The sequence below is a fragment of the Bos mutus genome, chromosome 13 (genome assembly GCF_027580195.1).
Source record: "Bos mutus isolate GX-2022 chromosome 13, NWIPB_WYAK_1.1, whole genome shotgun sequence".
NCBI classification, from domain to species: Eukaryota; Metazoa; Chordata; class Mammalia; order Artiodactyla; family Bovidae; genus Bos; species Bos mutus.
In genome coordinates, this window is record NC_091629.1 from 27,201,037 (window position 1) to 27,457,031 (window position 255,995).

Sequence of the window (255,995 nt, forward strand, 5' to 3'; positions counted from 1 at the left end):
CTTCCTCCAACAGGAATCCTGGCAGGCTTGCTTTTCTTTTTATTTCATTTTGCTTTGCTGGCTTATCTATGGAGGAATAATCTACACAAGTACATTTCTTCTTTTACACAAATGAAAATGTATTCTCTGTATTCTGCAGTTTCTTAGGCTTTAAACTACATTTTTGAGCTAATGCCATAGTGTCAAAAATAGGCAATTATTTCTCTAAAAGATTCATGACATATATTTGTAAGAACAAACCATAACTATTTAGCTGGTCCTCTATTAATAAATGTTCACTTGGGTCCAGGCTTCATCCTACAAAATCCTGACAAAGTCCTTGCATCCTTGGACTTGACTGGCTTTTTCTGCAAGTTTCATTTCCAGACTGAAAATGTCTGGGACAGAGTGTGATTCATTTTAAATTTGAACAGACAGCTTCAAATTAGCCTTTTGAGAGGTTGTATAAACTTGACACGCCACTAGCTACCTTATTTTTTTAATTTTACTTTTATTTACTTACTTTTTTTTGGCCATGCCGTGCAGCCTGTGGGATCTTAGCTCCCCAACCAGGGATCAAACCCCTGCCCCCTGCAGTGGAAGCACAGAGTCCTCACCACTGAACCGCCAGGAAAGTCCCCAAGGTACCCTATTTTGCTTTCTGGAAGGTTTTCAGCTAAATCTGAAAAATAACATTTTCTAAATATTATTAGTTACTTCTTTTTGGTATTTTCAAATCTATAACTCTGCCTTTTCCAGTCCATGTGTTAGATGTTTTTTCCTGTCTGATTTAAATGACTAGTATTTACAGAGAAATAAAAATACGAGGAAAGCTCGTGGATATTCTTGGTTCATTCTTGCCTTAAGAAGAGGAGCCAAGAGGTTCGATTTGTCTTCAGAAGCATGTGTGTGTCTATGGAGATACAGCTGTAGATCCGGATGGTCCCACCAACCACCCCTGTGATCTTATGAGCCTTTCTCCAATTCACGTTTCCCCAGTGCTCTTTCAGTTACAGCCTGCATCCTCTGCCCTGGATGTCCAGACACTTAGAGATCTACAAACACTGAAACTTCCTTAAAGTCTTGGGACGCATAGTGCCAATGGGCAGTGGGTCCTATGGCTAATATCTGCTCTGGACTTACCTCCAGAGGATCTGATATTTGAAAGTCCTGGACCTGGGGAGGCCAGGCCTCTTCCCCACCCCACCACTCATCACATCCCACGCTGAGGGACAAGTTTACCAAGTAAGGCACTTCCAGAGGTGTGCATGATGCTTACAGTACAGCCTGCCCCCAGTCTCCCAGTCCAGGTCCACAGCCAGGCCTTCCTTTCTCGTTTTCCAGGAAGTTAAGTTGGGAGCAGACAAGCCCAGGCTTGACAAGAGGGTCTTCCTCTGATCAAAAGCATCATGAGAATGTGGACAGACTGCAGAAAGCCCATCTGCTCAGGCCCCTTCACTATGTATGACGTGATCACTGAAGCTTTACCAACCTCTCTCCCAACAAGCAGACTCACCACCATCCCTGCCACCCTTGCAGTCACCAACTTTTTTTTTTAATATGACTTTATTTATTTGGTTGTGCTGAGTTTTAGTTATGGCACACAGGATCTTTAGTTGTGGCATGTGGGATCTAGTTCCCTGACCAGGGATGGAATCGGAGCCCTCTGCACTGGGAGCACAGAGTCTTAGGCACAGGACCACCGGAGAAGTACAAGTCACTTCTTGATCACTGGCCCCCACTTTCCAGACGGGACCTGAGGTTTGGGGGAGGGAAGTCCTCCCTCCAGTCACCACTTGGGATCTCATGGGCTCTGAGCACCAGAGTCGCCCATCTGGATCTAAATCTACCTTTTCCCCATGATCGCCTTCTTTGATTTCCCTCCAAATGTTTTCTTACTGCAGCCTTTCCATTCTTCTTCCGCTCTAGATACATTCATTCCTAAAATACTCCTCTGCCTTTGTTTAAGTTTCTTAAGGCAGGAAGCCCTGTCTATGGGTGGAGCCCTCCCAGGTGGAGGCTCAGGGCAGAGAAAGGAGCCCTTTGGAATAAAATTGACTCAACACAAAGTAATTCCTCCCCGATTCCTCTCCCTCTTCTCTGCCCGCTTCCTCCTCTCCCAGGGTTTCTGGATCCATCCTTCTGCTCCTCAGAACCCACTTCTTGTGGTCTTTTTCCCAGAAGGAGTACTGTTTCCATCATCTGTAGGATTCCTGGATCTTCTCTACAGTTGAGAGGATTCCCTCTGCAAAGCCTTCCCTCTTGTTATCCAGAGCCATTAGGGTCTCAGAACCTGCAGCTTTAATACTTAATGGGGATGGATGCTTTAAAAAATATCTGGACTCACTTTATCTTCTGACATTTAAGGCTTTTAGTAAAATGTCATTAAAAACTCCAAAATGCAATTGTGTCGCCGTGTTACAAATCACATCGACTAAAGAGAGGAAGTGGCTTAGGGTCCTATTTGAGATTGTCTTCCTATTGATTCACACAGTGATTAGACAGATCTTGGAAAGTTCAACTTGATCTTTAGGAATTCAGAGTTCTTTGGAGCAGCTAGTTTCCATTGTTTTTCCCCCCTCTTTTTGGCCACACTGTGAGGCATGCAAAACTTCTCCAACTAGGGATTAAACCCAGGCCCCCTGCAGTGGACACACAGAGTATTAACCACTGGACCACGAGGGAAGTCCTCCACTGCTTTGTCTGTTCCCTTAAAACAGCGGGGTCCCCAATCTTTTTGGCACCTGGAACCAGTTTCATGGAAGACAGTTTTCCAGGGGCCAGGGGAGGGTATGAGTTTCAGGATGATTCAAACACATTACATTTATTGTGCACTTTATTTCTATTATTATTACATCAGCTCCACCTCAGATCACCAGGCATTAGATCTCAGAAGTTTGGGGACTGCTGTCTAAAAGGGAAACAAACACATCACAAGTCAAACAACAGGGCAGAGCAATCAATGGGGGACATCCTGCCCTATTTGGGGGAATTGTTATGGATTATATTTTACAAAACATTTTCATATGAATGACCTAATATAAATAAACCCCAATTAATATTAAGGCACTGCTTCTTTGTTTTGGTTCTCTCTTCATTCAATAGACATCAAGGTTTTTTGGTGCAACCAGTGCCTAAATAAGTGTTAAAGAATGCAACAAATGATACAGCTTCAGTTTCTATTTCAGAGCTATTTTATTCATTCGCGTTGAATGAATAAATTCATTTATTTGTGTTGTTTGTCATTTCTGAGTTAGAACGGAACACACCAAAATAGGTGACCATAGACTTTACCCTTAGAACTTCAACCTGTTTAGAAAACCGCTTTCTTCAGTGCTGCATTTCAGCACTTTTCCAAAGTAATTTTTTACGTTGCTCTCATCGTTTCCTGTGTCTTTTATGTTCTTTTCACATTCTTTTTCTCTTAAACATCCTCTGGCTTTCATAGTTGCACCACATTTCCTTCCATCTCTCTTTTTTATCTTTAATCTCCTTCTGAAAACACCTCCATCCACGCACTGAAACATATATGAAAAAGCTTTCAGATTTGTTTTGTCCTTTTCATCTTTCATTTTTAAGCCAGGGTCTTCCCATTTTGATTTATTTTATTTTTTGTACTGAAAAATCTTCCTCTCATCACAGGCACCTTCTTCCTCTTTATTCAGTTTCCTCTGGCTTTAATTTTAAAGTCGGCTGTTTCAGATTTTTGTGTGTGTGTGATTTAATGACACTCTACATGAGAAGTCACACTATAATCTTCCAGAAGTCCTTTTCCCCCAGGTTTTAATGAATTGATGCACTTATTTTGGGTGCACAAGTAGGGTCCTGTGGCGGGGGGAGGGCTGTGAGCCCCACCATGCCTCCAAGACTGAGTAGCCAGTTGGATGAATTGGTGCCTCTTCTCAAAAGCCCCTCAGCAACCTTCTCTAGTCCTGCTGCCCCTGGTCTCCTGGGAGACAGCGTCATGATCCCCACAGACCACCCACGTCATGACTCCAGGGGACGTGGGCATTCTGGCATCATCAGCACCTCCCCTTGGCCTTGATCTCCAAACCCAGGGTCTGGGCCTGAAGGCACATGACTTTGTGCCTGAGACTGGAAATGGGAACTGAGTAGATAAAACCCATGACAACACAAATAAGGCACCCACGAGGGACAGTCAGGTCCTGCTTGACACGCTACGGATATGTCATACCTGAAAAGGAGAATGGAGGAAACTGCAATTCATGGAGCTTTCTTCTCAGAGGCAGAGCCTCCGCTCTCAGACCTGTATCTTCTACAGGTCGCTCTCCTGGCAGTTGCAGCTAAGCAGCCTTTTGACCTCTGTCTGCTCCCTCCTGATTTCATTTAGCCCAGAAAGGAAAGCAGGAGAACCCACTTATAAAAGACGGGAGAGGAGATGCGGGTGCAGACAGAGACTCAGCAGTTGGTCTTTGGAGAAACCACCCGCTGGGTGGGGCCCCCATCTCTGCTTATCTCCTCCAAAGGCCTGGGGTGTGGTCACAAGTGTGCTACACGTGAAACACAAAAGAACCACCACTTCCGCCACCACCACTGAGAGAGCTTGTGCGGCCTCAGGTATGGGACAGGGTGCAGCACAGGAAGATGCTGACCACTCTCTCTGAAATGATGTCCACGTCCTCTCAGTATCCTTCCCACCCCCACCTCCGCTGAAACGTTCCCACCACCATTTCATTCCTCTGGGGTTTTCACAAGGGTCCCTCGTTGGAAAAGACTACAACCCAGGGCAAGGGAAGGGATGAGTGACTATTGAGCCCCTGCCCAGGCTCACACAGTGACTTCTGAACTAAAGACAACAAGCCACAACATCTCTTTCCCTTCTATCTGGGTCTTAGCATGGACCAGCATCCCATATCACCCTGGTTGTCCCAGCTTTGCTAGCTGTAGCATCTCTTACAGTGAAAGTGTCCTGACCTGGATGGTAATTATACAATAGTCCTACCAACTGGGGGCCCTGGGCCCCTGATGGCCATCTGAGAATCCCATCTGTATTCCTAAGCCCGGCAGGCTGGGAAAAAACTCGGGCATAAATAACTCAGGCTTCTCGGGTGGGTCCTCCGAAGACAGTCCCATTTCTGGAGACCATCTGTCCCCAGGCTGAAGAGCACAGAGAGCTGGGGAAGGACACCAAATGTAACACAGAAAAGTGTTCACTCACAAAAGAAAGAAAGTGAAAGTGTTAGTCGCTCAGTAGTGTCTGACTCTTAGTCCCTGGAATTCTCCAGGCCAGAATACAGGAGTGGGTTGCCATTCCTTTCTCCAGGGGATCGTCCCAACCCAGGGATAGAACCTGGGTCTCCTGCACTGCAGGCAAATTCTTCACCATCTGAGCCACTAGGAAGCCCTAGACCTTGTCAAAAAGAACAGACAATAATACTTGGCTTGGGAAATCGCAGCACGATTCTCCAATGTCATTTGGTTTAATCCTCACAATAACCCCGTGGATGGAAATGAGCCCCCATGGAGCTCAAGTTCCCCCAGCTGTGAGTGGCTGGATGCCAGCCTTGGGCAGAGGTCACTGGACCCCCGTCCTGGTCCTTCCTCCATGCTCAGCTGCTGGGCTGGACTCGGAAGGTGAGGAAGCTACAGTGCGATACCCCTCAGTCCCTCTCCTTTCTCCCTGCTGATGTCTGACATCCAATCAATCTTCCAAATGTCTTGTTGGGGGAGGAGTGCACATGCAGAAGGCAAGGATAACTATAATGAGGCATTAATAAAAGCCTACTTCCTCAAACGCACGGCTCCCACCTTTGTTTCAGGTGGGCCCATGCATTCCTGTGGCGTTCCCATGTGTGCAAACAGGAGATACTAGGAGGCAAGGTGGGCTCCAGATGTAAATTACCAAAGAGGGATTCTGTGGTCTTAATTAGTGGGCCTCACTGCAGGGAAACGGGACTTATCTGCTTTTCTCAGCCCTGCAGGCTTTATTGGTTATGAAAAGACATTTGGCACAAATTAACTTTCTCTTATTGGAAAAATAGAGCGTGGGGACAAATCTCTTTCACGCACCTGAGAGTCAGTGTAATAGAGGTGCTGGCGGTTGCAGGATGGGGTTAATCTATTTGGGCAGGTGTGACTGCAAACAAATGGTTTTCGGAGGGGAAAATGGTCCCTGCATGCTGCGGAGTGATTTGAAAGTAAAACAAATAACTCAAACAACCCCAGTGACCCCCAAAGCTGGCAGAGCACTGAGTACCATTCTGGGAAGATGCCAACAAATTAAGTCAGCAGCTACTGGGATGCATATGGGTTTTCCTCCAGGCTGACTGTTTTTGGAAGCTGGTGAAAATAGACTAAAGTTACAGATTATCCACTAGTCAGGCCGTTAGTCAGCGTGCACATGTGACACGCCAGCCAGTGGTCCTTACTGCACTGGGTACCATGGGAGATACACGCAGGGGCTCCCAGGGCTTGAATCTGATGGCAGGAAAGTCAGGTGCAACCATCTGAGGTCCCTGAGAAACTGCTACTGAGGAATGATGTGGTCTAGGCTCCAAGCGCTGCAGGAGGGCCAGGGTCTGGGAGGAAGTCATAGAAAAGGAAAAAGCTGTGGTGGGAGCTCAAGAATAGTGTCAAATAGCACATTCAGCTGCCCCTTGCATCCGATAACTTGAGAAATAAAACCTGACATCATGGACGGGCTGCCTTCCACTCCGCACTCAGGATAAACCTCCTCTGAGAGCGGGGTGATGTTCAGAGTAAGACAGAGGGGCTGGACCAGGCTGGAGGGGTCCTTCCTCTGGCCTGGCACTTCCTCAGGCAGGCTGCTCATCTGCATTGTGTCCTGGCTTCCTCAACTGTATCTGGAGAGTATTAGTATCTGCCACACAGGGTTGTCACCAGGTTAAGTGAGAAAATCCATATGAAATTCTTCAAGCAGGTCCAGATGGAGATATCACAGAGACAGAAGGGTTCTTGAGGGACCTAACAAAGCAGCAAGCCTGGGAAGCAGGGGACAGGAGAAGCCCTCTGGGTTTACAATAGTAAGCTCTCTTAGGACAGATGTCTCAGTGAAATGGAAGATTTTCCTGGGGAATATCTGGAAAAAAAATTTTTTTCCCCTGGGCTGAGAAATAAACAGGTCAGTGAGAGTGGTCCTGATTGTTCACTGCATCAAATATCCAAGGATACGTTCATGTAAAGAAGAGATGGAAAAAGATCCAGCAGCAGGCTAAACCAACAGGAGAAATGCAGTGACCGTTTTGTGTATTGTTGTTCAGTCACTCAGTCGTGTCCGACTCTTTGCCACCCCATGGTCCACAGCACGTCAGGCTTCCCTGTTCTTTACCATCTCCCGGAGCATGCTCAAACTCATGTCCATTGAGTTGGTGATGTCATCCAAACATCTTATCCTCTGTTGTCCCCTTCTCCTCCTGTCCTCAATCTTTCCCAGCATCAGGGTCTTTTCAATGAGTTTGCTCTCCACATCAGGTGGCCTAAGTATTGGAGCTTCAGCTTCAGCATCGTCCTTCCAGTGAACACTCAGGACTGATTTCCTTTAGGGTTGACTGGTTTGATCTCCTTGCATTGTATAGTGGAAAAGGTTTGTGCTTTTTTTTTTTAATGTGAAAAACTTTGCTAAGTGTCTACATTGATGAGAAAATTCTAGTAGAGAAGAGATGCGTAAAGATTCAGGATACAGGACATGAGGGCACAGACTCAGAAGTCTGGCAAGCTTTATCACAAAACTCCTCCCAGATCCCCATTAATCTTTTACTATCAGTTGGGAGGCAACCAACTTTCAAATAATCATTGGAGAGTCTGGGCAATTTATTTGCTCCCTTGAAGGAAGAGCTCCAAATAGGAGGGTTACCGCAGGAAGGTAAAGGTCTCTGAGCAGAGGTCAGCCGGTGGAGGATCCACAACCAGCTTCTTACCAAGAGAGGCCTCTGTGGGGCATGAGGAGGGAAGGCATGGAAACTGGGCACAGGAAGAGGGCATGGAAACTGGGCACAGGAAGAGGACATGGGGACCAATTTCCTGGCTGCTGGGCTCTTGGAGGTGTGGTGAGTGGTCCTTGTTGTGGGTGGGCTTCAGGAAGGTGGATGACTCTAGCTGCTGAGACCCAGGGTCTCGTGGCTCCTGAGTGTCCAGAGGAGAGGGAGGAGTCATGCCTGGAGGAGGGTTTTTCAGAGCTCTGGGAGCAGGGAAAGCAACAAGCACAGGAAGTAGGAAGAGCAGGGTGGGTGCTGGGCAGGCAAGCCTGCAGGCAGGAGGGAGGGCAGGAGCTGGCAGTTAGAGGGAAGCAGCTGGGAGGGTAGAGAAAGCATTAGATTTGGGGTGTGCTTTGAAGGTAGAGCCAACATCACTTGCTGATGGATTGAATGTCAACTACGAATATTACAAAGAATCAAGGATGACTCCATGGTTTTCTACTCAACCAACTGGAGGAAAAGAGACCCTTTCCCTGGAGGAAAAGATACAAGAAGAAACGCAGGGGCAGCTGGTGTGCAGGAAGGAGCAGGCACCCTGTTTGGGGCATAGTCAGTCTTACAGTGATGGGATTTATCCCTGCAGAGGATTGGGAAGCTTTGCATAATGCTGAAATCTTCCACTTCGTTCCCAAAACAGTCCCAACGTCTTGCCTTAGTTTCTTTACTTAGCTCAACATTATTCAGCTTCCTAACAATAACTCTAGGAGGTGCGTTCATATCCTGATGCGAGTCGAAATCTATTTTTCTCCTCTAAAATGATGGCCATGAGATTCAGATCCCTCTGTGCTCCTCCTGGTGTGGAGGAGATGAAGGCATCAGAGATCAAATGCGTGCAGGTGGGAAGGGAGCTTTGTCCCAGAGAATGTGTTCCCAGGGTAGAGGGGTTTGTCCCTTAATTGCTTTGCTTGTGACTTTTCTCTGTGAGGAAGGTGTCATCATTTGGATAAAAGTTGAGCTGGGAAGGCTCAGCACACAATGGAAGGTAGATGGGGTTAGAAACATCTACACACTGCCCTCACCGCCCAGGAGTCCTCCCCGAGTTGGGAGCCTCACCCATCTTTCCTTTGTCTGGTTTTCCCTGTGGGGTCAGACAGGGAGTACCTAGACCGACCCCGCAGAAACACTTAGGTCAGTTTCCCCCTGAGAGGCCCATGGCGTTCACCTCCCGCCACTGTTGCTGCTCAAGGCGCTGGGAATCAGATCCCTCGGAGGCCCCAAAGGGAGCCTAGATGAAGGATTCTAAGATTCCCTGAGTTTGCATGAGAAAAATGTCACTTTACTTTCACTTACATAACTGAAAAGGAGAATTTCCTTTTAAATGTTGGCTCAGGGATTCCCCGGTGGTCCAAGGGTTAGGACTCCACACTTCCCCTGCAGGGGGCACCGGTGGGTTCAATCCTTGGTAGGGAAACTAAGATCCTGCATGCCAGCATCATGGCCAAAAATAATAAATAAATAAACTTAAAAGAAATTGGGCCAGAGGAAAAAAAAACAACCCTGAAATATTAGCAGTAGCTTAGTCTTTGTCACCCATAAAAACCACAGATATTTTCATGTCTCATCACAATTGTCATTTAATACATTAACTTAAAATTACATCTATTACTACACTGCAGCTTTTATAATAGTTTAGTAACAGTATCTCTACTACCATAATCCATTTTATGTTTTAATCTTATTTATTTTGTTTTATGTCTCTAAAAATACTCTTCTGAGAAAGATTGCACAGGCTTGGAAGCTCCTAGAAAACAGAAATGGTGTTTTGTTACTCTCATGACTCAGCCCCAAGGATGGGGGCCAACACAGTAGATGCTGAGCTAATACTGTCAAATGAATAAAGGGCTGAATGGCTCTGTTGTCTTAATTTTTCAAGGCTGACAATTAATCTAAAACTTGAAATTTGTTGGAAATATGGAGTAGCTAAAGTAGATCTTAAAAAGACTGAGACCTGACGATATTTTACCATTTTACTCATTATGACTTGTCAGCATCCTTGTGGCTTTAACTATAATTTCTATTTCGAGGTATGTTCCTTCCTGCCCACCACTCAGCTGAGAACTGCTCTGTACACTGAACTACACAGATTGGTTTCCTCGTCATTCTCTGCCTGGGGTGGGGAGGTAGAAAGAAGGAGGTTAATTTTCTCATTTATTCTCAGCTACGTGGGTTCCAATGGTGAATATCATCTCTCCTGCACACTTGACTTTATTTGCCTCTTTAAATGCCTTTCCTTTAAGATGAAATGTACATTAATTGGTTGACATTCAAAGAGATTATGCATTTACCAAAGTAATTACACATTTCTGAAAGTAATCTTAAATATCAATTCGTTTAGAAGAATATTTATGAAAACTGCTATTGTTTGTCTTTCAACTTGGGGAAAAAAGGAAAACAAGACAGCCAGGGATGATTCTGTTTGCAGTGTTCATACCCAAACCTTCTTCATTAGGCAGTACACTTTCTGAGCAGGTGTCTTTTAAGGCACAAAATCACTCTGGGAGTTGCTCCTGCCAGCAGGTGCAGAGACATGTGGGTAATTAACGCTGTTGAGTTTACCTGGGATGTAACTGAGGCCGGCTGCTCAAACAGTACCCAGAGCAGCAGCAACACAAAGAGACAATGGTAAGTTCCAGGGTTACAGCACTGAAAGATGAGGCAGGGGCAAGACCCCCATCACATCTCAGATGCCCAGGTGCCCATGAGTGTTCTTGGATCCACACCTTACACGCCAGGAGACAGCCCCACCCTGGTCAGAGGCACAGGCAGCAGAACCAGGGATCTTGCCAAAGACTTTCATTGGACTGTCTGGTGGACTATGGCTGTGGACCCCTATCCAAAGGCCAACTCCCCCCAGTCCCTGAGAATCGGGGGACAAGAACCTTTATAGACAGAGGGAGGGGGCTCCATGTAGAAACAGCACAGTCAGCTCTGATGGTCCTCTTGCTATTGGCCATCGGTGGTCTGAGCAGCAGCATCTTGATTGTTTTAGGAACAGTTAGTCTTCAGCTCCAGAGTTGGTTTGTTCCCATTTCCTCAAGGCCAGTTCTTGGAATTTTAGCAGCTTATGTCCATGTCTACAGGCTGGTCATCATATGGTTAACTTCTCCACCTGGTAGGGGTTTCAGTATGTTTGAGACAGCTCACAGGATATGGCTCAGAGTGTTATGTATAACACTTGAGAAAAAAATAAAGGTCCTTGATTTTGCATACTAACTAAACTATTATTGTTTGGTCCTGTTTGACTGCTTTTCTTTGCTTCTGTGTTTTCTCACTTCTCTGATTAAACTTATTCTTTGGCTAAAGTTTTTTCACAGATGAAAAGCAGGCAGAGACATGGGGGTAAGGACCAGAGGGTCCTGCTCTGTTTCACTCTGCCTGGGTCCACTCAATATTCTCCCAAGCAATTTCCTAGCCCTCAGCTCCACTCCTCATCCCCTTCTCCACCTGCATCCAGAGCTGTTTTCCCCAAACAAAATCTGCTCATTTTTCTTCCATGGCCCGGTGTAGCCATCACCTCCACAAGTCATCCCAAAGAAGGGCAAACACTTTGTGGTTCCCAGAGACCTTCTCCTCGTGGCCTCATATCCTTCACCAGGCCCTTTTCTTGCTAAGCTCTGGCTCCACTGACTGTTTTTCATCCCCTACAGTCCCCAGACTTTTATGGGCCTCACGGTCTCTGCATGCACTGACCCCATTACCTGAAACCCTTCCCCTCCATCCTGCTCTTTCTTTGTAGCCCCAATTCAACCTCTCTCCTCTGGAGCTGGAGTAGTGAGGTCACCACCTTCAGTAGAAGATGGGGTTCTGTTCTTCGGTCCCATAGCTCCCAGTAACACGTCTCCATGACAGCTTCATACTTTGGGATCCTCGCCTGCCTGACCTCTGTTCTGTTTGCTGGAGCACAAGACCCCTGAAGGCAAGGAGCACACTCAATTCCATGTCCTATTGCACCCCAACTCCTTGCTCCATTTTGGCACACAGTACAAGCTCAGCTGAGATTTGGTGAATGCAGAGATCAATAAATGGGGCACTCATGAGACCTCCCTCCACTGCCTCCTACAAGGCGATTCACGAGCAAACCCCTTTTTGCAGTGAGTCACCTGTTCTCTCTTTTGCTTCATTCCTGCCAAAGAAAAGAGAATGAGACTGATTGTGCTGTGGATCCTTGGATGGGACCTGTTCAGTTGACACCAGGGCTTCACATAATCCACCTTCACCTGGTTTAGAGCAGCAGCTTTGGGCTCAAGAGAATATTCCCTGGAAGACGTGGGGACACACAGGTGTCAGGGTCCCACCCCCACCCAAACCTCTGACTCTGCAGGTCTGCCGGGAAGCCTGAATTTCTTCATTCCTAACAAGTTCCCCAATGATGCTGAGACGTGGGACATTGTCTGCTGCTGCTGCTAAGTCACTTTAGTCATGTCCAACTCTGTGCAACCCCATAGATGGCAGCCCACCAGGCTGCCCCATCCCTGGGATTCTCCAGGCAAGAGTACTGGAGTGGGTTGCCATTGCCTTCTCCGAGGACATACTCCACGTGACCACAAAAGAAAGGCTGCAAGTTCACTGCCTGGCATGACTGTTTCACAGAACCAGGGAGAGTTGACACCAGTTTGGACTGGAACTGAATCCTATTTGGATCAGTGAGAGAAGATGAAGTCTTATTCTATTGTTCCATAGTCATGTCTTGCTCCTTTTCCAAAATATCTGAGAAGAAACATAGCACACGTTTTTTTGGAGTACTTTCCATATTGCTTGCAGTATTTGCTTTTTAAATTTACCTCATAGGGACAATTTGATACACTCAGTGTATAAAGTCAGTCATCTTGTTAGCTTTGGGGTTTTACTGTCATGATGACCAGTAGTTGTCTTTTAAGTGTGGCATACAGTTTACAGAATAACTAGAGAACAAGCAGCCTTTACCCTAAAGAAAAAATATTGGATCTAGAAAGATTTTAGGAGATGTTGGTCATTTCCTTCCTCCCTCAGTCCACAAGATTCCAAGGGATTTCAGTGTCCCTCTAACAGATGTTAAGAGGTTACTAAAGGCTGAGACCTCATCTGTTGACTTACCCATTTGGCACTGATCAGAATTGGTTCACCAATCACCCAGCCATATATTCATCCATCCATCTATCATCTACCCATGCACCCATCCATCCATTCATCCATTCACCCATCCATCCATCCATCTATCTATCCACCCATCCACCCACCCATCCATCCATCAATCCATCCATCCATCCATCCACCCATCCATCAGTTCTAGCCATTTACCCATCCAGTCACTCAACAAAAAACAACAATATAAAACTCAGTATACCATGTGTTGTGTGGACCAAAGCTCATCGATCAGAGTTGTCTTAAACTCAGGGATCTTATAACTCTGTGGGGAAAATACAACACAAACAATTAGTGTCATGAAGAGATATAATTACAAAGTTAAATATGTCCAGAAGAGAGAATGTGGTGGCAGAGCTTCGAAAGCAGGAGATCTCTGCATCTGCAGTGCAGCTCTTGTCAGACAGGCAGGAGCTGGCCCTGAACTTCTGCTTCCTCATTTCTTTGAAATTTGAAAAGGAAGTGACAATATCCAGGCTTGTGTGTTTAAGGTTTAGGATGTTATGGGATGCTGCTTAGTGAAGACTACACTCTCAACACAGCGAGGTGCTCATCACTCTCAGAACTAAAACTGGCAGGTCTCACTGGCAGCCTTTCTTTATTTCCCAGGATCAGGCATTTCTCTTTGCAAACCTCCCTCACACCCTCTGCCTATGCTCTTGTCTCCACTTGCATGACCTTCACTGCTGGCGAACCTCAGGAGGTCTATTTCTTCCTGGAAGAAAGGAGCAAGATAACAAGTCCAAGTGCCCCTGGGGTCCAACTTGGACTCTCAATGCCACCTCTTTTCTAAATGTAGAGACCAGGATCAAAGAATGTACAGGTGGACTAAGCCAGCACATGCAGTGCACACACGCGTGTCCTTTGAAGGACTGAATGAGTGGGGCTTGGTGCCTCTCTGTGCTGGAAGCCACTCTGGGTTTGATAGATGCTAAGCAGAGCACCGTCTATTCTAGGCTGACACAGAGACGGGCAAGCCCTGTGAGGCTCGGTCTATAGAGCTGATGGATCACCTAACCGCATGCCCAGGCTACGTCTTCCGATTCCATCTAAGAGAGGCCCCAACACATCTGGAAATACACTCAGCATGTGGGAAGGAGCCTGTGGGGCAGGGCATTCCAACACCATGACCATCCCAGAAGATGCACGCCCTCAGGAAAGAGCAGTCAGCCAGCAGGGGAAAGCATGTCTTGATGGATTTGGGTTAGAGGAGGAGATATGAAAATGAATAACAACACACAAGCAAGCTGTATTTCTGTAACTGTGTGAATCTACGAAAAAGTCATATTCCCATCTGATTACAAGGAGACAGGTCTGTTTCACTCAAAATACAGAAGCAGTCTATCCCCCACTGTGTCAGCCACAGTGGGTGATGTGCTTGCTGCACTTTGAGGCGGTGCTAGCCTATTAGGCATCAGAAACGACAGTTAACCCACCAAGAAGTACCAGGGTATATGGCCGTAGGTACCATCCACAGGCAATGCCTCTGTCACATGTTAGGGAGGGGCGTGCATGGGGATGACCACGCTGTTCTCAGACCACAGACAGAACTATGTCAGGGGGCAGAGGAATGGCTGGACCTCTTTTTGAGACCATCGTGTACAGAGAATGGGCTCGTCACCTGCCTCATCAGCAAAGGCTGTCCCCACATGGCTGTGCTTGTCTTTCTTCTCTTCTCCATAGTTATCATGTGGGGCTTGTTTTGACCAGCACTTAAAGGTATATTAATTTCATTGATTCATTTGAAAAAAGTAAATGACATCATTTAAATTCAAAGATTTCCGAGACGATCCTGGAGATTCCATGCCCATGCCACTTCATAAAGACATTGTCAGGTCAAGTGTTTCCCATCCACCTTCCACCAAGAAGTTAGGTATCCTGGGGGCTTCCCTGGTGGTTCACTGGTTAAGACTCCATGCTTCCAAGGCAGTGGGTATGGGTTCAATCCCTGGTCAAGGAACTAAGATCCCACATGCTGTGCAGCCCAGAAAAGAAGAAGAAAGAAGTCAGGCATCCTATTGGCTTTGTGTTCTTAGAGAAAATGCCCAGGAGGGGGTCACTCCAATAGGAGATGCTCACCACTTGGGTTTACAAAGTGTGGGATTCACAGTCCGTTGTCTGACAATTGTCCTATCCATGACCACTGTCCATCCCATTGTCCTGCTCCTGAAGTTGAAGTGTCTCTGGCTGGAGAATCATCAATGAAGTCAACGTTCCCAGGGGCTTTGTAAACAGTAGTGCTCATAATCAGCAGTGCACCCATTTTTCCCCCCTGCCCCTGGAAATCAGGCCCAGTTTGGGGCTCCCCTTTCTAAAAAATAACTGCCTTCAAGTGTCCACAGGGAGCAGGCATGAAAGAGTGATTCTCAGACCCTGAACTCTGAGTTCCTGGGACACATCACCTTCTAAGTGATCAGGACAAGAAGTTGACATTAACACAGGAGAAAACTGTTCCAGGGTGGCTTTTGGGGACAAGTCGTGAGTAGATTTGCAGGCGTCCACTTCCACTTGCCCAAGAAGAGCTCAACCACTTGCAGCAATGTGACCGCCTGGTGGAGAAGTGCCCTCTTCAGAGAACCGCGGGTCCTGAGTGAGTTCACTGCATCCAGCCAGCATGCTTCTAGATCATCTGTGTGTCAACAGAGTAATAGGACACAAAAGCTAATACAAACCAAGAAATTTAACAGGAGTCCAAGCTCACATGTGAAAGCACAGGATCCTCTGGCTGAACTTCCTTGGTCCCCAGAGGAAAACCATGGCTATTTACTGGAGGGGAGGGATCACTGTGCACAGAAGGATGGATTGGGAGAGGCGTGAAAGGATGAGACCTAATGGGAAGGGAGAAAGTCTGGCTTCATATCTGCTGGCTATGAGTAGAGGGGCTCTGGGGAGTCATGTAACAATCTAGGGTGGCCAAGACATTTGCTATAGAATTGATAAATTTATATCTTTAAAAAATTTTATTTATTTAATTTCTGTTGTGCTGGGTCATAGTTGCTTTGCACGGGCTTTCTGGAGCTGCGGCGAGCTGGGGCTACTCTCTGTTGCAGGGCACAGGCTTCTCATTGTGGGGGCTTCTCTTATTTCGAAGCACAGGCTCTAGCCGTGGGCTCAGTAGTTGTGGTGCATGGGCCTCGTTGCTCCACATGAGGAATCCTCCTGGACCAGAGCTCAAACCCGCGTCCTCCGCATTGGCAGGCAGACTCCCATCCACTGCACCATCAGGGAAGTCCACTAACTTTACATCTTTGTTGCTATGAATTCATTAATGGAGTGGACATCGATGGCAGGCAGACTCCCATCCACTGCACCATCAGGGAAGTCCACTAACTTTACATCTTTGTTGATATGAATTCATTAACGGAGTGGACATCGGTGGAGCAACTATCACATGCTCCTATATACAGTATTTTATCTAATCTTCACTACATTTGGGGACTCAAATTTAGTAGCCCAGTGTTTGTAGTTTTTGCAAGATATTAAGTCTATTCAATGATCTCATCCCAAAGTAATGTAATAGAATTACTATATTCATGTATCAATATTTTATATTCTATAGATATATTATACTGAAGACATAGTATATGTTTTTTCTAAATAGCCAAAGTAATCTGCCAAATGGCTAATGCTAGGAAAAAAAGAGAGAATGGGGACTTGAAGGACCTCTGATTTAAGATGAAAAATCAGAATCTTGGAAAATATTTTAATTCTAAAACCAGTACCATAGTTACCTTAGAAAATGGGATTCATAACTTTGGCAATAGAGGGTTTACTAATAAAAGGCATTACAGTATAAAAACATCAATTAACAGTTTATTCTTTTCTGAAAGAGTTGGAGGAGATGTGCTTGACCAGTGCATGTTTCTGGTGTAATCACATGAAAGACAAAACAAATATAAAGCTGAGCTTGGGCCGTAAAACAGGGACTGATGCTTTGCTGGAATCTCACTTGAGGCATGACGCTTCACTGTAAATCTTGAAAATAGTCCCCGTGACTGTTTTTTGTTTGTTTGTTTTTGTTTTTTGAGGTGGGAAATAGCTGTTCTTTTTCTTCAGGGCAATGAAAATACAAATATAAACTGTACTGACGAGTCAACGATCAACTTCATTGTCTGTTTCAAGTCAGACACATATCTGTGTTCATAGACAGACCCACAACATGTATCCATACTTGTCAACTTCCCAATGAATGTTGTTTACAGGTAAAGAAAATTGTATTACAAATAGGGGTTTCCAGAAATAATACATTCTTCCTACTTTCCCCACCCTGCTGTGGCTTCTTGGTTCTGCTGCTGTTAAGTTGCTTCAGTCATGTCTGACTCTGTGTGACCCCATAGACGGCAGCCCACCAGGCTCCCCCATCCCTGGGATTCTCCAGGCAAGAACACTGGAGTGGGTTGCCATTTCCTTCTCCAATGCATGAAAGTGAAAAGTGAAAGTGAAGTCGCTCAGTCATGTCCGACTCTTACAACCCCATGGACTGCAGCCCACCAGGCTCCTCCATCCATGGGATTTTCCATGAAGACTACTGGAGTGGGGTGCCATTGTATACCTTCATCAGAGGGTACACAGCACCAAGTACAAGAAATGTAAGCTCAAAACCATCAGCATCTGACTGGGAACTTAGAATATGGACCTGAGATGGGAGCCCACATCCCAGGAGCTGAAATGCAGGTTCTGAGTACACGTTGGGTTACTTGCTTTCCTGGCCCTGCCTGTAACTATGGACAATCACAGCATGACTTGACTGTGTATGTGACTACAGGGATTTATTAAATAAACATTTACCATGTTTACAAATCCAGAAAAGGCTGGTGTAACTGAGAAAGTAACTAGGGATCACGTTTGAGTAGGCAGGTCATATCTTCACCTGGATTGGTGGTTTTTTGGAAGAGGATTTGGAATCAATGGGACCACAACTAGGCCCAAGCACCAAGCATCATCCGTGCCTGTGCTGGAGCAGTCATGAGGGGTCAGAGTCAGAGTGGTCTCAGGTATCACCAGAGCACCAAGAGCCTCCTGATTGACACCGTGGACCTGTTGACTCCCTCCAGCAGATTCCCAGACCTGGTGCCCAGCTCTTCCTCGATTTGTTTCTCACCATCTTCTTTGGCAGCCCTCATTCTCATACCGACCAGGCCTGCGAGACTGTCAGTGCTTTTCTTGACTCCATACATTCACCTAACTTCTCTTTCAAGTAATCTCTATGACTAGGGTTGCAAATGGTTAAAGAAGAACACATCTGACAGTCTGTGATGGTGCGGCGCCTTCAATACACATTCTTCTCTTGGTCTTTGTGAGGATGAACGCTTCCCCTTGCCTTCTCCATATTGTCATCTTGAAAATCACCTTTTTGACTGAATCGGCTGCACTCATGTAAACTACTACTCATCTTGGCAATCACCAACAACGTTTATCACCGAAAACTGACAACATTCTAATTCAACCTCAGGAGAAAAAGTCAGGAGGCTGAGCAGTGAATAGAAAATGGTAATTATGCAGTTCCTTGGACTTCTTTTAAGCTCATTGTATTGAGTTTTTAAAAAATAGATTACAAAATCTATCAGCATCAGCAAGACAAGGTCCTGATTCTGTGCCCCAAACTGAAACATTCCTGCCTTCAGGAGGGCAGGGCAGGGTGACAGGGCCAGGCATCAGGCAGGCCCCTCCCCTGGTGACAGAGATGCAGCTTCTGTAGGTGCAGGAGGCACAAACCACAACCCTCTTCACCACCAACCAGCAAGTGTGCTTTTAGAGCCAAGAGCAGCCTCACCAGATCCCCTTTCATGTTAAATATGCAGAAAGAAAGCCCATAAACACACCAAGACTTTGATATGAATCCATCCCATCTCATCCTAGAAATATTTATCTAAACATTTCTAAGCCTACATTTCCCAAATGCAGTGAGTGTGACACTATGCAGTACTTTATAAAAGATCAACAGCCAAGAAGTTTGTAGCCAAGGGTTGCCATGCCTGTGTACTCGTCAATAATCTCTATAGGGAAGCAAAATTTGCCACCCAAAAATGTCTCTTCGGCATGTGGGGTATTTGAAAGCTTGAAAACTATCAAGGCCCAGAAAATGCAGGAAGAACATTTGACCTTCCCCAACTGCCTAAAGAACGTGGATGGAGGACTGGTTCCAAGAAAGAAGCATCACCATGGGCCACTACAGTACGAAGCGGTCGTGCAGACAGGGAGTAACCCAGCATGGCCAGTCTGTTAAAAGTCCTCTCTGTGCCCCATTGTCTCTGCTGGCCCAGCAAACACTTGTTTACCAAACAGTCCCAAACCTCTATCCTCAACATCTTCCTTTCTCTTTGGCTAAAGATGACATTTAAAGGAGGACTTCAGTCGTTTGCTTGCCTGGTAGCTCAGCTGGCAAAGAATTCACCTGCAGTGCCGGAGACCTCCTTGTTCGATTCCTGGGTCAGAAAGATCCCCTGTAGAAAGGATAGGCTATCCAATGGCTCAGTTTCCCTGAGTCTCTCCAACATATGCACATTATTAAACTTCAGTCTGATTTTCTCCTGCTAGTCTATCTCATGCCTCTAATTATTAGACCATCTAGAAGAACCTAGAAAGGCCAAGAAAGTTTCCTTCTCCCCGACATCTCCATGGGGATACTTTCCTGAAATGGCAATTGCCTCATTGTTCCATAAAGGTCCAAACCCATCATGTCCAGGCTGAAATGCCCCCCTTGGTCTCCAGCATGATGCTGTTTACATGGGCACAGTACCGGGTTGCTGGGAATGGAAGGGTCAACGCGGCTATGGCGTGGGAGCGGCTGGACCTTCTTGCTCTTGTGTCACTGGGTAACAGCCACCACGGAGTTCTTGGGAGGTCAGCATACTCAGTAAATCACCCCTGGGGACCAGCAATAATACCGGCCAAGGGAAAATGCAACACACAGAGAGAAATGCATGCATCCCTCCCCCCAGAAACAAGGCGGGGAGGGAGGGGGCGTGATGGCTCTAGATCCCAGTAAGATTTTGTTGTCCTGCCAATGGGCTCTTCTCCTTGACTGATTCCTGAAGGCAGCTTCAAGAGTTCCCGAGAAGGAACTTCCCTGGTGGTCCCATTGGCTAAGACCCCAAGCTGCCTGCACAGGGGGCCCAGGTTCGATCCCTGGTCAGGGAACTAGATCCCACATGCAGCAACTAAGAATCCAAATGCTGTAACTAAAAGTCCCGAGGGCTTTCATGAAGGTCAGAAAACCCCAGTGCCACAACTAAGACCCAGCCCAGCCAAGTGAATAAATAAAATAAACATAAGAAAAAGAACTCCCAGGAAGACGAGGTATGAAGACTAACCTGCTGTAGGGTCAGTGTCCGCGTGGCAGTCACAAGGGGGTTCAGCTCCTGACTCTGAAACCGAGACATTACCACTGAAAGGGTCAGTTCAGTGCCTGAAATGCCAGCGCAGGCCAGGCCAAGCTGTCATCTCACAAACTAGTTAACAGCAGCATGGTCACCAAGATTTGGAGTTCCCCATAAGAGCCACTAGCAGAAAGCATTCACTCTCACAGGCTCATCCTAACCTCAGACCCCTCATTACTACCCCAGGCCAGGTCTGAAGGCCCCTTGGTACGAGCTGCTGGGCACATCACGGGGTCTCACAGAGGACAGCACGTGGGCACATGGTGAACCATCATGATAGGAAGGTGCCCCTTGCCCCCTCCAGCTCTGGGGGATGCTCATTTGCTGACTATCCACACCGCCCCCCCTTCCTGCCTGCTGGGCGGCCAGAGGGCTGGTGTGAAAGGTCTTCAGAGAGGCCCTTCCCATACACTTCAGTGGAGTGCCAGTCTCATGGCTGGCAGATATTTGTCCCAGAACGGCAAGAGAGGCTGCTGTGTCTTCTGCTACTGTAGACAAGGCAGCCACAGCTCCAAAAGGCAGCCAGGCCCTAAAATCCGAGGAAACAAACCTCTCTTCCAGCCACAGAGTTCCTTTTCCTGAAACACGCCCTAGGTTGAGTTGGTCACATAAACTTGGCATCAGATTTCCTCCACGCTGCCTCCTTTTGCCCAGTGTGTCTAGACGACTTGGTCCATGACACGATAATCCGGGCTCTCGGCTCCTTTCCAGCAGATGCTGGTTGCCATGGAAACGTGGACGGCGCCACCTTGGACAAGACTCACCGATGCTCTGTACAAAACGGAATCGAGCTTTCTCTTGGCTTGGGCAGCAGCTGACACACATCCGTCCCTGAGTGACTGAGCTGACAAGTAGCCTAATAGCCTCTGGGCTGACATGGCATAAACACAAGGGGTCCCTCGGCTCTCAGACGGACTCCTCTGCTGCTGCCCTCCACCGTGGGAAGGCAGCCTAGGCAGAGTGTGTCCAGAGCTTTTTGTGACTCAGGAGACCCGCGAACTCAGGGGACTATTGCATTCGAGCGGAGGGGTTTCCACGGGGCAAAATGCAGCTGATTTATGATGACTTCCCACCCAAACTTAGCACAGTGCAGCCCAACCCAAGACAGCTGGGGTGAGAGTCAAGAGAGAAGCCTGGACCCCTATCTACCCCAGCAAAAGTGACTCCTCCTTACCTTATGAAAGTTATCGGTCCATGAGCAATGGGGGAAAATCTTGTCTCTTTGGAAATGTGCTTATGTATATTTGATAAAATAATTCTTTCATATACACAGAAATGCTAATAACCAGTGTTCTTGCCCAGAGAATCCCAGGGACGGGGGAGCCTGGTGGACTGCCATCTATGGGATTGCACAGAGTCAGACACAACTGAAGTGACTTAGCAGCAGCATATCATTTTAAACTAAAACAGTTTAATTTTTTTTCCGAGAACCTCAGATGAGTTTAGGTCTCAAAATGAGTCTGTAGTGAGACAATGTTGTATTTCAAGGGTATGCAAAGAAAGACTTTGCTGGGTGGGATTTACTTAGCTCCCAGCACCCTGGGTAAAGTCAGAGACCTGGGTCAGCCCTGAAAGGGCTGAACCAGAGGCTTCCTGAGGCCCAAGGTCATCCAAGGTCCCAGCAGCGTTATGAGGTTGGGATGGGTATTCGAAGGCCAAGATGGGCGTTCTGGGTGAGCTCTGGTGCTGGCCGGCTTTCTAGCATCAGTGATGAAGTCTCCACATGTCCATCAGATTCAGTTCTGTACCCACAAAATGAGAGATTTGTATGAAATGAGTGCCAAGCCCATTTTCAGACCTGAAATGCCAATTTGGGCCCTGCATGGAGACTCTTAATTGGGCAGGTTGGTTAAAATCATGTTCTGTGGGTGAGCTAATCTCACCAGGGCTGATGGTGGTTGACAGGGAGGATAGGATGTCTGGGGATTCTAATTGAGTTCACTAACCTGCCGAGTGCTGCTCTGTCTCCCAGCATCCATCAATCAGCCTCGTTTGGGGGAATAAATGGCAGTGCCTGCAACAACCGAGCGATACATAATTGCTAGACTCCATGGTGCTGACTGCAAATACGGTGGCCGCGGTCAGATGGGATAAATTATCATGACAAATGGAAGTGACCACATTTTTTTCTTTCTTTCAGATTCAGATGCTCTCACTGAGAAATGAAAGTAGATGCCCCAGGATGGCTCAGAAGCTTATTCTAGGACCCCTCTGTGTATGATAAGTTGCTTTGATGATGACCGACACTCTCTATAGCCATGAAAAGCTGTTATAGTTGGGTTTCTTAAGACAGCAACTGTATATTAAATCTAAAACAATAAAGATATGGTTTTCATGTTACAATCCCATCTCTTTTCTCAATGGCTTTATTGAAATATAATCTACATCCCATACATTTCACCCAATTAAAGTATATGATTCAATATTTTTTAAGTTATATTCACCGGGTTGTGCAGCCACCACCTGAATTAAGTTTTGAGCATTTTCATCACCCCAGCAAGAAAGCCCATACCTGCAAGCGTCACTCCCGAAGCCCTTGGTAACACTGCTCTTCTTCCTATATCTATAGATTAGCTTATTTTGCACATTTCATACATGGAATCATGTGATATGTTGTCTTTTCTGATTGGCTTATTTCATTTAGCATAATGCTTTTAAAGTTCGTGTATCAGTACTTCTTTTTCTTGCTGAATAATATTCCTTTGGGTGGATGCACCACACTGAATATATCCATTCATCTGTTGATGAATATTGGAGGCTTTTCACTTTTTGGTTATGAAGAGTGTTGCTCTGAACATTCCTATTACAAGATTTTGTGTAGATACACATTTTCATTTCTCTTGGGTGTATACCTGAAAGTGGAACTGATGAGTTATATGGTAATTCTGTTTAACCTTTTGAAGACTAGTCAGACTGTTTCCCCAAAAAGCTACACCATTTTACGTTTCCGCCAGCAGTGTGTAAGTGTTCCAATGTATGCACTAAAGAAGCAGGGAGCTCAGTTAGGAGAAAATGCAATGATCAAGGTGGAAGACAAGCATCCTGCTCAGCCATGAGTGAGGATGGTAGGGAGGGGACGCAACCCCCAGAAGGAAGTGGGGCCGTGAGAAACACGGAGGGGTAATGACTTCTGCTTCTTCATGGGTGTCTCACAGGATGGTGGTCCTCTCTTTTACAAGAAGGGTTACGATGCGTTCAGTTATGAAATTCTGGAGACAGAGACGATGAGAGAGACAGAGAAGGAAGCCAGGATTCATGGATTCGTAGGGCAAAGTTCTCAGGTCTATGTATATAAAACAAAACTTACATATAAGCAAAATTAACCCCAAATCCCATAAAACTCTTCTTTTTAAATTTTTAAAAAATGGTATCAATCATAACAACAAATTACAATTTAATTTTTTTGGCTATACCACACAGCATATAGAATCCAATTCCCCAACCAGGAGTCAAATCCATGTCCCTTGCATTGGAAATGTTGAATCTGAACCACTGAACTACCAAGGAATCCCCCATAAAACTCTTAATTCACCAGAAAACTGAAAAGACAACATAAATGTCTGCATCTCTCTGTATTTTATCTGTGAGCCCCTTTTTCTGGATCCTGTAATGGAATCCAGGAGTATTTAAAATGTGAAGAGCACAAAAAAATACATGTTTCTCTTTTTCCTTCAGGATATAGTCAATCATAGTTGACTTCATGTTAGACATGAAGTCATTCCCTTGCATGCCTTCAGCAGGACGCCTCGAGTGAAGGCTGTGGGTGAACATGAAACCCTTGGTCATCTGGAGCCAACATAGTGTGGTGATAGGTTGGGACCAGGGCCCAAGGGAGCATGTTCTGATTTTAGCTTCTCGGACATCTGTTTCTAGTCCCACTTCCCCCTGCCGATCAGGCATCTCTGGGGTCCTCTGGAATTATTGGTGTTTGAAAAGGCAGAAAAATGTGAAACCCCTCTTCGATAAACTTTCAGAAAAACAAAAGCACAAATTCCAATACCTCCTCCAACCATCAGATTCCAGAAATTGGTCTGGCCTTGGTGCAGACCTCTTGCCCAGCATGGTGTCATCTAGGAATAAATTCAAGAAAATTTGCCTTTGCTCTTCCACTAAATGGAAGAGGTTTCCTCCCGACGCTGTGTGGCCTCACATGCTTCCTGCCAAGAATGTAGGAATCCCCATTTCCTTCTGAGCTTAACACATCTTGATCAGTAAAAGGACGGATCATTAGGAGTCAAACCCATAAAATTGAAGTCACTTAATTAGTACCCGACACAGAGTGTGCACTTAATTACTATGATTATCAAGCCCAAGAGTCGTTGTAGTGCATTTTAATGACTCGCCTTGACAGCTAATTGATGTCTCTGGATGGTTCTAGGGAGGTATGGAGTTCCTCTCCCCAGAGGGTCCTCAGCGGGATCACAGACAGAGATGCTTGGGCAACCGGGCTGAGGAAGAGCAAAGACGACATCTCCATTTTCAGATGTGGAGAAGAGCCTCCTGAGCCCCAAGAACCACCAGGATAGACCTCCTACTCCCAGGTCTGAGAGATTCCCTGTGAGATGGCTCTGTAAGCCTTTTCTCGTCTCAGGTAGGTTTTTTCCTCCTAAGCGGGATCTAAAGCCATCAAAAGCCAGGAACATGAGCTCTAAGCAAAGACATCAAGAGGCGCCGTGGGCTTCAGGACCAGGAGAGGTTTCCGGAGCCTCTGGCAGGAGGCTCCGTTCGGCTTCCACTGAGACTCATAAGTTGAATTGACGAGTGGAAAATTACAAGGTCTCACTCAAGCCTTCTCCTCCTCATCAAGTTCTCCCCAAGCACAACACCTTTCCTCGCATCCCTTTCTCCTGATTTATTGGCTCAAACCTTACCACATTTCCACCGCCAATATCCTCAAGGCAAGTCCTGGGATGGCCAGGGCTGGGTCATCCTGGGTAATTCCCGCTGAGTTAGGCTGGCCCTTCCCCTCCTGCCTCATTCTAACCCCTGAGTAAGGACCTGCCCTCCTGTCAGCTCCAACCCTCCTTCCCCGTGTTCCCCTGACAGGCTGGGAGATCCACTCAATTCAGAGTTGAGGCCTTTGGAAGACTGGTAAAAATGCTACACTTGTGGAAAACCATTCTAAGGTCCAGGCTTTCTCTTGTTTAACTACATCAGATCTTCCAGGGCGTATGTTATTAACCCGAGGATTTACAGAGTTCATGGACAGACTTCAAGGAGGTTCAGAAATTTTTAAATTACAATCTCTGCAAATAATTTAAAGTCTGTGAAGTTTTCTGGGGAGAATGTTTCCAAAATATTGAAAGGAAAGCCTGAGTCGGGGAAAAAAATTAAGAAAAATGTCAGACACACTTTTAGACTAAAGCTGTCCTTGGAGCCCACATGCAGGCTCTCTAACTGCATGTTGAAGGAACATGTGAAAGCATACAAACTCACATGGGCAGAGGGTAGTTCTGTGACCCAACAAGGGAGCAGTATTTGGTACCCAGTGGGCTCCCTAACCCCTTGGTCTGAGCTGCTTTTTTTCTCAAGATGACTTTCATCTTCTCCAGCACCTTCAGATTTCCGGTGTCAGAAAGGGAGAAGCAAGTAATCTATGGTGGGTTGGAAAAGTTGGAAAGCACTGCAGGAGATTCAATAACCTCGGCTCCAGAGAGTTAAGAGTTAAGTGTCCATCTGTATTGGTCAGATTCGCTGCATAAGAAACCACCCCAGATTTTGTGGCTCAATGTCCATTAACTGGCTATTCTACAGGTTGGCTATGTGGGCTGCTGAGGGGTTCTGGGTTCAGTGGTCCTCAGTGAGGCCAGTGTATGCATCTGTGGTTTTTGGGTTGGGTGGCAGGGGCTCATAACACAGGATGAACTGGTGGGGATTGGCAGGGATGACCCTGGCCTTTCTCCCTGGGGTCTCTCATCCTCCGGTAGGCTGGCTCAGCACATTCTCAGGGTAGGAACAGCCTAAGGGCAAAGAGTAGGAGCTGCAAAGATGCTTAAACCTGGGCTTAAAACTGTCTCATCCTGTTGTCCAAAGTACAAGAGGAACCCAGACTCAAAGCGTAGGAAAATAGATTCCACCCATTAACGGGAAGAGATACAAAATATCTTGGCCCATTTTACAGTCTCTCAGATCGGGAAAAACCTTCCAGCTGAGCCCAGCACAAATCACCAAGCTGCAGAATTGTTAAGTTCAGTAAACAGCAGCTGTTCTGAGCCACTAAGAGTAAGGTCATTTGTTTCGCAGCCAAACTTAACCCATATTTGGTCTTAAGTCAGATTTCCCTAAGGCAGATGCTGAGATGAGGGCTCACGTGGATGTGATTGGTTAGGAAGTGTGGCCAGCAAGGCAAGTGGAGGGTGGGCAATGGGGACCAGGAAGGGACAGCGGTCCATCACAGGCTAGGTAACCAGCAGAGCCCGTAGAGAGGAAACCTCTTCAGAGAATTGGTCCCTCCTCTGAGTGTATCAGTCAGGGTGATGTCTCTGCACCTGGCGATCATTGATGAAGACTCAGGAGCATGCAGCCCTCCAGTCAAGAGGCCAGCTGGTTGAGAGTGACCTGAACCAGGGTCTGCTGTGCACCAGGTGGCTTTGGGGACCTGTCGGGAGCAGGACACCGTCAGCGCCAGGGTCCAGGACAGGTCATTCTCCCTCCGGGGTCTCGAGTCTGCTCTTCGGAGCCCGAAGAACGATTCTACCTTTTTCACCACCTAGAAGTTCTTTCTTATCTTTCTAATGGAACGTTTCTGTTGCTGCTGTTACAATACCGGTGCATCTCTCACTGGTTGTACCTCCGGGGAGAAAGAAAATGGCTGTGAAGTGTCCTTACCACAACCTCTCAGACACTCAACGACCTTCACTAATCCACCTCCCGGACACGTTCTGCTGGAGAAGTGGCCTCAGCTCCATTAACCTTTCCCTGTAATTGCCAGACTCTCCCTTTAATCACTTGGTCAGTTCCTCTCTTAATCCTCTCTCCGCTGCCCACTTCTTCCGCACACCAGGTTCTTTCTTAAAGGCAAAGACCCAAGCTAGACACTGAGCCTCTCATAATTGTTTAGTCAGTGACAGTCAGTTGGAACAAGTCTGTTCATCCTGGCCTAGCGTCCCTTTCTCCAAACAAGATGTTGGACATTGGCAGGTTTGCTTTGATTTTTGAAGATACAGTTATGTCTTTAACATACAAGTCATTAGTACTATTGTGCTTTATAAGAAACAAACATCTCAAGGGGAAAAAAATTCAAAGCGCAAAAGATATATTAGGGACTTCCCCAGTGATCCAATGGTTAGAAATCCACCTGCCAGTGGTGGAGACACAGATTCAGTCCCTGGTCCAGGAAGATTCCAAACGCCATGGGCAACTGAGCCTGTGAGCCACAACTACTGAGACCCAGGAACCTAGAGCCCGTGAACCCAGAGCTCCGCAGTAAAGGAAGCCACAGCAATGAGAAGCCCGGGCTCACTACAACTAAAGTGGCCCCCATTTACTAAAACTAGAGAAAGCCCTCACATAGCAGCAAAGACCCAGTGCAGCCAACAATCAATCAATAAATAAGGTTTTAAGAAGATACCCTGGGCTCCACGGACCCTTTGTGTTTGGAGGGGCTTCACTTGCCTATTGACCCTCCCCTCGTAACTGAATCCAGGAGGTTAGAGGTCTGCTGGATACAGATACAACATTTGCATCTTCCCATGTGCTCTTTTGTTCATTTCTAAACTTCGATTCCAAACACTCAACGTATGGGAACAAATCATAAGCACCCCAAGAATGAATACATGTGCGTGCATATTAGGTTGCTTCAGTCGTGTCTGACTCTTTGTGACCCTACGAACCGTAGCCCACCAGGCTCCTCTCTCCATGGGATTCTCCAGAAAAGAATACTGGAGTGGATTGCCACGCCCTTCTCCAGGGGATCTTCCCAACCCAGGAATCGAACCTGCATCTCCTGCGACTCCTTCATTGCAGGCGGCTTCTTTACCACTGAGCCACTGGGGAAGCCCCAGAGGTGAATATACCACCTTCCAAAATATGACTGTGACATTTTTATTTGTAATAAGATATATATTTGGTCTTCATCCTCATTTCTAGTTCTACAAACCCTTGGAATTTCCTAAGTGTTGAGAGCTTTGAAAAGGTATCTTTTGTTATGTTAACAAGGTGACTTCTGAATCCCACTTAAGGGTAGGAGCTGGCTGTCATGAGAACCAATACTGAATAACAGAGGGTTCAGTTCAGTTCAGTTCAGTCACTCAATCATGTCCGACTCTTTGCGACCCCATGAATCATAGCACGCCAGGCCTCCCTGTCCGTCATCAACTCCTGGAGTTCACTCAAACTCATGTCTATCGAGTCAGTGATGCCATCCAGCCATCTCATCCTCTGTCATCCCCTTCTCCTCCTGCCCCCAATCCCTCCCAGCATCAGGGTCTTTTCCAATGTTCAGATCAGATCAGATCAGATCAGTCGCTCAGTCGTGTCCGACTCTTTGCGACCCCATGAATCACAGCATGCCAGGCCTCCCTGTCCATCACCAGCTCCTGGAGTTCACTGAGACTCTTGTCCATCGAGTCAGTGATGCCATCCAGCCATCTCATCCTCTGTCGTCCTCTTCTTCTCCTGCCCCCAATCCCTCCCAGGTTCAGAGTCTTTTCCAATGAGTCAACTCTTTGAATGAGGTGGCCAAAGGACTGGAGTTTCAGCTTTAGCATCATTCCTTCCAAAGAAATTCCAGGGCTGATCTTCAGAATGGACTGGTTGGATCTCCTTGCAGTCCAAGGGACTCTCAAGAGTCTTCTCCAGCACCACAGTTCAAAAGCATCAATTCTTCAGTGCTCAGCCTTCTTCACAGTCCAACTCTTACATCTATACATGACCACAGGCAAAACCATAGCCTTGACTAGACGAACCTTTGTTGGCAAAGTAATGTCTCTGCTTTTGAACATGCTATCTAGGTTGGTCATAACTTTCCTTCCAAGGAGTAAGCATCTTTTAATTTCATGGCTGCAGTCACCATCTGTAGTGATTTTGGAGCCCAGAAAAATAAAGTCTGACACTGTTTCCACTGTTTCCCCATCTATTTCCCATGAAGTGGTGGGACCGGATGCCATGATCTTCGTTTTCTGAATGTTGAGCTTTAAGCCAACTTTTTCACTCTCCACTTTCACCTTCATCAAGAGGCTTTTTAGTTCCTCTTCACTTTCTGCCATAAGGGTGGTGTCATCTGCGTATCTGAGGTTATTGATATTTCTCCCGGTAATCTTGATTCCAGCTTGTGTTTCTTCCAGTCCAGCGTTTCTCATGATGTACTCTGCATATAAGTTAAATAAGCAGGGTGACAATATACAGCCTTGATGTACTCCTTTTCCTATTTGGAACCAGTCTGTTGTTCCATGTCCAGTTCTAACTGTTGCTTCCTGACCTGCATATAAATTTCTCAAGAGGCGGGTCAGGTTGTCTGGTATTCCCATCTCTTTCAGAATTTTCCACAGTTTATTGTGATCCACACAGTCAAAGGCTTTGGCATAGTCAATAAAGCAGAAACAGATGTTTTTCTGGAACTCTCCTGCTTTTTCCATGATCCAGCGGATGTTGGCAATTTGATCGCTGGTTCCTCTGCCTTTTCTAAAACCAGCTTGAACATCAGGAAGTTCACGGTTCACATATTGCTGAAGCCTGGCTTGGAGAATTTCGAGCATTACTTTACTAGCGTGTGAGATGAGTGCAATTGTGTGGTAGTTTGAGCATTCTTTGGCATTGCCTTTCTTTGGGATTGGAATGAAAACTGACCTTTTCCAGGCCTGTGGCCACTGCTGAGTTTTCCAAATTTGCTGGCATATTGAGTGCAGCACTTTCACAGCATCATCTTTCAGGATTTGGAGTAGCTCAACTGGAATTCCATCACCTGCACTAGCTTTGTTCGTTGTGATGCTTTCTAAGGCCCACTTGACTTCACATTCCAGGATGTCTGGCTCTAGGTCAGTGATCACACCATTGTGATTATCTGGGTCGTGAAGATCTTTTTTGTACAGTTCTTCTGTGTATTCTTGCCATCTCTTCTTAATATCTTCTGCTTCTGTTAGTTCCATACCATTTCTGTCCTTTATCGAGCCCATCTTTGCATGAAATGTTCCTTTGGTATCTCTGATTTTCTTGAAGAGATCCCTAGTCTTTCCCGTTTTGTTGTTTTCCTCTATTTCTTTGCATTGATTGCTGAAGAAGGCTTTCTTATCTCTTCTTGCTATTCTTTGGAACTCTGCATTCAGATGTTTATATCTTTCCTTTTCTCCTTTGCTTTTCGCTTTTCTTCTTTTCACAGCTATTTGTAAGCCCTCCCCAGACAGCCATTTTGCTTTGTTGCATTTCTTTTCTATGGGAATGGTCTTGATCCCTGTCTCCTGTACAATGTCACGAACCTCATTCCATAGTTCATCAGGCCCCCTTATTTCCAGAGAAGGGAGAGGAGCCAGAGGTTGAATCCAATCACCAACGGCCAATGTTTTCATCCATCATGCATCTGTAAAGAAGCCTCTATAACAACCCAAAATGATGGGGTTTGGGGAGGTTCCAGGTTGGGGAACCAGAATGCTTCCACGTACCACCATGCCGGGCTCCAAATCCAATGGAGAGAGAAGGGACCTCACCCTATGTGTCTCTTCATCTGACTATTACTTTGTACCCTTTAAAATCTTTGTAATAAGCTGGTAGACCTAGGGAATAAACCGGCTTCCTGAGCCCTGCGAGCAGCTGTAGCAAATTAATCGAAACCAAAGAGGGCATCAGGGGAACCCAGCAGTGAGAACCCAGGAATGCCCTCAAGTTGGTGAATATCTTCTGTATGTGCCCTAGGGAAAGGGGACTTGGCTTGTTCCCTTTGGTCTAGAGTTTGCCCCAGGATCAGCTGAAGAGGTCCTTTAGAAAGACAGGAGAAAATGGTTGGTGTTCTTCATTCGAGGGTGTTAAAAGATAGAGACAAATGCATCCTCAAAAGGGCCAGAGAACTCAGTCAGAACGGCTTCTGTGTCCTGAGGTGTGTATTACAGATACAGATCCTGGAAAACCCTCTGCTGTGCTTACCTACAGCATCTTTTAGATGAATGGTTCCCAAACTGGCCGGAATTGGGGTCTCCTGGAAGGTTGGTGGAAGCACCCGTGATGACCCCCACCTCCCACCCCCAGGGTATGAATCTATGTTATTGCTTTCTAGGTGATGTTGATACTGCTGATCCAGGAACCGGAGATGGAGACCAGTGCTGTAGGTGACGCAGTGAATTTCCTGGCGGCAAGGACGATGTCTCTTATGCCTTTAATTACTGCATGTTTCTTAGGAGAGTGCCGTTTCCTCAGCTAGGGTGCCCTAACTCACACCACAGGAGGCAGCAAGGCTTGCACTGCCCGCAGAGCCTTAGCAAGGCCACAGTTTTTTTCTCCTTCACTCAAAATCTGAGGCAGGCAGGTAAGACTGTCCTCCATCCTAAGCCTCAAGGATCCAAGCTCCCTCCATGGAGATGGGTGGCATCCAGGTCACTGGACAGAGGAGAGCAGAAGGCTGCCCAGCAGCCCCTGAACGTTTTGGTTCAAAAGTCTCGGGCATCACTTCTGCCCACGAGGCAGAAGTATCTCCCATTTGGGGAAAGTCATGGACACAGCTGCTTTTTTTTGTCCCATGTCAGGGCCCCGCTGTCCTCTGGAAGTTCAAGTTCTTTACATATTTACCTGCTAACACACCACCTTTCACCAGTGCTGGTGGACATGAGTTTGAGCAAACTCTGGGAGATAGTTGAAGGGCAGGGAAGCCTGGTGTACTGCCATTCATGGGGTTGCAAAGAGTCAGATACGACTTAGCAAACGAACGACACAAATAGAGGAACAGCCATGGAGAATCTCCCATGAGGCAACTCTGACTGAGCAGACTTAACCATGTTTCCCTGCAGTCAAAGCCAACCTGGGCTGAAGCTGCAAGAATGGAGAGTGAGAGCTCCGATCAGGGGAGGATGGTCCGAGCTGTCCCCTCCTCCAGTGTCCACAGTGAATGCTGTCTTTGCAAGACAGCCATGTATTGACGCGTACATCTAGGGGGATGGAGGATGCGAGTGAGTGTAAAAAAAGTCTTCGCTGCTGTCTTATGGGTGTAGCTACAGATCCTAACGTGTGTCTACTTTAATAACATCCCCGAAACATGCCACTTGGACTGTGGACTCAGTTATAGGGGCCTTGCAAAGACAGCAAAAATATTCACCTCACTGCACTGTCTTTTCCTACCATCCATGGGGGGTCTCCCATAGGAAATCAACCCTGAATATTCATTGGCAGGACTGATGCTGAAGCTGAAGCTCCAATATTTTGGCCACCTGATGCGGATAGCTGACTCATTGGATGGAAAAGACTCTGATGCTCGGAAAGATTGAAGGCAGGAGGAGAAGGGGGCAACAGAGAATGAGATGGTTAGATGGCATCACCAACTCGATGGACATGAATTTGAGCAATCTCCGAGAGATGGTGAAGGACAGGGAAGCCAGGCATGCTGCGGTCCACAGTCACACAATCTGGACCAGCCACATTCTCTGGTTGCTCTGCCCCTCGCCTCCACAACCGCCATAGTGCTTATCACCCACAGCAGTAACTGGCCACTCATCCCTTCTTTTCATCCTGCTTGTCTTTTCTTCTTTGGGGCAGAATCTGCTCATACTTTCTGCAAGCTTCGTTTGGTTTCAGACAAATTCAGGTTGCTTCCTACTTAATTGGGCATTGGACTCCAATTAGCAGATTGTACCTAAGGCGAGAAAAGATAATAGATAAGAAAGCAGACGTGTATTCATATTTTATCACTAATCAGTAGCATTTATTGGCACAGTTCTGTCTCATTGGAGGACTTGGGCTGCACCCTTGCAGACAGAGAGCAGGAGGGCAGAGGGTGGCCCCGGGAACTTCCCGAGGCCTGAGTTTAAAATCGAGTCTGCAGCCACTGACTTAGCACCTGGGCTAAGCAACACTTAGTCAGTGTTGCTACTCACAGAATACACAGTCCAGCCTTCAGGATATGCACTGAGGGGAGAAAACCCTGAAGACAAATCAATATAAATAACAGGTGTGCCGAGCACACAAACAGAACAGAATGTGGAATTGCCTGTGTCCGGAGGAGGCCGGAGTGTGAAGCTCTTCCCAGGGCTGCTAACACTTGATTAGAACTTGGGGGAAGAACAAGAGCTTGTGTGGGGACTGGGAGGTGGGGGGAAGGGGGAGGCAGAATGCTCTGGAAGGGGCAGCAGAGATGCAGGACCTGAAGGAGCTGAGGGCACAGCATCCCAAGAACCTACAGGAGAACCCAAGACCCACCTCACTTTTCTCCTGTGATTATTGAGATCCCAAAATGTGCAAAGTTTCACAATTAGAGGGACTGCTATATAGATGCACACTGGACTTGAATACTTAATATGAAATAGTTCCTTAATATCTGTTACAGACTAAAACAACAAGGTTTGGGATATTTTTTATTCGTGAAGTAAAGTGTTAGTTGCTCAGTCATGTCTGACACTTTGCGCCCCCATGGACCAAAACTTGCCAGACTCCTCTGTCCAGGGAATTCTCTAGGCAAGTATACTGGAGTGGGTAGCCATTCCCTTCTCCAGGGGAACTTCCAAACCCAGAGAGCAAATCTGGGTATACTGCATTGCAGGCAGATTCTTTACCATTTGAGCCGCCAGGAAAGCCCCCTTTCTGTGTTAATATTACTAGAATTCATTTCTCTTTTTTTTAATGTAGCTGCTAGAAAATTTCAAGTTACATATGCTGCTTGTGTTAGATGTCCAGTGTTGGACGGCACTGCTGGCCTTACAGTGTATCCTCCAAGATTGATTTGAAAAAATCTATATTTTGGTCCCAATTTAATGCAGGGGACTTTGTGTTCTTTAAAGAACATCACCTCATGAATCTGCAAAAGTCTCCTCAGAGAAGCAGCAGAGTTTAGATCAAGTATAATGAGGTCAATGGGGCATCTGTCTCATGATTTGTTTTGCAGGAATGAAAGAGGATATCTTATTATAAAACATCCTCATGAATTATTCTTGGAGAAGAGATGAAGTTACAGTTCCCTGTTTCCAAATCTTTGTTATCAACTTGCAAACATTTGATTCTAATAATTAAATAGCTGTTTGGAAAAGATTGAACATAATCTGGTCCAACAGCCTGATTTTCCTGGTAGCTATGACTTGTGCAAAGTGGTCATGGCTTAGGTCACACAGCTCAAATATGGGTCAAGTTCAGCCTGCAGTGTCTGTTGGCATATTTCCAGCTAAAGTGCTTGAGATAAAACAGGGAGGCTTCAACAGAACAGGACATTTTCTTGTGACTCAAGACCTGGGACCTGCCCTCCAACCACACGTCCTCATGGGGCAGGTGTGGGAACTCATGTCTGGGGCTTCAGTCTTAATTCCAAGGTGGACAGGAACCTACATTGTCCTCAGAACATCACTGCCTTTTCCACATAAACAACCACCATTCCTGCAGCCTCTGTGGGTACCAATCATAGCATCTCCAAGGGCCAGCAGCCCCTACCATAGAAGAGCAGCTCTGAACATCACTTAGTCCTAGGGATGGGGGAGTTGGGAGCTCTGAATGGTCCTGCTTTTGATTAAATCCTCTTGAACAATGTCTTTCTCTCTTCCTGAAAAAAATGAGCTGACATGTCCAATATGTATGGTCCCCTCTGTCCCCGTTATAAAAACTCAATGGGTGGACCCTCACCAACCACAAGCTAAGATGTAATATGTAGACAGATATGGAACCTACTATTGGTCTATTAGTGCTATTGGTCATGATGCAAAATAATTGTTGGATCCCATTCTGTGCTGGGCACCCCGTCCCATTGGCTCATTTAACCCTGAAAACACAGCTGCTGTCACGTCCTGCATCTTACTGACAACAAAAGAGACACTGAGGAGTCCAGTCGCTTCTCCCATCTCCTCCCACGGCATCCCACAAACAACCAACCAGATTTAGTCTCAAGAGAGCGGAATTGAAGGTAGCAAGAAGAAAAGATGAAAGTCAATATGTCAACAAAAACCAAGGCCAGTGACTGTCAGAAACCTCAGGCCCCACCGAGAGCAAAGGTCGTGGCCATGGTCCTCCAGCTGCCAGCCGCCCCAAAGCCCCTTGCCCCCACGAGCACAGTGTCCGCTCGAGTCACAGGACTGCTCCATTAGGAGGAGGCAAATTCTAGAAGCATAAACATAGCTTCACAGAGGTTAGGAGGGATTATTTGGTGTAGTTGAGGGAAAAGCTTAATTCTAATGTTTTCCATGTTTATGTACCAACAGCTATATGCAAGGCACTCTCCTGTGTGCCTCCACTGAAGCAGCATTTAGGTTTTAGCTGGACAGATATCTAGTCCACACCCACTATGAGCCTGTACTGGCCTGGACGGGGCCAGTAGGTGTGGTCTTGTTGAGGGGGTACCATAAAGAGACAAGGCTCTATTATGCCCTCCTGGGGCCCTCCTTTCAGGGTCGGGGGCACTCTGGTGAGGGGCCAGACCCACTTAGCAGAGAAAATCTGCAAACAGTGGTCGACGACCCGTAGGGCACAGACCGTCCCCGTCAGAGCTGAGACAGGATGGAGCCGAGTCAGCTAAGAGCCCGAGGGACACCGAGGGTAAAGGACAAGCCTGCTGCTGGTGGGGGTGGGGTTCTTTGGCAGGAGGGGCAGGAGGGGGCATCAGCTCTGCCCTTAGACTTGGCATTGGGGTTGTGCCACCATCCCCTACAGAACTCAGTGGCTCCACATGGCACCAGTTGGTATTCCCCCCAATTCTGTGGGTCACAACTTTGGGCAGGACTGGAATAGGCAGTACCCTCTCCTTGTGGCTCAAGCTGGGACCACTTACTTGGCTGCACTCAGTTGGCTGAAGGCCTGAGAAGACCCCCATGCCTGCCTGTCCCCTCCCCTGTCCTTTCCCCAAAGATCCTCTCATTCAGTGGTCCAGTCAAGAGGTCCTGATGGCATGGCGGTTGGGCTCCCCACAGAGCGTGGGTGCGGTTGCTGCCAGGCCCAAAGCTGATGCCCAGAGACTCTGTTAGTCAAAGCAAGAGGACAACAAGGATGAAAAATCTTAGTAGAAACTTTGATAATAGACCCAAGCGCGCGCGTGTGTGTGTGTATATGTATGTGCATATATGCGTATATGCATATGTAAGTGTATGTGTATGTATGTGATGTGTGAATGTATGTATGTGTGTGTGTGTGTGTGTGCACGCCCACGTATGTTTTGAAAAGCAGTTTTTCCCACAAGTACAGGCACACTTGTCAGGATTCTGTTCAATTTAGATAAGCAAAGCCTTCAGCATTTCTAAAGTCAGGCAAGCTTTACGTTGACACGGTTTTGGTTGCCTGGAGATTATCTTGGTGATATGCTGACTGGTTTTTCTATTTCTAAAGGAACTTATTCCACTGCTCTTTTTGTAAAATACTGAGAGCTCTCTACTTCTTCACAAATTTCCACTTTGCTTTTCAAATGTGCCTGAATCAAAGCTTATGCAGTAGCTGTGATGGCCTCTGATCTTCACCACTGGTGTCCAGGGCATGTAGAGCAGATATTTCTTTCCGTTCTTCTGTCTTCTGTGTTTCAAGATATGTGTATGCATCTATAGGAAGGGGGGCGGGGAAGAGAGAAAAATAAATTCCCTCTCCTTAAAAAATAACCTTGAAAGAAAGCTCTCAGAAGATAAGGTAGGAGAGTATTTTAAGGATTTCTTGAACATGAACAAAACACATCCAGCAATAAAGAAAAGGACTGCCACATCAGACTGTTCCTTTAGCAGTTTGTTCATCAAAAAAACACCACTGAATAAGTGAAAGGCTAAGGACAGAGGAGTGGACCACTAACACCTACAAATCTATAAAAGAGAGGCAACCCAAAGGAAAGTGGGTGGAAGGCACTGGGCAAGAGGGATGAGCCAGGGGCTCACGAAAGGGGGCTGGATGGCTTAGTCCTCGAGGAGGTGCAGACGAACATCGAGGAGAGGGCCATTAGACACACAACAGAGTGGCTGAAACAGAGCAGAATGAGTCCTGTAAGACTAGTGTTTGCAAGAAGGCAGCACCTCAAAAATACATTGCCGTGTGTGTGCGCTGGTGAGTGTTTTGGAAAACTGTCGGACAGCATTGATTAATCTGACCATGTGTGCCTCTCATGATACAGCAGCTTTTTTTCCAGGCATTTAAGACATGCAGAAGAATGTTCACAGAAGCCCTGTTAATAACAGCAAGAAAATAAGAAAATCCACACACACACCTCATCGACACTAGAATGGGTATTACTCACACAGTGGGAAGCTGGCCCAGCACATAAAAGGATACACCACTGCTCTTCATGACAACGAGATCAGCTTCACAGACACAGGGAAGCCGGATTCAAAAGAACACATTTCAAATTGACTCCATTTACAGGAAGTTTACAAACACTGGTTTACAGTGAAGGAAATGGGAAAACTGCTTGCCTCTGGGGAGGAAGAGGGTGACTGGGGAGTGGTTTCCTTGTCCATTCTCATCCAGAGGATTAGTGAACCAATAAAACGTTTGACTTGGAGGGAAGGCACAGACAGTAATCCGAAGAGACAAACGCGAGGTAGCAGCTGCTCCTGGCTGCAGGGATGAGAGTGTTGAATAAGAACCGCCCGAAAGGCATCTGGCTCTGTGTCACCAAGCAGTGTAGCCTGGGTCCCAGACTGATTCCAGCAGAGCAGACACCCTGGGAGGTGTCAGTGTGCTGACCCATTCTACTACCGACCTTCTTCTCACAAAATGCGTCTACAAACATTCTCGTATGTATCTTCGGTGTACATATGGTATGACTCTGGAATGGATTTCTGTGTCGTAAATTGTGGGTATGTTCTATCTTGGTAGACACTCCTAAGCACGTTTCCAAGTAATTTCACAGATTAAAATTCCCATTAAAAATGTGTCAGAATTCGATTTGCTTCACATGTTTTTCAACAACTGGCTGAAATACCACCATATTAGTCATTAAGGAAATGCAAATATATATGGAATGTAATATAGAGAGAAATATAACATATAGGTACAGAAATGTAGTATATATACAGAAATGCTTAATATATATGTATTTCCTTTTTATCTTTTCATATGTTTATCGGTCACTAAAATATTCTCCTTAAAGAGGTTCTTTTTCCAGGCTTCTATGCTTTTTATTCAGTTGTCTGTCTTTATCTTTTATAAAAAGCACTTTTATTTGAAAGAATTATAGATTTGTGGGAAACTGCAAAGCTAGTACAAAGAGGTCCCATGTGCCCTTTACCCAGCTATCCCCAAGGGTTACGTCAGATACAATTATAATGCAAAATCAAAATCAGAAGAGGAAGACTGGCTCTTATTATTCAGCACAACTCTCTGCAGATTGATTCAGGATGCTCCTGTATCACATTCATTCTGTTTTATTGTTGAATTGAAGTCCACAGTATGGCTGTACCATCATTTATTTAACTACCATCTATTAGAAAAGGTAGAGGAACCAGAGACCAAATTGCCAACATCCGCTGGATCATCAAAAAAGCAAGAGAGTTCCAGAAAAACATCTATTTCTGCTTTATTGACTATGCCAAAGCCTTTGACTGTGTGGATCACAATAAACTGTGGAAAATTCTGAAAGAGATGGGAATACCAGACCACCTGACCTGCCTCTTGAGAAACCTGTATGCAGGTCAGGAAGCAACAGTTAGAACTGGACATGGAGCAACAGACTGGTTCCAGATAGGAAAGGGAGTGCGTCAGGGCTGTGTATTGTCACCCTGCTTGTTTAACTTCTATGCAGAGTACATCATGAGAAACGCTGGGCTGGAAGAAGCGCAAGCTGGAATCAAGATTGCTGGGAGAAATATCAATAACCTCAGATATGCAGATGACACCACCCTTATGACAGAAAGTGAAGAGGAACTCAAAAGCCTCTTGATGAAAGTGAAAGTGGAGAGTGAAAAAGTTGGCTTAAAGTTCAACATTCAAAAAATGAAAATCATGACATCTGGTCCCATCACTTCATGGCAAATAGATGGGGAAACTGGAAACAGTGGCTGACTTTATTTTTCTGGGCTCCAAAGTCACTGCAGATGGTGATTGCAGCCATGAAATTAAAAGACGCTTACTCCTTAGAAGGAAAGTTATGACCAACCTAGACAGCATATTAAAAAGCAGAGCCATATTACTTTGTCAACAAAGGCCCATCTAGTCAAGGCTATGGTTTTTCCAGTGGTCATGTATGGATGTGAGTTGGACTATAAAGAAAGCTGAGCCCTGAAGAATTCATGCTTTTGAACTGTGGTGTTAGAGAAGACTCTTGAGAGTCCCTTGGACTGTAAGGAGATCCAACCAGTCCATCCTGGAGGAAATCAGTCCTGGGTGTTCTTTGGAAGGACTGATGTTGAAGCTGAAACTCTCTACTACTTTGGCCACCTGATGCGAAGAGCTGATTCATTTGAAAAGACCCTGGTGCTGGGAAAGATTGAGGGCAGGAGGAGAAGGGGACGACAGAGGATGAGATGGTTGGGTGGCATCACCAACTCAATGGTTTGGGTGGACTCTGGGAGTTGTTTATGGACAGGGAGGCCTGGCGTGCTGCAGTTCATGGGGTCGCAAAGAGTCAGACACAACTGAGTGACTGAACTGAACTGAATTAGGGATATTTTTGGTATTTTCAGTTTTTAGCTGCTACAAACAAAACTGCCATGAACAATTGTATACAGGTTTTTATGCTAACCTACTTTTCATGTCTCTAGAATAAATGCCCAGGAATGCCATTAATGGGTTACATGGTAAGTGTATATTTAGTTTGCCTGGGTTTTTTTTTTTTTTAAGAAACTTCCAAACTATTGATATTTCCCAGAGTGTCTGCACCATTTTACATTTCTGTCAACAATGTATGAATGACCCAGTTTCTCCGCATCTGCAGCAGCATTTAGTATTGTCAGCTTTTCTTTTTTTATATATTTTAGTTGTTCTGATGGGTGTGTAGTGATTGCTCACCGTGGTCCTAATTTGTCTCTCTAAAAGCTAGTGGTGCTGAACATGTTTTTATATGCTTACTTCACATCTTCAGTGAAATGTCTCTTTGCATCTTTTACCTGTTTTCCAAAGAAATTAATGTTGAGTTTTGAAAGAGCATCGTATATTCTTGATATGAGACATTTGCCGTGGTCTTCAAATATTTTCTCCCAGTCTTTAGCTTGTCTATTAATTCTTTTAGCAATTGATTTTGTAGAGCAAAATGTTTTAATTTTGGTGAAACGTGTCTTTATCTTAATAATTTTTAGTCTTTTATTTGGACAAAGGTACGTATCAAATGTGTGTGTGTGGTGCATGTGTGTTTGAGCTGGCAACTCTCTGGCCCAGTAGCAAGGCAACCTATCTTATCTATCTTTCTGGGCAGCTGAAGACCTGCTGTCACCCACCCTCAGTCCTGTGTGGACCACTTTCCCCTTAGCTGGGCTCCTACTCAGATGAGCACTCTAAGCTCCGAGCGGGGTGCCACCAGCTGCTTCAGGCTGACAGATGGACAGATGAGACAGAAGTCACATCCCAAATGTGGCATTGTTTGATGCCGTGTCATGATTCTAATTCTGAGTCCATTTTAAAGCATGACCTTTCAAAAATGTTCACTTGTCTTAATTATTTCCTGGAGAGTCTCTCTAGTGCTTGAGTCCCATAAAGAAATTATATCCATCTGCAAACTGTAACATTCAGAAATGAATTTAAACTTAACCTATGTGAGTCACAGGCTTCTCTGGTGGCTCAGCTGATAAAGAATTCACTTGCAATGCGGGAGACATGGGTTTGATCCCTGGGTTTAGAAGATTCCCCTGGAGAAGGGAACAGCAACCAACTCCAGTATTCTGGCCTGGAGAATTCCATGGACTGTATAGTTCATGGGGTTGCAAAGAGTCAGACACGACTGAATGACTTTTACTTTCACTTTAGGCTTCCCTGGTGGCTTTGATGGTAAAGAATCTGCCTGCAGTTAGATCCCTGTGTTAGCAAAATCCCCTGGAGGAGGGCATGGCAACCCATTCCAGTATTCTCGCCTGAAGAATCCCATGGACAGAGGAGCCTGGCGGGCTACAGTCCACGGGGTCACAAAGAGTCAGACACAAATGAGCAACTAAGCACAGCCCAGCACATGTGAGTTACAGCTGGACGAGCTTCCCTGGGGAGCCGATGCTCAGTATCTTTTCTATGAAAACATCGACTAATGAATCCTTTTGACTTTAACCATTTCTACCCATCTTCTAGTGCTCTCTCCACCCAAGTTCAGGGCAGAGCCTTCTTGTTCCTGCTGGGGCCAGAAGGGAGCCAATGGGTGAGAGCAGGCCTGAGGGGAGCTGCTGCCAGGGGAACGGACAGGCCCTGTGCTCCCTGGGAAGACGAGCCCGCACACACCCTGTTCAAATCTCCCTCCAGCAGACAATGGGCTTGCTGCCAACCAGCTCCCGGCATCCTAATGGGAACACTTGTCTTCATCCAACCCAGCACAGCTTTCCTGCTGGTTCCCTTCAAATTTCACCTCTCCTGAAAGACACACACACACACGCACACACACTCACACACACATCTTCCCAGCTGCAGTTCCTATACCTGCTTTCTTTTTCTCCCTCCTTTTTTAAAATTTATTTTGACAGCGTCAGGTCTTTGTTGCGGCATATGAGACCTAGTTCCCTGACCAGGGGTGGAACCCAGGGCCCCTGCATTGGGATCATGAAATCTCAGCCACTGGACCCCCCCACCTCAGGGAAGTCCCCACTTTCTCTCCTAAACCAGTTCCTTGGGTTCCTGGGGGGAGGCTGTCCCTGAACCCACTCTTTACCAAGATGCCCGCAGACCCCTTCTCCAGGTAAGTGATGTGATGGAGGAACAGTGGTGGGAGAGGGGACCCCTCGTTCATCTCCTTTGCAGACCCACAGCTCATATTGACCCTCTGTCGTCCTTAGATGCCCACACGGCCAGAGAAGCTCCAGGCCACCAGGCGGGCAGCCCTGTCCCAGGGAGCAGGCATGGGTTTCGAGGTGGGAGGGGGACTGCTGGTGGCCACACCTTCTTGGCCACCCAGAAGGGACCCTGTTTGAGGCAGGATGCCCGTGTTTTAGGCCTTTACTGCCCTTCATTCTGCTCTTCCCTCTTGTGCAAATCCTCTCGTTCTGTTTATTCTTTCAATAAAGTTTGATGTTTGTGAGTAGCAAAGGTCAGAGTTGACGTTTTTTGCTTTTGACTGAATTGTTTTGAGGTCACTAATTCATTTGGCTGCAGCAGCTTTGGGTCGAGACATGAATGGCTTTAGAAAGACTTTCTGGAGCCTGAGCTCATCTTTCCCACTTAACGAAAGTGAAGGCTCAGGACTGAGAGAGTAGATCTCAGAAGTCGTCAACCCAAGCAAAAAAATTGTAACTGCGGTGATGCTAACTAGACTTCTCAGGGTGGTCATTTCAGGATGTACACACATGTCAAGTCACTGATGCTGAACACCTTAAACTAATATACTCACATGTCAAATGTACCTCAATTAAAAAATAATTTGGAAACTATTTTTTTTAATGGAAGCTGAGCTATGGGGTGCGAGAAGCAAGCCCCAGCTCAGCCATCAGCTGAGGACAAGTCTTTGGCTCTGGGTCATGTGTGTGGCTCATTTGGCAGATTTAAATGCAGCTGCTGCAGATGCGGCTGGTAGGGGAGCCGTGTGCTTCCCTGGAAATGCTGGGGAGGTGCGGGTGGGGACTGTCCAGGACCATGGCCCCATCCTTGCTGTAGGCTCTCCAGCTCTAAGAAGCAGTGCTGGATTCCCCCAGTGGACTCCCTCCTGACTCTCGGGACACAAACCTGCCTTCCTCAGCATCTGCCCTCATTCTTTGTCCTCCCCAGACACCTCCCAGGGTCTCTACCTGCTCTCTGTCCAAAGAGGCTGATCCCTGGGGACCAGGCAACTGTCACTAGGCAGCTGCCTTTCTGGCCGAGAGTGAACAGCGGGGATGGGAGGTTAGAAGTGGAGAGAAACTGGGTGCTTCTTCTCTGACACCCCCAATTCCAGCACCTTGTTCTGGCCGCAACTGTGCCACCTGCAATGATGGTATCACCAGATGACCTTTCTCCACACCGACACCTGAAGTCCTCACCCTGCTGTCCACATGGTCTTTGGGATCACAGCGCCCCTGCTGTGACCTCCAAGGCCTTCGCCTCCCCTGGTCTGACCCGCAGCCTCTCCCCACCACTTCTGGTCCTTCCATCGGAGCCTCTTCATTTGAATCTTCCAGGGAAAACTCTGATATGACATCATCTCTTGGGCCCTGGTTACACCTGGCTCTACTGGTGGACCCCCTCTCAGACACAGTCTGGCTGTGGGCCCTGGGATCCCCTCCAGCCAGGCTCCCTTTGCATTTGGCCCAATCCCTCCCACACCTCCATCAGAGAAAAGAGCCAGAAAGAGTTGTTGCATTTCTTGGCCTAAAAAATGCAAACTCTTGGAAGCTTTAGGTAAGGAGGCTATCTATCTGCAACCTTCAGTTAACTGGACAGTGGATCCCATCCCACAGGTTTGGCAGGAAACACGCCTCATTTCATCTCAGGGTGCCTCCCACAGGAACGCACTGTGTTTCTAAGGGTCTGGAGTTGTACCTGCCTCAAAGGATCCAAGTGGGGAGAGGTTCTTGGGCAGCAATTACCTATCTGCTTAGTACTTCCGGTCCCAGCACCATTGCAACAGTGAGGGGAGGAGCCTTCCACCCCCACGGACTCACCTTCTTGAGGTGAGCGGACTCCTGCCTTGCTTGACTGCCTCCTCTCAGGCCCTCTCCTGCCCATCAGTCCAGAAGAACCTCCCTCATACCAGTTCCTTCCAGCATCACACTTCCCACTGTGCTCTTCACCAGCCCTGAGAAATCCCTGCCAATCTCAGGGCTGTGGACACAAAAGCCAGGAAATCTCTCAGGCTCAGCACCCCTCCAATACACACCACACCAGGCACAGAACCAGAGCCCAAGGGTGCTAGAGGGGACGGCAGGGAAAAGAGAGCCTTTGAGAGGAGACGATCATAGGAGCAATCACCTCAGGAGACCCCTGAGCCCTCCAGAACAGAAACTGCAACTGCCAGGCAGTCCCTGTTCTTGGAAAAAAGGAACAGAGGCCCCACTCAGGTGTGGAGACTGACTTCAGCCGCCCCAGCATCAGCCTTCACTGGGCCTTTTGTTTGCTTTCCCTCAATCTGAATCTCCTAAGTGGACATCTTGCCAAGAAAGCATTCGAGCAAAGAAAGACTCACACAGTAGTCTCAGGTACCTTCTTTGGAAAACATTTGCAGACACCTACAGAAGTATCTTTTCCTCAAAAGTAAGGGGCCCCTCTTCACTGTGGACCTCACCATTCCCCACACTAACTGCCTCCTCCACCATCACCGTGGGCAGGACCCACAGACTCTCTCCTGATGGAGGCACAAGACCCAAGTTCCTGCAGCCTGGCAACCTGGGCTGGGAAGAGTGCCCCCCACATTGAAGAGCTTGGCGCTGACCAGGGTGCTGGCTTGGGCTCTGAAATGACTGTACTACTGCAAGGACAGGAGAGAAATTTCTATCTGACAGCACAGGACACTGGTGAACTGTAATAGAAACAGGCCACCTCCAAGAAAGTGATTTGTGTTCTGGTTTCTGGTCAGGGTGTGCACAGCCCTGCCAGGTTTCCAAGTGATTTATAGATTGAGAGCTTTTTGCTTATTCTTCTTAAGAAAGATTACTTTGCTATTTTCTTGTAGATGTTGTGGTCCTCAGGTGCAGCTGGGGCAAGACAGAATGTGTGTGATAGTCCAGTTCATATGCTGAATGGAGAATGTTCCCTGTGGGATGAAGCAGGGAGAATCATATATTGGTAAATATGGATAATGGTCCCAGGGCATGGTTTGAGTATCTGTGAGGAGCCTCTATCTTGACCTGCAATTTGAATGAATTTGGGGCCAATTAGCCTTCCCCAGCCCAAAATGGCATTTCACTGTGCCTGGCTTTCAATGGTTTTTCAGGCTCTGAAACCTGATCTATCAGCTCTTGAAATGTAAACCTGCCCATCAGGATAGACCCACACTGGCATGGCTCACAAGATACAAATGTATAAACAAGGATACTATTGAGGAAACTAACGGAAAACGTACTCCTCAGGTTGACCAGATGGCTCCTGTTGACATCCTTGGTATATTCCCTTTCTACAGACAAAAGAAGTCAGAATCTCCATATGATGTCTAGGCAGAGGCTATGACATTAGAAGAAAGGGTTATTTGGATCATTTAAGCTGAGTCATTATCCAGAGACCATGTCCAGGCCTCAGGCAATTCATAAACAAATACTTTCAATGTTCACTTCTGTGACTCTTGATTCAATGTTCATATATTTTCTGATGACTGCCCTTCCCTTTCTTAACCAACTAACATGTTTTTAAAAATCTGTGTTAATATCTTAGGTCAAATTTTGCACTGACATGTGGCCAATCTGTCTCACTATCTCTCTAGAGATGTTAATTAACTCTTTCCAACATTATTCATATTGTGCTGGTTTTACACACTGACTCTCAGAGGGGAATCTTGCTTCTCTTACAGAGAAAATGTGTAGAAAGTCTCCTCACTGTTCCCCCAAGAGACACTCGTGCCCACAGCATTGTCTAAGGTTGGCATTTCTCTCTGCTCTGTCCCAGCCCTTCCCAGGTATTCCACCTCCCTAGGCACCTCCGCAGGGATATAAATAAATAAGCCTTAAAGATATAATATGAATTAAAAATAAACTACAAGATATTAGCTTATAATGAAGAAAATCAAAATAGCACAATCAAGATTATACTTCTTGCATTATTGAACCAAGGCATAAAAATCCAGTTTAATGGTGGATCATTTGAGTCAAAGGTCAGATCAGATCAGATCAGTGGCTCAGTCGTGTCCGACTCTTTGCGACCCCATGAATCGCAGCACGCCAGGCCTCCCTGTCCATCACCAACTCCCGGAGTTCACTCAGACTCATGTCCATCGAGTCAGTGATGCCATCCAACCATCTCATTCTCTGTTGTCCCCTTCTCCTCCTGCCCCCAATCCCTCCCAGGTTCAGAGTCTTTTCCAATGAGTCAACTCTTCGCATGAGGTGGCCAAAGGACTGGAGTTTCAGCTTTAGCATCATTCCTTCCAAAGAACACCAGGGCTGATCTCCTTTAGAATGGGCTGGTTGGATCTCCTTGCAGTCCAAGGGACTCTCAAGAGTCTTCTCCAACACCACAGTTCAAAAACATCAATTCTTTGGTGCTCAGCCTTCTTCACAGTCCAACTCTCACATCCATACATGACCACAGGCAAAACCATAGCCTTGACTAGACAGACCTTTGTTGGCAAAGTAATGTCTCTGCTTTTGAACATGCTATCTAGGTTGGTCATAACTTTCCTTCCAAGGAGTAAGCATCTTTTAATTTCATGGCTGCAGTCACCATCTGCAGTGATTTTGGAGCCCAGAAAAATAAAGTCTGACACTGTTTCTACTGTTCCCCCATCTATTTCCCATGAAGTGATGGGACCGGATGCCATGATCTTCGTTTTCTGAATGTTGACTTATAGCCAACTTTTTCACTCTCCACTTTCACTTCATCAAGAGGCTTTTTAGTTCCACTTCACTTTCTGCCATAAAGGTGGTGTCATCTGCATATCGGAGGTTATTGATATTTCTCCTGGCAATCTTGATTCCAGCTTGTGTTTCTTCCAGTCCAGCGTTTCTCATGATGTACTCTGCATAGAAGTTAAATAAGCAGGGTGACAGTATACAGCCTTGACGTACTCCTTTTCCTATTTGGAACCAGTCTGTTGTTCCATGTCCAGTTCTAACTGTTGCTTCCTGACCTGCATACAAATTTCTCAAGAGGCAGATCAGGTGGTCTGGTATTCCCATCTCTTTCAGAATTTTCCACAGTTTATTGTGATCCACACAGTCAAAGGCTTTGGCATAGTCAATAAAGCAGAAATAGATGTTTTTCTGGAACTCTCTTGCTTTTTCCATGATCCAGCGGAATCCAGTTGGGAATTTGATCTCTGGTTCCTCTGCCTTTTCTAAAACCAGTTTGAACATCAGGAAGTTCATGGTTCACATATTGCTGAAGCCTTGCTTGGAGAATTTCGAGCATTACTTTACTAGTGTGTGAGATGAGTGCAATTGTGCAGTAGTTTGAGCATTCTTTGGCATTACCTTTCTTTGGGATTGGAATGAAAACTGACCTTTTCCAGGCCTGTGGCCACTGCTGAGTTTTCCAAATTTGATGGCATATTGAGTGCAGCACTTTCACAGCAACATCTTTCAGGATTTGGAATAGCTCAACTGGAATTCCATCACCTCCACTAGCTTTGTTCGTTGTGATGCTTTCTAAGGCCCACTTGACTTCACATTCCAGGATGTCTGGCTCTAGGTCAGTGATCACACCATCATGATTATCTGGGTCGTGAAGGTCTTTTTTGTACAGTTCTGTGTATTCTTGCCATCTCTTCTTAATATCTTCTGCTTCTGTTAGGTCCATACCATTTCTGTCCTTTATCGAGCCCATCTTTGCATGAAATGTTCCTTTGGTATCTCTGATTTTCTTGAAGAGATCCCTAGTCTTTCCCATTCTGTTGTTTTCCTCTATTTCTTTGCATTGATTGCTGAAGAAGGCTTTCTTATCTCTTCTTGCTATTCTTTGGAACTCTGCATTCAGATGTTTATATCTTTCCTTTTCTCCTTTGCTTTTCGCTTCTCTTCTTTTCACAGCTATTTGTAAGGCCTCCCCAGACAGCCATTTTGCTTTTTTGCATTTCTTTTCCATGGGGATGGTGTTGATCCCTGTCTCCTGTACAATGTTACGAACCTCATTCCATAGCTCATCAGGCACTCTATCTATCAGATCTAGGCCCTTAAATCTATTTCTCACTTCCACTGTATAATCATAAGGGATTTGATTTAGGTCATACCTGAATGGTCTAGTGGTTTTCCCTACTTTCTTCAATTTAAGTCTGAATTTGGCAATAAGGAGTTCATGATCTGAGCCACAGTCAGCTCCTGGTCTTGTTTTTGCTGACTGTATAGCGCTTCTCCATCTTTGGCTGCAAAGAATATAATCAGTCTGATTTCAGTGTTGACCATCTGGTGATGTCCATGTATAGAGTCTTCTCTTGTGTTGTTGGAAGAGGGTGTTTGTTATGACCAGTGCATTTTCTTGGCAAAACTCTATTAGTCTTTGCCCTGCTTCATTCTGTATTCCAAGGCCAAATTTGCCTGTTACTTCAAATGTTTCTTGACTTCCTACTTTTGCATTCCAGTCCCCTATAATGAAAAGGACATCTTTTTTGGGTGTTAGTTCTAAAAGGTCTTGTAGGTCTTCATAGAACCGTTCAACTTCAGCTTCTTCAGCGTTACTGGTTGGGGCATAGACTTGGATTACTGTGATATTGAATGGTTTGCCTTGGAAATGAACAGAGATCATTCTGTCATTTTTGAGATTGCATCCAAGTACTCCATTTCTTCTGAGGGATTCCTGCCCACAGTAGTAGATATAATGGTCATCTGAGTTAAATTCACCCATTCCAGTCCATTTCAGTTTGCTGATTCCTAGAATGTCGACATTCACTCTTGCCATCTCTTGTTTGACCACTTCCAATTTGCCTTGATTCATGGACCTGACATTCCAGGTTCCTATGCAATATTCCTCTTTACAGAAATATTGTAAAAGGTCAAGTCCACATCAAATTGTTATTCCTTACTTTAATTAAATTAGAAGTTATTTCTAGATCTTTCAGTAAAACTATGGACCAGAAACTTGGGAAGATTCTATACTGTCTCCTTTGACTCTACTGGACTAGAAGATAAAAAACATTTCCCCTTTAAAGCTGGACACAGGAGCGTTTCACTTTGGAAGAGCAGCAGATGATTCTAACCTACTCTTTGATCGTGTTCAGTGTGGGGTACCATCTCTTTATCTTCTCTTTCAATGTTTTTATACATCAGTTGATTTCTTCGCTAAATGAAAAAATTTTTTGATGTTGGGAAAGAGTTAAAAAATTCTTGGTGATTAAGTCATGCACTCTTCTTAAGAAATCCTTGTCCTTAATACAAAAATTCTGCATCATCCAGCCTTAACGCATTGGCTTCCAGATACTGATGAAATAGAGCCAGAGTGACACCACTCAAGCAAGGCACTTGAAATTGTAAGATCACTTTCATGCATTGCATGCTGGGAAGAAATGGATTTTGCTTTCATCTTAAAACCCCAGGTGAGTACCTTACTCTTGAGAGACCAGCAGCTCCACAGTGGAAAGCAGAAGCGTGTCCCCACTGCCTGTTGGGGCAGGGTGGTCGGTAGTCACAGAAAAAGGCCTCCATGGGTACTACATGGTGGGGTGTGTTTGCGGGAATGTGGTTGAGCTGTGAAGCCAAGTGGAGCCCCAGAGACTGACCACATGAGGACCCCTAAGGAGCCATGGGACCCAGAGAGCCATAGCAGTGGTAATGCTTCCTGGATGCAGCTGAGGGTCCCCAGTCAAAGCCAGAACCACAGTGGCTGCCACCTGCTGGAGGGGGCATCCAGAGGGATTGAGAAGTCCTTGGGGGTCCCACAGAAAGCAGAGAGAGATGAGAAACCCCAGCTCCTCCCTCCCTCCTGCCCGCCCCTCTCCCATCAGAACCTTCACTGCCCAGACCAGCCGGCAAAGTGTTGTGCAAAGTGCAGTCCCAAAGGACCCAGGGAGTGAGGGAGAGCCAGGGTGGGCCTGGGCAAGTGGGGGCTGGCAGACTGCCCATCTCTTCACAGGTGTTTCTCCTGGCTGAAGGATGACAAGGATTTCACTGTCCCTTTAAGCCAAAATCAGGACTGATTCTCACCCTGGACGACCAACATTCTCAGAACAGGGCAGCTTATGGGGGATAGAACAAGGACCCTCCTTTGCCCTCTGGCCTTTGCTGAAGCAGCTGATCTGAGCTTCCAGCAGACATTGGCACTCAGATAACTTGCCTCTACCTTCTACTGCGGTGTGTGTTTTGAGGAAAAGAATGAGCATTTCTATGCAGCTCAGCACCCCTCAGCAGAAGGGTACCCTGGCTTTTCCCAGCAGCACAGGGCATCTGCCAGGATGGGTGAGAACCATTGCTTCCTCCTCCTCCTCCACAGGGACCATGGGACCGGGGGGCCTGAGGGATGTACAACAGGGCTGTCACTGATGGAATTTTGCCCTCACCTGCTTTCTCATTAGTCATCAATCGGGTGGCTGGTTTTAATGCTCTTTTCTCATCAATGTCATCTCTCAATTGGACTTGGCCCTCAAGGGGCTGTTAGTGGCGGCCCATGGCCAGCTTTCTTTCCTGGAAAGTCACAGGCTGGACGCCAGCCTGGTGAATGTGATGGGGACCCAAGTGTGGCTGGTATCCTGGCCCAGGGACAAAGAGCTGGAAGCATCAAACCCTCCACCACATGTAGTGAACTCAGAGGTGGTCATTCCCAGATCCCAGGAACCCTCCCCTTCCACCAGTGCCCAAAGAGTCCTGGTGAGGACAGGACTCCTTCTGGTTGCCCGGACCCCACCTCATTAGAGGCCTGTCCCCACTGGGGCTCTGGGGGAAATCAGAAGGTTTCCAGCTCTCTTCCCATTTATCTCCCCCATGTGGGAAACCATCCAGCTCTGATGGAAGAGAGGCCGGAAGCAGAGTCATTGCTGAGGTCCCATTCAGTCCTGAGTGCAGCCCCAGGTCACACCTGCTGTGAGGTGTAGGGAGACAGATGTGCAGGGCTAACGGCATTTGGAGACAGTGTCCCTCTCTCATCTGGCCAAGCACGTGCCCCAGACCTCAATCCTGGTCTCAGGCACAGAGGTGGGTGGGTGGAGTCTGTGCAGGGGGAACTCTTCCCCAAGGCCAAGCCCCCGTCACTGAAGATCTTTTTCTTTTTTTTTTTTTCTAGCTAGCATCTCAAGGCTGAAAACCAGAGCCCCTAGATTTGAGGGGAAAGCTAGGGGAAGGGGAGAAGGAGGAGACAAGGGAGAGGAGGAGGGACCACTAGAGGGGGAGGGGAGGAAGGAGGGAGCTGAGTCACAACTGGCCTCGGCCACTCGCTTCCCTGCACCCTGGACAGGACCCCACAGTCACGGCACCTGGGCTCTCTCCTGGGGATGGGAAAGAAGTTCAGGGGACCTAACCTTGGGAGGACAATGGGCTTTATGATGATGACTCAGGAGGTCAATCCCCACCCCTCCCCAACTGTGAAAAAGAAAATGCAACAATGTGAGCACCGAATTTTCACAAACAGCATCTGGGCACAGGTACAGATGTGACTTAAATACATAACCACAGAAATTAAAGCACAAATGTCAAGATCTGACTCTCTCCCCTACTTTTGTGCAGCCAGCCCACAAGAGGGGGAAATGGGTGACGTTATCATTAATGTGCTTTATTGTTGCAGTCGTTTTACTTCACCCACTGCCTAGAATTACACGATTAAAAGGGAGTTGTTGTAATTAAGTCATTCAACAAATACCCACTCTGCTCTAGGCCTTTGGAGGACAAAACACGAAAAAGATAAAAAGCATATGCGTCATATTATTTTAGTTCTTCCAAAGCAGAGCTGGAGACAGATTTGGAGGCACATACTTTATTTGGAAGCTGATCACAAGCAGCAGGAGTGAGACAGAGAAAGGATAAAAGCCAAAACTAAGGATGCTTCAAAGGGCAGTCGCTGTGATGGGCCGTGGGGCTCGCCTCCCCTGGGACCCTTTGAGAAGCATGCAGAGCTCCCCACTGCAGGCCTGTGCAAAAGGAGCAGGGAGCCGGGGAGGCCTTTCTTTGTTGACCCTGAGCCCTCATTAGTTGGAGGCTCCCTGGGGTGCTGATCCTTGCAGGATGCTGCACAGACTTCTTTGGTGCCTGAGAAAGCCAAGAGCCTGGTGCCTGAATGAATGGATTGGGTGCCAGAGATGCCCACATCATTTCAGGGGCTCGGAGTAGTGGCTCAGGGGAGGTGGACAAGGCACGGCAGCCCCTGCCCTTCCAGGTCTCAGCCCCTCAACTGCATGCCATCTGGGAGCCCCTTGTGCATGTCACCTGGGGAGGCACAGGGTGGGTGTGCCCGGGCTGATGTCTCCTCTGCTTCCTGTCCATCCCCCAAGAGAAATAAGTAAATGATGGGGTTCAGGTCCAACAGGAGGGCTCTGGAAGGGAATGACCCCTCAGACCAGTGTTCACATTCCTAAACTGGTGCTTCCAAGGCTTGTGGCTCTGGGCAAATCTCCCCAGGTTTGTCAGTTGTAGCTTCTGCTTCTAAAGCTTTCCTCCTCTCGGGAATGTGTTCAGGACCAAAGATGAGGTCCGTAGACATGCCAGGTCAATTCTGCAGGGCTTTACAAAGGGAGGTGAGTCAGTGTCCTGAGCCCAGGGCTATTTCCACTGCTTTGTTTTAGTTGATGGAAGATAAAAATAAAAATGCAAGTTTTCCATCTTCATAAAGTAAATGCCTCAGGGAAATCTGGAAGAATATCTTCATTCAATTTGGGCCAAAGTGCATGATTATCTTTTGCTTATGTGTGTGGTCCAGAGCCTGGTGATAGGTTTATCACTGATATTTGAGGACGTGTTTTATTTGCTGTGAGTCAGGGCAGGGGGTTAAATCGTGTTGTTCACGTGGGTCCAGGAATAGTGGAAAGAACAACTCTGTTCAGGGAAGCTGTTCCCTGCACGTCAAGCCAGATCCTGCTGGGAACATACTTGGTTGCCTGTGAGGTGAACATCCTATGACCCTCCTTGTATTTTTAACAGCTGAGGTGGGCTGGAAACGGGAACGAAGAGCACTTTGGTTTCTCACTCCTAACAAGAGAAGGAAGCACTCACGGGTTCTGCCCTGGCTGCTCTGATCATCTCAGGAACTGCCTCCCCAGAAGCGTTTCTTCCCAAGAACCTCTCCCACCCCTTTCCTGATGAGGACCGAGTGTGGGCCTGCCTGGAACAGGTGCAAAAACGGGCAGGTGCCTGACCGCTGGCAATTCCTGGTCACACTCAGGAGCTCAAAACAGCAGTGTTTTCAAGTTTGGAAAATTACAAAAGGAAGCACTAGGAATCCATTATCATAGTCAGTTTGTTGACAGTTCTTCTAGATTTTTTACGCATTTACACAGACTCTTGGCAAATTGGAGGGGGTTGTTCATTTGGGGAGTTCTGGGAGTTGGTAATTGGTATCATAACCAACTTACTATTTTCCATTTACTGTGTCTTTTTCATTAAATATTTATCTTGGACTTGTGTCCACATTTTTATACAAAGATCGACCACATTCTTTTAAAGTATTGCCTTTTCTTCCCATACACCAATCTTCAGAGACATTTAATAGAGTCATGTTTCCCATTTTCTTTACCCTGAACTGTTAGTATCTTTCTCTATTGAATTGTTTACTTTTATGTGAATCTAATGAGAATTTTACTCTACATTCTGGACACGAACACTTTGTTATATATGCCACAAGACCTTTTTCCCAGTCTCTCATCTTTTGGGGTATTTTATGTTGATTTTAGGTATGGAAAAAATATTAATTTTGATGTTGCCAAATTTATTTTCTTTTATAACAATTATGTTAAGTGCACTTTTAAAGAAAGATTTATTTACCTAACCCCCCCCAATGATATACATGTTCTCTTATTTTGTATTTACTTAACTTTTGGTTTGAAGATAGGGTTAGACTTGTCTAATTCGTTTTCACATTTAATTGTTTCAGTTCAGTTCAGTTCAGTTGCTCAGTCATGTCCGACTCTTTGTGACCCTGTGAATTGCAGCACACCAGGCCTCCCTGTCCATCACCAACTCCCAGAGTTCACTCAAACTCAAGTCCATCGAGTCGGTGATGCCATCCAGCCATCTCATCCTCTGTCGTCCCCTTTTCCTCCTGCCGGCAATCTCTCCCAGCATCAGAGTCTTTTCCAATGAGTCAACTCTTTGCATGATTTAATTGTTTAATATACCTTTAATTTGTTTTTATGAGTGGTGTTACAAAGAGTCTAACAAAATAGAAGCCAAATAGTCCAATATGGTTTTCATGATGGTTATTAGGTCAAACCCACAATCATATAATTTGTTAGGTCAAGTCCACAATCATTATATAGTTTAGTAGGTCAAGTCCACATTCATTATATATGACTTGAAATCTATTCTGACTATTCGTGTGCGTTATCTTTTCCATATGAACTCTAGAATTAGCTTGTCCAGGTCATGATAATTACTGTTGTGGTTTTGATTAGGATGGCAGTGAATCTATAAACTAATCTTTGGAGAAATGACCTTGTGAAAATATTGAATCTTTCTATTCAAGTCCATGATAAATAACTTATTTTTTTTCAGGCCTTCTTGGAGATCCTCCAAAAACTTAGTAGCTCCAGAGGTGTGATAATTGCACATGGTTTCTAGCTTTAGGATTACCATTTTATAATTTTGCTACTCTTATGATGTAATTTTTTTATTATATCATTTTTTAATTTTTTCTACTAGACTGTTTTTAACAATAAAGTACCTCACATTGGTGAACGGGGGGAAATGTACAGTTCCTGTAACAAGTGGAACAATACAAACACAGCAGACTCATTTGCCCTGGAGCAGTTAGACAAACTCCCTTCCCAGGGAGCAAGGTGGGAGGTTTACTCTCTGCATGAGTAGCTTTCCTTGTATGTCAGATACTCTAATATCAGAATTCAGTGAGCCAGCTAACCAGCAATTTTCTATTCCTGTCTATCGACTTGGCCCCTCAGTCAGCTCTGGTGCAGGAAGAGCCCTGGTTTAACATCTGTTACAAAAGTATAAACACGATTGTGCTGACAGCCTGCATACTTGGACTCCACACACAATCCCAGCAGGGTTGTTTTCAGCCCAGAGCTGAGTGTGTGGGTTGGGCCCCAGATCCTTGGGGTTCACACTCTGTGGGGCTACAGCAACGGGGAAAGGACGGGACACCCACCTGCGGGATATTTTCCTCCCATCTGACTTCCAGTGCCTGTTTCCCTCTGAAATGTTCCCCCTTAAATCGTTTGGGTGGGTGGGTGTGTGTGTGTGTGTGTGTGTAACATAAGCTCAATCCTGCTGGCAGTGGGTAAAGGCACTTAATTCTCAAAACCAATTGTCAACATAAACTCTCATTTGTTCTTGTTGTTGTTCGGTTGCTCAGCCATATCTGACTCCTTGTGACCCCAAGGACTGCAGCCATCCAGGCTTCCCTGTCCTTCATTATCTCCCAAAGTTTGCTCAACTTCATGTCCATTGAGGATGAGATCCAACCATCTCATCCTCTGTTGTCCCCTTCTCCTCCTGCCTTCAACCGTTCCCAGCATCAGAGTCTTCTCCAATGAGTCAGTTCTACGCAACAGGTGGCCAGAGTATTGGCGCTTCAGCTTTAGCATCAGTCCTTCCAGTGAAAATCCAGGGTTGATTTCCTTTAGGCTTGACTCATCTGATCTCCTTATTAATCTGTCACTCTCACCCATCTCATGGCGCTTCGGGGCTACTGCCATTTTCTGCTGACTGTGACCCTGAGGCTGTTTCCACCCGTTTCTCAGCCTCTTGGTGTTTACTCTTCTCTGTTTCCCCTCTTGACACTCTACACAGGTTCCATTGTCTTGATTCTTTCTCTCTTACCCCTTTTAGATATTTATATTTTACGAATACTATTGTCTACTGTAAGTGCTGCTTTAATACTTCTCTCACATGGCATTTTGTCTCTATTTTAACAGATTTATGAAAGCATAACGTAAACACCACAAAATTCACCCTTCATGAAAGTCAATGATTTTTAATAAGTTTACAAAGCTCTACAACCCTCACCACAATCCAGTCTTAGAACATGTCCATCTTCATGAGAACAGCCCCCATGGCTGTTCTCCATCCATTCCCCTCTGGTCCCTGCACCAGACAACCACTGCCTCTTCCAGACATTTCACATGGTAGAGTCATTCAACACGCCGTCTTTGAAGTCTGATTCCTTCCGTGTCCAGGTTTATCTGTGTCAGAATGTGTGTCAGTATTTCATCCCTTTTTATAGTCACATAATATTCCACTGTTGGATAGCCAACATTTTCATCTAGTCACCGTTACTGAGCATTTGGACCATCTCTGTTCTGTTTGTTACGAGCAATGGTGCTATAGAAATTTGCAAACGTGTCTTTGTGTGGACGTATCTTTTCATTTCTTCTGAATTGACGCCTAGTTATAGAATGGCTGAGTCATGTGTAAAATCAATATGTGACTTAAGAAGCTGCCAGACTGTTTTCCAAAGTGGCTCTGCCGTCTCGTAACAGAAAGTGAGCCCTGGCCCTTTGGGGTCTGCACAGATCCTGGGTAGCTGCTGTCAGAATTGAATGGGATGGTACGATACCTAACTGATGTCCAGAGAGTTAGAGGTTGGTCTGTGTGGGGAAATCTCACCCGTTTGGTGTCCTAAGTATAAGGAGTAGCAATAGCTCAGAGAAGAAAACTTACTGTCTCTCATCTTTAAACACCATGCCAATTGTAAGTTTTTCATAGGTTTCCTCTATCAAATGGAGAAAATTCCTTCTATGTTTTACTTGTTGATTTTAATCAAAGATTTATTATTTGCTTTCCTTAATTTTTTATAAAAAAAATTAACTTCAATTGTACCAAAAAAAGATGAGGTTTCTGTTTCTTATTTACTTCTTACATCCCTTTAAAAAGTGTTGAGTCTAATTTTACTCTTTCTGGAGTATAGCCTATAATCATTGTAAAGAATGACTTTTTTTTTTTTTAAGACAGATCTTTTAAAGTGGTGGTAAATTTCCTGAATTTTTTTTACTTTAAGCAAATTTTATGAACACTTCGATTGGAGTAAGACCACACTGAGCTACAGAATTTCAAGTTCATGGTCTTGTTTTCTTCCCCACCTTGTTTGGGTGTATTTCTCTGTTGTTTTCTTGTTGGTGAGAGGGACTCTGATGGTAATCAAATCCTCACTCATCTCTTACCACCACCACCACACAGAGCACTTAGGATATCTCTCTATTCCTAGTTTTCTAAAATCCTGTCCACTGTATCTTATTTTGTGTCCCACACACAGCACTCAGTGGGCCATTTTGGTCTAAGTCCTGCCTTGTCCAGCTCTGCAAATGTTTAATTTCGAACATTCCCCTCCACTTTTTTCTGTCCTCTTCCTGTGAATCTCCTAGGAGATCACTTAACCTTAATTAACTGAACCGTGACAGAGTAGCAAAACATTTCAAAACTCTGTGGCATGAGAAAGAACAGGCCAATATGCTTGGAATCTCTATCAATTCAAGGCAATAAGCCTCAACCAAATGTCCGGGGAAGGGTGTCAAGAAGTAATTAAATTCCCAATCATAAACTGACTTGTGGAAGATTAAACTTTCAGGGACAGCTTGAGATTGATGTTATGGTTCATGGGAAGCATGATCATTTTTTTTCTTTCCATCATTTATAAACCACCCACTGCTTCCTGGGGCTCTTGCTCCAATAGATGAGTTTGCCACAGGGTGTGTAAGAATTCTCCAGATTATTGCAAAATTTCTTGATTACTGCCTCTTTCTTCGTATTGGTGCCTCTTTCTGTTTGTGATGGGTTTGCTTTCTTTTCCTTTGTGAGATACATCCATTGACACATGGATACATCACCAGCATAATTCTATAACCAAGCTTTGGTGGTGAAAAACCATTTATTCATTCTATGACATGTTTGAGGTTTCAACAAGAGGCATCTGGAGCTTATTAAGTACATCAATTGTTCATTTATCACACGTACAGGTCCGATTTGGTTAGTTTCTTTCCTTTTTCTATTTTTTTTGGCCCCATTGTGGCTTGCAGGGTCTTAGTTCCCTGACCAGGGATTGAACCCTCTGCACTGAAAGCCCTAACCACTGGACCACCAGGGAATTCCCTGCTTATTTTCAATATTGCCTCTCTCTGGGGGTTGAACTGGGTTGTCTTTTACTGCATCCATTCTCACAGAGATAATGAATGGCAGCGACAGTGGTAAGGCCTCCAGCACTCATGGATGAGCCAGGGTCCATGGTGGGTTGGAAAGGCAACCCAGTCTTCCTGGCCTCTCGACAGCACCCCCCCACCCCTGCCCCAGCACTTGGCCAGCAGCCCCCACGCCTGCCCCTTATGCTCCTCCTGCAACCTTTGCCTATAATTCCGGCTTGATCCCATACCTTCTGAGCCAACGTCTCCTATAAGGCACATTTCAAAGCCCTCTTGCCCAGAGCTTGTTTCTCTGAAATTTATCTTATCTCAACTTGCATAACATTTGCAGTCTAAAAAGCAAAACAAAAACCCGATTCACAATATCCTCTCCCTGTCCACAGACAGTGGACCCAGAGATCCTCGCAAGGGTCTATCATCCACTGTGTTTTCTATATAAAACATTTTGAACAGTTTCCTGTTTCCTCTCAAAGTTCTTGTTTCCTTAACTGTTTACTTTTACAGGGAAGAAAGCTCAACTTTTATTTGAAAGACCTATGTCTCAAGCCTACCTCCACCCTTACTAGGTGGCAGGTTATCTGGGCCTCAGTTTTCTCATAACTTGATGAGAAAACAAGAAAAATATCATAGGGTTATTGTTAAAACTCAGAGAAAAGGATGCATGTGAAGGATCTGTATGAGCTACAATGGGTAACACACGTGGGACATATTTAGGTCTCCTCTTACACTGTAGAGAAAGGGCACTGGGAGCCCTATGCCTCACCACACGTCTGTATCATGTCTCCTCATCACATCTGTAGAAGTTAGTACTGCAAGGCAATGTCTCTGTCTACACAGCAATGAGCACAGGCACCACGACAAAGGCTCAGGACCCGGGGTCGTCAGATGGTTCAAATCTTAAATCTGCTGCTTCTCTGTGTGATCCTGCAAAGTTGCTTGACTCACTTCAATTGATTCATCTATAAAATGGATGTGACAGCAGCAAGGCTAAGTTGGACAAACCTAGACTGAGGACAAAGCTGCCCTCCCAGCCCCCTTGCTGTGATGCGGGGACTGGCTCCTGGGAAGCAGTGCATGCTGCTCTCTGGCCATATATTTTCCTCCAAGATCTCAGCACTTCCTCTTTCTCCCCCACAACAACTGCATCAGTCAGCTTTCACTGTGTAACAAATCACCCCAAATTCAGGGGCCAAAGTAGGTCCTGAGGCCAGCCTGGATTCAAGCCTGGGGAAGTAGTGTCCTGCTGCTGATGGGCAAGTGGGGAAGAATCACGACTATTTTTGCAATTGACCACAGATTTGGGGACCATGCATTGAAGAGGGTGGTGCCACAAGCCTCCCTGCTGATGCATTTGAGTATTGTGTACCCGGAGGGTGGGGTTATTTGTCAGAGCATCCTAGGTCTCCTGATTCCTGCAGTGTGAAGGAGAACTCGGCTCACAGAGCTTTCATCAGACTGAAGAGGGCAAGCTCTGGCAAGCTCTTAGAACAGTGTCCTGCCTATGCGCAGGACATGGTGACTATTTGATCATTTATTTTATTTTTTCTCTTTATATTATTAGCATTGTTATTAGCAACTTACGACAAACTGGCCCCTAACAGAGCCCTAATTATGTGTCTTGATAGTCATGTGGTTCTGGGGCCCCACACCCAGCAGAGTTTACGTGAGGTGCTTGATAAATGCTCCTGAGCCAGCTCTGTCTCTGCTACTGAAGGCCCAGAGGGCATCTGCACAGCGACCTTTTTCCAAAGCTGTGGGGCCTTTGTCCTTCTCTCACTGCAAGCCCAAGACTCTCCCTCGACTTTGCTGCTGACCCAGAGAAGACTTCAGCAGCAGGTTACAGAGAGGAGAACTCAGACCACTCTTGGCGAGAATCAGCAAGATGTTGGGGCAGTAACATAATTTCTAAACCAAAAAATAATTAATGTTGAGCAAAAGTTAAACAAGCATGCATACACAGGGTAAGACTCCAAAGTGAAAGTGAAGTCGCTAAGTCATGTCCGACTCTTTGCGACCCCAAGGACTGTAGCCTACCAGGCTCCTCCATCCATGGGATTTTCCAGGCAAGAGTACTGGAGTGGGTTGCCATTTCCTTCTCCTAGGGATCTTCCCAACCCAGGGATCAAACTCAGGTATCCCGCATTGTAAGCAGACTCTTTATCGTCTGAGCCACAGGAAGACCACACACACAGGGTAAGACTCCAGGGGACGTGCTAAATGCATGCGTCCTTTTATATAAAAGCTAATCTGTGCTGTGCAGTCCAGGCTGTGGTGCCTTCCCAGGAAGCAGGGAGTTGGTGAGGAGAAGGCACGAAGCCTCCTGGGTGCTACTGATATTCTGACTCTTGATTCGGGTGCTAGTCACACAGCTGTGTCCTGCTTGTGAAAACTCATCAAGCTTTTCATTTATGATCTGGGCACTTGCTGTATATATAATACGTATCAGTCAAATGTTGAAAACGAATGTATGCTTTGATCATTTGTAACTCGTAGGGTTATTTGTATATTAATATTAATAATACATTAAATAGAACTTCCCAGGGGGCGCAGTGGTAAAGATTCTGTCTGCCAATGCAGGAGACAGGTTTGATCCCTGGGTCCTAAAGATCCCCTGGAGAAGGAAATGTCAACCCACTCCAGTATTCTTGCTTGGAAATCCCATGGACAGAAGAGCCTGGTGGGCTGTAGCCAATGGGGTCACAAAGAGTTGGACACAACTGAGCAACTAAACAGCAGTACACTAAATATGTGCCTTAATAAAATACTTATGAAATTATATTAATTAAATCATATTTAATCTTGAATTTAATCATCATTTTTTAAAGACAGACTAACTGTCCTAGAAAACCCAAAGGGTTTGTTGCAGTTCACAAAGCAGGCAGCTCCCTGCCGCCCTTGTCCATCCTTGTCTTCACCTGTACACAGACAGTCAGGCATGACAGACAATTATTCGGAACTTTATAAATTATGGTGATTTTATTTATTTACTTTTGGCCACGCTGAGCCACTTGCAAGATCTTAGTTCCCAGACCAGGGATTGAACCCAGGTCCCAGTAATCAAAGCACCAAGTCCTAACAACTGGACCACCAGAGAATTCTCAAAGTATGGTGATTTTAAAGAGCACAGTTTCTCCCAAATCCCAGCTTATACTTTCGGTTTTATTCTTCAATTTTTTATCGTGTGTTCTTCTTTGCCTGAATTTGATCGATTCTGTTGTTTTGTTTGGCCTTATTAGCATAACCCTTTCTTTCCTCAGTCCCCTTTATGATGTGGGAAGTCACCCAAAAGGCCATCTTCTGGTGGATTTCTGAGCCCCGCCCCCAACAGTGTCTGGTATGTAGCAACAAAGACCGATGGAGACAATCAGGCCAGCTCCTGGTGGGAGGTTCTTGAGGGAAAAGTGGCACAAGCAGGCCAACACCTCAGGTCAGCAACCTGGGACACACAGCGGGTTTGGGGATAAATCATTGTGCTAATCTACAAGCCCCACTTTCAGCAAGAGTGCACCTCCTCCAACTCTTTTTCCATCACCTCACGTGAGCAACTGAACACGGTGGAAGAAGCGTGTTCTTCAACACCATGCGATCTCTCTGCCTTCGGTCTACATCCTCCAGGGCATCTGCTGAGAAACCCTGGGGGTTTCCTTTCTAGGGGACAGGAGAGCCAGGTATCCATCCAATGACTCCTGGCCCTCATGGGCTGAGGGTTGTCCCTAGGGGCATTAACTCCTTGGTCTTTCCCGGATGCCCTGTCGTGCTTGGCCAGCTCCCCTAAAGTGGCAGGAAGCCCCAGGGCAGACCCCCGCTGGTGTGAGGGGAGGTGCTCAGGACACATGGAAGCAACCGCAGCAGCGGCAGGTGAACTCGGGGTACAGGTGGGCCCAGGAAAGTTCGGCTCCAGCTCCTGAGCTGAGCGTAGCCTGGATGACACCCGCCTGAATACCCACACCTGCTCAGGTGCCCAGCCTGGCATAGAAAGTGCCACTGGGGCCACAGAAACCACCTGGCAGCCGCCTCACATCCCACTGAATGAGCCGATTATGTGGGAACCGTTACTGCAAGCTGGTGGACCGATTCCCAAGCTTTACACAACATGTGTGTATTTACTCAGAAGACATCTGGACCCCCTGAGTCACCAAGTCCACTCAGTTACCAGCGTGAAGCATCACACCCAAGAGAACGTGAGCCTTCATTTCTGAGCCAGGAAGCCAGCCCCTTCCTGGGTTTACAGGTGACAAGGGACAGGAAGAATTCTGCCCTGAGCCATGCTCTCCGGAACTGGAAAGTGATATTTATGCCAAAATAATCGATCCGAGTCCCTGCCTGTGCAGACTGGGATTTTCCCACTGGTCTCACAACCAGGTTATTCATGATTTTTGGCTGCTCTCCCTGGCTGCTTTTCTAATTTTTAAAACCCAGAAGTTGGCTGTCTATTTTGGGGGATAAAAGTGTGCGTGAGGAGCTCGGGCCCTTTGCACTGACTCTACGTCTTCTCAACTGGCCAACAGGGACCCTGAAGTCGGAAGTGATGGAAGAAAAGAAACATGTGTGCAGTGACCACGGAGAAGAGCCGCTGGAGACCCTCAGGCCCTGGCCAAGTTCCTGCCCAGCTGCAAGGACACCTGTGGAGCTCAGGTCCTTGCCCCCAAGGCCGACCCACTCCCAGCCCAGAGGACGCCCCTCCAGCCCCCACTGATTCCCAGGCATCATTCCAGGGGCTGCATTCTGAGGCTCCTTCATTGTCGGTTTCCAGCCTGTGCAGGTCCGGAACTCCTCCAGCTCTGTGTCAACACAGCAAAGAATTGGGGGTCTACCAGCCCTGAACTGCCTGTTTAAGCAGACAGGTCTTTGGCTGTATCTACTCCTAAAACAGCTCACGTGAAAGATGGCTCTCGGGTTGGCCCTAAGTGCAAAGGCTCGCCCAGCCCCAGCCAGCAGCACTACCCTGGGCAGACAACCTGTCCTCTCCGAGCTGCAGGGTCCTCACTGGCAGATGGAGGGCACAGAGGATGATAGGGTTTACCTCATCGAGCGGTTGTGAGGATTCAATGGAAAGCAGCCTGGAAGGCACGTCTGCTGAGGAATCACATGAGGCCCGGAGCAGCCTCCAGCCTGGGCATCCACTCTCGCCTTACATAGCACCGGGATGCCCACGAGGCTCCTGCACATGGGCATCAAAGGGAAGCCCGGATGGCCTGATCCTGTTGTTCAGCTGCCGTCCAGCCACTCAGGCCAGAGGCTGGCTTGCCTCAGGAGGATGAGTCAAGTCCACTCCTGCTCGCCGTCAGGCTGATGACCAGCTCCAGAGAAGAGGACCCCAGCCCCTCAATCCTGGGTGCCACCTGCTGGCTGAGGCCCAGATGGGGCAGGTGCTTCGGGGATTGCAGGAGAAGAAAACCACTTCCTCCTGGAACCAAAAGCCTCCCTCTGAGCATCCACTGGGCCTGCGGGAAGCAGGAGGGCTCAGGGGCCACCTGCTCTGTGAGTTCTCCTTCCACACAGACGCCACTGGAAGAAAGTGGTTCTCACCCAAACGTGTTCATTAATAGAATGGAAGAGCTCTGACACAGGGCAGTGCTTTTAGACCGTGAGCACATGACTCATGCGGGAGGGGCTCCTGTAAAGTGCAGGTTCCGGTTCAGATGCAGATGAGGGTGGAGCTGAGGGGCTGCTCGTCCAACAAGCCCCCAGTCACTGCATCGAGGCAGGTCTGGGAACTGCACTATGACTATCGGAATTCCAAGACCCCAGAATCTAACACAGGCGAGATACTGCTATGGGTGAGGACTTAACCGGGAACTCTCTGGAAGCAAGATTCCAGAAAGATTGACAAAGCTGAGTGTGGTGGTGGTGGTTTAGTTGCTAAGTCATATTTGACTCTTTGTGACCCCATGGACAGTAGCCCACCAGGCTCCTCTGTCCATGGGATTTCCCAGGCAAGAACACTGGAGTGGGTTGCCATGCCCTTCTCCAGCGGATCTTCCCGACCCAGGGATCAAACCCCAGTCTAGGTTAACCAAAACGTTTGCTGGGGTTTTTCCAGTCAAAAACCGGAGAAGGACATGGCAACCCATTCCAGTACTCTTGCCTGGAGAATCCCATGGACAGAGGAGCGTGGTACGCTACAGTCCATGGGGTCGCAAAGTTGGACATGACTGAGAGACTAAGCACAGCACACAACCCAAGATTTTTAAAACCTAAGCTGGATTTGGGCTTCCCTGGTAGTTCAGCTGGTAAAGAATCCGCCTGCAATGCAGGAGACCCTGGTTCAATTCCTGGGTCAGAAAGATGACCTGGAGAAAGGATAGGCTACCCACTCCATGGGCTTCCCTGGCTTCTCAGATGGTAAAGAATCTGCCTGCAGTTTGGGAGACCTGGGCTTGATCCCTGGGTTGGAAGATCCCCTGGAGAAGGGCACGGCAGTCCACTGCAGTATTCCTGCCTGGAGAATCCCATGGACAGAGGAGCCTGGTGTGCTACAGTCCATGGGGTGGCAAAAGTTGGACATGACTGAGAGACTAAGCACAGCACACAAGCTGAATTTGGAGATGAGTTCAGAAAGAGAGACCAGTCGAAGCAGCATCCAGCCTTCAGAGAGAACCAAACCCTGAGGACTTACTATAGACCCTGGCAGCCCCGGGCACAGGAGTCTGGGAGTCTCTTAGCAAAGACTCCAGTTTGGCCTGGGAGGGGAGCTTCTGTCCAGAGGGAGTCTTGGATTTCTCCACTGTGTCTCTGGTGGGTGCTCTTCTGTTCAGTCCTGGAAGCAGGGCCAGGAAAGGCCTCTGACCTAGGAAAAGGCATCAACATGTGCCTTGGAAGGACAGGGTCAGGGGTCAGAGGTCAAGTGGAGTTCAGAATGAGGCTCTACAGAGGCTCAAATAAGAGATGACTAAACCTGCCAGGACCAGGAAATGGGGAGGACTTTAAAAGTGAGAGGAGAATGATGGGGGAATCTGCCAGAGAGGACGAAGCAGCGCATTACTCCACATCTGTCTTTCAGGTCTGAGTTCTGTCCCCCAGCCTTCCAGGGTTCATATTTCTCAGGAAAAAAAAGATGACTCGCTGTGCATTGCTTTTATAATAAATGAGGTATGAAAGTACTTCAATAACTTTAAAATATGATGCAAATGCCAAGTGGAGCTATTTTTATTTGCCTGCATGGAACTCACAGATTGTTTGTGTTCAGCAGGTAAGACAGATTAAAACGCATTCAGAAGAATTTGCACTTGTTCTTGCTAATACAGTCAATTGAGGACCTGGGTTTATCTCAGCACCTGAGGGTGAATAAATCTTTCATTGCTGTTGTTTTCATTCTCAAGCCAACAGTCACTAAATGCCTGCAGCAGTTGCTGCTGGTGACCTTTAACTGGGCTTGGGCAGCCAGGTCCTAGTTGCGTGAGCCTCTCTGTGGGGCGGCTCTGGGCTCAGGCAAACCTGGAGGGGCCCTGGGAGGCTGCCCCAGCCCCCACCAGAAGGGCCCCCAGCCCCCGACTGGTGATCTGGGGTTAGCAGTCCAGTCCCTTTCTCCGGGTGGATGAAGCTGCCTTGGAACCACTCACAGCCCAGAGCTCGGCAGGACCAGGCTGAGGTCACACTTCTCTCTCTTTTTTTTTTTAATTTTCACGGGAGTATAGTTGATTTACAATGTCGTAATAGTTTCAGGTGTACAGTGAAGTGAGTCAGTTATACTGACACACATATCCATCTTTTTAAGATTCTTTTCCCATATAGGCCATTACAGACTATTGAATGGAGTTCCCCATGTTATACAGTAAGTAGATCCTTGTTAATTATCTATTTTATACATAGTAGTGTATGCACTGGAGAAGGAAATGGCAACCCAATCCAGCGTTCTTGCCTGGAGAATCCCAGGGACAGGGGAGCCTGGTGGGCTGCCGTCTATGGAGTCGCACAGAGTCGGACATGACTGAAGTGACTTAGCAGCAGCAGAAGCAGTGTATATATGTCAGTCCCAATTTCCCTATCACCTGATAACCATAAGATTATTTTTTACATTTGTGCCTCTACTTCTGTTTTGTGAATAAGCTCATTTGTGCTGTTTTAAAAAATATTCCACATATAAGCAATATCATGTGATACTTGTCTTTCTCTGTCCGACTTAACTTCACTCAGTATGACAATCTCTAGGTCCATCCATGTTGTTGAAAATGGCATTATTTAGATTTTTTAATTGCTGAGTAATATTCCATTGTGTTTCACATCTTCTTTATACATTCTTGTTGATGAACATTTAGGTGGCTTCCATGTCCTGGCCATTGTAAATAATGCTGCAGTGAACCCAGGGGGTATGCTTCTTTTTGAATTATGGTTTTCTCTGGATACATGTCCAGTAGTGGGATTGCTGGATCATATGGTAGTTTTATTCCTAGATTTTTAAGGAACCTGCATACTGTTCTCCATAGTGGCTGTACCAATTTACATTCCCATCCACAGTGCAGGAGGGTTCCCTTTGCCCTTCCTGCTTCCCTCCTCCTCTGCAGGCTTCTCCTAAGAGCCTGTGCTCCATAAATTACATGCGAAGGCTCTCCTTCTAGGGAACGACCTCTGCTGCTAAGTCGCTTCAGCCGTGTCCGACTCTGTGTGACCTCATAGATGGCAGCCCACCAGGCTCCCCGTCCCTGGGATTCTCCAGGCAAGAACACTGGAGTGGGCTGCCATTTCCTTCTCTAATGCAGGAAAGTGAAAAGTGAAAACTGAAAGTGAAGTCGCCAGTCGTGTCCGACTCTTCGTGACCCCATGGACTGTAGCCTACCAGACTCCTCCGTCCATGGAGTTTCCAGGCAAGAGTACTGGAGTGGGATGCCATTGCCTTCTCCGAGGGAACGACCTCAGACAATTCTAAAACACTTTACTGAAAGATCTCCTTTCATTGTGAAGTGCGTACATATACATAAGGTATACACACACATATGCGTGCTGTGCTGTGCTATGCTCAATCGCTCAGTCATGTCCAACTCTTTGCAACGCCATGAACTGTAGCCTTCCAGGCTCCTCTGTCCATGGGATTCTCCAGGCAAGAATACTGGAGTGGGTTGCCATTCCCTTCTCCAAGGGATCTTCCCAACCCAGGAGTCGAACCCATTGCAGGCAGGTCTCCTGCATTGCAGGCAGATTCTTTACCAGCTGAGAGACCAGGGAAGCCCCATTTCATATATATAAATATTTTAAATGGAATCTTGAATTTTAGGTTGAAAAAGATATCCTGCCTCCTCCATACAGTGTGCAGCATGGGGATTGGCTGGAAATGGTCCCACAGAATCAGAGAGCGTGAGGTAAACGGGCCCTGGACTCCTACAAGCCCCTTTGCTGACTCTGCTATTGTGGGAACTTGTGAACCTTCTCAGTGTTCGCCCAGCTGTTGGTACCACGATGCGATGCCTCCCACCCACAGCCCACCACTCACAGTGCTCCCCTCCCCCGCCGCCAGGGGGATCAGACCCGACAGAAGAGCTCCTCTCAAATCTCTGAAGCCTGTGCTTTAGGCCTTGCAAGCGACAGCAATGGAATTCCAAGCTCTCCATTTAAGTGAACGGTAACAGAATCACTGCTTGCTTTTCCTTGGGCTCCTTCGCAGTGCACTCGTTCAAGGACTCAGAAAAGGGGTCTCTTCCCTTTCTCCTCAATTCCCAGGCCACATCTGCAAACTTTGCCCCAATTCTCCTGACTTCACACATGACAGATTGTCCTCAAATCTTCCGAATGTGACTCCAGAAGTTGGATGGGGAGTCCACGTCTGGTCAGAGTGATCACAGGGACAGTGACTGTCTGAGCAACCCCAGGCTGCAGCCCCATTGCCTTTGGGAAAACCTTTGCCGCCTCCTCCCACTCAAGGGAGGCTTGCGGGAGTGCCCAGTCTTCAGTCTTGATGACCCTTTTGAGAGTTTAAGGCACCACCGGATAATGCTTCCAGCAACCGGACCAGCATCCTGGGTTTCCAGGATGGCGGTGGCAGACCACATTTCACTAGCCCATTAAAGCCGACCCCTCGAAGGAGAAACAGGACAACTCCCCAGGGGCAGCCAGAGGAAGGCCCTTTCAGGAGCTTCAAGCCAAATGGAAGGTGAGGACAGAATTTGGCAAAGTCGGAGTCGCAGGCAGACCCGGGCCCTTTCTGACCCTGACATCTCACTCTGATTCTTCTTCCTTGGAAAGGCTCCTTGTAGACAGCAAACAGCACCTGCCCATGAGCAGTGGGGACATTGCAGAAGGTACTGGCTGGTGCGTACCCGCCAAGGGAGGCTTGGCTTCCCCTCTAGGAGCTGAGAAACCTGAAAACAATGGCCTAGCATACAGTAGAAAATTATTAGATATGCAAAAAAGCAGGAAAACATGACTATAATCTAAGGGGGAAAGCAGTCAATATAAAACACCCTGAAAGCTAACACAGATGTAAAAATTAGCAATAAAAGCATTTAAGTAATGCTTATAAAAGCACTGAAACATTTAAAGGAAAAGTTGAATTGTAATGGTGGAACAGAGAATCTCAGTAGAAATGGAAATGTAAAAGAGAACCAAATGGAAATTCTAGAACTGATCATTACAATATATAAATTATAAATTCCCTTGGGTTATGGAAGCAGGTTATAGATTGCAAAAGATAAAGGTCATTGACTTCAACCAAGGATCAGCAGAAATTTTGTAATCTGAAGAACAGAGGAGAAAAAACTTTGAAAAAATATAAACGGAACACAAATGACCTGTGGCATAATATCATTTGGGTGATTGGAATTTCAGAAGGAGAATAGTGAGAATGAGGTAGAAAAATATTTGAAACCATAAGGACCAAAAAGTTCCTTAAATATGGAAAAAAACCCAATTTACAGATGAATGAATCTCAGCAAATCCCAATCAGAACCAGAGCAAGGAAAACCATCAGACCTTAGGTACACCTTAAAAGCATCCAGAGGAAAAAGATGCATTATTTATGACCCTAGTGATGAAAATAATGATGACTTTTTATCATAGTCATAGATCAAAAGGCAATGCAATGACAGCTTTAAGGTGCTGAAAAAACTGCATCAATCTATACTCTGGTAGCTCAGTTGGTAAAGAATCCATCTGCAATGCAGGAGACCCTAGTTCGATTCCCGGGTCAGGAAAATCCGCTGAAGAAAGGATAGGCTACCTACTCCAGTACTCTTGGGCTTCCCTGGTAGCTCAACTGGTAAAGAATCCACTTGCAATGTGAGAGACTACCTACTCCAGTATTCTGGCCTAGAGAATTCCATGGACTGTATAGTTCATGGAGTCGTAAAGAGTCAGATACAACTGAGAACTTTCACTTTCATAGTATAGATAGATAGATAGCAAAAAATATTCTTAAATATGACAGTGAAATAAAAACATATGCATGTAATTAAAAATCTGGAAAAAGTTGTTAACCAACAGACTTTCACAATAATAAATAGTAAAGGAATTCATCACTTCCCTGGTGGCTCAGATGATAAAGAATCCACCTGCAATGCAGGAGACCTGGATTCGATCCCTGGGTTGGGAAGATCCCCTGAAGGAGGGCATGGCAACCCACTCAAGTATTCTTGCCTGGAGAATCCTCATGGACAGAGGAGCCTGGTGGGGCTGCAGTCCATGGGGTCACAAAGAATCAGACATGACTGAGTGACTAAGCACAAAGGAATTCTTCAGGCTGAAGGGAAATAATACCTAGTGAATAAATGACTCCAAAGGAAGGAAAGAAAGCATTTGAAATACTAAAGGATTAATTGCCTGGGAAGTCCCATGGATGGAGGAGCCTGGAAGGCTGCAGTCCATGGGGTCGCTGGGAGTCAGACACAACTGACCAGCTTCACTTTCACTTTTCACTTTCATGCATTGGAGAAGGAAATGGCAACCCACTCCAGTGTTCTTGCTTGGGGAATCCCAGGCAAGCGACTTAGCAGCAGCAGCAGCAATTTGAAGATTATATACTTTTTCTTCTTGCTGCTAAGTCACTTCAGTTGTGTCCGACTCTGTGCGACCCCATAGACGGCAGCCCACCAGGCTCCCCCGTCCCTGGGATTCTCCAGGCAAGAGTACTGGAATGGGGTGCCATTGCCTTCTCTGTTTTCTTCTTATAACTTTCTTAAAAGATACTTGAATGTGGGGAAGGTGCAGAATAAGTGAGGAAGAGATGCAAACTTCCAATTTAAAATAAATCAAGCTGTGGGAATGTAATATACTGCCTAAGGAATATGGTCAAGAAAATTATAATAACTTTGTAAGGGACAGATGGTTACTAAAATTATTGTGGTGATCATTTCATTAGGTATGCAAATGTCACATCACTGTAGCACCCTGGAGACTAACATAATATTGCATGTCAACTGTATTTCAACTAACAAAAGATACTTGAATATTTAAGGAAAATAGAATAACATGATCTAGGGGCTATAACATATTTAAACAGAAAAATGTAATAAAAATATGAATTATATTGTGTAACTGGAATTATTCTGCTGTAATATTTGAACATTTTCTATAAAATGATGCAAGGTTAATTATATGTAGACTGTGGCAAATGAAAATGTATAGTGAAATTTCTAGAAAAAACATTAAAAATAAAAATTATAGTAGACAAAAAAAAATAAGATACTCATAATGTGATTAGCTCAAAGGAAACTGCCTAGGAAAGAAATAAGAAATAAAAAATGAGGACCCAATAGTAAAAACTCAATTAGTAAAAGTGGTTAAGGTGGATAAGTATAACATATATTTATAGTTATAAATATGTATATGAATATGATAGCTTACATCATATAGTTATATATACTTATATATAAACATAATGTGTATTATACATAAGAGAATTTATGAAATATAAGACTCTGTCACTCAAAGACACTGGGACGACCCAGAGGGATGGTATGGGGAGGGAGGAGGGAGGAGGGTTCAGGATGGGGAACACATGTATACCTGTGGCAGATTCATTTCGATATATGGCAAAACCAATACAATATTGTAAAATTAAATAAAATAAAATTAAAAAAAAAAACAAAGACAGGAATCAAGTTTCATCCAATCAACCCACTGAAACTTAAATGTAGGGGAAATGCAGCCTAAAAATACTTCTCACTGGTGACCAGTGGTGAGACTAATAAAAGCACTGCATCCATAAAACAAGAACAGGCTGCTATAAATAAGATACATTCAGAGAATAGATAGCGGGCAGGAAAAGTTAAACCTCTATTGCTAGTAGTTTATATGCATGTACAGATGCGTGTGTGTGTGTGAAAAGCAGAACGGACAGTAGTAAACAGAGTCACACAAACACAACCAGGAAGTATTTTTCTAGAAAGAAGAATATAAAGGTGAAACTGTCCATTTTCCAAGGCCCTAGAGACAGAGCTCAGTTTAACTGAGATCACAGACTCCACCCCAGCCTGCATCCTGCCACCACCTAGGAAACTGTCTTCTTCTTTCCCCCCAGGACCCTTCCACTGGCTTTCCCTCCATGCAGATTTCCTATAAGCAAGGTGACAGCTCTGCCCACTGATTTCTGAATAGAAGTGCAGTTTACATCCTACTGAGATGCAGGGGGTGGAGGGCGTGCAGATAGGAGGATACCAGGGTAAAAACACCAAGGAACTCGTGACAGGGGAGTTCTTGATATTCTATTCAGATCTACAGCAAAACAATGCACTTCATGCTTTTTCTAATCACTTCCGAGACAGGTAGAGACAGCCCAGACCCAAGGAAGGTCAGGACCCCTCCTCAAGAGCCCTGAGCTCCTGTGAACCCACGGAGAGACAGCCCTGAGCAACTGTCCTAGGAGGCTGGAGAGGCAGAAGCGGGGGCATTGGGATCCCTGAGCAGACAGAAGAGCATCCCCTCTGTCCCCTCCCTCCCTCACCAGATTCCCCTCCCTGTGGGGAGGCCCCAGCAGCCCCCCTCCCCTTCCCCACCTTCATTCTGTTTTCTCCTGGATAAATTGGGAGTGGGGTGAATGAACCTTCTTTGAAAGAAATTATTTAACTCTGCCTTTTTTCTTGACTGCGAAAAAGCCTTAGGGCAAAACTGTACGATGAAAAGAAAATGATTAACAACCATAATTTGTGCTTCTGAATTCTAACTCCAAATATTTGTCCACTTAAGAACTCCGCCAGAATCAACAGACCGAGTGGGGGGACTAATGAGGGCACCAAAGGCGGCTTGGTAACAACTCCACACAAAACCCAGCCAAGCTGCCACTGGCAACGATCAGGAGAAAAGGAGATGGCATTCAGGAGTGCAAACATAATAAAATACCCAGGAATAAACCAATTAAGAAATGCATAGACAGCAGGTTAAAAAAACCCATACATGCATGATTTGGTCTCCCTTTACAGAAGGACAAGGACGTGAGAACAAGAAACACGCTGATATGCCCAGTGCTATAAAAGTGGAAATACTTTTAAACCCATCAGTAAACTTACAAATTGCTATCAAAATCCTATGGTGATTTTTAATGAACCTTGGCAAGGTGTCTATAAAGTTCATATGGAAAAGAGAGTATAAAAGAAGAGTAAGAATTTTTAAAACATCAATATTAATGAGGTACCTGCCATACCAGATGTGAAAGCAGCTTCAGCAGTCTGAGTAGTGACATCTGGGTGGTGCTGACACAGGTCTAGACAAACGGATGAGCCAGAGAAGACAGATATTCCAGGAAGAGATCCCTATGTGATACAAATAGGATGCACAAAAATGGGGAAAAGATGGATCCTTCAGTACACTGCATTTTGGCAAATCCATTCTGTTTTGTGGTAAGCAGAATAATAGCCCCCATGCTACCCCCTGTACTTTATGACCTTTCATGGCAGAGGGAACTTCAACGATTCTATTAAGATCATGGACCTTGAAATGGAGAGCTGACCCCAGACCCCTGGGGCTCAAACCAAACCCGAGAACCTTTGAAAGCAAAACTGTCCTGGCTGATGTCAGCCACAGAGACACTGAAGGAGGAAGGGTCCTGAGATAGAGGAGCAGTGGTCCCTCCAGGGGCTGAAAAGGCAAGAGCCTGTCCTCCCCGAGGCCCCAGAAAGGAAAGGGGCCCCTCACGACCTCATCTTGGTCCATTGAGCCCTGTGGAACTCCTGGTCTACAGCGCTGTGACACAGTAATTCCAGTGATGTAAGCCACAAAGTCTTTGGTGACTTGTTACAGCAGCAACAGTAAACTAATACAACTTTGAAAAAGTACGGTTTCTATCGTTCTACATATAAAGATAAATTCTAGATTCATTATTGAGTCAAACATAAGGCTTCCTTGGTTAGCCCAGATGGTAGAGAATCTGCCTGCAATGCAGGAGACCCAGGTTCAATCTCTGGGTTGGGAAGATCTCCTGGAGAAGGGAATGGCAACCCACTTCAGTATTCTTGCCTGGAGAATCCCACAGACAGAGGAGCCTGGTGGACTAGAGTCCACAGGGTCACAAAGAGTCAGACACAGCTGAGCGACTAACACTTTCCCTTTTCATAACAAAACATCTGGTTTGAGAGTTACAGACACACGTCAGTGAGATGTGCACAGTGAGGCCGGAAGAGAATGTGTGTACACCCTTGAGGGAAGAGAAAGCCCTCTCAGCCACACAGGAAGCAAGATAACAAAAAGATGGATAAATTTGACTTTGAAAAAATTTTTAAATGTTCTCAGGGAGAAAACAAAATGAACAAGAGCAGCCTGGCATATATACTTGACAAAATGATTTCTAGCATATGTAATCGGCATAGGAATAGTATCTTTATTGCACACAAAAAAATTGTATAATCTTTATTTTCTTTATAGTACAAAAATATTGTACTACAATATTAAAGAAAAATAACAGTAACTGGATGGAAAAAATTATAGAGTATGAGAGTAGGTAATTCCCAAAATAAGCAATTTACATAGCTAGGAAATATATAGAAAAGAATGGAATCCAGGAAATAGTAATGAAATTGACAAAGAAAATCAAAAGTGCCATCAAATGGCAAAACTTTCAAATATTGATAACTGTTACTGATTGAACATTAAAGATTTTTCTTTTTTTTCATGGTGTGTAAATATATGAAAAGATATGAAAATGAAATACAGTAAAACATTTTTTTATCTAGCTTATGCTATGGTTGAGTCAACCCTAATTCTTTTCCTTCTATTATACCAGACAAACACATGTGCACGCGCACATACATGTCCGTGCACACACATGCGTGCACTGACAAACAGTACATGCATGTACAGACGTGCATGCAAAGGTCAGAGCTGCTGAGCTGAGTCTGCAGGATCTAAAATTCCGGAGGTGAGAAGTCAGATGCCCAAGGCTTAATTCTGCCATGTTTGCAAAGTGTGTAAGCCACCTACCTGGAGAGACCTCAGAGCACATCCAGGGGAGACCTGCTTTGATTCTTGCTGCCCACCTGCCCTTGCCCTGTGGCTGGTGGGTTCTTCCAGCCACCAGTGGTAACACTTTGCTTTTGTCCTTTTCCCTTGTGGAAAAGGGAACTTCGAAGGGACTTTGTGGGTGGGATAAAATAAAACTTGAAGTTTATTCAATTGAAACATTTCTTGTGAGATTCTCTGCCTGGGACACAGCACCTAAGTCTAATTAAAGGACTCAAAGTAAGAAAACCATAATTCAAAAAGACACATGCATCCCAATGTTCACTACAGCACTATTCACAATAGCCAGTATGTGGTAGCAACCTAGATGTCCATCAACAGATGAATGGATAAAGACCTTGTGGAACATATATAAAGTGGAATGTTACTCAGCGTAAAAAGGGACAACATTGAGTCATTTGTGGTGATGGATGGACCTAGAGTCTGTCATACAGAGTGAAGTGAGTCGGAAGGAGAAAAACAAATATAGCATATTAATGCATACTATGTAATCTAGAAAAATGATGCTGATGAACCTGTTTATAAGGCAGGAATAGAGGCATAGACGTAGAGAATGGACTTGCAGACACAGTAGGGTAAGGAGAGGGCTGGACAAATTGAGAGGGTAGCATTGACATGTACACACTGCTGTGTGTGAAATAGCTAGCTTGTGGGAAGCTGCCGTGACAGCCTAGAAGGATGGGATGGGGTAGGTTGAGGGAGGGGATATATGTAAACTTTACAGCTTATTCATGTTGCTGTACAACAGAAACAAACACAATACTGTAAAGAAATCATACTCCAATTAAAGAAAGAAAATAATAAAAATAAAAAGGACTCAAAGTAAAACTTGAGAACCCAGGTTCCAGCCTCTCCACACTGAAAAGAGGGAGAAGTCAACTCCTTTGGGCAGTGTGAGTCCGCGCAGCATTTGGCAGAGTGACGGCGTCTCGGCTGTTCCTGCAGGAGAAGAGAGATGTCACTGCAGCTTGGTTTATCCCAAGAAGGAGGAAACTGGAAATAAGTCAAATGTTCATGGCGGCAGCGAAGGCTGAATACATGATGCTTCAGCAGTAGGTCCTACTTGGTGTGCATACACCGTGGGCCTCCTTCTACAGGCTGCCCACCCGCCGTGCAAGGACAGAGGCAGGGGGCCTCCACTGCAGCCATTAAACATATCCAGTGCAGATGGCAGGGGCTTCAGCAGGTGCTGGCCCGGGCACCCTCACCTGCCTGCAGGTAGTCCTTCCTCCTCAAGCAAAGCCATGCATCAGCAGGTGTGTGGGAGGAACAGACAGCAGAGTCCCTCTTACAAGAAATCATGAAGGGAGCTGCTGCATTCGTCACTTCCAAGGATGGGAAACAGGAATTTCCCCAAATGAGCAGAAGACGCAATGAAGCTTCAAGCTTTGGCTTTGCACTGTTTGCTAAGCTCGCGGCACTGGATGCTGTATGTGAGTCTCTGAACTGGCTGTCCATTTTACAGAAATGTGTAAGTGATCAAAGTGGGTAAATACATGTGAAATACCTGATGGTGCAGAACGTGGGACAAAAGCCTGCTGCCTCTTCTCCCCCGGAGTCCATCTCTGCAGTCAGCCATGGGCCAAATCCACCTACCACTTGTTTCTGTAAATATTTTATTGGAACACAGCCAACTCCCTTGTTATGCATTGTCCATGGCTGTTTTGAGCTATAAGGGCAGAACTGAGAGTTCACATCAGAGAACATCCGGCCCACCATTTCTTTTTTTTAATTAATTTTTATTCGTGTATAGTTGATTTACAATGTTGTATTGGTTTCTATTGTACAGCAAAGTGCATCCATTTTATATATATAGGTAAATAGATATATGTATATACACTCTTTTTTAGATTCTATTCACATCTAGGACTATGGAGTAGAGTTCCCTGTGCTATACAGTAGGTCTTTATTAGTAATCTATTTTATATATAGTAGGATGTATGTGTCAGCCCTAATCTCCCAGTTTATCCTCCCCCCACCTTACCCTTTGATAACCATAGTTTGTTTTCTACATTATAACTCTGTTTGGTAAATATGTTCATTTGTACTATGCATTTAGATTCCACATATATGAGATATCATATGATATTTTTCTTTGTCTTACTTCACTCAACATGACAATATCTAGGTCCATCCATGTCGCTGCAAAAGGCACTATTTCATTTTTTATGGCTGAACAGTATTCCATTTATGTATTTCCACATGGATAAAGATCCATTCCTCCACCAATGGACTGGCCCATCACGTCTTAAAATCCACCCATATTTCTGGAAAGATCTAAGAGAAATTAGTGACATCATTTGCTTCCAGGAAAGAGAATTGGCTGGTCGGGGGCCACAGAGAGAGATTTTTAGGTGACTATCCCTTTGCATTTTTTATTGTTTTATGATTTACCTATTCATAAAGCCAGATAAAGTTTAAATTAAAGATTAAAAAAATATCTGGCCCCCAAGCCAAAGATATGCACTTCTTTCTCTAACTGAAAGAAAGTCCCTGGACCATCAGATGTTTTTGCCATCTCCCTGCCTTTCCTCAAGTTAGTGTCACAAAATGACTGCATAAGTATGAAAATATGGACTGTCCGTTTATGATATGGGCCTTCTTCATACTTTTACTGGTAATGGCACTTTCAACTTCAGCTAAGTCATTTTCTACTGGAGCTTGTCGGAATATGATAATAAACTGAATTTCCTTATGTTTTAGATTTCGTGCATCCTTTATTGAAAGAAGGCTCTAAACTCTTTCAATATATTCTCAAAAAGACAGTTTTAGTCAAGGCACATCTTGTCAAGTAGGATATGCTCGGCTGCGAGGAACAGAGCACGCCATCCAGAGTGCTTTACGAATGCAGTGCTGATTGACTTCAAAACCTGGGATGCCCAGGGGTCAGGGCTGTCTACATGTCCAGGGGTCCCGTGGTCTCATCGTTGTTAAATCCAAGTTCATGCACCCAACTCACAGTGAGGTAAAACAAACTTAAACATGGGAGTCTGGAGCAGAGCAAAGAAGGGAGAATGGACAGCTCAAGTCCTAAAAGTGGTTTGGGGGCAAGAGTTGTTATAGACACAGTTTGGGGGGAGGGCTACATGGTGTGTGACTATTCTCCTAGAAGAACTCAGAGAGAAACATCAAATTGTTTTATACATACCTGGAGGAGGAGCCAGCACCAGGCTCCATCCTACACTGCTATTTCTCTCTGTTTTCCTCAACTCTCCTAGCTAGTCACTGCTTGAATCTGCCGTTTGGAACTCAGGGAGGGTCTGGCAGGCTGAAACCTTCTTCCTTCTTACAAGAAACAAGGGACCTGGAGGGGCTTTTGTGCCCAGTATGGGGGGCCAGAGCCCTGCTTAGTTTCTTTATCAGTGATCTCAGTTCTTTTTATCCTGCTGCTCTGCCATCCTTGGCACTTTGGAAAGAAAGGCTAGTCACTCTGTCATGTCCGACTCTTTGTAACCCCATGGACTGTAGCTCACCAGGCTCCTCTGTCCATGGGATTCTCCAAGCAGGAATACTGGAGTCTGTTACCATTTCTTCCTCCAGGGGTATCTTCCCAACCCAGCAATTGAACCAGGGTCTCCTGCATTACAGGCAGACTCTTTACCATCTGAGCCACGGGGGAAGCCCTTGGGGCTTTGGATTATCATCCAAATACCTCTGTGCTTCATTGTCAGCTCTAGACACTCACGAACAAAGACAAGAAGCAGAATTGGGGAGGGATGGGGAAGCAGGAGCAAAAAAAGTCTTCCCCTTTTGCCCCTCTCCCGTTATTAGAGAGAAATTTCCCCCCAGAAATCCTGTAGCAGCCCTTCACCTCACCTCTCGTTGGTCGGAACCGAGCCACCTGATCTCCGCTGGCTGCAAAGGGTGCTGGAAATGGGTGTCTGGGTTGAGACAGGGACTTGCCTATTTAGACGAGGATTTACCTATTTAGACAGGTATTTGCCTATTCAGGAAGGTTTTTGAGTTTGATGCCCATCTGGGTTGAGGGAGGTACAGATGCCCCTGTGAGCAAATGAGAAGAGTCAGAGGTTGGGCAACACTACACAGGTGGACTCACATCCTGGGTTATCAGGCTGCTAACCCTCCTCTTGGTGGGTCCTAGCCTCCACTCCCCCATACTATCCGCATGCAGTCATTGGGTATTTTCGAAGGTGGTTTTTCAGAAATGGAACCAACTGTGATGGTCCGTCCTGTGCTCAGAAAACGGGAGCTCGTGGGTGTGCTCCATGTCCCTCCCCCTGCTTTTCCCCTGGTCCCCTGGAATGACGGGACTCCTCACCCAGTGACAGGGCCCCAACCAGAAGCCACCATGCTCTGTCCCCTCCTCATTGAGCCCAGCTTCTCCTCCAGGTCGAGGTGGACAAGTGTTTCCCCTTCCCGCTGAGCATCGGTCTCGTCCATAAGTGAGATTTTTATTGCTTTTGGCCAAAGGCCTGCTGCAAGATTTATTAGGAGCCATAGGCTTGTGCAGTCTTCAGAGCTGGAGGAAATTTCAGAGCTGGGAATTAGCTGTATTGCAGAAGTGGTGTTGACTCATACAAGGAAACTCTGAGGTCTGGGGCCCGACTTCCCCGAGGCAGCTGGTGCATCGTGTCAAGCTTGCAGTCCTGCTGTGTGAAGAGTCCTCATTATACTGAATGTCAAGTTCCCTTTGGAGTTCCCCAGTGGCTCAGTGGTAAAGAATCCACCTGCAGTGCAGGAGGGAGAAGGCAATTGCACCCCACTCCAGTAATCTTGCCTGGAAAATCCCATGGACGGAGGAGCCTGGTGGGACACGATTAAGAGTCGGACACGACTGAGCAACTTCGCTTTCACTTTTCACTTTCATGCATTGGAGAAGGAAATGGCAGCCCACTCCAGTGTTCTTGACTGGAGAATCCCAGGGACAGGGGAGCCTGATGGGCTGCCATCTATGGGGTTGCACAGAGTCGGACACAACTAAAGAGACGCAGCAGCAGCAGCAGTGCAGGAGACACAAGAGACACGGGTTCGATCTCTGGGTCGGGAAGATCCCCTGGAGGAAGCAATGGCTACCCACTCCAGTATTCTTGCCTGGAGATTCCCATGGACAGAGGAGCCTGGCAGGCTGCAGTCCATGGGGTCACAAAGAGTTGGACGTGACTGAGCACGCACATACACACACAAGTTCCCTTCTGACCAGGTGGACATACAGACGAGGATGACAGCCGTGCCCCCACGTATGTCCACAAGGAGGAACCTGATGTGATGTCACAGTAACCTGACCTCTACCCAGGTCAAGGAAACACACAAGTTCAGAAAACGTTTTTTTCCAAAAAAGAGTCACAGAGCCTCCAGACTCCCAAACCACTGTTATTAGATGTTGATCCTTGCTGTGTGTTTCTTAAGAACATCGTATATGTATGTCTGGTATATATACATATGTTCAGTTCAGTCGCTCAGTCATGTCAGACTCTGTGACACCATGGACTGCAGCATGCCAGGCCTCCCTGTCCATCACCAACTCCAGGGGTTTACTCAAACTCATGTCCATTGAGTCGGTGGTGCCATCCAACCATCTCATCCTCTGTCATCCCCTTCTCCTCCCGCCTTCAACCTGTCCCAGCATCAGGGTCTTTTCAAATGAGTCAGCTCTTCGCATCAGGTGGCCAAAGTATTGGAGTTTCAGCTTCAGCATCATTCCTTCCAATGAATATTCAGGACTGATTTCCTCTAGGATGGGCTGGTTGGATCTCCTTGCAGTCCAAGGGACTCTCAAGAGTCTTCTCCAACACACAGTTCAAAAGCATCAATTCTTCGGCACTCAGCTTTCTGTATAGTCCAACTCTCACATCCATACATGACCACTGGAAAAACCATAGCCTTGACTAGACAGACCTTTGTTGGCAAAGTAAAGTCTCTTCTTTTTAATATGCTGTCTAGGTTGATCACAGCTTTCCTTCCAAGGAGTAAGCTTCTGTTACTTTCATGGCTGCAGTCACCATCTGCAGTGATTTTGCTGCCGCTGCTGCTGCTAAGTCGCTTCAGTCGTGTCCAACTCTGTGCGATCATAGAGACAGCAGCCCACCAGGCGCCCCCGTCCCTGGGATTCTCCAGTCAAGAACACTGGAGTGGGCTGCCATTTCCTTCTCCAATGCATGAAAGTGAAACATGAAAATGAAGTCGCTCAGTCGTGTCCAACTCTTAGCGACCCCATGGACTGCAGCCTACCAGGCTCCTCCGTCCATGGGATTTTCCAGGCAAGAGTACTGGAGCGGGTTGCCATTGCCTTCTCCGGCAGTGATTTTGGAGCCCCCCAAAATAAAGTCAGCCACTGTTTCCACTGTTTCCCCATCTATTTCCTATGAAGTCAGGAGACCAGATGCCATGATCTTAGTTTTCTGAATGTTGAGCTTTAAGCCAACTTTTTCACTCTCCTCTTTCACTTTCCTCAAGAGGCTCTTTAGTTCTTCTCACTTTCTGCCGTAAGGGTAGTGTCATCTGCATATCTGAGGTCATTGATATTTCTCTTGGCAATCTTGAGTCCATCTTGTGCTTCCTCCAGCCCAGCATTTCTCATGATACACTCTGCATATAAGTTGAATAAGCAGAGTGGCAATATACAGCCTTGATGTACTCCTTTTCCTATTTGGAACCAGTCTGTTGTTCCATGTCCAGTTCTAACTGTTGCTTCCTGACCTGCATACAGTATTGGATGCAAATTTTCTAAGTTGTTTTGCAGATGTGAAAACCCCTCACCCAATGAAAGATGTTAACTACTTGATGACCAGGAACAAACAGCCCCAGGCCTCCTGGAACCTAGTGAAGTGTGAAAGTCACTCAGTCCTCAGTCCTATCGGACTCTTTGTAACTCCATGGACTATAGCCTGCCAGGGTCCTCTGTCCATGGGGATTCTCCAGGAAAGAATACTGGAGTGGGTTGCCAGGCCCTCCTCCATCCTGAAGCCTAAGAACTGCCAATGTTCACCCCTGTAACACCTACCGGCTGCCTCACCATCAGCGAATCAGAACTGTACACAAGCTGATCACAGACCCTGCAACCCTCCCACACACACACAACAAAACACACACCTGGCTTTTAAAAATGCTTTGCCAAAACCCTTCTGAGAACTTGAGGCTTTTTAGGGCATAAGACGTCCCATCTACTTGCTGGCCCTGCAGTAAACCTTTCTCTGTTCCAAACTCCGAAGTTTCGGTTTGTTTAGCCTGAACACATGAACTTGTGTTTCCATCATTTTCTGATGTTGTGGTATTTATATTTGCTTGTTTGTGTGTTTTGGGTAATACCCATCTTCATGAGTTTAGAATATCTCACCGTGGTTTTCATTTACATTTCCTTAACTACTAGTGATGTTGAGCATGTGTGCTTATTGGCCATTTATTTATCTTTGGAGAAATGTCTTTCTTTGCCCATTTTTACTGGGTTATTTGTCTTCTCAATGAATTCTAGGGGCTCTTTAGGTATTCTGGATGCTAACCTCTTACCAAATATATGATTTTCAAATATTCTCTCTCTTTTGGGTAGCTGCTTTTTCACTTTGTTGATAGTGTCTTTTGATGCATGAAAGTGTTTAATTTTGGTAAAGCCCAGTGGATTTAATCTTTGTGGCTGTTGTTACCTGTGTTTTTAGTGCCATATCCACTGTACATTTTAGGTATTTGGAATGAAGTGCGTTTCCATCTGCAGTAAAAATATTGGCAAGCTTTGCCCCATTCTCTGTTTCTGTAGCACCCACAGTTAAGCCTTGGGAATCTCCTTTCTTTTTAATATTTGTTTATTATTTATTTAGATGTGTGAGGTCTTAGTTGCAGTATGTGAGCTCAGTAGTTGCGGCTCATGGGCTTAGTTGCCCCGGGAATGTTGGATTTTAGTTTCTCAACCAGGAATTGAATCTGCATTCCCCACACTGGAAGGGGGATTCTTCCCATGAACCACCAGAAGTCCCAGGTCTTTGGAATTTCTTGATTATCAAGTCGGTTGTGATTTTTAGCATTTCTGAGTTATCTTTCTTCTTATCATCTTTCTTCTTATTTGTCTCCCAACAAAAGGGTGCCTCTGATGAAAAGTAGCAACCTTTCAAATTTCTCTATGACATTTCCTGGGGAGATATCCCAGATCTCAGTATGTTTTAAAATTAATTGGATAAATTGAAACATTTATTTATTTTCATTGTGGTTTGTGATGCTTTTCCATGCGAATTAAATAGGCAAAATATTAGTGAAGTGTTACAAGGCGTGGATTCCTTCTAGTAAGTGGGGCTGTCCAGCCACTGTCAGCCCTGAGCTCCAGGAGTGGCCAAACATTCACGAGATTCCTCGTGGGACATGCCTGAAGGTCCCTGTAGAGGGTGTTTTACAGGCATCAAGCACCAAAAGTGACCTTACTGTCTGGTAAATGGGGCCACAATGGATGAAATAGAGTTACGATCAGACAACACAATGTAACCTGAGAGTAAAGCACACGGGGAACAAGAACCAGGCCAGTTTGAAAGGCCTGCAGTTTGAAAGGGACCCTGAGACACAGAGACAGGCCACGTGGACCTGCTGTCCTGCCCTCTGTCATCTCCCCCTCGGGCTGAACAGCCCAAGTCATGCCCCTTCCCACACGGTGCACCCTCCATCTGGACAGCCCTCCCCTGCCTGGCCTCATTTCTCAGGGTGTGATAATGTGATGTTCTGGGAAAAACAAAACTACAAGTATGAGTCTAATTTAACTTAAAAATATAAAGGCAAAAATTGTAAAGGTGCTAAGTGTGACTCTACCTGAATTTTACTTTCTTATAATTTTTCACGTTTCTATAGAAAATATATATGGCTATGCACTGATTTTCACATTAGAAACAGAAAATGTTTGTTATAAGAATGCACCCTGCTCCTCCCCTTCCTCCTTCACCATTCCCTCCCTTGAGTGTTGGAGCTCCGCAAGGGCCCTCCTGGCCTCCGCAGCCCCCAACCCATAAGAAAGAGACAGAGGACCCTTTGTGCAGCCCTAGAAGCAGGTGCTGTCACATTGGCAGAGACACGGGAAATGCAGGGATCTCACCCAATTTCACCACGGAGTAATTGTAAAAGATATTTTAGGGGGACTTCCCTGGCAGTACAGTCATTAAAACTCCATGTTTCCAATGTGGGGGAGGTAGGTTCAATCCCTGGCCAAGGAACCAAGATTGCACATGCCATGAGGTGCAGAAAAAAAAATTATTTAATTGCCATAATGGATGTGCAGGTGCACTCAACCGCAGCAAAAAAAAAAAAGATACAGGTTGTAAGAATAACGTACAGAAGGCATTTCTTTCTTTGGGGGCCACTTATTTCCTCCAGAGGCTACCAGAAAGCTTACCTACATTTTCTTTTGTTCCCAGCCCTGACCTCCAAGTTCCCTTTTAACTACCGGAGGCTGAATAAATGCCCAGACACGTGCGGTTTTCAGACAAGAAATCTGTGTCCTTGGCCCCAAGCCACTCTCCTGCCCACCCCAGTTCACACCTCCTGTGACGTGACCCACTGACCCTGCGGTGTGCACAGGCCAGCACACCCACAGGGCCACATGGCCTCATTTCCTCCACGCAGGACACCTGTGCCCTCCAGCCTGTGGTCCCTGCCTCAGGGAGGGTGGGCCCCTCATCCTCCCAGTTAATACAAACAATTCTGGTCTCATTACTTTCCCAGAGACTGGTTTTTGCTCCAGAACCCACCACGGGTCTTCATTTCCCTGCCGTGTTTTCATGCCCTGGAATTTATGTACTGAAATGTGTGTGTGATTATCAGAGCTTCCCACCTGGTACCTCTCCCTCATATGATGATTAGGGTATTAAATCGATTTGAAATTTGAATTCTTTGAAATGATGCATGCATATGAGTTGAATCATCTAGAAGCTTCATTTTACAAGGTTAGAGTGGATGTTAGTTATTTTTCCTAAAAGTGAGTTGAGGACCAGTGCTGTTACTGAATCTCTCTGACTGTCTGAATCAGCTCCCTTCCCTGGGTAAGAAGTATGAGGCCTCAACTCAGCTATCTTCTCTGGGTTTCGTTTACCCATAAAACGCTGAGATGCTATCCAACAGTTCAACCGGGGTATTAGTCAAAATGGTCCAGAAACCAGAAAACTGGGTCTTCAACCAGCCATGTGAACCAGGGTCATCAGACAGCTTGCAAGGCCAACAAAGAAGCCTTACCTGCAAAGAGGTAAGGTAAGGAAAGTCCAGCCACCCCCTTTCTCTTGTCTGCTATTGTGCCTGGTGGGGAGCGAAGACCCTGTCTGGAATTTTCATGGCCTCACTGTAACCAAGCTTTTCCTTCTCTCTGGCGACCTTCCCCTGAAAAAGTGCTAGAAATCACAGCCACGTCCTAGGAAGAGGAAATGGAGGCACAGAGAGGTTAAGCGACTTGTCCAGAGTCACAGAGCTTGGATGTGAACCCAAGTCTCTTACTGCATCCTGCTGAGGGTGCTTTTACAGGTTCTCTTTCCAGAATTCTGGCTTTCTTGCTGTGTTCAGGTGACAGTAAAGACTCTGCATGGAAGGGAAGCAGCACACTTGGCCCTCTGTCTTGCCCCGGAGTGTGTGTGTGTATGTGTGGAGTGGGGGCGGATTCTAGACCATAGGGGCTGAGGCAGCCCCTCCCTCAGGAGCTGTTCTCCCCTCATGTCAGGCACTTCTGACCCTACTGGAGACACAGAGACGGGTCATGAGGACCTGCTGTCCTGCCCTCTGTCGTCTCCCCCTCAGGCTGAACACCCCGAATCATGCCCCTTCCCCAGAGCCCACCTATCCATAGGTGCACCCTATCCATCTGGACAACCCTCCCCTGCCCAGCCTCACTTCTCAGGGTCCCTTTCAAACTGCGGCAGCCAGGGCCATCCTGCTAAATTTATTCTTCTCAGTTTGGGGCCAGCTCCTGGCTTTCCCAGGCCATTTGGAATCCTGCAAGTTTGTTCAGAGAATCAGCAATGTCTGTCTGTCCTTGCACGCCCAGAATGTGTGTTTGGGTCTGAATGTAACAGCAAGAGCCAAGCCGGCAGCACAAGGACAAAGATCCTCCCCCTTCCCCAGCTGATCCCCGCCCCCCACCACCTGCGCACTCACACTCACATTTACACACTTACACTTTCACACTCACACACTCACGCCACTCCCAGCACTGCCCGCCCCCCACTGCCCCTCCTGGACACACCCATTCCTCCATCCTCTCGGCCACCTCTGCTCTGTCTGCTGTTCCAGGTCCTCTGCCAGCCTCACTCAGATTTATCCTGAAAGAAGTCCAACACCTAACCCACTTTCCAAGGGCAGGTCTAGGAGGGAATAATTGCTGTTATATAGGGCGAGCCCTGGCGGCTCTCGGGAGATGCCCTGGTTTCTATAGAGCTGGTGCTCCTCTCACCCCCTGCATGGGTGCTCCAGCCCCACCCCCACCCAGAACCCACTGTTGAGAACAAAGATAGAGTCCTCCCAGCAGGAAAGGGGACCCTCCTGGCCAGCATCAATGTTCAGAGGGCAAAGTCTGCAGATGCTGCTCATTGGCTATGGGGCCCAAGCGCAGGGATTCTTGGCAAGTGTTGAAAAGTGAGGAAGTGTTGGAACTGGGCAGCACATTTGATGAAGCAGCCTTGGCTTTGGTGGGCACAGCACAGGAAGGTCTCAAAGGAGTCCTGAGAGCAGAGTCTCTGTTGGGACTCACCTCCTAGGAACAGGGTCCCCCCACACCCTGGGAGCAGGTGCCCTGGCTGTTGTTTTGTCTGGGAGTTTCTGTGCTTGATTCCAGCCTGGTGTAACACAGGGTCAGGAAATCCAATTGGTTTCAGTGCTCGGTATTAATCAGAAAGAAGGCAAGCTTGAATCCATGCAAAAGGAAGTCCATTTGGGAAGAGGTAGATGACAGTCCATACGTCCACAAGGAAAGAAGGGATCAAGGATCCAGTGGTTAAGACTCTGTCTGAGCTTCTAATGCTAGGGGCACAGGTTCAATCCCTGGCCAGGGAACTCAGGTCTCAGCCAAAGAAGCAAGAGGGTCAGACGAGAGAAACAGTGGCCTCCACGGTCACAAGGGAAGCAGACCAGAAAGCATCCTGCCCCTCCAAATTAGCTACTAATTTTTATTTTAATGTTAAACCATGGCATTATTTACCATCGAACTCCACCTGTTAAGCACAGTTTAATGAATCAATCCAATATTTTTACAACAAGTGAGACATATTAAGAATATGAATGTATTAGTGAATCAAATGATTTGTTCAAAATAATGCGACGTGTCGATGGTGCATCTAATTAGAAATTAAAATCAGGAAACTGATTAGAGGCAATTGTAAAAGTTGTAGATTTTGTTAAACAAGTAGAAGGTGGTAGGCTAGGAGAAGACACACAAGCCATTCAGGACAGTGCTTCGCCAAAGGTGAGCAGAAGCAGAGGCGAACCTGAGGCTGAGAGCTTCACCTGTGGGCCTCACCTGGGCCTCAACCAGAAGGCTCAGCTGTGATGTCACAGCCCCAAGGTTGACCAGGAAGATGTTGATAAATGCTTTCTCCCAGTCTAGCCACCACAGCTAACTAACACCTCACTGAGTCTGAGCACCAAATCAAGCGTCTTAATTTCCATCCCTTCCTCTGCAGATTCATAAGGTCATAAAATAGAATCTTCTTTCTGGGGGAAAAAAACACTTTTGTATCATGAAAATATTTACACTGATCACAAAGTTATATGGAAATAAAATAAAAGGCTATGTCTGTAAGTACACCTAGTTTTCAAGTGTTTTAGATCAAATGTTTAATGTTCTTGTGAGGAGACCATTGGCCTCACCGCATGGGCCTGGAACAGCTGGCTGGGCCCCGAGGCCACCCCACTGGTGGGCAGGGCCCACCACACCACAGCTCATCTGTTCTGCAGAGCGCACCTCTCTTAGCTTTGCACATTCTTGGCCCTGTCTCCCCAGTCTCAGCCTCCTAGATTAGGAGCCCTCGCCAGGCAGAGGCTGAGTTGGAACCATGTCTGTATCCTCTGTAGCACCTAAGGAGACAAATGGAGAGGGAACCATGTCTCCCACTGCCCGCTGGCCTAGAGGAGGGAGGGTTCGGTGGATTCAGACCCACCTCCAGTCACAGCCCGGAGGTCGCTCAAGATGATGAGAACTCAGCCAGCCCTTCAGGAGGATGGCCTGACTACGGGCTAGGAAAGGAGACAGGAAAATATAGTAGAAAAGAGCCGTTGTCCCAGCCAATTGAAATTCAGCAGATCCCCTGGGGATTCATTTTCTAAATGGCTTCTAATTTCCCTAAGTGTTTTGTCCTTTTCTGTCTTATATTCGGGCATCCAATGAGCAGGCCTTGGTGCCATAAATTTCTGACATTCCATCCCTGGCGAAATCCGCTAATTATAAAACACCGCTCGCCACCGAGAGCCTGAGGGAAGAGTAAATGACTTCACTTTTGTTTTTACCATCGACTCCAGAGATGACTGTCTTCTCATCCCCGCAGAGCGAGGCCATCCTCATCCTTCCCTTTGTAGCCGGTGCTGGACACCTGCACTCAGCCCACAGCCCCGGTGATGGGAGGCCTGGAAACTGTCCGGCGTATCCCACTCCCGGTGACCCTCTGCAGAACATCAGACAGGGTCCCCCCAAGGGTGGGTCTCACCACCTTCTCCCAGCCCTGGGCAGCAGGAGAGGGGTCCTCCCTGACACAGGTACCCTCAGGGTCATGACCTCAGCAGGACAGGTATGAAGGACAGAGGGTTAAAGTGAGTTGAATGCCAGAGGGGGATGGTGGGGGGGCGGGGCAGGGCGCTCCAAGCATGTTTCACAAGGAAGAGACACTGTTACTGCCCCCATTTTACAGGTGAGAGCCAAGGCTTGGAGAGATTAAGTGTTCGCCCAGGATTTGTCTTTCTCTCTTTCACAGACACATATCTGTGCACACACAAACACATGCATACACACACACACATGCACACACATATATACAGTCGCTAAGTGCCAGCACCGCCTTCTGACTGGGTACCTTCCTCCTGTACGCAATGTCTTACCCCTCATAGCAGCCTCCTTTTGTGATCTTGGCCACAGAGCCTCAGGAAGTTAGAACTGATGGAAACTCTAGTTCAAGTGAGAAATCCAAGCCTGGGAGTGGGTGGACAGCACACCAGAGGTCACTTGGAAAAGGTTTGCCAGAGAGACAGTTGGAAAGGTGAGCAAGTCCTGAAACACAGCATCTCAGGTGGCTCTCACTGAATCAGCCTTGAGATGAGGCCCCATGGGCAAGTGACTGATTATAGCACAAGGCCCCGTTGGGGGTCAGGAAGGAAGCAGAAGAAGGGACAGGAAGGGAGGCAAGCCCGTCTCAGGGACGGGGAGGGCATCCTGCAGCAGGGAGCCTCATCGGGACACCCAAGGCTCTGGAGGGTGGGCAGCACCTCGGGCTTCACCCCGTGTGGAAGTAGGGGAGCCAGACTGTGCCTCGTCCATCCTCACCAGCCTCCAGGGAGGACGTCGCCCTCAGGCACGTCCGGCTCTCTGAGTTCGCAAGGCAAGAAGTCCCTGTGACCTGAGTCTTCTGAAGACAGTACCCACGCTGGCTTTAGGAACGTGGTGTAGGGGGCTCTTTTTACGGCCATCTCAGCAGAGGATCTTCAGTTCAGTTCAGTCACTCAGTTGTGTCCAACTCTTTGCGACCCCATGGACTGCAGCTTGCCAGGCTTCCCTGTCCATCACCAACTCCCAGAGCTTGCTCAACCTCATGTCCATGGAGTCGGTGATGCCATCCAACCATCTCCAACCTCTGTCATTCCCTTCTCCTCCTGCTTTCAACCTTTGGAGGGTCTTCAGTGCCTGTCTTAGACCCCTCCCACTGGGAACAGTGGCAGTCATGAGAAGCCTTGCCGTGTGTGGCAGGAACACAGATGCCATCAGAGCCCAGAGCAAACAATGGAGGATCTACCAGGACTACTTGAAAGGAGAAGTGCAGGCCTAGGCCCAGTGGAGGGCAGCACTCAATGCTGCTCAGAGGGATTAAAACACTCGTCTGCTCGAGCAGAAGTCACGTTGAGTCAACGCAGTGGCGTGAAGGGTCCCCCCGAGGCACCCTGAGGATGGACTCTACTGCTTGTTTCTTCCAGCCATTGAAGAGGCACCTTGACCACTTCAGGGCCGTGTGGGTCCCAGGTCCATCATTCCTCCATTGTCCTGTGGGGACAGTGGGGGTGGGGTCATAAGGCACAACCTGGAGACTAGCACCTCCACTTTATACAGAACCCGAGAAAGGATGGGATTCCCGTTTCTTGAATCCAGAGCACGAGCAGGTTTTGCGCCTGCTCCTCGCCTCCAGTCTCACGCTTCTGCTCCATGAGCCAAGTCTCCAGGGCGCTTCCCTCCTCTCCCTGCTCTGACTCTTTTCCCCTCAGACCCAGTCCTCCAAGGTCAGTGAGTCAAGGTGCAGACCATGGTCTGGAGAAAACCCAGAGTCAGGAAGTCCAGATGCAAGCATCAATCCTACCACTTGGTAAATGTGACCCAGGGGCCCGGCTGGGATATTAAAGGCCACAGGAAGCTCCAAGGGTGGCCCATCCCACTCCCAGGAAGAGCGCTGAGCCCCAAGTTTGCAGGCAGGATGGTTGAGGTCTGGCTCCAGACCTGCGGTGGGAGAAGCTGAGGTCTAAAGCCAGAATGTGGCTCGAGGCCAAAGACCAAGGAAAGGGGGAGATAAGTAGATGGGTGAGTTGCCAGGAAAGAGAGCAGCCAAAGGAATCAGAGGCCAAACCGGGCCTAGGGTTGTGATTCAAAGCCAGGTTCCTCCTCTTCGCTCCACACAACAACCCAGGAGCCGCGCCTCTGCACACAGGTCATGATGCCTGCAGAGGAGACGGCCTGAGTGTATAGCCCTGGAGCCCAGAGACCAGCCCAGTGCCCAGGGCAGCCCAGCGCCTTCTCCCAAAGTGGTCAGCAGATGTGCTCGTCCATGTGCCCAGAGTTCATCCACACCCCACAGCAATGCAGAGCCCGGGGAGGGGAGGGAAGGAGACACAATCCAGCTGATACTGCTCCCACGGCCGCTGGACCGCTGCCTTGGCCAGGGTCCATCTGCCCCTGGGACGGGGATGTTATCTCGGCCTCCTCCAAATGACGGTGGGAAGACACCGGGTAATTCTCAGGTCACCATCTCGGTTTGGTGAGCAGGCTATTTATAGGAAGATGAGGGCTCATGAGTCTGAAGCCTGGGGCTGGGCAAGAACTGAGGAAAGGCAGGGACGCACTGCTGGCCTGGCACCTAAACTCCCCGGGCGTTCAGCATGGAGGGGAGGGCCCACCCCCATCACCGTGGACACCGGAGGCACTGGACACACCTGGGCTCCTCCCTCTCCTCCCCTTGAGCCCCTTGGAAGGGAAGCTGGCTGAGCTGAGGTGACCTGGGGCAGCCAGAGCCAGAGGCACCAGAGCAGAAATAACCAGAGAGGAGACTCCGGAGGGAGACGGACTAGAACAGACTGTCTCAGCACAAGCCACTGCTTGTTCAGGAAGGACGGCCCAGCCTGTCCCATGGAGACGGGGCCGCCCTCCTCTGCCAGGTGCCACCCCCACCTCTGGCCACCCTGGCTGTGCTGGGACATCTGTCCGTGAGAGTGTGGTGTCCAGTCAGTGGAAGCCACGTGACCCAGGAGCTGCTGCCAAAAGCCCACAGCAATTAAAAACCTCCACAGAATGTTTCAAAATTATTGTTATGGCTAATTTAAGTTTTTAATTATCAAATGCATTTGCGTGGGAGGGAAAAAGCCCTATAATACACATAAATTCTAGGACATGCGTAATTTTGCAGCAAGAACGCCCCATAGTATTCAAATTGTGTGCACCCTGCTCACTTCTGCTTCTCTGCTGCTACCATGGACAGCACCTAGGCAGCCGCAGCGGGGACCCTGGGGACAAACACAGGCCGAATAACCCCGTGCACACAATCCTCCCCTCCCCATAGAGGCCTTCCAGGCTTGCAAGCAGAGCAAGTGAGATGGATGAAGAACGGAATAGTGCTCCAGGCAGGAGGCAGTCTGGCAAACAGACACAGAGGAGAGGGACTCCCTTCCTGAAGGGAGGCCGAGGCCCCAAGGTTGTGTCCAGGAACTGGGGATGTCGGCAGTGGGCCTGCTTATGGGTGGACGCAGTGTAGGCCAGGGGCGGGTGGAGACGCACGCCCGACCCAGAGCACAGAAGCAGCCAAGGAACTTGAGATCTGTCCTGAACTAGGGGCTCGCTTCATGGCACCTGGTCCAGAAAACACTCTTTCCTTGTGCTGTCAGCCCCGAAGTGGGTTATTGTTGTGGCCACACTCAGCCCCGGCTGTGGGAGGAGACCCTCGTCTTCCTGCATGCCCTGATATCCAGCAAAGCATGTCCAAGGCACCCCAGGAATGATCAGCTGCTGATGTGTATGACAGTCACCCAGGGGAGCAGAGCCGGGCACAGAGGGCAGGTTCCAGCATTTGTCCGAATGAGTTCCTTTGTTCCAGAAAGGAACATTATTTTCTTGAAAAATGAGTGATAAACTGGGAATCACAAAGACAAAATTGCTTACCTTTGTGGGTTTTCCCCTCCAGTTCCACATCCTGCAAAATTACAGAAGTGGTTTTTTTGCCACAGAATTCACTTTTTTTTTTTTTGCAGAAAAAAAAGCACAGACAGCAAATATATATAAATATATATTCTTGAGCCAAAAACGAGTTTGTAGGCCTTTTAGAAAATACCAGAAATCATGCTAATAATTAACAATGTGTTCAAGTGCTTAGTTCTGCACCAGCAATGTTTTCAAGGACCCCAACCTCTCAGCTTCTCGTTAGTTTAGATCGGTATACACAGTTCTTTCATTTGGCAAGAAAAACACAGTCTTCTTTCATCTGAGTGAAGGAGGTGCAGTGTCCACTTTGGTGCATGGATCGAAGTGGATTTACGAAGCCCCATTTTGAGGCTAGTGTTTCTGAACGCATTGATGTAAATTCTGGCCTCCCAGTCCATCCCAATAGTAAGGTTTTGTAAAGATCAGTTTTTCCTAATTATTTTTCTGTCCAACCATCCTGGAACCAATCCTATTTCCAACTTTCAGCTAAAATACATTTTATGAAAGATACCGATTATGCTGATACTATCCTCTGTCATGATAATAGATATGGGTTATGGACCATTAACTGGGTCATGGAAATGAGTCCCTAGATGAAGAAGTCACCTGCTAAGGCAGGTCAGGGGGAGCACAGAGGACCAGTGCTGCTGGCCACAAAGGTGTGACAGGCTGGGTCATCATCTGACACCACATATCCAGGAGAATGCGAGGCCAGATCTGTGCTCAAGTCAAGTGACAGTCCAGGAAGAAGAACTAAAGTGTCAAAATCAGGAGACAGAACGGGCGAGGGTGGGAGACTCTTAGTGGAAAGGGCCCACGATATCTGCCTAGAGAAGAGGCAGGCCCTTGAACTTGACCTTTCCCAGACGGTCTCTGGCTGCCGGGTGCATATGGGCTGTTTTCTGGGAAAGGTGTAGAATCGACCCCTGATGGACAGTGTCACCAGGCCTGCCCCTTCATGTCCCCCCATGAGTCCCGTGTGTGTCCGGTGGTCCTAGACCCACTGGGTCATCTCTCCAGGCTCTGGCTTTAAAGTCTGGAGCTGAGTGGAGCAGAAGCCCACAGGCTCACATTCTGATAGGAGAAATGAAGGCTGTCCCAGGAAAAGAGACTGAGACATATGCTGGTGTGAGTCCTGAGCAGCAAGGCCCACGGAGCTGCGGGCTGGCAGAGGGACCCGGGGGATCTGATAGGTGTCAGCTTCGCTCAGCCTCTGTCCCTTGAAACAAAGAGGCACTTGGATGAAAGAAAACATCAATCGCCCTCTCGTGTGGCATCTGAAGGCCTTCTAGCAGCAGCACGCTTTGTGCCGAGAATCTAGATTTTGCCATTCCCCTCGATTTCCTTGAGAAAAGTCCCCAGCAGCCCTGGCAGTCTTGCCAACTGCCTTTGCGAACAATAACCCACCGTCCCTGCCCAGGGAACAGCCGGTGCACAGGGCACACGCCCATCTGTACATGGCCGGGCAGCAGGTACAACAACCACAATCATTAAATGCGAGGAAACCTCAGGCTCCCTGCCTGAGGACAGGCAACAGCAGTGGCAGACACTTACTCCCAGGCTCGCTGAGCCCCTCACCGTGGTACGCCGTCAGCCCACTCTGAGGCACACCCTATGTGAAGGTTGGCTGTTCACAGAGCCAGAAACAGACCTGACCTGAGCTCCCTCTTCACTCCCTAGCCGTGAGACCACCGTGCCCAGCACTCAGCCTCTTCCTCTCCTGGGGTCAGTCCTGCCATCCCACCATGCTCTGATCAGGATACAACAGCAGCTGATTGCAAAAATAGCCCAGATGCCTCCCATTCTCATGCATCCGATCTCCAGTGGGAGCTCAAGGCCCCACCATCAAAGGCTTGAGGCTATCTCCCACCTCTCGACCTTGGGCCATGTGATGACTTTGGTCAGGGAGACCTCACTATATACAACGTGAGCTTGGAAGGCCGTGTGCACTGGGCCCGAGGTGCTGGGCGCCACCAGCCTGGGCCTATCACCCCAGTCTGCAGTCACCACCCCCAGACAGGTGAGGAAAGCCTGGCGGGCAGCAGACCACGGATGTCCGCGGGAGCCCAGGTGACACCATGGGAGTCAGAGGTGCCCAGCAGTTCAACCAGAACCACCACCCTCAGAGATGTGAGCAAACGAAGGGTTGCCATTTTCAACCACAATGTTTGGGCTGGTTTGTTTGCAGCAGTGGGTAACTGATCCACTGGATCACAGAGGTGGCTCACAATGTGTTAGCTTCCTGCCCTCCTTGACTCATTTCCAAGTGATGCAAGGAAATGGCACAGATAGAGTTGCTCAATGCAGAGCTTCCTCGAAGCTTCAGTTTGTAATAATAAAAAAAAATTTGTGAAGCACAATAAAGCTAAGCCCAATTTTTAAAAGTGATGTGAGGGATCCAGAGGCCAGACCACAGATCTGAAAGTTGGACCTGGGTTTCACACCCCACTCAGGCCGCCTGAGGACCAGAGGGCCATACTAGGTGAGTGCCAGGAACTCCACTGACTTCCATGTTCTGGAGTTCTGGTGCATCTTTTCCTGTTTTAAATGCCCACTTCGACGTTGCCTCATAATTTTTTCTAGGTTCAGAATCTCTCTCCCTTTATTTCTGATACCAAAATCATTTTTTCTTAGAGCCTTGCCCATCAATCCTACAATACTTTGGCCACCTGATGTGAAAAGCCAACCCATTGGAAAACACGCTGATACTAGGAAAAGATTGAAGGCAAAAGGAGAAGAGGGCAGCAGAGGATGAGATGGTTAGATAGCAGCACCGACTCAATGGACACGAATTTGAGCAAACTCTGGGAGATAGTGGAGAACAGGGGAGCCTAGTGTGCTGCAATCCAGGGAGTCGCAAAGAATCAGACATGACTTAGCAACTGAACACCTGACTGGTCATCTTTCTGTCCTTCTGAGTCCACAAGATTCTCCTGGGACAAGACATTTTCAATTCCTGGATGTCATCTATCAAGACAATTTATGTAATAACAGATTGGAGGGCTGGAACAAGATGAATGACACTGCCTTAAAATTGGATACACCTGCTCTATTGCTCTATCCTTAGTATTACAATCAGCACATAACAAGGCTGAGCACTTCACACGTTTGATCTAAAGGTGGTTTAAAAGGGGCCTGCTGAGCTGCAGGCACCATGCAGGGCACTTTGGAAGTTCTGCCTGGGGTCTGGATGCTTTCAGCTCAAGATGTGCTGAGGAATATCTCCTACCGGAGATCTCCAGTCCGTGCGTCCTTTCATCCTCCCGCCTGCCTCTGGGCACTAACAGCTTCTCCTGAAAGTCATGCAGAGCCTGACAGTGGCTGGCGCCTGAGCGACAGTTCACAGCACAGGAACTGGCCCCCGACCTCTCTTAGCTCTGCAAGTTCTGTAATCGCTCCTAAGAGATAAGCCTTGTCAAGAAGGTTACTTGACACCCAGGAGATCCGGTGACTTCTGCTGTGTCCCGCTGCTTGGTATATGACAGTCCCTCTTGTGTCTTCCTATCTCAACACTCATCACAGCGTTAACAGAGATGACGACATTCTGAGCAACACCTCAGGATCCAGGCCCAAGAGAAACTACCCTGTAGGTGTGGCTGCCTACCATTCCAGACCAGCCAGGTGCCCACCTGGCCCTTGGTGCCTTCCCCGAGTGGCCACATCTGCCCGGAGCAGGAGACACCCCTCTGGTCATCTGAGATTCCTGGCCCTGGCAGGTTGTTCATGCAGTGAATGCTGACACCCAATGGAAATGCAGACAGTAAAAGATGTCTGTGCACGTGTAGGGGTGGGATCTAGAAAAGAATATACTTCTAGAATCCTTGAAGCTATGTGAGTGGCCTGGGAGAAATGAACAATAATAATAACTCACCACATCGTGAACTTTCCCCTTTTCCTTCAAATTACCGTCTTTCCTCAGAGACATCTAATTTTACTTATGCCACCCCCATCTAGTGCAGTCAATCACTATTTGTTCAGGATCTGGGATGCTCTGGGACCAAGAGCCGTATGAGAATAAAACATAGTGATCTAAGGGGCCCACCATATTCATTCCACAATAGAAGACCATCAGACTGTTTAAATGCTAAACTGGGTGAAGTGTGTTATGAAAACGAAGCCTTAGAAAACGTTCAGAAATGCACCACACTGACCCCACATACCCACTCTCCACACGTTACCTGGAAGAGCTTGGGGACTGAGTTCCAAAGCACCGGCATGGAATGTTCCAAAGTACCAAGGACACGACACAGAGGCGAACCACAGAACTCCACACAGAAGGCCACTGAGAAGAGGCTCCCTTCCTTGCTCTCTGCACCCCTCACTTCTGGAGGGAGCACCACGCAGGCAGTCAGCACAGCCCGGGGTCACATGTTACACCACACTCACGAGGTACCTGCCTGCTCTATCCAGAAAAGGCCAGTGGAAAAGGTATGTCGTGCTCTGGAGACACGGGCAGGTGCAGCTGCGCCCCCATGCTGGTGTTCTCTGGAGCAGAAAACAAAACAGGCCCCCGAAGCCAAGGCAAAGCCTGGACAAGTACAAGTGCAATGAGAGGTGAGAACCCAGGTCAGCTGTATTTTGGTGGCTGCAAAACCCCCAGGTGATAAACAGGAGTCATGCCTGTCCACCTCCAATGAGTCTAACAGTATCTGCTCAGCCCAGTGGTTCAGATGACAGAACGTTCTAGTCAGGAAAGGATCCAGGGTCAGTGGCAAGTTCACTAGGGTAAGATGGCATCTTCCTCCCATCCGAGCAGTTCCTCTAGTGCCCTTTCCAGAAAGTTCCAGACCACACCCCTTTCAGGGACCTGGAGGAAGAAACCTGGCTGCACTTTGCCACCTTGCAAAGATAGAGAGGGGTGGCTTTCGGGTGGATTAAGACAGAGCACAAATGGAGCCGGGTCTGCTGACCCATGCCCCCACCCCCGTGCCCACTTTGAGCCTTCTCTCTGGGCTGCCAGGCACCCAACAGGAGCCAGTCCCTCAAAGGGAACTCGGGGAGAGACCTATGTTCTGGCCCCACCTCCCATCCCAGCCATCCAGAAACTCCACCCTAGGCTCCTGGCAGAGGAAGAGATGCCTTCTTGGGGGCAAAGGGTTGGGGTGACCAGGCAGGAACAGACAGTGCACCGTGGCAGGTCTCCTGGACGAAACAGACCATGACCGCCAGCGCGTGGCCAGTGCCTGCCCGCCTGGCACCTCTGTGCCTGGGACAGAAGTGGGCTCACAGATTCTTTCCCTAAATCACTCTTTCTGGTTATTTCTTTCGTCTTCTTTCTCTGTGAAATCCCAGCTGAAAACACCACTTCCCCCGCCTTCTTCAACCTTGGAAATGCAGACTATCTTGGGAGGTGCCCTCCCTCCCTCCTTCCCTCCCCACTACCCACTCTCTTCATCAGGATTATGTCCACCCACCCCCATCTCCTTCTTCACCCGCCCTAGTTTCCTCTCAATCCCCAAGGCCCAGGCAGACGCTGCGCCCGGGACCCGAGTCTGAGCCCCATGCCGGGTTTCGCGAGGATGGCTGGCTGGGCAAGACTCGGGCAGATCAGGCCTGTAAAGGGGGTCCTTAGAGACCTCAAAAAGAACGAACCAGAGCCTGGGGAGGCCTTTAGGACCGAGGGGAGCCATCTCTCCTCCCAGCCAGGAGGCAAATCCGCCCCACTAGTTTCCAGGGGCCTCCCCCTTCCCCCCCAGCCTCCGTCACCCACATTCCCAGACACCGGCCCGGGCCACCTGCCAGACGCGATCCCCCGCGGGGCCCGGCCGCCCGGGGCAAAGTTGGCGGAGCCTTCACGCGGAGCCGTTCCCTCCTTGCTCCTCCTCCTCCCTGCCGCCCCCCGCGCCCGTGGCCGCCGCCTCAGGCACGCGTGTCTCTAGGCTCTGCAGCCGAACCAAGCGGCGCGCCCCGGGTGCCCCTCGCCCACCCGCCCGCCGGGCGCGCGCCGCGGGAGTCTCCCCGCACCCTCTTCTCCCGGGGACTGAGGGCCGGGCTCCGCCCCGCCGCCGCCGCTCGCTAGCTCAAGCCGCCCGGGCCGCCGCCGCTGCCCCGCGTCCCGGCGCTCCAGGACGCGCGGGGCAGCCGGGGGCGCGGGCGGCGAGCGCAGAGCCGAGCTGCACGGAGGGGACGGAGGGAAGGGCCGGGCGGCGGGGGAGGGAGCGGGAAGCAGAGGCGGGCGCAGGATCCCCGGCGCCCCGCGCGCTCGCTCGCTGTCTCCGGAGACGCGCGGGCCGCCGCCGAGCGCACTAGCGGGTCACCTTGTCCAGGAGGTAAGTCCCGACCGCCCCGGCCGCGCGGGCAGAGGAGGGGCCCGCGGCAGTGGGGCAGGGGCCGCGGGCGGGAGGCGGGGAGGCGGCCCCCGCGCGGGAGGGAGTCCTGGCTCCGCCTCGGAGAGCGCAGACCGGCGGCGGCGTGGCGCCGGGGTGAGTCCGGGCGGTCCGGGCGGCGGGACCAGGGAGGCGCGGGGTCGCCAGGCGCCTGGGAGAATCGGAGCAAGCGAAGAAGATGAGAAAGAAGGGGCTGGGCGCCGGCAGCCCGGGCTGCAGCCTGGCGCCTCGCCACCCTAGGCACCCGGGCGGCGCCGAGGGGCCGCTGTGAGAAGTCGGAGGGAGCTGCTGAGATCGAGACCCGGGAGCGCGGTGGAGCAGGGCTGCCCGGGCGGTGGAGGCGCGCGGCAGGCATTGGTTCTGCGGGTCCGGAGACCCCTTCGAGTGACTCACAGGAGACAGTCGGGGGCTGGTGAGCGGGGCCGCGGCGGAGGTGCGGACCGAGGTTCATATGGGACCGGGAAGGGAAGCGGGCTTCGCTTCATCAAGCGGAGGGAAAAGGGAAGGCAAGGGTGAGAGCACCCTGGGGCCCGGGACCCGGGAGCCCCTCGCGGCCGCTACCGCCCGCAGCCCCGGGAGCTGCCAGCAACCGCGCGGAGAGGGCAGAGAGTGGATGCGTTTGGGGGTTCAAGTTGTGGTCACAATTTTCCTTGGTGCGATTTCTGTCTCTTCGTGCGCGCTCTCGGAGGTGAGGAGCGAGGGATTTGGGTTACAGGGAAAACTGGGCACTTTTCCTAGGGAAGGGGCTTTGATGGCAATGCGTTTGCGGCGGTTCCAGTGGAGTGGGCGCTTCGAGTCCTGCTTTGGGAAGGCTGCCAGTGGGGTCGCTCGGCTTTTCTGAAGGACTAGAGGAAGGGGTCGTCTGGTTGCCTTCCTTTCCTGGGGTGGTCCCCGTGCACGCAGAGCCTTAGGCGCCTGTCACCCAGACTCCAGGTGCGCACAACCCTTCTGCGGCGTCAGATGCTCTGGCGCCCGCCAGGCTCCTGGCCGGACTCCTGTCTGCGCCTTCTTGGCCGCGTCCTGGGTTCAGGTTCGGTGCGGCAGACACTGGCCGAGGGTTTGGCCGATTTAGGGGCCGGGAGTAGGTGGCTCCGTGCTTTAGTTAGAATCAGGCTCAGGCAGTGGGGTGAGCCCCCGGGTCTGTGGATCTTGTTGACCCCTCTCCTGCTGGCCAGTGTGTTTGGTCAGAGCCCAAAGGGAGCGGCTGCTGCGCTGCAAAGACCTGCAGCCCGTGGGGTGAGCCTCCGGTAACAAAACCGGGAGCCGGCCAACTTTTCCTTGCTGAGGAGAGATCGCCGGGCAGTCAGACTTGGTGCTGGGATGTGGTCTTTTGAGGGGCTTTGACTCGCTAAATGCTCCGGGCAACCAGACTGCAAAGCCAGCCGGGCGGTGGTCTGCTGTCCATTCTGGCTAGGACAGGAAGTGGCTGGAGCAGGTTTGGGATGAATTATTGCATGCTCTGTGCCTGGTGGTGGTGTGGAATGTCTTTCTGGAGATCAGACCACAGGTGCTGGCCTGTGAGCCGTTTGAGGACGAGTCCTCACCTCTCTCCCTCCCTCTCTTTCTGCAACACCCCGGGGTCCCTCTGCTCCCAGCAGAGGTTAGTTTATCACTCATCTGCTGCCCTCTCCCACCCTGCCCCCACCTACTGCATGGAAATGGAATCCCGGTCATCAAGAAGGCCTTATCAAATACAGAAAAAACTGGGGAAATCTCTGTCTGAAGTTTCTTACGATGGAGAATGTCAGTGCCCCTCCTCCAACCCTGTTGCCTTCCCTCCTGTTTACCACTCTCCTGCGAGTTGGAGGCCATGTCTGAGGAAGGGTTTGGAAATCCATTCGCAGCTCCCTTCACCGCAAAACACGGCCCCATGAATCTCCAGCCGATGACGTTTCATTTCATTTTCACTTAACTGGGGCAGAAACAACTTCTTCGAATGATTCTATGAGAAATAGGTGATGTTAAAATAGAAACAAAGATGCCCCCATGTCCATTTTGGGGTAGAAAAGAAACCTGCTAACCTCCTGGAGGCCCAAAGAGGGGAATTGAAGGAGGAGAGAGAAAAATTCAGATGCCGAAAAAAGAGATATGTGGAACAATTGCATTTGGCTCGTGCCAGTGGCCGTGCAAGGGGTAAACAGATCCCAGTTAAACCAGGATAAGCAAAAGAATACGTTTTGGTAAAAAAAAAAACTTGAATCATTAAGCAATTTCTCCCACATTAAAAGTGCTGCACTGACTTGGCCTCAGCTCCTCATTAGCTCTAATGCATATTTTCTCAGGAGTGATTACCATTGTAATAGAATAAAAAGCTATTTTCTTATGTAAGTTTTCTATGAGAGACACTAGTCGGTGCTATTCTGAGGTTCGTGAGAGTGCTGACATTTCATCTCTCAATTAGAAAGCATGTGCTTGTCACCTGGCCACATCTGGAAACTACTTGCTCTGATGGGTTCCGAGTGTGGGGTCTGTGGGCTGGAGAGGGTCTCCTGGGGCCAGCCTCCAGAGACCGTGGGAGAGAGCCCCCACACCTGCACACCCTTCCCACTCCCCATGCCTCTGCACCTGGCTTTATAGAAAAGCTGCCCCTAAAAATTGCCAATAATGCGCTTGGAGGACTGGGCGGGCTTTCCGACACCTTGATAAGGTGCACTCTTGAACCATATCCTCAGCCAACCTGCTCTGATGTGAATACAGCCTAGGCCAGCCCTTTATTCCTCTGCCCCCAGCAGACAAAACTTCTGCCCCCAGCGCCTTGCATTGGCCTTTTCGGGACCCACGCACAATGGGGATCCTCACAGCCAAAGGGGCTGGTTGAAACGCTGTGACCTGTAGTCACAGCAACATCCTCGGACTGGGCAGGCAAAGGTGAGAAGATTGAAGGATGGTGTGTTGGTTTGTCAACATCAACACAGTCTCGGGCTAATGAGAAGCAGAAATGCCTGGTCTTTCGGTGGGAAGTCACATGAGGCTGTTTGGAGGGAAAAGGCTGATCAGGGGTGACATTGGGGCCACAGCTTTGACCCAGCATCACAGAGCTGGAGGCCTCGTGCCAACACGTCAAAAATAAAAATAAAACATGAAAGGTATTCAAATATTAAATATTCCAAACATTGACCCAGTTCCTGCTCATGTCACCAGAACTGGAATAACACAGGTAGTTCCCAGTGGTTTAAACAAATGTGATTTTTCTACATTCTCTGTGCAAGATATTAGGACATTTCACATTTTTTTCAGAGAGCTTATGTTTTAAACAGGAACAGCTGTAACTCTTTCAGGCTGGACTATAGTTCAGTGCCCTCAGCCTGGCTTAGTTCAGGTCAGACAGCCTGAGGACTTGGTCTGGGAGGGAGGAGAAAGGAGGGAGGAGGAGGAAGGGGAAGGAGGGAGGAGGAGGAAGGGGAAGGAGGAGGGGGAGAAAGCTTGGTCTGCCCCAGGACACCTTCTGGAATTTCTGTGCCCAGACAGCCTCTGCTGTTTGCCCGTTGACTAAGCTGAGCTCACTTAACTTTCCTGAGATTCTGTTTCTCTCCCTCCGTGTTCTTCCCAGGGTTTTGAGAACAAAATTTTAAAGGCTGCTACCATTTTTTAAATGGGAATGACTCTGGTTTAGGAGCACTTCAGTTAGAGTGTTAGGGTGTCTCTCTGGGTGAAGTTCTCATCCCTGTGGTTCTCAGGACATAGTGTGAGCCCCAGCCTGTCCATGCTCCTGCGCCCTCCAAATTCTTGTTGGCAGGAGTCAGGATAAGGTTTGGGAGGGGGCCACCGATCCACAGGGACATGTCCTCAAGTAGGAACCTCCTGAGCACTGTCAACATTGCTGCTGTGTGGGTTCAGAGGACGCACGTGGGAAAGGCTCATGAAAGATGCCTCTAACACAACTGTGTTTAGGCTCACATCAACTTAGAAAAGTTACCTTAGAAAAGTGAAGTTTGTTCTCTAGGATGAAACATTTTAAAGCAGATCATCAACCAACCACAAACATTGCTTATCATACTCCATGATTTAATTACAAATGTTTCGATCAAAAGTCCAAGTCATCTTCAACCGTGGTATGACAGACAACCTGTTAAATTGCATGAAATGAATAAAATCAAATACTAAAGGAAAAGAAAAACAAATAAGCCTTGGGACCCAAGAAAACCATTAGAACTAAAACCAGGAAACAATATGTGTGCCTAGAAAATAATAAACAAAAAGGTGCTTCTGAGAGACCAGCCCAGGGGACAACTCTGCACTTTGGCTTGCTTAAAAAGAACATACCACCGAGTTCAATTTACATTATCCCAGAGAGGTGGGAGTTTTGCTCTTGGGGGTCAAGTCAGCGTTCAATGTAAAACATTTTGAGTTTTTAGCTCCCAGCCGTATCTTGTGTTCATCACAGTCATTTTTAAACATTGGTCCTAACAATGCTACAGTGACATTCTGGGGCCGAGACTCTGAGGGAGAGAACGTGGGTGTTAACTGATTGCAATTGGAGTCTTTCATCAAGGGCCTGCTTAGCTTCAAGTCACATTTTTAAAACATATTACTTCTCAAACATTTGACCTGATTGAGTAATCACTTTTCAAACCTGCCTTCCATTCCTTCCTTGATTTTTTTTGTTGGGAGACATCAGTGCCCAAAACAAAAGCAAAAAGCAAACAAACGTTTCAGACAATTAGAGCCACAAAGGTTTTATTCCATTGCCTCAGTTTTAAATCAAAGATACTCCTGAAAGAAAAATACCTTACCTCAAATACGTTGAGGCTTTAGCCCTGCTCAGGAAAGCAGAGAAACAAACATATGACATAAACTTAACCTTTCTGCCCTGGTACAACATGCGGTTTTTATGTGACCCTCATGATTCTGGCCTTCTCACCTTGGTGTCATGGGCTCTCAACTCTGTAGTGTTTGAAATAAAAGGGTTTGCTTTTGAGGATTACAGTGTGATTAAGTCCTAGGTCGGGCCTGGGAAGGGCTTCCCAGGTGATGCTAGTGTTAAAGACCCCACCTGCTAAAGCAAAAGATGTAAGAGATACGGGTTTGATCCCTGGGTTGGGAAGATACCCTGGAAGAGGCCATGGCAACCCACTCCAGTGTTCTTGCCTGGAGAATCCCTTGGACAGAGGAACCTGGAGGGCTACAGTCCAGGGTCTCAGAGTCAGACATGACTGAAGTGACAGCATACACGCATGCAGGGCTGGGAAACCCAGCACTAAGGGCTGGGCTTAAGCTCCCTTTAGCATCAGAAGGGCCCCACAGATGTCCAAGTCATGCCACCAAAGATTGCTACCTGTTCTTCTCTTGTTGGCAATGTCTCAGGTTGCCTTTAAATAAAATATTCACAGGGATTTGCCTAGTGCCCCAGCAGTTAAGATTCTGTGCTCCCAGTGCCAGGGGCACGGGTTCAATCCCTGGTTAGGAAACTAACATCCCACATGGCAAGTGATGTGGCCAAAATAAATGTTCCCCATAAAGAGTGGGGCAGAAATTTTTTAAAGATGTAATGGTAAAGGTAAAGTCTTTGCATTTCTGTAGCCAGTTTTAGTATCTGAAATTTCGGCCCTGGCTCTTTCCCTCGGGTTTCCTTTAGAGGGAACATTTCGGTGTCAGTTCGGGTAAGGCTGCTGTGTCCTGCAGGTCAGCAGCAAAGGTGAGCTGAGGTGGGTCAACAGTGTGCTTTGGGTCTGAGACACCATCTGAGCACAGGGGCTGGCCTGTGCCCATGGCTCAGCCGTTGGTAGACTCAAGAGCCAGGCGTCTGCTCCAGACTGTGCCCAGTGTGCGCAGAGACAGTGGAGAGGACCCCGCACTGGGCAAGCCCACCCCTCCTAGCCCAGCCTGGAAAGGCCTTCCAAGACCCCTGGCCTGCAAACAATCTCGTCCCGTCTTCTCTCTCCCACTCTCTTCCTCTCCCCTCATGTCCTCCCTGCAAGCAGCTGCAAAACGCAGGCTCCAAGCGGATGAATTAGCACGCTCACTGCCCACAGCTTTTCTTTTCTACACTGAACCCAGAGACACAGAATGCCCGGCTCAGGTCTCAGTGCAGGGCCATACCCCCAATGCCATCACTAAGAGGGATTCCTGTTAAACATTTAACTAAAGGAAAGTCATCTCTTTTGTTCTAAGTCCATTCTCTGCCTTTCACCCTTGATATTCTGTTGGCTGTGAATAGAAGGTCCCACCTGACATGTGGGGACCCTCTTCCTTGCCCCCTTTGCTCAGAATGAGATCTCAGGGCCCTTGCTGGCATCAGCCCTAACATCCCCTGCACTCAGCACAACACACCTGCCCAGCGGCTCAGAACACAAGGACCACCAATGTGACCATGTCCCAGACCCTGTCATCCCCCTTTAACCCCAGTGTTCTTGGCAGGATTGTTGATCTGAGTGTTTGGGGTGCAGGGTCCTTAGCTGTGAACAGGGCCACTGAGTTTATTTGGCCATCACAGTCTGTTCTGAAGCCACGAATGAAAATGGGCTGTGGCCGAATAATGCACTTTCCTTCTCCATTGCTGGACTCCAGCAGTGACTTTCCAAGTCCCTTTCTGGGAAGAACACGTACTTCAGGTTCTTGGGTGGTAGACATGAGTTCCTGCCCAGATTTTCATTGTCTCTGCTTGTGTGTAGGACAACCCCCACCCCCCACCAAGGTGAGTGGCTCCAGTGCAGCTGTGACCACTTGGCTGTGCCCACTGCCCACAGGTACTTGATCCTGGTCCAAAGTAGAGAGGTTTTCATATGTTCAAGTCCCCAGCCCCCACGCTCCATCCACCAGGAGAGTGGACGCTTTGAACACACCACTGTCCCCTCTTCCTATTCCCTTCTTTGGTCCTTGACTTAGAAGCTCCTTGGTGGGTGCAGCTCGGGGACTCTGAACTCATCCCGCCTGGAGCTGCTGTGCCTCCGCCAGCTGCTCTGTGGACAGACAGCAAGACAGTGGCAGCCAACCTCCCAGATGTGTGAGCAAAGGGCTTCCCAGTGACCTTGGTGAGGGTGGGCTCCGGAGCTATGGCCTGTCTAGACCTGCCCACACAACGCTGCAGCTGCCCCAGGTTCCTGGGCTCCTGCCCGGATGTCCAGTCACTTTCACATAGTCATCACCTAGTCCACTCTAGAGGTGCAGCCCCATCACACTGTGGACTGGAGAATGCTGCCCACTGGGAGTGCACCTGCTCCGTCTGCCGTCAGCTCTTCTGTTCTACTCGGGCGTTGGAACACCGTTGGCAGGCGGTGGCTGGGGGAGGAAGGGAAGGGGGCAGACAGCTGTCCCTTCACTGGAGCTCTGGGCATCCCCTCTCTGCTGTTGGGGAGGCACCACTGATCTGTCCCCAGGACCTTTCCAGGACACATCTCCCTCCCCCAGGATCAAGGGTCCCTGCTCCATCTGTAGAATGGGAGCACCAGCTGTAGAATGGTCTCCGCTCTTACAGCCACCCCGCCTCAGAATCCATGCTCCTGGCTTGTCCAGCTGGTCCCTGGGAAAAAGTGTGTGACTTCTAGGGAACATGAACCCAGCCAGACCTGTGGATGTCTCTCCATCTTCAGGCTGAGGGCCTGGGAGCCTGTGGACACGTGTGGGGGCTGAGGGCAGTGTGGGCCTGACATAAGGCTACTCCAGGTGGGGCTGAGCTTGAGAGGAGAGCAGTGATCAAGGTGCCCGGGGCCTTCTGGACTGTGAACCCTGATCCACCCACAGGCCAGGACAGTGAGTCCCACAGCCCTGCCCTCCTGGCTGCAGTGGATTCAAGACGCAGGGGAACTGGCAGCCCTTCAGTGGAAATGAGGGCTGGGGGTGGGGGTGGAGAGAGGAGGGAGGCGGGGTCCAAGGAGGCCAAGAGCCCCTGGAAGGGTCCCTCCTCCACTTCCCCTGACAGAGGCTCCCTGGGGGCGGGGTCTGGAACCACCGCAGGAACTCAGCCCTTGGCTTCCGCTCCCCACTTGGCAGCCCTTCTCTCTGTCTTTTCTCTGGTGGAGCTGCTGTGCCCACCTGAGCTATGGTGGACTGGTTGCACTAAGGGGGCCCCATGGCCCAGTTTCCTAGGGAAGTAAATTGAGTTCACGCACTTGGAGAAGAAGCATCAGCACACGTCTGAAGGGCCAGACAGAAGCTTTCACAGCACAGCACCTTCTTCGGGGCTTCTTCAGGGAAACCCACAGAAGCTTCTCCCGTTTGCCCCGTGTTGCATCTCCCTCCCAGGCCAGGAAGAGAGGGTGACCATGGAAAGTGTGTGTATCACACGGATTTATACAGATCCCCCTTCTCACACTTGGTGGGGTGAACCCCAGGGGGTTCCCCGCTGGCTGTCTGGCCCTCCAGTTGCCAGAGGATGGGCCCAGTGCATGGACCCTTCAGGGATCTGTTCCTTTGCTGTTTGTCTCAAGGTCACGTTTGCCCACCCCCACACTCAGGTTTCTTGGTGCTGCGCTTAGTGTAAAGCTCAGGACAGTTGCCTGTCCTGTGTCATCTTGGACTGACAGACACAGACAGTTCCATTTTGTGATAAAAGCCAAGTGGGGCAAACATCACTGGGTCGTCTGTCCCTCTGTGCTGGGTGGTGGTTTCCTGGGAGAAGAGTGTCCATGCAGGTGAGCAGATAGTGACCAGGGGTGAGGGGAAGGCCAGCTGTGGACCGTCCAAGGGGTGCGTGCCCACAGACGTCCCGGAGAACAGGTGTGTCCTGTACAACACACGACAGTCAGAGGGGAAGCTGCTTCCTCTATTGCTGCAGGCTCCAGATGACACAGAGAATGTCTGGAGACATAAAACAGTGTGGGAGGTGACCCAGCAAGACCTGCTTTCTGCTCTGGCACAAGGCTTTTCCCAGAAGTTAGAAATGTTCTTAGATGCTGCCCAAAAAGGCTGGTCTTCCTAGAATTTGTATTCAGAGCTTCAGATGTTTAAACAATGCATTTCAGTGAGATGGGACTCTGCTTGTTGCTTCCCTTTCGCCTTAAGACCAATTGTCCCTTTCTTGGAGAATAAAAACCAAGCTGAGCTTAGTTGTTTCTCAGGGGCACAGATCAGAGGGCCATCGACTCTGCTGGAGTTCAGCTCAGCCTTAGAGGACATCTTGGGAGCACAGTCCTGATCTACACCTCTCTTTCCTCTGAATCCTCCTTCCCCACCTTGACCTCCTTAGATTCCCTGACCAGGTCCTCTGGGCCAAAACAGGTGAGACTGGCAGGAGCCCAGTGTTTGTACCCTCCTCATACTTTGAGCAGCAGAACTGTCCTGGAAACATCACACATCTTAATTTCAAACTATACTACAAAGCTATAGTAATCAAAACAGTATTTATTGACATAAAAACAGACATATAGATTGATGGGACAGAAGAGAGAGCCCAGAAATAAATACATGTGTATATGGTTAATCAGTGTATGACAGAGGAGACAAGAAAATGCAATGGGGAAAAGACAGTCTTTTCAATGAATGGTGTTGGGAAAACTAAATAGTCACATGCAAAAAATGAAACTGGACCACTATTTACACGACACATAAAAAGTAACTCAGTATGGGTTGAAGATTTGAATGTAAGACCTGAAACCATAAAACTCCTAGAAGAAAATGTACGTGCTAAGCTCCATGACATCGCTCTTAGTGATGGTTTTTTGGATTTGACACCAAAAGCAAAGGCAACAAAAGCAAAAATAAGCAAGTAGAACTCCACCGAAGTTAAAAACCTCCGCACAGCAAAGCAAATCATTCATTGACAACTGACCTACTGATTGGGGAAAATATTTGCAAATTATATATCGATAATTGGTCCATATCCAAAATGGATAAATACTCTACAATTCAATAGCAAATAATAATACTAATGACCTTATTAAAAATGGGCAGAGCATCTGAGTAAAGATTTTTCCAGAGAAGACCTGCAAATGGCCAGCAAGTACCTGAAAAGGTGCTCTACTCACCAGTCATCAGAGAAATGCAAAAGCTAATAGAGTTTTACCAAGAGAATGCACTGGTCATGGGAAACACCCTCTTCCAACAACACAAGAGAAGACTCTACACATGAACATCACCAGATGGTCAATACTGAAGTCAGATTGATTATATTCTTTGCAGCCAAAGATGGAGAAGCTCTATACAGTCAGCAAAAACAAGACTGGGAGCTGACTGTGGCTCAGATCATGAATTCCTTATTGCCAAATTCAGACTTAAATTGATGAAAGTTGGGGAAACCACTAGACGATTCAGTTATGACCTAAATCAAATCCCTTATGATTATACAGTGGAAGTGACAAATAGATTCAAGGGATTAGATCTGACAGACAGAGTGCCTGAAGAACTATAGATGGAGGTTCATGACATTGTACAGGAGGCGGTGATCAAGACCATCACCAAGAAACAGAAATGCGAAAAACCAATACGTCTGTCTGAAGAGGGCTTACAAATAGCTGTGAAAAGAAGAGAAGTGAAAAGCAAAGGAAAAAAGGGAGGATATACCCATTTGAATGTAGAGTTCCAGAGAACAGCAAGGAGAGATAAGAAAGCCTTCCTTAGTGATCAGTGCAAAGAAATAGAGGAAAACAATAGAATGGGAAAGACTAGACATCTCTTCAAGAAAATTTGAGATACCAAGGGAACATGTCATGCAAAGATGGGCTAAATAAAGGACAGAAATGGTATGGACCTTAGAGAAGCGGAAGATATTAAGAAGAAGTGGCAAGAATACACAGAAGAACTATACAAAGAAGATCTTCAAGACCCAGATCATCACAATGGTGTGATCACTTACCTAGAGCCAGACATCCTGGAATGCAAAGTCAAGTGGGCCTCAAGAAGCATTACTATGAACAAAGCTAGTGGAGATGGTGGAATTCCAGGTGAGCTATATCAAATCCTAAAAGATGATGCTGTGAAAGTGCTGCACTCAATATGCCAGCGAATTTGGAAAACTCAGCAGTGGCCATAGGACTGGAAAAGGTCAGTTTTCATTCCAATCCCAAAGAAGGCTCAAACTACCGCACAACTGTACTCATCTCACATGCTAATAAAGTAATGCTCAAAATTCTCCAAGCCAGGCTTCAAGAGTATGTGAACCATTACCTTCCAGATGTTCAAGCTGGATTTAGAAAAGGCAGAGGAACCAGAGATCAAATTGCCAACATCTGCTGGATCATCGAAAAAGCAAGAGAGTTCCAGAAAAACTTCTTTGCTTCATTGACTATGCAAAAGCCTTTGTGTGGAATACAACAAACTGTGGAAAATTCTAAAAGAGATGGGAATACCAGACTACCTGACCTGGCTCTTAAGAAATCTGTATGCAGGTCAGGAAGCAACAGTTAGAACCAGACATGGAACAACAGACTGGTTCCAAATAGGAAAAGGAGTATGTCAAGGCTGTATATTGCCACCCTGCTTATTTAACTTATATGCAGAGTACATCATGAGAAATGCTGGGCTGGATGAAGCACAAGCTGGAACCAAGATTTCCAGAAGAAATATCAATAACCTCGGATATGCAGATGACATCAATCTTATGGCAGAAAGTGAAGAGGAACTAAAAAGCCTCTTGATGAAAGTGAAAGAGGAGAGTGACAAAGTTGGCTTAAAGCTCAACATTCAGAAAACTAAGATCATGTCATCCGGTCCCATTGCTTCACGGCAAATAGATGGGGAAACAGCGGAAACAGTGGCAGAGTTCATTTTTAGGGGCTCCAAAATCACAGCAGGTGGTGACTGCAGCCATGAAATTAAAAGACGTTTGCTGCTTGCAAGAAAAGCTATGACCAACCTAGACACCATATTAAAAAGAAGAGACATTACTTTGCCAACAAAGGTCCATATAGTCAAAGCTATGTAGTAGTCATGTATGGATGTGAGAGTTGGACTATAAAGAAAGCTGAGTGCCGAAGAATTCATGCTTTTGAACTGTGGTGTTGGAGGAGACTCTTGAGAGTCCCTTGGACTGTGAGGCGATCCAACCAGTCCATCCTAAAGGAAATCAGTCCTGAATATTCATTGGAGGAACTGATGCTGAAGCTGAAACTCTGATACTTTGGCCACCTGATGGGAAGAACTGACTCATTTGAGAAGACCCTGATGCTGGGAAAGTTTGAAGGTGGGAGAAGAAGGGGACGACAGAGGATGAGATGGTTGGATGGCATCACCGACTCAATGGACATGAGTTTGAGTAAGCTCCGGGAGTTGGTGATAGACAGAGAGGCCTGGCGTGCTGCAGGCCATGGGGTCGCAAAGAGTTGGACGTGACTGAGGACTGAACTGACTGATGAGGCATCACCTCACACCTATCAGAAAGGCTTTTATCAAAAGGACAACAAATCAGTTGTTGAAGAAAAGGGAACTGGTGCACTGATGGTGGAAATGTAAATTGGTACAGTTGCTATGGAAAACAGAATGGAGATTCCTAAAAACATAAAAATAGAACTACCATACAATCCAGCAATTTCACTTCTGGGTTTATCCAAAGAAAATGAACACAGTGGCTCAAAAAGATATATGCACCTTGTATTCACTACAGCATTATCTACCATAGCCAAGATATGGAAGCAATTGATAGACGGATAAAGAAGATGTGATATAGACATAGCTATAGACACATATATAGCTATAAATATGTGCACACATATATACAATGAAATATTATTTAGCTATAAAAAGAAGGAAATCCTGCCCCTTGCAGCAACTTGGGTGGAACTTGAGGGCACTGTGCTAAGTGAAATAAGACAGAGAAAGATAAATACCATAGGATCTCACTTGTATGTGGAATCTGAAAAAAAAAAAAAAACCAAAATGAACAAACTCCAAACTCATAGGCAGGCAGTGGTGGAGGAGTGGAGAAAATGGGTGAAGAGGGTCAAAAGTTACAAATTCCAGTTATAAGATGAATGTCATGGGATATGCTGTGCAGCATGGTGACCGTAGTTAACACTACTGCATTGCATATTTGAAACTTGCTCAGAGGGTAGATCTTAAAAGTTCTCATCACAAGAAAAACATTGTAATTATGCCTGTGACGTATGTCAGTTAGACCTATTGTGATCATTTCACAATACATACAAATGATCATATGCCACTCACCTGAAAGTGACATAATGTTATATGTCAATTATGCTTCAGTAAAACAAAGGCACAACCGTGGCAAGGGTTGCTTGGCTGCTTCTTGTACTCAGGAGAACCCGTCTCTGGGCACGAGTGGAGGTGGGTACCAGATGACCCGGAAGCCCAGGGGGTGTGGGTGAGGCCACCCGACTCTACCCCTGCTTTCACAGCTGTAAAATGAAGATGCTTCCCCACTGCCTTCTTGGAATTACTGTGAAAATGCAAATAAAGGATGAAGTGGAGAGAGAACTTAGGTAGGCAACTGGGGAGGTTTGGAACTGAGGACGTTCGATCCTAAAAAAAAAAAAAAAAAAATTTAAGTAGTTCTAGAGATCTGTTTGACAACAGTGAGAATACCCTTAGCACTACTGAACTGTACACTTGAAAATAGTCCAGATGGTAAATTTTATGTTGTGTATTTTTACCACAATAAAAAAAGACTCATATTAATTGGAGCTCTAAGGTTCTAATTACTAGCAACTAATTGATGTGGACTCTTCTGATATAGCCTCAGGAGTAACTCCTGCCACATCTCATCAATTATGTGTGAGTCACAAGTCACATTGTTTCTCAAAAGTATCTTCTAGAATGTGATGCTATCTTAGGCCCATAATCAGAAACTGGGGCAAAGATTAATAGCAGCGATTTTGCACATTATGTGGGTGCATTCGTTATTATGTGATTGAATTCTTGGTCTTGGGGATTTTGTTCAATTCCATCATTCTCCAGAGATAAAAGGGACAGGTGAGAAAAACAGAAGTTTCATGTCCTCACAGGTCTAAAAACTTCTCCAAATTTACGCAGAAATCAGTGGCAACGCTGATTTGGATCCAACCTTTTGCCTTTACATGTCTTGTTTTCTCCTTTTCCTTATTTGTGTGCAAAATAAAAAGACCTGTTTGAAGAATTGTGTGAGTCCATAGGTTAGAAATGAAGCAGCAACAATAACAGAGAACCAGGGTCATGGGAGCTGAACTATAGGGGTTATTTTTCTGATGTGATATAAGCCAAGTGGGAGGTTGTGACTTGGCAACTCAGTGGAGTCAGGGCTATGTCTTTCCCACTTCTTGGTTCCCAGGTGGCTGCTTCAGCTCCAGACATCACATCTGAGATCAGGGCAAGAGGTGGGAAAGGTGGACACAGCCCCTCCAGAAGACATTTGCCCACAGCTGTCTTGGGCCTGAAGCTGTGTGTCTGACCACTCTCGGTTATAAGAAAGCCTGGGGTAAGGAGGAGGATTTAACTTTTCCAGCCTCCAGGTGAAGGTGGGCGAAGGTGATGTCCTGTGGCGGGTTCTCCATTCAGCCAGTGACTGTCATCCCCCTGTCAACAAGAAGAGTGCCGAGGGGTATTCTGGGATGCAGTGGGGTGGGAAGACCACACCGTGTGTACACACGAACAAGCTCCATTCCAAGAGTGCGGTTGTAAGTCCAATTTCTTCATAAGTTCAACAAACATAGCTTAGGTACCCAACTGACATAATCAGCTGCACAGTCCTGTACTGTAATAGTTTATGGTGCTTTTCACACAAATAATACATAAAAAAGACATTAAATCATGTTAAATCTTACAATACGATACCTTGAAAAGTACAGCAGTACCAGCTATATCATGCTTTCATGCTTGCTTTCAGACGTCCTGGACTTGAAATAAAGATATCGTATTACTGTGCTCTGTAACATACAGTAAAGCGCACACAAGCCCGACCACCTGTAGGGGATGCACGCACGCCACAATGTACACCAGACAGCATGAAGTAACTTCTGTGACTGGACATGCGAATGCACACTTGCTTCTTTGAAAGGGAGCGTTTTGAAGGTTCATGTGTAGGAGACTTACTGTACGTGTAAACACAAGGGACCACGGTGGTTTGCTGGTGACAACTCGCGTGTAGTGTGCAAGGGAGTGATGGCAGGCAGGTGGAGACAAGGGAGGTGACAAACCTTGGGCTTGAACCCAGCAGACAGGACCAAGGCTGAGCAGAGCTGGCTCAGCCCAAGTGACCACATGCATCTCCTGGGGGCTGGTAAACACAGGGTCTGGGGCAGCAGATCGGAGCAGGGGACCCTGTGTCCCCCCCAGGCACCGAGCTGATGCTGTTGCCTCCCTCTGAGTGGCCCAGGTCCAAGTGGTTCTCAGAGTTGGCGGCACAGTGGATTCACCAGGGGATGCTGAAAACTGGTTTATACACAAATAATGTACAGAATACAAATTGAGTTCAATAATGTTTAAAGGAGCAGCTGAGTCGGCTTTTCTTACCGAAACACCTGTTAAAGCCACACTCGCCAAACTCTAACGCACACGAAACCCTCAGGGATTTGCAGACGGGCCGAGCCGGGCTCAGCAAGTCTGGATCAGAGCCTGAAATCTGTGTTTCTAACAAGTGCCCTCTGATGCTGCTGCTGGTGGTCCCAGGTCCCCCTTTGCAAGCAGGTGATGAAGGGCTGAGAGGGTGGGAGAGGGTGGGGGCATAGAAGAGGCGGACCGTATCCCTTGTGCCTGGTGTGAGCTGAGGAAGAGTCCCAGCTGCGTAGTGGGTGAGGCCAGCATGCTGCTGACCCTTATGTGTGGGCTTATTCACTGTATGTAAACTTACATGGGGCTTTCCTGGTGGCTCCATGGTAAAGAATCCACCTGCCAAGGTAGGAGAAATGGGTTTGATCCTTGGGTCGGAGAAGGAAATGACAACCCACTCCAGGATTCTTGCCTGGAAAACCCCATGGACAGAGGAGCCTGGTGGGCTGCAGTCCCTGGGGTCACAAAAGAGTCAGACAAAACTGAACAACTAAACAACAACAACAAACTTGCAGAGCCTGGATTTAGGGTCAAGAAGTAATATATATTTAAAATGTATCTTGTGTGATATTTTTTTAAAAACAAATGCTAGAGTTGGCAATTGTTGTGCCTCTGGGTTGACTGGGGTGAGTGTTGCAGGTCGCATGGCTATGGCCCAAGCCCAGGGGGGCTGTCCCCCCATCCTACAGTCTCTAACATCTGTGCTCTGCTCTCTCCACTTCCAAACCAGAGACCAGTGCTGTTGGTGCTAAGAACGTGATAGACCATCTCACAAAGGCTCCAGGGCACTCCTTGGCCGCAGGGGGGCTAAATAAACACAGTAATGCAAGTGTGTAGACACCCACAGTGGGTATGTGTTCACGTGTGCATATGTGCACATGTGTGAATCATGCATGTCTCCTTCCTTCCATAATATCTTGACCCGTGGGAGGTACAGTAGTTTGTTTGCAGACATGGGTTACAGCTTCCCAGTCCCAGTGGAGCCCCAGCGATCACAGCCTCCTGAGTGATCCCAGGAGAGACCAGCCAAGAACCAAGGAGCCTGGCTCAGCCCACCTGGTCACCCAGAGGACCTAGAGGCAAATAAAACAGCTGCCATTTTAACCTGCTAACTTTTGGGGTGTTTGTTACACAGTGAATAATGACTGATGCCCGTGGCTAGAAAAACCTGGGCTGGAAATATATCTGCATAAAAATATGTGTTTGAACTGCATTCAATACTGCAGCCCTGTTCTTTGTTTTTTAAATTTTGGCCATGTTGCACAACTTGCAGGATCCTGGGATTGAACCCAGGCCATGGCAGTGAAAAGGCTGAGTCCTAACACTGGACTGCCAGGAAGCTCCCAATACTGCAGCCCTTGAGCGAACATCAGATGGGAGTTCAGCATGCCACTCGCTACCCTGCAGAGAGGAAAGGTGGGAAGTGACACGGCCGGCACCCCTGAGCCCCTGCAGAGGACCTGCCCCACGTGAGCTGCTGCCTCCTCGGGGAACTGGACCTAGCATCCCAGGCAGACATCACTCCTTCTTCACCCCCACAAAGTGTTCAAAACAGTGCCGTGTGGACTGACCTCCCTGTCAGTGACCTAATTGTGGCTTCACTGCCCCGGGGTGGCTTGAGAACAGGTAGACCAGATGGATGAGTACTGGAGCGAGGTGGTGATAATCATCTAGGTTCCAGACTGTCCCCTGGGCTCCAGGACCAGCTAAGGGGGGACCAGTGTCTTCTGTGGCGTGACCCAAGGATGTGGGTGCAGGGAGCCCACCCCGTGGGCACACTGGCTCTGCCTAGAGAGTGGCATCCCCCTGTGTCGGCCTTCGCTGAGGACTCTGCCTCCTGGGCCCACATGCCTTACCGACAAGCTGAGTGGGACTAGGTGTGAGTGTCTGCAGAACAAGAGTTGAATACGGAGACACTCTCTCTGCCAGGATCCTCAGCTAGAAGCATGGGTCTGGGTCAGCCAGGACTGAGCCCGGGCTCTGCTGGCTCTGGGACAAAAGGGGGTGACATGTAAAAAGCCTCCTGGGTTGTCATCATTTCTCTGGTGGTGACTCAGCCCTGTCCATGGTCTTGGCAAGTCTGAGCTGCCTGTGGAGGCTGAGATTCCTGCCGGCGCCCTACCTAGAACTGGACGTCCAGCTCCTCGTAGAAGACAATATGTTTGGCAGACAAAGGTCACGTTCCTTCCCTGTTCCTTTACACACACACACACACTTGCATATGCACACACTGACATATTCACACACGTGTAGACACACACATAACATACCAACATAAACATGGGTACATTCACTCACAGAAACACACACTTACACCCTGAGCAGTAAACTCCACCATGTGAACATCACTGCTGGACAGAGCTGTTTTGAGGGGGCGAGCCAGAGGACAGTCCTGGGGGACACAGAGACGCCTCACGGGGCTACTCGATTTCTCATCAGGCAGCCCTCTCTCCAGGGCACCAGAGCTCCTGGCTCATCCGGCTGGCAGATCTGAACGTGGCCCCCAGGGGTGAGTGCCTGCAAACAACAGCAGAGGGATGGTAGGAGGGAGGGGGCAGTGGGAGCCTGAGCGCACATGTCAGGCAAGGATGTGGGTGGATCTGGGGCCCAGGTTTTTAGGTAAACAGATTCTCTCCGTTCTCCCCTCATGATGAGCAGCTGCAGGCAGAGTCTGCAAGGGGGTCTCTTCTGTTGTGCTTGGACCTCCTTGTGGCTGGTCTGTGTCCACATGGGATTGAGGTTGGGGTTGGGGGAAGAGTACAGTTCCCAGAGGAGTTTATGTAAGGCTTGTCTTTGCAGCTTCTTGATTTTTATAGAGAGAGTTATTGCACCCAAAATAGCAGTCATGCTTTGCCTGTGAGCTCTTGGGATGGGGCTTGCTTGGGGTGTTTGGAAACTGGAGAGAGGCTGGGCTGGAGGGGCGGTGGTGGGGAGGCGGGGGTGCACAGAGACTGTGCTGGGGGCTCTGCGGTCCACTTGCCCGGGGCTAAGCCCTGGCTTATCCCGTGCCCTTTGCAAAGGTATTCAACTTCTCTGTACCTCGGTCTTCCTATGAATGAAGAGGAGGCCCCAGTTGTCCTGCCTGGGGTTGTTACGTGAGCTGAGATGAGGCAGCACTCAGTGATGTCAGCTGACGTCAGGGCCAGCTCAAGGGGGCGTGCACTGCCTCATATGGGGCCTTGACCAAGGCTGGGCTTTGCACAGGGGGCCAGGCCATTCTGGAAACCTGGACAGCCAGGGCCCAGGTGGGCACAGAGGAAGGCAGGACAGATGCCCAATCAGCAGCCACTCCAGATGCTCTGTAAACTTGAACCATCTGTGTGGGGCTGAGCCAGGGAAAAGGCAAATCCCAGGGGATCCTGACCACCTCCCAGGCCTGGTAGGGGGTGCCCAGTACAGATGGCCCTGGACTTCCTCAGAGCCTGACTGCCATGCAGGTGAGGGTGGCTGTTGAGAGCAAGTGCCAGGAGAGGGCTTCTCAGGTGGCACTAGTGGTAAAGAATCCACCTGTCAATACAGGAGACAGACCTGGGTTCGATCCCTGGGTCAGGAAGATCCCCTGGAGAAGTGCACGGCAACCCACTCCAGCATTCTTGCCTGGAAAATCCCATGGGCAGAGGAGTCTGGTAGGCTACAATCCATAGGGTCACAAAAAAGTCGGACAGGACTGAAGCAACTTAGCACGCACACACGCCAGGAGAGGGCAGGTGGAGTCCTGTGTAACATGAGGCTATGGGAGCATAGTCCTCAGGAAAGTTAGGGAAACCCTGACTATTTTGTAAATATCGTTCCCTTTCCAGTTGCTGTGAAATCAGTTTTGTTGGAAGAATTAATTACACCAGCAAACCTGACCACACAGTCTTCCTTGCTCAGAAAGTCTGTACATTCATAATTATCTATAAACCTTGTTCAAGGTTAAATGAACTCACTTCCTAGGTCGAGTTCCCCTTGGGGCAGGAAGCCCACATGTGTACACACTTCTTGAAGTTTGGTTCCTAATTTTAGTGTATTTATTTTTGCTATATTTTCCTCCAAATCCAAACTATCCTTGAAGTGAAATGAAAGTCGCTCAGTTGTGTCTGACGCTTTGCAATGCCATGGACTGTAAAGTCCATGGAATTCTCCAGGCCAGAATTCTGGAGTGGGTAGCTGTCCCTTCTCCAGGGGATCTTTCTCCAGGGGATCTTCCCATGCAGAGATCGAACCCAGGTCTCCCACATGGCAGGCTGATTCTTTACCAGCTGAGCCACATCTCCTGTATTAATATAAGTTCTGGAGGTGTTCAGATGGCCTTTCCCTAGAGTCTCCATGTGGAGCTGTGGTTGGTCTGATTTCCTCAGGCTGCTCTGCTGACCAGGGACCCAGAGCTGGCACTATTTCCTAGTCACTGCTGAGTCTGATATCGTGGACAGGGTGAAGCCAGAGCCTGGCAGCAGAGGCACGTTGCCCACTCACAACCAGACCAGGTCAGAGCAGGCTGAGTGTGACCAGTGCCCTCTTTCAGGCCCAGCAGTGGCTGGTCTGGTGGTGAATCATGAACAAGCAGATTCAAGCAAATTCTCAGGTGTGAATGATCATGGACATGAAGCAGGCACGTGGGACAGTGTGGGCTGGAAGCTTCCAGAAAGACCACTTCTCTATCCTGTGGACCACTGAGCGTTTTTATGGGCCAGGCTATGATGTGAGCGACCAGAGAGTGAGGCTGGCGTCAGCCACTAGGCGGCGTGGGGCTGGATAAGCAGTGTAGACTGTGGAAGAAGTCTGCAGGTTCACATGACAGGTAGACAGGCCACTGTTCAGTTGCAAAGTTGCATCTGACCCTTTGTGACCCCATGGACTGCAGCACGCCAGGCTTCCCTGTCCTTCACTATCAACCAGAGTTTGCTCATTCTCACGTCAGTGATGCCATCCAACCGTCTCGTCCTCTGTTGCCCCCTTCTCCTCCTGTCCTCAATCTTTGCCAGCATCAGGGTCTTTTCCAGTGAGTCAGCTCTTCACATCATGTGGCCAAAGTATTGGAGCTTCAGCTTCAGGATCAGTCCTTCCAATTAGTATTCAAGGTTGATTGCCCTTAGGATAGACTAGTTTGATCTCCTTGCAGTCCAAGGGACTTGAAAGAGTCTTCTCCAGCACCACAGACAGGCCATTGGAATGGTATCTATATAGTGGCCATGGATGGTATCTGTAAGAAAATGACTTTGGAGCTGAGAGCCTAAGGACAAGAAGGATCTGGCCAAAACCAGACATGTGTCGAGGGTGTTGGCACAGCAGATGAGACCGAGTGGACCTCACAGAGCTAGCCTCACTGATGAAGAGGTGGGATCACATGGCATCTCCAGGCGGAGGGGCCAGACCCAGGTTGTGTTCTGAGTCCATCAAGACCCTCATGGGCGATTGGAGCAGGAGAAAGAGGCTCTGGTTCCTGAGTGGTCCAACTCTGACCATGAAGGGGAAGCAGGTGGGTGGGGCAGGGCCAAGGATGCCTGGTTGGGATTGGGCTGCCGGTGTCACACAGGAAGAGGCAAGTGAAGGATGGCTCAGGTCTGGGACCACGAGACTTGGATGTCTATGAGACTTGGATGCCCTCGAGGCTGGGCTCCTGTCCTGTTTGCTCACTGCCCCATGTCCAGGGCCCGAAATTCAGAGGGTGTTCTGTGCTGTGCGGAGGTGGGGGAGGAATACAGGGAAGGCGGGCTGATCCCCTGAATTACCAGGGGGTACCCAGCTGGCTGCCAGCTCAGAAGGGACATGTTGCCTGCCAGTGTGGACACCACCAGCACCACCAGGCTCAGAGGAGGGTACTGAGCCCAAGGACTGGCTGAGCCTTCCCCGGAGGAGAGGGAAGAAAGGAAAGATGAAGGAAGGAGCTAGAGTTCTCCTGGCTTGTAGAGTCTGAATCCTGGAGACCCAGGATCAGCCCAGGAAACAGAAATCAGGAGCCACAGAGTCCTCAGGCTCCGCCCTTCGAGATCTCAGGCCACAGGGGCCCAGGCTGGGGGCTCAATCACCCCCTTCATTTACTGAGTATTGGGGCCAGGGAGGCTGGAGAGGAACAGAGGCTTCTCCAAGAAGGTGAGGGAATTGTGCGTGTGAATGTGGTTTGTGATGGTGCATCAGAGATCACACTGTGGGGTTGGAGTGTGAGGTGATCAGACAGTAAGAGACGTCCGGTCCCTGGGTTGGAGTTCAGCGCTGGGGGCGGTGATGGAGGCTTGATGCTCTGGAGGGAGAATTCAGAGAGGGGAGGGAACCCCTTGAGAAGCCAGGAAGCTGGGTGAACCCTGAAACCACAGAACAGTGACATAAGGGGTAATTGGTGGCAGGTGTGACATCGCCCACTTGTGAGTGTTCCTGCAGGTGGGATGAGGGAGCGGGCAGGGAAGGGGCTGCCAGGACCGGCCACAGGGAGGACCCGGGGCTCCAGTGTGGTCACTGTTCCCTCTGCTGTGCAGAAGCCCAGAGTGGGTTGACAATTGCCCAGCGGAGCCCCTGCATGCTGGGGAGGGGACCCTGAGAGGGCACCACATGGTTCTGGCTCTCAGGAACCCCTAGGGTGGGAGGCACTTGGCAGCCCTCCTCCTCCTCCAAGGTGGACCCCCAGATGCCCTCTATCGCACAGGTGCGTGTGAGGTCCCTCCCAGCACTCAGAGTGTCTCTGTAGGTGCCCCTGCTAGGAATGATTTATACTGCTCAATTCAAGGTCCCAGAAATGCCAGTTCTCATTTGTTACATAGCATCGGTCAGTTAGAAAGAATTTCTATTTATCGGGACAGTCACTCTTGTACCTACTATGATTGTGGTCATTGACACTGTACTTATTACACTTACCCTGAATAAGGTAAGGCAAGGATCTGGCCTGGCAAAGAACACATGTATCCGAGTTCCACTAAGACGGGATGTGCCAGCTCAACTCTATGACCTGAGGCCAGGGAGAGCAGGTCTCTCTAAGCTACTTTAGGTGACAGGCCTGCCCTCCGTGGGCAGGAAGCATCTTTCACACCCACCTGCCTGCTGCCCCACCTTACTGGAGGTCAGCTACATGACCACCCTTTGGGGGTACCCTCTACATTGCTGCCTTTTGGGGAGATACAAACATTCATCCTTTGTTGCCCTCACCCCACTTATGTCTTGAGCTTAATCCAGTGTATAATCTGAACCCATGTCATTCCATTCCCCTGGTTACCTGGTTTATGAAGGGTGATGGCAAGGAGGCTGGGGTGTCACCTGGGTTGGGACGGGAGGCAGCTTGTGTGAGACTCACCTCACTGACAATCCTAGCCTCCGACAGTGTTGGTTAGGTTGGAACAAACACGGTGAAGAACTTTCCTTTATAACAAACCAGTGGGGTTTTACTCAGACCTAAGGTCAAATCCTAAAACTTGGCCTTCACTTTCTTCAGACTTAAAATGGGAGCGATTCTGAGTAATCCCAAACTTTTGAGGGCATTGAACAAGATCACCTGGGGGAAGTATATGAACCCCTAGCCTAACAGTGACTCTCCGGTAGGTGGGATTGTTACTGTTTTGTGTTCGGTAGCCATCAGGCTGCCCTACATTGCAGGAGCAGCAGGAGAGGAACCCTATGTCTTGCATTTCTGTGTGCATTTTCAGGTAAGTTTGTCACTTTCCGCCCAAAACCCTGCTTCATGCTGACAGGGTTGCCCAGAATCTGCTGGCTGACCTGCGGGCCCTTCTGACCATGCAGTTTGCAGTCCGTGAACACAGAGTGTCTCTGTCTTTACTTAGTTCTGTAATTGCTTTAATGGTGTCTCGAGAGTTTTGGGTGAACACATTTCAGCTTCTTTTGTTAAATGTATTTTATCCTTGATTCTCAAAGCATGGTGTTGTGTGTGATGGTATGAGGGTAGGCTTCCAACAGACCTGGGTGTAAGCTCTGCCCCTGTTCCTGACCAGCAGCTTGAGACAGCTTCTCTCACATCTTCTTCCTCCTCCATAAAGTGAGAGTCAGGTCCATTAGTAGTGGGGTCAGCAAGGTGATGACCCAGAGTAATGAACGCGAGAGTGCTCAGCACCGAACAAGTAAATTCTAGCTGTATCCTTCCTTTACTGAGTGTGCAGTAAAAATTATGATTTTTTTCCTACGTATGACATCTTGCCCCCATACACTAAATTAAAAGCCCCAAATGAGTCAAAGAAAAAAAACATCTACTTGTACTTTAGATATTTTAAAACATTCTTTCATTTTTTCTTTTGAGTGATAAAGTTTTTATCTATTTCTAAGATTTGGTTTCTCTTTATCTCCCACTCCTGAAAAATCCCTTTGAGTTTTTTTTTTTAATTTTATTTTTGCCCTTGATCCAGCTTTTATGGGCTGATTAAAGAATTTTTTCTCTTCCAAGTAGCACGAATACAACTTCCTCTGTTTACTACCTCAGTGCTGGCTCACGTGTTCTCAGAAGCGTGGAATTTTTACAGGACGTAAAATCCAGGGCAACACTCACATCCAGGCCCCGCAGGGCACTGTGTTTCCCGCATGGCTTTACCGTCTGACTCTGTGAGGCGCTTGGTTAAGCACGGCCTTAAAGATGCTGACACAGATCAGCGTGTCTATCTAACATCAGCGCTGCCCGGGGAGGAGCGCAGGACAGCGGCTTGGAAGCCACTGCTGGGGGAGATCCATTTCCCACAAAGCAGAATAAGCCACGCACAGTGGGGACCTGTGTTCAGGACCCCAGGGAGGCCCACGGGAACGTTTTTTAATTAGTGGAGAAAATTGAAAGCAGAAGCAGATGGCTTACCAACTCTACCATACAAACACTAAAAACACGGGGAAAAAATGAGATTTCCTCAAGCTAGCAAGCATCTGGAATAATCTGGCACAGCTTTTAAGAAAAGAAATATATCTAGGTCTCCTGATCTAGGTACTGAGGGTATTTGCATATTTCATATATTTAAGTATGTTATTTATTTTATACTTTAAATAGTCATATCTATCTTTGCTTTGGATATAGTTTTATAGATAATATACTAAAACTCTTGAACATTCCTACTTAATGGTGGTACAGGCTGAGTGTTTGTATCCCTCCCAAAATTCATGTTCGAAGCCTCTACTTCAGATGTGATAGTATTGGTGGGTGGGGCCTTGGGGAGGTAATCAGAGAGGGATGAGGTCTTCCCCAGTTGGGTCAGTGGGTAAAGAATCCACCTGCAGTGCAGGATTGCCAAGTTGCTTCAGTCGTGTCCAACTCTGCAACCCCATGGACTATAGCCTGCCAGGCTCCTCTGTCCATGGGATTCTCCAGGGAAGAATACTGGGGTGGTTTACCATTACCCTCCTCCAGGGAAATCTTCCAGACCCAGGGATCAAACCCAGGTCTCTTATGTCTCCTGCATTGGCAGGCAGGTTCTTTACCAGTAATGCCACCTGGGAGGCCCTCATGATGGGATTAGTGGCCTTAAAAGAAGAGGAGGAAGCAGGTCTCACCCTCTGTAGTACAGGCACCCAGGAAAAGACACGGGGAGGAAGAAGCCATGGCAGACAAGGAAGAGACCCTCGCTGGAAACCCACCACACTGGCCCCTTGATCTCAGATTCCAGCCTCCAGAACTGTGAGAGGATGCATGTCAGTCATGTAGGCCGCCCTGTCTCTGGTGCTTTAATGGCAGTTCAGCTGACTTTGTACCGCCCTTGACACCAGCCCTGGGTGACAGCTAAGATATCATCCAGCCTTCGTATTTGTTCCAGGCCCCAAACAAGTCTGTGCACAGCCCAGCCGGGTCCATGTCTGTGTCCAGCTGCCTTCCTGACATGGTATCTGCATGGAGAAGAGGATGAAGACAGGCTCTGAGGCCACATAGGCCATTTACAGGATGTCCAGGACAGATAGGCTGTAAGGAGCTTGCCCACTTCATCCCCCTGTTACCACCCACCACACTTCGGCTGTACCCATGGAGGTAAAGAAGACGACCACTCGAAGTCTCATCCAGGAGTCTCGTGTGCAGGTGCCTTTGAACCTTCAACTCTGGGAGTCCAGGCTCCTTAGAGCAAACACCTGCCACTTCCTAACTGTCCAGCAATAGAAGCCCTCAGCCTGCAGGCTCACAGGGCCAGGGAGCAAGGGCTGGAAGTGACCCTTGACCAGTGGTGGACCAGGGTCAGTGTGCAGAGGCCCCTCAGGTGGGATAACTCCACCTGCAGGTTTTGTACAATCCCTGGACTCCCTGGTGAGATGGGGTCCAGCTATCAGCGGCAGGAACAGTTTAACAATGCACACCTTCTTGCCCTCTGCGTTGCTCCCCTCTACCTGCTCCACATTTCTGGAACCTCCTCCCTGATAAACCCTTTACACGCCAGTCCTTGTTTCCAGCCTGCCCAGCAGACTTGGGCATCACTGTGGATGTGGAGTTATAGCCCTACTAAGATGGTGGTCCTGCCAAGATTGTGCTTCTCTGCTGCTCAGGAGGTAAGCTCTGTCCCGGGCCAGTGAGGGCAGGGCTGGTGTGTCACTGGAAGGCAGTGAGCCTTGGGAAGCAGCCTTGCTTGTGCACGGTGTTGTTGCTCTGATTCACAGAGCATCACAGCCTCTCAGGATGAATCATCTCCCGGGCACAGACGGGAGTAGATCTGGAGGAGACAGAACCTCTCCAGATCCCCACAAAGGAGCCTTCTCCTGCAGAGCCAACATGACTGTGAAACAACTATTCCCTGTCCTCTGCAGGCATTTCAGTGACTTTTAAGGGAAAGCATCAATCCATGGATGGCCCAGCCAGAATCCCTTAAGAACATGTAACTTGCATTTCCAGATCAAAACCACATCCCTACGTGCAGGACCATTTGTCCTCAGGTTAGGAAAGCATGAAGGCCTGCCAGGCTGTCCTCTACCATCCAAGGTGACAAAAACCAAAGGTCATAGAAGAAAGAAGAGAGTGCCAGCAACCGTGTTGCAAAGCATCAGCTTCCAACATGTCTGGAAAGCACCTCGGAGAGTTTTATCTGTATCTGTGTTTATTCCGCTTTCAATTCTGACTAGTTAAAGTCATCTCTGGATATTAACTCTGACAGATCCACTCTGCGCTGATTCAGAAGTCATGACATTGAGCATGACACCCTGTGCTCCAAGTTACCCATGGAGGTAAAGAAGACTACCACTTGAAGTCTCGTCCAGGATCCATTCTTTGCCCCAGATTCATAGCCGGGGTCCCAGAAGCTCTGTGGCCTTGAAGCAAAGCTGGTCAATGAAACACCCTCATCCCTCCTCTGAGTTGCTCCTCCCTGTGGGCCATGGAGTGGGGCTGGCTTTCCTGCTGCTGATGGCCAGGAATCTACCAGATGGGTCATGCATGTTATCAATCACCTGGGCATGACAAGGATGCTTGGCAGTTAACAAGACTGGTTAACCAACCATCCAGCTAATCCATAGGTGATACTAATGGGTAAAGAGAAAAGATTAGGAGAAAAAATGAGACAGAACCTGGAGAGAGGTCAACGCCCCACATCCTATCATGGTATCCAAAGTGACCGAGAGCTCACAGCCACAGTGCAAAGGAGGGAGACACTGTGAGCAGCATGACTCACAGTGTCCAAGTGGTAAAAATAGCCTGGACTCATGCGAGAATCGTCTATTTCTGCTCCTGAGTTGAGATGCAAAGTTGTCCTGGAAGCAACATCACACTGCGATGCACAGCATCTCCCAAACACCCTGGGTGCCTCCCCACCCCTCTCCCAGGCCCCCTGCCCTACTCCACACTGCCCACAGCTCACAGCCTCATCACTCAAGTCTGCCTCCCACCCTCAGGTAGAGCGTGGGTTTCACAAGAATGGGGCTTCCTCACTCGGCCCCCCATGTGGCCTTCAGCACCAAGGACAGCGTCTGCCGCTGTTACTGACTGACTGGATTGAAGAACTCCCCTTCCATCAGGTATGACCTTGCAAAGAAGATCCCAGGGTCTATCTGGAGCACTGTTCCCACAAACCCAGGAAGCCCCAAGCAGGACGGTCAACTGACCATGGTCCCTCATAAGAAGAGCCCTGGCCTGAAGGGGCCATTTAGGCATAACTAGAGAGAAGAGTCTGGGTCTCCTGAAGGCACATATGGGCTTAAAAACAAAGGCCAGAAATGAAGGAAAGAAAACCCCCTAAGAAGAGAAAGGGATAAAACAGACTACCGGACTTCCCTGATGGTCCAGTGGCTAAGACTCTGCACTCCCAATGCAGGGGGCCTGGGTTCAATCCCTGGTCAGGAAACCAGATCCCACATGCCACAACTAAAGAACTCAAGTGCCTCAATGAACATCAAAGATCCCAGATCCCACATATTGCAGCTAAGACTCGGCAGAGCCAAATCAATAAATATTTTTATTTATTTTTTTTCCTTCTCTTTTTTTCTTTTTTTTTTTATTCTTTTTAATTTAAAAAAAATTATACATGTGTTCCCCATCCTGAACCCTCCTCCCTCCTCCCTCCCCATACCATCCCTCTGGGTCGTCCCAGTGCACTACGATAAATATTTTTAAAATAAATAAATCTACCTTTTGGGGAAATTAAAAAACAACAACAACAGACTAAGGAAATGGGAAGGAGGTTAAGGGTTGACTCAATATTAACAGTGGGGAAATGGAAAGTTAGAACCAGGGGTGATATTTAACTATCAGATAACTTAAAGCTCCAAGAAGGAAAAAAAAGGCAATGAGTTAAAAAAAATTGAAAATAGATGTGAAAACAAGCAAATAAAAAAAAATACAGGCACAAAACTAAGAGGAAAGCCAAAAGTTAAAGATTAAAATTTTAAATAAAAACAAAAAACAAATGAGCAAACATATGCTAAAGCAAGAATAGAAATTGAAAGCTAAATAGATACAGTTCTTCAAAACAATAAAAAATTTTTTAAAAGGACATGATTTTTCCAGCTCCCAACCCCTCCTCCCCGCACTCTGGAATGATTGTGAGAATTGAAGGGAAAAGAAAATAGAGGTAGAAATAAGGAACCTACAGATTAACTAAAGAGTACTGCTACCAGGCCAATAAGAAATAAAAACACAATTGCCAGGACACCGGGGCCTACAACAGAATGCATTCATTGTGATTTAAGAAAGTAACACAGCATAAAAAGACCATAAATAAAATATATGAAGGACAGCACAGCCTTGAGGAGTAAATCTCTCTCTGGAGTGAATATCAGTTTACTGTAAGATGTCACTGGGTCCCTGTAATTTTTGCAGAAACCCCTGGCACAGACACCAGTCACTCAGAATTTATGACCCACTGGGCTGCAGGCATGTTGTACTCAGTCCCAGAGGGACTCAGGGATTCAGTGAGTGCACGTGGGTGCACACACACAGACACACAACTTCAGCTCGTTGTCATTTTAAAGTAAATCTGGGTCTCTGGATTCTTGTGAACTGTTTATTCTTTTTTTTCTGCCCTCAACTTATTTAGAAGGTATACTTTTTATTCACATTGCTAGATGTGATTCTTAAAATGTTATGTGTACTCCTTAATTAGTGCTGCCATCATCCTGCTCCTTAATGATGTAAGTGAAAGTGAAGTGGCTCAGTCGTGTCTGACTCTTTTCGACCCCATGGACTGTAGCATCCGTCCATGGCTTCTCTGTCCATGGGATTTTCAAGACAAGAGTACTGGAGTGGGTTGCCATTTCCTTCTCCAGGGGATCTTCCCAACCCAGGGATCGAACCCGGGTCTCCCGCATTGTAGGCAGATGCTCTTACCGTCTGAGCCACCAGGGAAGTCCTTAATGATGTAAGGATTGTAGAATTCTCCTCCCATCTTACGTGATTGTTCAGAATTTCTGTTCCCTCTCACTCCTCTCAAAATTCGTCATTACTGCCGCATGGTTGCGGTCATCTTCTGTAGTCAATGCTTATTAACGATTGACCACATTTCTCCCTTCCTTACACCTTCATTTCATTTCTTCATTCTGTGATCAGTTTTCTTTGGCTGGAGGACATGCTGCAGTAGCCCTTTCAGTGAGGGTCTGTTGGTGGTTCTCAGTGTTTGGCCAAATGGAGTATGTTCTCATTTGTGAAGAATAGTTTAGGTATTGAGTTCTAGGTCCAGTGTGTTTTCTCACTTTCTCTGACATCTTGTTGATTTTTTTTTTTTTTTATGATTTCTATGACTGTTGGTGAGACATCACCTCTTGGTTTGCCTTTTTCTTGGAGACAGTCTATACATTTTCCTCTGGTTAGGATCATCTTTCTGTGTAGTTTTTCTCTAAGATGTATAGGTGTGGAATCACCTGCATTATATGCTTCTTTCACTAGTTCTGTGAAAGTGAAAGTCACTCAGTCATGTCCGACCCTTGTGACCCCATGGACTGTACCCCTCCAGGCTCCTCTTGTCCATGGGATTCTCCAGGCAAGAACACTGGAGTGGGTTGCCATTTCCTTCTCCACCACTAGTTTTGAGAAAATCTCAAATCTCCTTAGACGTTGCCTCTTCCTTTCTCAGTGTTCCCTCATGCTGGAACCCCACCCTCTCCCTGCAGCGTTTCTATCAGTTGATTAAAGGACATTCTCATTTTATCTTCCTGCCTTCTCCTTGTGCCTCCCGTTTCCCACTGTATGCTGACTGCAGGCAGTGTCAGCACCGCCATGCTCCTGTGCTTTAATTCTCTCATCAGATACATTCAATTTGCTCATTAACTCATCTGTCTTATTTTAAACTCAGTGCATATTTTTACTTTAGGAAATTCCAATTTGCCTCATCTCTTTTGAAAGTGTGCTTCCCCCTTCATGATTTATTAATGCTTCCTCCTTGCATGCCTTGAACATCTTGAAAGAGACTTACCAAATCACTTCTTACTGTTCCTAAGTTCTTGGGAGGCAGCTCTGTCCACTGACATAGACACATGGTGGGTGGTTTCTTGGTAAATTGTAAATGTTTATACTGTGATCCTTCTCTGTGGAACTCTGAAAATTCTAGCTGAGAATTTCCTGATGGGAAGGTGTGTCTGGTGGGTGCCCCAGGGATCCCTGACTTGAGACCATGTTGTTTTTTTAATGTGAATCTCTCAACTTGAGAGATTTCCTGACCACATGCATATTAACATCTCAGACCTCAGTTCCACATGACATGAAATTTCCGGCAGAAAACATGCCCCAGTCTCAGGCCCAGAGGGTCACCCCCATTGTCCCCTTCCCTGTGCCAATGAACAGTGATTTTAGGCAACACTTTCACCGGACAAGTCATCCTTTGAGAGTCCCATCTTAATGAGGGGCATCCGTTCCTACTCCTCCTGGAGGGACCACTACAACCCAAGCCTCGTTTACTGAGACTGACCTCTCCACAGGGAGGCAGTAGCCTCAGCTCGGGTGTCAGGCTCTATATTTCGTGTCTGTCTTTAACATCTCTGCCCCGGAATGTTCCCCTTGCTCTCTCATGCGCTCAGCTCTGCCTTTGGCAGCATCTGCTGCTACGCAACCTGGTCAGAGGCTCTATCACAGGAGGTTACACGTCGCACACACGGTCTGTCTCAAAGCAGATTTCTCCCAAGAAAAACAGTGATCTGGTGACACCAGGACTGAAATAGGCAGAAACAGGGTGGGGCAAGTGCCCTGGGTTCAGCCTCTGGTTTATCACTCGGAATACATCCTGGTCTCCATGCTGGCGTCTGTGAGCCAGGCTCTTGTGGTGCCTGTTTTTCTAACTTTGAGGCTTACTATGTCCAGGCCCGCTAGCTAAGGCCAGAAGGAGCACAGCCTGGGATCAAATTAAATTGGCCATATTCAGCCACTGCCGCAAGTCAAGGGGGCTGCATAGACTGGTGGCGGCACCCTCAGAGGAGGAGGGTCCTGAGAACTGGGATCGGTGCTCAGTGATTCTCAGGAGCAATTGGGGAGGGGGCAGCAATGGGTGTGACTTTGCAGAGAAGCTCGGACTGTAATCTGTGTCCAGGCAGCCAGGTTGGGTGTGGGAGAGGGCGTCACTCAGAAGCAAAGCTTGAGGCAGGTTTTTGGTTTTTTTTAGATTACATTATTATATTTTTATTGAAGTATAATTGCTTTGCAATGTTTTGTTAGTTTCAGCTGTACAATGAAGTGAATCAGCTGTGTGTATATATACATCACCTCCCTCTTGGACCTCCCCCCAGTGCCACCCTATCCCACCCCTCTAGGTCACAGAGCACTGAGCTGAGCTCCCTGTGCTATATAGCAGCTTCCCATGAGCTATACATCTTACACATGGCAGTGTATATATGTCGATCTTTTTAAAATTTATTTAACTGGAGGATATACAATATTGTGATGGTTTTTGCCATACATCAACGTGAGTCAGCCATAGGCATACCTGTGTCCCCTCTCTCTGAACTACCCACCACACCTCCCTCCTCACCCCATCCCTCCAGGTTGTCAGAAGAGCTCAGGTTCCCTGCATCATACATCAAACTCCCACGGCTGTGTTTTACATATGATAATGTATATTGTTCAATGTTGTGTCTGCAGTGGATTTCTCATGCAGAAACAAGAATTTTTGCAGGATTTCTCCCTGTCCTGGTAGAAACATTGTTACCACCAGCAGGGCTGGTTTTTCCTTTTCTCCCTTCCTGGGACTTAGCTAGCCTTTCAGGGAAATGTTTTCAACAAAGAGAAACTCCTTGTTCTGAAGGAAAGCCCGGCTCTTCTGAATTCCTGGCCCTGACTGTGTCCCTGCCTCTCGTTCTTGCTACGTTCTGTGTGTGACCCACTGGGAGCTCTGCATCTTCGCTCCGTAAAGTCTCAGCCATCGAACTTTGAAGAATTCCCCTGGGAAATAGCTGGTTCTGCTCTGCTGAAAGCTAATGAGATTGACGAAGCAGCAGGTGACCTGCGATGAGGATGTCCCCCCCGCCGCCAGCCTCCTAAGGTCTTCACCTTCTGCCATTGGTCCAGACCGGTCCGTTACTCCAGTTGTGTTTGCCAGGTCTGTGAAGACGCCAGACTGGCAGAGAGGCTGAAAATACACGGCAGGGAAAAACCTGAGACGTCGCCTGGGAAGGCTGGGCTGAAAGGTGGCTCTCTATCTCTAAGGCATACTCTGGCAGGTGCACGTCAGCTACAGATGAGCTGGTCAGTGCTTCCCCCATGAAGGTCTAAGGTACCTGAATGTTTACTGTGTCCATTAATTAGAAGGTGGGCCAGAGACGCAGCATGAGATGGTGCTTCCGTTTCTGAATCTTTGTAATAAAGTGTGTTTCTGGGTTGAAGAAGCCCTTCCTTATGAGGAAAATGTGAGGGAATATCACTTTTAGTTTTTAGGCTCTTAGTGTACTTTAGCAAATCTGAGATTTAGGAAAACCTCGTTGTACAGGAAAAAGCAAACCCCATCTGTTTTCGTGGGTCCCTAAGATCGTATGCTGTCCTATAGGTGTCTTTTAGTAGCCAGTTTATGGTGTGAAGGAGGAGCTGGCCGTGTTCTCCTTCTGGATTTATTTCTGCGAACTTGGGAAGGTAAGAAGCATGTCATCGTTGCAGCCTTCTTTTTACCCTTTTCCATGAAATGGATCCTAGCAACAGCCAATCCACAGCCCACTTCAGTGCGTCTTTTCTGTGGATATGGATGGGCTGCTGTGCTGCTGCTTTGATCCTTTGGTAATTTTATTCCTCGTCAAACTCTGGTCTGCTGGGTGCATGGTCGAGTTCTCTCTCCCTCTGTCTGTCTCCCCTGTGTGCATGCTCTTACACACACACACACACACACACACACACACCCCTGCCACCCCTCAAAGCACAAGCTGTAACTCCTGCAGGTGACGCCCATTTATTAACTGGCCAAGGTGGAAGGATTTTCTGGGAAGATGTTGCAGTTTGAGGTTCTGTTTAATATTTTATTTCTTCAGTTCTAGCATGCACAGTCTTCACACTTCAATGTTTTTCTGAAATTCTGAAATAGGGATGTGTTTTACAATCCATGGCTACTGAGACTTGCTGAGTTATGACAAGGATCTTCCCTGAGCATATCTTTATGTATGTGGGCAAATTTAAGTGAATATTGACCTCATTAAATAATAATAAAATAATTTAGGGTTTAAAATATATGTACTTCATATAACTATATGTTTTTAAAATAATATTTTGTATATATTATATATACACTTTAAAATAATGCAATCATAATACTAAATTGGGAGGTCATAATCAGAATTAACATGTTCTAGAATTCTTGTACTTTCCAGAAAATGATAAAAGAAATAATTTATTTTAAACTCAAATAACTTTAAATATACCATATCTTATTGGTTAGGACACCAAAGTCACTGCTTCTTGTTTTGAAGAAAGCAATTTTTTAAAGTTTTTTTTAATCTTCATTTATTTATTTGGGTGCACCAGATCTTCGTTGTAGCACACGGACTCTCTAGTTATGGCCTGCAGGCTCAGCAGTGGGAGGCGCACGAGACCACGGATGTCAGTGGACTCGTGGACTCTGCGGTGCCCAGACTCAGTAGTTGCAGGACAGGGCCTCTCTAGTTGTGGTGCACAGGCTTAGCTGCTCCACAGCTTGTGGGATCTTCGTTCCCCGACCAGAGATTGAACCCATGTGCCCCTTGCTGCAAGGGGCATTGGATGACCTAACCACTGGATGACCAGGGAAGTCCCCAAAGTCATTTTTTTTAATATGGTAAAATGCACATTACTTAAGATTTACCATTTTGACCATTTTTAGATATGGAGCTTCGTAATGTTAAGTATTTTCACACTGTTGTATAATCATCACCTCATCCATCTCCAGAACTTTCTCATCATCCCAAATTGAACTTATATTTATTAAATAATCATTCCTCATCCTTCTCCCCTAGCCCTTGGTAACCACCACCCTACTTTCTGTCTCAACGAGTTTGACCAAAAGGTATCTAATAAAAGTGGAATCATATGGTATTTGTCCTTTGGTGTCTGGCTTATTTCACTGGGCATGATGTTCTGAGGTCTCCTCTGTGTTATTAGAATTTCCTTCCTTTTGAAAGCTGAATAATATTCCACTGAATGAATGTAAAACATTTTGCTGATCCTTCATCTATTGATGGGCGCGTGGGTTGCTTCCCCCTTGTGCCTGTTGTGAATAATGCTCTTATGAACACAGTGTACAGATACCTCCTAGAGACCCTGCTCTCAGTTCTTCTGGGTAAATCCCACAAGTGGAACTGCTGGATCATCTGCTAGTTCTAGGTTTAATTTCTGAGGAACCACCAAACTGTTTCCACAGTGGCTACACAATTGTACACTGCCAGTACCCATGTACAAGGGTTCCAATTCCTCCACAATAAGTGACTTGAAAATTATTTTTGTGGTTGTTTTGACTTGGATAACAAAGATACAGCAAGATATTAAGTAGTAGACAAAGATAGCGGTGAAAAATTCAGACCTCTCACCTTGAGTCCTAATGTATCAGCCATATCCCCAACCTGCTCTCCAGAGGCCACCTGTTCCTCTCGACAGCCAGCACCACGTCTGGACTGCTGGGTGCATCTAGTTTTTTCTTATTCCATTGGCTTTATATTCTGTCCAGTAAACCTCTTGTTTTGAAAGGGGAGAGTTTCACTTACTTATGGCTAGAATGTAGATCACTAGAATTACTGCCCATCTCCTTCCCCCAAGCTTTCTGGTGTATAATTTTGAGTCCTTCCATCCATCACTATTGTATCTGTAAAAGGACTTGATTAAACCCCCATCTCCCATCTTCCTACCAGGCAAGAGAAGGCTGTGGGCAGTGCGCTTGCCCACTCCTCCTCCCTCATACCATGTGCCTTCCCATGAGCTCAGCTGTGTCCTGACTTTACACCAGAATGAATGAGTCTCACTTAATGGCTGTGAGTCAGACCCTGAAATCAGGCTTCCTGGATGTGATTCTGGCTCTGCTCTAGGTGATGGCAGGAAGCAAGGTACTCATCCTCTTGGTCCTTGTCAGTGGAATGAAGATAATGGTAATACCTACCTCAAAAGGGTTATTTTGAAAATTAAACAGGATAATCCAGAGGACGACAGAGGATGAGATGGCTAGATGGCATCACTGACTCAATGGACATGGGTTTGGGTGAACTCTGGGAGTTGGTGATGGACAGGGAGGCCTGGCGTGCTGCAGTTCATGGGGTCGCAAAGAGTTGGACACGACTGAGTGACTGAGCTGACTGACTGACTGATCCTTATAAATACCTTAGCCCAGTGCCTGGTGTTTAGGAAATGCCCAGCACTTCTTGGCCAAAATGATGATGGTGATACTGCTGATGACAACTTTGTCAGGACTGGTAACCTTTCAAATCTGTTTTTTAATTATGTAGATTCCAAATGTGGAATTATAAAAGCTATCATCATAATTCTTTAAACATCGTTGACTGTAAACCCAAGGTGTAGTGATAAAATACTGTTTCCTTTACACTAGTTGCCAGTATCAGACCCCATGTACTGAGAGAAGAAATATTCTTAGTGTCCAGGTCAAACAGGATCTGCCTTTTTATATTCCATAGCTGCTTAAAATAATGGGAAGTTGAGGGGGAGTGGATTTTTGTATTTAGACTCACGGAACTCCGGCAGTCTTTCTGGCTGTGCGTTTCTCCTGGAGTTTCTGAATGACCTTCTTTTAACATTGAGGGAAGAAACCTGTGCCTTCTTCCAGCATCACTGACGCCTTCCAGTGCTCTGTTCTCTTTCCTGTTGTTGACGGAAACAATACAACGAACACAACTTGCCTTTGTGAAGCCCACAGATGTTCGTTATAAATTGGACAGATTGCTGCAGGCCAGCTGCTAGACAGGGATTTCTTTTTCTCATTTCTGGATAGTCACTGTTTCTTTTATCTCTGATTACCCGCTTCTTTGGTTTTCCACTGTCTGTTTTTTTTTTTTTCTGGAGTAAATTTGTGAGCTACTTATTTAGAGCGGGTGTGAGTGAGATAAATTTTCTGAGTGCTGAAAATATTTACTGTTGTTGTTTGGCTTCCTTTTTATTTTTGCTCACTGAGTGATCGCTTGTGAGGTGCATAACTCAAAGTTTGTCTCCCAGCTTTGAAGGCACGACCCCACTGTTCAGCGTGTGCTGTATTAATGGAAAGTCAGATGTCAGCTTGTGTGCCTGTCTCCCCGGCCGCCACTCACCTCCTCTCAGATTCCAGGCTGGGGCCATCTCGTCCCTTCCAGTACTTTCCTTCTTTAGGAAAGAAGAGGAAATTTTGCTGTGGCTTTTCATCCTTTCAGTATTTGCTACTATTTTCTCTCCTACTACTATCCTCCTACTAGGATAGATTCTTCCAGGCACTTGTATGGTACTTCCAGGCCTTACTAAGGCCTTTCTTTTTTTTAATTAAATTTTTATTGGAGTGTAGTTAGTTTACAATGTTGCGTTAGTTTCTGCTGCATGGCAAAATTAGTCAGTTGTACATACACGTGTATCCTTTTTTAGATTCTGTTCCCATGTAGGTCATTACAGAGTATGGACTAGAGTTCCTTGTGCTATAACAGCAGGTCCATATTAGTTATCTGTTCTGTATATGTGTGTGCATATGTCAATTTCCCAGTTTATCCCTGCCTAGAAGATCTTTCTCATTCTTTCAGTAGTATTTTAATGAGGTTTTCAAGACACAGAAGACAATCAATGTGCCAAATCCTCCTCCCGGAGTCAGAAGCCCGGCTCCATCATAGCCTTTCATCCGGGCCACCAGAGGCTTGTTTTCCAAAGAACAGACTGGCTTTGCTGGTTCCCAGTGTCAAGTCTCTGCTTTCTGTTTCACTATTTTTGCTCTTATCTTTGTTTCTACCTGTCACATGTATCTTTTCCCTTCATTATTATTGTTTTGGCTAATTTATCAATTTGGATGTTGATTCATTTATGTTCTAACCTTTATTGTCCTAATATGTGCATGTAAAGCTGTTTTGTCTAAGTACCTCTTCACCTGCACACCTAGGTTTTGGTATGTAGTTTGCTTTAATACGTAGTTTTTTCAACAGGATTCAGTTCTAAATAATTTTATTCTTTGGTCCAATGATTATTAAGAAAGTGTTTGTTTTTTTCTTCACTTCTAACTGAGAGTGGCTTTTGCTAAATGTATTGATTTTTTTTTTTTTTTGCTGCACTTAGTTACCTGACCCGGGCCCTGAGCAGTAAAAACACAGAGTCCTAACCACTGGACCACCGTGCGTGCTTGTCCAGCTCTTTGCAACCCCCATGGACTGTAGCCCACCAGGCTCCTCTGTCAATGGAATTTTCCAGGCAAGAATACTGGAGTGGGTTGCCATTTCCTCCTCCAGGGGAATTTTCCCGACCCAGAGATCAAACCCGCATCTCCTGTGTCTCCCACATTGGCAGGTGGATTCTTTGCCACCAAGCCACCTGGGAAGTTTCCTAAACGTACTGACTTCTATATCAACTGTACTGTGGTTCCAAAACACAGTCTGTAAGATACAAAATGATATGAGATGTGTAGTTGCTTCATGGCTTAGTACTTGATCCACTTTTGGAAGGAAGAGAGGAAGGGAACGGAGAGAGAGAAGGAAGGAAAGATTAGGAGAAACAGAGAAAAAGACAGCATACAAGTGCCTGGAAGAATCTATTCTATAATTGCTGGATGCAGAATTTTCTATGTACGCATTGCTTAAAATTGCTACTGTTGCTTTTTGAATATTCCACATCTTTCTTATTCTTGGTCTATTTATTTCTTAACATGGTTTAGAGAGTGTTTTCAAGTTTCTTGTTCTGCTGGTGAAGATATTCCATTATTCCTGTAATTCTACCAGTTTTGCTTTGAGACCGTGATATGAATTGATTGTGTGCCGGGAAGTCAAGCAATGAGCTGGGTGGATTGAACCCCCTACTATGTAGCATCTATGTTACTAAGTGGTAGCTTTTTTACTCCTTGATGTCTACTTTGTTTTATTTATCTCTTTAAAGATTTTTTTGGACAGTGGACCATTTTTAAAGTCTTTATTGAATTTGCTACAATATTGCTTCTGTTTTACATTTTGGTTTTTTGGCCTTGAGGCATGTGAGATCTTGGCTGCCTGACTAGGGATAAACCTGTATCCTCTGCATTGAAAGGTGAAATCTTAGCCACTGAACCACCAGGGAAGCCCCTTCTACTTTGTTTTAGATTCATTAAGCTGTGCCAGCTTCATTTTCTGCCTAGGATTTTTCTTGTATACATGTTTTCCATTCTTCTGTTTTCAGAGCTTCCACTTCCTTATGCTTTAGGTATGTCTCTTATAAATAACATATGTCAGGATACTGTTTTAAACCCAGAGTGAAAATTAATTTTAACTAGCAATTTCAACTAATTAATGGAGATTGTGAGTGCTGATCTATTTTTACTTGTTACCTCAATTTTTATTTTTATTTTTGTCCTGCTCTATTTTTTTTTTCAGCCTTACTCCCTTTTTCTCTCTCCTAATTTGAAATGTGTATAGTATTTTTATTCATTTGGTAGTTATCCTTGAAATTTACCCAGGCATATTTAACCTAAGCCTAAAACTGAATAATTTAACACATTTCTAGAACACTGAAAAGATGTTAGTATCACCCACCTCCTGATTTACATACTATTGTTTTCCAGTGCTTAATTTTTTTAAATGAACCTCACAGTTTAGGGGCAGGGGTCATATAGCCTTGTTATTTGTTTGGATTCATGAACAAGGTGTTGGTTTCTCTGTTCACCAGTTCTTGCTCCCTAAGCTGCCCACCAGCATCGTTTCTCTTCCTCCTTTAGAATTGTGTTTGGCTCAAGTCTCTTCATTTCTTAGTCTATCTTATTTCACTTTGTTCTTGAAAGACAATTTTCTTGCGTTCAGAGTTGGCAACTAGAAATATGGATGGACCTAGAGACCATCATACGGAGTGGAGTAAGTCAGAAAGAAAAGCAAATGCTGTACATTGATGCATATATGTGGAATATGAAAATAAAAAACTGGTGTAGACAATCTTATTTACAAAGCAGAGACACAGGTGTAGAGAACAAATGTATGGACACCAAGGGGGAGAGAGAGGTGGGGTGGATCGGGAGACTGGGATCGACATGTACACACTATTGATTGATACTGTGTTTAACATAACTAATGTTTAACGTAACGTAGCATAACCCACTGTACAGCTCAGGGAACTCTACTCAGTGCTCTGTGGTGATCTAAATAGGAAGAAAATCCAAAAAAGGGGGAATATGTGCACACATATAAACAATTCACTTTGCCATGCAGTAGAAATGAAGGCAACACTGTAAAGCGACCATACTCCAATAAAATTTTTTTAAAGACACAAAAAAATTAAGTCGGCAGCTACTTTCTCTCGACACATTGTCATTCTGATGTTTGTTGCTGAGTAAATTATCTGCTTTTTTCCTCTGACTACTTATAAGGTCTCCATGAAGTTTACATTCATCAGCTTGACTACAGCATGTCCGTGAGGCATTCCTGTGTTTATCTCTCCATTCTTTCTGGAACTCTTACTAGAAATGGGTTGAACCTTCTTATTCTGTACTCCACACTCTTAACCAACCTTTTATATTTTCTGTCTCTTTTTCTTTTAATAGTGCAGTCTGGATATTTTCCTCAAAAGTACCTTCTAGTTAATTTTTTTTTCTTCAGCTGTGTCTATTTTGCTATTTTTAATTCTGTTGAGTTTTTCTAACAACTGAAATGTTTTCACTGTTTAAAACTCAAACTTTTTATTTTTTTCTGTTTATTTCTGATAGTCTCTTATTACTTGCTCATCTTTAAATATTTCTATTTCTTTTGTAAATATTTCACAAATTATTTCTATAAATATTTCCATAAATATTTTATAAACAATTGTTCTATATTCCTACTGTCTAATATCTGAAATCCTTGATTGTCCAAAGCTATTTTTTCTATTGGTTCTCACTCACAGGGACATGAAGTCTTTGTGTGGGAGGAACCTTAACTGTCAGCTTATTGCTTGATCTTATTTTTTTTAATATTTGTATTTTCTGGCTGTGTCAGGCCTTAGTTGTGGCACACAGGATCTTTTTGCATCATGCAGGCTCTTCTGTTGCCAGGTGACGACTTAGTTGCCCCAGGAAAAGTGGAATCTTGGTTCCCTGACCAGGAATCAAACCTGTGTCCCCTGCACTGCGGGGCAGTTTCTTCACCACTGGACCACCAGAGAAGTCCCTGTTTGACACTTTGTTGTTGTTGTTTAGTCACTAAGCCGTGTCCGACTCTTTGCAACCCCATGGCCTGCAGCACACCAGGCTTCCCTGTCCTTCACCATCTCCCTGAGTTTGCTCAAACTCATGTCCATTGAGTCAGTGATGCCATCCAAGCATCTCATCCTCTGTTGCCCCCTTATCCTCTTGCCCTCAGTCTTTCCCAGCATCAGGCCTTTTCCAAGCCGTTGGCTTTTCACATCAGGTGGTCAAAGTATTCGAGCTTCAGCATCAGTCCTTCCAATGAATATTCTGGGTTGATTTCCTTGAGAATTGCCCAGTTTAATCGCCTTGCTGTCCAAGAGACTCTCAAGAGTCTTCTCCAGCACCACAGTTCAAAAGCATTAATTCTTCAATGCTCAAACTTCTTTATGGTCCAACTCTCTTATATGCTTAAATTAGGAGAGCTTTCCATCCCAGAGCTTTGATTCTAGTTCTGCCTGGAGCCAGGGGTCATCACTTACTTGACACTATGTCAGAATCTATAGAACAGTGAGTATCAAAGTGTGGTCCACAGATCTGCATATCCATATCCCACTGGATAAGAAACTGCTGGGGGCCTGGGAATCTGTGCTTGGCGATGCTAGTCCTTACACTGAGGCCACTTCCATCGATTCTCAGCTGAGAATTAGGGGTCAGGGATCAACTTCACCATCTTATGTCTCTACCAAAGCTGCATAACTCACCATCACTATTATAGTTGGCATCCTACGTCAGTGCAACTTGGCCCCTCCCAGTAGTTCTTCATGAAAAGGCAGTGGTCTTTGGTGATTTTCCTCCACAACCAGCATGTCTCCAGGTGTGTCCTAATCCTGGGTCTTATTTTGCAGTAAGAGAAACCCTTGGAGCATGTCGTCAACTTTAAAGTCAGAAGGGATGGTCTATCTGTTGAGATTTTAATTTCACAAATTAGTTTTTTCACTTTTAAGGTTCTAAGTCCTTCATTTTTAAATACAGTAAGCATGTTTGTCCTGTCCCTGTGTCTGACATGTGTGGCCCCAGTTCTGCAGTGTTCGCTCACCTCTGCTGAAAGTGAAAGTGAAAGTTACTCGGTCATGTCTGACTCTACAACACCATGGACTATACAGTCCATGGAATTCTTCAGGCAAGAATACTGGAGTGGGTAGCCATTCCCTTCTCCAGGGGATCTTCCCAACTCAGGGATCAAACCCAGGTCTCCTGCATTGCAGGCTGATTCTTTACCAACTGAGTCACCCACCCCTGATGACTAGGGCTTGTTTCCTCAAGTGCTTAATCCCAGACTCGAGGTCCACAGCATGATCTGTGGACATTTTCTGAGATCTGTCTTTTTTAGCACATTCTTCCAGAGGGGATTTTCATTTACTCCTGCCAAGAATCAGAGCAGAGGTGAGTGGGATTTCCCAGCCCTGGACACTCCAAACTGAGTGATCCAGGCACACGAAGGGTGAGGGCTTGGGGTCCAAGTTCAGGCTTGTGGCTGCAGGTTCTCTGAGTTGAAGTCACCCCAAGCTACAGGTCACTTGCAAGATCTAAGGGACAAGAATATTTACTTGCAAGACTGCTGTCTCTGTCACTCACTGGTGAGGAGGAAGACTCCTGCTTGAGTCTGTGTCCTCACTCACAGCCCTCTCGAGGAACCCTTTGACCGCACAGGCGGCCTCCATACCTCTGAACCACAGAGTGGTGTGGGGTGAGGTGTCATTGCTATCGATGGTGGTGGTAGTGTCCACATCGCTTGTGCTGTTGGTGGTAGTGATGTTAGTGGTAGAGGTGGTGGTGGTATGGGAGGGATTATGGTCAGGAATCAGTCAGCTTTTCCTGTGAAGAGCAGATAAAAGCTATTTTAGGCTTTGCAGATCATATGGCCTCTTATTACAGGTGTTTAACTGCTCTTTTAGTGCAGAACAGTTAGAGGCATATGTGAATGAATGGATGTGGATGGGGTCCAATAAAACTGTATTTATGGATGCTGACAGGATTCCCTGATGACTCAGGTGGTAAAGAATCTGCCTGCAGTGCAGGATATCTGGGTTCAATCCCTGGGTTGGGAAGATCCCCTGGAGAAGGAAATGGCTACCCACTCTAGAATACTTGCCCAGAGAATCTCATGAACAGAGGAGTTTTTAATTTCTCAGTTTTCATGCATCATGGAATATACTTCTTATCTTCAGTCATTTAAAGATGTATAAAATCTTTCTTGCTTGTGGGTTGAATTTGTCTGATGGGGTATAGTTTGCCAATTCCTGGTGATGATAGTGGTGGTGGTAATGTGATGATGATGGTGAAAATGGTGATGATGTGATGGTGGTGGTGATGGTGATGATGGTAATGATGGTGGAGAGGGTGGTGGTGGTGATTGTGGTGATGATGGTAATGATGGTGGTGGTGGTGGTGATGGTGATGATGGTGATGATGGTGGAGATGGTGGTGGTGGTGATTGTGATGATGATGATGGTGGTGGTAGTGATGGTAATGATGGTGGTGGTGGTAATAGTGGTAATGATGGTGGAGATGGTGGTGATGGTGATGATGGTGATGATGGTGGAGATGGTGGTGATGGTGATGATGGTGGAGATGGTGGTGATGGTGATGATGGTGATGATGGTGGTGGTGATGGTGATGATGGTAATGATGGTGGAGATGGTGGTGGTGATGATGGTAATGATGGTGGAGATGGTGGTGGTGATGATGGTAATGATGGTGGAGATGGTGATTGTGGTGATGGTGATGATGGTGGAGATGGTGGTGATGGTAATGATGGTGGAGATGGTGGTGGTGGTGATTGTGGTGACGGTGGAGCTGGTGATGATAGTGGTGAGGGTGATGTTAATGATGGTAGTAATGGTGATGGTGGAGATGGTGGTGATGGTGATGATGGTGGAGATGGTGGTGGTGGTGATGATGGTGATGATGGTGGAGATGGTGGTGGTGGTGATTGTGGTGATGGTGGAGCTGGTGATGATAGTGGTGAGGGTGATGTTAATGATGGTAGTAATGGTGATGGTGGAGATGGTGGTGATTAAAAGCTAGAGGTGGTAAAGGTAGACATGATGGTACTATTGGAAAGGAAGACTCTTCCCACAACATCTTCCTTAAGACTGAGATAGAGACCCACAGAGCTAAAGGAAGTTAGCACAACTTTCACAGACAGCAGAGTCCTTGACACACAGGTTTACACACTTCCGATATCACAGCATTTCTTCTCCACAGTCATGAATCAGGCTCAGATTCCTGTGCTCTTCCCAGAGGTGCTGTGACAGAGCCTGGCTCCCCACAGGAGTCTGAATCAGCTGTGTGAGCAGAAAGTCCCCAGCCACCCGAAGTGATGAGTTGGGTGATGCAGCATTTTGCAATTGTAATGTGCCATTTAAACGTTAAATAACAATAACCGATCTGGTTCTAATGCTTCATTAACTTTCTCCACTGCCAAATCACAGGCTTTTCTGTATGTTTATGCTAAAGGCAGATTTTAATTGTTTTAATGAGGATTTGCAAGCAGATATCTTCTCTCGACACTTGGGCATATTGGTGAGAATGCATCTATTATTTACTTAGCAGGAGGGAAGTATTACTGTTGATACAAGAGGCGTCTGACAGAGTTGGGGTTTAGGGAAGACCCCGCACCTGGTGCCCTCCTAACACTTTGCTGATTGAGCCGTGTGAGGGCAGATTGTGTGAGGAGCAGTCCAGGCCTGTCACAGGGCCCAAGCGTCATGCTAAACGAATCTGCTAATTAGTTTTGTTTTCCCCATCGACTGCCTAGTTAGTTTGCTCTGTTCTCCTTTGATTCAAAGATGCTGCTCTAAAGGTAGTTTTACGTGTTAAATGTGACTCTTGCTGCACAAAATCTGGCACAGATAAGGGTCTTAATCAGCCACAGAGGCACAGATATCAAGTACTACTCTACAAAATTCCTTCCTCCCCCAGTAGACACACATTAACAGTGCAGATGCTTCTGTCTTCCAGGGGATGGGGGAGTGAGTGAGAGGAGGTGGGGAGATAGATTTTTTTTCAAAATCTAGAATTGTGTACAGGCTCAGAGAAAAGAACAACTCATAGGAAGACGGTTTAGTTCTTCACTTGCGTTTACTTCATTGCTCATATCTCTGGAAACTATTACACTTACAACTCTGGCTCCCAAAACTTTCTTTAGATTTTTTTTTCTGAGTTACTTCCTCAGAGCAAAACGTTTATGAAATATTGGAAACAAGGTTGAGAGAAACACAACCTGGAATACGTAATCCCAGTTTCTCCACAGAGAGGTCCATGTATGATTCTGCCATATTCATAATAAAGGGTCCTGGTGGTGCACGTGTGTGGCGGGGCCAGATGCAGACAGAGCTCAGCATCGCTCAGACCCTGTTTCTGGTGAGGGAGATGGAGGCTGGGCTCGCAGTCCCGGCCGCCTTGTTCTGAAACCCCTGCTGCGTTGGGGCTGGAGCTTTCTGTCCAATGAGGAGGCAGGCTCAGCCCGCGGTGTGCCCTCTGTCAGCAGGTCACATGGCCTGTCTGTCCACGGGCTTTCTTTGGTCCAGCTGAGATCGGGGAGACCCTGCCTCTGCTCTCCACACTCCTAGGGCATCTGTCACTCCATGTTCCGGGGCCGTACGTGAAATGCCTTTCCTGCACTCCAGAGGCACAGACTGAGAGTTCATTTTGCTTTGTTCTGTTTTGAAGACATTTCCGTTCTGACTTGGTTTCCCCTGTGGTTCAAATGGTCAAGAATCTGCCTGCAGTGCATGTAACCCAGGTTCAATCCCTGGGTTGGGAAGATCTGCTGGAGGAGGAAATGGCAAACTACTCCAGTATTCCTGCCTGGAAAACCCCATGGACGGAGGAACCTGGCGGGCTACAGTCCATGGGGTCACAAAGAGTCGGACACGACTAAGCAACTAACGCAGTCAACTCCATTCTGACTGCGCATTTGCCAGAAAAAGAAAGCTCTATTGTATTAACAACTCAAGAGGAGAGGTGCAGTCGTAATTAATCCAGTATTATATAGGATCTCAAGCAGAAAACCACTCCCTCCAACAAAATGCCGTGCAGCCACACAGAGGATGACCCCTCGGCCAGGAGGAACAAAGTGCTGACACGGACGCACCGGGCACCCTGAACACACGACACTCAGCGAGAGAAGCCCTGCGCAGAGACCACACGCATGATTCTTTTCATGTGGAACATCCAGAGTAATCAAACCCATACACGCAGCAGGCAGACTGTCAGCTGCCAGGGGCTGGGTGAGAGGGCAGTGCTTGCTGTGTAACAAGTGATGGGAATATTCTGGAATTGGATGGGAGGAAGACTGCACACTGCTGTGAGTATGCTACAGCCCTGGGAATTGTACACTTTAAAAGTCAGGCGGGGCCTTCCATGGTGGTTAGGAATCCACCTTGCAATGCAGGGGGTGTGGCTTCGATCGCTGGTCGGGGAACTGAGATTCCACAAGCTGCGGAGCAACTATGCCCATGTGCCGCAACTACTGAGCCCACACCCCGGAGCCTGTGCACCACAACTGGAGAGCCCGTGCACTGCAACGGAAGAGCCCACAAGACACAGCCAAGATCCCTCGGGCTGCAACTAAGACCTCGTGCAGCCGAATAAATAAATTAATATCTTAAAATTCATTTTAAAAATAAAAAAGTAAAAGTCAGGTGAACATTATGATGTTGGTGCATGTGCGCTGGGTCGTGTCCAACTCTCTGCAACCCCATGGGCTCCTCTGTCCATGGGATTTTCCCACCAAGAATACTGGGGCAGGTTGCCATTTCCTTCTCCAGGGGGTCTTCCTAACCCAGGGATCTTCCAGACCCAGGGATCAAACCTGTGTCTCTAGATTATATCCCAATAATGTTGTTATTTTTTAATGAATGAAATTACTAACTAAAACGAGAGAACAACAGAACTGGGATCTTCCTGAAACAGCACGCACCCCTCAGCTGTGAGGGCTGACGGTGAGGTCCGCAGTCCGACAAGCTTCCCCAGCTTTCCCCACGTGGGTGTCACTCCAGCTGAGAGAGGAGATGGTACACCTTGGAGTCAGACGTACCTGGTTCAAATCCCACCTGTTTCTCTTCCTGGCTGGAGCATCTTTTCTTTTTTTCTTTGCTTTTTAACACACTGTCTAGGTTTGTCCTCACTTTCCTGCCAGGAAGCAATCATCTCCTGATTTCATGGCTGCAGTCACCATCCACAGTGATTTTAGAGCCCAAGAAGAGGAAATCTGTCACTGCTTCCACCTTTCCCCACCCCCCCTCCATTTGCCATGATCTTAGGTTTTTTTAATATTTAATTTTAGGTCAGTCTCTTCCTTTACCCTCATCAAGAGGTTCTTTAGTTCTCTTTGCTTTCTGCCATTAGAGTGGTATTATCCACATATCTGAGGTTGTTGATATTCCTCCCAGCAATTCACTAGAGAGCATTCTCTAAAAAGTTCAAAATAGCCCTTGTGGTGGTGTTTATTTGGATCTAAATCAGTAGCTCCAGGTGGTCAAGACTCCACCTTCCTGACTGAATCCCAGGAGGTGCTAATGCTGCAGGTTCTCAGTCAACTCTGGGTGGTAGAGATGTAAGCTGTGCCTGCCTCCAAATGCTACAATTTCAACCGACTTCAGGATTGGTGCAAGGCAAGGAGATCCCTAAGTAGCGTTAGTCCAATCCTGTAACCCTTCAGACTGTTACTTTTGACAGACATTCACTGAACACCGGCTGTATACCAGGGTGAGAACAGGGAGGAAACTGTGGTCCTTTTGTTTCAGACTCTGGGCAGGGCAGGGCTGAGGAGGCGGTGATGTTGAGTAGCTGTCACATTGGCAGAGAAGGATAAACCAGGAGCTGTAGGAGAAACCAGAGCCCAGCGGCCAGGAACGCACCAGAAAAGGGAGGGTCACACTGGCTGCGCTGGAACAAGGGACTCCATCCAAGAAGAGGAATTTAAACAAATGCAACTACATGTTATTTGTAAGATACTCACTGCAGATCCTGGCAGAAGGAGCTGAGTCTGAGAAGCAGATCTGAGCTTCAGGAAGGTTTTTCTGGGCTTGGTGGTACATCCAGCCCTACACAAGGGGCCCATCAGCTTCTCTGTGGAAGGATGAAGATCAGAAAGGCTGGATGTTTGGACCAGAAACACCTGGAGGAGCTGGGAAGGTGACCAGGTGTGGAGGTGACGCTCACATGCATGATGTGCTTCACAGGCACTCGGAATTCCTGGTTTTAGCTCTTGGTTGTTCCCGGGCCCCAGGGCTGAGGGCTTAGAGGCCCAGGAGCAAGAGCTGGCACTGTGTTCTGACCTCTCTCACATGTGTCATGGTGTCAAGCTGGTGACACCCACACCTCTCAGTGCATACCCTTCCCTCAACCAGTCTCTGTCAACGTGATTAAACTGCTATTTTCCCACTAATCGCAAGGGTGTCTTCTTTCTCTCCTCTGCTCGGTGTGAAATTTTAGATTCCTGTGTGTGTGCATGCTCAGTCGCTTCACTTGTATCCGACTCCTTGTGACCCTATGGACTGTAGCCCCTCAGGCTCCTCTGTCCCTGGGATTCTCCAGGCAAGAATACTGGAGCGGGTTGCCATTCCCTTCTCCAGGGGATCTTCCCGACCCAGGGATTGAACCCGAGTCTCTTATGTTTCCTGCATTGGCAGGCCACCTTAGATTCCTGTAGCTACCTCCAAACAAAGCAGTTATAATGTAAGACAATTCTTAAATCTCCTAGAAAGCCAGAACAGCAAAAGCCTCAAGATGGAATGTTGCTACATAATAGTTATTAACTTGCAAAGAGGAAAAGCTGTCTCCCCAAAATCGTAAACTCTGGTGTCTTCTTCTTAACATTTGAAACTCTAGAAAGGAACTAGGGGGAAATAGTTTAGAAGAATTCTTAATTGTATCCCAGATACACAGGTGTTTCTCTAAGCCAAGCACCCTTGAGGCAGGAAAATTTTCAGTCCACTTCCTGGGACCCTGCTGAAGGCTAGTGTGAATGTCAGACTAATTCTAACATGTGTGTAGAACATACTAAAATGTGTATGTAAGATTTTCTCAGCTGGGGAGCTTAGTCCATGTACAGCACTAACATGTAGGTCTTCTTATCACTTACCTTCTAAATCTGTGTGGGGCATTTTTATTTTTTGTTTTTATCATACAAAGGCATGTTATGATAAGTTATAAGCAAAAGCAACTTAGTTCTTCAGAAAAAAAAAATAGATCAATATTTAAGATATACTAGACAAAACATCTGAAAATATAAAGATAAAAATACATTACTCAAAAATTTTGAATTTATTAGTATATAAAGCTTTTAAACCCCTCTAGTTAAAATTTCATTCACAAGAGGTTGTAGGTTGGTTGCTTATTGAAAATCTATTTGAAAAGATCAAAAGCTAAAATAATTCTTTATTCCTTTGTTCCATCAGTACTAAGTCACAAGATCTTTGTAAGTCAGCCCTTGCTTCCTTGGTGCGAGTTTTTCTGCTGGGATGAGGAGCCTAGGAGAGTTGAATGAATGGCCCCACTTGCCCCGTGGTCGAGGCTGGTGTGAGTGGGCTTGCCTGTGGATTTCAGAAGTCAGCTGAAATCCTGGTGTTCTCTGGGGCAACAGTGGTCCTAACTCCTGCACAGCCTCCTTCATTGGGAAGCAGAGTCTGTCCAAAGATGTTCAGGGTCTATCTCTGCCTCCCTCTGGCCACTGCCCCCACCGAGCCTATCTAAACCATCAGGGTAAGTGGGCTCAGACCAGTGACTGTTCACCCCAGTGACCAGGACACACTGGGACAACCAGGGTCTGACTGATGAGCTTTTCAGGTGTGATTTCCTTGTCTCATCTCTGTTTCTTCCTCCTCCAGGAGAAATGGGCCCTGTGAGGCAAGTGTGACCCTCGAGTCCAGCCCGCCAGCCCGACGACCAGCCGGGAGGACAGCACCATGGCTGGAGTCGTGGAGCAGAAGAGCGGGCTGGTGCGCGACAAGCTCGGCGAGGCCAGCAAGAGGAACGGCCTCATCAACACGAGGAGCCTGGTGGCCGAGAGCCGGGATGGTCTGGTGTCCGTGTACCCCGCTCCCCAGTACCAGAGCTGCCGAGTGGTGGGCAGCGTGGCATCGGCCGGCCCAGACGGCGCCAGGAATGAACCACTCCAACAGCTGTTGGACCCCAGCACGCTCCAGCAGTCAGTGGAGTCCCGCTACCGACCCAACCTCATCCTATACTCGGAGAGTGTGCTGCGCCCCTGGGGGGACGGCGTGGCAGCTGATTGCTGTGAGACCACCTTCATCGAGGACCGCTCACCCACCAAGGAGAGCCTGGAGTACCCCGACGGCAAGTTCATTGACCTCTCGCCCGAAGACATCAAGATCCACACGCTATCCTACGACGTGGAGGAGGAGGAGGAGTTCCAGGAGCTGGAGGTCAGAGCATATGTTTGTCACAGGCCATCGGGAGTGGGATGTGGGGCTCTGGGGGGACGAGAGCCAGGCAGGTGCAAGTCAGGACATGAAGCCAGTGAGCAAAAGTGCAAGGAAACCACACAGCCTCCTGGGTGCCCTTCACTCAGAATCTGTGTAAGAGATACAGGGATGGAGAAGGAGGTGAGGTCTGGGACCTAGGGCTTCAGCGGAGATTCTGCTTAGGGGACACAGGTCGAAGCCATCAGGATGGGACTAAGATGCATTTAAGGGTTGACCGTGCTGGCAGCTCAGGGGGCTGGGGGTTTCTGCTGACTGCCTGGCCACAGGGGAGAGTGCTGTGCTGTGCTCTGCTAAGTGGCTTAGTTGTGTACAATTCTATGGATGGTAGCCCACCAGGCTCCTCTGTCCAAGGGATTCTCCGGGAAAGAATACTGGAGTGGGTTGCCATGCCCTCATCCAGGGACTCTTCCTGACCCAGGGAACAGTGGCCACTGGCCAGAGCCCCCAGGGGAAGGAGGTTCCTCAAGAGCCTGGAAGTGTACACTTGGGGACAGTTGGGGATGTTTTGGCTGCCACATGTGGTTTCCTTAATTTGACATTCTGGAGTGTTTACTAAGGATTGTTGGAACAGCTGAAACCTAAAACCAGCTGGAAGAAATAGTTGAAATTGATAGCATAAGGGGCAGTCAAGCTGAATTACTGTGGAGTCCCGTCTCCCGTAGGGCGGGCACGGGCATAAGATCCCAGTCTTAGAAACATGCATGTTGGCCATGGTGTGCCACACTGTTGCCCCCATGGCGGGGTGAGGGCAACGCCATAGGGGTCTGAGCCCAGGAGACCAGCACCGAGGCTGGGGGGCAGTCGTTTCATGGCTGTGGGGATGGCTGGAAGAAGGCTGCCCCACTGGGCTTGCCAGGTTCCCCTACTGGCCTGAGCCTGAGAATGCCGGCTGGCCACTGGCCCCGGAGACAGGACCACACACCTGTCATCATGTGGCGGCCACATGAGTCCAGCAAGCCAGAGCTCTGCAAGCCTGTGTGTAGAGCATACGTTACATCTGACCACCCCAAGCAAGTCATGTGGCCAAGACCAAAGTTGGTGTGCAAGGGGCTGCTCAGGGTGACGGGACAGGAACATCTCAACTGGGGGCTAGGATGGCAGCAGCCCCCAATGAGCAAGGGTGCAGACCGCTCACCATCACTCTTTAATCATCAAACTGAATGGAATGAGAACAGTCGTGCTCCTATTGTGAATGAAACAAAAAACTCAGTCCACACTGACCTGAGGCTCTTCCCAGGAAGCAGCTATACTTCAGACAAGAGAGAAAACGTGGTTTTGCATCCTTGGGCAATGCCATAGCATCACTCGGTCTACAGCAGAGCGATTTCAAACAGGAAATCGCAGTTTGCAGAGAGCTTTGCCCAGGTAGGAGCAGGGTCTGTCACAGGATCTTCCACTCTGCTCTCATTTCCTGCCTGATCGGGCTCGTCCTGCACTTGCAGCAGAGCGGTCCTAGTGCAGATAGGTCTGCTTGCCAGGCACGCGTCTGCTGAAGCTCATGTGGCTGCGTCCTCTGGGGTCTGGGGTTGGCGGTGTTAGCAAGCAGATCTGTAGCTGATTATAAGCATCTCGCAGAGGGACCTCAGCCATAGCATCTGCCCTGCACTGTTTCACAGCAGAGAGTTGTCCTGGGGGTTCTGGAGGCACACAGGGATGGAGGGTGGCTAAGCAGGCCACCGCGGGGGCCCTGGGGATTCTCCAGGTGCATGATCACCAGGCTGGGGCCCTGCAGCCCTGGGACCTCCTCCTGGTTCCCGGACACAACAGCTAAACCTCATCTCCAGGACCCCAACTGCTGGAAATCACATTTCCTTGTCACACAGACAAATTTAAACTGAGAGACTCAGGCACACCTAATAAAGCAGTTCTGCAAAATGTCAAATTCGGGTTTAAAGCTGTGAAAAGAAGTGGCTGCAGGTCAGGACTGGAGGGCCTCGCCACGTGTTGAAAGGCTGATTGCCGCCCCTTTGTGACAAAGCCAAGTCTGTGCATCCATCAGAGAGCCCGTGGAATGTCATCACTGGGAACCAGTGACGCAAGAGCAAAGGAGAAGGAGATGCACATTTTTGGAGCATCTTCCCTCCTCCCTCCTCTCACCAGCGCGTCTGACCCCAGAGCCTGAAGGTGGCAGGCTCTGTCCCTGCCACTGCATGTGGAAGGCGGAAGCTTGGAGGGCTCCCAGGTGCCTCTGCTGGCTCCATACGCTTATGTCCTGACGGCGATGCTGTGTGGTCCCCAAACGGCTGTTTTGGATACAGCCACCTCCTTACGTCTGAGCCCTCAGCTGGACCTCTCTCCCATGAAAAACCACAAGTCCCGGAAACCTGTCGGGAGAGAGAGGATTTCACACTACAGGTAGCACCTGCAGAGGCTTCTTCACACACAGGAGAACAGCTAGGAGGACGCGCAAACACTGGACGAGAACCCCAAAGCGAGAATGAGAAAGAACAACAAAAATAGAAGAGGGGACCCAGAGGAAACAGAAATCACTCAGAAAAAAAGCAGGCAGTGTTTTAAACACAATCTGACGTCCCGTGAGGCTGGGAGAGGCTGATCTGGGGTGGGGCGAGGAAGCAGGATGCAGTTTGGTTGGTTTGCCTGGCTGCCCCGGGCTAGACCCTCACACGCAGTGATGACAGAGGTGGTAAATGGGGGTCCTCCCTTCACTACTGGTTCAGGGGCAGTGCTCAGACTCTCAAATGAATGACCGAGCTCTTCAGGCTCTTTATCAGATGTAGAAAGTGGTCTTTGTCAAGATGTGGTTGAACAGAGTTTTTTAATATAAAAAACAGGTGTTTAACTTTGCCAAATGTCCATTCAGATCATCATGTGTGTTGTGGGGGTCGTCTTTATCCTATTGATATGACCTATTACATTAATTGATTTTCACATGTTGAACTATCCTTTCATATACTAAGCAATCCTGTATGTTTGGGGATAAATTGGCCATGGTGTTTGCGCCTCTTTAAATATTGCTGGATTTGACATGCTAACAACTTGGTAAGATTTTTATTTCTGTGTCCATGAGGACCCTTGGTCCTTGACAACTGCAGTTTTCTTTTCTTGTGTCTTCTGGTTTTGGTCTCAGGGTGACACTGGCCACAAAGGATGAATTGGGAAGTGTTCCTTCTTCTTCTGTCTGAAAGATGCTGCCCTGTGCTGGGACTTTTTCTTCTCAGATAGTCATTCACAGTGAAGCCACCATCTTCTTTGTGGGAAGATATTTTTTTTTTTTTTTTTACTACTGATCAGACCTGATTTCCTTATGATTTGAAAGAAAATCTTTAGGTTTTCCTTTCATCTTGACTCAGCTTTAGTAATTTGTGCCACTCTAGGGATTTTCCCCTTTTATCTTAGTTACCTAACTTGTCAGCATAAGGTTGTCCATAATAGTGCACTTAAATCTTCTTGCTTTCTGCACAGTTGGTGATGTTTCCTCTTTTTCCTGCCTAATTTTGTGATTTTTCCATTTTTTCCTTGCTCAGCCTAGCCAAAGGTTTATAAATTCTGATGATCTTTTCAAATATCTGTTATCTGGTTCCACTGATTGGTCCTTCATTTCAGTTTTACATTTCAGTGATTTTCACTCAGATATTTATGATATTTTCCTCTCTGTTTTCTATAGTCTAAATTTGCTCTTCTTTATCTAATTTCTTTAGGCTGGAGCTTAGTTATCGCTTTGAGATTTTTCTTCCTGTATAATATATGTATTTAAAGCTATAACTTTCAAACACTATTTCAACTGCCTCCTATAAACTGTGATATGTTGTGTTTTCATTTCCTGTTTAGTTCAAACTAGGATGTGAGGAGAGCTTCCCAGGCGCTGTGGTCCTCTCCCTTCCAGGAGCTCCTGGTTAAATTCCTGGGTCATCCAGCTTTCTGCCACTTGGCCCAAACAGATTAGAGCCATAAGTTGGGAGAACTGCAAGGTTTCCCATTTGTGGCTGGGAATGGAGCTTCCACCCTGTGCTCCCCAGTCAACTCAGCTCCATCTAGCAGCAGAGAATCTGGTCTCCAAGAGGAGCCCCTCCCTAGCAGAAATACTTCATGGCCAAGCGGATGATGGGTCTGGATGAGCTCAGGGCAAGATCAACCAGACTCACACTATTCTTTTTTTTTTTTTTGTACTCCATGATTTTGTGTATAATATTCTTTTTTAAATTAATTTATTTATTTTAATTGGAGGCCAATTACTTTACAATATTGTAGTGGTTTTAGGCCATACATTGACATGAATCAGCCGTGGGAGTACATGTGTCCCCCATCCCGAACCCTCCTCCAACTCACCTCCCCATCCCATCCCTCAGGGTTGTCCCAGTGCACCAGCTTTGAGTGCCCTGTTTCATGTATCGAACTTGGACTAGTCATCTATTTCATATATGGTAATATACATGTTTCAATGCTATTCTCTCAAATCATCCCACCCTCGCCTTCTCCCAGAGTCCATGTTCTTTATATCTGTGTCTCCTTTGCTGTCTCGCATACATTTACAGACTCACACTACTCTGACTCAGGATTCAGCAGTGGTTGTAAGCAAACACCCCTCCATTTATCACTGACCCAGGGTCATTGCTGAGCCCTCCAAGAAGGCTGTTTTGAAAATTCTCTTCAGTCATTTCTCAGGGACAGGATTTGCCTGCCTCCTGGCTCTGTCATACCAGAAGTCTTACAGGATATTATCTGAAGTGCTACATGCATTTTCCAGCAGGCACTAGATGTGGGCAAAGAATATGTCCACAGATGGCTTGTGCTTAGGTTAAGAATATTAATCAAGTTAATTATCTTTAAATAATCTGACATGTATCCACTTAAAACATTAGGAAATTTAATTACTCATTTTCCTCCCTTGAGACAGTATGTTTGGTTCAGTTCAGTCACTCAGTTGTGTCTGACTCTTTGCGACTGCAGCACGCCAGGCCTCCCTGTCCATCACCAACTCCTAGAGTTCACCCAAACTCATGCCAATTGAGTCAGTGATGCCATCCAGCCATCTCATCCTCTGTCGTCCCCTTCTCCATCTGCCTTCAATCTTTCCGTAAATAAAAAAAATATATTTGGACATCCCAGTTTCATATGGCTCTAAGTGCAGATCATTCACCCTTAGATGAATGATCTGAAAATCATTCAAAATGATCAGGAGATCTGTCTTAACTCTCCTTATAGTCACATCTGATCTAGTGCTATCCAACCTGCAGCAAACTCCTCTTTCTGTAAACAGGCCTATGTGAATAACTTCCTATCTGGAAATTAAATTTACCTTTATGGGATAAATATTTTGAGGGCATCCTACATACTGACAATTTCCAAAGACGAATTCAAAAATATCATGTGCAATGTAAGCATGATCGGAATAGTAGTGTGCCATTTACCGTTTTCATTTTCTGTGTCAAGGGAAACTCTCATTTAAATGTGGTACTCTCAGCATGTTTCTTAAAAAGTAAAAATCAATATCTTTATATTCTCATCTTACATTTGCCAGTAAAAGGCACTGGAGTGTGTAATTATAGCCGTTTGATGAGGGGAGAATCTCTGAGATAATAAATCCATCTGTCATAAGAACACAAGGAGATCGTTCATCATGTTCCTCTGAAATACTTTACGATAAGCAGAGGGATTGGGGCATCAGATTGAATTTGTATGCCAAGGAAATAAAACCTTTTTACTTTTTCAAGCCCACACTGATCAGATCTCTCATCCATGGCTTCTGAGCCCCTGCTCAGAATCACAGTTGGGAGAAAACTGTTTATCTGTTTTGACAAAGGAGAATGTTTCATCATTGTAAGACTACGGTTATTCTGGGACTTCCCTGGTGGTCCAGTGACTGAGGCTTCACACTCGCAACGCAGAGGCCCGGGTTTCATCCCTGGTCAGGGAATTAGATCCCGCATGCCGCGTCGGAGTTCAAAGATCCCGCATGCTGCAATTAAGACCTAGATCAGCCAAATAAAAATTTTTTAAAAAGACTACAGCTATTCTAAGATTGCCAGGAGTAATATCAGCAACTTCAGATATGCAGATGATACCACTCTAATGGCAGAAAGTGAAGAAGAACTAAAGAACCTCTTGATGAAGGTGAGACAAGGGAGTGAAAAACTGGCTTAAAACTCAATATTCAAAAAACTAAGATAATGGCATCCAGTCCCATCACTTCCTGGCAAATAGAAGGGGAAAAAGTAGAAGCAGAGACAAATTTTATTTTCTTGGGCTCCAAAATCACTGTGGATGGTGACTGCAGCCATGAAATTAAAAGACACTAGCTCATTGGAAGGAAAGCTATGACAAACTTAGCATGTTAAAAAGCAAAGACATCACTTTGCTGACAAAGGTCCATATGGTCAAAGCTACAGTTTTTCCAGTAGTCACTTATGAATATGAGAGTTGGATGACAAAGACAGCTAAGCACCAAAAAAGTGATGCTTTCTAATTGTGGTGTTCAAGAAGACTCCTGAGGATCCCTTGGACAGCAAGATCAAACCAGTCAATCCTAAAGGAAATCAACCCTGAATATTCATTGGAAGGACTGATGCTGAAGGTGAAACTCCAGAACTTTGGCTACCTGATGCGAAGAGCCAGCCTATTGGAAAAGACCCTGATGCTAGGAAAAATTGAAGGCAGGTGGAGAAGAGGGTGACAGAGGATGAGATGGTTAGATGGCATCACCAATTCAATGGACATGCATTTGAGCAAATCCCGGGATATGGTGAAGACAGGGAAACCTGGTGTGCTGCAGTCCATGGGGTCACAAAGAATCAGACACAACTTAGCGACTAAACAACAATTCTAATGAAATCAGCTTTCATAAGATTACAGATAGCTGTGAGTCAAACACTAACACAATAAATGTGATTTGAATGACAATGAAAGGAGAGTCCATGACTTTGGTGAATCTCTTTCATACTCAGTTTGAACAAACACCAGTAAAATTTGATTCTAAACCACATTGGAGTTTAATAAAATTTCTCCAAGCTTAACCAAAGGTCCACCTATTTTAAGCAATATTCATGTAACAAAACCCAGTACCAAGAGCATCCTTTGGGGGTCCCTGAGAGACAGATTTGCTCAATGCTTCATTAAACGTCTCTCCTCAATGCGTGCCCCTAACACCCATGTTCAGTAACCACCATGCATGCAGAAAACACTCGTCACAGCCTGGAGCCCTGGGGAGGCCATTTAACCTTGGCCCATGTTGATAAAAACCTCATCTTCCACTTACTACAGTATAATGTTTTCAGAAGAGGAAAGTGATCATAAACATTCAATTGTGTTAGAAGAAGCGCATCCTTTGAATTTAAAGTTTTGGTGATGACAGCATGCCCCGCCCTTTTTTGGCTGGATTGTGAGGCATGCAGAACTTCCCAGACGAGAGATCAAACCCATGCCTCCTGCAGTGGAAGCTCAGAGTCTTAAACCCGGACCACTAGGGAAGTCTGACAATGCCCTTTTTAAGGGAATGATGTGAAGCATCACCCCTATATCATGGTCTGTTCAGCTGTTTGCCCATCGTGCTTCTGCGGAACAATGGGAGAATAACCAGAGAAATCAAGCATGAGCCCAGCTTCACAATTGCCAATATTTTTTTTTTTCCCTTGGCAAGCCATTTCACAGCATTTCCTAAAAAGATAAGGAAAAGCTCACAGGGCTAACATGCAGATGGTTGTTCACAGGCATACTATGAATTCTGAGATGCAAAAAGAAACCAACACAGGGGAAATAGTGCAGGTGGCTGGCCCTCATGTGCTGGAGTTATGCTAGATTTCTGTAAGAAGAGGCATTTGGCCAGTGCAAGGATCATCAGATCATTCAGACTATTAGCAGGTGTGAGAGACTCCATCCTTATGGACAAAGAGCCTGCATGTTGTCCTTGTGGTCCCAGGCATTGGGTCCGTGGTGCTCATACTCACCAGGAGGAAACAGACATAGAGAAGGCAAGAGAGAGGCCTCACTGTGCAAAGTGCTGAGGGTTCCTGTCTGGCTGGTCTCCAGGGAGGGTGCTGTCCCCATTCGGAATTGGGATGGTCCCACCTTGGCTGTCCTGGATGTCAGCTGAGGGTCCCAGAAGGAAGGATCTTTTCTCCTTGATAATGAAAACCACACCACATATCATGCCCCTGTCACTAGAGAAATGCGAAACTGAGTTAGGAAAACAGCCTCTGTTCAGTTAAAAAACAAATCCACACAGCAACAGGTGCATGCTGCTGATGGCGTGTAGGTAGGAAAACATAGGAAAATGTCCCCTTTGCATGGTTCACCCAAGGTGTCCATAAATATCCACCTGATATCTGTCAGCAAAACATCTGCCAGCCTGCAGTGGTGCTGAGCAGATGAGTCATCAGAAACCTCAAGCCTGGAAAAGTGAGAGCCACCAGGGGGTCTGGGGGATGGCCAGTGTCCTCCTCAAACAGGTTGAACCTGAGAAGTTGGAGGACACTCCTCAGAGTGGAGAGAAGTATATTTAGAAACAGAACATGTTGCTTGGAACAGTAACCTTACATAAGATGCTGCTCATGGAGGTCTACACCGTGAAATACAGATTCAAAAAGGATTTAGCAGAGAAAGCAGTGGTGTTTGGGGGAGGCTTGGTGGAGGAGGGTCAGTTTGTAAAGGGGGAGCAGCTGTAGCTTGAGGTCAGATCCCAGAGGACGGTGGTCTTTCCAGCACACCATCCAGTGCTCTGCTGGCCCAGGCTGGGTGAAGTCTACATATGTTTCAGCATGGCATTGGGTGGATTTTCCTCTTGTGTTTCTTCTAGGAAATAGGAGGAAGATCTAGGTTTCAATAGGGTAGCCAATTCCTGAGTCTCCTCTTCTAGTCCTTTTGCTTTTATCCCTTTTGAAATGTCAGTAAGCAGCAGATCACCCAAACCGAGTTAAATAAAGTGCAGACACTTAAGGGTCCTGTGAGCAGTCCCCTCCCCCATCACCTCACCTCTCATTCATTCCCCCAACCCCCGACTCCTGATCCCCTCAACTTCCCAGCCCCCCACCTGGCTTTGCAGCCCCTCCTGCACCCAGAATATTCTCTCCTCCCCTTCACTGAGCTAGTTTCTCGTCAGCATCCAGGTCACAGTGTTCGTGCCCCTGCTGACAAAGTCTATGTTTTGGCTTGTTTATTTTCTGTCACACTGGACACCGCCAAGCCAACTTAGGTTGAGTTTCCCAGAAGCGATCAGTGATGTGAGGACTGATGAGCACCTGATTTACTGGGAAATGCCCCCTGAAGACCAGCTGGTCAGCAGGGGGAGTAAGATGGGAGGCATCCAGGAGGGATGGGCTTCAAAGCACAGAGGCGCCCGGCCTGGCTGCAGGACCGGGGATGGGGGTGGTGTCCCCATGGACACCATGGATGGAGCAGGCCATGGGTGAGTCGAGTTTAGCCTCCAAGGTGAGGACCGGAGGCAAAGTTCCTGGATACATCCCCAACTCAGCACTGAGTAGGCGCCTGATGACCCGTTGCGGTGATGGGTCTATCAGTGAATAAACGACTCTGTCCAAGGGCCTCCAGGTCAATGTCATCCTTTTTTATAATCAAAATGCAGCCAGACTCTCCCTGTGTGAGCACCCAGGCTCCTTGAGCATTTATGCTCCTGGTGAGCATTTATGTGACCTGGACTTTGTTTAAGGGGATGCTTTAAAAAGTCTCCAAAGTCAAGTCCACGGGGCAGACGTGGGAACAGCGCTCCACAGGGCCTGTGGTGGCCCCAGGGCCTCCAGGCAGTGATTGGCTTGGTGCTGAGACACAAGAGCAGACTGTTTACCGCAAACCACAAAAACAGAGACAGGCTCCAAACAAGGAATAAGGAGAAAGCAGAACATGAAGACTGTTATTGGCATTTCATTAGAGAAGAGAGAAATCCCAAGGTCATTCTAGCTAATAGACCTTCCCCGTGACTGCAGAGAAAAGAGGAGAGAGTAGGGGGGCCCCACCAACTCCACTCAGCCCCCTGCCCATCCTTAGAGTGTCCATGGGATTGAGCAAGATCGAAGCTCCCAGGGACAGCCTTGTGGTCCCTCTGGAGAGGACGGAGTCAGAGGTGCGTGTGGACAAGCTCGGCATGGCCCCCAGGCCGCTGTCCCCTGCAGAAGTTTGTCCATCTTGGAACAAGATGAAGAGCCTCGTGGAAGCTGAAGAACCCAGGAGAACTGAGGACAGAGAACACAATGAGTGACTGTGGGCCTGTCATTGTTGTCGTTGCTGCCTATTTGCTGAAGCAGACGTTGGTCCGGAGGTAGGTATCAGGGCAGACAACTTGGGACAGTCCTGACATGTGACGGTGAAGAGACGCCCCCAAGACAGAATCCCCATGACTCCCCATCCAAACACCTCTCTTGAGCCCAGCAGCCTCTATGTAGGTAGGTCCCAGCTGTCTAGGGTGGGGCCTGGGCATCTACATCTCTGACAACTTCCAGCAAGGCCGATGCTGCTGCCCCTGGACTGCACTGTGAGCAGTGAGGGCAGAGAGCATCACTGTTCGGTGGTCCAGGCAGCTTCTAAGCCACTTCATGGAGAAGATACAAGAAGGTTTCTCTTGCTAAAGAGGGGCTGCCCCCAGTGCCCCCTTGGGATGCCTGAGGGCCCCTCTCTCCTTCTTCTAAGGAGGGCCCTTAACCCATCTACAAGGCTCACCCCTTGAGCTCCCTGCCCCAGGACCCTGTTCCCAGTAAGGCATCACTTGACCCTCCTCATCATCCTGGTTGCTCTGGATCCTTCTTGACATGAGGTGAGAAGTAGATCACCCAGAGGGATCTGTGCAGTGTGGGGCAGACTGGAGCTCCTGCCCCTCCTTCTAGAACCTCCATCCCCGAGGTCTGCTGGTGCTGCCAGGCCTTTGGCGTCCAGGTGGCACTGGCCTCACTCGCTGCCTCTGCCCAGGAACTTCCTCCCCAGGCTCTTTCCACGAGTCCTCGCTGCCCACACTTAGCCTCAGGGGGCAGTGAGGATGGCTAAGAATCCTCTCCATATGTCTTCTAGAAATGTAGCAACGAACTGGTGCAGCCTCACGGAGGAAGCAGGTGAGCTCCTTGCTGGGTGGATGCCGGTGGCTCGGGCAGGGTCCTGGCATCAGGCAGTGTCCACTGGAGGTCAGTGTGTTCCTAAGGGGCTCGCAGCTCTGCCCTCTGTTCCAGCTGGAACTGCCCACCGCCCTCCACGTAACCGCCCACGTCCTGTCTGCTGTCCTTAGCATGGGCTGGGGGTCAGGTGTGAGAATGTCAGACTCCTGGCAGACAGGAGAATGTCAGACAGGAGGCTGACCTCTAATCCACCAGCTCTGAGTGCCTTCTCACAGCACCCGGGTCCACCTGGCAGGCAGGACGTCTGCATTTGGGAGGCAAAAGCTAAGGGAAGGATGCCAAGGACTTGGAGGAGAGTGTGGAAGGAGCCAGCTGCCACATCAAAGAGAGAACAGATGCCTCCCCAAATAAGAGATACAAATGGCAAGTAAGCACGCAGAGATGTCCACATCACCACCTCCGGAGAAGCGCAAACTGAAGCCAGCACAAGTGAGCCCCGCACAGAGCGTCACAGGGCAGGCCGCCGGGAACCGACGACCACCGAGCGCCGCGAGGATGCAGAAGCCAGCCGGCTTCCCCGGAAGACAGCTGATCGTTTTCCTGTAAAGTTAAACACCGTGTGACCCAGCAACCCCATTCCTGGTATTTAAAGACACGAATTCTATGTTCAAGCAGAAACTTGCATGAGTGCCTCACAGCCTTTATTAGTAAGAATGAAAAACTGAAAATAAAAAGCCTTCGGTGGACGAACGGATGGACACATAGCGGCACTTCCTTATCGTGGAAAATCACTCAGGAATAAAATGGAGTGAACTGCTGACACCCCCGGCAGCCTGGGTGACCTTTGGGGCCTGGTGCTGAGGGGGCTGGTCAGGGGTCTTGCCCTGGGCAGAGCTGTATCCTAGTGTAGGCTCTGGGCCACGCTTATGTAAGAGGTGCATTCACGGATGTGGGGATGCGTTCTATCTTTGCAGTCCCTACAAGAACTCTGTTCTAGTTTCGACACTTTTATGTGAGTCTAAAATTGTTTCAAAGGGTGTGTGTGTATGTCTGTTTGTGTGTGTATACACATATACATCTCTGTGACCTAGACTTAGTTGAAGAGTTTTTAGATGTGACCTCACACACAGACACAGCGAGTGAAATAATTTATTCATATACATACATACACATACTGTACAAGGCCATCTGTGATGAATTTTAATACTCTATAATCTTCAAACTAACTAAAATACAATTTAAATACATGCATTCCTTTCAATAAAATGAAGTATTTCAGAACAGTAAAGAAACTTGGGAAATGAGTGATTTTTTTTTTTATTTTTTAATTGAAGGATAATAGCTTTACAGAATTTTGTTGGTTTCTGCAAAACATCAACATGAGTCAGCCATTGTTGTTGTTCAGTCACTCAGTCATGTCCGACTCTTTGCGACCCTGTGGACTGCAGCACACCAGGCTTCCCTGTCCTTCACCATTTCGCAGAGCTTATTCTAACTCATGTCCATTGAGTTAGAGTAAGTTAGATGCCATCGGTGATGCCATCCAGCCATCTCGTCCTGTCGTCCCCTTCTCCTCCTGCCTTCAGTCTTTCCCAGCATCAGGGTCTGGGGAAGTATACATATGTCCCCTCCCTCTTGAACCTCCCTCTGGTAACTGATGACTTTGAACAGCCCAGCCAGTGACTTGATAAATGGCCATAGGTTTACTGTGATGGGATCTTGCACAGAGGCATCCCTTGGTTTAGAAAATGCTCTCATTTTACAAACTAGGGAGCCCACCTCTGCCACAGGTGCACACAGACATGCGGGGCGGTGGCCATGCTCAGTGGCAAGGGGTTGAGGTACACCAGGTAGGCAGGCCCTGGGGTCCCTGCTCCTAGACAGACGGCTTTCTCATTGCTGCAGAGGTGGGGCATGGGCTCTGAGGACCTCACCCTGCACAGGGGCTGGCAACCTTGGCCAGTCCCTGATGCTATGAGAGGATGAAGAAGGCATTGAACAGGCAAGAGGTCCACAGTCAGCCTGCTCCAGAGCATGACAGCTGTGGCCCCCACTCCAGCCAGAGAGGCTTCTGGAGCCTGGCCAGGTGGGGGGTCCAGGAGGGAGGGGGCGGCTGGGCTCTCAGAGGAAGGCCCTGTGGTTCTCATTGGCCCCTCCTGAGGCACAAGTAGCTCCTGCACTTCCTCAGGGTGCAGATCCTCTGTGGTGGGTGGGCAGACGGGTGAGGACAATTGAAAGGGTGCTGTGTCCCCAGTGCTCATTCCCAGGAGGTGTGCGCCCCACCTCTCTGGCAGACAGACGGGTAAGGATGGTTGGATGATGCTGTGTCCCCACAGCTCATTCCCAGGAGGTGTCGCCCACCTCTCTGGGCAGACAGACGGGTGAGGATAGCTGGATGGATGCATGTCCCCATAGCTCGTTCCCAGGAGATGTGCACCCCACCTCTCTGGGCAGACAGACAGGTGAGGATGGCTGGATGGATGCATGTCCCCACAGCTCGTTCCCAGGAGGTAAACGCTCCACCAGGGCCCCCGCTCCCTGCCTGCCCTCCTCGCCTCTTGGTCGAGGGTAGTGTCATCCTCACAGGCCCAGGTGAGCTGTCCGCCCCCAGGTTCACCTGGGAGCCCTTTGTCACTGGCCCCGGGGGTGGACGTGCAGCCACCCGTCGGCTCGGTGGCCGGGCTTTGTTCCAAGAGCCGCCTTGGGCTCCACGTGTCTCCGAGCTCCTGAGAGAGCAAGTGTGTGACACTGACACTAAGTGGCTTCTCTGCAGAAACACGAAAAGGACAAACTTGATGAAACGCCAAATCACAGTGTAAAATGAATTATTCATGTGTCATAAAAAGAGTGAATTCAATATTTTTTCATTTCCCCCCCATAACTCTCACAGTGTTTCCATTAAAGTGTAATGAAAAAAGAGGGAAAAGTGAATGCAATGCCTAATCCCCAAAAGAAAGAATTCAATTTAAAGTATAATTTTTTTTCCTCCTAAAATGGCACGTGTGAGGGATTTTTTGACTTTTTATTTCCGAAATAATTTCAGACAGAAGAATTGCAAAAATGGTATGAAGAATCCCTATATGCTCGTCACCCGGTTTCCTTTGGTCTTAACCGTTTACCGTTGGGTACGTTACCTTCTCTCAATGTGCATATGTTTTCCCGAGTTCTTTGCAAGAAAGTATCAGACAAGATGGCCTTTTACCCCTAAATGGGCGAGGTATGTTTTCTAAAAACAAGTGCAATTGTAACAGTCAGGAAATTAAAGTCATTCCAGTACTGTCATCTCATCTACAGACCTTATGTACATTTTTCCAGTTCTTTCAATACTGTTCTTATAGCAAAAGGGGAAAACAATCAGACCCAGTTCAGGACCCAATCTTGCATTTTCTTGCTCTTCTCTTTTTGTTGTTGTTGTTTAGTTGCTAAGTCGTGTCTGACTCTGCAATGCCATGGACTGGCTCCCCTCTCCATGGGATTCTCCAGGCAAGAATACTGAGTGCGTTGCCATTCCCTTCTCCAGGGCATCTTCCCAACCCAGGGATCCAAGCCACGTCTCCTCCTTGGCAGGCGGGTTCTTCACCACTGAGCCACCAGGGAGCCCTGAGGCTGTTCTCTGATCACAGCCCTCTATAATCTGGAACCTTTCTTCTGCCATCAGCTTCATGTTCTTGACATGTTTCGAGAGTCCAGGTCGGTTGTTTGTCAGGGGAGCCCTCCTTCTGGGTCATCTGGTGATTCCTGCTGGTTGGATTCAGGTGATGATGCTGTGGGCAGGGCCCCCACGAGGAGACATCTGCCTCCACATGTCCTGTTACCAGCTTGGCATTTCCGTGGGACACCTGACAAGCGGTGATCCCATCCCCTTTTGCAAGTGGCATCTGCCAGGTGTCTCCCAGCCAAGCAGCATTTCTCTGGAATTAATAAACATCTTGTGAGGAGGTGCTATGCGAGGATGGAGCACCCCACTTAGTGCTAGCTGTTCACTTACTGGTTTTAACATTCTTTACAAGCTCCTAACCTCATGGCTCCTTTTGTATTCATTAGCTGGGCATTCATCCATGGGGTAGAGTTTTCCCTTCCCCCATATTTATTTATTTACACATTCATTGCTTCATACAGACTGGACCATTGATTGTTAGTTTATAGGTTCCTGTCCATCCTTACAGTGTTCATGGTGTGTTTATTCTCTTTGTTACAGATTAAACAGCAGGTGCCCCTTCTGGTTGGCTCTGTGTCCTTTTGACACAATTCATCATCTCTTACCCATTTTATCATCATTTCCTGTGCAGCGAGCTGTCCCAGCTCTGTTTTGGATTTGGCAGCCCTGACCCTGAAATCGGTCATTTCTTCAAAGTGCCCTGGTTCCACATATTGGAGAACCGTGTTTAGAAACCAATGTCTAGGTACTGGGTCTGCTCATCACCTGGGAGTGGGTGTGTTGTCCCAGGCCCTTTCCACAGACTGAGCTGGAAGAAACATGTAGCACATATATACACAAGCACATCTGTGTAACCGTATGTGTACACAGACATACTTATTTTTTTAATCTGTTTATAGATAGATGGAAACTAACATCCTCAGTCTAATCCAGTCTGCTCACATCAGTATCACACACTCTTTTTTCAGCTGCTCTTTATCCCATGGGCTGGACGCCTCACCGTTTATGTAACCACTGTCCTTCGAATGAGCGTTTAGGTCATTCCCAATATTTTGCAATTACATACAAGGCTGCAATGAATAACCTTGAGCATGTGTATTTTTCTATTATTGGAGGTGAATCTTCAGGATAAATAACCTAGAAATGAGATTATTGGGCCAAAATTCAGCACATATTTAATTGTGCTGCACATTAACAGATCTGCTTCCTAAGGTGGCACCAATTTGCATTCAGCCAGCCTGTGTCCCCACAGCCTAACAGACAGGATGGCTGGTTTAGGTAGAACACGGTATCTTCATGCGGTTTGGCTTCTCCTTTCTTCAAGCGAGGATGGACATCATTCCACTTGGATGAGACAAAACCATCAGAGCACCCAGGCCAGGAATTTCAGATGCTGACCCTGCACTCATGTGACTCTAAGAGTCAAGTCCTAGTTCAAACCAATCCCAACCCATGGTCCCAAAGCTACCTTGGACTTTCCACCTGCAAAGAATAGGGAACCCAGTGGGTAACATGTTATATCTCTCTGACAGGTGTAACATAAAGGGGAAGAATAAGATCTAAAAGGGATAAGCATTGCTTTATGCAATTACATGAAGCTCTTACGTGCAGAAAGTCACACACGAAGAAAATCACACTGGGCAGGAAGCTATGACAAACCTAGAGAGCATATTGTTTTTTACTTACAAAAGTTATATTTATACATCTAGTAGGTAAAGCAAATTACACCCATTTCAAAATACATATTTAAACACACATCTGAGTACCTTTCAAAAGGCAAGAAGTTTTTAAGAGAACTTCAGTTTAGCAAACAAAGCTAAATGGGGAGAATTTAAGTTTGCACTTGACATGGTATTTAAACAAAACCAAAGGGCTAAAACTCAGTATTTAGACAAAGAATGCAGTTCACTAGTCACTAGGCAAAGAAAATGGCCCATAGCAGATGGCACACAGAATGTCTTCCAAAGAGATATCACTTTGCCAACAAAGGTCCATCTAGTCAAAGCTATGGTTTTTCCAGTAGTCATGTATGGATGTGAGAGTTGGATCATAAAGAAGGCTGAGCACTGAAGAATTGATGCTTTTGAACTGTGGGCTGGAAAACTCTTGAGAGTCCCTTGGACTGCAAGGAGATCAAACCTGCCAATCCTAAAGGAAACTAGTCCTGAATATTCATTGGAAGGACTGATGCTGAAGCTGAAACTCCAATACTTTGGCCACCTGATCTGACTCACTGGAAGAGACCCTGATGCTGGGAAAGATCGAAGGAAGGAAAAAGGGGACAACAGAGGATGAGATGGTTGGATGGCATCACCGACTCGATGGACATGAGTTTGAGCAAGCTCGGGAGATGGTGAAGGACAGAGAAATCTAGCATGCTGCAGTCCATGGGGTCGCAGAGTCAGACACGACTGAGTGACTGAATAACAGCAACAGTAGACTCGTGGGGCAGTGGTGCCATGCTGGTCAGTGTAGACCTGGGCACTGCGGCAGTCTTAACCCTCCGTGGCCTGGTGGGTCAGACCTGCGTCTCAAGGAGTTCCAGTGCTGTGCCGAGTTCTGATCTGCTCCACTGGCTGCTCTTTGGGCCCCCGATGCTGTGTCTCCAGGTGGACCATATCCCACCTGCTCCATGTGAGGATGAAGGACGGGGGAGCCCCACCTGTCAGCACATCGTCTCCTTTGTAAGTTTCATCACCAATAACCTTGCTTCTTGTAGGAAAAACTAGAAATGCAAAAAGAAAGAAAAAAAAACCACTGATGTGCCCCCTCGTCTGGAAGCAGCTTAATTTCTGACATTTTGGAGGAAATATGACTTGTTCCACGTTCTACCTCTTTCTTTCCCTCGGTTATTACAAGCATCTTTCCAGGGCAGTGAATAAGTACCTACATCACCATTTTCCATGACTGCGTAGAAAAGTCCACATGGAGTCCTCTGATTTTGCTGTTTTGAAGCAGTGCTGTCGGGAGCACCATGCAGACTTCACAGGAATTCCCGATTCCCAGTGTCTCCTGGCCTCTGCCTCCCAACCCAGGCCATGCAGAGATGCTCCCCCAAGCAGAGATGCTCCCCCCAGCAGAGATGCTTCTCCCCAGCAGAGAAGGCCAGGGGATGAGGGGGCAGTGGGGGCCCAGGGAGCTACTGTGGGGGTGAGGCCTTGAGAGAGATGAGTGACAAGGGGTGCAGCCCCCTGCACCCTTGCACCCTCGTGTCCATGCTCACAGGGCTGATACGTGTCCAGCCGGGCTCTGTGATTATCCTATGAAATCTTCCCAAGGAAGAAACCTCAGGGGCAGAGAACCAGCTCTCTGCATGGAGGTCACGGCTGAAGGCGGACTGCCTGGCCACGGGGAGGGGGTCCAGACCCGCTCTGCCCACTTGAAGCATCTGTTCCTCCAGCCACATGGACGGTGAACGCCTTTGGATGCTTGCATCCTGCCTTGCACATACTCTAATCTAATGACCAGTGAAGAAGATTTTCAGAAACAGTTGCTGTGTGTGGCTCGTGTCTTGGTGGTGGCAGTTGTGTGTTTTCTCTTCTTGGTTTGTGGGTGTCCCTGTCACCGCCCCAGACCCCCACCCCCGTCTGATGGCACAATGCCCAGGACCAATTGTATCTACAGCACTGCTGCTGATGGGAGGGAGAATGTACAGAGAGCTGGGCTGTTTTTGTCTGCCCTGTAATTTATCTGAGTTTTTAAAAACCAATTTTAATCAAAATTGACTAGTTGTTTTGACGCCATGTAGCCACAACTTTGTAGTTTACAGAAGTGGCTCCCTTATACTCTAAATAAAACTCTGGGAAGATTTTGAGGGGTGACCCTTTACATGGTCTTGTCATCAGAAGCTGTTTCCAGAGAGGGGAGTTGAGGCCCGGGCATCTCTGTGGGGTCTGTGGTCACAGCTTGCATTGCACTACTCTTTGATTGGAGGACTTCCCACTGACCCCTCTGGCCGCCGGCCTCCCCATCACCACCGTGAAACTGAGCAGTCAAGAAGTGGTCATCAGAATCCCAGGGCGGAAGGGTGTGGAGAAGACACCCCAGCTTCAGACAAGAAGCCACTGAGGCCAGTAGGGTTGGCAGATGACCAGACACTGCTGTTCAGACAGTGGAGAGCACAGAGGTCCAGGGTGACCTGGCCAGCTGGCCAGTTCTGTTGTTTAGGGACATTGTAACCTCCCAGAGGCCAGGGTGTCTTTTGCCAAATAGAAATAACCAGAAAAATAGCCACAGCTGCTATTTCCAGAGCTGCTGTGAGAATCCAGCCAGCCCACATATTTAAACTCATAGTAAACTAAAACAAAACCTAAAACCTCCAGGGAAGCCCAAAGCCTGAACAAGTACCCACAATCAGAGATGTCACGCAGGCACCAGGATTCCCACCTGCATAGACTGACCTGTCACGTGACGCGCATCCTCTCTGGATCTGTCCTTCGGCCCCATCCTCTGTGTCTCTCCTTGGCCCTCAGGTCCTGCCGACTGTGGGGTCCCTTCCCCAGACCCCATGCAGAGGCCCATCAAGGGCAGCGTGGCAGTTCCAGCCCAGTGCTGAGGTTCCTGGAGACCCCACCTGGCCTCCTCATCCCGGATGGAGGGTTCTGGCCTCCCTGCAGGGGGGCACATGTGCGTCTGCCCACAGCCCTCAGTCCCAGACCCCGCCACATGTGACGCCTCCGTGGGGCTGCTGGTTCCACCTCTGCAGGAGTGAGGATGGGTGTCCCCCCTTCCCTTTATTCTTTGGGAGGCGATGCTACAGAGGAAAGGCAGGAGCTCTGCAAACCTGGCCCAGCGGAGGGGAAAGGGAGGGGTACTGGGGATCCGAGGTGTGTGTGTGTGTGCATCTGGATGTGTGTCTGGGTGTGTTTGTGTATGTATGCATGCGTCTGTGTGTATCTGTATGTGTCTGCGTGTGTTTGTGTGTCTGTAACCGTGCGTATGTATTCGTGTGTGTGTGCATGTATCTGTGTGTGTGTGTGCATGTGCATGTGTCTGTGTCTGTATGTGTCTGCGTGTATGTCTGTCTACGTGTGTGTGTGTAACTGTGTGTGTCTCTGTGTGTTCAGATGTGTGTTTGTGTGTGTGCATGTGTCTGTGTGTGTCTGTATGTGTCCGTGTGTTTGCATGTGTAACTGTGTGTGTGTGTGCATGTGTCTGTGTGTATCTGTGTCTTTGTCTACATGTATGTGGGTAACTGTGTGTCTGTGTGTATCTGTGTCTTTGTCTACATGTATGTGGGTAACTGTGTGTCTGTGTGTATCTGTGTCTTTGTCTACATGTATGTGGGTAACTGTGTGTCTCTGTGTGTCTCTGTGTGTTTAGATGTGTGTGTGTGCGTGTGTCTTTGTATATCTTTATGTGTCTGTATGTGTGTCTGTGTGTGTAACTGTGTGTGTGTCTGTGTGTGTCTGTGTCTGTATGTGTCTGTGTGTGTCTCTGTGTGTTCAGATGTGTGTGTGCATGTGTCTGTGTGTATGTTTGTGTGTCTGTGTGTGTAACTGTGTGCATGTGTTTGTGTGTGTTTGGATGTGTGTTTGTGTGTGTGCTTGTGTCTGTGTATATCTCTGTGTGTGTTTGTGTCTATGTGTGTGTTTGTGTGTCTGTGTGTGCACATGTGTCTGTATGCGTGGAGGGCAGCTGGGTGCTGGGTGGACAATGTGTCACCCGCTCCCACCCTGGGGGCCCGAGAGAAGGTCAGTCCTTGCTCGGGGTGAGCCCCTCCCCGTGTGCCTGTTTCCCCCCCAGACAAGACACAAACAGTGCAGCAGGAAGCTTCCTACACAGGTGCAGTGGAGGCTCCGATTTGCAGTTTTATGTGCGTTTGATTAACCAAAACAGGAGGGACACCGGGGCTCAAGACCAGGCCCACGACATCCTTATTTAGGTCACAGTCTAAGGAAAGAAGGCATTCAAGGCAGTGTCCTGGCCCCAACACCAGTCCTGCCTCGTCCTGAAACCAGGTTGATGTCCTAGAACGAGGAGTGGACTCCACACCCCGCCTGTGTGCTCCCCCCAGCCCCAGTCTCCAGTGGACACCCCGCTGTCCACACCCCATCCCAGAGGTCCACTGGGCTGTGGGTTTAATCTCCCTGGAACAGCCCAGAGCCCATCCTTGGGTCTTTCTCTTCCTACGGGGGATGGCACTTGCCGGGCAGGCTTGCTGGGCCTGACCCCCACGTCAGTGATGGTGGGAGACCCATGCTGACCCTCGTCCTCCCGTCCGTCTCTCCCGGCAGAGTGACTACTCCAGCGACACGGAGAGCGAGGACAACTTCCTCGTGATGCCCCCGCGGGACCACCTGGGCCTCAGCGTCTTCTCCATGCTCTGCTGCTTCTGGCCGCTGGGCATCGCCGCCTTCTACCTGTCCCACGAGGTAAGGCCTCCCGTCGGCCACACGTATGCAGCCAGTGCGCCCAGGCTGGCGAGGACGGGGTGGGGTTGCTGCGGGGGAAACCTGGTCTCAGGGGCCCAGCCTCACCCCAGCAGACCCGGGCGCATCCTCAGAGGGCGGCCGGGGGGGAAGCGGCAGGTTGGGATCCAGGCCTCCGAGCAGACACTCGTGGGGTGCCAGCAGGACCGACCCTGTGTTGGGAGAGTCCGTTGGAGCACTGGAACAGAGGCAAAGTGGGTTCTGTTTTCTCTGTGAAAGGCTCACACATAAAATAGAGTCCCGTGGCATGGTGCCTGTGCACGCATCCCAAACAGCCTGTCTCAGCCAGTAACTGGGCCCTCTGTCCAGTGGCAAGGCTCTAAGAGAGTCAGTTCCTGGCCCTTTTTCATGGCCAACCTTCTCCTTGTGCCTTCATGGAGCCCAGGTTTTAAATACTTCCTCTGTGTTCCTGTCACTCAGAAACTATCTATATTCCCATTCTTATTAATCAAAGGAAGACATGTACTTGTCAATTAAAGAGGGAGTTTCAGCCTCACGCGTTATCCCCACCAGATGGGGAGAAAGGCAGCCCCTTCTGTTGCTCCAGAGCCCACAGCGTCCTCAGGGCACCTGGGGCTCCCTCTCCAGTGTCCGTGGCTCTGAGGCCGTCCACCCAGGCCTTATGCTGGAAACGTTCATTCCTCTTGCTTTGAGAAGGACCCTGGCCTCTCACTGCTTCTTGCCATTGTCTGTCCCAATTCAGTGTGTTGGGTGAGAGTGCCTTTGTGTGCTCCTGTGTCCCCTACCCCGCTTCCCTGATCCTACAAGGAGTGAGGAGGGAGAGGAGAATCCACTAGTGGCCCCCAAGGGCAGCCCCTCTTTGCAAGGAAACCAAGAGGCCCAAGAGGCCCTTCCAGGGGAGCGTGGTGCGGCCGCTGCTCTGAGATCTTGGTCGCAGAGGATGGACGGATGTTGGGAAGGGTGATGGAGCCGTCCTACTTGGCCAGAGTTGTGCCCAGTGGTTGTTCCACATCCAGCTTTGGCCTGGAGGGTCTGTCTGAGCATCTCTTTGGTGAGTTGGTTCTACACACGCCAGAGGCCCCTACTCTGGGGTACACAAACCCAGGCTGTAGAACTAGACTCCCGGCCATCAGGGGCCTGGGGGTGGTGAGTGGAGTGAGTCTGGCAGCTCCTGGGCCCAAGCAGTGGCCATGGGTGCTGCGTGCACCCAGGATTGGGACACACAGTGGGACCTGGACAAAGGCACGTGGGCAGATGGGGCCTCCAGAAGACCTCAGGCTCAGAGCCCACCACTCCGTGTCAGTAGCACCCTGATCCTGTGTTCCTGCATTACAAACAGGCAAGAGGGTTCCACCAGGTGAAGGAAGGTCCAGGAGAGTGGAGCCAAGGGAAGCCAGGTGTGACGTCAGCGCCCTCTGCATCCAGTCCTGACACATCCAGGCCAGCCTCCTGTCCTGGCCTGCTGACTCACCCTATCCCCTGCAGAGGGTGCCCTCCACACTAGAGCTGTGTTTTAATTGTCAAATTGTAGAATGGGACCAATATTTTTACTCTGCAAGTGAACATTGGTGTCACCTGCTAGCAGGGGCTGGGTGAGCCCTGGGTAAGCAGAGGTAGGGTCCAGGACAGATCGCCTACAGACCAGGTCGTTCCTGATCTCGGCTTCTCTCGGACCCTGGGGGAGGCCTGTCTCTGGAGCAGGGCAAGGCAGGCATAGCATCTTTGTCTGAAAGATGGTAAATACAACAAAAATCCAGCCACAATTGTGGAGACTGGCATTAGATCCTTCTTCTCAGGTTGGGAAGATCTCCTGGAGAAGGAAATGGCACCCCACTCCAGTACTCTTGCCTGGAGAATCACATGGACAGAGGAGCCTAGTAGGCTACAGTCCATGGGGTCGCAAAGAGTCAGACACGACTGAGCGACTTCACTTTCACTTTCTCAGAGAGTAATGTTATCCTTCACACCTTAAGAACCTCCTAGACCCGGGCCTGACCAGTCAGGATGTTTAATACCTTCAGTGGAAAGGATTCTGATCATTTATTCACAGCAAATGTGCTGCCCACATTCTTGGAGTGAAGAGCAAGTGTTTGGAGGCCTGAGGGATTGTCTTCACTCTTGGAATAAGAGGAGGGGCTCCGAGGTCCCCCGCTCTCAGCCCCTCTTCTCTTTGTGCTGTGAGCGTGGATTGCCCCTCAAGGAACATGGTTCCATGGGAGCTTGTGGCTGAGACCCAGGCACTGCGGGCCCGGGAGGCAGGCAGCCCCAGGCACCCAGCGCTACAGCCCAGCCCTGAGGCCCCGGGCCTTCTGTCCCTAACTCTAAAGCCCTACTGCAGACACTGGAAATGGGAATTGTCAGCACACACCTGAGTCCCCAGGTGAAGGGGCAGCTGGACGGAGATGTGGGGTCTTTTCTCCAACAGATTTTATGATTTGATAAAGGCCATAAGAAGCAGTAGCAGCAGTCAAAGTATCAGTGAGGTGGGCAGCGTCTGCACCTGCCAGGTCCTGGTCCAGGTTAAACACCCTACACCTGCCTTCTCGGGCAGTCCTGGCCAACAGTGTTGACAGCCTCAGCTGGGTTAGAAAGTCGTGTTGTCTGGCTCCACCGACCTGCTCCATCAGAGCCACCAGGGTGGGGTGTGGAGCCTGCGTTTGAACAAGCCTCCCTCGCTCCTGATGCTGCTATAGTCTGAGCTGTTGCACACGCATGTTCTCTCGGGAAGTCCGTGACAGGGCACTGCCCTCACATCGCTTGGTGGCTATGGGATCAGGGAGGGTGATGGCATCCCAAGGCAAGACCTGGCTGGCAGTGGGCCTGGCCCAGAGCCACACCCGGAAGAGGCAGCGAATTGGAACTGACAGCGTGGAGGCCCAAGTGTAGTATCTGTCCACAACTTCATTTGCTCCAGTGCTAATCATTTGATCCAGCCCCCAGCGTAGGCACCAAGGAGAGAGGAGAATGTTATGTGTAGTTTTGCTGGGTTCACCAAGGAACCGATGCTCTGAGTGATGTTGAGGGTGGAGAGGAACCCAAATTTGCTGAGCGATGCTAGGACCTAGTTGATGTGCTCACTTTGTCTTATTTAATCTTTGCAATGAGTCTGAAAGCTGGGAATTTATTATCCCCATTTTATAGGTGAAAAAGCTGAAGTTTCAAGGGATTAAATAATTTCCTGAAATCAGAGATGTAGCAAGTATGGTACATGATGCATATATCAATGTTTCTAACCCTCAAAATCAAATTTCCTGCAATATAACTTTTTAAGACTTTTTTATTTTATTTTTTGGCCATGAGACATGCGGGTTACCCAGCCAGGGATGAAACCCACGCCCCTGAAGTAGAAGCGCAGAGTCTTAACCACTGGACCACCAGGGAAGCCCCCTCCTTCCCCTACCGCAGTATAACTTTGACTTTTATCTGCAAACAAAAAATAAAAGCACAGTTCTCATGTCTAAATCCATTGTCCCCACTTGCTTAGAGTGTGTTACAGTGAGGAAAAGAACCCTTCTAGAAGGGACTGGGCGTTTACCTAGGTGCCTTCACCTGTGTGGCAGGTTCGAGCTTGAGACTGGAGCTGGAAGACCCTTCCGTCCCCCCACCACCCAGAGGCCCTGAGTCTGGAGCCAAGGGAAGCCTGAGGGCTCCGTGCGCTGTGTCTGCCTCAGGCATTGTCTACACTGAGCATCTATCATGTCCTGATTTCATTTCATTTCACAAAATGTTTCTTTCCTTTATTATCTGCACTATTATAACAATAATTAAATGAGAAAAGGGAATTAAGAGCCAGATTATGAATTTTATGAATAGCACCAGTGCTTAAAAGTATTATTTAATATTTCATAAAGAATCTGTAGCTGTCTTCCGCAGAAGACTTGTTGCATCAGCAGAAGCAGAAATCTGTATTTCTCTCTTCCCTTAATTACTTATGCAGAGAATGTGTTCCTCTTACAACAGGAATATTTTTAATTAGCAAACTGAAGGCTTGATTGAGGAACTTAGATTATCTGTCATCTGAGTTCCCATTCCTTCCGGCACCAATTGGAACTCGTCCTGGCTCTTCGGGCGAGTGGTCAAGTGCACTGGGACATACAGAACAAAGCCCATCAGAGCCTCATTCAGACTCAGAGAAGTGGCACCGCCATGTGAATAACGGGTGGAAAGCCCCAGGCCCGGCCCTTCGAGGGGCTCGCATGTGTGTCTGATACAAACACATGCACACCCATTTTTCTGTTTGGTCGTTTCCTAAAGATGAACCTCGTGGCTTACAAATGTGGTGTCTCCTGAGGGTGTCCAGACACAACCAGGAGGAGTATGCCATGACAAAGATCAAGTCAAGCCACCAAATACTCTGGGCACACGCCCTACTCAGGTCTGTGGGAGCCAACACAAACCCCCCACCTCGGGCCCCCTGGAGGCAGTGCCATCCTCTGAGCTACCCACAAGGAGAGGCTTCCATCAGTCATAGACTGAGGGCGCCCCACTGGAGGAAGCCACAAAGACAGAGGTGATTTGAGGGACCCGGGAGGGCAGGGCAGGGCCCAAGAGCCCTGAACACATACTGCAGTCGGTCTGTTAACTGAGGGTTTTTGAACACACGCTGCAGTCGGTCTGTTAACTGAGGGTTTTAAACCAAAGGATAAAGATGGGAAATAAAACAGGTGTCAGAGGGCACCACCCAGAAGCAAAATGCTCTGGAATAGTCAACTCAGAGCAGAAAATCCTTCCACAAGAAAGCGAGCAGATGTGTCAGGCACTGTGGGCCTCTGTGGGTTTCTGCTTTGCACCCTGGGGGTCGCTGGAGACAGATGGAGGGAGACGGGGCCTTTCACCTCCCTCCACCCCCGCATCAGCCAGGAGCTTGGTTCCAGCAGAGTCTTGACTGGCAGATGCCGCAGGCGTTTTGAGGAGCTGTCACCTGTCCATCTGTAGCCATTCATCTCACCAGAGGGACCAGCATTTCCACGCTCTCCCAGCTAAACCCTGTCACAAACAAGGACAGGTTTTTGAAATGCTCTTGTTTGTTCAAAGCTGTGTGCTTGGAACAGGTGCATCATGTAAAACTGGACCCTTATGTCCTCCCTGCACTGAGTGCTGTGGTTTATTATCATCCACAGGTCTGGAGTTAATGCTTTATGTATGTCACCATGTCCCTTTTTTTGTCCTCAAGTTCGTTATTCCCAAATGCCTTCTGATTTATAGGAAGTTGAGTACCGCCGGTGACTGCATTGGTAAGTTCTAGCAGACTCGGAATTAGCACAAGACCCGGTTTCATATATGAGAGTCCCAGGTCCTCTAACAGAGCTACCATCTGGTTCAGCAAGGCAACAAAGCACTGGTAACTAAATACTAAAGCCATGAACCCTCTAGAGTCACAGGGAAGGACCTGGCAAGACCCCCTTCCAGTCTCAACAGGTGTGGAGAAGCAGGAGTGACCAGACCACCTGGGAAGGAAGGCAGAAGGGGTGGGAAGGATTTGGACAGACCAACCTCTTCCCCTCAACCACCAAGGTTATGGTAAAGGAACTACTGGGGCTGCAGGAGTCCCACCAGGCCCGGATTGGTGTTGACTTTGCAGAAGTGGAGTGAAAACATGGCTAGAAAGATAGCCTAATATATCAGATGGATATATTTTAACCTGTATCTCCCCCTCTACCCCTCCCCCCATCCACCCCTCCACCCCTCCCCGTCCACCCCTTTCTCTCTCTTCCTCTCTCCCTCCCTCTCTTCCTCCCTCCTTCCCGAGCTCTCCTCCTCTGTCGCTATCTCCATCTCTGTATGTATATTTAATATGCTGATTGTAGCTTCCGAGAGCTGTTTTGCAACTTCTGGATCTAAACAATTCTTTATAAATATTAATGATCCGGTGCAGCCAAGACAAACCAGATTTCTGATCTATTTTTCTTCCTCCGGGATGCATGCTGGAGTTGAGTCACTGATCTCAGCTTGTTTTGGTGGATAAATGAACAAACGCTCTTGTCTGTTCCGTTCCCTGGAGTGGGTTAGCTGAATTTTTTTTTTTTCAGTTATAGGATATGTACTGTCTCAGTAATTAGTGTCCTGATTTTGTGCTTATTTGTTCGGAGCAGAGAACCCCGTGTGTTGATTGTCCAAGGGCAGAGCGCCTGCAGTGCGCGGCAACCTGGAGTGAAGCGCACAGCGGGTGTTACATTCTTCCCTCTGGCCTCATGCTCACCTCCGATTACATTGCCGAATGCGTGATCTTTTTGCTTTGGGACTCTGGGATGGTGTGTCGAAAGCTCTGAGGACATAGCCTCTAAAAAGGCTGGTCTTTTCTTTCACCTCTCTTCTGAGATTGAGGCTCTGCATGTGTCCTGTGACAACTTGAGAAATAAACAAACCAAACAGCTGTGGTCTCAGGAGGTCTCGCCTCCGTGCAGTGGCCCGTGACCTCCATGGCCCAGCTTGTGAAGGCTGAGTCCAGTCCAGCCACATTCAGCCAAGAGGGCCCTGGTCTGTGACAGATGCCAGTCTCAGCACAGGCATCTCCAGGCCCAGCCACAGGGGTGGCTAGGCCACTGAGCCATCTCACAGTCCGTAGCACGAATGGACTGGACAGTACCTCCTGTGTCTGGACTCACGATACAGTGACGTCAGCAGGACATAGAAATCTGGGGGCCATTGTGATGACTCACTGCTCGGTGAAGTCCGACGAGTGGACTCTAGTGGCAATCAGGGCCATTGTTGGTACATCTCTGACGCTGTGATGTTGCCATTAGTGGAATTTAGCCTTTTGCACTGAAAGACCCGTCACTGGGCTGCGTCACCCAGGAGGCCGGCTGTACGTGGATGTTAAAGGTCCTGATGACGTTACACGGGTACCTCGGGCGTAGGAATTGGTGCAGCGAGAGGACGGGACCTCGGCCCCTGACTCAGGGTTGGGCTGGGGCTGCTGCTCTCAGCAGGGCTCCTCTTTTCTTGCTTCCTTGATGAGCTTTGGCATTTTCTGGTGCTTGAGAGTTGCATGAATCCCAGACACAGAGCTTTAGAGGATGCTGAATTTAGAGCTGGAAAATTACCTTGAGCACAGCACGTACTGTGACCTGCAGAGCGTGTGTGGAGCCCTCCTCGTTCTTATTTTTCCTTCTCTCCTTTTAGATGGGGGATTCTTCATCCTTAACCTTTAATTTTATTTAAATTACAAATAAATAGGAAGGAGTCCTTGAAACAAAACTGCAGCCTGTGTTTACATGGGTCTAAGCTTTTTGCCTCACAGTCATGTCCATGCACATACAAGGGCGGGATCGAAGGAGCCCTGTGTGCCCAGCCCAAGCTGGTCGGGGAGAGCCGTGGGGCCAGCTGCTTTAAAAGTAAAGGAAAGATAAAGAAGCAGGGAGTTCTTAGGTGATGTGATGCAGATGGCTTAGGGGGTGCAAGACGCAGCAAGACGTGCAGGTGGAGAGTGTCCTTTAGAACTGGCCCTGCACTGGGGGCAGAGACATGCAGGTGGTGAATGTGGCCCTGGGCCCCTCCCATCCCCTCTCTGGCACAGCTGGGGTTCTTCAGGCAGCTCCACGGTCTGGGGCCACTTTGGCTCATCTCAGTCCCAGGTGGATAGTATCAAAGCCCCAGCAACTGCCCTTTCCATCCAAACTGAGTGAGGTGTTGAAAGCCAGCTTTAACCCCAAAGCTTCCCCACTACCCACATTCTGCCCTCACCCCACCCCCTCCTGCCACGACCTCTGCCCCGTCCCAGGCCTGCACTGCCCACCACCAGACCGGGTCTCTGGTGGTCCCCTTTTGGTCACTAAGAGCCTCAGAAGCTTCCAGGCTAGGTTTACGGGCACACAATTCTGAGAACAGGGACTTCCCTGATGGTCCAGTGGCTAAGACTCTGCGCTCCCAATGCAGGGAACCCGGGTTCCATCCCTGGTTTGATCCCACACGACACAGCTAAGACCCAGTGCAGTGAAACAAATAAAAATAAATAGATAAATATTTTAAAAGGGGAGAAAGTACTGAGAACAGACTGGCAGTACTTTGTGGTAATCCCAGGAATCTAAGCACAGTGAAGTCATGTTAAGTCCATCCTGAGACCCTCCCCCTGGAACTCAGTTCTAAAATCAGTCTCTGCCTTCCTGAGATGACTGCATCATCTTGCCCGGTCCTTAGAGGTGTATGAAGTGCCTTGCATTCCTCTGGAAATGACAGGCAGCCTTTCAGAACCACAGTGGAGCTCATAAGCAACGAATGTTCGTCCAGGGCCCTCCGTGTCCATGTAAGACGTCCTGGGCCTCGCCCGTCGGGGGCACTGGGAGTGCATCTGTGCCCGTCACGTCGCACAGGGAATGCGTACCGATCCAACTCAGAGAATACACCTGATTGCTCTGACCCTTAAGCTGGTTTTCAGATAACTGGCAGGTGTCTCACAAGGACGGCTCACTGTGAAAGTCAGTTTATTATGCATGAATTTCAGATCAGGAGATGGGGGGCCAGAATTCAGCTGACCCGCTGGAGTCTGAAGAAGGCTGGAGCCCCCGGGGCGACAGGTCCCCTCAGGGTGCGTGGCCTCTCTTCCCAAAGCTGTCCTGGGGCTTCCCTGGGGAGGCGGGTGCCCCGGGTGCAGGGAAGCGCCGTCCGCAGCCTGGCCTTCTGGAGGCATGTGTGTTCATCTGCGGCAGCAGGTGCAGGAGCAGGTGGCTTGGTTCCGTGGTCCGAGGGCTGTCTCTGCCCCAGGTCGGCTCCCATCACCAGTCCAGGAGGAGAGTTTGGAATCCGCTCCCAGGCCCAGACCTGGAGGTGCTCAGGGTGCTCTGGATGCCAGCGGAGAGTGTTTTCTTTCCTCTGTGGATAGATGCAGCACTGGCCCACGTTCAAGGTTGCAAACAGCACACAGATGCCCAGGCCTCCCTGTCTGCCTCCTGTCCACTGCATTCACTGGGCTCTGACTCCTCACACCCTCCGGGTACCAGCCTCGTCCTCACCACTCCCCTGTCAGCCCCTTCACCCGATTCCTGATCTCATGGCCCCTTTTCTGAGGCCTTCGCTGTCCCAGCTCAGGACCCTGTTTCCAGCGCCTCTCCTCTCAGGGCCCCATGTGCGGATGGGCCCAGGCTGGTCCCCAGCTCACAGGCCTCAGTGACTCCGCAGCCCACAGAATAGCAAGTGCCCCCCACCTGGAGCCCAGAGCCCCTTGGGCCCGGACTTAGGTGTCTGACCCCCAGGACCCCACAACCCACCCCTACAGCACCACCAGGCCCCAGCACCTCCCAGGAGGCCTCTCTTGGCCCAGAGGACCCCTCAGTGTTCACAGCTCTGTGCGGGCACACTGTGACCCTGATATGCAAGGGGGACCATCAGGGAAACGTGCCGGGCATTTCTGGCTGTTTTGTTCCATGGCTCCCACCTCATTGGTGTGGGGACCGGCTCTGAATGCAGGATTCACAGAGAATCAGGCCAGACCCACACTTCACCAGCATCTGAAGAAATACAGTCCAGGAAGAGAGGACTGTAACTCAGGAGTTCTGAGCTATAACCAGATGTACCTGTGGGTGCCCCTGCTTTATCCGAGTCTGTCACATCTGTGCTGACAGCTGCAAGGCCGCTTGATATCAGTAACAAGGAAATACTGCCCCGTGAATATTACATCTGTTTATCATCAAGCTGATAAGCACCTGACTTTAAATGCAGACAAGTTCCACTTGCCTCCATTCTTGGCATAAGAGCCTTTCATGAGAAAGGCCAGTTCTTTCTGAAATTTCCCTGTTATATCATCACCCTGAGACCAGGGAGACCCAGAGTGACTGGGTTCATTTCCCTAGATAGCAAACACTTCCCCAGCAGACAGGAGCTGTCTGGCTCCAGCCAAGAGACTAGGGAGGGCTGCCTTTACTCAGGACAGAGGACTTAGCCCTTTGGTGCCAGGACAGGATCGGGTGTGCCCTAAACGCCCCAGCCATCTAATCGGGAAGACTTCGACCCCCACCAGAGCCCATCTGCTGCACTTGTCTCCCAGCAGAGAAATGGGACATCCCAGGCACAACGCGGGTGCCCCACAAGCCATAAAACTGAAGAACGGCCCGGGCGGCAGGACATAAAAGTGCTCTTGGCACAACCTTTATGAACCTGCAAGATGATTAACTTTATTTCCCAGGAACTTAACAGAATTCAAAATCCAGGGGAAGGCTTCAAGCAGAATCGGGCTTAGCTATATTTCTAAATTTATCTAAACTCAGAGCTCTTCCCCTTAGCTCCCAGGATAGAATTATAATGATAGTCTGTCGTCAGAAATCGTGGCAGAAGGGTTTCAGCTCACGATGGGCTGTGGACGGATGGGGGGCTGCCTCGCTGTCCAGTCAGCTGCATCTCCAGGGTGTGCTATTTGTGGTCTGTGGCCTAAATAGGAGTCTAGTAAACACACTCCAGTTGTCTGCCTGGTTGGTGTGAAGACAGAAACAGGGGAGCAGGTCCAGGAACAAGGGGCCTGAATGAGAGAGCTCTTCCCCACGTCGCCCGCTCTCCTTAACTGAAATGAGTTCCTGAGCTGAGGCGATGCCCTGATGGGGACAGTGAATTCATTGAGACCTTGGGAAACAGCTGGGAAATGGGATGAGAAGGGGCCACTGGCCTTCAGGAGACAGTCAGGCTTCCTCAGTCCTTCTTGGAGGCAGTCCATGAACAGATAAGACAGACACATGGTTAAAGTCCTCGCTGACAAGCTGTTGTCAAGGAGGAGTCCTGCTCACCATTTAAATGCTCGCAATAGAGTTATTTATTACAGGCAGATGAGTATAGCCCAACAGGCGTGTCGGGGAAAGAAATGAACAGAAGGTAACGATAGCTTAAGAGAAAAGTCCTAGAAAGCATGGATGCTCAGACATTTCCACTGCAGCAGTACTGCCCCCAACGTCTTCTTCTGTCCCATAGAAGTCAGTGGCTTATTTTTTGAAGAAGTTCTTTCAGTGGCCTCTTTATCGAAGTCTTAATGACATTAGTACCTTAAGTAGGTGAGCAGCGTCCTTGTGATATTTTAACATCCATTTAGTCAGCCCCCCTGGCTCTGTCCATCATGCTTCCCCACAGTCATGTGACGCTCCTTTAAACATGGACACCCTAACACCGGGGGATGTAGCCTGGGGGGACACTCCCATAGAGGCCGAGCACCGGGAACCCCCTGAGCCCGCTTGTCCTGTTCACGGACCCACAGATCGAGGTCCTCCGCTCCAGGGCCTCCCCTCATAGGTGGCTTTGCTGGGGACACAGGACGCTGTCATCCCCACACACCATCCCTGAGGTAGCACCCACTTTTGTCCCCACCACCTCCTCTCCCCAGAGTCCTGGACACCCTCTTTCAGCTCAGGAAGTATGGACAGCTGGGTGGTCTGCCCCTCCGCACCCTCTTCCCCTAGTGGAGGCATGCGCGTGTGTGCGTACACGCTACGTCACTTCAGTTGTGTCTGACTCTTTGTGACCTCATGGACTGTAGCCCTCCAGACTCCTCTGTCCATGGGATTTTTCAGGTAGGAATACTCGAGTGGGTTGCCATGCCCTCCTCCAGGGGATCTTCCTGACCCAGGAATCGAACCCATGTCCCTGTCATCTCCTGCATTGAATGGCGAGTTCTTTACCAGTAGTGTCACCTGGCGGGGGCAGGGGTTGGGGGCTGGCAGGTCCTAGATCCCACCAGGGCAGGCAGACAGGCCAGCAGGGTCATCCATGGGCTTGTGGGAAATGAGTTCATAGTGATGTTCACCAACTTCCAACTGAAAGTTAGCATTTCTCCCCACTGTGAAAATGGCCCCTAGCCCCAGATGGTCCTGGTGGAGCCCTGAAGGGGCTCCCAGAGGGGCCAGAAAGGTGGTCCTGCAGCATGGCTGCGGGTCAGAACCGGGACGACAGAATCGAGGGCTGAGCCTAAATGTCCTTTTCTTGCCAGGGTCACTTCTGGTCCATATAGTATGCTCCTTCCAGCCTGTTGTTCTGCCAGCCCAAAAGCCCCGAGGAGAGAAAGACATCATCCCATTATCTTCATATTTCGCTCTCATCTTTGAAGCTGGCAAAAGATGCTCTGTATGAAAATGTCCCTTCCCGCCGTGCGTAATGCTAATGTCTTCCACATAATAAAGCTAATGGAATATGTTACACGCTGGAAATAGCTGCAGTGACCTTTCTTCTTTGTAGAAGACGCTCTTACTTCTTTCCCTCTCTCTCCTTCCCCTCTTCCTTTGCTTCCACCCCGTACCCCCACCGGCGCCCACCTTTTGCGTGTCAGCTTTCAGGAGCATCTTCCAGAAACAACAGCAAAGAGAGTCATCAAATGGCACGGAGGAAGCACTCCTTTCCTCCAGTTACGGCCTCTGCAAAGTCCCAGATTCTTCCAGGAGGAGGAGCAGACCTTGGGGGCATAGCTGGAGGTGGAGGTCACACCTGAGCCCTGGGGCCCTTGTTTGAAGCCCCTGTAACTTAGAACTGCCAGAGGGTCTACAGGGAGGCTGTGGTCTTAGGTTTATCACTTTTTCCAGCTTTATTGAGGTATAACTGACAAAAATTTAAGGTGTATAATATATCACTTACACTGCAAAAGTGGAAAAGTGTGTGTTTAGAGCAGGCATCTGAATTGTTGGAACCCTTAGCTGAACTTGACCATTCCTGGTGGCTGGGAAGGACCTGGACTGGCCGGGCCTCTCTGAGCTGGCACCCCGGGCCCCCCGGGGCCCACGGTCCCTTGTCAGGGTTCAGGCTATCCTCTCGGTGTAGCAGTCGTTAAGTGAACGGAAGGTGGCAGGTCCCTGCATGCACGCCATTCATCGGTGTCCTTTCCTCCTCGGCTTCTAGGAGGTGATGAGAAAAGCAAGACAGAGGTCAGCCAGTTTGTACCTGACCCAGAGGTGGGACCCAGCAAAAGGAATTGTCTGGAAGGGGTGGGCCCAGGGAAGAGTGACATTCAGACTAGCCTGTTGTTTCTGATTCCTCCGCCAGAAAGGCACTTTCCTCCAAAAGATTTTGCTTGTTTTTTACAATGGAGAGTGGAGAAGAGGGTGGCGAGACTATTGAAAAAGACTGCTTCCAAAAGGGGCAGACACACCAACGAAAGGAAAAGCAGAGGGACTTCCCTGGCAGTCCAGTGGTCAAGACTCTGCCTTCCAATGAAGAGGATGCAGGTCTGATCCCTGGTCAGGGAGCTAAGATCCTACATGCCTTGGGGCCAAAAAACCAAAACAAAAAGCAGAAGCAATATGTAACAAATTCAATAAAGACTTAAAAAGAAATAAAGTGAAAATATTTTTTTTAAAAAAAGGAGGAACAGAGAGAAAGTCTGTGGGCCCAAGACAGCTCTCCCCTCTCTCCTCTATCTGCCCTTCCTGTGCTCGTGTCCACCGACAGTCTCACAGGAACTGGCCTTTACGAGGCATAAATGGGGCCATACATGTGCACACACACACATGAGTTTAAGGACCTTACCCATATACTGTGCTTGCAAGGTTTGTAAAGTCAGAGAGATATCATATTGTCACTGTGTAATAGTCTAGCCTTTGTTGTCATTGTGTTGTTATTTAGCCGTGTCCGACTCTTGTGCGACACTATGGACTGTAACCCGTGTCTCCTGCATTGGCAGGAGGATTCTTTACCACTGACCCACCATGGAAGCCCCAGTCTAGCCCTTACTGGCTAACTTTTCTTATTTAATGAGCTTATCTGACTACAAAGCTCCAGAGATAAAAGGACCATATCCCGGGCAGTGACCAGAACACGCCTGACCCCGAATCCCTGCGGTGTGACCCAGCCACACTTTCATGTCTAAACTCACAGAGGGTGGAGTTTCCAGTGCTAGGGCAGAGGAGACGTGACCCTGAGCCTTCTGCAGGGTTTTAGACCCTGCAGGGACCACAGAACACTGGCAAGTTGAGGCCCCCATGTCTAAGTGGACTCATTAGACGTGCACCAAGAAATACGAGGTACAAACCCCAGCCTCCCCAGAGAAATGCCCCAAGACTTCTACAGAAGGGGTGAGTCCTGCTGCCTCAGGGAGGCTGGTGTGGTCTCCTCAAACACTCGCAGTCTCCATGCCCCCTGCCTGGTTCTGCAGTGAAAGTGTTTGACACACCACACCTGCCCCTGGTTTTCTGAGAAGCCTCTGCCTTTTATTTTGGGTGCCGATCCAGTCATTTCTGCAAAGCCAACCACCCTGCACCTCTAGGCATAAAACGACCTTATTTTGGGGGGCTCCAAAATCACTGCAGATGGTGATTGCAGCCATGAAATTAAAAGACGCTTACTCCTTGGAAGGAAAGTTATGACCAACCTAGATAGCATATTCACAAGCAGAGACATCACTTTGCCAACAAAGGTCCGTCTAGTCAAGGCTATGGTTTTTCCTGTGGTCATGTATGGATGTGAGAGTTGGACTGTGAAGAAGGCTGAGCGCCCAAGAATTGATGCTTTTGAACTGTGGTGTTGGAGAAGACTCTTGAGAGTCCCTTGGACTGCAAGGAGATCCAACCAGTCCATTCTGAAGGAGATCAGCCCTGGGATTTCTTTAGAAGGAATGACACTAAAGCTGAAACTCCAGTACTTTGGCCACCTCATGCAAAGAGTTGACTCATTGGAAAAGACTCTGATACTGGGAGGGACTGGGGACAGGAGGAGAAGGGGACGACAGAGGATGAGATGCTGGATGGCATCACTGACTCGATGGACATAAGTTTGAGTGAACTCCAGGAGTTGGTGATGGACAGGGAGGCCTGGCGTGCTGCGATTCATGGGGTCGCAAAGGATCGGGCACGACTGAGTGACGGAACTGAACTGAACACCATGCTCATGGTTGGAATCCAGGATGCACTATGGGAAGGCCTGTCTCTGCTCATTGTGTCTGGGGTCTCTCAAGGCCGGGACATCTGTGGCTTCGTCACACCCACGTCTGGGCACTGATGCTAGCTGTTGGCTGGGACTTCACATCTGTCCACAGGAGCACCCACTACACAGCCTTTCCATGTGTCCCTCCATGTTGGCTGATCTGACCTTCCTCATGGCGTGGCAGCTGGACTCCCAAAGTGAGTGTCCCACAATACCAGGACAGAGCACGACACCTTGGTAAGACCCAGTCTCCGAAGCCATGCCGCATCACCACCACCAGACGCTGCCGGCCGAGGCCTTGGTAATGGTCCACCCAGACTGGTGGGAGGGAACATAAGAGTCACAACTCTAGAAGATTGTGAGGAATGGAAAACATCGCAGCTACCACCCTGGGGAAAATACAGTCTGTCATAGCTGCACTGACAGGGATGGAAGAAAATTAGATACATAACACTGTGATACTCTTAGGTTCACAGGAAATGAAATGAAAAAGGATAGAACAGCTTTCTTTCCTAAATACTATATTCAGAAAGAACACATGAAATTAGCAAACCCTCTGAAACCTAAAATGCCTTCTAGTTTATGAGGTCATGGCATTATTACAGTAAAAAGTAAAGGGTATTTTTACTCCAACACAATTATACTTATCAAATGCAAGTTGGCACGCATGACACTGATGATAAACACTTTGCCTAGTGAAGACAGAAGGGCTGAGAATCTTGTGAATTTTCAATTAGCAAACAGCACTATGCTGGTAAGGCTAAATGACAGTATTAAATATGCTAAATGATTTCTTCTGGCTGTGCTGGGTCTTCACCGCTGCTCGCAGCGAGCAGGGGCTACTCTCGAGTTGTGGGCATGGGCTTCTCGGGGTGGTGGCTTCTCTTGTGTGAAGCACGGGCTCTAGAAGGCAGGCTCAGTAGTTGTGATACAGGGGCTTAATTGCTCTGTGGCACGTGAAATCTTCCCAGACCAGGAGCTGAACTCACATCCCCTGTTTTGCCAGGTGGATTTTTAACCACTGGACCACCAGGGAAGTCTCTACATGATTTTTAAAATAAGTTAACATATTTCTTCAGATATCTACAGCCTTCCAGTATGTGTGTGTAGGGAAAGAAATAGAAACTGTCTCAACAAAAGACACTCATGTTAAAGCGTTTATTTATCTTCAACATGCATCTCATTTGTGATTCTAAAAGCAGAGTACTAGGAAAGCTTGTTATATTTACTTTTTCACTTAAGTAAAGAATTTATTACATCATAAGTGCCTTGTGCTTCAAAGGTTTGAGCTTGGCTGAGCACACCAGTAAAACCGATTTGGTTCCCTTGTGCTGTTAAGTGGCCATTTACAAGATATATCCTCTCAGATTTACTCAAATACTGCATTTCTAAGTCGGCATCCTGCTTATTCATATTTTGAAATAACTCTTTTGTGATTTGGCTTCATTTCCCTTTGTTGGTGGGTCTGCTGGGATCTCATTACTTCCTTTGTAGTCATAGCTGATGCTGGGTGGTCTCTGGCAGGCTTTTGATGTGGGGAGCGATCTTACTCTGGAGGAGGGACAGAAAGATCATGGAATTCATTCCTCTTTGTGGAATACACCCTGACCAACTGTGTGCTCTAGTTACAAGACGAGTTCATCCCTCTTTGTGGAGTACACCCCTGACCAACTGCGTGCTCCAATTACAAGACTTAGTAGATCAGAGAGCTTTCCCTCCCCCACACCTTTCCATCTTGTGGATTTAAGCTTCCAGCATGATAACCATGGATGTGAGTGGGAGGCATGAGACATATACTCTGTTTAAGGAGCAGGACACAGGGAAGTCCCAAAGCCAAGAGGAAAGACAAAAATAAGGACATTAGGGTTTCCCTGGTTGTCCAGTAGCCAAGACACTGAGCTGCCAATGCAGGGGGCCCGCGTTTCATCCCTGTTTGGGGAACTAGATCTCATATGCCACAACTAAGACCTGATACGGTCAAACAAGTTAATCAAAAAATAAATAAACAATTTTAATAAGGACATTAGAAGACTGTGAAGGTTTGGGTACAACAAAATTCTGAGCTATGACAAACGTCAAACACGCTCCACGTCTGGCCAGATTAACATAAACACTCACTCAAAAGGCCTGTTTGCTTTAATATCTACTTCCCTATAAAGATGTCTATCAACAGAAGATCACAAGGCATACTGGATGTCCAGAAAAGTCTGAAGAGACAAAGCAATCATTAGAATCAAATTGATTATGGCTCAGATGTTAAAATTATCAAACAGAGGATTTGAAATAACTGTGTCCAATATGTTAAAGGGTCTAAAAGAAAAGGTAGACGACGCGTGAATATCTGTGTAATGTCAGCAGAGAGATAAAAGCTAAAAGAAGTGCTAGAAGTGAAAACCAGTAACAGAAATGAAAATGTTTTGTTGGTAGACTTGATGCAGTTGAGAAAAGAATCAGTGAATTTGAAGATGGGCCAAAAGAAATTACCCAAACTGAAACATACAGTGAAAAAAGAACATCCAAGAACTGTGGGCTGTGAGACCACAGGAAATGGTGTAACACGTGTAATTGGAATACCAAAAGAAGAAGAAGTATTTGAAGAAATAATACCAAGAGTTTTCCAATGTTAGTGACAAATCACTGTTCCAAGAGGCAGAGAGAGAGCATCAAGCAGAATTAAACAAACAAGCAAAAACCAACAACAACAAAACCTACATGTATTATATTTAAAGTGTAAGAAATTGAAAACAAAGGGAAATGTTTGAAGATTCCCAAAAAGGAGAATAAAACACCTTACCTACCAAGAAACAAGGATTAAAAATTGTGGCCAAAGGACTTCCCTAGTGGTCTAGTGGTTAAGACTCCGAAGTCTCAGTGCAGGGGGCCCATGTTCAGTCCTTGCTCAGGGAACTAGATCTCATAGCCCTCAACTAAGAGTTCTCCTGCTGCAACTGAAAATCCTGCTTGCTGCAATGACAATTGAAGATCCTGCCTGCCACAGCTAAGACCTGGCACAGCCATATAAATAAATAAGTAAAAATTGAAAAAATAAAATCCCTCCTTTAGAAAAAAAAGTTGTGGCTGGTTTCTCTTCAAAATCCGCATAACTAGGAATATGAACTCAATCTTGAAAGTGTTGAGAGAACAAAACAAATAAACAAAAACCTGCCAACCTGGGTGTATATCCAGGGAGAATATCCTTCAAAAGTCAAGGATAAATAAAAATGATTTCAAATAAACAACTGGGGGAATTCACTGCCAGCAGACCTGAGGTCTAGGAAAAACAGTCAAGGTCTTCAGGCATCAGGAAAACAACATGGGTCAGAAAACCGGATCTACATTGATTTAAAAAAGAACAGCAGAAAGTGAATAAATAAAAGTGAGATATAATTTTTATTTTTATTTTTCTTAATTTATCTAAAAGAGTGCTGCCTGTTTAAAGCAAGAATAGGAAAAAACGCAGTAATAGTAACCATGCTCTGGCAATTAGGGAACATGTAAAAGTTAAAAAGTGACAATGGTTTTGAGAGAGTGAGAGGAGTGATTTGGGGAATATTCCATCATAAGGTACCAGCACTATACTTGCAACAACATGGTGCTGTGTTTCAAATAGTAGGCTTAGCAGCTGAGATATGAATTTTAAAAGGAAGTATAAATGATAAGGCAATAGAGGAGGTAAAATGGAATCACAAAATGCTCAGTTAAAACCAGACAGGACTGAAAAGAATGAAAAAAGAAATAAAGCAATGCAAGAATATACAAAGATGATAAATTAATTCAATTATATTGTGTGTGTGTGTGTGTGTGTGCATATGCACTAAGTCACTTCAGTCATGTCCAACTCTTTGCAACCCTATAGACTGTAGCCCACCAGGCTCTTCTGTCCACGGGATTCTCCAGGCAAGAATACTGGAGTGGCGGCCATGCCCTCCTCCAGGGGATCTTCCCAACCCAGGGACCGAACCCGTGTCATCTGTGGCTCTTACATTGAGGCAGATTCTTTACCACTGAGCCACTGAGGAAGTCCTCAATTATATTAATAATCATTTATATGTTAAATGATTTGTCTAGTCTAAACACGCCAGTTAAAACACAGAGATTATCAGATTGGTTTTAAAAAAATGAGATCCAACTATATGCTGTCTACTTGTAAACTATATGCAGCCTACATTTAAAGAAACTTTTATATAAAGCCTAGACAGATTGAAAATACTAAACGCAATGATATGGGAAAAGGTATATACTATGCTAACAAAAATCAAGATAAATCTGGAGTATCTTATGTTAATGTCATACAAAGTTGACCTTAGAACAAGGCAGATTATTGAGAATAAACAGGTTATGTCGCATAATGATACAGGGATTGATTCTCCAAGAAGAAATAACAATTGTAAACTAAAGTGAATGCACTAACCACAGAGTTGAGATATGAGGCAAAACTACAGAACTGAGAGAAGAAATAGATACAATTATAGTTGGAGACTTCAGTCCCCTCTGTCAGTACTTGATAGATCAAGTAGACAGAAAATCAGTAAAGATATAGACAACTTGAACAGTTCTGTCAGTCAGCCAGCACCGCCAAACCCATATGCTTCTGAAGAGCATATGGGGCGTTCACCAGGATAAGCTGTACCCTGGACCAAAAAACAGTCCTTAAACATTGTTAAATATATATTAACACATACATATGGAGTCTAGAAAAATAATATAGATGATCTTATTTGCAAAGCAGAAGTAGAGACACAGATGTAGAGAACAAATGTATGGATTCCAAGGGGGAAAGGAAGGGAGGAGTGGGAGGAATTGGGAGATTGGAATTGACACATATACAGTACTGTGCATAAAACAGAAAACTAATGAGAACCTCCTTTAGAGCACAGGGAACTCTACTCTGCTCTGTCATGACCTAAATGGGAAGGAATCCAGAAAAGAGAGGTTATATGTACACATACAGCTGATTCACTTTTCTGTACAGTAGAAACTAACATAAAATTGTAAAGCAACTATTCTCTGATTAAAATTAATTTTTAAAAAACTTTAAAGAAAAAAATATAAAGTTCATTCTAGAACACACAGGAATTAAAATAGAAGTCAATAACAGAAAGGTAGCTGGGATTTCCTGAATACTTGGCACTTTAAAACTATGCTTCTCAGTAACCTGTGGGTCAAAGATATCTCAAGGGAAATTTAAAGATACTCTGAACTAAATGAAAATAAAACATTAAAATGTGTGGGATGTAGTTAAAACAGTATGTAGAGAGAAATTTGTAGCATTAAATACATATATTAGAAAAAGAGAGATCTAAAATCTATAACCTAAGGGGCCACCTTAAGAAGTTACAGAAATAAGAGTAAATTAAAGCAAACAGAATGAAGGAAATAGCTACAATTAGAGGAGAAATCAATTAACACTGAAAATGGGAAAACAGAGAAAATCAACAAAATCCAAACCCAGCTCTTTGAAAGAAATCAAAAAGGAAAAAAAAATCAATGCAATTTGAAAAAGTCAATAAAATTCATAAACTGCTGCTGCTGCTGCTAAGTCGCTTCAGTCATGTCCGGCTCTGTGCAACCCCATGGACTGCAGCCTACCAGGCTCCTCCATCCATGGGATTTTCCAGGCAACAGTACTGGAGTGGGGTGCCATTGCCTTCTCCATAAACTGCTAGCCAGGCTAACCAATAGAGAAAGAACGAAATTACCTGTACCAGGAAAGAAAGGGTTGTCACTACTGATGCCCTGGACTTTAAGAGAAGAATAAGAGATTTCAACAGATTGAAGAGTTCTGTGCCCATAAATTCAGTAACCCAGATGAAATGACCAATTCCTTGAAAGCAAGGAGACTTGACTCCCCTTGAATTGCCATCTCTCTGTGCAAACAATGGTTCCCTCCTTGGCTGTATATTGGAATCACCTGGAAACCTTGACTAGCTCTCAGCGTCTGGGCCCGTCTTAGACATTTTTATGTATTTGGGATGGGGTCTACATGCGGCCAGGACACTCAGGCGTCTCCATATCCTGAAGTCTTTTGAGCAAGATGGTGTTTCCCTGCTCTTAGAAAGTCTTTCTCTTGGTCGGTCTTCCAACAGCTAAAAAGTGTGACGTCTCCCCCATCCCAGTGCCTGGAGCTGACACTGGTTTTCACCTTCATCCTTAGACATGGGAAAACTTTCAATTCTCAACAGCAAGATACTTTGCTCCCAAAGTAGAAGGGACCTTTGTGAGCTTGTGTTTGATGTCCAGGTGAAGGAATCGTAAGGAGGGGGCCCCTCAGGACTCCAGATCTTCCCCAGGAGCAGGACCCCAGTCGACAGTATACATGCTCACAGAGGATAAGGTGCTCCCATCACTGGGCATGGAGATCCTCCAGCCTCAGAGCAGAGGTGGAGAGGAAGAAACGGAAGAACAGCGCTCTCCGCTGTGGTGTGTCTCTAGATCTTTTATTCATGCCCTGGGTGTACAATGTGGATATTAAACCATTTTCGATCATTTGTACTTAACGCGCTCGGTGAGAGGGGAGAGGTCCCCACTGGGAACCAGGGAAATGAGTGAAGGCGGTGGATGTGGGCGAATCATGGACACAGCTTCCCTGTTCCAGCTCCCGAGCCGTCCTTAGCTGCTCAGCCCCCTTCCGATGGAAAAAATCCCTTGTGGGGGAAAAAGGAGAGGAATTCGCCCCAGCCACCAGGGCTTGTGGGAAGCTTTTGGGGGTGGCCAGGGCTCTTCTGAAGCAAACACCAGCTGTGAACCTAGAGTCTGGGTGGGTTGGAGCATCTTCCCTGTGGAGCGCCACATGGCCCTTCTTCCCAGCCTGTGTGTTGATGAGGGCCATGAGTGGGGATCATCCCCCTTGTTCTGAGCCTTCGGGACCAGTTTTGAGCACCACCTACTCCTAGAACCACTCCTAGCACCCCTTGTTTCTAGAACCCCCAAGCTGTGGAATCTCCTGACCAGAAGGTAGGTGGTTCCGAAACAATCAGCTGCAGTGATTTTACTACTACACACACTGAATTCAAGTGAAAAGCCATAAAGAGCAACAAAGAATAAGACTCCACAGAGATAGAGGACAGCAAGATGGAGCAGTGAGCAAGATCTGGAAGAGTAATGACTGAGGCTTCTGATGAGTGGGGAGAAGGTTTACTGGGGAATGTCACAGTCACCCCCATGTCATCCATGGGGGTGAGGCTGAGAATTAAGGGCTGGCCTGGGGTCCTGTGTATGTGAAGTCAAGGAAGGCTGGAAACCCAGGAAGAGATGTAGTGGGCAATGGACTCAGCCTCTCTGTCATGTCCGATTCTGCAACCCCTTGGACTGTAGCCTTCCAAGCTCCTCTGTCTGTGGATTCTCCAGGCAAGAATACTGGAGTGGGTTGCCATTTCCTCCTCCAGGGGATCTTCCCAACCCAGGGATTGAACTCGAGTCTCCTGCTTTGGCAGGCGGATTCCTTACCACTAAGCCACCTGGGAAGCCCTTGAGATGTAGTGTGGTAGCTTCAAACTGACATTTGGAATGACCTGGGAAGAGCGGCGGGACGTTGCCCTTTCCTTTGGATAGTTCACGAGTGTTTGGGGGAAAGAACGCAGCAAACAGCAGCGCCTCCGGGAGGAAGCAGGTCTCCTGCAGCCGAGAGAGGACGAGGGTCTGGGAGAGATGAGCCGGCTTCCAGAGACAGGGGCTCACGACCACCTCCCCGCTTCTGGAATGAATCCATGAGAAACTATGGTATGTTGGAAGGTCCTGGAGTGTACACCATGACTCTTGTGAAGTTTCCTGTTTTCTTCTTGGTCAGTAAAGTTGCCATTGGCATCCACAGCTCAGAACAATCTTTCCCATCGTTTCTGGTGGTTCTTCGTATTTCTGCTCTGGTCCTCGTCCCCCAGGAAATCAGGAGTGAGGGATGGGCCAAGGTTAATGTGAACATGGTATGCTCGGGGGCCTGCAGCAAGCTCCTTGCCACTGTAAATATTCACCAAGGAGGCGGGCCTGGAAATGGTCTGTCTGGTGAGTTCACCTCCAGACAGAGCCAGCACACCTTTCCTTCAGTCTGGACAGATGTTGCAGCCCTACATACAAACCAGGGAAGCCCGCGATACCAGTTAAATATAAAGCAACATAAAACCCCTTCTGCCCAGAGCAGGGTTTTCCTGGAGTCCCCCCACGCTCCCTTCCTTTCACTCTAACAATCTCTCCCCTGAGGCAAGCAACAATGCTGGCGAGATGGGTAAGGTGAGCCTGCCAGTTGAGAGAGGTCTGTCCTCGGGATCCCATCTGACCCTTGGATCCTCTTCGTGAACCCTCTTACTGACCTAGAAAACTCCACCATGATGTGGGCTCCGGCCACGGGGTGAGTCTTCTCCAGTGCTTACCTCCTAGATGTGGTACCAACCAAGTCACAAAGTTTCAAATCAAGGGAACGAGAAGCAGGTGTTCCAGAAACAAAACAAACCAGCAAAAAACAGAGCAGATATCCCCCCGGCAAGCACTGTCCAGAGATCCAGCAACCAGCAGGGCAGGGCTCACCAGCTGAGCACCTCTAGGACAGGCCAAGAGGGACAGGTTGTGACAGAGAGGCCGGGATGCAGTGGGACAAGCCAGCCATCCCATAGGAGGGGAAGGAGATGCAAGCCCTGCTACAGGCAGATGGGGAAGGCTGCGGACTGGGCAGAGAGGTGGACACGGGTCACTATGAAAAGACTCGGCCAAAGAGCTGGACGTGGAACCAGACTCCCAGTGCGACCACTCACCGGGAAGAGGGGACTTCGGGGGAGTTCGCTTCCTGAGTGAAAAGACAGAACGTGCCCTCCCTTCCCCTCCCGTGACCAGGAGGTGGAAGCCATTGCCAGCGTTCATCAAAGGGCTGAGAAACAGACCCTCCTGACCTGCCTTTGGAACACAGGCTCTACAAGGGAACAGCGATCCCAGTGGGACTGCAGAACTGCCCCGCCGCCCAAGGCCGAGGACTTTGCCCCCAGGGCCTCAGGACCCGGCTGGTAGCCCTCACCTCCAGCTGCAGATGCAAAAGTGGATTGTTTAAAGGAAGCACAATCACTGATAAACGTGCAGCTATGTTTAAAGCAGCAATATGGTGGAAGGTAAAAACAGAAGTGTATGTTTTTCTAATTCACCGCTGGATGAAAATCTGCAAAAGTGATGGCTGCTGAAAACAAACCAACCGACAGACCAGCCAAGGGAGCTAGAGGGCCAAGGGCAGTGTCAAGATAAACGGTGGTTTAGGTGTGAATCCAGAACTCCTGGCTCTGATGGTTTTGTTCTCAAGAATTGTTCTTGTCCCCAAGGGGTATGTAAAGAGAAAGGCCTGATTTTCCCCTCTTGGGTTTTAAAGATCTTTAATCTCCTCTGACCTGCCTACCCCCAGAAGACCATGCTCCCAGGGTCTGGCACTGGACTGAACTTCCCACAAGCTTTGGCCAAAGGAGGGGCTTTCTATGGCCCTGAGGGCCCCTGTCAGCAAGGTCATTTTGTAGGGAACACAACAAGAACATCAGCAGGAGCAACGGCCCCTGTGCCGTCTTGTGTGGACACCTGAGTGGCCTTGTCTCCATCCTCCATCCCTCAGCTGACCTCTTCCCTTTTCTGTGTGTTTGAACATCTTCATAATTCATTGTTGTATTAAAGGTATATTCATGGAAACCAATATTAACAACAGTCATTCTCTGTGGTGTCAGGAAGGAGGAAGTGAGACCAGGCAAGTAAATTGTCTGTGTGGCTCTTCCGCAGAGCAGTAAGTCAGGTTGTCCTGTGCTGACATCATCACATACCAACTAGACAGGTGTTATAACTCTGCTTTAGGGAAGAAGTAGAACCAGACACTCAGAGAAATGGTAACTAGTTCAAGGGCTGAGCAAGATCCCACCAGGGCTGGATTTGAGCAGGTATGTTTGTCCCAAGCTCCCCCTGCCTCCCCCAGGCTCTCAAGGATGGAGCCCAGGGAACGTGCACCTGTCAGGCCTCTCACCTGCCCCATCCATACCCTGCCTTTTAAATGAATGGCTTATCTTAGGCCAGTTTAGCTCTGCAGGAAATGGACGGAGGTGGTGCAGAACTGACGGCTTCCTCATCAGCATCTCACGTGGGGCTCGTCTGTCCCAGGTGATGACCGGTATTACCACATCATCGTACTCTAAGCGCCCTGTCCAGATCGCCTTAGCAGCTGCCTGGTGCCCTGTTTCTGCCCCAAGGTCCCATCCAGGATTCACCCAGCACTGGGTGGTCAGACCTCCTTGGGTTCCTCTGGGCTGTGACCATGTCTTAGGTGTCCCTTGTTTCTGATGACTGACAGCTGCGAGGAGACCTGGTTGGGTACAGCATGGGATGCTGTTGGATGCGCTCCTCCTGCTTAGACTGGGGTTACAGGTTTGGAGAGAAGCACAGAGGTGAAGGTCAGGGCTGTACCCCATCAACATGATCTGTCGCTGAAGATGCTGACCTTGGTCACCTGGTCGGGGTTGTGATTGTTGGGTTTCTCCACCTCGAGGTCACTCTTCCTCCCCTCTCTGTTTCATCCTCAGCCCTAGGAAGTCACTGTGCCACCCTCTGTCCACGGGTGGGGCTTGTGCTTTACTTCCCTGAAGGTAGAGGAACTACCTAGATGATTTGGAATTTGTCTGTATGGAAGATTTGTCTCTTCTCTCCAGTGAACTGATCCATCTGATCATTTATTTATCAGTATGGATCAACCATCCATACCAAATATCAGTATGGATGTTTATTTTACACTTTGACTTATAATCCAATACTACATTATTGGGTTGGCCAAAAAGTTCATTTGGGTTTTCCATACTACCTTACAGAAAAACCCAAGTGAACTTTTCAGCCAACCCAATGTTTTGTCCCTTGGCCATTAGGAGAATTTCCTATGTCCCCCTGACATGCCCCTCTCCTTTTGATCTTGGGGTATTTCTCCTTTTCTGTACTCTAAAATGCCGCCCCAGGCTCATCTCATGTATTTCCTGCCCAAGTTGTAAAATCAGCCACTTCCCCATGGAGGTCTAGTCCCTTCTCTTGGAAAAATGGTTTTAGAAACCGCAATCTAGGCACTGGGTGTGCTTATTGCTACTGGTGTGTCATTGGTTCTGGATTTTCTTGGTAACAGAGCTAGGAAATAGGAAATACACTTGTGTATACTCACATGTTATTAGTTCTATATGTAGAAATACATGTGTCTACCCCTAGAGAAGGAAATGGCAACCCATTCCATTATTCTTGCCTGGGAAATCCCATGGACAGAGGAGCCTGGCAGGCTGCAGTCTATGGGGTCACAAAAGAGTTGGACGCAGGCTGCAGTCTATGGGGTCACAAAAGAGTTGGACACAACTTACTGAGTGAACAGCGACAACATCTTTGTATATAGAAATAGTCTATTTGTAAAATTATTTTTGTATGTATCCATCTGTGCCTATATTAAGCTAAGCACGAGTTCATAATGATTCGTCATCAGGGAAAACCAAGGCGGGCTTCTGTCCGGCAGGGCCCGGTGACCAGCACGGGGAGAGGCCTGCAGGGAGGGAGGAGCAGCACAGGGAGGGGGTGCCTCTCAGGAGCCATGAGGTCTGGGACTCCTCCAAGCTCAGCTGAAGGATGGAGGATGGAGACAAGGCCACTCAGGCGTCCACATAAGATGGCACAGGGGCCATTGCTCCTGCTGATGTTTTTGTCGTTTTCCCTACAAAACGACCTTCCTGCCAGGGGCCCTCAGATGCCACCATAAGAAGCCCCTCCTTTGGCAAAAGCTTGTGGGAAATTCAGTCCAGTGCCAGACCCTGAAAGCATCGTCTCCCAGGGGTAGGGGCGTCGGGGGAGGTATCCCCCAGCAGGAATGGAGCTCTGGGCTTTGCCACATGTCACTGAGATGTGGAGCCCAGCATCAGCCCCTGAGAGATCCCATCTGTGAGCAAGGCCAGTGGGCCCCGGTCAGGATGCCCACTCCACGCCCTGGTCCTAAGGCCTGGGTTCCATCTGTGACCCAAGCCAAGGCCAGATTGGGGGGCTGTGCTCCCATCAGGTTTCATTCACTCATGGGGGATACATTTGTTTCATAGCTGATCTATCTGCCATTCAGACCTAACTAACAAGGTTTATTTTTCTTAATGGGTTAAAATAGAAAAGTTGCTTTATATGGATATATGGAGAAAGTAACATGGAAACAGACATTACCCTATGTAAAATAGATAGCCCATGGGAATCTGCTGTATGACTCAGGGAGTTCAAACCCGAGCTCTGTGGCAATCTAGAGGGGTGGGATGGGGAGGGAGGTGGGAGGGAGGTTCAAGAGGGAGGGGACATATGTCTACCTATGGCTGATTCAGGTTGATGAATGGCAGACACCAACACAATACTGTAAAGCAATTATCCTTTAATTTAAAATAAATAAAATTTTAAAAATAAATAAAAGCAGGAGAGAGGGGTCATAGCAATGCAAGTGGAACTGAACACACATAAGAAATGCACGTGTGGGGCTGAGTGAGACATGGCCGCAGAGGGTCTCCCTCCCCGAAGGAGCCTGTTAAACCGCCACACAATCACCTCCTCCCCCAACGCAGCTCCAAGTGCCCATTGGCGCACAGCGAGCAGGAGACAATAATAAATAAGGGAAATCAGCTTTGCGATAATGCAAAGAAATGTAATCCAGCCAGACAGATATTGGTGCTAGAGGAAAAATGAGCCATAAAGTGCCCAGAGTGCTCTAAATTTCCAGAGAGATGGCTGGGAGGCAGAGAGTGCGTCCCTCACGCTCCTTGGAGGTGGGAGTCTGGCACCAGCCTTGTCCTGCCCCAGCTGTGCCTGGACCTGGCCCCTCAACCCGAGCAGAGAGCCACATGGATGTGGACTCATCCAACCTTAGCAGTTCTTGCCCCTAAAATAAGAGACCATAGAAATAACATTAACAATAAAAATACAAAATACCATAAGAAAAACAAAACAATGGGAACTTCTTTGTGGTCCAGTGCTTAGGACTCCATGCTTTCATTTCCAGGGCCCAGGTTTGATCCCTGGTCGGGGAGCTAAGATCCCCCAACCCATGTGATCAAAAAAAGAAAGCAAGAAAATCAAAGCAGGGATATATTGCAGAGAAAGTCATGTTTTTCCTGAACCTCAAACAACAGTAGGTATTTTTTAGCCAAAGAAAATGAGGACTTTGGCAAAAGCTTATGGGAAAATCAATCCAGTGCCAGACCCTGGGAGCATCATCTCCCGGAGGGTAGGGAGCTCAGGGGAGGTATCCCCCAGCAGAGATGGAGCTCTGGGCTTTGCCATGTGTCACTGAGACCTGGAGACCAGCATCAGCCCCTGAGAGATTCCATCTGGGAGCAAGGCCAGTGGGCTCCGGCCAGCATGCTCACTCCACGCCCCAGTCCTAAGGCCCCCATCATCTGGAGATTTCATGGGCTTTCCCACCTCACAGGGTCACCCCAGCCTCCTTTATCTTGCCTCTGTTTCATTATCTCCACCTGACACTGAGCCACCAAAACAAATACACAGCTAAATGCAGAGGCAGATGTGTATGTGGAACAGTTTCTGGTTGCAGGGACACCCCACCCCCCACAGCTCCCCAGCACTGATGCCTGAACCAACCCTCCCGGGTTTCCACCTCCTTTGGGTTCATCCTGCCCCCTTCCTGTGGGCTTCCTCTCCTCCCCGCTCCCCGTGGGACCCTCCACTCATTTCTTCTGGGTGTCTGCTACCCAACATGGTGGCCTCTAACGTTTGGCTATTTACATTTTAATTAATTTAAATCGGATGATATTAAAAACTCACAGTCACACTCATCACAACCCCACTGCTCTGTAGCCGCAGGTGGCTCGTGGCCACCAGGCTGGGCGGCACAGACTTAACCACCTCCATCACTGTGGCCACCAGGCTGGGTGGCACAGACTTAAGCGCCTCCATCACAACAGAGCTCCCCTGCCTTGGTGGGCAGATTTTTTACCACTGAGCCACCTGGGAAGCCCCCTGCATCAGGTATCATTGCTATCTATTCTTCTGCTGTGGTTGGATGTTGGGATGACTTCCAGGTCAGGGCTATAACGGTCAGTATAGCTACAGACATTCTTGAAGGTGTCTTTGGTACACAAACGCCTCATTTCCCTTGCGCGCCTGCCGGGGAGGGCGGAGGAGGGGTAACGCTTGTGGCATGTGTGTGTCTATACATCCAGCTATAACAAGTGCTCCGTTTCCCAAGTAGTCTAATCAGCCCACAAGCCTACTCCTCCTTAATCAATTTAATGACAATAGCCTCAACTTCTCATTTGTTTTCTTCTCCATCTACAGGAATTCACACTTTCAACGGGATCAAATCAGAGTATGGGTTTCCGCTGTGTCTCTTTCCCTTGCAGCCATTCTACGGGTGGCATGTAGCTCTGTTTTTTTATGATGTACTCTGTGGGGCAAACCTGAGCCATTCCTGGGACAGTGGTCTGTCCCCACCCCCGGCCTGCCTCCGTGGGGTCTGCCCCTTTGGGGTGAGGCATGCCAGCAGGGATGGCTCGCCACCAAGAGTCCCAAGAGGGTCACTCTTGTCCTGGGAGCTTCCCTCCGTGTTTCCTTCCCTCCACTTCATCAAAGATCATCCACAGGGAGTCCTCAGGCTCACTTCCAAGACCCCAGATTGAGAACGAAGACATAAAATCTCAAGATCCAGAAGTTAGAGAAGGAAGGAGTCCTTTCTCCAGCCGACATCTCATTGAATGGGTGCGGGAGGACCACAGAGGACAGAAAGCCATTTCCTAGTGACCTCTGAGTCTGCCCTCTGACCACATCAAGTTTACTGTTTGAGTAAACAGTATGCCACCTCCCATCCTGCCCACAAAATGTAGACGTAGACGTACACGCAACACACACGGAAGTGTGATCTGGTGAGAGGCTGGTCTCTGGAGATGGGTCCTCAGGGAGTCGAGATGTCCCACCTGAGAAGCAGGCTCCACCTTTGCCTTGATGAGGACACTCCTGCCCCCTGCCTGGGGTCAGCCCTCCTGGCCATCCCCTGGGGCTCCAGGGGCACCTGCCCTGGGGGGCCTCCACCCTCACCTGCCATCACTCAGGGGGCTGGCCCTCCATGATGTCACAGTTGAATCATGTACAGTCCCCACAGCCCAGTGCCTCCCTGGTCAAGGGGACAAGGAGGATGGGGCTGGTGGTGGAGAGGTGGGCACCGCCACAAAGCACCAAATCCAACACAACACCCAAAGCCTCCATGCTCCCCTCCAACTCATGGCCCCGCAGAACGTGGATCTAGTGAAACCAACGTGTCGTTGTGCAACTGGGTGACCAGAAATAGAGGTGTTGGTCTCACCCAGAGTCATTTTTCTGGTGAGAGGGGGTGCCACCCCCTCCATGGCAGAAAGGGGGCTTGGGGTACACAGATCCCCGGACACTGGCTGAGGAGTGGACTGGACAATCTTAGATGGCAGATTCCCCTCCAGGTATAAGAACTACAGTTTTCTTCCCTGTGGGCCCCTATGCTGTAAGGACCAGAGGAGGTGAGTGTGAACACACTGTAGAACTATCATTCGAGTGTCTACCGGGCAGAAGGAGGCACCAACTTGTAACGTCCCCACCCTCCATCCTGGTGTCCGAGACCCAGGACTCCAGTGGCTGGTGCTCAGCTGACCACTGCCGGCCTGGGCATCCCTGGGGCTTCGCTTTCTTTCTTTTAAGCTTTGCCTGCCTTGCAGGGCAGGGGCGGAGTGTGGGGGGGCGGGGGTGGAACAGTGGTGAGTGACAGCACCTCTGCCTCCCCTCCCATAGGCTGGGAGCGCGCATGGCCTTCCATTGGCCAGTCCGCTCTCTGTTCCCCTCGCTCATCTTCGCTCCCTTTCTCTTCTCCCTCCTCCCTCTGCAGACGAACAAAGCCGTGGCCAAGGGGGACTTCCACCAGGCCAGCACCAGCTCCCGGCGGGCCCTCTTCCTGGCCGTGCTCTCCATCACCATAGGGACCGGCATCTACGTGGGCGTGGCCGTGGCCCTCATCGCCTACCTCTCCAAAAGCAACCACCTATGAGCTTCCCCGGGCACACGAGGAGCCTGGGCCAGTCGTGTGCGGGTGCAGAGGAGCAGGGCTGGCCAGGGTGGACACACAGGTGGATATACCTGTGTGAGGCTGTTACAGTGTAAGTCATCGCCAATGACGCCACGAAGCCCTGGGATTTATGGATTCCCTTTGTTTTCACCCTTTCATATCATTTTCACAGCACTGTGTAGAGCTTGGGACAGATGGGGCACCGCTGACCCATTCCCAGTGGATGCTCCGAAGATCCTGACCCTCAAGGCTGTCTCCGCATGGATCCTGGTGGATTAATGGCCAGTGCCCAGGATGCCAGAGCATTAGCAACAGACAAACAGGAACATGTGTTCATTTATTTATTTATTTATTTTGGAATATGGTGCAACAGGAAGAGGGCAGGGGACACATGCTCTTCTGCCGGTGGCCCTGCCTGACTCCACTGGCAGCACCGCCCCCTCCATCCACGCACCTTCCCTGCGGGAAGAAAATAGGCCCGGTAGGGGGAGAGACAGAGAAGCTGCTGGAAGGACCCCCAGCTGTCACAGATCTTCAGACGAGTCCAGCCCTGAGAATGCAAAACCAGAATCGCCCCCAGGCCCAGAACGTCGCTCCCTCCACGCTGTCCCCGGCCGAGGAATGTCAGGCCTCCTCTGGAACACGTCCCACCTCCGCAGCCACCATGCAGCAATATGCAGTCCTGGGGTCCTCGTTGATCTGGGGCCGGGGCAGGCCAGCCCCTCCCCAGACTTCTCCCTGGAGGACGCAGGTTTGCTCCAGGAACTCCAGGCCCAGGAGCCGCGGACACCCCGGGGTACGCTTCTCCCCACCTGCTGACACCTTGGTGACGACGGTGACACTAGTGATCTTACTGAGGACACGACTAAATGAATAGCTATTTTCTTGTCATTTTTTTAAGTGCAACTATTGCTTCCTGCTGCTTCAGTTATCAGATGAATGCTGAGAAATAAGTAATCACAGACATTTTAATACCATTTCATGGCTGTTTCACGAGTGTTCATTATTTAACAAAAATTATCTTCTAGGTTTTTTTGTTTTGCTTAGACCTTTTCTTTCTGATTAATATCAATCCTTGGGTTTCACCAAAGCTTCCTTGTTGTTAAAGTGACTGCAGAGCCACCAGCAGCAGCAGTGGGGCGTCCTGGGGGTTCCAGGAGGGTCACAGCATGAGGCGCTGAGGTTCCCACGTGAACATGTCCGTAAATATTTTTATCCTGAGACCTCAGCGCATGCGGAGGCCATCGCTCCAGGGCAGTGGTTCCACTCATGGTGCTTAGGAGGGCCCTGCTTCCTGGGTCCCAGCCCCAGAAATCTTGTGTGATTGATCAAGAGTGCAGCCTGGTGATTTCAGGGTGCAGTGGAAATTAAGAACCACGGTCCTGGGATAAGGGATCAGGTTTGATCCCCTCACCTGCTGCTCTTCTCGTCAACCTTAAACACTTCCTGGTGGCTCAATGGTAAAGAATCTGCCTGCAATGCAGGAGACACAGGTTCGATCCCTGGGTCAGGAAGATCCCCTGGAGAAGGAAATGGCAACCCACTCTAGTTATTCTTGCCTGGGAAATCCCATGGACAGAAAGCCAGGCAGGCTACAGTCCATAGCGTCACAGAGTCGGACATGACTGAAGCGACTTAGCATGCACCCATTCTGAAAATTATTAGCACTGCCTTTCTCGGTCAAAACTGAGCTCCATCAGGCATTTGAATCTATGGATGCTCCAGACACACACCCTAGTGATTTCCCTGGTGGTCCACCAGCCAGCGTGGACCAAACGCAGGGGGCACAAGTTCAATCCCTGGTCGAGGAACTAAGATCCCATATGCCACACAGCGTGGCCAAAATAAATAAAAACCAACAGCAAACCAACCACACTCAAAACAGGATATATGGAAGAAGCCCAGAGATTTCTGGAAGAGTCAGAGTAGCCTGATGAGAGAGGCTGGATTTGGGACCGAACCAACCCAGGTTTCAGCCGTGATCCTGGGCAGGTGGGCACACTTCTTGGTCCTCATCTCTCAGTGAGGGTGATGAGAGAGGATGCTGGTGAACACAGGCTGGAGGCCACGTTCAGCCGCCGGGTGCAGAGATGGGTGGTCACAGGCCCTGAGGACCCGTCCCCAGGCTTGGTGCCACCCTCCCGTCCTTTTTACTTAGCCTCTCCAATTCATTCATCGTGAGCCATTGTGTGAAGCGTTCTTCTTTGTATTTGTCTTAAAATGCCCATTTTTCACTCAAGCAGTGCCCAAAGTTGCCTATCTTTGGATTTATGTCCCTCCCACCCACCTGCCCTGCCACCACTGGGGGCTCCATTCCCCTCAGGGCTATGCCGCACCTCTACCCTCTGTCCCCTCAGCCCTCTGTCTAAAACGCTCAGCCCTCCCCGTGCCCTCAGCTCCTCCAGGCCTTCCCAGGGCCAGCATCATGACCACACATGGTGCCTTGTAGCCTTGAGGGTGTGGGGGTCAGGGCCAAACCATCAGAGGACAACTGATGACCAGCCGCGTGTGGCCTGAAGCTCACTTAAGGGTGGCCCCCGTGGCCCCCTCGGCCTTGCTGGGGAGGGGACTGTGTCAGTTGCTGCTGCCCACACGCCATCTTCTAAAAGTATGAGGCCGCCATGCCTCCCTAGATCCAAGCTGACTTGCAATCACGGCAGCCTCCATAGGCACCGCCCAGGCAGGCCTCACCCCAGCCCTTGGGCCCTTTCCCCATGGAGTCCTGAGAGCGGCAGAGGATGGGAGTCAGAGCTGAGGGTCAGAGAAGGTGATGCGCCCGACACCACCTACGTGGCAGCTGTAGAGCGGGGACAGGCCCACCCCGGTGGCCCCTGCAGGCCACAAAGTGCCCGGTGGAAGCCACCTCCTCGGTCTCCCTGAGGGCACAGCCTCCCCTTGGCTAGTTCACTGCATTCTTGTCAAAACCCTTTCTGCAACAGAGACCAGCGCCTGTAATCTCCCCAAAGTTACACTCCCCGGAAACAGCAAAGTTAGGCTGCCCCCGAACAGCCAGATCCTAATCGGTCACCCCTCTTATGGCACGTGGCCTCAGCTGTGGTTTTCAAAGAGTGAAATCTCATCTGGGCCCAGATGTTAGTGGGTCAGGACTCTTAGGGATCCGAAAAGACTTTGGTTTATGTTCTCAGCATGTCTCTGGCAGTGGTGGTGGGGTGAGTGGGGCAGGGCGGGCAGGAGCCTAGGTGACCTCCATGGAAATGTCATCTTCGCATGAGTGAGGCCCTCCCACATCCTTGCAGACGCCTGTGGCCTGCTGGTCTCCTGCTGCCCCAGGCCCCTCTCTCCCTTGTTTCCCTGGTCATCCTGATTCACCAGGTGCCCCCACCTCACCAGGTGCCCCCACCTCACCAGGCTTCCCTGCTTGCCTAGTTATTCCAACTCTCTCCAGGGAACGAGCCTGGGTCCCAAGGAGAGCCTTATGGGGGAAGCCATGCCCCTCTGTCACTGTGCCGTTAGCACTTGCCAGAGACGCCACAGTGGGGCCACACAGCTGCCTGGGAACAGGGCCCACTGACACCAAGAGCTGGGCAGGTATCCCTCAGCCCTGCCAGTCATCCTGCACCTCTCCAGATGCCAGAGGCCACCTCTCATTTGGGGCAGACTCTGGGTTTAAAATCATCACCAACAGATGCTGTCCATTCCAGACATGAATGCCCAGTGGCCACTGCATTAAGCTGCCTTTCCGGGGCCCCTGAGACATTGTAGGAGCCTTCAGGGGCCCTGCAGACTAGCTTTAGCACCAGCCCTGAGGACAGTTTCGTTTTATCCCCTCAAAGTCCACCTGCCTTTGTCGCCATGGATATTGACATCTGTTGGCCCACTTTGTCAATAAACAATTAAGTGTGGATTCAGACCCTGAGCTAAGGCTGACCTCTCCAAAAGGCAGCTGTCCCATCTCTGACCAAGTAGAGACCACGCTCACGTCGGTGCTCTGCTGTCGATGACCTTAGCGCCAGAAGTGGCGTGAGGCCTGGGCTGTGATGACTCCCCCTGACCTCTTGAGAGCCCCTCCCTGGTCTTCAGGATCAGCTGAGCTTCCCCCCAGGGGTCAGGGGTCTCACCTCCTGGGATTCTCACCCCCTGAAGATTCTGCTTCTGGTAGCAAAGCAAAGGCAGATGCCAAACCCACAGACACCTGGGCCTGCAGACAGCTGGCTCCCCACTAGACACGGGTGCAACTCAAGTAAAGAATTTGTCATCTCACTGACCCATGGGAAGGGGCCGGAGTTCCACATGGGTGAGGATGCACAGGGCATTTGAGGAACGACAGGTGGGGTCTGCCTGCCGCAGCTCAACACAGGCTCCAAGGTGGATGACAAAGGCAGATGCCCCGCACAGCAGGATGTGGTGACCCCTGGGAGTGGGGCTCCCTGCAGGTGTCTTGAGTGAGTCACAGGGCAGGGAAGCCCCTCAGGCTCTAAAGATTTGACCGAATCTGCTGGATGGAGAAGATAACATGGGAATCAGGAAGTGTGGTTGGGGTGATAGGAGCGGAATGTGGGGACCTCCAAGGAGAAGCCCCAGGTGGACACCCCCAGAGGTGGGGGTAGGGGGTGGCCCGGGCTCTCCAGGGGGCAGGTATACTGATCTGAAATGGCTCTGGCTTCCCGCCCCCTCCCAATTCAGCAGCAAGCAGCCTCCAGATTGCTCCTGCCTTGGGCCGCAATTCCTCTTTGCCTCTGCACCAGCCCCCAGCCACCAAGATGACTGTCCCTTTAACTGAGCACAGACCAGCATCCTCGTCACCCAGGGGTGAACTTCCTGCCAGCAGTCAGTGAGGGGGGCTGCGAGTCCCTGCCAGAGAGAGAGAGAGGTTCATGCGTCTGAATTCCGCCTCCGCCAGGCACCCTACTGACCAGCAGAGACTGATTGAATTCAAGGTGCTCGATGGAGGCCATGGAAATGCCAGAGAAGGTATTCACTGCCCCATGGCCTCTAGGGGACCTGAATTTCCACTGGAGCCAGGTCATCTGGGGCCAGTTTAACGACAGGTAGATAGACGATACATAAAATACCTGCAAGTCTTTGGTGGGGGGCGGTCCCACAAAATCCTAGCATGACACGCGGCTCTCCATTCCCTCAGGCCTTCGGTTGTGACTCCTCAGGTCACCAAAGTCCAGCTTATGACTCAGCTGAACAGCGTACAGTGATCGGGCTGCTGTCTGTCTACCGCCACCAGAGAATCCATATTTGGGCTCCAGCTCCTCGCAGGTGGGACAAGTTGGGGAAGACTGAGCACCTTCTCAGTCACCTAGTGTGACGTTTTTGTTCCCTGGATGTGGCCGCAGCACTTTCTATAAGGTGTGTGTTTTCTGGCCTTGGGAGCAGAGTTTCCTAGTGGATGGAGCTCTTGCCCCAGGAATGAGGTGAGTGAAGGCTATAAAACCTCCCAGCTCAGCCACATTTTCTCACTCATAGGGGCCTGTGAAAGAGGAGCTGGAAATGATCAGTGTCCAACAACAGTGTCAGATTTAGAAACAGATTCAGGCCACTTCAGCCTCCGTAGCCCTCACATTGGCCCATACGGGAGAAATGTTAGGACCCCACGGCGGAGCTCCCCAGGCCCAAAGAGAAGCCCAGCTGGTCCCGTTCCCAAAGCAGCCCTCCATCTGGCATTTTGGGGGCTCTCAGATCCCAGGTCTTTTAAAAATCACACGACCCTTACATTTGAAGAGGGCGTGGCAAGTAGACTCAACTTTGTACCCACAGCAGTCCTGTGCCAGGCCCGTCAGATCCACAGTTTCAGACGGAAATGGAGATCACGGAGGCTGTTGGCCTCAATGTCACCTGTGGGGAGGGGACAGACCTGGCCTCGGGCTCAGGCAGGTGGCCTGGGGCCACACTCCTCCACCCCTAGCTCATAGCTGGGATGTCAGATCCCATGACCAGAGCTGGCCCTGATGGAGTGCCATCCCTTCCCCACTCCAGGAAGAGTGGGGAGGGGTTTGAAAACCAGGTTGGATGCGGGTCAGCAGGTCAGCACAGGACGTATCTATTCTGGGTCCTTCCACATCGCTTCAGCACCGAACCCGAGGTGTGGCATCTCAGGGCTGCCAGACAGGAGTTTGTTGAGCACCTACCACGTACAAGGACGGCGAGGGGCCCTCAGGGGACCAAGGCAGAAGGAGGTCAGATCTAGGGATATGCTTGGTCTAGCTGGACCAGGCCCACTGCAGTTTTTGTCCATCTGTATCTGGTGGACATGCATCCTGGAAAGGTCTTAGATGGGAAGAGGCCGAGGACCTGGACACGACCCAGGCCAAGCAGACAGCCAGACGAGCCCCACCTAGAAATGCTGTGATCCAGCGATGCGGAGCTCACTGAGGGGAGTGGGCATGGGCAGTTCAGCCCTTACTCCGGGTGGAGGCCTCCTCTGAGGATGAGAGGTGGGGGCAGCCGTGTGTTCAGGGACTGATTCCGGCCTCGGCCCCAGGAGGCCCATCCCTGCCCCTGCCTGCTGATACCCCAGCATTCCGCACCCGATCTGGGCAGGGCCCCGCCTTCCACACCCCCCCGGCTCCACCCACACAGGCACCCAGCTGAGGCAGGCACACCCTCCAGGGTCCAGGCAGTGCAGCTGTTGCCAAGCCTGGCCTTCAGGCTCCTGCGGGCTCCCAACTCTCTCCTCCTCGGCTAGGCACACGGGGTATTTGCCTTCACAGCCCCTGCCTGCATTCAGCAACGTTGACTGCACCCACCACCATCAGTCCTGCCCCAGAGGGGACATTAACTAACTGAGTCTCAATACGGTGGAGAGCAGAAACACACGTCCCAGAAGATGCCTGTTGACATCCATTTAGACCTGGTTCAAAGGAAGAAAAGCCAAACAATAGTGACGCTTCCTTAGGTGATGAAGAAGATGGGAAGCAAGTGGGGTGCGGGGGCGGGCTGTTGTTCTCAAACTGTTATACTGGTCACTGTGCATCTAGTTTGTTTCATGGTTAAAAAAAGCTCAGAGGTTGAGCTTGTGCCAGGTACTCTGCTGGGCTTGAAGCACCAGGAGGTTCAAAAGACATAGCCCCTGTGCCCAGGGGTCACCGTCTCCACTCCCAACAGGACGGGCTGGGTTCTCCCCTTTGTGGGCATGTGATGGACCCTCATCATTTGGGGGCAGGGTGGGCACAGGCCAGCAAGGGCACAGTCTGCTATGGAGACAGGGGTCCTGGGGCCGTGGTTGCCATGAGGACAACCATGATCACTAATTCAGCCCTGCATCCTGCTTGCTGATGTGTGTATGCCTTCCTCTGCATTTTCCATTTCTTCTGAGAACGACATCTCATTTTATGCACGCGTGTATTCCCTCAGCACCAGTCATTTGGGAAGCAGTTTAAATGTTGTATTAATACACAGCTTGTTGAACCTGATTAAATTTGATCCTCTTGAGAAAACCCTATGATGCAGTTGCAGGCGGGTTAGTTCTTGGTTTCACAAACAGGGAAACTGAGGCTCAGAGGCTGAATGGAGCTCCTCTCAGCAGACAAGGCACTTCCTCTTCCTACAAGGGACACAGGACGGCCACTGAACCAAGATGTGGGTTTTCTCTGCATCTGAGAACCCACCCACCCACTTAAAAAGAAACATTCAAGGTGTTCTGTAAGGGAGACCCTAGTCGTTCCCCCACCTCTCGCCCCTGCGTGCTCTGGCCCTCCAGCATCCTCTGAGAGCCCAGAGCTGCAGCCTGGGGGGAAAGGTGCCCTTAAAATTAGAGAGAGAAACCTTGGTGGAGCCGTTCACTTTGTGGCGCCGAGCTGAGAGGTTCCGCCTGGAATCTTCGAGAAGGAGAGAGAAGTATGCTCCTGGTGCTGCTGCAGGAAGGAGTGGCAGTCACCACAGTGCCCATTCTCAGGGCAGCGTGTGGGCGCGACTGTCTTAGCAGCAAGGACATGGGGGCAGCCGGACAGGGTGCTTGGCTGTGGTCTGACAGGTTCTGTGCCAAGAGCCCTGGACGCCACAGAGTGGTCACCTCTGGGGACAGCAGGCTGGGCAAGTGGCGGCATCTGCTGTCTCCCCGCAGATGTTGGTAACGCAAAACAAAGCAATTAGCAGCTTGTGCCTCCCGACGGGGACATCACATCTCCCAGCTCCTGTCTCCCAAGCCAGGTATGTCCTCTCCACTCTGCCCTGGGGCCCTCGTAGATCCTGCGGGAGCCAGGCGGGGAGTGAACCCACGGCGCTGTCTCCACATGGGCCGTGGATGCCTCTCCTTGGACCTGGGGCAGAACCGGGGCCAAGCGTAGGGGCTGGGACCGCTGGACCTGCGGGCCTTTTTACCTGCAGGCGCCCAGGTCCTACCTGGGGCCTGTGAAGCAGCACTGTGGGGCCTGGGGCCAGGCGTCCGTGTCTCCAGAGAACCTTGGTGATTCTGACGCACAACCAGCTTGGAAATGGCCAGACATCTGGGGAGATGGCCAAGTCTGGGATGAGTTCCTAGCGGGTCACAAAGAAGGAGAACATGCAAGGAAGGTGCTGAGGACAGGCCTGTCCCGGGCCCCGGGAGCCCTCTCTTCACTCATACCTGCTCCCGAGGCCCCTCAAGGCTGCGTCCCCTCTTCCTCCCGGCGCCCAGAGCACCGCCTGCCACCTCCCTGCAGGTGGCAGTGACGGCTGCGTCCTCACCCCAGAGACGTGGGCCAGCGAGGCCGGCCAGCACCTGGTCCAGGATTTGGGAAGTGGCTGTACCTTCCCCACGCTTCTTACCAACCTGCAACTGGATCCAGGGACAGAAGGGGCGAAGGACACAGAGAACGCACCCCCAGGAGGGGCCTCCCAATGGAGGCAGCCACCTGCCAACCTGCTCAGTGAATGAGCACCAACGTCCGTGCTTTAGAGTCTGGACATTGGTCTTTCTGCTGCAGCAGCCCACAGCCCCCCACGGAGACAGACCTGGGTTACCTGCAGAGTGTCTCACAGAGAAGGTTGTCGCGAGACCCACCCGTGTGAGCAAAGTCAGGCTTTCAAAAGAGGAGAGAGGACTGCACACCTACAACCAGGTTGAGTCCAGGAAGGCACATGCCTGGGGTGGGAGAAGCAGCCCTCCAGGGCGCTGGGGCCTCCTTAAGTCTTGCGGGTTAGAAGCCTCCAGAACATGGAAAAGGGGGAGAGGTGACAGTCTCATACTCTGAAGACCCAACTTCCCAGAACAAACATCTGACCACGCGTGACCCATGATCATCTACCGTGACGAGGACTAACAGCCCTGCCTCTGCTCAGCTGGGTGAAAAACAGTCCGGAAAAGCTGCAGGGGATGCACATGACCACGTCTCGCTCTAATTAGGAGACCAGGAACAGCAGGGCAGCCTGCATTCAGGACATTCATGACGAGGACAGGGACCCAGCTGTCAGCACCCCTCTGGAGGGCATCAGGCGCTCGCTTCCCCACCCACCGCGTGCCCTTGGCTTGTCCGCAGCTGGCATGGGATGCGTCACATATCTGGCCTGGCCCCCAGACCATCGTGTGCGCTGGCAGGAGCCAGGAAGAATCAGCCCCCTTTGAAGGAGACTGTGGGAGCTGCTGGGCTGAGGCTGGGGACAGTCCCCATGGGACACTGAACTCTAAAACCCACCCTGGGTTGCAGGTGCCCATGCATGGAGCACCCCATCACCCCCACTTTCCCCACCTCATGCCATGGTGCCATGGCCCTCGGGGCCACCACAGGGCCAGTGGAGGGGGCAGAAGGGATAACTTCCATGCTCCAGGAAGACCCAAGAACCACAGCAAACCCTGGGCCCTGCCTCTGCTACCGAGAGCGGGCACTGGCAGCGCCAGAAGCCCACCTCGCCTTCTCACTTGCTCCGTGAGCTGGGGCAAGTTACTCAGCCTCTCCGAGCCGCTCACCTCACCTACAAAGCAGGGACGGCTACCTGCACTTACTTCACAGGCTGCTGGTATTCAGGCCACGAGCCCTCACCTGATGCCATGGAACTGTCATCACGTCCTCACCCAGCACAGGGCGTGGACAGTCATCACTGGGCTTGGGTACGTCACTGGTCCTCTGTGAACCTGTTTCTTCTTCCACCGCCCCCGGTGGTACTACTGGGAGGGCCCAGAGGACACACCACGTGGTAGCCTGTGGTGATGTGTACCTACCAGGAGCACCCAGGGACCTCAGGTGCCACAGAAGGAGGAGCTCCTGGAGGCGCCCAAGGCTCGGAGCAGAGCTGCCTGAGCTCCACATGGGTGAGGTGACTGATGTGAAAGTGTGGAGGGCCCTTTACTCACCAGAGCCCTGTGGCCATGGCAACCCTCATCAGGAGCTCCATCTAAGGATGATTAAAGAACATTCACACTAATTAAGAGTCCAAACATCCCCGAGCCATGTCCAGAGAGGGCTGTGGCTCACACAGGCTCCTTTCCAGCCTCTTGGGCTCAGCTCGGGGCTTGGGTGCTAGGTGGAGGCTCACCCTGAGGGTGGAGTTCTGACTGCTCCCAGTCTCCTGAGCGCTGGAGGCGTGGGGTGCACTCAGAAGCCCTCTTGTATTAACATGCCCCCATCTCCCTCCCACCTCCCACCAGCATCCTTGCCCCTACCTCAGCCTCCAAACTGCCGCCTCAAGGTCATGCTGGTACCCCCATCTCTCCATCACGAACAAGAGTCACCTTCTGTTTGAACAAAACCCGCTCCAAGACAGAGTCCCTTTTAGTCACCTGAGGATGCATGACAAGTGGAAAGAGAAGCCAAGCCCCAGAAAACCCCTTCAAACGATGGCAGTGAGCCTGGGCGTGTGGAACCCCAGGAGGAGGAGACCAGAATCAAAGGGTGACACTGAGGATGCGGGTGGGGCTTCCAGGGAGTCACCTGGACCCCAGACTCCAACTGGGAAGCCGAAGCCATGCCCATGGCTCCAGCAGGGCAGCTCTTTGTGGGGACAGTGGATGCGAGGGCAAGAGCCAGGCAGGTTGGCACCCTTGTAAGTAGCAGCAACTGGCCCAGGAACGGGGCTCCCCCAGGAGGAAACAGCCCAGCTATTCCTCCGAACCTGGGCCACAGTTTCTCCCCACCAGGGTCTGCCCTGCTCAGGTTACAAGTTACGTAAGCCTCCTTCCCACGCGCTGGGGTAACAGCCACCAAGCCTGCAGCCCCATTGTCCCTGGGTGGACGTGGATGAGTGTGTTCCTGCCCACAGGACCAGAGCCAGGGGCCGAGGGCTCAGACGGGCTCCCAACACGTGCCGTTACCCCTTCCCTTCCGGTGTGCAGGACACAACACCCTTCACACCCAGCACCCCGCCCCCTGTATGGTAACCACAGTCTTGAACTCTCCACCCAGCAAGGCCTGCGAGGGGGTCTGGGCTCCACTGTGGACCAGACAGCACTTAGTGCCTGGAGGACCTGACCACACGCTCACCTTGAAACAGTGGGCGCTCAGGGCAGAGGCCGGAACCCTGTGTGCAGGAAGTCATGGAGGGCTTCCTGAAGGAAGGGAAAAATGGGAGTGGGGGGCGGAAATCCTGGGATGTTTTTTGTCCCATCTCAGGAAAAAGCCCTGAACCCTAGCTTTGGGAGCCACATCTGAGCGGGGGAGATTGTAGTCTCAGGAGCCCTGCCTCCACCCAAGTTTCATCTGAGAGATGACCATCTCCTTGGACGCCAGACAAGTAGGAGAGCCTCAGCCTTCTCCACCCAACAGGGCTGCTAGAGGCCCCAGTCTGTCGTCCCAGCAGAAAGGCCTCAGGCTCACTGTTGAATGGCTCTTGGTGTGGGGAGGCTCCCTGGGCTAAGAGATGGGGTTGATGGAAACTTTGCCTCTTGCCTGCGTCCAGCTACAGAGCTTGGCTGCAATCTTGGTGGCGTGGTTCCCTCCCTACCCACTCCCTTTCTTCATCCTCTGCCACTGGCTGACTGATGATCCACAAGCAACAGGGGGCCCTTCATCACCAAGATCCACTTCCTCCCCTGCCTGGAGCCTCCAGTTATCCCCCTCCACCTGGGGTATCGCCAGGGCCTGGGTGGGCCGAGGCCTCTCCAAGACACCCTGGGTCCTCCCTTTGCATAGTCCCTGGCCCCAGCCTGTTCCATCCCAGCCCAGCAACGTGGTCCCTGAGTGTCCAGTTTGCACAGCTGCTGGGGTCACCTCTGTGAAACGGAGGCCTGGATGATGAATTTCTAAAGGAGCTGTGAAATGCGTCCGACCTCAGTGCCCCTCACAGGAGATGATGCTGACGTCCGAGGCTAAGCCGCCTCTCTCTCCTGGGGCATGGCCTCCACGTGGGGGCCGGCCCCCTCCACCTCGGAGCTGGAGACCATGTGGAGAGCGCTGTGTTTGTCCACATTCCTGACTCACATGCTCAAGGTCAACAAACACTGTTGTTTAAAACTGCTGAGGCCTGGGCTGGTTTGTTGTGAAGCCATAGCAACTGAAACAACGGGTGTGTCTCCAAGGATGACTTTGCTTGAGCTCAAAGCCTGTGGGGACACACTGGGTGAGGAAGGCATTACAGGCCGGGGGCAGCAGCTCATCCTTCAGCCTCTGCTGGCCCCCCTTATGTCACATCTCTTGGTCCAAACATCACAGGGGCTTTTCTCAGGTGGCTTTAGAGTCCCTGATGGCCGACAACAGCCAAACAGCCAATGTGCCAAATGGAACAAAAGGCAGGCAGAGCGCCCCTTTCAGGGCAGGTAACAGGGTACAGAGCGCTCCTTGCAATGCTATGGACTGCAGCCTGCCAGGCTCCTCTGTCCACGGAATTTCCCAGGCAGGAATACTGCAGTGGAGTGCCATTTCCCTTCTCCAGAAGATCTTCCTGACCCAGGGATTGAACCCACATCTCCCATGTGTCCTCCATCGCAGGCAGATTCTTTTCCACTGAGCCACTGGGAAACCTTATATAATATATGAATATGTTGCATGTTAATATTATAATATATATATGGGAATTTGGGATTTGGAGAAGATGTTAAAAGGTTTGTAGAAAGCAAAACTTTCCTGTTTTGGTCACTTTTCTAACCCTGGGCTCTCAGGATGATCAGGGCTGTTGCTGCCCGGCTCTTGGAGTTCATCCTGCCTGAGGCGGGTCAGGCCGCAGGACGGGGTGCTCAGGCCCGGATGTCTGGCCAGGGCAAGGACACTGGACCCTGCGTCCCACGTCACCACTGGGGAGAGGGGAGGTAGCACAGGGGCACAAGCGGGGACCAGGACTGGGTTCAATTTCTGTCCCTGTAAAGCAGAGCCTGGGACAACAGCCTCACTCTGATACATTCCCCAGAAATGCGCCTGTAGGACACAGCAGTGAGGCAGTGGGACCTGAGGCTGGGCAGGGGGCACAGGCCATCTGGGACTTATTTGGGACCCTCTCCGGCTGATCCAAGCTCACCCAGGACACGCCCAAGTTGGTACCATCTGGAGCCCAGATGCACCCGGACTTGGGAACCCCGCCACCAGGTGGCGCTAGAGCTCTGGGAAAAGATGTGCCAGGGATCTTCCCTAGGCCAGGGCCACCGGGGCCCGGGGCTCCATCCCAGACACCCATCCCGGGCCTGGGTGGGAGTTTAGCCTCGGTTGCCTTCATCCCATCTGCCCAGCAGCTGTGGTCAGGAGGGGCAGGGGGTGGGCCAACCCCCCGACACCCCTCAACCCCCACCAACCCCCACCCCTCTGTGAGCATCCAACCAAGGTTCACAGGCTCCGCCAGGCTAGGTTTAGGAAGCTGGTGGTTAAGCTGTTGGCGGTTGGAGTCTGTGCTGGTCAGAGTGTCCACACGGCAGACATCAGGGGACACTGCTCGGCAGCGGGGTTGTGGGTTGTTTCCATCTCGCCTTGCCAGTTCACAGCACACTCCTTCTTACTGCTCAGGTTAAATTAGGAAGGATGGTCCTGGAACTGCCTGTCAAGATTGCAGGCCCAGTCTCGGGTCCACCCCAGCCCCGGTGCAGGGGCAGGGCCTGGCCTCTGGGTTCTGACCAGCGATGAGACTTCCAGGGGCCACTGGGCCAGCCTTTCCATTGCGTGACCAGCGGCTCAGAGACGTGGAACCCTCGCCATCTACCCGCCTCCCCAAGGCCCCTCACAGGTCATCACCTTCCCGGCCGACACAGTGCCTCTGCACTGGCAGTGAACAAAGCCCCCTCTTACTGATCTTTTCTGAGGATGGCCACATGACCCAGAAACGTGTGCTTCTGGTTGGGAACGTGAAGGCTGATTATTCGGGGGGTGTTTGGGGGGTGGTGTTGTGAGACCTTCAGTGGATGAATCACTCCTTCGCAAAGGTCTCCAGGGAGATGGACATCTTGAAATCCATCTGCATGTAGATGATCATGACCTGCTCACTGCCGAGAGTGTGGCAACCCCGGGGCTCACAACCCCAGAACCCAGGCCTCTGAGACATGAACCTCCTCGTGGCGTGCCTAGACATTACATGGAGAGCTAGGTTTCTGGGGCAGGGCCCCAGGTCTGGGGTTTTCTAAGAAATGAACAAGCTCCCAGAGCACGTTAGCGCTACGGTGTGGGGACCACACTTGAGTCACATGGATCTTGGCTACGCTGTCACCCAGAGAGTCCTTGTGAAGCAGTCAGAGTTCTGACCGCCTTACGATAACAGATGAGCACTCTTGGTGCATTTATTTCCTGCACCTGCTCCCTTTTCTCCAGGTGCCTCTCACCTCGGACCCCCAGCCCTTGCCTAAGCTGCACAAGATGCTTCAAAACTTAGCAGCTTGAGCAACAGTAAAAATTTGAACCTGGGCTCAGCTGGGCAGTCCTTCCCTCCAACTAACACACTTGGGCTGTGGGGCTTCGGCCAGACCAGCTGACCCAGCCGAGAGCTGATGGCACAGAGCTCTTTCCGTGTGACCTACCACAGGGCAGCTTGGGCTTCCTGACAGCAGGTGGCCTCAGGCCACTGGCCTTGGCACATGGCAGGTGACTTCCACAAAACAGTGTCCCAGGAACACAGACCCCAACACAATGGCACTTAGCAAGCTCACGGTTGTTAATACCTCACCCTGAACAACCACATGGGCAGCCTCCAGATCAACAGGGAGTAAGGCCACCATGGGGGCCACAGATAAAGCAGCCTGCCACAGTCCCTGAGTTTTTCACTTGTGTTCATTGTCTCCAGACCAGTTCCCTTGGACAGTGTCTCACCAAACAGCTCCTTTAGGGGAGTCTTGTTGTTTTTCATTGTTCAGTTGCCAAGTCGTGTCCGACTCATTGCAACCCCATGGACTGCAGCACAATAAGCTTCCCTGTCCCTCGCCATTTCCTGGAATTTGCCCAAGTTCAAGACCATTGAATCGGCAATGCCATCCAACTGGGGAGTCTTGGATCTTAGAAATTATTATCAGAGAACCAAATTCAGCTCGAACACTTTAAACAGTTCATTAGAAGTTCAGAAACCCTCATTGTTATGCAAGATCTGCTTGCTTAAGTCATTACATTGAAAATGAATTAATTCTTTTTGTCATACTTTTAATGGAGGATGGATTTTATTCTGTATATAATATGACAAATTTCTGCTAAAGACTGACAGCTGTGGGCATTCATCACCGTTCTCATTTCAGAAACCATTCTGCCAACCCAATTTTATCATTTCACCGTGAAGGGATGGGTTAGAACTGCTACTGGCCAAGAGACCTTGGCCACAAGCCCGGAGTGTTCCCAATGCCAACAGAGTACTTGGCCAGTGAGACACATCGGTCATTACAGGAGACCAACATCTACACTCCAGTCAGGACACTCTGCACCCTCAGCTGATGTCCCAAGCTCCCCTGAGGCTTGTATCTGAGGGTGTTTATCAGAAAAAGGTATGGAGAGATCTCTTTGGCATTGTTCCATGGAACTTCCCCCCACCCCCTTTTTTTTTTTTTTTTGCATTAGTAAATGATAAGAAGTGGTAAAAATCAGCCAGCTGGACCAAAAGGATGTGCAGTGGAAATCACTTTCTTCCCACCTGCACACGTGAGTGCCCCAGCTCAATACGCCAGGCTTGCTCCCTGGGTGCCCAGAAAACAATGGTGCCCAAAAAAAAAAAAAAAAAACAATGGTGCCCAGCGTGCCCGTGTACTCAGGTTACAGGCGTGGCCGCGCACACTACACGTGGGCGTTCCCCAGTGTGCCGTGTTACCGCAGCTCACAGGGCACCTTGGAGATGTGTCCTGGCCATGGTCCCCCCTCTCACAGCCCCTCTCTTGAAGGTCATCTGAAGGGCCGCTCAGCTTCAGACGTGGCCACTGACCCTTTAGTTTCCTGGGTCTTTCGGCATCAGTCATCTAATCCACAGAGTGAAGCAAAGTATCCTTTTCCATTTGAATCTGACTGTTTTTTCTGCATCTGTGGTTTCTTACACTTTCTCATCTTGAATTGTCCTTTGAGGGTGAGTTTACTGAGTGTCTGTACGTGTACATATGTGTGTGTGTGGCAGACACAGAGTTTGTGAGTGCCACACACGTGTATCTTCAACTTAAGATTATTTTTCACTTCTTCATTTTCTATTTTCAGATTCACCAGTTCCTGCTTTTATTGTTCTTAATTTCCTGTCTTGCTCGGTGTTTTTCCCCCTCTTTGCCTAAAATGAACGCTCACTCTGTTTATTTTTCTTCAGACTTGTCAACAATTCACCAGGAAAGCCACCTGGTTCTGGGGTTTGTGTGTGTGAAGCTTTTCTATTACCAGTTCAATCTCCAGTTATAAATTGACTGGTTTTCTGTCTCTCCTCGAGTCAGTTGTGGCTGTCTGTGTCTTTCTAGGAATGTGTCCATTTCCTATAAATCACCTAATGTGTTGTCACACAGATATTCACAGTGTCCCCTTACAATCCTTTTTACTCTCCGGGGCACGTAACAACGTCCCTTTTCATCCCTGATCTAGTATATGAATGTCTCTTCCTTCCTTGATCAGTCCAGCTACACAGGTTTGTCAATTTTGTTCTTCTTTACAAAGAACCGATTTGAGGGTTTGTGCGTCATTTTCTCTATTGTTTTCCCATCCTCTATTTCCTGTGTTTCTGTCTGCTTTATTTACTTCCTACTGCGGCTCTGCTTATTCTAGTTTCTTAAGATGAATGGTGAGGTTATTGACTTCAGATATTTCTTTTTTAAAGTAAGCATTTACGGGTATAATTTTTGTTCTGACACTACTTTCAGCGTACCCATAAATTCTGGTATGTTGTGTTTTCATTTTCATTCATCTCAAAATATTTGCCAGTTCCTTGTAGTTCTTTTTGAGCTATTGATTATTTAGAAGTATACTGTTTATTTTCCACATTTTTGTGAAATCCTCAAATTTCCTTCTCGTATCGATTCCTAATTTCATTCTATTGTGATCAGAGAACATACTTTGTATGACTTTAGTCCTTTTAAACACACAAAGACTTGTTCTGTGGCCTGATAAATTGTCTGTTTGGGGAATGTGCTTGGAAAGGATGTGTCTTCTACGATTGTTGGGTGGGGTGTTGTACAGACAATTGTGAGGAGTCATTGTTTCCTGATGTTGGAAGTCTATTTGCTAATGTCTGTATAGCTAATCTATACATTATTGATAATGAGCTATTGAAGTCTCCAGCTATTATTTTGAATTGCCTATTTCTTCTTTACATCTGCCTGTTTGGCTTCATATATCTGGGACTCTGTTGTTATCATCGCTATGTCATTTTGATGGATTTTCTATTTCATTATAAAATTACTTAATTTTCTCTAGCAACAATTGTTGCCTTAAACTCTTTTTTGTCTGCTCTTAGTACAGTTACTCCAGCTCTCTTTGGGTGGCTGTTTCCAGGGAATCTCTTTTCTCATCCTTTCCCATTCAATCGATTTGTGTCTTGAAATCTCCAGTGTGTCTTTTCTTAGTTATCATATCACTGGAACATGGTTTTTGTCCTGTTCTTCTGATCTCAGCCTTTTAATTGGAACGTTTGGCCCATTTACAAATCTGTCTCCAACTGGAGATACGGGAAGAGGGGCCTTACTTTACCTTCTGCCCATGAAGCATCAACGATTGCCTGTTCTACTCCTTTGCCAAGACATCTTCAAGAAAACTGCCACCCACCTAGTTGGTCACCTTGCCCATCACATTACCCTCTGGCTCAGCTCCCTCCTTTGTAAAATAAGAAGTTGGATGGATGTTTGCTATTCTTTTGACAAGCCCACCTGCAAATGAGACCTGCATGCCTGCCCAGGCAGGGACCTGTCCAGCCCTCTCCTCCCACTTCCATCACTGAGAGTAGAGTTCAGAGACCAAAAGGAACATTCACATACATTCAGCAAAATGCTGGTGGCTGTGATGAGACCTCATCCTTCTTTAGGCCCAGGAGAGCTGGAGGTGTCACCTGAGGACTCCGGCTGTGCTACCATCCCCGCACCACTTGTGCCCAGAGATGAGTCACGAGCCTGAGGCTGGACCCGCCCCACCCACACCTCTTCCTTGTGAGTCACAAGCACCTGTCAGTTCTGCCTGCCAAACATGCGTGCTGCCACCTCCCTCCTGCTGCTGCCGCCCCGGCCAGGGTCCTCCCACCTCCCTCAGCCCCTGGGGCCTGATCCGCTGTCCTCCCCACACGCGGTCGGTCACTGCCTGCCATGGCCTCCACCATCGCTAGCCTGCCACCCAGACACTCCGGCGGCTCCTCACTGAGGACTTAGAGACTCCCCCCTCCCCCCCCAGGGCTCCCCATTCCCCTCCTCAGCTGGACACCCCACTGTCTACACCCAGGCCATGCTGCAGCTTCCACAATGGTAGTGCATCTGCCGCTGCACTGGCTCCTCAACTGTCTTAACAAAACTGTGATGCTCCCCTCATATACATTTAAGATTACATGTGCCTTTTCACCGTAGTGTATAAGTATATTTATATTTCATATTTGTAAATATAAAATATAATATATTATAATTATAAATATTTAAATAAAAATACAAAATATTATAGAAATATTAAATATAAAAAATTATAATATATTATAAATTATTTCCATGTAAAACTCTCAAATCTCCTTAGAATGTACATCATAGAAAACAAGTTTCACATCAATGTAAGATCCACCATGATTGATAAAAATATAAATGAGGACTTCTCTGGATAAGAATCCACCTGGCAGTGCGGGGGACACAGGTTCGATCCCTGGTCTGGGAGGATTCCGCATGCCAAGGAGCAGCTAAGCCCATGCGCCACAACTACTGAAGCCGGTGCTCCAGAGCGCACAAGTCACGACTCCTAAGCCCTCGAGCCTGGAGCCTGTGCTCTGCAACAAGAGAAACCACTCCAATGAGAAGCTTCACAACACAAGAGTAGCCCCCACTCGCCATAACTAGAGAAAGCCCCCCCACAGCAACAAAGACTCAAAAAATCAGTTCAGTTCAGGCACTCAGTCGTGTCCAACTCTTTTTGACCCCATGGACTGCAGCACCCCAGGCCTCCTTGTCTATCACCAACTCCTGGAGCTTGCTCAAACTCATGTCTATCGAGTCAGTAATGCCAAAAAATAAAACAAAATAAAAGATAAAGCAAAAAAAAAAAAAAAAAGATAAAGCATACATGAGCAGGATTTCCCAGGTGGTCTGGTGGCTACGACTCTGCCCTGTTGATGCAGGGGGCTCCAGTTCAATCCCTGGTCTGCAAACTAAGATCCCACATGGCCAAAATATAAAAGTAAATAAAATAACAGTGAGAATAATTAAATAATTTTTAAAAAGAAGATTATACTTAAGAATAAATACACTAAGTATTAAAACACATACATGAGAAAAATACCACTACACAGGCAATTTCTACTCCAGGAGTTAGAATTTTTACCCCTTCCTCTTGTCTCCTTAAATATAGTTTCATTACATTGCTCTCACAGAATTTTATCCTAATATTATAGAATTTTATGCCTGAACATGCTTTATTATCATTCTCATAAAATCCTGCAATAGAAACACATGTATAAATGGAAATTATTTTGGTTTCTTATGATCAAAAAGGTCTAGGTGTTTTAAATGTTTTCCTTGAGTTTTATTATGATTATTATTGATATTACTGAGCAAGTCAAGACAGTAGAGATTTTGATAAGTGATTACATGGAGAAAGTGAGGCTGTGCTGGGAAAACGTCTCTAAACGAGATGGTAGTTCTGTAGTTGCTGCTCTGTTTCCGGAGGCAGTGCCCACTGTACCCGCTGTGATGAGGCCAGGAGTGGCACATGAGACACAGGAGAAGCCCCTCGAGCATCTTCTCCTGTGTCTCATGTCAATGCAAATCCACTTTCCTGGGGGTCCTGTCGTCGTCTTTCCAGCTGAGGCCTCACTATAGGCGGATATTGCTTCATTCTGGAATCAGCAGGGCAGGCTTGGCATTCCCTTTATCTTCACCTTTTGTTTTCAGGGTTTTATGTTACACCTGTAAGCACCAAGGAACTGTACTCACACCTCCTTCTCCCACCAGCATCACCCAGCTTGGAACCCCTTCTGGGTTACAGCAGTTAAATCTCCTTTTGACTTTGTTGGAAGCCGAGAATCAGAAAGCACCTGCCTTAGAGAGGGATTTGTTGGCCTGACAGTGAAATCATTCTTACACCTTCTCTGGAAAGTCTGCCCCAAAGCCCCATTATAAGACTCCCAGGGGGCCATCAGTTCTGCCCGCTTGGTCCAAGCCACCGAGAAAGAGTTAGACTTTGTTTTATCATAGGCTTAAATCTCTCAGCCAACCCAAATACGGGTATGCCACCCACAGGTGCTTAGAAAGCCAGCCACTGTGGCTTCAAACAGCTCAAGGAACTGCCAGCAGGACTTCTCCCAGTGATGGCGTAAGACATTTCTCAACTCAAACGAGCGTGTGAATGTGTGTTTCAAGAAACAGTATGAAAATCATTGAGAAATAAATTGTGAAATGTATCTTACAAAAAAGATTACTAACAACCGTCAAGATTAAAATGATAATATCTGATAAGGGATTAATATCTGAAATATAGAGAGAACTAAAACTCAACAACAACAAAAACCCTGATTCAAAAATGGGAAAATGGGCAAAGGACTTGAATAGACATTTCTCCAAAGAAGCCATATTAATGTCCAATAAGCATGTAAAAAAATGCTCAACATCACTGATCATTCAGTTCAGTCACTCAGTCATGTCCGACTCTTTGCGACCCCATGAATCGCAGCATACCAGGCCTCCCTGTCCATCACCAGCTCCTGGAGTTCACTCAGACTCACGTCCATCGAGTCGGCGATGTCATCCTGCCATCTCATCCTCTGTCGTCCCCTTCTCCTCCTGCCCCCAACCCCTCCCAGCATCAGAGTCTTTTCCAATGAGTCAACTCTTCACATAAGGTGGCCAAAGTACTGGAGTTTCAGCTTTAGTGTCATTCCTTCCAAAGAAATCCCAGGGCTGATCTCCTTCAGAATGGACTGGTTGGATCTCCTTGCAGTCCAAGGGACTCTCAAGAGTCTTCTCCAACACCACAGTTCAAAAGCATCAATTCTTCAGCACTCAGCCTTCTTCACAGTCCAACTCTCACATCCATACATGACCACTGGAAAAACCATAGCCTTGACTAGACGGACCTTTGTTGGCAAAGTAATGTCTCTGCTTTTGAATATGCTATCTAGGTTGGTCATAACTTTCCTTCCAAGGAGTAAGCGTCTTTTACTTTCAGGGCTGCAGTCACCATCTGCAGTGATTTTGGAGCCCAAAAAAATAAAGTCTGATACTGTTTCCACTGTTTCCCCATCTATTTCCCGTGAAGTGATGGGACTGGATGCCATGATCTTCGTTTTCTGAATGCTGAGCTTTAAGCCAACTTTTTCACTCTCCACTTACACTTTCATCAAGAGGCTTTTTAGTTCCTCTTCACTTTCTGCCATAAGGGTGGTGTCATCTGCATATCTGAGGTTATTGATATTTCTCCCGGCAATCTTGATTCTAGCTTGTGTTTCTTCCAGTCTAGCGTTTCTCATGATGTACTCTGCATAGAAGTTAAATAAGCAGGGTGACAATATACAGCCTTGACGTACTCCTTTTCCTATTTGGAACCAGTCTGTTGTTCCATGTCCAGTTCTAACTGTTGCTTCCTGACCTGCATACAGATTTCTCAAGAGGCAGGTCAGGTGGTCTGGTATTCCTATCTCTTTCAGAATTTTCCACAGTTTATTGTGATCCACACAGTCAAAGGCTTTGGCATAGTCAATAAAGCAGAAATAGATGTTTTCCTGGAACTCTCTTGCTTTTTCCATGATTCAGTGGATGTTGGGAATTTAATCTCTGGTTCCTCTGCCTTTTCTAAAACCAGCTTGAACATCAGGAAGTTCATGGTTCAAGTATTGCTGAAGCCTGGCTTGGAGAATTTTGAGCATTACTTTACTAGCATGTGTTGTTGCTAAGTCTCTTCAGTCATGTCCAACTCTGTGTGACCCCATAGACGGCAGCCCACCAGGCTACCCCATCCCTGGGATTCTCCAGGAAAGTGTGAGATGAGTGCAATTGTGCGGTAGTTTGAGCATTCTTTGGCATTGCCTTTCTTTGGGATTGGAATGAAAACTGACCTTTTCCAGTCCTGTGGCCACTGCTGAGTGTTCCAAATTTGCTGGCATATTGAGTGCAGCGCTTTCACAGCATCATCTTTCAGGATTTGGAATAGCTCAACTGGAATTCCATCACCTCCACTAGTTTTGTTCGTAGTGATGCTTTCTAAGGCCCACTTGACTTCACATTTCAGGATGTCTGGCTCTAGGCCAGTGATCACACCATCGTGATTATCTGGGTCATGAAGATCTTTCTTTTTTTTTTTTAAATAACAGAAAGTGGAAAAAATAACTTTATTATAATGCTACCACATAGAAATGACTGTTTTAAATCTTTCATCTCAGTTTGGTTGGTTGGTTTAGTCGCTAAGTCGTGTCTGACTCTTGCGACCCCAGACTGTAGCCTGCCAGGCTCCTCTGTCCATAGGATTCTCCAGGCAAGAATACGGGAGTGGGTTGCCATTTCCTTCTCCAGAAGATCTTTTTTGTACAGTTCTTCTGTGTATTCTTGCCACCTCTTCTTAATATCTTCTGCTTCTGTTAGGTCCATACCATTTCTGTCCTTTATCGAGTCCATCTTTGCATGTAATGTTCCCTTGGTATCTCTAATTTCCTTGAAGAGATCTGTAGTCTTTGATCATTAGGGAAATGCAAATCAAAACTGCCATTAGGATGGCTAGTATTGGAGGGGTGGAAACAGAAAAAAGCAAGTATTGACAGGGATGTGAAGAAACTGAAATCTGTGTGCACATTGGTTGGACTGTGAAATATACAATTGTTGTGGGAAACAGTATAGAGGTTCCTCAAAAAATTAAAAACAGCACCATCATACAATTTAGCAATTCTGCTTCTGGGTCTATACCCAAAAGAATTGAAATCTCTTAGAACCTCTAGAGATATTAGTACATCCACGTTCATAACAGCATGAGTCATAAGAGCAAAACCATGGAAGCAACCTAAGAGTCCATCGATGGGTAAATAGAGAAGCAAAATGCGGTCCATACATACAGTGACTTATGCAGCCTTATAAAAAAGGAGATTCTGCCATTTGCTCTAACGTGGGTGAATCTTGAGGACGTTACACTAAGTGAGATGAGTCAGCCACAAAAAGACAGGTAGTGTGACGTCACTACACTAAGTGCCCATAGCCGGAATCACTTTCACTTTCTATTTCTAGAGCGTGAAATGGTGGTTGCCATGGCCTGGAGATCAGGGGCCGGGGAGACAGTTTAATGGGTGCAAAGTTTCCGGTTTACAAGATGGAAAAAATTCTGGAAATGGATGCTGGTGATGGTGGCACAACGTGTGTCACTGTGCCCTGAGCTGCGCACTGAACAAGGGTTAAGATGGCAAACTTTATGTTACATTTGTTTCACCATGATACACAAATAATGCATGTTTTAGGTATAATGTATAATATTTTGAAAGTATATTTAAAAACAATGCAAAAACTAATACAATTAATTCATATTATGATAGATTGTGAAAATAAGTCTAAAGGCTGTTTCTCATAACTGGATTTGTCATATGCAATGTCATAATGTCAGATGTAGGAAAAATTACTATTTATGAAATAAAATATATTATAAAATCCTTGAGAATAATTTAGCACAATCTATTAAAATCATAAATAGCCTTATCTACCTTATGTGACATAGTAACCCAAGTTTCTTTTTATATTTAAGAAAAAGAGAAGGTGAAAATGATAAAAATCTAAGGGTCTGTTGGTTGCTTACAATTTTATTTTTTTTTTATGAAAATAGGAATTTATAAATTTAGTAAATATTTATTTTGATAAAGATGAGGATTGACTATAATTCAAATAAACATTTCATTCTATGATTTGAAAAAATGGATTTTAGCTTCCTTTAAAATAATGCACACAAAATTTTAATCAGCAAATTTCAGCCTGTGTTTATATTGAAAACCATGGTTATTGCTCCCTAAACTCAAAATACATTTTTTTTTTTAAACCATAATCTTATTAAGCTATAAGCATCCCTGCTCCACTGCTCAAAGATACTTGTCTTTCAGCCAAATGACATATCCAGATGACAAGCACTGACAAAGTCAGGGAGAAAGCTGATATTTTTAAACTCATGAAAGAAGTTGATTTCAGTGTTTCTTACCTGTAATCTCTCTGCCTCACTCCCACGTGACTGTTCCCTGAAAGCAATGCTGACTTTGGCTATACGTGCAGAGCCCCGCTGCTCCACTGCCTGCATCTCTGGGTGCAGACCCTTCCAGCACTTCTCCCGACAGAGCAAGTTTCATGCGGGAAGGGTCCCCACACTCACGTGCCATCTTCCAGCAGCCCTGATTTCCAGAACAGGAGAGATGAGGTATCAGTGGGCACCATGAGTGGGGGATGGGACAGGGGCCCTGCGTGCCCCACAGTCAACTTAAGAGGCCAGCATGTGGAGGCTAAGGATCTTGGAATCTCTCCTCTGTGTCTATGTGCCCCAGGGTGCAAGTGCCCAGGTGAGAATTCACATCTGCTGCTTATCCCCAAATTAACATTGAGTCCGCATTGCCCTCTGGGCCATGACTTTCTCAGTATCTTATTCAAGGCCCAGCCAGCATCCAGGGACTGTGTGCAGAGTCACTGAGTATTAAAAACAAGCCCCACTTGCTAAGAGGCCAGAAAGCCCTGCCCACCCCCAGGGAGATCTGGACCTGGGACCAGGGCACCCCAGATCTAGCTAAGAGAGAGAGACAGACACACCCTGCCTGGCAGGGCAAGCTCTGAGCCCACAAACAGCCTGGGTCTCCAGGCCTCAAATCTCCGTCTCCAGGGAGGCCAGGTGAGCACCCTTCCCTCCCCTGAAGGCCACTCAGAGCCCCAGAAATCCTCTCTCTTGCCGCTAAGCAGCTCATAGCCTGTCAAACTGGAATCATCTTGTTAATCATTAACAAACTTTCATCTCCACTGGTATTTGCTATTCGTTAATTGAATAATTAGGTATAATTAATAACCTCACATATTAGCATCATCACATCATTATGGGTGTCAGGAGGATAGAAGTTAATTAGAGGTTAATGGTGTTGGCTCCAAATCAGATGCTTAAGCTGTGCATTAGGCTCCTGCCAGCTGGGGAAACATGAACTGTGCCCCTTTAATTAATTTTTCAGTGTTTCTAGGGTCTAGAAAAGCCGATTTTAAAAAATCTACTGATGTCTTTGGACTTCGTGCTTTAAGAGAAGTTCCCAGAAAACCACACCAAGATTGTACATCAATACTTTCACCAAAAACCTGCCTTTTAGGGGACTACATGTAACCATGGGGAACACAGAAATCAGTCAGACGCAGACCCCAGTGCAATGCCTGCAGCCAGGAAGGTAAAATCAGCCGGCACACGGGTCCCTTCAGGGGGATGTAGAGAGAGCCGATGACTGTGGCCGAGGGGCGCTAAGCTGCTCTGGCTTTGCAGTGCGCGCACTCAGGGAACAGTGGTTCTTTCAGAAAGGTGACTTTTTAATAAACCACTAATTTCCTGTAATGAAACATTCAGGTCAGGAAAAGAAACTCTGTGTCAAAGCATCGATCATGATTTCAGACTTAGAAAATCCAGCTTTTCAAGGGATATGTGACAGACATAGGCTGTGGGAATCGTAGGGAAGATGAGGTTGTTCCTGCTTGAACATGTTAGAACTCTTGGTTGTAAGTGAAGGGACCCCAAGTCAAGTTGGCTATATCACCTGGGCGCCGCAGGGTGTGGCTAGTGGTAAAGAACCTGCCTGCCAAAGCAGGAGATGAAAGAGGTGAGGGTTCCATCCCTGGGTCGGGAAGATCCCCTGGAGAAGGGAATGGCAACCCACTCCAGGATTCTTGCCTGGAGAATTCCATGGACAGAGGAGCCTGGTGGGCTACAGTCCATGGGGTCACAAAGAGTCAGATATGACTGAGTGACTTAGCACACATGCAGTGGCCCACAGCGCTGAAAACTCCAGGAGTGGATATCCCAGGCATGGCTGCCTCTAGGAACTCAGGAAGCTCCTTTGTCTTTTCATTTTTTGGATGGGTGAGGCTTATGAGGAGGCTTCCCTCGTGGCTCAGACGGTAAAGAATCTACCTGCAACGTGGGAGACCTGTGTTCAATCCCTAGGTCAGGAAGATACCCCGGAGAAGGGAATGGCAACCCACTCTAGTATTCTTGCCTGGAGAATTCCGTGTCCATCTGTGTTGGCATTTTCTCAGCCAGGCTCTCCTCCCCTGTGGCATAATGCCCAGGTTTAACTCTCTGCCCCCTCAGTTACTCCAGAAACAGCGATGGTGACAGTGATACGGAAACAGCTGGCACTTATTTTCCACTGTGCTGTGAAACGCAGCACCCAGGGGGTTTCTGTGGACCGATTCCTTTAACCTTCGACTCTTGGAAGGAAAGGGGTCGCGTAATGGGATGATAAAATCTGGGTTTAGAGCCAGACACTTGGGTTAAACTCCAGGTCTTCCTCTCATATCTGGTTGAACTTGAACCATGACTTCACATCCAAGCCTCAGCTTCATCACCTACACAGTAAACGCCTCATTCAGATGAGGCCACTTCAGCCAGGCCTGTGATCCAGGCTGGCTTGTGTGTACTCAACAAACATTGGCTATTTGCTTTACCAATTATTTGTAGCAATGATGACAGGGGTCATGTGTACATAGCAGCAGTCAGCTCGGACTTTTAAAAATAGGCCCCGTGTCAAATCTTCCATTTTCCCAGAAATTTTAACCAATATTTTGAAGTCCAAACAGCATCCTTCGGACAGACCTTTGAACTCGGGAAACCACACAAACTCCTTTATAAGACGTGTTCCAGGCTGGGGTCAGGACCCCGACAGAAGAGTCACATTCCTTGGGGCCACCGCCACCGTAGCTGACCACCTGCTGTACAGTAGGTACCGGACAAGCCACGTGGCAAGGGCAGCAGCCTCTCTGAGCAGGTGAGGAAGAAGCCTGGCCCGAGGTCCCTGCAGGCAAGGACGCTGAGCCCGCGTCCTGGTGCTGTGAGGTCAGCCTTGGTGGCACCTCTCGAAGGCTCCAGCAACCGTGCTTGTCCCCCAGAAGCAGCCTCCCTGTGCCTCCCCATCTCGCTAGTGATGAGCGAGCGTGATGCCGCCTATTTTCTCTGCTGGTTTTCCTGGGAGAGTGCTTGCTTGCCACAAAATGGCCATCTAATGGCCACATCTAAAGGACAGAAGCACCATCAGAGCCAGATACGGGCGGGTCATGGGCCTTCCTGCAGATTCCACCTGGCTTTGCAAGGTAATCGCCTCGTAATGTGCAGGCTGGGGTCTACAAAGACCGGAATGTTGCTGTCGCAGGAAGAGAGGTGCTGATAAAACGTGTCTGGCTGCATGTGGAAGCAAGCGCCTGTGTCCACATTAGCGCCCTGAAATGTACACCTGCCAGGACAGTGAGAAGGGCTCTGTCTAGACCGCCCTCCCCAGATAGTCCCTGCCTGGGCCGGCAGCTGGCTGCTCCAAAAGCCTGCCGAGCCACAGGCAGACAGTCCTTAGGCCCCGTCTCGAAAGATAATTGGACATTTGCTTAATGGCCTCAATTTCTATTTCTGACTCATGGATGCTTTTTCTGGCTTTTCCTTGGCTAAGAGACAACAAGAGCTCCCCTAAGAGATAGCAGCCCAGGCTCCTGACAGCCACACAGATGCCAGCCACCTGGAGCACTGCTGCAAAGGGACCCCAGGCCACCTGGGCAGCAAGAAAATAGAGTGAAAAATTAGCAGCCTCTGGGCTGGGGCCTGGCAAAGTTGGGGGAGAGGCCCTCTCCGCCAGCCCCGGGCCAGAGGGTGACATCACCCAGCTCTAGTCTAGCATCGGAGGCCGTGCTCAGCCCCAGACTTCTCCCAGGGCAGCCTCTGCAATCAGTTCAGCAGTAAACCTGGACCCTCTAAGGACCACCACTCGGGGGTTCCTGCAGCCTCCTTAGGGGGCTGGTCCACAGAGAGCACCCCACCCTTTCTCCCCTCAGCCCCTAAGTCCCTGGAAAAATGTTGTGGCCTTGGCTGATTAAATAAGGACCCTGACCCGAGCCTTCCATGAGCACAGGTATGGGGGTGAGCCTCCTGTGTGCAGAGCATGTTCCCTGACTGGGACGCGGCCTCAGCCGTGCTTCCCAGAGATGAAGGGAACACAGGGCCTTGCCCACCCCTGGCCCCGCCCCATGGCTCCACGTGCAGGCTCACAGCATCCATGTCAACCCCACTGTGGGCCACGCAGGGAGGTGCTGATTCACAGGAGTTCCTTCCATCCTGAGGGTTGACCTTTTCTTTTTTTTTTTTTTATTACCTCTGTTTTTATTCTATTTTTTTTGAAGTTCATTTCATTTTTTATTTATTTTTTATTATCTTATTTTATTTTTTTTACTTTACAATGGGTTGACCTTTCCTTAACGAGTCCTTCTAAGGTCGCGTATCAGCAGCCTCACGCCCCTGGACTGTGTGCTTCCGGCCAGGTGGACCTGGACCAGCCCCCTAGGCTGCCACAGGACCCCTGTTCCTCCTTGGCCGGAGCTCTGGGGCAGCACTGGCACCCACACCCGCCCCCTCTCCAGCTGCCAGGCGAGGAGGCTCGGGGTTGGAGATGCGGGGTGGCTAGAGTAAGGAGTATTGATTCCCAGGCTCACAAGGCTCCCTGAAGACACAGAACGGTAACTGGACCCATGGGCAGTGGGAAATGGGGTACACACCCCTCCCCGCAGTTTCTAAGGCCTCTCTGAAGGTGTCCACCCACCCAGTTGTCCATTTACTTGCTCCCCACCTTCCCTCCTCACCCCGACTGCCTCACTCCTGTAGGATCACACTCCCCAGCCCGCCACTCCACCCCTCCCTAATCCCCTCCCTGTAAAAGGGGAACACAGGCTCTGTGTGTCTCAGGCTTTGCTTTCTAGGGAGCCAAGGCCAGGATGGGCGCCACCAAGAAGTGACCCCGTACTGGGAGTCACTTCCCGCCAGGAACAGGGCTATGACTGTCCCCCGCCCCCCATCCCCTGCTTCCTCCTGTGTCCCCCTGCTGGACACAAAGTCCAGGCCAGTACAAAGGCAAATCACTCCCGTCAGGATAACCCACAGACAGCCCCCCATCCCAGTTCTCCAGAGCCTGTGGTTCCCCCTCCCCAGAAATTCCGGCCCATATCAATTCAGAGTCCAGCAGAGAAGCCACCCCAAAACCCCTGGAAAGAGGGGACAGGTTTGAAAAGCAGTTGATGAAATGGAATTTAAATCATTCATTTGAATGTTAAATCATGAAATTGGTTATTTTTATCACATACCTTGGGAGCTGAATATTTTGACATATTAATCAGTTCTCCAAAATGGCATTTACATCAAAATTCTGGTTGCTTTTGCTGAGCTTCTGTCCTGGCTGTTATAGTTTCTCTCCACCCCGGCTGGGTGTGAGGTGGATGCCAGTGGTGACTTGAAACCCATCCCTCAGCTTCCTAGGACATCTCCACCCCATGAACAGGGGGAAGTGGTCCATTCCCTGGAGTTCCCTGGAGAAGTTTCCCAAACTTCTGTTCAGAGCTGGGGGAGTGGATGGGGGCGGGGCGCACCTGCATCCCTGCTGCATGGCCTGGACTGCATCCTTCACCCTTGTCCCTCCCCCATCTGCCCTCCCCCCATCATCAGGTCTCATTTCCTTCCTCATTCTCCTTCCTAAAACTCACCAGCTCCCAACAACCTGTGCCATGTTCTTGCCTGTCTTGTCCACAGCCTTCTTCTTTTCTCACTGGGATGAAACTCTGAATGGACAAGGAATTTTGTCCCTTTATCTCACCACTTTCTCCCCAGGCACCCAGAAAATTTCCTAGCCCCTAGGAACTACCCAATATATATTTGCACGAATGGATAAACTAGGTACCAACAAAAGAAGATAGCTGAATTTGCACATTATCAAAGGCCAACCCTTCAGCCCAGAGGAGGAGACTTTAAGGATGCGAGTCCACGCCAGTTTCCACCCAGTGAGGGCTTGTCATGTCCCAGCCTCTGAGCATCTCTCGGCTCACAGTTCAGGACGAACAAGCCCTTGTTCAGAAACACCTGAAACCTCAGTCCCCAGCCCTGTGCTGGGGCCAGCCCCTCACCTCTGTGCTCTGTGTAGATGAGCTGCCACCCTCATCTACAAGGGAGTTGGGCAGAGCCTTCTTTCCCAAACTGCTTCCAGGGTCCCAGGGTCGATGGCACTGCCTCTGCAGGGAGTGTCTGGAAATCACACCCCCATCATCACTGAAGGAGCAGAAAGGGAACCATCAGTGAGGATGGCCACATCCATCACCCACACCGTGCACCGGAGGACTTGTCACTCAGTGGAAGCCCCATAGCAACCCTGCGGCTTGGGGACAATTATTAACCCACTTGTTCATGAGAACCTAGGTCGTAAGAGTCTTTCTCAACAGCCTAAATGCACAGAGAGCTGGCACTGCATTCACTCCTGTGGATGCCTTGGGGTGGCTTCTGAGCCCCAGTCTAGCCTGGCCACTTCCCACCAGGGGCTTCCACTCCGTCCCATGTCCCCTTGGCCTTGGCTCATCCTGGGGTGAATCAAGGGTGCCCTCCACGCTCCCAGCTCCCATCCCTCTGCCCTCGTTCCAGTAGCCAATGCAGCCCAGCAGTCAGCCTGAAATTAATGGTGGGAAGCACCACTCCATCATGCTTCACTCCATTAATTTCAGGATGGCCTCTGTGGTGCCTTAGTACCCGGACTTCAGAAAGGGCGCCGCAGGGCTGGCTGTCTCTGCCCTACATCATCTGGGGTGCCTGGGATCAGGGCGACCGAGAGATGCAGATGCTAGCCATGGAGTCTGGCTGGCATGAGCTGCAGGGGTAAGGACAGGCCCCCAACAGCTTCTGGCACAACATGAGTCCTCAAAAGTAAGTCACAGACGGTGCATACTTTGTTGACGAGATGTGAGGAGGAGGGAAGGGCCTTTAACTCACAGCATGAGTTAAAGAGCAGCTGGTGGAGGGGAAGTATATCAGCTAGAATACTGTGCTCATAAGAACTGCTCCAACCCAGAGAATTCACCAGAACGTATAGGAAGCCCATAGATCCAGGAGCAAGACTGGGGACATGTCCCTCAGAGACCAGGAGAGAAATGAAAACTCACTGCAGTGGGCAGTCTCTCCCAGAAGCCACTGTTGGCACGAGATGCAAACACCATAGTGGGAATACCTGGTGGTTTGGCCTGAACTGTCTGCTATGCCAGCCCTTTGGAGAAAATGTAGTTCCTGAAAAGGAAACCAGGGTGCAGAAAGGATGGAAAGAGGGACACGAGTGCACACAGTGATGTAAGACGGAAAGAATTCTCACTGGATTCCAGCTCTGTTCTTTTCCTCCAGGCATGCACCGGACCCAGAACTGCCTCTCAGTGGAGAGATCTCAGGTTCTCCCTCCCACAAAGCAACTAAACACTTGTGGGCAAACACCTGAATACCAAACAGTGCTGCATGTCTCTCCTCTGAAACAAACAAGCAGTTCCTTGCAATTTTTGTGCCTACAAAGTGCTGCACAGTCTTTGTTTACCGAGGCATTTAAAGATAGCTGATTTCCTCCAAGCTCCTAATAGTGTGAATTCTTTTACCACTTTAAATAGAGTTTATAATGTATTATTTTTGATTTTCAGCAACCATATTTATTTAGCAATTAAGGGTATTAGTGCTGCTAAGTGATTCTGAAAAATGAACGTGGTGGCTAGAATAATGCACTACGAAAGCTTGTTCTGTTAAATGGAAATCCAGATCACACAGCTTTATCCCAGTCCTCTAGTCCCTGAGTCCCCCAGTTAACTAGAAGCACAGGCAATATACTTCTTCCCATCCTAAATAGATTCTCCTCTCTATTAATTCCAAAAAGTTTTACACTGGTTACCATATTCCCAAACTGTCCAATGCAAACCATGGTACCTTGGGCGCCCTGGCCACAGACCCCAGCTCTCAGGGCTCCTGGCATATCCACAGAGTCCCCTGTGTGGCCCAGAGACTCTGCCTAGGGGCTTTCCTGTCATGGCGTCCAGCAGGAAGGGACAGAGGGTGGATTCCCAGAAGCAGACCTTAGCCAACAAGAAACGGGGGATGGGGGAGATAGCCCGATTTCCCTGCCCCTCCGCCCCTCGGCCGGGATGGTGCTGGCAGAAGGGAAGATGTTCTGAATCAGGAAGCCGGTGACTTCCATGGGAATCCACAGATAAATCTTAGCCTGGGTCTTAGGTATTTCCCAGGGAGATCTCAAGGTCAGAGGGTATAGGAAAGAGCTGCCAGTCCCATCAGACATGAGGAGTGAGTACCTGCAGGCCCCTCCCTCACTTTCCACCCTTCCATCCCCCACCCTGCCTCGAGTGGTCCAGGTGGCAGGACCCACCACCCTCCCCTGGCCTTTGTTTTGAGGCTCCATGAAGGGAAAAAAGAAAAAGCAAATTCCGTTCAATCACCATAACCTGTCCTTGCAGAAGCATAAAAGTAACTGATTGCTTATTTTAAACACCTAACCTATCTATTGCAGCAGCAACTCAGAAAATCTGATAAGGTGCTAATGGAAAATGTGTCATGCATGAATATCCATTTTAAAAACACACTTATGTCACATTTCACATATAGGTCAAAATTAACATTATGTTGGAAACATTTTTCAAAGTACAATTATCTGGACTCGTGAAGTGAACCAAATTCCTGTTTGGTTTACCGTCTTGGATTTCAGCCACACACATTTCACCAGAAGGGCCTCGCCATCAGACTGTAGGCTGAGCTGCTGTGCTACTCAGGGTCCCCCAGCCTCTGTCCAGATCTCTGCTTAGCCACCTCACCCTCCATGAGAAGCAAGCACCCTTCCTCTGCCTGGCCAGATGTATCCCCTCCTGCTGGTGTCATCAGCTCTGAAGCCCCTGACCCGGGAGCCACCAGCCTCACATCCTGCAGCAGCAAGGAGCCCCCGTGGCATCCCAGGCACACAGACGAGCGCTCAGCTGCTGACGGGCGTCCAGCTGGGGGACTGTCTTTCAAAGACAGATGAGACTGGCTTCCCCCTGAAACAGTGTTGCCGCGTTACCTACAGTCTGCAAAGGGGGAGCTGGTGAAGAAAGCAAGAGCTGTTTTACCCTCTCTGATTTCTAAAATTCAAGTAAAACAGATAGGCAGTGAGGCCAAAAGCATAAGAAACTATAGATACCCATCCTGAGAGACGAGTTGCCCCTGGGGACCTTCCATAGCAAGGTAAGTGGAATAGAAAAGACGGCAGGGCACCCCGGGGCCTCGAATTTGGTGGTTAAATGTGGGTGGGTATCCACACAGGCAACCAGGTATTCTGATGATCAGACGCCCCCACCACGCCCCTCACTTCGGCATCCAGACCCTTGGGTGCATCCAGACCCTTGGGCTCGGGGGCTCTGTCCTCTGCTGCCCCCTGGTGTCTGGAAGATTGCCCACATGGAACAGACACACCAGAGATAACTTGATGAATTTAGAACCAACAGGAATAGCCAACCCTATAGGAGCAAGCTTTCCGCTGGCCGTGGATCGAGCAGGGGATAAATCTAGGGCACACGCCACCCCCTCCACCCCAGCAGCCCCCACCACTGACAGGTGGAGAAAAGTTAGACAAGTCACCTTGGATTCCACCTCTTTCCGTTGAGGCCCTAACAACCTGCATCGTGGAGCTGTTAACCCCAGCAGGGGTCATCCCTGCAAGAGCCATTCCAAACCTTAAGGTGTTGTGCAAACGAGCTGGTGATGATGATGGAAAAGACACAGCAGGTGTTTCCAGTTCATTTCAAACAAATAAAGGCTAAAGTCCAAAAAGGACAGATTTCTATTTATGGAAAGTTCAGAGGACAGAACAGACCCTGTTGTCAGAAACGGTGGGGCTCCAGGCCAGCCCTGACCCTAACACCCCTTCTGAACAGTATATCTTTTGGGGGTCAATGTCCCATTTCAAGTGAGCATGCCGAGTTTTAATCAGACAATCAATTGGCGGAGTAACAGCCAGACTGGCATGGATGAGGCCGATGTCTGTCGCCGTCTCTCGGGCCGGCCGGTGATATGCTTAGCTGAGCCTCTTCTGCCTCTGGTTCCTTGGTATGAAGGGAGAGGAGGACATGACCTCAGTGCTTTTCTACTGTTACAGCTGCAGAACTATGTTTTCAAGCAGAGCCCTGCACACACTGAAGTCAACGTGTCTTATCCACGGCAGGCACCACGTAAATGTTGTAAATGGACGCCTCTGCTACAGTGAATGCCTTCCCCCACACGCCCCAGCCCGTCCCCTTCGGTGTCACCCTGAACACGTCTGAAACGCCCGAGCGACACGACCCCTGGCACTGCTGTCCTGCTGCAGAAAGTCTGGGCACACAAGACCCCAACCAGCAGGTTTCCATCTGCCAGTCTGTCCTCCCCACCAGACACAGGCCTCAATTTCTTTGGAAATGTGTCTTACTGCCCTTGTTTGAATGCGATGGCCTGAATGTATGTGCCAAATCAAAAGATCATAAAAAAAAAAAAACCTCTCCAGAAACTGCTTGAACAGCCACAAGCCCCAGCTCCCACGACCACAGAGATGCTTGTTGGATTTTCCTTTTGAAATCACACCTGGTGCAGCCACAGGAGTCCAGAGCCAGCCACCTCCCAGCTCAGAAACCATTCCAACCATCTGCTGATGCCACCTGGCCGCGGGGCTTCCAGAACCATGTGTTCTGGGTCGTGACCAACATGCGGTAAAGTCCTGCTCCTGTTGGGAAGATCCCCTGGAGAAGGGAAAGGCTACCCACTCCAGTATTCTGTCCTGGAGAACTCCGTGGACTGTATAGTCCATGGGGTCACAAAGAGTCAGACACAACTGAGAGACCTGCGCTTTCTGCACAAACGCCCACCAGTGGTTGTAGAGCAGGTGAGTGTGTCAGTTTGGGGCGCCTTAGAGGGAGACGAAGGACCCCTGCTCTTTCATGTTATTATTAAGGTGGCTCAGACAGTAAGTAATGGCAACCCACTCCAGTACTCTTGCCTGGAAAATCCCATGGACGGAGGAGCCTAGTAGGCTGCAGTCCATGGGGTCGCGAAGATTCGGACACGACTGAGCGACTTCACTTTCACTTTTCACTTTCATGCATTGGAGAAGGAAATGGCAACCCACTCCAGTGTTCTTGCCTGGAGAATCCCAGGGACAGAGGAGCCTGGGGGGCTGCCATCTATGGGGTCTCACAGAGTTGGACACAACTGAAGCAACTTAGCAGCAGCAGACAGGAAAGAATCTGCTGGCCATGAAGGAGACCCAGGTTTGATCCCTGGGCCAGGAAGATCCCCTGGAGGAGGGCATGGCTACCCACTCCAGTATTCTTGCCTGGAGAATCCCATGGACAGAGGAGCCTGGCATGCTATCGTGCATGATGTCACAGAGAGTCAGATACAACTGAGAGACTAACGCTAAGGTGCCATCCACCTAAGTCTTTGTGCCTGCTCTTGGTTGATCTTCCCCCAAGAATCAAGCATGAGCATCAGTCAACTTAGGGCCATCCTCACAGTTGTCCACTTGCCGTTGTCACTATGGCAGGTGAGGGCAGTGGGCAAGATAAGAGATGACCAGCTTTTCCCTAGAGAAGACCAGGTTGACCTCCTTACTCTACTCCTGTGACCAAAGACAGGGGGGATCCAGGCCAGACAGAGCTCCACCTGGAGTCAGCCCATACCAGCAGCCTTTCCCCTCCCACCCACCTCCCCAACTCCCTGAAGCCCCACCTAGGAGCACTTCCTTAGAAACCATCTGCCCGTGAACCATCTACAGGGTCTGCTTCCAGGGCCTCCTCTCTCCTCAACCATGCAGGGTCAGCCTGGGCTGACGAAGCTTCTGGAGACTTTCAGAGACTGTATCTGCATTCGGGGTGCTGCACCCCTGGACAGATATAGGCATAAATCCTCTCTCCCTACGTTTGGCCCTGCTGCTTGTGGGGACAAGCTTTTCTGTCCAAAGAGCGGCAGGAGCTGTCTTATCGTCTTTAGCAGTCCTGGGAAATCCCAGTGCCTTCCCTCCAGCAAGGGTCCCGTGGGACAGAGGCAGAGTGGGGAACAGAGTCTCCAGGTCAGCCTGGGAGATGTGGCTAGTCAACGGCCATCCCAAGAGTAAGCGTGGAGATCTGGGCGGGTGCCGGGTAGGAACACTCGTTTTACTGGGGAAGCGAGCCTCATCTAGTCTTATCTGGTCCTTAGGGTAGGATGCTACATTGTCCTGCCCACCAGGGTCCTCTAGGTCACCAGAACCGCCGGCATGCATGTGTGCCAAGTTGCTTCAGTTGTGTCCCACTCTTTGAAACCCCATGGACTATAGCCCACCAGGCTCCTCTGTCCATGGGATTCTCCAGGCAGGAATACTGGAGTGGGTTGAGCGACTTTCACTTTTGGGTTCTGGGGGAGAAGCAGGAGTGATGGAGGCAGGCCCTGGCCCTGGAGGAGCCCCACTGTGACACGGCAACTTATCCTAAGGGCAGTCAGCCACTGCAGGGTTTCCCACATGGAGGCAGGATGAAGCACCACCTTCTGGATGCCCTCAGCCTGAAGCCTCCAAAAACAGACTCTGAGTCAAAGACTTGTGGGGCTGTGGTCCCAGGAGCAGGGGGGCGGGACAGGGGTGAGCGAGGCAAGAGGGAAATCCACCTCCCCAGCTCAGGCCCACAGACTCTCAATCAGGGGGCACATGACGACTAAGAACCCTCACAACCCTCTTCATTTACTCCTTGGCTCCCTGGAAGGCTGACCTTCCCAGGGGTCCAGGTGGGAGGCGTGGGTCCAGGTGGGAGGCCTAGGGCCATGTGGAACAAGGATGTCCGGCACTGAGGCATCAGGGGAGGACAGAGCCCAGGCCCAGTCGGACCACACAAGGCCACAGCCTGCCTGGCTCGGGTCATAACAGCCATGGCTGAACCAGGACGGGGCCAGGACTGAATGGGTGCCCAGGAGGGTCCCATCTGGAGATTAGAGGGATGTGGGGAAAGCCCAGGCACTGCCTCTCCAGGAGCAGGCCTCTGAGTGGGCAGACATGTGGTGGACCAACAGAGGTCTCACAGGTATATTGTAAAAGTAAGAGCCACTACAGGTCAAAGAGGATAGAGTAACTCCAGACTCAGAGAGCCTCGAAAAACCAGAAACAGCTAAAGAGAAGGTAGAGAGAGCATTGGACTAGAATTTCTCCAGTTCTGGAGTTAACATATTTCTCCAAATTTTACTTGATATCAATCCCAATTCACAACTGATTTCTGCATTCACCTACCTCCCCCACTGAGGGGCAGGACGAAGAGTTGAATGGAAAGAAAGTGAAAGCGAAGTCGCTCAGTCGTGTCCGACTCTTTGCGACCCCGTGGACTGTAGCCCACCAGGCTCCTCCATCCAAGGGATTCTCCAGGCAAGAATACTGGAGTGGGTTGCCATTTCCTTCTCCAGGGGATCTTCCCAACCCAGGGATCGAACCCAGGTCTCCCGCATTGCAGTCAGACACTTGAGTTGAATGGGGATGTTAACAAAGAGAGAGCAAAAGACTTGAGCAGATAGTTAACAGGAGGTTGTACGAAAAATGACAAGCACAGCTGAGAATCTGGACGAACTCATGACCAGTAAGCACAACTTAAAGCCACGGCAAACTGCATGGAAAGAACACACTTCAGCTTTCAAATCTTTTCTAAGATTAGAGATAACTTGCTATGCATGTCTGCTCACTTGTGTCTTTCTATTTTGTGAACCCATGGACTACATCCCACCAGGCTCCTTCTGTCCATGGAATTTTTCCAGGCAAGAATACTGGAGTAGGTTGCTATTTCCTCCTCCCGGGGATCTTCCCGACCCAGGGATGGAACCCATGTCTCTTGCATCTCCTGCACTGGCAAGGGGGTTCTTCACCACTGCGTCACCTGGGAGTACCTAGAAAGAATTTGGAAGCAAAGTTAGTCTTCATACCAGTAACATATTGAAAAATCAGCACATGCTTGCAAATCCTAGGTTATACCCCAATAATATTTGAGAAATAGGGTTAAACTTATTAATTAACCGAGCCCATTATCAGTATGAACACTGAGGTGCTGTGTCATTCATTCCTTATCTCATGCCTCTCCTTGCGTGTTTCCAGATTACTATAGATGCTTCCTTTCAAAGGAATAAACCACTGGACAAAGAAAGATGAGCACATATCACGTTGGGATACAAGGTGTGGGTTGCAGGGTCAATAAATTTTGACATTTTAGGTTTTCAAGTGGAGAAAGGAAAATAGAGAGTGGGAAGGATTTAAAAAAAAAAAACATTTAAGCTGAACATGAAGAGCTTGGTGACTTGGGGCATTAAATTCTTAGTTTCCAACTGAAGACGGTGTTTCTTTTTCTATGAAATTCTGTTATATAACTTAGGATTTGTGAAGTTTTATTTTCTTTTTAAATTAAAGAATGTTTTATTGCTTTACAAGATTGAAAAATAAAGCCAAGGACGAGATTCCACTATATCCCCAGTGCAGAAAAACAGCCATTGTCAAACACTGGCAAGGTACCAACAGAGAGAGCACGTGACTTTGGAACTTGTGACAACAGAACCACCTGGAAACTGACACTTTCCTGTAAAGTCATACCTCTGTTGTCATTGTAACCTAACAGCCCACACCTGCGTGTGTATTCAAGAGAAGAGAAAACCAGTGTCTAAACACAAAAGTTCCCAGGCTCTGCATCGCCATGGGCGCGACTCAGTAACTGGAAGGAGGGTTCTGATCTCAGCCCCAGCCTGGACAAGGCAGCAAAACATCATTCAGACAACAGCAGCCTGACAAAAAAAAAAAAAAAAACACCACCGCCTGTGACAGCAGGAACAGGAAACCAGTCTGGGCTGAAAGATCAGACCAGGGATCCCCAGGTGGGGAGCAGGCTGGGTGGGAAGGATCACAGGGAGACTCCTGGGATGATGAAGACCTCCTCTATCTTGTCTGGGTGATGCTCACACAGATATGTGAAATTATCAAAGCCCATCAAACTGCAGGATCTGTGGATTTTACTCTGTGTCAATTATGTTTAAATTTAAAAAAATGATAAATGTGAGCCCCTGACCGACCCAGGCACAGACACGCAGGCCCCTGGACTGTGTCCTGCTGATGAGGCAGGGAGGTTTGCATGGTGTTTGCCCACCTGTCTCAGGTCCCAGGGCAGCAGCTTCAGTAACTGTGTGAACAAATGAAGTCAGGATCACCACATCCCCTGGCTTTAGCCCCACGCTGCCTTGTCACTGCTCCCACTGATTTCAACCTGACCTTTCCAAGTCATTAAGTATTGGACACCAGGTCTGACGGCAGGACCATCCATCCCACTGGACAGGCCACACCCTGTGTTGGGGGAGGTGGTCTGGGTCTGGGTCTAGTGGCCACGCTGCCCACGTCCAGAATCAGCTGAAGTCCCTTCACTGCTCCGTGCCCCGGTGTCCTTACCTGTAAGGTGGGGACAATGTGGGTACCTACCTCACAAGGGCGGCAGTGGAGGTCAAAGTGGATCATTTCTGCTGTGTGCTTATGGGGCTTGCTCAGTAACATTTAACTGTTTTCCTCTCTGCTGGGCACGTCATGTCTTTCCAAGTTTCTATAAATAAGGCTGCAGTGATCACCTGTGATTTTACTTGTTCTGAAATATTTCCTAAAGACACATTCCTGGAAGTGGAAACCCTCTCCCACAAGTTGTAAAGCTGCTTTCTAGAAGGAGTCTTCTAAGTTCTGCTGTGACCAAAAAGATGAGACAGGACCCATTCCCCATACCCGTGCAAGACTGTGCACTGCTGTGGGGGGGGGAGTTGTTTGTTTCGGGGTTTTTTAGCTATGTCATGTGGGATGCAGGCTCTTAGTTCCCCCATCAGGGATCAAACCCGTGCCCCCTACATTACGACCACAGAGTCTTAACCACTGGACCACCAGGGAAGTCCCGACTGTGTTTACACTTGTTTGCAAAGCTTTCCCCTTGTTGGCAAAAACACTTCCTCATGCTGCCTTCTTTTTTATTAACAGTGTTTTCCAACATGAACTGACCATCTGTTTTAATTTGCATACACAGTACCTTTCATGGCTTTACTCCACATTTCCATCAGGGTGTTCACCCATTTAACACCAAAAGACTCTTCATATATGACACATATTAACCATTGCAGGATAACTGTGGGATTTATCATCCGGATGAGGGCACTGGGTAAGTACAAAGGTGGCAACGGATAATGTCACAGGACCACAGGCATGAACCAGCCTCTCTGGAGCAGATCAGGGCTGCGGCCATCTAGCCATCTGCCTCTCACTGCAAATGTTCCTGCCGTTCTGCAGACTGGGGCTCACAAGGCGCTCTGTCAGCTCAGGGACAGAAACCACAGCCGCCGCCACATGGGTGCCTGGCTCCAGCCAGCTGGGCTTGCAGCTGGGCTGTCGCCGACCACACTGAGCCCCCTGCATAGGATGCTCTGGGTCAACGAAAACACTTAAGGAGAAATAAATGGCCCTCCTCTGAGATGTCATGCAAACCTAGTGGACCTGCAACCCAGACGGCTCTTTGTCCTCATTGTCACCCAAGCTTATTACGGGGTGGGGGGGCGGTTACAGAATGAGCTACTGATGTACTGTCCCTTGTCTCAAGTCAGTGCCTTGAAGATGGCCACTAACGTCTGAGAGCAGGGAGGGCCCACTCCACAGACCGGTGCGGGACGAGCCCTGCCCAGCAGCTCATGGAGACCCTGCCGATCCGTCAATTTCACAGTGGGAGTGTCACATGGAGTGTCTCCTGGTGGAAACTCCAATCTGGTCTCTCTCTACTGGCACCCCCAGCTCCCCAGGGTTGTACCTGGCACCCAGCTCCAGCAGACTCTACTCCTGGCCAAGCTTCCTGCCATGTGGGGACCACAGTCCTCCTCCCCAGGCCAGGGCAAACCTGATTCTTGCTCAGGGAGCCCTAGGGAGAAGTTGAGCACAGATTTCCTCCTCAAAAGCCTCTCTTATTCATCTCTTCTTGTCAATGGTGTCTTTAATGTCTCCAGAGCTGAACATGTTTTTAAATGCCCTTCATCTTTACAATAAAATCAATTTCAAAGATAAGCATGACCGCATATCTACAGAAGTAAAGACAGTGTGGATGGGTATGTAACCTTGCCCAGCACCCCTCTGGCACCAAAACCTAGACAGCTTCCTGTCTCAGGGAAAGCCTGAGATGTCGCAGAGACTGAGAAAGGTGAAAATGCCCTGAGCACGTGGATTTAGCCCTTACTCTTTTGAGCCCGCCTCTCAGGAAGGACATGCCGAGAGTGATGGGGTGGGGTCCACAGAGAACCGACCGGCTGGCAGGAGCGCCATCCACGACCGAGGAGACCCTGGCCCATTGGTCCATGCTGGATGCTTCCCCTCTGACCACAGAAGCACCTCCTGGAACCTTCCTCACCTACCCCGCTCCCCAGCAGCGCCTCTCTCCAAGCCCTCCCGAAGTCCCACCCTCCCTGCATGGGGCCAGAGTGTCCATCAGGGGCCCAGGTCCCTTTAAGAAGATAGCCTGAGGCTGAGCAACCCTCTGAGAGGGGGCCAGACAGGACCACAGCTCCATGGGCAGCATCGACGGCTGCTTTGGGGAAGCGGCCATGATAACCACCCTCACCTGCAGGAGGAAGGGCATAGCCCCCACACCAAGGGTGACGCTGCACCACTGCCTGGGTCCGAGTGGACGGAGCAAGACGATGGGGGTGGCCTCCGGACGAAGGCGATGGGGTAGACACAGGGCGGGGGACGTGCAGGAAGGGCGGGCGGAGGACCCACTCGGGGGCAGCTGCTCCTCACAGCTCATCGATTTTGGCCTTGTCGGCATGTCTCATGATCCACGTGACACACAGACTGAAGAATAAATTGTTTATTCCTGACACGTAGCTTTCTAACCTGCTAACCAACCATAGGAGATCTTCCTTGCCGACAACACTTCTCCTCACCCTTGACTAATGTAAAACAATTTAGCGTTGAGTGAAGAGGCGGTAGGAGCCCCTTGACGCAGGCTCCAGCCCAACGCACAGAAGGTCTGAGCCAGTCACATCCTGCCCCCCACAACCAGGGCAGGACTCACGAGGACAGACCCCCGGACCCCAGCGAGTCTTACTGGGGGTGGGGGTCTTACCCTGGAACGTGTGTGCTCCTGGGAACAGACCTCACAGCTTCACACTGGACACCCACACGCCACCCACACGCACGCACTTCCCTTCCATTTGCCTGCCAGTCTTTGAAAATCTGCTATTTAAGAAAGATGAAATAAAGGATTTAAACCACTTAATACAATTCCTCTAAATTCTTCACCCTCTTTCCACAAATAACAAAGAAATTGTCTTGTGAGTTGGGTTGAGGCAGCCCCTGGCAGAGAAGGAGGGGGATGGTTTTCCATCTCCTGTTTGCCCCTGAACACCGCGGGCCGTCAAAGCCACCTTCCAGTTTAAAATTGCAGGGACAGGAAGCGAGGCCGAAACCACAGTCAGGCGGGTGCTCCAGGATGACTGACGGCACTTGACCTGACCTCTGCTGACACGCTCATGTGGGGGTGCCATGACAGTGAGCACTGCCCCTCGTGCAGGGGCCGCTTTGTGCCCCACATGCAGAACTCGGAGGCACAGAGCACCCAGGACCCTGCTCCGTCAACAGCCCCCTGGTGGGCAGTAGCAGAGACCCACCACGACGGCAGCAGGGGCCATAGGACTCAGGGGCCAGCAGCACGACAGCCAGGCCCCAGAAGCCAGTGTCAGACCAGAAATAACCAGATGGAAGGTCATGCATTTGAACTCAAGAGATCAGTCACTCAGAAATGAGATGGCAGAGACTTGAACTGTCGGCACTTCTGATGGGAAAGTCCTAGGTTTTGAGTTCACCACTAACTTCATAGGAACCAACACTGTGACGTGCTAGAGAGATATTAATTAATAAGCTAAGCCCTTCGCATCTGAAGAATTTCTGTGGCCATCACCCCTGTGTCTGGAGCACCCATCTTCCCATGTCTGTCCTGCCCATCACCCCTGAGTCTGTCACTGCTCAGATATGTTCACAACTGTCTGTGAGGCCTCCTCACCTCAATGCACACAGACCCTCAAACCTGAACTATGTGCACTGACCCCCGTTACCCACCCAGCACACCCACACCCATACTGCCTGCAGCCCATTTCCTGGGTCTCCAGGCACCCCAGCTTCAGTCCCTGAACCTCATCTCACCTCTGTCCATGTCTCTCCCTCACCTCCTGCCAAAGCCTCTTCCCAGGGAGCCCCTGGCAGCTGACCTCCACCGCACCCCACCCCAGGCTCAGCACCAGAACCTCCTGCCTGGACAGTGGCTTCCCAACTGGCTCCTTTGCCTCCTCCACCAAAGATCATCCAGAACGATTTTTCAAAATGCAGTTCTGATTGTTATCACATCCCTTCACAAGATCCCAGCTCCTGTAGAATAAAGTGCAAGTCCTTTAGCCAGGCCCCTGGGGCCCTCATGATTGGCACCTGCCATCTCATCCAGGCTGCAGGCCACACTTTCATCTGAGCCAGACTGTCCTGGGGATGGCACCTCAGGCCCTCCAGCCCCTAGTCCAACACCCGGCGTGAAGGTGAACTCTGGCGCATCCCTGGTCACCCAGCCCCACTCCCGAAGCTCTGTCCTCCTCTCCACCCTGATGCACCTACCCAGTGACATTCACACTGGGCAGTGAATCTGTTTATGGGTCACTCTGGCCCACAAGACTGAGCAACGTGAGGACAAGATGTGTCCTGTGTTTGTAACTCCAGCACCAGGCTTCGAGCCTTCACGTGCCCGCTGAAGAGAAGAAAAGGATCTAATTAAGCCACACTTAGTCCATGAGTGGATGGACAGATGGACAGATGGGTCCCACCACCATCCCTTTGCATATTGCATTGCTCCCTCCTGCCTACACCAGTGAAACCTCCCCCAGGCATCTTCTCGGGTGCCATTTATAGCAGCAGGACTCCCCTTCCAAGGCTCTCCTGTGTGCAAGCGTGTCTGGAGGCGGGTGGGTGTTTCTAGTAAGATTCTTGAAGCAGAGACGCCTCCGGACACAGCAACATTGCCTCCTAAGGTGCCACTTCTAAAGCAGAGGCCCCAGCTGCTGGGGGATAAAGGGGCCTTATCCAGAGGGATAAGTGAGCCCAGGACCAGAGAGGAGTCGTTGTGTGTCATCTCTTGTAGGAAAACAAGGCCGTGACAGAGAAGAAAATGAGGGGCCTGCCACCCAGAGAAAATGACGAACAAACCTCCTGGACATCCATAGCTGTGACTGCCAAGCAGCTCTGACTACGCAAGGAGGGGAATCCCAGATCCTAGAACCATCACAACCAAAATGGGAGGGGACTTCACTGATGGCAAGTTAACATCTTATCCCCCTTCAGAGCATCTGGCAGTGGAAGCAAAGGCTTTTATCTCATGCACAGGACTTGAGATAGATGAGCAGTCAGCGTATTTTATCTTTTGAGAAACTTCAGAGGACACTCCAATAGAGCTTAAACACCAACTCTGAGAACACTTTCCCACGGCAGCAGCCTAGGGGCTGTTCCTCTGCCCCGCCCCACCACACACCACCCCCACCCCATCACAACTCAAAGGCGAGAATTACCTGAATTTCAGTGGAAGATTTATTACACCAGCTACCAAGAGACTTTTTATATTGAAGCCTTTTGTTTGGTTGTTCTGCCCTCTTGACAAATCAGAGAGTCAATAAGGCAACAGCAGAAGAGATAAAAAGGTGAAACATTTTTAGGACTTCCCTGGTGATCCTGTGGCTAAGACTGTGTGCTCCCAATGCAGGGGGCCCAGGTTCAATTCCTGGTCAGGGAACTAAGTCCCACGTGAGTTTGCGTGCCACAATTAAAAGATTCCACATGCTGCAATGAGGATCCTGCGTACCACATCTAAGACCCCGTGCAACCAAGTAAATAAAAAAATAAAAATATTTAAGAAAAAGTTGAAATATTTTCAAAGAATCATTATTATATTGTAAGTAGTGCTTCAGCCTAATTTAATACACAGTTCAGGGTTTCTAATAGTCTTGGCTTAATAGTCACTCTAAGTGAGAAAAAAGTGGATGTAAAAGAAGAGAGAAAGGAAAAGGGAAGAAATAATTTAACTGTCCTCCAGGTGCTGACTTGTGACCACATAACAGATGAGGAAACTGAGGTTTAGAAAAGCTTTTTAAAGCTAACCCAGGTCATAGAGTCATTGAGCTTTGACGGCAGAATGCAAGCCTGTGTATTATCAGAGGGGATGAGGGGGACGAGGCCCCAGGTCTGCAGAGGTAGGGCACCTGGCAGGCAGAGGGGTGGTCTGTCCAACACAGAACCCACCAGAGGACAAGGACAGAGGTCTGCCTACCCCAGGGCACGGTGAGCATCCCTGATGCTCGACAGAGACTTGGGAGTAATCATGAATGAGGAAACCAACCACTTCAATCTAGAATCAATGACCACACCAAAAAGCGAGGAGAGAGGATCTCGAAAGAGAAGGGAATTATCAAATTCAAAAATATAAAGGTGCTCAACACGCTGAAATGGATAAAAACCAAAGGAACGAGAGACTCTCAAAATTGACCACAGAGTTCTAGTAAAGTACAAAATGGAATTTCTGAAAATGAAAAATATAATCATTGAAATTTAAAACTCCATGGGTTAAAGAGCAGAATAAATTTAGCTGGAGAGAGAAAAAGTCAACTGAAGAGCAGAGTGACAAAATTACACAGAAGTCACACCTGGGAGAAAAGAAATGCAAAGTAAGAAAAGCACTAATGGTGGAAATCCTTCCGACAAAGATAACAAAATGGTCACATCTGGAATAGGCCTGTGGACCTGTCCGCAGTGAGGCAGCCTCAACTGGTGAAAAATATTTCTCAACAGGGGCGACAGTACCAAGTGCCGACGGCACTGCTGCTGGGGGTGAAGATCATTCGAGCTGCTCCGGAAAGCAGCCTGGCAGTTTCTGGAGAAATTGAAAATACACCTACCCAACGACTCACCAATCCCCCCACCCCCAGGAGAAACGGACATTTATAGCAGCATTTTTCATAACGGCCAAACCTGGACAAAATGTAACACACATCAGCAAGTAATGGACAAACGGACAGAACCCCACTCCTTAGTAAGAGGAAAGGACATTGACACAGGAACCACAGGGATCACCCCAGGGACATCACATGACACAAAAGAAGGGGGCTGGGAAGACTGTTCAGCTGTGCAAGTCCCCCGCGCAGAGCTGTAGGTGGCCAGGCCAGTCTCTGGGGACAGGATCAGAGTACAGGGCCCAGGAGCCAGCAGACTGATGCCAGGACTCGTGGGAACCCATGGCTCTGTACTGAGTGCATGGATCTGCAGAAGCTCATGGAATCATCCACTTACGATCTTACATCCACTGCACGTAAATGTGCCCTCAATCAGATAGAAGTAGCAAGCCTCAAAGATCAACATTTGGATAAATTTGGACTTGGAGTCAAGGGGAAGAAGCGGCCCGGGGAAGTAGGCCTGACCGCCTGGGGTGGCCCCCTTGGGCAGACCGCCCCCTCTTGCACCCCAAGAGTCATGATGCAATTCGGCTTGTCGCCCTTCGGCCCTTCTGGTCCTGTGGGCAGAGGCAGGGGCTGTGGGCGCAGGTGGAATGGGCAGGTAGCTGCTGCAGAGGCCATGCGCTGACAATGTCTGTCCCCCTGGCTCCCACCTCGAGAGGCCAGCAGCAGCCTCAGACCCCAGACCCCAGACCACCAAGCCAATGGAAGTCAACGTTTCCACCTATACCTGTGTCTGTGAAGATGCCCCCGCACCTGACCCTCTAGGGGCAAGGTTCCCACCTGGGCCTTCAAATGGAGGGAAAGGGAGTGGGAGGTGGGGTGACCGACTCTCCACTCCATAGCTTCCAAGCAAAGGTCAGGACCCAGACTTGGGGCCTTCCCAGACCCCACCCGGCCTTCGAGGTCATGGCCAAACTCATATCTCCAACCTCAGTCCCTTGGTTCCCTTATTTTTTTATTGGACCACAGTTGATTTACAATGTTGTATTAATTTCTGTTGTACAGCAAGGTGAATCAGTTATACATATACATATATCCACTCTTTTGGATTCTTTTCCCATAAAGGCCATTACGGAGTATTGAGTCAAGTTGCCTGTGCTATACAGCAGGTCCTTATTAGTGGTCTATTTTATAGACCTATATAAAGTGGTCTATATAATAGTGTGTATATATCAATCCAACCCCAGTTATCATCTCTGATGGACATGCACTGCCCTTGAGCTGTAACCCATAAAGCAACACAATCCACTCCCTTCGGCCCGGAGCATCGGCCTTCATGAGAGCGGCTGGGAACACCCGAGTAAATTAGTCATGAGGGAGCCTGTGGGCTGCGGAAGGTAATAAAATATATTGACACTGGCAAGAGTTAATTAAAGCTTTACAAGAATTCACTCACGGAGGGCCTTTGAGTTCAAGCCAAACTCCAAAAGCCTGGAGAAATTAATGAAATTCACACACGTCCCCAGCCTGGCCATCCACATAGGTACTAATAAGCCATCAACAATTAACACGAGTTTACTCTTTTGTTAATGACTTAGTTTGCAATAGCAGAGCGTGAAAGACAGTGTTGTGCAGTCCGCAGAAGGAGGCAAAGGCATTCTCAAAGACACACACTTGCTTTCTTACAGTTTTACTTTGGGTGATGAGGAAATAAATCAAGCAAAGAAAGGTTATTAGTGCCATGGTGCATGCAGGTCTAAAGATGACACCTCTGTCTCTGGGGCATGGCTGGACCCCCTCCCCTGTGGGTCAGTGGAGCCATGGACACTAAGAGAGCCACAGAGGGGCTGCAGGTGTGGCCTGAGGCAGACCTGTAGAGACACACAGCCTGCAGAGGAAACACACCCAGAACAGGATCAAGTCACCGCCCTGAAGGTGCTGTCCCAGAGCCAGCATCCAGGGGCATTCGGGCCGGGGAGGGGCCGGCCTGGCCTCCCTTGGGGGAAAGACTGTAGCACCCTTGGGCCAGAAGCATGTTTCCATCTCTATTCCAAAAGGACACCCCAGACTCTGGCTAAGCAGTTATTTTAGGGATCACTGGACTTCCAAGGAGCCATGCCAGCTTGAACCAGATGTTCTCAAAGTGGAGCCTCACCTGCCAGCTTGTTAGACCCACATATTCTGGGCCTGCCAGAGCCCTGGTTCAGGGACAGGACAGGCCCAGCTCCGGACTCTAATTCCCCCACAGGTTCTGCCTCTTGCTTCCCTTCAGTGCCTTCTTTTAAAGATCACCCTGGGAGAAAAGGAGCATGTCACTGGGCCCCTGGTGCGAAAAGGGGCCTGGTGACAGCTGGAGTGGTAGAACTGGGCTGCAGCAGGTTTGGGAGGCTTTACTGACTCTGGGAGAATTTAAACCAAGGCCCTGAAGTCACGGGGCAGGATGGGGGTCCCCAGAATTCAACATCAACTGAAGTGCAGCTACTTTGTGAATAATGTGCAAAAATAGCAAGAGGAACTGAGGGATGATGGATGGATGATGGATGGATAAATGGATGGATGGCTAGATGGATGGATGATGGATGGATGGATGGATAGATGAATGAATGGATGGATGAATGGAGCTGAAACTGTTAGGTGTCATTTCAGAGGCTCCAAAGAGCTCCATTACCATAGTCCTCTATGTCTTAGCACAGAGAAAAATTCAGTGAGACAAAGTGATTTATTAAAATAGGACACTTGTGAGCCTTGCAAGCAGATGGGCAAGGAGGTACCACACCCCAAGAGCTTACCAGGCTACAGTTTTATAATCAAAGGAAAAGGAGGGAGGGGGAGAAGACCTTATTTGTCTTTCTTGAGTAGACCTCATGCTTCCATCATCAGCTCCTCCTCCAGGTTGGGCAGGGGAGATTTTTTTGTCCCTACATGGTCCAGCTAGGTCCACAAATTATTGTTTTCATGCGAGCAGAGAGCATGTCCTAGGGATCATTAACTTACCGAGCTCACTGGGCAGGATGTGGGACACAAGCCACCATTGTTTTATTGTTTGGGGGCATGCCTTGTGCTTCCGTTGTATGGTTTTGTTGAGACGCAACCTGCTTTCTTAAATAATCATTAACTTACAGGGGTCTCCCATAGGCTTTCTACTTACAATTCCCTAGTGGGATTAACTATTTAATCATCCAGTTTGTGCCTTTTCTCTTTCTCTATCAAAGCCAGTATAGAAGAAGTTAACTGTGGTATCTAGGGGATGGCACGTGAGTATCCACAGAACAATTCATTCAGTTTTTCTGAAAAAGCTTGAACATTTTTCTACTAAAATGGTGCAGAAGAAATCAAGTGAGAACTGAGTTTCATGACCATCCCTTTGACCCTGGATTTGTGGTTCTGTGACAGCTGCACCCACCACCCACATGACACATTAAATCCAGCCAGCCCTGGGCTGGGCTAGTCCAACAAAGTTAAGGGAGGTTGCGAAACCAACCCTAGCTCACAATACAACTTGGGGTCAGGAAATTGCTATGTGGAATTTTACACAAGGGCTGTGGAAACTAACGGCAGAAGGAAAGTCAGTGAAGTGTGTTATCCGTAACACTGTGGAGTCAAGCAAATGAGGCCCAAGAGTTACAGACGCACAAGTAAAGGTATACTTGGTGCCTGCACGTGTGTGTGTGTGTTAATCACTTCAGTCATGTCCGACTCTTTAGAAACCCATGGACTGTGGCCCACAAGTCTCCTCTGTCCATGGGATACTCCAGGCAAGAATCCTGGAGTGGGTTGCCATGCCCTCCTCCAAGGGATCTTCCTGACCCAAGAATCGAACTGACGTCTCCAGCAGCTTCTGCATTGCAGGCAGATTCTTTACCACTGAGCCATGGGGGAGGCCCCACCTGGTGCCATATTAATGGTAATAAATAGGTCATCAGACACAAAGTGGGGGCACTGAGGCAGAGAGGCCACCTTCAACCATTCCAATCTGTGATCATCCTGAAATATGAGGAGGAGGGACACAGGGAGGAAGGCAAACCCAGTGGTGGGATGGGCGTTGTGTCTGCCTGAGCGGAGTGTCTGGTACATCTGCCCAGCAAGAACCTATGCTTTAACTTGTCTGCACAGGCCATGTCCCCAGTCCGATCCCCACCCACAACTCCTGGTGAGAAAATAAACAAGGACCACCCAGACAAGAGCAAGCAAAACCACCTCCCTTATTCAGAGTGTGTGACAACCAGGGAACTCGCTCACTCGCATGTGGTAGGGACAGGCATGCAGGCCAGGGTGGGGAACATGGAAGGTTTCAGGTTGGCAGGGGGATGCTGGCGGCAGACGACCAGAAGTGGGGCCCAGCTAGGGACACGTTCCACTTTCTTCCAGCTTTCGACCCGCAAAGCGTAAGGGCGAAAGCAACAGCAGGATCCCGTCCAGTCATAGCAGGTGCTGCTCCAAACCAGGCCCCTGCGCGGCTGGTGTGGTAGGCTGACCAGGCTGACCCACTGTCAGGAAGCATTTAACAGGAGGCTTCCTGTGTGCTGTTTTGGATCTGTCAGGAATTCTCTGCTCCTTATTAATTCCTGAATATTCAGGAATTAAGAGGAGAGGCAAGCCTCTCCCGAGACTGAGGAATCCAGCCATTTTCTTCATTAGTGTTTCTATATGGTGATAAGTACCCTCTTCCTTCTTGTGAACCATACGGTAAAAGTGATTGTTTACAAATCTCTCTCTTTAATATGGATTGCCTATGTTTTGTAAGTCTGGAATTTTAATCTTTATCTTTGCTTAGAATAAGTACTTTGTAAGACAGTATATATGCCCACACCATGTTGATTAAAACACTTTTGCTCCATCAGAGTTCTGGTCCCCGTGTCTTTCTCTCTCTCTCTCTCTCTCTCTCTCTCTCTCTCTCTCTCTTCAGGCTGATCCCCTGGAGCGCAGAGGCTCTCTGAGTTCACTTTCCTGCCTGGGCTTCTAAGACCCTCTCGAGAAGGCGCTCTGCACCTTCACCCCATCGAGAGGGTGCCTGAGGCCTCCATGAACAAAGCAAGCCCCGTGCAGGGGCTTTATTGGCTTTCTGTGTAAACCAAGGAATATCAGCCTCTTTCTCTCCTTTACTTTTTTATCGTCGACTCCGGACAACCAAGTTCCGGTCCATTAATGGACCTCAACAACCCACCAGGGCCCTGAGTTGAGAGCCCCATATTCCACCCAGAAGAATCGCGTGTAAAGAGCTGGCACGTCTGTCCTTCTGCCCAGGTCACCAGGCAACCAGGCCAAGTGAATGAAGGGCTGCCAAGGTTAGCACCTAAAAATACACAGAATTTGACTTTTAGACAGTGAATGATTTTATTGTGTAATTATACCTCATGAAATACTTAGAATATATGTGTGTGTGCTCAGTCATGTCCAATTCTTGCAAACCCACGGACTGTATCCCACTAGGCTCCTCTGTCCATGGGATTTCCCAGGCAAGAATACTGGAATGGGTTGCCATTTCCTCCTCCAGGGGATCTTCCCGACCCGGGGATTGAACCTGTGTCTCCTGTGTCTCCTGCATTGGCAGGCAGGTTCTTTACCCACTGAGCCCCCTGGGAAGCCTACTTATGTTATATTATACTGTACTTATACTAAAATATTACTTTAGTTTCTCTAAAATTCAAGTTTATGGGGTGCCCTGTATTTTAACTGGCAACCTTAGGGAATGGGTGTCAGAAGCCAAGCCAGGCCTTTAGGTGACCTCTGGACAGAAGTCACAGCACTGCCACAAGTAAGACAAGTTGTGTGCAGTGTCCAGGAGCCAAGTCCCACTGTGCCTGTGGTCATAACTGGAAAATCTGGCAGCATATGAGCTTCAGGGTGGGTTTGATCCAGCAGTTTGTTATGGCTGAGTCTCTAAAATTCTCCCTTTAGAGCTTCCTCCTCAGCCAGGCTGTCCTCCTATACCAAGTAGGCTACCAGCAGCCCTGGGGGGCTATGTGCTGCTTAACTGATGTACAGGAAGAAAGAGGGGGGAACAGGATCGTGAAGCAAGACACATTTTCCTCCTCCCTACCACAGACATTAGTCCTTTGGTCATTTGTCCACCTGTTAACCCACTGAGCTGACACGGGCCGATCAGAGCCCACTTCAAGAGCTGGTGTGAGCCCCTCCTAAACAGAACCCCTGGGCTGTGGGGCCCAATGGCCCACTGCCCTGTCCTGACCATGCAGACAGCAACAGGTGTGGTAAAGGTTCACCTGCAGGCTTACCTGCAGTGGGTGGTAAAGTCAGGGAGGTAGGGTCCCTTCCAAAGAGGTTTAGCCTTTGATTCTCTCTGGACCCACCCAAGGCAGACATGTCCCCTCCCCCATGCCCTTCTTACGGTGACACTGTCCCTGAGAGATGGGGCCAGCTTTGCTTCCTGTCCTTTGAGTCTAAGTCGGTCTGCTTCCCTGGTAGCTCAGCTGGTAAAGAATCTGCCTGAAAGGCAGGAAATCCCAGTTCAATTTCTGGGTCGGGAAGATCCTCTGGAGAAGGGATAGGCCACCCACTCCAGGATTCTTGGGCTTCCCTGGTGGCTCAGACAGTAAAGAATCTGCCTACAATGTGGGAGACCTGGGTTTGATCCCTGGGTTGGGAAGATCCCCTGGAGGAGGACACGGCAACCCACTCCAGTATTCCAGCCTGGAGAATCCCATGGACTGTATAGTCCATGGGGTGGCAAACAGTCAGACACAACTAAGCGATAAGCACAGCACGGGTCTGTGGTTGTGACAGAAGTATCCCCGTGTGACTTCAAAGGCTAGTTCATAAAAGGCAATGAAGTTTCTGCCTGCCACTCCAGAAGCCACAAAGCCAACAGCCCTGCAGAGATCTGTCCAGATGGGGCTTCAGCATCTTAGGTGAATCCAGACACCCACTGAGGATCTCCCCAGGGACATCCCAGAGCTAGTGGAGCAGCTCTGCCCAGCCATGCAGCCCGCACGTGCAGAAGCGTGGCCTTATGGAGGGTTGTGGGTGGCACTGGGTGTGGGAACCCCACCCCCAAGAGCACCAAAATCCCCCAGGATGAGGCCCGGCCTGGGGAGGGTGAAGAGCCCCCAGGCCAAAGACCTGCAGGGTCCTCCCTGCTGAGAACTGCGTTTCCCCAGAGAGAGCCGAGGTCTACTGAAATCCATCACCAAAACAGTGCAGATGTGAGGACAGGAGCAGGGGGATCCCAGAGCAGAAGAGGAAGTCCCCAGCCCCCAGCCCCGAGCCTGGGAAATGCCAGGCTAGACCTGCTTGTTTCTTGGGTCACAGCACCACCATGTGGACAAAGTCTGCTCGCCCCCCACTCATACCAGCAGCTCCTTTTGGACCAAAAAGCACCCTTCTGCTTCTCCATTCAGACAGCTACTGTGGACTTTAGAAAATAAAGTACAGGCAGACATAAGGGGTCAGAAGCCCATTGGATAATCTTCTCCAGGGGCAACATGTTTTTGTGTTTCTTCTGTACATTGTTTGGGTGCACAAAAGTCACATACACACACACACACACAGACCACTCCCAAGGCTCCCACACTCCCTGTTCTGCAGGGTCTTGTAATGCTTTTGCTAACAGTCGTGCTGGACAGATGTCAGCCCCCTCGGGCCACCATCAGGGACCCCCATGGCCAAGCTGACGTCTGTAGGCTTGCCAGCACTTCAGGCTTGGGCCCCTGGGCAAGGTTGGGTGTGGGGGTGCAGGACAGCGGCTAGGACCACACTGCTTGCCTGGGCCCCAGCTCTTCAGAATGTCCTGTAACTCCTCAACCCTTGTGTCTCAGTTTCCCTGTTAAACAGTGTGGGGATTTGAAAAATGGAGCTTAGAAAATGGCTGGGCACAGAGCCAGTGCTGGAACACACCCTCCAGTCATCACCACCGCCGTCACCAGAACTAATGCAGCAGCACTGCAGGCAGAGCCCCGGCTCCCTGAGCCCAGCCGTGGCCGAGATGGGCAGCACCCGGCAGAAAGCTCAGGACCCGAGAGCCGCAGGACGGCTCCAGTATCCCATTCACTCCATGGCCATGTGGCTGGGCTGCCCAGGAGGACAGTGTGAGAACTGGATGGCTCCAACCAATCAGCAACGAGCACGGTGTGGAAGTCAGAAGGACACCATGCATGCCAGTGACCCTCCAGGCCAGAAAGCTTGACTTGGAGACCAAAGTTCTCGTGGAGGGTTTGTAGAACATTCCTGGGTCCCCCTCACAGAGCCCGATCAGGAGTAGAGCCCGAGAAGCTGCACTTACATCCAGGGCCCAGGGAGTCCTGACCACACCAGGCAGGGGACCACACACCATGCTTCATGCAGGAAGAAGTGGCAGGAGGTGAGTGATGAACGGACCCTTGAATGAATGAGTGGGGCTCAGTGCAGAGTCCAAGACCGCCAGGCCACGGGTGGGGCAGAAAGAGTGCATGTACACAGCTACACACAATCACACATATGCACAGACACACACACACACACGAACAGGCAGACTCGCAAGCTGTATACACTCTCATACAGTACACACACATACATAGACACACACAAGTGAACAGGCAGACTCGCAAGCTGAATACACTCTCACACAGATACACACACCCTGCCCAAGGGTATCAGTCAGGTTCTCCAGAGAGACAGAGGCAGTAAAGAGGGATTTAGCACAAGGAATTAGCTTGTGGGATCAAAGAGGCTGAGAAGTCTGGACCCAGGACAGTCCCAGTCCAAGTCTGAAGGCTGGAGAAGACAGATGACCCAGCTGGAAGACAGGCAGGCAGGGAGGACTCCTATTCCTCAGCCTTTGTTGTATTCAGGCCTCCAACTGATTGGACAAGGCCCACCGCACAGGAGGGCTGGGTGCCTTAGTCAGTTTACTGGCTCCAACGCCGATCCCTTCTAGAAACATTGCTTATGAACGCACAGGGGACCATGCTTGACCAAGTGTCTGGGCCCTCAGTGGCCCAGTTAAGTTGACGCGTAAAACCAACATCACAACATACATACAAAACACTCACACAAATTTACACACATCTGCTCATAAGCACCTACACACCTTTCATTCACACTCAGAAACACATGCTTACACATGGGTTCACATTCAGACACATGTTCACGTTCAGGCACATGTCAAGA

The 255,995-nt window shown here is 48.7% G+C and overlaps 1 protein-coding gene and 2 non-coding genes across 6 annotated transcripts; 2 read left to right on the forward strand and 1 right to left on the reverse strand.

The window, feature by feature from the left end:
- The first annotated feature begins 98,356 nt into the window (after positions 1-98,356).
- Positions 98,357-201,529, forward strand: SYNDIG1 (synapse differentiation inducing 1). Of its 4 annotated transcripts, none has more exons than XM_070381184.1 (4): positions 98,357-98,621; positions 147,943-148,500; positions 169,464-169,601; positions 200,293-201,529. In XM_070381184.1, exons 2-4 carry the CDS (start codon positions 148,021-148,023, stop codon positions 200,449-200,451), a joined length of 777 nt encoding a protein of 258 aa, XP_070237285.1. In that variant the 5' UTR covers positions 98,357-98,621; positions 147,943-148,020; the 3' UTR covers positions 200,452-201,529. The 4 variants fall into 4 exon arrangements, with proteins under 4 accessions (XP_070237285.1, XP_070237287.1, XP_005901015.1 ...); XM_070381186.1 differs by lacking the exon at positions 98,357-98,621 and adding an exon at positions 98,749-98,774; XM_005900953.2 differs by lacking the exon at positions 98,357-98,621 and adding an exon at positions 98,785-99,111.
- TRNAG-CCC (transfer RNA glycine (anticodon CCC)) lies at positions 126,160-126,232 on the forward strand. Its single transcript has one exon. It is a non-coding gene; the product is annotated as a tRNA-Gly (tRNA).
- On the reverse strand, positions 127,659-127,731 carry TRNAC-ACA (transfer RNA cysteine (anticodon ACA)). Its single transcript has one exon. It is a non-coding gene; the product is annotated as a tRNA-Cys (tRNA).
- Positions 201,530-255,995: the final 54,466 nt, after the last annotated feature.

What these genes read in the sequence shown, in the direction of transcription:
- SYNDIG1 (XM_070381184.1), top strand. Translation starts at nt 148,021, where the DNA reads ATGGCTGGAGTCGTGGAGCAGAAGAGCGGGCTGGTGCGCGACAAGCTC. An exon ending in AGGAGTTCCAGGAGCTGGAG is followed by an intron (nt 148,501 to 169,463) that starts GTCAGAGCATAT and finishes CTCTCCCGGCAG; the next exon opens with AGTGACTACTCCAGCGACAC. An exon ending in CCTTCTACCTGTCCCACGAG is followed by an intron (nt 169,602 to 200,292) that starts GTAAGGCCTCCC and finishes CTCCCTCTGCAG; the next exon opens with ACGAACAAAGCCGTGGCCAA.